This window comes from Carassius auratus, chromosome 40 (assembly GCF_003368295.1).
Source record: "Carassius auratus strain Wakin chromosome 40, ASM336829v1, whole genome shotgun sequence".
Taxonomy (NCBI): Eukaryota; Metazoa; Chordata; class Actinopteri; order Cypriniformes; family Cyprinidae; genus Carassius; species Carassius auratus.
In genome coordinates this window covers 254,156-499,057 of record NC_039282.1, presented here as the reverse complement: position 1 = coordinate 499,057, position 244,902 = coordinate 254,156, and the positions used below count along the sequence as shown (strand labels likewise).

The 244,902-nt window shown below is 37.6% G+C and overlaps 7 protein-coding genes across 8 annotated transcripts; 2 read left to right on the top strand and 5 right to left on the bottom strand.

Moving 5' to 3' along the window:
- Positions 1-42,315: 42,315 nt before the first annotated feature.
- Positions 42,316-55,984, bottom strand: LOC113058184 (transforming growth factor beta-1-like). The gene is made up of 7 exons (XM_026225856.1): positions 54,066-55,984; positions 47,686-47,949; positions 45,635-45,721; positions 45,371-45,518; positions 44,436-44,586; positions 42,689-42,799; positions 42,316-42,547 (listed from the first exon to the last, which is right to left on the bottom strand). Exons 1-7 carry the CDS (start codon positions 54,385-54,387, stop codon positions 42,500-42,502), a joined length of 1,131 nt encoding a protein of 376 aa, XP_026081641.1. The 5' UTR covers positions 54,388-55,984; the 3' UTR covers positions 42,316-42,499.
- Positions 55,985-59,595: 3,611 nt separating this feature from the next.
- Positions 59,596-70,451, top strand: LOC113058887 (cyclin-dependent kinase-like 1). The gene is made up of 6 exons (XM_026227154.1): positions 59,596-59,941; positions 60,038-60,153; positions 62,227-62,426; positions 63,293-63,369; positions 63,471-63,527; positions 70,222-70,451. The coding sequence occupies exons 1-6, from the start codon at positions 59,774-59,776 to the stop codon at positions 70,378-70,380; spliced, it is 777 nt and encodes a 258-aa protein (XP_026082939.1). The 5' UTR covers positions 59,596-59,773; the 3' UTR covers positions 70,381-70,451.
- A 6,535-nt stretch (positions 70,452-76,986) lies between these two features.
- Positions 76,987-172,500, top strand: LOC113058182 (mastermind-like protein 2). Its single transcript, XM_026225854.1, has 6 exons — positions 76,987-77,452; positions 78,462-78,887; positions 139,275-140,528; positions 157,436-157,603; positions 170,366-170,474; positions 171,046-172,500. Exons 2-6 carry the CDS (start codon positions 78,486-78,488, stop codon positions 171,870-171,872), a joined length of 2,760 nt encoding a protein of 919 aa, XP_026081639.1. The 5' UTR covers positions 76,987-77,452; positions 78,462-78,485; the 3' UTR covers positions 171,873-172,500.
- Positions 172,501-172,649: 149 nt separating this feature from the next.
- Positions 172,650-188,146, bottom strand: mindy4b (MINDY family member 4B). The gene is made up of 12 exons (XM_026225855.1): positions 187,913-188,146; positions 187,806-187,833; positions 183,696-183,872; positions 183,242-183,364; positions 176,410-176,501; positions 175,887-176,052; positions 175,730-175,795; positions 175,509-175,579; positions 175,178-175,250; positions 174,931-175,095; positions 173,650-173,830; positions 172,650-173,544 (listed from the first exon to the last, which is right to left on the bottom strand). The coding sequence occupies exons 1-12, from the start codon at positions 188,011-188,013 to the stop codon at positions 173,402-173,404; spliced, it is 1,386 nt and encodes a 461-aa protein (XP_026081640.1). The 5' UTR covers positions 188,014-188,146; the 3' UTR covers positions 172,650-173,401.
- A 4,005-nt stretch (positions 188,147-192,151) lies between these two features.
- clrn1 (clarin 1) lies at positions 192,152-200,415 on the bottom strand. The gene is made up of 3 exons (XM_026225853.1): positions 199,591-200,415; positions 197,318-197,497; positions 192,152-193,063 (listed from the first exon to the last, which is right to left on the bottom strand). Exons 1-3 carry the CDS (start codon positions 199,841-199,843, stop codon positions 192,798-192,800), a joined length of 699 nt encoding a protein of 232 aa, XP_026081638.1. The 5' UTR covers positions 199,844-200,415; the 3' UTR covers positions 192,152-192,797.
- Positions 200,416-200,494: 79 nt separating this feature from the next.
- LOC113058180 (probable G-protein coupled receptor 171) lies at positions 200,495-207,563 on the bottom strand. 2 transcript variants are annotated; one of them, XM_026225852.1, is made up of 2 exons: positions 207,455-207,563; positions 200,495-202,235 (listed from the first exon to the last, which is right to left on the bottom strand). In XM_026225852.1, the coding sequence occupies exon 2, from the start codon at positions 201,929-201,931 to the stop codon at positions 200,978-200,980; it is 954 nt and encodes a 317-aa protein (XP_026081637.1). In that variant the 5' UTR covers positions 201,932-202,235; positions 207,455-207,563; the 3' UTR covers positions 200,495-200,977. The 2 variants fall into 2 exon arrangements, with proteins under 2 accessions (XP_026081637.1, XP_026081636.1); XM_026225851.1 differs by lacking the exon at positions 207,455-207,563 and adding an exon at positions 206,334-206,634.
- Positions 207,564-208,872: 1,309 nt separating this feature from the next.
- LOC113058179 (P2Y purinoceptor 13) lies at positions 208,873-219,704 on the bottom strand. Its single transcript, XM_026225850.1, has 3 exons — positions 219,617-219,704; positions 211,179-211,612; positions 208,873-210,030 (listed from the first exon to the last, which is right to left on the bottom strand). Exons 2-3 carry the CDS (start codon positions 211,610-211,612, stop codon positions 209,334-209,336), a joined length of 1,131 nt encoding a protein of 376 aa, XP_026081635.1. The 5' UTR covers positions 219,617-219,704; the 3' UTR covers positions 208,873-209,333.
- Between the last annotated feature and the right edge of the window lie 25,198 nt (positions 219,705-244,902).

The window sequence follows — 244,902 nt, the reverse complement described above, 5'->3', positions numbered from 1 at the left end:
ATGAGTCAAGTAAAAGTAAACGACACACAGAAATTAAAACTTGTTCTATCTCAGCATAGAATCAAAAGATGATATTGGTTAGCCGTCAGTGTGTAATGTTTGTTTACGCCTGTAGGGAGCGTTACAGAGCTATTTTACAGCTTTGAACACAGTCTATGCTTTGAACGGGTTCTCACCCTGTTTTTATACAGTCTATGGTTCTCGCTCATGCTTCATGTTATTATAATTATTAATATTTTACATTAAACACACAATGTTTAGGCTATAAATTATGTTGGCTGTGTTTTAGATGGTTAGATATTGAATTAATGCCTATAGTATGTGAATAATTGTTGTTTCCCTCAGGTTGCCAGTGTGTACATATAGCTATTTAAAATAATAATAATAATAATAATAATAATAATAATAATAATAATAATAAACAAAAATACTACAACATAATGACTAAAACCTTACCTACAATTTAAAATGAAAACATAAAATATAATGATATAAAATATTAATAAACCTTCTTAAACCTTCTTTAGAGTCACATCAGTTTTTATTTTATTTATTTTTAAAGGGTGTTTTTGTATATGATGCATATGTTTATTGTTGTATATGTATTGTTGGTTTTTATTGTTTTAAGTTTTTTCTTTAATCATTTTTAGTTTTATTCTGTGTTGTTTTACTATGACTATGTATACGATCCATTCAAATTAATGACAAGACAATTCATTGATTTAAACAGATTTTGCATCCCTTTTACATTTGTCTTTTATTTTTTTAACCTTGCCCTCTAGATTAAAAACAACCCTGAAGCAATAAATAATTAAATAAATGGATTCCCCACTTCCCAGAATTAAGGGGCATGCAACCTCCTTTTCAACACAAGTAATTAATTATCAACAAAACAAACAAATAATACTTCATAGGGAGCCAAGGCCAACATGAATACCAAAACAGGCTAATAACAGCTAACCTGGAAGTCGAACAATGATCTAAATTAAACCCAAATGCTTCCCTTTCCTAACTATCAAACACAGGAGAAAACAGTTTACAGACAATGCAGCCACTTCCCTAACATACAGACTGAGATAACAGAAGGAGAAATGTAGCAAAGCATTCACACTAACATAGAACAGTCAAATGTATTTGTATAGCACTCCTCACAAAACAAATCAAATTCAAGTCTGTGGAGACGGCAGATAAATTCAGATGTCAGATCACGCTTAATCATGTTCTGCACAAACAAACACATCTTGATTCAGAAGTGTTGCCAGATCTTATTACAAGTAAATGAATAAATAACAGCAACTGTGAACAATAAACCAAAACCCAAATGCTTTTTCTTGGCTATAAGACAACATATTGAGACCTGCGCCAGCCTACGTTATTATCTCCATAAACTGGATCACTTTATGAGACATTCATTGGATCTTTGGCATGATCGGTTGAAAAATAAAATGTTGAAGTGTTTTTCTCAGCTTCGTGTCAGGGAGAAGTCTCTCCTTTGATTTACACAGTTGTTTGCCCCGTCGATGGACTAAAACAACAATCGCTGTTGTTTCACTGTTGATTTTAGTTCGGTTGCATGGATCTGCCCCTTTAGTTGTCCAGGACAAACACCAGATCACAGGCTTCTGCTTTATGATCGGAGAGTCCTCTTGGGGCTTTACAGCCAAAAGGTTGAAAACTTCAAAATTTAGATCTTTGTATTTAGTGTAAAGTTGCACTGATATGAAAGTAGCATCTGTCTAAACATTACCCCTTTTGAGTTTTGAACATGTCTGGCAGGAGACTGTATCACGGCAGTCATGTGACAGTACATGATTTGACCGTTTATGATTTTTAGTAGGAAGAGCAACAGCACAGTGCTGTCAAGGAAAGGAATGGACAGCTGAATCATGTTTCAGAATTATTGGAAACCAAAAAAACTAAACTAAATGAATGGTGTCAAATGCTGTGTTTAAATCAAACATCATGAGGATAGGAAGTCAGCCGGAGTCAGCTGATAGAACAGGAAGATGAGCTAGTTATACAATCACTGGATCACTAACAGAACATGAGTCGGTGAGAGTAAAGCTAGACACAGACAGAACATGCTTCAGAGGAACAGTCACAGAAAACTCAGATGAAATGGGTGGAAATGATTCACATCGTAGTTGTGAAGGTGGTTGGAGCCAGAGATATGATGTGCTGGAAGGTTGCTGTGATTTTGCCAAGTAAGACACGATCAACATTATTTTCCAAACTATAGACTTAGCCTAATCCCTATCCCTAAACCTAACCCTACCCATAATTTATTCCTAAAATCAGTTGGAAATGATAGCTGATTAACAAGGATGTAGAAGCATCTAATCCTGATTGTAAGCCTAAAACTGATATTTCCTGAAAAGCTATATCTTAATTGTGATTGGTTGATTAAAATGTTATTCCAGGATCAACAAGGATGTTGATCCAGGAACATGTGAAATCAGGCTGGACTGTGCTGGACAGTAGTTTTCTGACAGCAGGAAATAGACTGAGGAATGATCTTGTGGGGGTCAAATAGGGTATCTTCTATTTTAATCACAGACTGGACATCATCTCTGTTAGCTTTTCTCCATGATTACAGCATCTCCTGCAGCAGTTTATGAGACTGGATGGACAGACCTTTATGAATTTTCGGACATCTCAGGATTCATAAACGTGTGGCTCATTCACACACTGATTCATAGCGGCTGACTCTTTTAAGCATGTCTCTTTTTCCTGATATTAATCGACCTCTTTGTGACACAGACAACCATCATTCCTGGACCTTAATTATATCATGATTCAGTGTCGAATCTCTTGGTCAGTTCTGTGTGAAACTCACAAGCGTATCTTTGAGATGGCCATTCGTGCAGACGCGGGGAGTTGATAACATGAATGTTTCCCTAAAACATCTGGCCGCCTGACTCACAAAGCAGACCACGGCGTGAGGAAACACAGGCTCCAGGATGAGTCAGCGGCGATGTGAAACGGAGCGAAGGTACCAGCGTGTGTGAACTTTCCCTCCCCATGTTCAAGAGGTAAATGTGTGTGATCATCTCAGATCTCTACTTTCTCTCGAAGGAGTCATTCCTGTGATGTAGAGCCCCTTTGATCACTGTAACTTGTATTGAAAAGTAAGGAAGTATATCTAGAAATTTAATGTTGTCATATTCTTTAATTATAAATGTATGACTTGCAGGAATAAATATAGATTAAAAAAAAAGTTAACCAATGCTCAGTAAAGGGCAGACAGTTTGTTTTTACTGTAATTGTATCAGACAGGAAGGAATAAACTAATACCACAAAATCTCAGTGTGTGTCTTGAAGACCCAGAGTGGAGCTGAATCACACCCGTCTTACTTCACTGATACTCTTTAAATTAAGACAAACATATGGTTTCCTCTTTTTCCTATTGACATTTCTCTATAGTCCTCATTCTATGTATTGGTTCAACTGTTCCCTGTACAGTAGATCCCACCTCGATTGGTTGATGTCACCTGCACACTATTTGTCAAACAGCTTTTCAGTCATAGGCAAGTATGAAAACAATTATGAAAACAAGATTACATCTTGCAATTCTGGCTTTTGCCCTCAGAATCGTGAGATATTTTATAAACTCGGAATTGCTATTAAATTAAATGTATTAAATATAAATATATTTATAAAGTCAGAGCTACGAATTTGCAATTCTGACATTTTTCTCGCAATCAAAATTACGAAATATCAACTCAAGAGTTCACACAAAAGTCACAATTGTAAGATATGATCTCACAATAAAAAAGTCACAATTGTGAGTTTGTTTCTCACAATTTTGACTTTTGTGAGTTTAATCATGAACTGCAAGGGGAAAAAGTCAGAATTGTTAGATCGTTATTTTTCATTCAGGCTGTTTACCCCTACTGAGATGAAGTTATGAGTTGGGAGAGAGTGTGTGGGTGGACAGACGGGGAATAAAAAGGCTGTTGGAGGGACAGAGGAGCAGCCTCATGGGTGGACTGATGACTGGTATGGGGATTTTAAAGTCCTGAGAAAGTTTAAACAAACTCACGGAGGGAATTACAAATCCATGGCTACTGAGAGAGAGTGAGAAATGGAAAAATGAATGCCAGACATTCTGGAACATGAGCAGTGGGGTGTTTGTTAGAGAGCGCACACAACGATTAATGAAGCACAAATGTCAAAGGAGGCTTAAAGGAACAGTTCACCAACAGAGCGCAAACAAATTTAGTCTTGTTTTCTCTCACCATTTCAAACCTACATTTATCTGTGCAATGCAAAAACAACAACAACAACAACAAAAAAGTTTAGTACAAAGTTCATGTTTCTATATGGCCACAGGCTATACACAGTAAGAACATATTTACTATTTGTCTTCATTACTTAACTATACTTTATTATTATACTAGAAGATATATAGAAGATTTAATGCCAACTGGGAAACCAATAAGATTGTTGTTGTTGTTTAAGATTGTCATTTTGTGTGTGTGGTGGATGTATAGCGTTTCTACACACCTCAAGGATCAACAACCTCCAATAAATTCCTTTCATTCTCTTTCACTATTCCTCACTCTCTCTGGTATTAATTAGAGGCTTTGGGATGGATGGAGGGTTATCTGCAGGAGGTCCCCTGGAGGACTGTCAGGGGCATTTATTGCAACCATATGCACTTTTGGAGAGAGTGGGCGGAGCTAGATCTAATTTAAAACAGAGACTGAAGATAAGCCAGAGTTAAGTAGAGTACATGTCGGATGCTCCAGATTTGAAGTTTCGCAGGTCTTTCTTCTCTACCTTTATTTGTCCTCTCCCACTTGGTGTGAATGGGGTGAGATGGGAAGAAAGAGCACCCTGACTGCAGTTTTACATGACAATTACTGTATTTTCTTTTTAATTTGATTTAATTATTTGAGTTAATAACCTATTTTATGATCATTACATTGAAACATTAATAACAGTTAAGCACATTTAATGCACATGATAACATTCTTTTTTATCAGTCGGACTATTGCTAGAATGAACCACAGTGGCTGGATTCAGTGTGTTGACAAATCTTTCTTCCTAGTGGATTTAGTGGGAGACATATACATACATTCTCTGAAATGGCTCTTCATTAGATACCAGATCACTGGAGTTCTTTATATGTTTGGGACTGATTATGGAATGGAAATGTTTATGTAATGATTATGTGCCTGAAAACATAGTTTGTCTTCGGGCTGAACTGAATGCATAGAGCAGGCAACAGAATGTGTTTATATTCTCTAGAGCTTCTGTTTACGTTGTCCATGGAACTGTTTAAGGCAAAGAAAAGTCTATTTACACTCAGGAGACACACTGAAATCCCCTAAAACTCTAAGGCCTCGTGTCCAGAGAGATTTTCACACATCATAACTGACACACGACCATCACCCTGGGTCTAAAACATACCTATATGTACCTATAAGTAACTATGCGCTCATACAGTACAAGCCAGGTCACCTTTATTTGTATAGCGATGAACACAATACCGATCGTGCCAAAACAGCTTCACAGGGATAAACAGGAAAATAACAGAAGCAGTTATGGAAACTCAACTATGGAGACAGGTCAGATTCTGTACAGCAACTCATTATTTAGCTCAAGTTGGTTGAGTTTAGACTAATAAGAGTGTGAAGTTCATCAAATTGGAAACAAGCTCAATGTGGCTATAAACAGACATTGTTATTCAAAATCACTTTATAATAACATGGTGATATTTTAATACATACAGCACTGTATTCTTCTATAGATTTCTTGGAATAGACTATTGTTTATGAATATAGCAATCTTACCCATGCACTAAAAATCCCATCTGCATTCAAATAATTTGTGTTTTACAGAAGTTTTACGTGTTTTTGTTAGTATTTATTTAGTTATTATTATTGACTTTCCATCCATCACAATGAACAACTTCTGACTATTTCATGGATATCAGCTAACTTCAAAAACAAAGCTGACTCTGTCTTAATTAATATATCATAACCTTTGGTCTAAGTCTTTTATTTTTTTTATTTTGGATATGCTTTCTGATATTTAAATAACACATTTATTAAGGCCATTTCACACTGCCACAATAAATTCCAACGAAGACAGTTCTCAGGTCAGTGTGTTTAGCATGTTAATGTTTTCTGGGTCAGTGAACTGAATGCTGTGGTTTGTTGGGTCAGTGTGAATTTTCCCAATTATAAGAATCATTCATATTATCTGAAATACCCAGTCAACAGTGAACAAGAGTGGTGATATTAATTATCCTAAAGAAATTGTAAGTATTACCAACATATTGTATGCAATCTTTAACTGAAAATTGTTTGTATGTTGATGATGAAATGATTATGCTCTTAGTTCAAGAAGTGGCTAATACCAAGTTACCACATGGATGGCAGATTGTTGTTATGCTCACAAGGGAAGTCTGTGCATTTATGGATGTTTTCCTGGGGTGTTAGGAATCATTCCAGAGCAGAGCACAGTGGACTGCAGTTTCAGGACAGCTGCAGTCTTTGCTGAGGAAATGACTAAGTGTCTTAAATTAGGGCTGTGTTTCATGTCTGGGTCCATTTAGCTTCTCCACCTTGACTCAGCATGTGTGTGTACATATATCATGTTATATGTATCCTGTATATGTTGGTATCCAACACCATCTAAGATCCAAGATACTGTAATTTTCTTGACCAATAATAAATAAACATTTCTCAACTTGTGTCCACATCCCTTTATAAGAGACACATGTGCTTTTGCTCGGACTGTTTTTGTTTGGCTGACCCTGTGTATGCTCGTTCATATTCACATAACTCTGGGTTTCTGCACTCCGGTTGCAGGAAGTGGGCATCCGGAGTGCCTCAGCCTTTTCGTTTGCCATTACAGCCCCTTCACTCTCAAGGCATGATAACTGCTCTATATAGACCCCAAAAGTGGCCTTCAGTGTCATTTTTTGCTGGTCTCATAAAGGCGGCATCATTGTACCAACTTCAATCTTTGGGTTGGGTAACACGTTTTTCTACATACATCACTTTGCAACTTCTTGTCAACCATCAGTCATTACAGTATTATCAGACACTGCTTAAAGGAGTAGTTCACCTAAAAAAATACATTTTGTCGTCATATTGTCAACCTCAAGTTTTTCCAAACCTGTAGATTTTCACAAGACTGATTTTTTTTTTTTTTTTTGTTAAAAACAAAATAAAATATTTAAAAGAATTCTGGTAACCAAACACTTAACTGTAGCCACTGACTTTAAATAATGTGGAAGTTAATAGCCATGTCAACATTCAACATATCACTATTCTGAATGTAAGTAAATGGTGACAGAATTTTTCTTTTTGGGTAAACGATTCGTTTAATATCTGCTAAAACTTTATTTTGATGGACATTCTACTGACTATAAGTAACTTTGCAAGTATATGTTAACTTAATCTACTAATCCTAAAAGTCTGCTAATACTCTAATGAGAGTTAGCTGACATGTAGGTGCAAAGTTACTAATAGTTAGTAGAATGTATAAAGTGCACTATCGAAACAAAGCTGTGTGTATAATATAAATATATCGGTATTAATTATATTAGAATAGTATAATGTATGGGGAAGTCGTGGCCTAATGGTTAGACAGTTTGACTCCTAACCCTAAGGTTGTGGGTTTGAGTCTTGGACTGGTAATACCATGACTGAGGTGCCCTTGAGCAAGGCACTGAATCCCCAACAGCTCCCCGGGTGCCGCAGCATAAATGATGCCCACTGCTCCAGGTGTGTGTCTGTCTGTGTGTGTGTGTTCACTGCTGTGTGTGTGCACTTTGGATAGGTTAAATGCAGAGCATGAATTCTAAGTATGGGTCACCATGCTTGGCTGAAAGTCACGTCACTTTCATATATTAGTGTAGTTATGTTATACACAATAATTTTATTGACATTACTACTGTATACAGATATTTTCACAATATTACAGATATAACTGTTACAAGTGAGCAGCAGTAGTAATGCACATGACGAAGTAGTAGAAAATCAAAATGGTATTTATTAAATCAACCAAGAGAAACACAACCAGTAAACACAGACCAAATTAGTATGTTGTACAATATGTTGTATATATACACAGAATATAGGAGGGAACTAATGAATAAATGAACAGCAGGTGAATGTAATGATTAACTAACCAGAAACTGATAAGGAACTAAAAAAAAAAAAAAAACGTGACAGTAACATGCAGACAAAATAGCTGTATTATTTGCTTCACTTGAGGGAAAGGAAAATGTGCTTAATCGTCACAAAAATGTTAAATTGCAACAAATTACTGCAATATTAAATGAATGAATCATCCAGAATACATTCCAGGACACCCTTAAGATGTTCAAATATGGACATGTTGGCAAAATTACATGAGCATACATACACTGACATGGAATGTTTGTGTGAACAGTTAAAAGGACAGCCTGGCATGACTGGGAATAGAAAGGAATGTGGTGTCCAGTGAGAGTGGGGGATTCTGAACATCCCAAGAGAGGAGGAGAAGTGATGAAGAGACATGAAGATGGAAAAAAACTGTCACAACTGTAAAAATGTGCATCCAAACATATTGCAGTTCAGTGAGACTAATAGAAACAAAAGAAACATTACATATGTAACCTTTGTAGCTGATACCACACTCTCAGAAATAAGGGTACAAAAGCTGTCACTGTGCACCAGTGACAGCTTTTCAAAAAGTACACTTTTGTTCCTATTAGGTTCTAATATGTACACTTTAAGTACTAATATATACCTTTAAGGTACCAAAATGAACTCTTAAGGTACAAATGTGTACTTTTTGAAAAGGTACTGGCCCAGTGACAACATTTTTATACCATTATTTCTGAGAGCATATGGCACATAAGAAACAGCAGCATTTAAAGCTTTATCCATCCATCTATCATCTTTCGCTTATCCGGGGCCGGGTCGCGGGGGCAACAGTCTAAGCAGAGACACCCAGACTTCCCTCTCCCTAGCCACTTCCTCCAGCTCTTCCGGGAGGACCCCGAGGTGTTCCCAGGCCAGCCGGGAGACATAGTCCCTCCAGCGTGTCCTAGGTCTTCCCCGGGGCCTCCTCCCGGTGAGACGTGCCTGGAACACCTCCCTGGGAAGGCGTCCAGGAGGCATCCGAAATAGATGCCCGAGCCACCTCAGCTGGCTCCTCTCGATGTGGAGGAGCAACGGCTCTTACTCTGAGCTCCTCCCGAGGGGCAGAGCTCCTCACCCTATCTCTAAGGGAGCGCCCAGCCACCCGACGGAGAAAGCTCATTTCGGCCGCCTGTATCCGGGATCTTGTCCTTTCGGTCATGACCCACAGCTCATGACCATAGGTGAGAGTAGGAACGTAGATTGACCGGTAAATCGAGAGCTTTGCCTTACAGCTCAGCTCCTTCTTCACCACGACAGACCGGTACAGCGACCGCATTACTGCAGAAGCTGCACCGATCCGTCTGTCAATCTCACGTTCCATCCTTCCCTCACTCGTGAACAAGACCCCAAGATACCTGAACTCCTCCACTTGAGGCAGGAACTCTCCACCAACCTGAAGTGAGCAATCCACCCTTTTCCGACTGAGAACCATGGCCTCGGACTTGGAGGTGCTGATTCTCATCCCAGCCGATTCACACTCGGCTGCAAACCGTCCCAGTGCACACTGAAGGTCCTGGTCTGAGGAGGCCAACACGACAACATCATCCGCAAAAAGCAGCGACGAAATCGTATGGTCCCCAAACCGGACACTCTCCGGCCCTTGGCTGCGCCTAGAAATTCTGTCCATAAAAATTATGAACAGAACCGGTGACAAAGGGCAGCCCTGCCGGAGTCCAACATGCACCGGGAACAGGTCTGACTTACTGCCGGCAATGCGAACCAAGCTCTTGCTCCGGTCGTACAGGGACCGAACAGCCCTAAGTAGGGAGCCACCGACCCCATACTCCCGGAGCACCCTCCACAGGATGTCGCGAGGAACACGGTCGAATGCCTTCTCCAAGTCCACAAAACACATGTGGACTAGTTGGGCAAACTCCCATGAACCCATGAATCCTCTCCTTGAACTGTCACCTTATCGTGGTGGAGAGGTTTGAGTGCCCGAATGATCCTGGGAGCTATGTTGTCTGGGGCTATATGCTCCTGGTAGGGTCTCCCAAGGCAAACAGGTCCTTGGTGACGGGCCAGACCAAGAACAGTTCACAAAACCCCTTATGCCGAAACTTAAATCAAGGACCGTGACGTCGCCCGGCATGGCGCAGCCGGGGCCCCACCCTGGAGCCAGGCCCGGGGTTGGGGCTCGTATGCGAGCGCCTGGTGGCCGGGCCTTCCCCCATGGGGTCCGGCCGGGCTCAGCCCGAAGGAGTGACGTGGGGCCGCCCTCCTGTGGGCTCACCACCTGCAGGAGGGAGCGTAAGGGGCCGGTGCATAGTGGATCGGGCGACAGTCATAGGCGAGACCCCCGACGACCCGATCTCTGGACACGGAATTAAAGCTTTATGTAATCTTAAAATCTTGTACTTTGATGGAAACATCAATGAAATAACTCAAAACAACTGGTGGCTCTTTCTATACCACTGTAAATGAACAGGAACCTTGGCTATAAGTCTCCAAAAAGGTTATTATTATTGTACCATACATACCATACATTATATTACTAAAATTTTGACTTCAAGTCTGCTGAGTATTTCTTCAATATTGCATTCTAGAACCACCACTCACCAAGTACTGTATGGAGAAGTCTGTGAAAAGAAGACATATAATCATAAAGCTTTTAAGTGACCGATTAAAGACTAATGTATAGCAAGCAATAATTATATTTCCTTGCATGTTTTTGGTTTAAAATCAATTTGTTTGTGTTGTCTCAGCAGGTTTTTCATGCTCTGCCTCTTCCTGCAAATCAATCAATGAAATTTAATGAATATTGCACATCAGTTGTGTCATGAGTTGCTGGCTGTAATGAACGCACAAAGAAAGGGAGTAACAAATTAACAGTCTTTTAATAGTAATGCAACAGGAGCATGTAGGACACCTTCAGAAGAAATAGACAGCCACATAAATCACAAGATAGCACCCAGAACGATGTGGAAACTAAGGGCTTAAATAAAAACAGAACATAATGAACGGAACAAGTGCATTAATTAAGCATCAACCAAGGAAACTAATGATGACTATGAACAAACGTCAAAACGAGCATAAGAAACAAATCAAAAATAGACTACGTACACGACAATTTCCATGTTGTGTATAACAAGAATACCAAATGAAAACAGATATGCAGTAGCAGGAAATTGTGTTGTAAATAGTCATTATGTTGTTAGAGTAATTATGACTTAATCTGATCATTAAGTTAAAATGGGACATTTATGCTATTACTAATGTAATTACTAATAGTTTGGCCTTGCTGGAAGCTTGATTACTCACCCCCAATAAAGTGCACTAGAGAGGGATAATAAACAAGCACACAACCCCACACAGAAACCATGAAGAGACCTCATCCATACCGTGGACTCACTTTCTAAATGACTCAAGCACTATGGCTACATTCACACTATCATTCTTTGTGATTGAAAACTACAGTTACACACAGGTGAGAGTCTTGAAAAGCTCTGTTTTCATAGCTGCTTGCAACTTTCTTTTCATCTTCATATCGAGTCCTGAAAATCTAGTTTGGTTAATAGAATTTGTAAGTCACTGCAGTCAGTACCTGAACTGTGTTATTTTCCACATAACTGTATTAAGGACTCAAATACTCGACTGGCCACTGTCTGCTGCTGCTGGCTGAATGTGGTGTAGGTCTCATAAAATACATATATTTGAGATTTCTAAGTTTTGGTTTGTTAGTGTGGTTTGCTACTTGTACTTCTGTTAGCTGGTGAATATTGGAGGCAGGCGGTGAGTAATGGGGTGATGAAGTTTAGGGTTAAACCTTGCTGAATGTTTGGGGTAATACAGTTCAGAAATTACATTTAGCAGCTCAGGGAAATTCCTGACCCATGTCACAACACACTCCTGGCTCCTTCCTTCAAACTTTCTCAAATTAGTTTAATGAAACTGTGGGAATGGGGTTTTTTATGACTGTTTAATATGCAATTATTCTCACAACATTTCTACCATATAATGCCTTAAAAATTAAGATTCCAAATGATAAGTTTAAGAACCAGAATCTGAAATCATATTATCTTTAAAATGTCATGTGAGCTTGGTTTCTTTAGGTGTATTCAACTTGCAGTAGTGCTGCGCAGACTGTCTGAGTGAAAGCATACAGAGCGATCTGCTCAGCGCAATGCAGCGCCTATTTAAGTCTATACCTTTAAGTTCATCTGTCACATTCTCTTTGGTTCATTTCTGACCTTGTTATCAATTGTTTCTTTTCATTATTTCTTGTTTGATTAGTGCTACTTTGTCATTGGTTGTTTTTGTCACATTCCCATGTTAAAATATTTAAGCCCTAATGCTAGCCGTACGATTGGTTGTCATGCATTGATATTGTAACCTGCTGTCGGTGAGTGTACTCAGTTCTATTTCTGGTCAAGTTTTCAGGTTTAAGTCAAAATTCCATGTTTGTGTTATGTTTTAGTCTGTTTGTTTTGTATTTGGTTTACATTTTACTCAAACTGCACTTGGGTTCAGAGTACTTGACCTCAGTGTAATCTGTTACAGTTTCAAAATAAAATGTGTAGTGAGTGGTTCTTAAAATGTTGAGTTTTCCCTGAAACAGATGACTGCAAATGGAGTAACGTTTTGACTGGTTGGTAACTGTACATATTATATCTGTACATATAGTAGATGAGTGGTGCTACCACTTAGAATACACATATGTGTAGTGGAGTGGATTACATATGTAATTTATAGTTTATATTTAAAAAAAAAGTTTGTCTTGAGCAAACTTCCCAAAAACAACAACAGCAACAACAACAAGAAAACTACTAAATAAATAGGCTACTGAAGGCTACTCAAGCTATAAGATCAGCCACAGGCATTTTTCTGTGCAGTCACAGCAGCTTCAATGAGGTGTCTTTAAATGTCATGTGTGTCAATGCATAAAGGAATCTGTGATGATTCAAACATCAAATAGACATGTACTGGTTGGCTGGCCATCCATCATAATATTTACACATAAATTATATTTTGCACAGGTATAAATACTGCACAGGTAAGCAGAGATTCCAGAGCTGGCTGGCAGAGACTATGGACCATACGAGCTGCCAAATCTCTGGACTATGGATCCTGAAGCACAGGTGAACAGTGGGTGTGTAATGCTTGCACTTTTACACAAAACAGCAGAACACTAGAAGAGTCAAAACGATCTACTGCAGAAAAATATATGTAAGTGGGGAAATAAGCAACAGGTGGAAGAGAATCAGCTCAAGATCTGTGCATTCTCACAAACTCCTAAAATAGGTGCTGCTTCCAGAAGTCATAGAACCTCTTCTGACTATTAATTAATCATTGTCATTAGGATATGTCTCCAAAACCTTAAACTGGCAGTTATGAAGCGTCTCTGTAAAAAAAACACAACTAGACCCCAAGTAACTAATTAATTACAAACCGATCTCAAATCTTCCTTTTCTGTCCAAGATATAGAAAAGGTAGTTTCCTCACAATTATATTCCTTCTTAGATTCCTTAAAATTGGTATATGTGAGGATTTCCAGTCAGGATTTAGACCATATCATAGTACTGAGACTGCTTTCCTTTGAGTTACAAATTACCTGCTTTTATCATCTGATTGTGGTTTTAGCACTAATCTCTCTATTAGTGCAATTGGATCTTAGTGCTGTGTTCAACACTACTGACCACAACATTCTTCTGAATAGACTAGAACACTTTGCTGGCATTAATGGAAGTGCATTAGCATGGTTCAAATTGTACTTATCTGACCGCCATCAATTCATTGCAGTGAATGAAGAGGTATCATATCGATCACAGGTGAAGTATGTAATACCTCAAGGCTCAGTACTAGGCCTGCTACTTTTTCATGTTTAACATGTTACACTTGTGAAATGTAATCAGGAAGCACAGTGTTAGCTTTCACTGTTATGCTGATGATACTCTGCTCTATATTTCTTTGAGGCCCGGAGAAACATACCAAAAATAATTATGGAATGCATAGTCAATATAAAAACCTGGATGAGGAGTAGTTTCTTAATGCTAAATTCTGAAAATAAATAAATTAAAATAAATTAAAAAACAGAGGTGTCAATTATAGAACCTACAACTCTTCATGTAATAACCTAGAACGATGTCTAAGAGTTGATGGCTGCTTTGTCAATTCTTTGTCATGAGTTAGGAACCTAGGTGTGATATTTAATAGCAATCTTGCCTTTGAAAGCCACATTTCTAGCATTTGTTAAACTGCAATTTTCCATCTCAAACATATATCTAAATTACGAACTGTGCTCTCAATGTTAAATGCAGAAACATTAATTCATGGGTTCAGGACCTCAAGGTTGGATTATTGCAATGCTTAACTGGGTGGTTGCTCTGTACGCTTAATAAACAAACTCCAGATAGTCCAAAATGCAGCAGCTAGAGTTCTTACTAGAACCACTGCACTGGCTCCCTATCAAACATTGTATAGATTTGAAAATCTTGCGTATTACTTATAAAGCCCTAAATGGTTTAGCACCTCAGTATTTGAACGAGCTCTTATTCCACTATAGTCCTCCACGTCCACTGCACAGAAAAATCCCCAGTGTTAATTTAACACTCTGAGTGTGGACACATATTAACACTGAAGCAATGTTAAAAGTAACACTGAAGCAGAGTTGAAGTTAATGAGATAATTAAGAAGTTAATTGAGTTATGATTGACCATAATTGAAGACACCTGATGTTAACAAGCATAATCACCAACCGAGAAAAATCATAATTAATCATAATTGTCACCATTATAGTGGTCAGTGTTTGCTTTAGTTGGGATCTTGACCCTTCAATTATTAACTATAGATTTTGTGTGGCTGTGGTAACGGATTTATAACATACAGACAGACCAGAACTAAAGCAATCATGTGGTGTTGATTGTGGTTTGGACTAATTGTTATGGAGTGACCTAAATGCCTGAGTTCAGGTTTCTTTACTGTGTACATAAATTAGGTGAAAAAAAGGTGATCCAGCATTTTTGCCATAATATGACAATTGTTTTTAAAAGTTAGTTCTACATAATGAAAAAGTTCTTTCATTTAGACACACAGACATCAAGAATGAGCCTGATCATCAAAAAAGCATGTTGTAGCCAATAAAAAGTCATCCATGGCTCCCATCATGCATTGCGGCATGAATAAATTATGAGCTAAACTGTCTTTTTAACTTTTTATTCTAACTATATATATATATATATATATATATATATATATATATATATATATATATATATATATATATATATTGTTTGCTGTTTTTATGTGAATTTTTTTGTATCTAGTTTTGTGATGTTCAGAGAAGATCTGTTTATCTGAATATGCTGTTTGTCAATGTTGTTGAGATTCATACGCTGATTCTTGTTATCTGTGTGTGCCTAAAATTAAAACTCTTTAATAAAAATAAAAATCAGAATCGCTTGCAAGAGATGCCTACAAAATTTATAGAAAACTAAAATACTTTCATTGTGGAATCAAAGCTCGTACAACCAATAAAATATTAGAGAAGAGACTCTAAATGAGTTCAGTGATTAAGGTCAAGCAACGATTACATTAAAACATAATCATCAACACCCAATGATTTTTGCTCTTGGCTTGACACACAAATTTTAAAATTTAAAAAGTCACAAGCCAAGATCCCAACTAAAGCAAACACTGACCACTATAATGGTGACACACAAATTGTGATTTTCTCGGTTGGTAATTCTACTTGTTAACATGAGGTGTCTTCAATAATGGTCAATCATAACTGAATTAACTTCTTAATTATCTCATTAACTTCAACTCTGCTTCAGTGTTACTTTTAACACTGCTTCAGTGTTTATATGTGTCCACACTCAGAGTGTTAAATTAACACTGGGGATTTTGCTGTGTATGTTCTCAAAACTCTGGCAGTTTGGTAATACCGAGAATATAAAAATTAACCTCGGCTGGGCAGATCCTTTTCCTATTTAGCGCCCAAACTGTGGAATAACCTACCTAACATTGTCCGGAAGGCAGAAACAGTCTGTAAGTTTAAATCAGAGTAAAGAGCTACCTCTTTAACCTGGCTTACACATAACACACTAACACATTTCTAATATTTAAATCTGTTAAAGTATTTTTAGGCTGCATCAATTAGGAAAAGCGGGAACCAGGAACACTTCCCATAAAACACAATATACTTGCTACATCGTTAGAAGAATGGCATCTACGCTAATATTAGTCTGTTTCTCTCTTTTTCCGAGCTCACCATAGCCACCAGATCTAGTCTGTATCCAGATCAGATGGTCACTTCTGTTACCCGGATCCAGCCCAGATAGTGGATAAGAACCTATAGAGGACATCTACAGCTCTTAATGTCAGCAGATACCAGGATAACTAGATGAGCCCCAGAGACAGATCCACAGTCAAGACCTTGTCTCCTAGTTGGCCACCGGGACAAGACAGACAAGGAAACAGATAAGTCCTCTGGACAGTCTGACTTTGCTGCAGCCAGGAATTGAACTGCTGGTGTTGTCTGGCCAGAGAATAACTGGCCCCCTGACTGAGCCTGGCTTCTCCCAAGTTCTTTTTTTCCATTCTGTCACACATGGAGTATTGTTTCCATGCCGCTGTCTTGCTCTGGCTTGCTTAGTTGGGGACACTTAATTTCCAGCGATTTCATCAACTTGATTGCACAGATACTATTTCAACTGAACTGAGCTCGATGAATTCATTGAATTCAGTGATGAACTGCATTTTTGCTTTATGGACACACTATTTTCCTATTTGATGCTGTACAGTTGCTTTGTTACAATCTATTTTGTTAAAAGCACTATATAAATAAAGGTGACTTTACTTGACTGCAAGATCAGCACTGGTGGCCCAGACCACCAGCTGCCAAAAACACATACAACAAGACGAGCCAAGACGCTTCTGCTGTCTCCAGAGGACACACCATGACAATGATAAAATTGATCAATGAGATCATGATTCACAATGTCTCGAGGTGGAATCCACCATCTCTCCTCCGGACCATAACCCTCCCAGTCTACCAGATATTGGTGGCCTTTACCCCTACACCTCACATCAGTGAGCTGCCACACAGTATAGGCAGGTGACTCCTCTATGAGCCTAGGAGGTGGAGGGTTGACATCAGGGGCTGAAGGGGGTAGCGAAGGAAAACTGAATAGATCTTCTTCAACAGGGGGTTTAATTTAGGTGCACAGACAGTGAACTGAGTACCTCAGAAATAATAATCGGTCCAACAAATAAAAAAAGTTGACATGATAGAAGTCTGACATAAATGTCTTTAGAAGACAACCAGATCTTCTGACCACACATGTAAATTGGGGGCTTAGTGTGATGGTCCCCCGATGCCTTGTTCCTCTCACCAGTCCGAGTGAGGCTTTCTCTGGATTTCTCTGAATAAAAGCATGCACATAAGGAACAATGGTTTCAGTTTATTGGGAGGGGAATAATGGTGGCTGGTTGTCTAAACAGCACTGGAAGGGCGAAAAACTTGGAGGGAGTTATGCACATACTCAACCATGGATAACCTGGAATTTCAAGATGACAGTTCATCATATGCCATGCAGCTCATAACACTCTCCAAATCCTGGTTGTCACACGCTGCCTGACTGGTCTGGTGATATCCAAAGGATAGACTCACTGTCTTGCCACTAGATGAAGGGAACCCAATAACAAATTCCATCACTGTGTGTGACCAGGGCCATGAAGGGACCGACAACAGCTGGAGTAGCCCTGCTGGAGGTCGATTGGAACCCTTACCCTCAGCTCAAATCAGAAAAGGCCATCACGAACCATCGATCATCAAGTGCCACGGAGGAACACCAAAACTCTGCTTGATGAACCACGTATGAGTAGCTGCCAAGTGGAAAGCTAGTTCAGAAGCAAAGGAACAGTAGCGTCACATAGCGCCATGCAAACCTTGGACTCCACCCCCCAGTTGACACCTGCTACAACCCATTCCACAGAATAGCCACAGGGAGGGTGGGACTAGCCTCAGCCTCAAAAATCCAAGACGTTGCATTGGGTTTATCATTTTCAGAGTCCAAGCGAAAGGAAATGGTAAACTTAAATCATGCAAAAAATAATTCCCAGTGAGCCTGCCATGAATGTAGTATCTTAGAGATATGGATATACTCTAAATTCCTGTGATCAGTCCAAACAATAAACGGACAATAAACAATAAACCACTTCTGAAGTAGATGGAGACAGTCTGCCACCATGGACTCTAGAGGCGGTGGGCTGGAGTGAATTCCCGGGGGACGGACAAGCTCACTGCCTGGGGTGTGGAGGGATGGCTGCTGTCTGTAAGCAAGTGGAAGAATCACCACCGTACACCTGGAGGCCTGAGCCTGCTGGCGTCTGCCATGACTGAGGAGGAGCAGGGAACAGGAGACTCCTGCTAGCTGCCTGACTTTGGAGGAGCCGTCATCGTCCACTGGGTGGCTGAGGAGTGTCCACCGAGGGCTCTCCAGTGCTGCCGGCAGGCACCGCAAAAGAGTTCACTGGAAGATCACCGGAGGGTATAAAAGCCCGAATGGCATAACCATGGGTTATTCTTCCATTAATCCCTTTCCCTAATCCAAACCACGTGATGAGCACTATGCATGTCCAACTTCCTAACGATGGTTGGTCCCTGCAAGATGGAACCACTAAAGCATGTTTAAGATCGGCTGGTTTTGTACCAAAACTAATTGCCGGAACACTATGCTCCAAGGTATCAATTATTATTATTTATTTTTTTATATGAGAGGGAATTATAAAAAACAAAAAAAAGGTTGGTTTTAATTGAGCAATAATTTAAAGTAGGGCAGGCAATGATATGGGTTCAAAAACACTCCAGATGGGAGTGCAAGGTTTGCAAAGTCTGATGTTGCTGATCAGTGATCTTATTAAGGAAAAATTTGAGTAAGTATTCAGGTGTTAAAGATGATACTATTTGAACTTTTGCATGTGGATTGAGAACCGAGTCAATAATACAAAAAAAGAGACTTAGGTTTATGAAAATTTTGATTACTAATTCCTGAGAAATAATACATTTTAATTAAAACATTTTTAAAAAATTAGATAATGCAACATGCAGAGGTTTAGACTTTCTCCATTTATGTAATTTATTTCTCCATCCAGACACTCACTTGCCCTCCTCCCATCCCCACGTAGCACATTTTTCCCTGATACAGCCTTGGTCAGCAGCAAGCCACCCCCATCTCACCGATGTTGCTGGTCGGGGTGTGACACCCATCACGAAGCGAGACCTGTGTGTAGGAAACCAGAGCACTGCGATGGTCCATCCCACAGCCCCCCGAGGGCTACCTGGTTGATCCTGCCAGTAACATATGCTTGCTTCAAAGATTAAGCCATGCAGGTATTAGTACACACGACTGGTACAGGGAAACTGGGAATGGCTCATTAAATCAGTTATGGTCACTTTGATCGCTTCACCCAGTACTTGGATAACTGTGGCAATTCCAGAGCTAATACATGCAAATGAGTGCCAACCCTCCATCGTGGGCAGGAAGACGTGCATTTATCAGATCTAAAACCTGTCGGGGATCCGGGGGTCCCTTTGGTGACTCTAGATAACCTCGGGCTGATCACGTGACCCCCATGGTGGCAAACACTCTTTTGAATGTCTGCCCTACCAACTTTCAATGTTACTTTAGGCCCCTAGCATGATGACCATGGGTAACGGTGTATCAGGGTTTGATTCCAGAGAGGGAGCCTGAGAAATGGCTACCACATCTAAGTAAGGCAGCAGGCATGCAAATTACCCATTTCCGACTCGGAGAGTTAGTGATGAAAAATAACAATGCAGGTCTATTTCGAGGACCTATAATTGAAATGAGTGTATCCTAAACCCATGGGCGAGGACCCATTGGAGGGCAAGTCTGGTGCCAGCAGCCGCGGTAATTCCAGCTCCAATAGTGTATATTAAAGTTGGTGCAGTTAAAAAGCTCACAGTTGGACTTCGGGAGTGAGCCACTGCCTGTCCTGGACCCTGCCTCCCGGCGCCACCCGGATACCCTTAGCTAGGTATCCAGTCACCTCAGGGCCTGGAGTGTTTACTTTGAAAAATGAGAGTTTTCAAAGCAGGCTGCCTGTTGCCGCTGAATACCACAGATAGGAACAATGAAATTGGACTCCTGTTCTGTTTTGTGGGTTTTTGTAACTCGGGGCCATGATTAAGAGGGACGGCAAGGGACATTCATATTGTGCTGCTTGAGGTGAAAATTTTGGAAGAAAGTTTTCATTAATCAAGAACGAAAGTCGGAGGTTCGAAGACCATCAGATATCATTGTAGTTCCGACCGTAAACGATGCCAACCCACGGTGTGAGGGAAACCACAAGTCATTAGGTTCCGGGGGGGTATGGTTGCAAAGCTAACCCGTGCGGACCCCTGCCGTTTACCTCTTCATGGTTTCAAGCCATCTTGAACTCTCTCTTCAAAGTTTTTTTCAACTTTCCCCCATGGTACTTGTTGACTATCGGTCTCATGCTGGTATTTAGCCTTAGATGGAGTTTACTACCTGCTTTGGGCTGGCATGACCCCGGACAGGCACCTCTCGAGGAAGGGGGGACTTTGAGCCCACAGGGCCTGTGTCCCTGCAGAGTTTAGCTCTGAAACCCTGACCTGAAAAAAAACCTACCTGTACCCTGCGCATCTTGTGTGCCGATGGGGGGGGGATGTTGGGGGGGGGGCGAGAGCCATGGGAACAGAGCGAGGCTGGTGGAGTGATTGGAAATCATCGACACCTGCAACACTCACCGGTCTCGAGTCCCATGGAGGAGATCGGAAGGATACAAAAGAGGACCGACGACAGTGAAGGACGTGAGAGGACCAGGCCTGGACTTTATTTTGTGTTTGGTTTGTTTTTGTGCGTGGCGGTCATCCACGAGGGGATGTCACGCTGTTTTGTGAGGGCTGTCGCGCTGTTTTGTGTTTATTTTTATTATTAAAGTTGTTATTTGATTGTCCACCAGTTCTTGCCTCCTTATTCCCATGATTATGGAGTTTGTACATTATTACATCTTAATTAGTTTGTTTAGGTGTGTTTTATTAGGTTTGGAGTTAAACTCTCCAAGGACAAAGGCCCTCCAGGATCAACGTTCCCCAACCCTGCCTTAAAGGAAGAACAGCAGTCATGCTCACTATCCCACATGGCCGTTCCACTCTCTGTTGCCTTACCCACCAAGAGCGTGATGATGAATGCCACCCTGGACTGCTCCATGGAAAAACAGGAAGGCTGGAGAGTAAAAATCAGTGAGCATTGGGACAGGAATGATTGGCATGAGTTGGGCTCAGCATGAGTTCAGCATGGAGAGGAACCGTTCTCTCAGGAGAGGTTGTTACAGCCCGAGCTGCAGGAGGCCTGCAGCTGTTCAAGATGTTCTACCAGCTGGTTGAGTTGGAGAGAGATCTCTGAATAGGTGAGCCAATAGGAATTTGATATCGCTGCCATAAAACATGTTACTATATCTACAGAGGAAGGAGATACATATCGCCGATGAATGGTTTGAATTTGGATATGTTCCTGACACCAAGCATCAAATGGATACAGAGGATTTGAATTAAAAAGAGATAATTTCATAATCATTTTATTTAATGCTTTTGCATAACAGCATACTAAAAAACAAATTATGTGCCCGCACTCTTTATTATAGATCACTGTGTGCCCCATTGTAAACCAAATAAATATTACATGATAATGGTTAAATGATCTCTCTCTATATATCTTTTCATGTAATGATTCTAAGATTATTTGTACCAAGAATAATAATATAACATTTTATAAAATTCTAATTAAGTTCAGTTTAATGCACTTGACTGATTTGCTTAATTTTGAAATGATGTTTCATTCTGTTTTGACTTGCCATTTCAAAAATGCCATTTAACAATACTACACTTCATTAAAATGTATGTGATCATTTAACCATTATCATGCACTATTGTATTTATCTTGTTTATCATGGGTCACAAAATATGCAAATATTTTGATTTGGGCCACATATCACTCGACTGATCTGGGCCACACTCCTCCAACCAACCATCGACCCTTATATTGTTTGCTGTGATCCACGCCGTGCCATTATTACCACACATAGCCCAGCTCTGGCTGAAACTGTACATGCCATTGCCTACAGGAGGCCAGCAGTACCAGCTTGAGGCCACATTTTGGACCAAGTCCATGTGCTATGTGGGCAGAAAACACAAAGGCAGATGATGCTGACCATACAAGGTGTCAGATCTCCAGACTATGGATCCTGAAGCACAGGTTAACAGTGGGTGAGTAATGCTTGCACTTATACACAAAACAGCAGAACACTAGAACAGACAAAACAATCTATTCATTAAGAAGGATAGAAAAGTGGAGACATATATAGAAGCAGGAGAATAAGCGACGGGCGGGGGGAAGGGGGGGGGGGTGCCTATGAACTTTGAACTTCCGCCGCAAGATCAGCACTGATTGCCCAGACCACGATCTGCTGAAAAAGACAGGACAGCACAGACAACAAGAGGTGCCGAGAAGGCACCCTGAATCATGACACACTCATTCCGGCGGACGTAGGATATAGTTTAAGGTCCGGTGAAAAGTGATGAATGCTGAAGCACAGTAGAGAGAGCAACATAAAACACTGGCCATGAATTAGAAGTACAAACAAAGATTAGTACAGACAGTTATTGGAGGATTTTGATATAAAACAAGAGTAGTGTTGGCGCTGCCATCTCAATTAGAGCTAGATAACCATTAATACATGACGAAGGACTTACAACTCAGACATTATCTGGTGTTTAGCCTGCACACCCGCACAAGAGAGCAGTGGCCATTTTATTAATGATTGCACACCTGTGTGTGTTACTCCAACCACTTCATGAAAATAGATCACAGTCAATTAGAGAACATATACAATTACATAAGTCAACACCCCCACTTGTTCTTAAATGGACAGAATAGAACAGTGCGACACATACATGCATTTCCGAATTACAATTAATTCTTCACACTCCAAATAAAAAACACATAAATGTATCCTTTTTATCTTTATACACAGCTTTTGTTAAAATGTCTGCCACCATATAAACTGTAGGACAATAATGAAGAATTATTTAGCTGTCATTCAGTACAGATCGGACAAAATGATACCTTATGTCAATATACTTACACATTTGTCAACACAAAAATAGTCACTGGTGCATATTCAAGTACATTATCCATTCCATTGATTAGACTGGACAGATACACGCTTTCTTGAACCATATATTTGGCTTCACACGTGGATAAAGCAACAGTTTGTTGTTTCTTAGGCTTAGAAATAACAGACCAATTCTTAGACAAACTGAAACAGTAGCCATTAATACTATGAATGTCATTCAATTCTGCTGCCCAGTCTGCATCACTATAAGCCACAAGTTTCAGATTTACATCACTTCTTTTATAACATAATTCCAAGTCTGCTGTACCTGTCAAATACCTCAAAATAATCCTGAGCATCATAATCTTACTCACCCTCAAGTTATTTAATAAAATAAAACTTAGGAAATTCACTTTGAAAACAGAATACATATCTCCCAGTGATAATGAAAAGTTTAAAAAGGACAAGAAATTATTTACTGAAGTGAATTTTATTTCAAGTGCAAACTATGAAACGTCAGCAAACTTACAAGCTGTAAAATATGATGAGAGCGCAACGGTTATTCACATCCATCTAACGTTAGCGTGTTTACATAGAAAAGTAACGTTACTGTCTATAAAATCGACTTAGAAGCTAGTAATTATATTGGTATGTTGAATCACATTAAATGTTTCATCATTAAAACATACATTTATATATTCAGAGATAAATAAACATAGTTTTGAGCATCCAAGTCAGCTAATGTGAATCTAGCTAAGTTAACTGCTCGCTATGTTACCTCTTTGTTACACAGGAATATGATAAAATTTCAGACACAAATAGTCGAACGGATATTTCGGCCACACGTTATGAGTCATTTTCTCCTGATAACCCTGAAAATAACTTAAATTACACTTTCAGTTTTGATCGTACAGATAAGACCCATACATCAATCGAATCTGTAAAGGGTCTACTTTTTTGTATACAGACATAATAACAACAGAACTTTTTGCACTTATAAAATAAAGATAACAAACAAGGTGTGCTGTCTGCAGCCTTTGTCTGCGCTGATCTTCATTTACAAACACGTCATTAAAATGAACTTTAACTCCATGAATACTCAACGAAAAGACATGAGAGATATATCTATAGAAAGCCTGACATGTCTACTTTTAAACTAAACAAGTGCCACCAAAAACAAATATTCTGTGATAAAGTAATCCATATGAAAACAATGCGATGTTCGTTTTTCACGTCTCCCTTCATTATATCTAATGTGACTCTGCGCTGAACGCTCTATTCAGATTGTTTCACTGAGGCACGTGGCTTGAATATGCCCACACAGAAGAAAAAGAAGCGTAACTCACCTGAAAAGATGTGTTTGTGCTCAAACACGAGTTGAAGCAAGGCACAAAAGCGAAGCTTCACTCCTCGTCTCTCTCAGTCCTCGACTTTTTACAAATGCTGGAAAGAAACTCGCACTATGGAAACTCTCGCGATAGCGCATTTGCCTGTAAGTGACAAGTGATTCAACTGTCGCGATAGTTTCGCAGTCCAAACGTAAGCATTTTGCCATGATCGATCGAGGTCATTTTGATCAAAATCTAAGAAACTATTATTATTATTTATAAGAGATTGCAATTACGATCGGGGTGGCCAGTGGGGTGGCCATGATTATTTCCATGATGGCCATGGCCACCCCTGGCCACCCCCTAGCTCCGCCCCTGCCAATGTTGTTCTTTTTGTGCCCTTAGATATTGTTACAATGAAGCTCAAATCTGAGCAAGTACTTGTCATCATATAGATTAAACTGCCAATCACTTCTCGATACATTTTTAGGTCAACCATCATTGTGAAATTTTACTTTGATTTCACATGGGGTTGATCTTGGTTTGCAGTGAGTCATCTCAAATCTCTCCAAAAAAATTTAAATGTATCTTTCCTGATTCATTTTTACTGGTTTACTTTGCTAAAGTATGGAAAATTTGTTTCCTTTGCTCCTGTAATCAAAAGTCAGTTCTCGCAAGACTAGCATATTCTAGACCTGCTACGTCTATGACATCCGGTGGAATGAAAGCGTGTACGGCAGTTAGTGTAAGCTAGAGATTATGGTTTATAAAGCTTTAAATATTAATATTTTTATTACAAAACACATTGATTTGCTTCCGGAGACCTTTATTCATCCAATGTTTTTAGTTTTTAACTAAAAATATACTGGCACTTTAAATAACTGGTTGACATATCTTTTTATTGTAGCTTCCCAATACAGGTCAAGACACAAGGAGTAAAGTTTCAGGCAGCTCTCATCAATACCATACACACACACAAACCCAAATACACATTGACACAATGTAATAATTTAGATAGCCTCCTTTTAATAAAGAAAAATAAATTAATAATAATAACAACAATAATAATAATTATAATAATAAAAATAATAATAATAACGTGACTAGAATTCGATTCATCTTGTGAAACCATATCCAGGTCATATTTCTAACTCAAAACAGTAATACAAAGTCATTTACTTTAATAACAAAAATTACACATTACAGTAATTGTCTGTGTGTGTGTCTATCTGTCTCTGTGTGTGTGCAGATCTCACATATTACATTCAAAAACATTCCTCCCTCTTGATTCGCTCCTTTGATGTATAAACTGTGGTTTCCTCTCTCAAAGATCAAAAGAAACAACACTTTGAACGTTAATATAAGAATGCTTAAGATCTTCTATGACCAACACAGTATAGTTACTGTATGTGAGTGAGACAGGCCAATTATTTGATAGACAGTAATGGCATAGCTACTGTGTTTTTATTTTTAATGGTCATCCAGTGAGCAAGTTTGTATGTGTGTGTGTGTGTGTGTGTTTTTTTTCTTATTCTCATTTTATATTGCTATCTCTATTCCCTTTCTTTGCTCTTCCCCTATCATACAGAGTTATGTTTAGGTGACAAAGAGTTAGGGAACATCTTCAAAGTGGCATTATGATTTGAAAAGAGAAAAAGACAGACAAGGTTAATAGAAAAGACATGCTTTGCTGTGCTGAATAAGTTTGTGATAGTTATCTTCCAGGTGTGAAAAGAAAGAGAAAAGGGAAGAAGAACCCTCCAGAAGAAAAGTGGATGTGTATGTCAAATTGGATATGATGTTTGGTACATGTTATAAAGTTTGTTTTATTATAGTATTTTAATTTTTATTATTATTATGCTAAAGTTGTCGTGTTTTTACCATTGTAAAAATGGATGTACCTTGCAGCAGTTCTGCACAGAAAGAATTTCTAAGATTTTCTAAGAATTGCATTCCATTTAGTACACTGTACAGTACATAATATATGAAAATAAAGCTTTGACACTCAGATTCTCAGACAATCCGAAAAATGCTCAAATCCTGTCTAAAAACCAGCAATTTAAAAATGAAAGTTCTTCAATAAAGATACAATACCTTTTTGTTTTGAAATGTGGTCAGTGTATACATCAAGTCCTCTGCACACACATTATTTCTCATTAACAAGCTTGACATTCTGAGATGCCGGGATGGGCAAGAGTACTTCTCATTTTTAATATGGTTGGTTACTGTGGCATTTTGGGTGGTACCTTGTGGTTTGATTGGTTAGATCTGAGACAGCAACTGAAGAAGAATAGTACACAAACTGAATGATGATACAACACTGTAAGCATGTACCTTGCTTGTATACAGTATATAATCTAGATGTGGTTCATTTTGTTTTAGATTACTCATTGATTGTTGAGTATGAGAATCTCTTGAACTGTATTTACAATGCACATTGTTCCAAAGCAACTTTAGGACAATATAACAATAAGAAGCCAGAAAAATAAATAATTAATCTTGGGAATGAAAATAATACTTTACGACCCTTTAAATCTCACTGCTTTCAGCCTGGGATTAAAACAGTGAGTCACAGCCTTGAATGTACTCAAAATGAATTGTGATGTAGGAAAGTAGGGTACCTAAATGATTCCAGCATGTTTACTTGAGTTTAAAAGGACAAATAAAAAAAATAGCAAAAAAAAAAAAAAAAACTGTTAATCTGTGAATACTTACTGTTAAACTCTGTACATACATGTAAAATATTTTCTATCCAGAAATGTGTTTGTCTAAGAAGGTTTGTTTTTTTTTTTTGTTTTTTTTTTTTTACAATGCAGCAGTGTTTTGGCTGTATCATTAGTTTTGCTCTAATGGGTTTGTGAAATGACATACTCTCTTTCTATTCCAGTGAAGTGTCCTCACCACTCTGCTTTTCATTTTCCTCTGTGGCCTGTGATTTAGAATGATGGAACTGTGGGTGTCACATTTCTATAATTAAAAGCAAAGACAAACAACCACATCTTAGCAGGACAAGCACATGTTCACTTTGCGCTTTCTTGTAAAACCAAAACAGTGCAAATGTATTCAGCTGTTAAACATGATTTTTTTTGGTCTGTTAGGTTAGTTTTTACAAGCACATGATTTGTTAAACAGAAGGGTGGATTTAAGGACACTTGAAAAAATACTTATTTTTAACTGTTTATTTTTATGAACACTTAAAACAGATCTCTGTTCCTGTACTGTATTTATAAGAAGCGAATGTTACCTGATTTCAAATAGCTTTAAAACAATGCTTGTTGGACCTGACTTATCAACTATAAATAAAACAAACCCCTCTAAAGAGAAGAGATGGTAGGCCTTGCAAGTAATGCAAGTCATGTAATCAATAGCCATAGACTCCCATAGAAGTTTTTTTTTTCTATACAATGAAAGTAAATGGCTACTAGGGGTGCAACAATACAGTTAGCCCACAGTTCAATACATACCTCTGTTTTGCTTTATTTTTATTTTATTTTTTTTTACCATTGTTTTCAGTTCGGTTCAGTTCCTTTTTAGTCGGTCACGTTCAACGTTACGAATGGGATCTCGCCCGTGAGCCCAATCACCTTCGAGTGGTACAAAACGAGCTAATGGTACACAAAGTACCTTGATCTGCGGAATTTGCATCGCGAGCTCCGCCCCGCAGAGCAGGTATATAAGGAGCAACGCGAGCAACTCGCATTCAAGCTTTCGCTTCGGAGCCGAGCACATCGCTTGCTGCAATCACCGGAGTGTTTACTAGCAAGAGCTGGTGTTGGTGTGACGGCGCGATTCAGCGATTCGTCTGGGTTTCCTGCGACAGCTCCCGCGTTCCCCTGAGCGTTTCAACAACCCTAAAAGAGCAATTTCTCTCACAAAAGAGATACGGGCCAATTTGCGTCTTTTTAAAGATGTCATTTCGCCCGTGTGTTTCTAGGTGCGATCGATATATCGCTCCTCGTGACGGTCACGATCGCTGTGTCACGTGTTTGGGCGTTGAGATCGAGACTCGATTACCTTAAAAGGTATAGAGTCCCCTCTGCCACACCCCGTTCTAGCTCTTCTTCTCGTAAGAGGGCTACTTCGGCTGGTGGCCAGGGTGATCTGAGGGTTACTGTGTGGGCTTTCCCGACGAGCGGACCTCCTCGGGCCACACCCCCCTCACATACGCCGCAGCCGGTTGAGTTCCCGGATGAGTTTGCTCATGCGGATCGCCAGCACCCCCCTCTGGTTCCTTTCTTCCCGGAAGTGCACCAGGAAGTAACTAGTTCATGGAAGGCACCTTTAACTGCCTGAAACCGTTCTGGTTCTTTTTCCGCCTTCACTGCCCTCGATGGCGGAGCAGCCAAGGGGTATGCTGGGATTCCCCCGGTGGAGCGTTCTGTTGCGATGCAACTGTGTCCACAGAGCGCCTCCGCTTGGCGTGGTGGTCCCAAGCTGCCCTCCAAAGCCTGTAAGTTCTCATCCACGCTTGTGGCCAAGGCTTACAGAGCTGTGGGCCAGGCCGCTTCTGCCCTGCATGCCATGGCCTCACTGCAGGTCTATCAGGCCAAGCTGCTCCGGCAGCTGCACGAGGGCAGTGCTGACCCAGGGGTTTTGCAGGAGGTGCGCACTGCTACCGACCTCACTCTCCGGACGACGAAGGTCACTGCGCGCTCCTTGGGTCAGGTGATGTCCACTTTGGTGGTCCAGGAGTGCCACCTATGGCTGAACCTGGCAGACATGAGGGAGTCTGATTGGGCTCAGCTCCTCAACTCCCCGGTCTCCAAGGATGGCCTCTTCGGCGACGTGGTAGAGAGCTTTGCCAAGCAGTTCTCTGCCGCCCAGAAGCAGTCTGAGTCCATTAGACACATCCTGCCCCGGCGGCCTACTGCTGCTTCCACCCCGCCACCGGCGCAACCTCCTCCACTCCCGCTCGGCCACAGCAGCAGCCTTCACCCCGGCCGCAGCGAGGAGATGGCCGCAGAAGGGCGGCGCAACCCGTCTCTGCCCCTATACCTGCCAAACGCCAGGCCAAGCGGCGTTCCTGAGACGGGCGACCCGGAGTTGGAGACGTCAGCTCATCAGGAGGTGGTAGCAGGACCATTCCTTCCCCCGGAGGAGGGCCGGGGGAGAATCCTTTGTTCTCGTTTTCTTTTTGTTCCGCCACTGGTCCTGCCGGTGGTACCCAAACCTTCACTAAAAGAGCTGTTTCCTCTACCTCCGGGTCCCAAGAGGCCACGAACGGCAGCTGGCGACGTGCTCGCCGCTCTCGTTCTCCTCTCCTCTTGCCAGTTTCCATGCAAAGACGGCTCAATAACGCTTCGCCTTCTCATGCCCTCTTTGCCACTTGGAGTCAGACGAGTGCTTGCACTAAGCCCCCCCTAAGGGATGCTATGCCTCCCATGCCGTGGCTGTCTGCTCCACCACGCTGCCCCACTGTGCCTGGGTTCATGCCCAAAGTTCCCACCACTCCTTTTAGGGATCAAGTGGTGAACTTGCAAGCACTGCCCCTGGAGGAGGCAGACCTAGCCCTGGTGCTGCTCTGTCCAGTATGTGCGCTCCGCACCTATGTGGACAGAACTCGGTGCCTTAGGACCTCAGACCAGCTCTTTGTCTGTTACGGAGGCCAGCAGAATGGAAAGGCTGTCTCCAAGCAGAGGTTATCCCACTGGATAGTGGATGCTATTGTTCTGGCTTATCAGGCTTGAGACCTGCCATGCCCCCTAGGGGTGAGAGCTCACTCAACTAGGAGCGTAGCTTCCTCCTGGGCGCTGGCGCATGGCGCCTCGCTAGCAGATATCTGTAGAGCTGCGGGCTGGGCGACACCTAACACTTTTGCGAGATTTTATAATCTCCGTGTAGAGCCCGTGTCCTCCCGGGTACTCGCCCCTTCGGGCCAGTAAGGACCTGCTCAGTATCAATCCACTTGCTGCTCCGAGACTGGATGCCTGCGCTATTACCCTCAGGTGAGTTCCTCAGTCAGAACCCTGGGTTCCTCCAGCACAGTTAATGTCCAACACTTGCGTACATGCCCTTTGGTCAGCCATGTGTGGGACTAGGTGCCTCCATGTGTCGTGATTCCCCTTTCTGGGTAATCCCACGTGTGTATGTCCACAGTAAGTCTCTCCGCAGCATGTATCTTTCCCTTGGCAAGCCCCTTCCCAGCTCTGTCGTTGAAACTTCCACCCTGCGGGCTGGGTATCTCAGAGTTCTTATGTATCACCACCTTGGTAGATACCTGCCTTCTGTAAGTCCTCCCACGTGCAGGCAGTCTGCTAGCATACGTCCAGCTGGAATATGCTACCCAGTGTATTCTGTGCGAGCTATAGGCCCTCACTCGTGCTGGCCTCACGACAGGGTGCTATCACTCACACGGGTCGCTGGAAGACAGCCATGTGGCGTTTTGTAAGGGATCCCATTCGTAACGTCAAACGTGACCGACTGAAAGGGAACGTCTTGGTTACGTATGTAACCCTCATTCCCTGAAGGAGGGAACGGAGACGTTACGTCCCCTTGCCACATTGCTGTTCCGCTGAACGGCTTGGTCACTGGTTCGGCTCTTCAGCGAAGACTTGAATGCGAGTTGCTCGCTTTGCTCCTTATATACCCGCTCTGCGGGGCGGAGCTCGAGATGCAAATTCCGCAGACCAAGGTACTTTGTGTACCATTGGCTCGTTTTGTACCACTCGAAGGTGATTGGGCTCTCGGGCGAGATCCCATTCGTAATGTCTCCGTTCCCTGAGGGTTACATATGTAACCAAGACGTTCTGTTAACTTGGAACATCGGAGTGTTAATTAAAAAAAATAAATAAATGTTTTGTTTTGTCCCCAAAATAGGATGGATTGGCCATTTTTTTTTGAGTGCTAAAAAACACATGTAACATGTTCTGCTATATTTTCTGATAAGAAGCCACATCATATCACATGAGGAAGTTATTTCAAACATTCGACTGATGTTGTGGAGTCAAAACATTCTGTTTTGTTGGACAGCAGATTTAGAAACGCTTCTCAATACAAGTCATTACAAGGGAAGATGTTTGGTGTGTGTTGCTTTTTCAAATGCACGTTTAAACGGGGAGACTCACGAACACACAGACAGAGCCAGTTCAGAGAGAAAGAAAACCTTTAAAAAATGTGATTCAAAAGTGCGTATTGAACGATGGATGTCAAACCGAACAGTTTGGTTAACAACATTTTAAAAATATCTTCTTTTGTGATCAGTGTAAGGCAGAATCTGGTGCAGGTTTAGAACAACTTGAGGATGAGTAAATTATGACAGAATTGTCACTTTTGGGTGAACTATCTTCAAAGAAGCCTCCACTAATAACTGATAATTTCAGACAAAGTGTCAGAAAGAGGGTTGAAAAGAATTGTTTTTAATCGTTTTCATGGTTTTCACGTTTAAAACACGTTGAAAAAACACACATATATGCAGTATATATAAATCCATGTCATGGCCCCTTTAAGAAATTTAATACATGGTAGATGAAACACCTGCTTTGGCTTCAATCTGACCTCATCAAAAAGCTAATACATCACTGGAACATGCCATCTGTGCATATATGAGTATTTCAGATGACAGTGTTAACTCCCCTGAAGCTGTCAACTGCAGTGCAGCTGTTGAATGAAGTTCGTTTGAGAACACAGAATGTTGCGGCTTTATCGGCCCACTGGGGCTCTTATATTAGCAACCTGAAAGATTCACATGACATTTAACAACCATGCCACTCTAGTTTATCATCAGTGGGACTGCGGAAAAAAGCATGTGCACTTCCGTAATGTAATTCAGCAATTTTTTTTTAAGCAAATAGAGCAGGATAGTTTCAAGCGTAACAACATCTTTCAAAAAGATTAATACTAACTTTGGTCGCAATTGGTCCAGAAACTCGAGAGCAAATAGTTCTTGACTTACCCTAAAGAAGTTTATTCAAGTGTTATTTCTTTTACACTAAAAATAATATACTAAAATAACTTTTTAATGTAATTCTGAAGTTAATTTCCACAACAGAATAAACATAAAAAGGTGATTTTGACCTTTTTTTGCAAGTTTATTTTACAATTCAGAATTGAGAGATGTGCAGCAAAAAAAGAAGAAGTAAAAAAAAAAGTAAAATAACTTACAAGAGTGTTGCAATAGGGTCTGTTTTAATATAATTTTGACTTGAACATTTTCAAAGTTCTTTCATGCTCTGCAAGCACATTTTGTGCCTTGGCAAAGACAAAAACTAATAGTTTAGTTAATGTGTGCTTGTTAAAAACTCAAGGGGTGGCAGTGAAACAATGGTGTTTGGAGAGAAGGATTAATGTGGGATGCCTCAGAGCCAGAGTTTGATGACAAGAGTATGCAAAAATGTTTGTGAACAAAACAGTGTAGTAGATGATCGAAGCTTTTGGCCATTGCAGTCTGTATTCAGCTAATGTTGTAGTGTGCTGCTCGCAAGTGTGTGCATTCATGGACTTTTCCATGGAGTCATCACTGCAAGTTTTAAGAGCGGGTCTGGACATGCATCAGTTGTTTCCAGAGCCTGAGCAACCACATGTCAGTAATTTCCAGAGGGAAGTGGAGAAAGGACAAAGTAAAAAGGAAAAAAGGAAAGAAAGAAAAAAGAAAAATGCGAAGGACCATATAGTTAAAATGAAAGAGGTCATGACATGGATTTTCTTAGTATTATTTTATGTTCCTTGAGGGTCAATTATAATGTTAATAAATCACACACACACACACACGCACACACAAAATAGATATATTTGTGATAAATTTTCAACTTGACAGCGTGTGCTTTGGAAACAATTAAATTATTGCCATTTACTGTAGCTCTGAAACTATTCAGTGTTTGAAATTATTATTTTCCCCAATTCATTTTAGGTTTCTACTAGAAGTCTATGGCAGCATCATATTAAGGTAAGGCCATCTTTAACATTTCTCTGGAAGCTATTTCAGTCATGCAAGTGCAGCTCCTAACTCTCTCCAAAGCTCTTCACCAAACCTAAAGTTCATATTTGAAAGCAAAAATGAAATCTGACAACAACTGGCTCATAAATGTTGCTCTAATAGCTTTAAAAAAGCTTATTTGTAAGGCTAGATGAGCCAATGCACATGTGCGGTCCTAGGTCTCAGAACGCTGACTGTTTCTATAGCTTCTGATGACAGCTGCAGTGACGCGATGATGACTTTACCGATTAACAACTAGCTCAGTCATTTCATCGAGCCAGTGAATGTGTTTGGGAAACACTGAAATTAATGAAAATAATAAAATAATTAGTTATTCCATAATTATTCATAACTACCATTTTACTGAAACAGTAAACATTTAGTGGAAAATACTGGGTAATCTTACTTCTCACTAATAATTGTGATCAGAGGCAGAAATCGTGGGGAGGTCAGGACCTACCCATCTAAAAATATAATAAAAAAACCTTGTTGTGTATTGTAGATCATATAATGACATGTACTTCAAATAATTCAGTAAGTAATAAAACAATACAAATGCAAAAACAAAAACAAAACAAAAAAACGGTGTTTTACGTTTTTTTAATGTATGTAGGAAAAGTAATCGATTAATTTATGACAAGAGTGCACCCTCAAAAATCTAAATTATAACTGGAGTTTTGAATTTTACAGCTATTATTTATACTCTAACAACAACATTACACACTAACTAAAGTTTGAAACATGGGATCACAAAGAACGGGACATTTAATACTACTAACAACTAACATGACGATAAGCCTGCGTGTGAACTGTTATTATAGGCTAATATTGCAGATCTACCCTTGTGTTGGGTTTTGCACAGTATGATGTTAAGTGGCAGATCAGCGAGCTTGCTGCAGTTGAATATCTATGACAGGGGTTCTCAGCTCTGACCCTCGTGGTCCGTTTTCCTGCAGATTTAAGCTTCAACCTTGATCAATGTCACTTGCCAGTAACCCTGTAATAATCCTTGATTAGACTAGATGTATTGTAATTATAGCAAATGGGACAAATGCACTTATACATACCTGGTTTACTGTAAGAAGAGTTGACCTTTGGTGATGTCAGGCTTGTCGTTGACAACTTCTCTGTGAGGAGAAAAGATTAAAGTTACAGTCTTTATAAGGGCATCTAACTTCAAGGTTTCCATTGAATTGTGCAGTGCACCTGTTAATAAAGTGATCCTCCTCAGAACAGCTCTCAGAACAGCTGTATGTCATGTTAACCCACATGACATACAGCTGATCTGGAGTTCTGATGTGAAGTTGGCATAAGTGTACAGTTTAGAGCATAATGTAATTTAAATGTATGTACACAGTCTATGATTTGCCTGTCTGACGGAGACAGGGTTTCAAAGACGGGGCTTAGCTTAAGTCAGGTCTTGGCCTTGCTTAAATTAGGATATTTAAAAAATATTTGATAAAAATGCCTTAAGAACTTTACTGGTGTGAATCTTGAGACACGACAATGGCCCTGACATACTTTAATGTGTCCCAGTACTAGATATTTTCAGTTAAGACAGCTTGAACATGAATTTTAGTCTGAAACTTGTCTGTGAATCTGGGGGATAATGTTTATATAGTGTTAGCTGTGCTCTCTTTTGACAGTTATGTGGACCATACTTACACTTCCATTTCTTCTTCTTTCCAAAACAAGATAGTCATAAGATGGGTCTGAACCTATAGAACAGAAGTATAGTCATCCGTTTTTTGTTCTTATACTGTTAATTTACTTTAAACTTACTCTTTCAAATAACAGCCATGTCTGTTTAACGTGGACGTTAAATTATTGCACTCAACATTCTAGCTCCACCATCATCTCTACTCCGCTGCAGTCACGGCTGCTGCATGAGTAAAATTAACTCACACTCCTCATAAACAACACTGAATGAAAAAGGGAAAGGAAAAGACAAAAATCATCTCAGTCGACCTTGCTGGTCTGGAGTTAAGCATGGTTTCATACGATTCGGGCATTTGAGAAAACTAACTTGTTAACGGATGATAAATATTTAGACAAAATACAATTTTAGCCGATCACAAACAATCTCTCGAAGAAAAGAAAGAGCGAAAAAAAGTAAATGTAATTCACACACAATCACATTACTGTGACAAAATGTTAACGTACTCGCAGCACCAGTGTTAGGATCTGTGGTCATGATATAAACTAAATAATATGAGTTATGGTAACTTTGATATGCTACATTTGTCAAAACAAATATGACTTAGTTGAGCAATTTATCAATATTTTAAACAAAAAAAATATTACTTGAAAAATAAAACAAATAATGATAAATTTAATTGAAAGACAAATTATTAATTGGATGAAGTATGGAAAACTCCCACGATAGTTGATTGACAAAGGTTAAAAACAGAGCTCATTTTGACAGGGTAAAAAAAGGTGTTTTTTACATTATCATTGAGAAATTTTAAACAAAGTATGTTACAGATTTTCATTAATTCAGTTCAATTCAATTCAAGTTTATTTGTATAGCGCTTTTCACAATACAAATCATTACAAAGCAACTTTACAGAAAATTATGTTTCTACAATATTTAGTTCAATCAATCAATCACCTTTATTTATATAGTGCTTTAAACAAAATACATTGAGCCAAAGCACTGAACAACTTATATAGTTGTAGCTTATAAGTGGTGACTGGTGACAGTTTGTGCACATATGACAGGATTTTTGGAAAAATTAATACAAGACGTAGTCAGCCAGACGATGAACATTATTAATATTATTAATTATTATATGATGCAGTCACACTTGTAGCAATATTTGTTAGTTCTGTTGTTGATTCAAGGTTAGCATCATCTGAGGTCCTCTGAGGGTCAGCATCATCTCTTCTCAGGTGTTCTGGATCCAGACTGGAGCCTGTGTAAATCCTAGTTACCATGAGATGTAAATCCCAGCAGAAACAGAGAAACAAATAGAGACATCATTAGCATAGCTGCTGTTCCAACAAAGTAAAATTAATTTTTTTAACCCAAGCTAATGAATAAGAATGCGCATTTGATCAGATGCAACTACACTCACAATTTAAGAGATACAATATTCAAATTCTTGGCGAAAGAGATGTGTTTTTAATCTAAATTTAAACAGAGAGAGTGTGTCTGAACCCCGAACATTATCAGGAAGACTATTCCAGAGTTTGGGAGCCAAATGTGAGAAAGCTCTACCTCCTTTAGTGGACTTTGCTATCCTAGGAACTACCAAAAGTCCAGTGTTTTGTGACCTTAGAGAGCGTGATGGGTTGTAGCGTGGTAGAAGGCTAGTTATGTATGCAGGAGCTAAACCATTTAGGGCCTTATAGGTAAGTAATGATAATTTGTAACTGATACGGAACTTAATAGGTAGCCAGTGCAGAGACTGTAAAATTGGGGTAATATGATCATATTTTCTTGACCTCGTAAGGACTCTAGCTGCTGTATTTTGGACGACCTGTAGCTTGTTTATTGACGAAGCAGGACAACCACCTAGAAGTGCATTACAATAGTCCAGTCTAGAGGTCATGAATGCATGAACTAGCTTTTCTGCATCAGAAACAGATAACATGTTTCGTAGCTTGGCAATGTTTCTAAGATGGAAGAATGCAGTTTTTGTAACATGAGAAATATGATTTTCAAAAGACAAATTGCTGTCTAATATAACACCCAGATTTCTGACTGAAGAGGAAGTAACAGTACATCCGTCTAGTTACAGATTGTAATCTACAAGATTCTGTGTAGTGTTTTTTGGTCCAATAATTAATATCTCTGTCTTATCCAAGTTTAATTGGAGAAAATTATTTGTCTTATATTGTACAGTTTGTCTACAGTCTACAACTTGACCCCAAAGAACTAGTTAATTATAGACCGATCTCGAATCTCCCTTTTTTGCACAGTATTTGGAATCAAAGAATAACTATTGACCATGCCAAAAGAGTAGAAACAAAAGCTTTGAGGGAGGAAAAGAAGGGTCCAGTTCTGGCTTTACTGGCAGTGAGCATTAGGTTGCTTCCATCCTTAGAATTTCAAAGACAGCGGTTCAAAAGAACAAGGTCAAGCTGCAGACACTGAGGTCAACAAAGCTACATAAATATGGAACAAAAAAAAGTTATTTTTGATGAAAACCCAGAGCTTTCTGTCCCTCAAGGGTAATACCACAGTCAAGGCATAGAAACACAGTAAAATCATGGTTAAAATGGTCCATGTGACATTAGAGGTTCAACCGTAATTTTACAAAGCTACAATGATCCTTTTTGTGATCAAAGAAAAGAATAAGAATTGTTGAATAAAGGCATTATTTTTGGGAGGGTTTTTTTTCTCACAAAAAGTAGTTTCATTGCTTCATAAAAAATTCAGTTGAACCACTGATGTCACATGGACCATTTTGCCGTTGTTCTTGGTACCTTTCTGGACCTTGAACGTGGTAGTTACATTGCTGTCTTTGGAGGGTGATAGAGCTCTAGAATTTCATAAAAATAAATCTTCATTTGTGTTCATTTTCGGGTGAACTAACCCTTTAACAACCATAGGATGACGTCAAGTGACCAACAAAAAAAAAAGGCAAATGGCAGCTGGGTGAAGTGCTCAGTGAGGACGGTTCAAAACAGGCTCCTAGATGCAGGGCAAAGCTAAAAAATAGTCCCTCCATCAATGAGAAGCAAAGAAGAGCAAGACTGAGGATTGGACCTCCTCTTTTTTCAGCTTTGCCCTAGAAATGGGTGTGGTCCAGTTCACTTTTAGACACAAACTCGAATACTTCCCTAAGCACTTCCCCTCGGGGGAATCCCCGGCACCATTTTAAAGTGCGTTCCACTTTGTCAAGTGGACGAGGGAAGTGTTCTTCCACACACCCTCGACCCTGACCAAGGGAGTGAGTTTGCTTCAGATGCACACTTCAGGCTGCTCTATAGACCACAATGCAACATGACTACTATGACATCATTGCAGATGGCGTTTCGTTTATCCCCACCCCAAACAATATATATATTTATATAAATAATAGCCCAAACATACCTTAATACATGTGGGATGCTGCACCAAACTAATTTGTAAAGGGAAGAATGTAAACAATAAATCAACTCCATAGTGGATTCAAAGTGATCAAGGTTTAAGATGTTCTAGTTCAGGCCATTGCAAGGGTTCTGCCAGCATTGGGCACTCATGCAACATATTCAATAACATAATCCAAGAAAATGAAATGGAGCGAAGTTAGCAAGTGAAGGGCATAACTGGAGAGGCCAACTAGCCACAGTGTCTCGCACCCACTGTGAAATTTAGTGGAGGATCAGTGATGATTTGGGGTGCTTCAGCAAGGCTTTAATTGGGTCCATAGGGCTCATGAATCAAGACAGATACAAGGTTGTCCTGAAAGAAAACCTGCTTCCTTCTGCCCTGACAATGTTCCCCAACACCGATGACTGTTTTTTCCAGCAGGACAATGCTCCATGCCACACAGCCATGTTAATTTTCAGACCTGAACCACATTGAAAACCTCTGGAATATGATCAAGATGAAGATGCATGGTTGCAATTCATCAAACAAAGCCGAGTTGGTTGATTTTTTTGCACAAGGAGTGGCATAAAGTCACCTAATACCATAGAAATATGAAAGACTATAGTGGAGAGTATGCCAAGATGCATGAAAACTGTGATTGAAAATCAGGCTTATTCCACCAAATGTTGATTTTTGAAGTGTTGTTCAAAAATAAATGTATGAACTCTGCATTATTTGAGGTCTGAAAACACTGCAGCCTTTTTAATATTTTGAACAATTTCTGCAAATAAATGCTCTTAATAACAACAAGTGCATTTGGAATTTGGGAGAAATGTTGTGAGTTTACATTAATTGTTTTAAGTGCAGTTGCTTGTAAAGCACATCTTTCTGTAGAAAAGGAGCTGTAACTCCATTATTCCACCTACAAAAGACCTATTTGTATTTAACACTAATTTATACAACTTATTTTATTTTATTTTTTTTGTAACACTGTTTTGTTGAGGTAAATGTGGAAATTGTATGTAACAAAATGTGTTACAACACTCCCTGCTCTTCCCTACTTAACTTTTGGACAGGATTATTTACTGTACTACAGTAAAGAGAATGTACGATTCTTTACCAATACAGTATTTGACCATTACAATCTGTCTTTCTGTTAGATACTGAGGACTGACTTGTGAGTTTTGTTTATTGAAACAATTAACGTGTCACAATGGCATAAAATAAGTGCAAACAAAGAAATGTAATTATATAATAAAACAATGCATGTATGTGAAATGTTTGTCAAATGACTTTTGTTGCAATTTAAAACTGTCAAACTATAAAACAGAGGACATTATGAACAAAGGACTGAAGTATTAACTAGCCAATATTCTTCAGTGAATAGTGACACTGCCGTTCATTTTGCGAACAGTGTATTCTCAGCCTTGTTGTCTTTTAACTAACACACAGAACATGACTCTCATTACTCAACACCACTGAAGTCTAACAGGGCAGAGAAAAACACGAAGCCTCTATAAATAACACATGTTCCTCATACTGATGTCAGCATGAGGCCAACACAGCTGAAGACTAAACAACTAACATGCACACGCATAGATACAGACTCACTAACACACAAACATCACATGCACAAACATGGTTGAAATTTCACCAAAAAACTAAAAGCGGGAAAGTGTTTTTTGCATGAAAATCAAGCCTGTTTTTAGGACCAGATTCAGCACATTATTTTTAGCGTTATCAAAATGATTAATTACTTTAATTTAATAATTTAAGAAAGTATTTACTGATCATATATATGAGTTTATTGTACTGTCTTAACATTTACTGTAAAACAATCCTAAATGAATTGACCAGATGAATTACAAGTTGGTCAAGGAAGTAATGGGCCTTAAAAACAACATTCACCGTTTTTTTGTGAAATCATTTTATTGCATTAATGTGAAATGTGTTCTGGACATGTTTTGCTGAGATTGACCAACAGATCCCTTTAGCAAAGCTGTAGATATTTTTGAGAACTAACAAACCCTGACTACAGGAGGACCTGAAGAGTCAGACATTTTCTTGTGACACACAGTAGTGTGCAATGTGTGGTTAGGGAGCACATGGTAGCTTTGAAATGTTCATCATTCAATACTGTTCCTCTAGTGTTCCTCTTGCTCTTGGTCAATCATACACTGTTCACAGAAACACCTGTTCAGGTTTCAGAGGACAGCTGTGCACAACAATAAATCCCACCCGCACATTAAAAAAGTCTGATACTGTACGTCATGAGTCTTCACCTCCGTCGTCTTTTACGTGTTTACCTTTAATTGACACATGAAATGTTCCTTTGACATCATTTCCTTTATCACACAGCAAAATCCCCAGTGTTAATTTAACACTCTGAGTGTGGACTCATATAAGCACTGAAGCAGTGTTAAAAGTAACACTGAAGCAGAGTTGAAGTTTATGAATCACCAATCACCAAACGAGAAAATCACAATTTGTGTGTCACCATTATAGTGTTCAGTGTTTGCTTTAGTTGGGATCTTGACCCTCCAGTTATTTATTTTAGACTTTGTGTGGCTGTGGTAATGGGTTTATAACATAAAGACAGACCACAGCAAAAGCAATCAAGTGGTATTGATTGTGGTTTGAACTTATTGTCATGGTGTGACCTGAACACCTGAGATCGGGTATCTTTACTGTATACATAAATTAAGTGAAAAAAAAATAAGCGATCCAACATTTTTGGCATAATATGACATATTTTTAAAAGTAAGTTAGTTCTACAAAAAAGCATTTTTAATAGTTTAGACACACAGACATCAAGAATGAGCTTGAGCTTCACAACAACAGTGACCATCAAAAAAGCATGTTGTAGCCAATAAAAACTCATCCATGGCTCCCATCATGCATTGCGGCATGAATAAATTATGAGCTGAACTGTCTTTTTAACTTTTTATTCTAACTATATTTTATTTTTGTTGTTTTTATGTAAAAAAAAATAGTATCTAGTTTTGTGATGTTCAGAGTAGATCTGTTTATCTGAAAATGTTGTTTGTCACCGTTGTTGAGATTCATACGCTGATTCTTGTTATCTGTGTGTGCCTAAAATAAAGACTTCAAAAAAATCATAATCACTTGCAAAAAGATACCTACAAAGTGTACAGAAAATACAAACTCTTTCATTGAGGAAACAAAGCTGTTACAATCAGTAATGGATGTTTTACTTAGCAAAAAGAGTTTAAATGAGCTCAGCAATTCAGGTCAAGCAACGATTACATTAAAACATAATCATCAACACGCGATGATTTTTGCTTTTGGCTTGCCAAACACATTTTAAAAGTAAAAGTCACAAGCCAAGATCCCAACTAAAGCACTACAATGATGACACACAAATTGTGATTTTCTTGTTTGGTGATTCTGCTTGTTAACATCAGGTGTCTTCAATAATGCTCAATCATTAATTAATTAATTTCCTAATTATCTCATTAACTTCAACTCTGCTTCAGTGTTTATATGAGTCCACACTCAGAGTGTTAAATTAACACTGGGGATTTTGCTGTGCAGTTCAGCACCATTAGAAATCTTCAATGTACATTTGGCATGCAATGCTATGCACCTGCCTTCATGATACAATCAAATAATGAACTTAGCAAGCACAATAAATTATTAGGAAGTAATATGAAAATAATCGTTAAAAAAAGATAACAAAGCATATACTTGGTTTAATATGGAGCTTGTTTTACAAATGTCTTTGTGTGCCATTGTAGAGGGGCATCGCTGAGAAAGTCTGATTGTTTTAGGATAGTTTATTTTCTCCTCTTTCCATTTGCCTCCACTTTTGCCCGAATGTCTTTTCTCTGTCAGTTGCCTCAGCTCCTGATTTTCTTTCCCACTGAGATTTTATGATCATCTCTCCATGCATTTGCTAACTCATCGTCCAGAGAGAGATAAAGCCATGGAGCACATTCTGAAGATAACATAATGCTGTGCAGTCAGATGAACTCTAACTGCACTTGCAGCTCCTCACCACCATGTTGGACAACTGCTCCACCTAGAAACAGAGCCGAGACAAAGTAAATCATTCGCATTAATAGATTCAGGCAGAGATTCAGATTCAGTGCCTTCTCTGCTGGGATATCTATCCAATGCATGAAGTTGAGAAGTCATTAAAATGATAAAGATAACCATTTACCTTGTTTTGTCTGCCCACATAGAACATAATGGGCAGAGGGTCGAGGACTGCAGGCACGCAGCATGGCTGAGCAGATGCACCAGGGTTGTGGTGTTTGTATAAGGCTAATATCTATGTGAAAAAAAAAAAAAAAATACAAATACCAATTGATTCTGCAGTGAGACTGAGAAGCAGTGCATGTCTTATTATATTTTTTAGACATGTTTTATATATGTTCGCTCATTCACCTGATCTCATTAGTAGTCTATTAATTGGAAAAGTTTGCATTACATAATGGCTTATTTTAATTTGTGGAATATTAAAAAAGCACAGTGAAACACAGCTACAACAGGTGTAACACCAATTAGAAAAGATGGCCATAATTACAATTTTGTACATGAATTTATTTTGTTAATCACATTCACTTAAATATAAAAACATCCATTACAAAAATTATAAAATTTCCTAGGAACATCTGCTAATATTTAATTTTAACCATTTCCTACATTGTGACCAAATAACATTCACAATGACAAAACTTGATCTTCTTCAAATTAGCAGGCCATAGATATAGTCCAGCTCTGTGCACTCTCTCAGACATCTTCATGGGGTGCATCTTTATTGATTTTAAGCAGTAGCAAAGCATTTGTCAAATACGTATGCTGCTTTTTCCTTCACTATCTAGTCCAACTTACCCAACTCTTAAAAATCATTAATACTTTTGTTAGTAAATTCAGTAACACCTTAGATTAGAGAACACATATTACTTATTAGTGAATAGTGTTCTCTAATCTAAAGTGTTACTGGAAATTCACACAGCAGACACACAATTTATATTTGTTTACAAAACTCTTTGCAGACGTTTAAGCATGAGTCTTCATATCACATGGGTTTTGTTGTGTTGTTACACTGATCCTGATTTCTCCTCTTCCAAGTACCTCACATGTCCATCTGGATACTATCTGCATTGCAAATGAACTAATGTACTGCACACTGGAGAAAGTTTACCCAAAAAGTAAAAAGCTATCATATACTTTCCCTCATGCAATTCCAAACCTGTATGAGTTTTTTTCTTCAACTGAGCACAAAGAAAGCTATTTTGTGAAATATCTCAATGTTTTTCTCCACTCAATGTAAAAAAAAAAAAAAAAACTTCTTCAAACCTTGGTGAAATTTGAAGCACACATAGGTAGAACTCAAAAAGCTAAAAAAGAAAAGCATCACTGTTATAACTTAATATGTAATGACATAAAATGTATGGCTTTTTAGCCCTTGGGGTGACTAGTCATTCAAAACTTGTTTTTGCTAACTTTTGCACTTCTTCCCCTCTATTACCCCTCTGGACAGTGCTGTACCTGTGCATTGAAATTGAATGTACAGCCCATAACAACAGGTGCAACACTGCATGTAATTGGAATCAATATTATGTAGATGCCCTATTTTACTTTGTTGATTGTATCCATTTTTTTTTTTCTAATGTGGGGGCAAGGGGGAAGGAAGTGGGTTATGGGATGTGTGGTATTGCTTTAGCATGCAGACTAAAAAACAACCCGGCAACAGTGTAAACGTAGCCCAATTTAACTGTGCAGAAAAAAAAAATTGCGCAGAAAACCTCATAAAGTCAAATCCCACTTTGGCCTGGTTATGTTCTGACATACTGCAGCTTTTGCTACACATACTGTAGACTGGTGAAGTACACAATTTTAAAGATGTGTGACAGCTTCATTGGTCTAATCTCTAATGGGACAGAGGTGAAGCAACACCCTACCTGAGAGTATTTGTTCTCAGCATTCCTGATGTAGGTACAGGAGCCCATGCAGTAGTTGGCAAAGTATCCACTGGGCTTGTGAATCCACTTCCAACCCAGATCTTTCCGAAAGTCAATGTAAAGCTTCCGCATACAGCAGGTCTCGGTTTTTCTGTTAGGAAAGAGCGAGTCTAATTATATTTTTGTGTGTTCAGTGGTGCCTTAACTTACATTTTTACGTCTCGTTATTAGATATAAATAATTGATAGTGGGATATTGGACATTCACATAATAATCAACATTTTATTCAGTTGCATGAACAGCAGTTTGATTGTCTTTTTTTTCTGGTTGTTTGTAGGACTGTGTGGCAGTCCTATTGAAAAATATGTCAAAATGTCCATCTTGGTGAGTTTTTACTTAAATGCACTCAGTTATGGCTGAATATTAACAGTTGGGAAAGTAATCGAATGCTTGTCAGTATATTGGGTTTATGCATTGTCTTAATAAACCTGCTACTGTCTTTGTCATTTAAATGTTCTTCACTGAATAATTTTGATAACTTGAAAAACAATCACTCTATATTAAAAGATGTTAAATTACTATTATTTTTAGTAGCCTAAATGTATTATTTAATTTGTATCTTTTCTGTTTCTATTTAATTTGTCATATTGTTTTGAATTTTCTCCTTTTTTTGTCCGTGGACAGTGAAACTGCTCTAAAAGAACAAAAGGGGTCAGGGGTCATTTTGGAGTTTTTATAAATGCTTTGACAAGAGGCCCCCTGAAAAAATAATGTGCTTAGGGGACCCAGAAATCTAGAACCAGCACTGCCAATCAGAATCAAGGATTTAACAATGTCACAAAATATAAAAAACATTCAAATTTGGTCCGCATGAGAAGATGACAAGTATTTGTTATCTGCAAAACAAAAAAGTGAAAGAGAGCAAATAGACTTACTCATCACAAGTTTCATCAGCACCAACAGCTCGTTTCTTGCGAGCGGATGCAGGGGAGATGCCATTAGTAGGCAAAGATAAAGCCAGAATATAAGGCTTTGCCATCATCCCCGAGAGATTACCAGTGTCACCTCTCTGCTTATCTAGTCCTGAAAATACACACACGTACAGTACACAGAGATAAAGATTACATCAAAGATTATATCAGTTTGGATTCTTCAGGCATACATTTCCAGCACTAGGTTTCAGATTATGATGATCGTACCTGATATAGTGAAGAGGAATTTATCAGTACTCTGCTGGTCTGTCTTACAGCCACAGTATAACCTCAGCTCTAAACGTTCTTCCTCTTCTGTTAAACACACACAAACACACACAAGTTTATTTGGGTTTTGCAGGACTCTTCTGTAAAAGCCATTTAAGACATGCACTAACATCAAAGAAGGAAATAAATTGGTCACATATTTAATAATGAGTTGTGTAGTTGTTTCAGCCAGTTTTTCTTAAGATACCATCGTTTATTTAACCTTTCAAATTAAGGAAAGGAAGCTTAGGTTTCCAGATGTTTACTACACTTCTTTGAATAGTGGCCATGGTATTTCTAATAAGACTGAAACACATAAATTCATAACTCTGGATTATAATGCTTAAATTAAAATAACCATGACTTCTGTTAAACTGTTTTTTTTTTTTTTTCTGTTTTTGATCTTTGTCACCAGCCAAGACAGGAAATGATTAGTCTCAGCCTCAGACAACAGAGAGCCCACACTCTGTGAGCTAACCGTCTGGTGCATACGGCACACTAAACTGGAGATGCTTTCTCTCAGTCTAAATCTTATTGGCTGACTTTTACAGGATTTCATTGAGACAGTCTGCCGAGAAACTAAACTGTGATTCAGAACAGTCTGCCAAAAGACAAGCAAATGCTTCAAAGGAGCAACTAAAAAAATAAATAAGATAAAAATGATGTCTTACAGCATACTTAAACTTTTAATCCTTTTTAAACATAGACGTGAAAATGCCTCTGAACTGAAGTGGTTGGTTAACTCATGAACGCTTTGGAATACAGACCTAAGGTCTCTTTAGTTTACAGTAAAGAAAATATACTGTCCATTTTTAATTGATCTAAAATAAATATTACGTAAAGTATTTTGGAATCTAAAAAGCCATAAGTCTTACTAATTTTTGTTCCAAATTTGAAGTTGATATCACAAAAATATAAAAAATAAGATTTTGTTTAGGTGCTATACCAGAAATAGACCTCACTGAAGTTTTTATGCATTTTTCTTGTCACAAATGTATACATTTCTGTCACAATATTAATAAAATCAAACAAAATAAAATAAAACAATAAAATAAAATATACCAACCAACAAACAAAGTGCAAAATATGGAACCCTTATATTCAAACTGTTCTAATTATATGTTTTGATAATGTTAGATAAAGTTTTGATTATAAAAAATTGTAGCAAATTTTGTAATACGACACTTACTGAGAGACAAACAGTTAAAAGGCACTTATGTGAAAATGTCAGCCCACAAGATTATGGCAAACTACAATATCTGTTATGAAAAATAATACTCTGAATAAACATACTGAAATTTCCATAGTTACTGGTAGAGTTTTTAATTTTACGAATATAAGTGGTGCTTGTCTGAGCATAAATTGTTTGTCATAATTATAGTGTTCTGAAAAAGCCCACGCTTAAAAATTTTCATTTCATGAAATCACTTTTATGCGTAAGTAACAGTACACCTCTCTGTACTGTATCACAGATTATTCATGTCTGTTGCACAAAGAATGCAAAATAATTTATATGCCAAATTTTCATACTTAGTGTTACAGATTAATTCAAATCCCTAATCATAAGTATGAGGAATAATAATAATAATGCTTTAGCAAACACCACTAATAAAACAGATTTGCTCACTTCCATAACATATATTTTAGTACAGGTAACATTTCATCCAAATGATGGTGCTTACTGTAGTTATGACTATATTCGTAATATAGCAAAGCCTCTTGTTTCTTGTTTATTAAGTATAACGTGCCATCATGATTATCATGTTTCTATCTGTACTGTAGTCTGAAAGTTCTTATTTGTTCTCATTTCGGCGCCAATAGCAGAATTCTGCATTGATGTCTCACTGAGGTCATGTGAGGTTATCAAAAAGTAGACTGTTTTAACCGATTATGTGGAACATAATTTAGGAATACATTCTTATGAGCACAAGAGGAAGGTCAATTCAAAATCAGTCATCAATGGCAATTGGGAATCTACAACTGATGTTAGCTGAATGCTGCCATGATGTTACCTGAACCCTGCAGCCATTCTATCATGGTCTGTTTCACGTCAAACGAGATCCAGCGATCGGACAAGTCCTTGGAGATAAAGCGGGTGCCCAGATATCGAGCCCGATCGCCCATTCCACGATACAGCTCCAGCCTCTGCTCCTGGTCCATTGTAGGGCTCTTAATCCGAAGCCGTAACTCGGCTTGGGACAGCAGCTGGTGATTTGGAATACTCTTTTTCATCTCTGACACGTTAAAAATCAGCTGATGCTTTGTGTCATTCTGAGCTAGAGAGAAAGTGAGAGACAGACAAGTTCATAAATTCATGAATCCATACATTTGGACAACAGACCACTCTTTTGTCAGATGAACCATTAAAGCAAGGTAGTCATGGATTTACCAAGGTTTACCAAATATTAACCAAGTCTTGGAAATATATTTAGAGTTTTGTTTGTTTTGACTTGTTTTTGAATTGATCAGTATTTATTGCATTGCTAGAAATTGTGAAATTATTATGAAAGGTACCTAGTTTTTCAGATAAACCCGTCCCTAAATGATGCAAAAATTTAACAGTGATTTGTTGCTTTCATGTCAGTCAGATGGTGGTTCTTGGCCTTTACAATAAAGTCAAGGCAGCATATAGCTAAATGAGATGTATGCTGCCCTTGTCTGTATTTTGGCAGTAGCTGTGTAATTTAAAGAGAAAGCTACCATTAACCTGTATTTAGGGTTGCTATAACTGGTTTTACTGATGTTTAACATGGGGTCGAGGCCTATGGTGTGGGATGAGTTCCCTCAGTCTCGTTATGTTTATGGCCACTGATAAGCCAGCCATCTACTACTGGCTAAACTTCAGCTTTACATCAACCATTTTCAACCTGCGTTATAGACCACAACTCCTCTACCACCTACTGTCAGTGTAACGTGTCCCAACCTTTAAGCAAAACGAGCTGAGGCCAGTTGCATAAACATGGCCACTACATTAGGACCGTGTCTTATGAATTAGTGTGACCAACTAGCATTTAGCCATGTCCAAGCCGAACATGCAGAAAACGGGTTAATTCCGGTCCCTGGATGGTCGATCGGTGCATCTACTTATTGTAACTGACATTACGATGTTACACAAACTGCTAAGACTAGTCAGCTTTCTAAAAAGGAAATTTGAACCTGAAAACTAAGACTGATTACCTTTTGGTTAGTCAAGCTAGTTATTTAGACACAGTCTTAATATAGTGGCTATGAGCAACTAACCCCAGTATTGATAGAAAGAAAATGATGATTAATTTTTTAAGACTAATCTAAGCAGTTATGCAACCGACTACTGTTGGATGAAAATTGTTCAATAATATCAATCCACATTTTGCAATCACACCATGCTTGTTCATTCAGCCAGAGAAGACTGAGCCTGGTTTAATCCCACTGATGCCATGGCCTTGTCTAGTTGGGGTTTAAAATACACTTAATATTCACTTATGACATTTGAACTAATTTGAGGTAGATGATGACACTATTGTCTTCTATAGAGCTCCTTACTGAATCATTTTCATAATTGATTAACTTTACAAAGTTAATGAACTTGAACTGAACTGAATAATGGCACATGAATTTCATATTTGATGGAGTTTGTATCACTGATTCTGTTATTTACCTGTTTGTGAAGCTGCTTTGACAATCTGCATTGTATAAAGCACTACAGAAATACAGGTGACTTGACTAGACTTGAGAGTATTTATTAATTAGGGTTTCATTTAAATATAATTTGAAATAAAGCCTAATCCTCATATGATTTTGCAAACACTACCAATTACACACACATCAGACAAAAACTTAGTCCACGTTGCAGAAACATTCATCACTAATCCATGATTAGTAGAATATATAAAAGCAATGTTATAACTGAATTTAACGTGCTTAAATAGAACTTAAGCAGAAGGAATAACTAGATGACTTACAGTATTTAAAGAGCTCGTAGGGATAGATTTTAAGTAGCTAGCACTGACTGTGCTGTATGTAGATGCTACCGGGATCAGTTTAACTAGTTCAGTCTGGAAACATGAGATCAATACAATGTTTGTCACACCATCCAGTGTTACATCCAGAGAACCAGGGCACCATCTAATTAACTTCTTAATGTCCATTGTCCCAGACAACTGATTTCCAACATTCTGTGCCAGTGTCTCTCATATAAATCCAGTCGGATAATAATCTTCAAATCTGTATTTCATATTTATTTTTAGTAATTTAGCATGTATCACATGTTCTGCAGGAAACCAACTACACCAACTCTACACATGACAGCAAAACAAGACTTTATTTTTGACATTTAAAGCTTGACATTTAAGTGCAATGTTTGTCAGAAAGGGGACTTCCTGTGCTGGAGCTCAGATCAGATGATGACTGAAATCCATCAGAGGTTGCTGGAGGATGTAGGAGGATGGGTGGAACATTCTCTGTGGTTAATTCCACTAACTATCCATCTGCACGCAGCAACTGTCTTCAGTAACAGTTCAGATTAAGGTGCACATATTCAACTAAGAAGCAAACTTTTTTCTTTTTTTTCTCAGCAAACTTTTATTTTTGTTGCTTATTGAGAAAAAAAAAGTAGTTGTTAAGTTTAGGAATGGTGTGGGATTAAGGGATGTAGGATATAGTTGTATAGTCTTATTAAATAAACACATGGTAAAATATACAGACACATTGCAGTAATGTAAGATTACTATATATATATATATATATATATATATATATATATATATATATATATATATATAGATAGCTTTTCTTTTTTTTCTGATTAGCTTGGTGTTACACATTGGACATGTTCTATTCACTGTTGAGGGATATATTGTGCTGATTTGGAAACTATTTTATTATGGGTCCTGTGTTTCATCACCTGTGGTCATATGAAAGGTGTCAAGGACTGAAGGCACTGCTCTTTGTCGATGGTGCTTGGTGGATCAGATGAGGGTGGAGAGGGATTTCTGTGTGTGTGTGTGTTTACGCAGACTGGCGCTCAGGTAAACCCAGGACAGCTGTCCTAACAGGCATTGAGACAGGCCTATCATTAGTTATGGGTGCAACCAGATTCCAGCAGGCTTAAAAATCTGCTTCTCCAACAAACGCTTTACCCTTCTTCTCCTCTTACTATCACCATCCATAGAATCATACCTCTCTCTTTCCACGTCTATCCATCCTACTCCAATCACATTAAGACATGTCATGTTTTCCCTGCAGATGAACTGTGCAGTCAGCACAATCTTTGACATGTGATAACATGAAATGAAACACAGCACACATGCAGCAGAACAGACATGTTAGTCTGAGGAGGACATGGAAACTTGGGCATGGCTGCAGGACATGGCTGTAAATTGAGTGCTCTTGATTTGACAGGATAATTTATGATTACACAACCGCACGGTCACTATTCCCTAGAAGACAATATCTCTTTCTACATCGCTTTCATCTACCTTTAAATAACAGATACTGTCAAGTCTAGAAAGCCAAAAGGAAGAATAAATCTTCCAAATAAAATACAATGTGGCAAACCTGCATTATAGCAAGTTACACATCTACATTATGCTACCGCAAAAAAAAAAAAATATATATATATATATATATATTAGATAATGAAAGTACAAAAACAAATGTGTAATCCTGAAAAATATTGCAAAACACACTCATTGCGAAAAGTAGTGGTTTTATCTATTTCAAAATGGATGGTGGAAATTGGTGTTCAACAAGTCAAGAGGATTGTTCTGCTTTTTTGAATGCATTTAAAAGTATTGCAACAATAAAAATCCACAATATAAAACATAAATGATTATAGGGGTTTCCGAAGACAAGCATAGCTATTTCTACTATAAGAACAAACCTTGATCTAACCTTAATTAATGCATTGTGTCTCATAAAGGCTGGAATACATTACACCACTTTTCCCCTGATTTCCAGTCTGGACAAGTTGATGCTATAATTGCCAAAAGTCAGAATCAGTGTGCAGATTTGAGCTGACAGATTTCATAGAATGTTTTTTTTTTTCTTTAGCTTCTGACTATGATTCCGTCCAGTAGGAGGATATCAAAAATGTTGTGTAAAGTTACTTTAAAAGTAATGGATTAAAATCTTGATCTACTTTTAGATTTTAAAAGTCGTATAGTGTACTTCAGCCTTAACTCACCCAACAATGTTTATGCTACAGAAATGAATTATTCCTCAAATCATAAACTTTTGCTCATAACCACCTAGCAGCATTGCAGAACACTTTAGCAACCACATATAAATGTTCTAAAAACACTCTGAAAATCTTGGCAACTCAATGAAACACCCAGGAAACCACAAACTACACCCTAGCACTGGGGCCGTGACATCTGCTTGGTTTAAGCATGGGCTTAACCATAACGGCTAACGTTAGTTGACATACAGTACTTGCACAGCTACTTTTAATCAACAGAATTTCTAATGTGGACAATCAAAATGAAGATTAGCCAAGCACAGCTTTATTCAGCAAATGTAAAAATCGAATTATTCATTTACAATTGTGGCTCCAACTTCACATATACTGTGCGTCAGTTAATTCTTGTGTAATGTAGTCTTGCAGACGTAAGCAATTATTACAGTATCAGACTGTGAATACTGAGCGTGGGAGGCCTTGCACTTGCATCAGGACTTATTTATTAAAATGTCTTCCACCTTAAACAAATGTAAGAAGCCTAACACAAACACAAGAACATAAAGAGGTCTGCTGTCCCAAGAGGGGGAATTCAACTTTGCTATTTGGGACTATTTCCTGTAAACCTTAGTCACACCTCAGAAACAAGCAACCCTCTTTGCTGTCAAATGGCCTGTCAAAAATAGAACAAAATCACAGAATAGACAGCTCAGTTACAGGAAAGCCCCTAAATCCAGAGGAATACACAAAAATAAAACACAATTAGTGAGAAGGACTGCATGTGAATCTGACTCGTCTACCCTTATCAACAGTTTCTCTATGTCCTTGGTTTTCATCCTTCGAGCAATCCCCATCTCCACAGAGGTCTTTATTCACTGCACATATCAGATCGCAGGCCTGATCTTTATGTCTGAAGCGTTTGAAGTGTTAAAAAGAGGGAAAGAGCAACAGAGGGTGAGGGATGAAAGCAAATGGGTGGTAAGCATCAAATGTAAAGTTATTTCCCCATCAGAAAACAGATGTAGCATTAATAACAGATCTAACAGGTACAAGACAAACATTTTGAAAAAAAAAGTCCCCAGCTTACTCTAGCAAGAACTTGTTATTAAATCTTTGAGTTTTACAATCTAACATGAAGCCAACAGCAAAAACAACTAGGCTATTAAAATACCACAGATATTCTGAGGGCAACGCACAGAATCGGAGCAGATGGAGGATGCAATGCTGCCTAGCTCCTCTAGGGTCTGCATGAGGGGATTCAGGGGAACACATGTGACACAGAGCTACTAGAGCATGATTCATCACATTCAGTGTTTACAGAGAACCTAACATTAATTATCTGAACTGGGCATGTTGGTCTGCTTTTCAAAGAGGACTTTTAATACTTGAGTGTCACTGCTGTTTCTTTACCGAAAATACACAAAGGATAATACAAGATTTAAGGGTTAATCGCTATGAAGTATGAATATGAAGAGGGTTATTTTTTGTAATGCCTGAATGACTGTATAATGTTCCAAATTTTCCAAATACCAGTTTGCACATGTAATATTTACAGTATGTACATTTCTGTTTATGAAATAAACTGTCACATGAAGTTAAAACGTATTAAACCTATATGTTTGTGTAATAAATATTTGGACATATATATCATGCAGATGTTCATATATATATATATATATATATATATATATATATAGATATAGATATAGATATGTAAATATGTACACACACACACACACACACACATATATATATATATATGATTATAAACATATTATATTATATATTATATTATGTATCTATGTAAAACATTATAAGATGTTGCTGACATATGAACATATACATTTTACTATTTGAATTGTATATATGTTATAAGCTTAATAAATGTATGAATGGGAAAATTATATAATCTTACAGTTTACATATACAGCAGATTTTCTCTTGATATTGGGCAATATTTATCATATATTACATTAATAAATAAATGACATGTAATTTTGGTTTGAGTTCACCTTATTTTAGTATGTAAATAAACGGAGTGAAATGAGAGACATGACCCTAGCACAGATTTGTAGGAAACTGTTTGCTGGGAAACAGATCAATTATACAGCAGCCAATTGGAATTATAAATATAAAGGGATTATTATTATTATTATACAAAAATATTTCACCACAGAATGCTGACGTGAATGAACAGGACATTATGTTAGATTAAAGAAGTCCAAAAAGAACTCTTACATTGCTGGATGGTGAACTTGTGCACCTCCTTTCCAAAGTAGTCTTCATCTTCAGTCTGCACAGATACGGGCTTCATCTTCATTTCTTCGCTCAGTTCAACAGTGCTGTTGTACAAAGAAAGCAAGTCATCTGGGATCTTCTGTCCCTCATCAATCTCAGATTTGGGCTCTTTGGCCATGCGCAGTTTGCTGAGGATCTGACCGCGGATGGCCTCTATCCGTTTCTTCTTCACTTCCTCCAGGTCTACAGTTTTGCAAGTGGACATACCTCCTGTTCTTGCCACCATGCACAGGGCCGTCAGTACCAAGCAAAGCAACCTCATGCTGCCAAATCTGAGAGTAAACTGTCTTTAGGGTCTGTGAGTGATGCAGAGCGTTTGGATCAAACAGACACAGCAGTCTTGTTATTATGGAGGTGATGCTACCTGATGATGATTCTGGAAAGCACTTTGAATAATGAAGCCAAGAGAACAGCTGATGCCTGTCTAATAAGGTAAATTTCGGATACCTCACCTGTTTCAGAGGTCTGTCCAAACACAGTTTGGCCAAACAGGGCAAGCACTCCCCCACCTAAACAAGCTTTGAGGCACACAAAGACCATGCGTTCACTAGGCTACACCTGAACGCCTCCACATGCACTTTTACAAATGTATCTTAGCATACATTTCAGTAAGAAACTCCCACCTGCACACACAAACACAAGCTTTTTTTCTCTCCGGCACAGCTTTATCGTCGGCTCACTGCTGGCAGAAACAAGTCAATGTGTCTCTGGACTGTCTATTTTTCTCTCCTCTAGTAATGGATAATTCCTGCTGTGAAAACACGCGGAGGTCAGTGACACGTCTGTAAGCGTGTCTGCTCACTAACTTTCCTTTCTGTTCGCTGCTTCTCTAGTCTTGATGCTCCAGCAGATGGTTTGTCATCTCGCACAAGAACCTTTAAGAAGTCCTGTTAACTATTTGACTAAACCAGACCCCATCCAGCTGCATCCTGGCATTCGTAATGAGACAAAAGGAACGTGTCCAGCTCAGATTTCCTCAAAAGTTTGCTTTTGCCACATTAGGTTTCCCCTGTTGGTCAGACAGATTTCCCGGAAGCATTCAGAGCAATCAGATAACACTAACGGTGACTTGCAGAGTTTGGAAGTTCTTCATTTCAAATGCAAACCTTGTGTTAGTGAAACGAGTTGTTTCCAAAGCTCCGTAAACCACCCAAAACTGGTTAACTCTACAGCAGAGCAACGTCTTCACAGGACATCAGTAAAAATAAGTAACAGTGTTTTGTAGATGGATTTTTAAGGGCTAAAACCTCATTTTCTCTTCAAGCAAGCTTTTCCCACTATAACGACAAGCGGCTAACCAAACACGCTCCTTCCCTCCCAACCATGACACACACACACACTCACACACATTTCAGAGGAGAGGAATTGAAAGGAAAACAGATCCTCTCAGAAAAAACCCTGACGTTTTGGCCCCGATGATGTAATGTGTCAGGAAAATCTAACTAACCACATCCAACCCACGAGTCTCGAGTGACAGAAGGAGTAAACAAAAAGAGCGAAACAAATGAACCGTCCAAGAGTAGCCAGGCAGTAAACGTGTGAAGCACAGAAGTGACAGCAAAAGTCCTTTTTTTCCTTCCCCGCTTGACTTTGTTCTCTTCAGTTTGTCCACTTTTATGCCTTTTGGCCTCAGTCTGGAGTAAAAAAAGTCCTTCAGACCCTCCTCCTCTCTCGTGCAGCACTCTTTTTATTAGCTCCCTCTTGTAACACACTCCCTCTCATCGCTTGTCAGAGCTTGCTGGTGACAAAATGGTTTTACGTTCTAATAACTTCTCTCTCCCACTCAAGCTCACTCACTCGCTCTTCTTTCAAGTTGCCGTTGCTTCACTAGAGCCGAAAGCTCTCCGCCCAGGAAATGAGGCTAACAGACTCTCTGAAATCTGTTCTCACACAGTACTTCTCTTATACTGGCCAGGAAGCCCTTAGCAGCTTCTGGAAGAATCACACACACACAGAGAGAGAGTGAAAGGACAGGCAGGTAAATAACATGGGCATAACACTAATGTCTGGCCAAAACAACCACACACCTTTTTAAATGACTGCCAATGTAAGATGATGGCAGACACACTGGAACACTCTCTCAAACCGAACCTGACGAGCTGCACAACAAACAGCTCACTGTTATCAAGACCACATTTATGTCATGCGGTGAGCTGACGTCCACTTGGCTTTTTATTTTCTGGCATCTGTATTGAATGTTTTGATTTTTGAAGCAACCAAGTAGATGCGAGGCAGAAATGTTCCAAATACACATTTGGCTGGATTGAACAAGAAAACTAGTTTTATATATTTTTTTAATAACAATGACTTTACTGTGCCGAGATACCTAAACAGAATTATGTTTAATAAATCAAGCTGCACAACACACCTTAGCAATATTATAGCTACTAGTTATTTGCATGTTCTCATATAAATACGTTGAGTCAAAGGAAATCTACAGTAGGCTATAGTATAATGTGCTGGAAAATAATTCCATCACGCATCATGATCCACAAAGCAGTAAACGTTCTATAAAAGCACTGTTTATACGGTGAACTTCACTTATCAGCATGTTTTTCGTTTGATTTGGCTTGGTTGGTTTCAAACATCAGTAGCACATGAAATTAAACAGATCTCTATATTTCACATATGTTGTGTTTTCTGTGCTATCTCACATATTGTTCTTAGTCTACAGTAGCGAAAGTTTCGATATTGTCTCGGCAGCATCCATTTCTATGTGTTTTTGGCGCCCTCTTGTGAACCAAATGAGAGCTACTACTATTGTATAGCTAATAAACGACAATTAACAGGCATGTACAGTATAGACACAGACTTCAGGATTAAGTGTTTTAACCTCTAAATATTTGATTTACTGCAAACTATTTTATAAGTTTTCATTGCAGGTCTGCGTCTTCTTTTCAGATATTCAGAATAAAAAAAAAAATAAAAAAAAAGTAGCATCTTCTGTTTTGCAAATACTAAATCCCTTCTGTATCCTATATAAAAGTGAAATAAGTGACCCTGAATGTAATATGATATATCTGAATGTAATCCTTCATTCTTCCTTCAGGTTAACTGTGGGACAGACAATTTGGGTTTGTGGGTACAGCCAACACCACCGGCCTGCAAACTTTCTCACAAACTGAAACCAGGCTCCAAACCAGAGAGATGGCTTGCACCAGCACACACTTCTAGAGGCCACAAACTCAAGCGGCGCTGTGAAGCTGAATACACTGAACATGCTGTCTCAGAACCTGTGTGTGAATATTGTCATTCTCACTAAAGTGTCAAAGCTAGTGCTTACTGGAAGTTTCTTCACCTCTGGCAGCCCTAGTGTTTATTTATTCATTCATTCATTTTTATTTTTTATTTATTAAAGACCTTTAACCTTTGATTAATTATTTGGTAGTTTAACAAATGATATTTAATTAAAGGCTACTGAGTAAGAAACTACATAACACAAGTCAGAGTTAAACTGTATACAGAGATGTCTGAAAATTTTGTAAAAGGGCAAAACATCATATCAAATTAATAGAAAATATAACATTTTTTGTCATGTCTAATGTCTCCTTTTTAGTGAACAAAATTTCAAGTTACAGTTAAAGAGAGCTATTTAATCCAATCCCTACAAGTAAGGATCAATTGTAGAGCTTTCTACTGTAATTAAATTGTTACTAGTAAAAAAAAAAAAAACAATTACAGAAGCTGAAAGTAGTTTAAAGGGGTCATATGATGTGATTTAATATTTTCCTTTCTCTTTGGAGTGTTAAAAGCTCTTGGTGCATAAACATAATCTGTAAAGCTGCAAAGACTAAGGTCTAAAATACAAAGAGATATTCTTTATTAAAGTTAAGAGTCATCCACATCCTCATAAAATGGCACGTTCTAACGCCCCCACGTCTCTACGTCATTATGTGCACTGTAAAAAATTACTGTGATTTTAACGGTAAATTTTTTTGAAAATGCTACAGTACAAACCTGTTAAATGGTTAACGGTAATTTCCTGTAAAATTTACAGTGAAAAAAATTCCCAGAATTCTCTGCGTTGCATTTCAAATTTAGTTTTTTCTTTGAAATATCTATATTTCTTTTTCGGTATAACATCTAAATCTCTATTTATTCGTAATAATATTTTTTAGACACATAAAATTCAAACTGTTAAGTAATGCACAAAGTTTGTGGAGATGATTTATCATCTGCTGAGATCTTGAGCCATTTAATATATTTTATTTCAGTTGATTTCTTCTAAGGCTGTGGCTAAAGTCAGTAGTTCTTGTGTTTCTCTTTTCTTCAGTAATTCTGCTTGTTAACATCCAGTGTTCATCACTTATGATCAATCAGCACTTAATTAATCACATAATTATCTCATGAATATTGACACTGCTTTAGTGTCACTTTAACACTCTTTTAGAGTGGGACCATATATGCTCCGAGCAGTGTTAATTGTTACACTGTCTCAGTGAGCTCAAAACCCGACCCAGCCCACCTATACTGTTTTATTTCTTCACACAGTCTGCGCGCTAAAACTTTTCTTAAATGCTCGATAAATCGATGCTTGTCCAGTAACGTGTCCATATACCATCCTACCGGAACGACGGCTTGTGGTTACTAGGATTCAGCTTTCTGCAAGACAATGCCTCAGGAAAGTGCCAGCAGTGAACTGAAAAAAATACTGCGTGTTTGGTGCTCATGAGGAATATTTGTGATGGTAATAAACATTGAAATGATGTTCACAGCCTGAGGAAGTACTGCTATTCTTTAACATGGAGGAGATAAGAAACTCTTTGGAATTGTAATTGACTCTAGTCGTTCCTCGGGTAAGGTGACCCAGCAACATAGATTGTGCTTTTAATTAAAATTTGGTATGTTCTTTTAACTATTTTGCAATATTGCACTGAATTGCAATTTTTAATGGCGTGGTCTTTTAGGTCTTAAGACTAAAATTTGTTTTAGCAAATTTAATTAAAATTACCCATCATACTCGTTAGGTATTCAATAGGCAGATTACAAATAAATTAATACATAAAAGCATCATTAAAACACAGTGAAAATGATCACATTTTATTTTGCTTTTTCATAACTTTGCAACTCTGTACTGTAATATACAGCAGCAGTCATTGGAATATTATGAGACTGTCTGCTTAGTTTCTGCTAACACTTTATTTTCATTTCCCCCAAATAGTAATTTTTATGATTAATTTTGCAACTTGGTTAGCATGTAGTGTCAAAATTATTATTGTCATCAGAACTGCAGAAGGGGAACATCAAAATAAAATGTTACTGTTGAAATTAATTTTGCCATTCAATGACATTCTACAGAATGTTGTACTTCAGATTGTTTTCGGAGTCTAACAGTGGGTAGGCTCCATTTAGTTTCAGAATGACATTGAATGCCCTTGTGCACAAGGCGAGGTTCATATAGAAATGATTTGTTGTGTTTGGTGTGGAAGAAGTTGACTCACCTGCACTGTGATCCAGGCCCCATCTCCGTCTGAATTGGAGCAAATCAGCCAAGTTCCAGCATCTTTATTTTTCTGACAGATTCAGTTGTCCATACTAGTTGCCATATACTAGTGTTTCTTCTTAGTTTAAATTAAATTATTGACCTTTTCATTTTTACAGTATGACTGTGTGTGTTTGTTTGTTTGCAGTATGTAACTCTCTGGGAGATGGATAAGTTTGAGAAACTGGCTAAGATCGGCGATTGCTCATATGGAGTGGTGTTCAAATGCAGACACAGGGACACCGGTCAGATAGTGGCCATTCAAAATTTTGTTGAGTCTGAAGATGATCTGGTCATCAAGAAGATCACACTGAGAGAAATCCCCATGCTGAAGGTAGATGGTAGATATGGGGATTGTACGCTTACTTATTGCAAATCCTCTATGTATTCGCACGCTAATACATAAACATTTTCATTTGTGTCCATATAGCAGTTGGAGCATGTGAATCTGGTGAACTTGCTTGAGGTCTTAAGGAGAAAGAGACACCTTCATCTGGTCTTTGACTTCTGTGAGCAAACTGTTCTGAATGAACTGGACCCCAGTGGGTAAATCACATTTCCCCTTTTTTTGAGAGAGAGAGAATTTACTTATACAATATAAAGGCTACTACTTGACATACAAATGCACCCATAGCAATGTCTACAGTAGAATATTATTTTTTAAATATGTCAAAGGATAAAAAACAAGATTTTTTTAAAGCTATTTTAGCCCTATTCTTCAAATTTTCTTCTTCTTTTTATTTTTTTATTTTATTTTTTCTTTAATTGAACATTTTATACTGGTGTGCTCTTTATGCATTATTAAATTGAAATAGCTATTTTTAAGCTCCTTAAAAATGGGTTTTGTTAGTGTCTATTCAATGCTTTTCTCACTCAACAGAATTGTTTTTTTTTTTTTGGGGGGGGGGGGTATTCAGGATTAATTTGTGGTTACTTTGAATAATGAGCACGTCATGCAAGTAGATTAAAATAGAAATAAAAACAATTAACCACTTCACAACCCTATTATATATTATGTTTATGCTATTATCTTTCAAATTAACATGACATTAAAACCAATCATCCCTGGTCTTCTTGCAAAAATTCTGTAATCTTCTGTTCAAATGTAATAACTTGTCTCACCCTTGAAACAACTTCACCAATTCCTCTTTCTTTTCAAGCTCTCCTCTCCTATGACTTGGAATGCCCATTTTTCACAATGCAATCTTCTTGATGGATTTCCTGATTCATTAATGTTATTTCATGCTGACTTCTGTAGACTGTATTGAGCTGTTGTTTTTTAGAGAAGCTAAACTGGTCAGACCACAAAGGCTGTGGCTGCCCAGCATTCTCTCTCTTTCCCAGAAGGCCTTTCAGTTGTAACCTTAGCTGCTTCTCAAAACAAAGGAACTGGTTGCCAGTGACTAAAGGCCCAGGGATAACGCAGATATATGGAAGCTGCACTGATAATTACAGGCCATGAAATTCTGTCACAAACACAATGTCAGTATGTCCAGCCTCTCTTTTCCCGTCTACCAGTGTGTGTCACTTATGACTGCTACAGATAATTGTGAAAAGCCACACTATTGAAGAAACACATTTTTGGAATGAGGAGGAGATGGCTAACAATTACAAAAAATTCTTGGAATACAGTTGTTAAAATCTCATGACCTACAGCAGGAGTCACAGAATCAATGACAACGTTTATGTGCACCCTCAAAATGCAAATATAATGAGATTTGGTCAATGTTGCTATTAAATGTTGTCAATATTTCAATCAAACTGATGCAATTAAGCTCATAATCACAGTCAGCATAAATGAAATAAAATATGTGGTGAATGCCAATTTCAATCAGAATAAAGAATATAAATATATTCATTTTGGTGCAGAAAAAAACATTCAATGGATTCATAAAAGGTCTAGAGATACGTTATTAAAAAGTCAAACTTCTTTTCACTCGAGCATTATGTTTTTAGAATGCTTTTCATGGATGCTGCAAAGAACGCAAACCGTGAATGCAGTGGTCAAACACATCCATCTAGTACAACAAAAAAAAACTGAGAAGTAGCATTGATGAATGGAAAAATGAATTCTGTGTGAATGTCCCCTGACATTTGAAGAGCTTATTACTGTAAGTGTGAATACCGTATGTGTCATATGAAGGAAATCCAAACAAACAATATGTTGGAATTGTCAGTTGTGCCATTTCTCTGCATTTGCTAATCCTTTCCTGTTGCCTCATGGGACAGTAAAGTGATTTTTTGGGCAAGCAGTAGGTCATCTGGGTATTTGTTGCCTACTATTTTATGAATATTGCAAATTTTCACACAAGGAATGACTTTTACTGAGTGAATTGTGTGTACTATGTGTGTGTAGCTACTTATATATGTTTTGGGGACACATTTGTACAAAATGTCGAAACATCCTTTTGAGGATATCCTCATTTGTAAAAATGATGTAGGATGTAGGTTAGGGTTAAACAGCGGAACTCTATGGAATGTCCCCATTTAGATAGATAAGTAAAACAGTGTGTATTTCTATATATGTGTGTGTATTTGTGTGTGTGTGTGTGTGTGTGTGTGTGCGTGTGTGTGTGTGTGTGTGTGTGTGTGTGTGTGTGTGTGTGTGCATTGAACCGCTGGTCCAGGTGATGATTACACTGATTATGTGGCAACACGATGGTATCGGGCCACAGAACTCTTGGTCGGAGATACTCATTATGGTTCCCCAGTGGATGTCTGGGCCCTCGGTTGTGTCTTTGCCGAGCTGCTTTCTGGAAATCCTCTTTGGCCGGGACATTCAGACGTGGATCAGCTGCACCTCATACGACAAACCCTGGGTACTAAAAGTGAAAGAAAGGAGGACGTTTTGTTACTGAAGCTTAAAAGTGACCCATTATGATCCTATTTACAAGATGTTAAATAAGTCTATGATGTGCCCAGAGTGTGTATGTGAAGTTTTAACTCAAAATACTCCACAAATAATTTGCCACTTTTAGGGTATGAGCAAAAATGCGTAATTTTTTTGTTTGTCCCCTTAAATGCAAATGAGCAGGTGCTCCCGCCTCCCTTTTCAGAAGAGGGTGGAGCTTCAAGATCTCCTGATCTGGCATACCAGCAATGATACAACAGGACAATATCATGCATTCTGTCTGTGCAGTAAATGCATTGTTTTAATTACACAGACAGGGAGCACAGTATGATAAAAATAAAGACATATCTGGTCTCATTGTATCTTGCTTTTACATTATGAGCTCGACAAATCCAAGTGGTCAACTTCACATTGCTTTTATATGCAATTGTTAACCACCACACTCCAATTTACTATCATTCTGGTAGCACATGAAGGCAGCATCAGTGAAAACAGGCAGAGACAATGGTAGCTTTAGCAACATTAGTCTTCCATAGTGGAAAAAATCACTTTAGGAAAACAAATGATGCTGCAGGATGCTTACTTTGTCTGGAGCTGACATTCATGCATGAAGCATTGGTCTCAATCCATCTTTAAGAAGCAATCTTTCACAAATCCAACTGACCCTCGTTTGTGAGGCTGTCCAGGTCTTTTCCGTTATTATTTTTTTTTTCTCGGGACATTTCCTTTGAAAATGAAATTTAACCCTTGTGTCCTCAGCAGTCTATGGAGACTCCTAAATAAATAAAAACAGTTACACACTGACTCTTTACCTTTGAACTTTGACCTCAATAGGTGACATGATCCCACGGAATCAGCAGGTGTCCGATGTCTTCTTTAGTGGAGTCAGCATCCCGGAGCCTGATACCATGGTAGCACAAATACACACCTACATGTAAAAAAAATAAAATTAAAAAAGAGAAAATCATTGTGGAATATAAATTAGATTTTGATGTTGTTGCTGTTGTTGTAGGAGCAGCTAGAGAAGAGGTTCCATGGTGTTTCTCCTCATGCTATCACTGTGATGAAGGTGAGATGTCAATACAGGCTTATAAGCCTCATAGGCCACTTTTCATTTTTTGATAAAACACATATCTTGAATTCAGTCTTGATTGATTGATTGATGTGAATGATAAAGTAAAACAATGAATATGTCTCTTTATAAATATGAGTCTTTAATGTATTATTATAAAAGAGACTAATACACATACAAAAACTTTATTATGACTTATTATACTTATTATAATTTATTTCATAGTCTTAAGAATTCAGAAATCATGCAATTGGAAATTAAGCAGTTTTACTATGATAAAACCATGGTTTTTTTTCAGGGTTGTGATATGCACGTTTTTTGTTGAAGAAATTAAATAGGCTGTGTAATCTATAGCAAAAATGTAACAGCAGCAATTACATGGCATTTGGCTCCCTGTGCAGGCATTTGTAATAACATGTACATAAATTGTTTATTTTGTATGTGCATACAATATGTATTTTAACAGTGTTATTATTAACCAATCATTATTGCCTAATATTTTTTTAATATAATGCAATAATTTATATGAGGTCAATTTGAAGGCTATTGATGGCTTAGGTCTGTTTTTATAGCAACAACAACAACAACAACAACAAAATATTACAGTATATTAATACTTCTTTGTAAATTATTATTTAAAGTAACAAAACCATGATTAATTTGCAGTTGCCATGGCTACAAAAACAATGATTTGTGGTGTTATTGTTAAAACCATTGGTCATTTTCGTAAGGGAACCTGAGAAAAAAAAAAAAAAAAAAAAAAAAAAACTTTAACAGGATTGTGCCTGAAAGTGATAAACAGGCCTCGTTTTTACCTAAATTATTTATAATTTATTTTAATATATATTAAAAATATATAAGGTGACTGTAAGTCTTTCTCCTCAAATGCTACTGAGCTTCAAATTTGCCTTTGAGCCCATGTGAAAAAGTAGCATAATTTACATATACTTAACAGTTTATTTGAATAAATATTCAACATTATATTCAATTGTGCATTATAGCTGACACCTAGATGAACAATTACAGTTGTTTTTATGACTATAAGTCATTCTCCTCAAATGCTACTGACGTTAGAAAAGTGTATACCAATATCGCATGTAACTTTAGAGACGGTCCCTAAATTTGAGACTCTCGAACGTCCAACGACAAGCCAACTATATGTCATTTTCTTCTTTCTCTTTTTGGCACCAGAGGGATACATCCTTTTTGTGACATGGCTTTATTTGATTTATTTACTTCATTTATTACAGTGACGCGCACTTGCGCGCTAGCGCGAATTGTCAATGCACGCGAGGTGTCTATGCGCAATAGCGCATGACTCAAACGCTAGCAGACACAGCAGCGGTTGTTGGTAAATAAGATTTTTTTTTTGTCTTGAATTATTCATTTATATGTTAATTATTCATTCATTCATTCATTTATATCACTTGTTTAAGTTATTTAATTTTTAAACAAAAATAAAAAAAAATAAAATAATTATTATTATTGGGGGCCCCAAGCAGCCGTTTAGTTCGCTTATGCCTCGGGCCGGCCCTGGATCCAGACACTCCCTTTAGCAGCTCAGTGTTTTACATTTATTTCCGGAAAATAGTAATTTAATGCACACAAAAAACAACCTAGAAATATGTTTCAGTTTAATTGGCCGTCTTCAGTAAGATTTAACGTTACTAAATGTGTTTGTGTGCCTGTGCGTTTAACTTGAAAAATATCCAAAGTTATCTGTTTTAAAGCAGTGAGTGATTCACTTGTTGATTTGCTTAAAATCTACTTTGCAATTCTCTTGGCAAACATGTCTATGGTGCATTCTAGCACAGAGCAGACAGCTCAGCCTTTACAAGTAATTTGTGTTAAATGCATCTGGTTGCCATACCAACCTCACACGCTTACATATAACAACATATAGTCACAATGAACTGGTTTAAGTATATCTCAAATAGTTTTTTTTTTTTTTTTTCACATGTTACGTTTTTGAATAATATCAGTGAAACTACAGCATACACACAAAAAAAGCATTGTTCTAATATGTACAGATAGTGAATTTTAAAATTATATAACACAAATTGACATCTGAACTCCTGTGCTTGCTAGCTTGCTAGACACACACAGATATCAAGAACCAACATATGAATCTCTACAATGGAGACAATCAACAAAATGCTTCATGTTGCAATACATGAAAGACTCCCATAATTGGGGAAGTCGTGGCCGTGGCCTTACATAATGATATTTCTCTCTTTTTTTTTTTGTGAAAGTGGCATACATTTAAGTATGATGACCCAAACTCAGAATTAATTACAGAGCATGAGTTCTGATGTGGGTTACCATACTTGGCTGTTTGTCATTTTTACTTTTGTTGCTCTCACATTTCACTCTTTTATGACATTATGTCTAGTAAGGCAAAATATTGAGGCCCCTTTATCCAGTTTGGATGCGTTTCATTCTAATTTGTCAAGGACCCTAAATAATTGTATGACTAGTAGCTTATGATGCCGTTATAATGCTGAAATTCAAACAAGTAATGAATTTACATTGTTATATGAAATCAATCAATCACCTTTATTTATATAGGGCTTTAAACAAAATACATTGTGTCAAAGCACTGAACAACATTCATTTGGAAAACAGTGTCTCAATAATGCAAAATGATAGTTAAAGGCAGTTCATCATTGAATTCAGTGATGTCATCTCTGTTCAGTTTAAATGGTGTCTGTGCATTTATTTGCCATTAAAGTCAACGATATCGCTGTAGATGTAGATGAAGTGACCCCAACTAAGCAAGCCAGAGGCGACATCGGCAAGGAACCGAAACTCCATCGGTGACAGAATGGAGAAAAAAACCTTGGGAGAAACCAGGCTCAGTTTGGGGTCAGTTCTTCTCTGACCAGATGAAACCAGTAGTTCAATTCCAGGCTGCAGCAAAGTCAGATTGTGCAGAATAATTATCTGTTTCCTGTGGTCTTGTCCTGGTGGTCCTTTGAGACAAGGTTTTTACAGGGGATCTGTATCTGGGGCTCTAGTTGTCCTGGTCTCCGCTGTCTTTCAGGGCAGTAGAGGTCCTTTCTAGGTGCTGATCCACCATCTGGTCTGGATACGTACTGGATCCGGGTGACTGCAGTGACCCTCTGATCTGGACACAGACTGGATCTCGTGGCCACGGTGACCTCGGAACAAAAGAGAAACAGACAAATATTAGTGTAGATGCCATTCTTCTAATGATGTAGAAAGTACAAAGGGTGTTATGTGAAGTGTTTCCGGTTCCCGTTTACCTAATTAATGCAGCCTAAAAATCCTTTAACGGATTTGGATATTAAAAGCATATTAGTATGTTATGTGTATGCCAGGTTAAAGAGATGGGTCTTTAATCTAGATTTAAACTGCAAGAGTGTGTCTGCCTCCCGAACAATGTTAGGTAGGTTATTCCAGAGTTTAGGCGCCAAATATGAAAAGGATCTGCCGCCCGCAGTTGATTTTGATATTCTAGGTATTATCAAATTGCCTGAGTTTTGAGAACGTAGCGGACGTAGAGGAGTATAATGTAAAAGGAGCTCATTCAAATACTGAGGTGCTAAACCATTCAGGGCTTTATAAGTAATAAGCAATATTTTAAAATCTATACGATGTTTGATAGGGAGCCAGTGCAGCGATGACAGGACCAGGCTAATATGGTCATACTTCCTGGTTCTAGTAAGAACTCTTGCTGTTGCATTTTGGACTAGCTGTAGTTTGTTTACTAAGCATGCAGAACAACCACCCAATAAAGCATTACAATAGTCTAACCTTGAAGTCATAAATGCATGGATTAACATTTCTGCATTTGACATTGAGAGCATAGGCCGTAATTTAGATATATTTTTGACATGGAAAAATGCAGTTTTAAAAATTCTAGAAACGTGGCTTTCTAAGGAAAGATTGTGATCAAGTAGCACACCTAGGTTCCTAACTGATGACGAAGAATTGACAGAGCAACCATCAAGTCTTAGACAGTGTTCTAGGTTATTACAAGCAGAGTTTTTAGGCCCTATAATTAACACCTCTGTTTTTTTCTGAATTTAGCAGTAAGAAATTACTCGTCATCCAATTTTTTTATATCGACTATGCATTCCATTAATTTTTCAAATTGGTGTGTTTCACCGGGCTGCGAGGAAATATAGAGCTGAGTATCATCAGCATAACAGTGAAAGCTAACACCATGTTTCCTGATGATATCTCCCAAGGGTAACATATAAAGCGTGAAGAGTAGCGGCCCTAGTACTGAGCCTTGAGGTACTCCATACTGCACTTGTGATCGATATGATACATCTTCATTCACTGCTACGAACTGATGGTGGTCATATAAGTACGATTTAAACCATGCTAATGCACTTCCACTGATGCCAACAAAGTGTTCAAGTCTACGCAAAAGAATGCTGTGGTCAATTGTTTCGAACGCAGCACTAAGATCCAATAAAACTAATAGAGAGATACACCCACGATCAGATGATAAGAGCAGATCATTTGTAACTCTAAGGAGAGCAGTCTCAGTACTATGATACGGTCTAAATCCTGACTGGAAATCCTCACATATACCATTTTTTCTAAGAAGGAATATAATTGTCAGGATACCACCTTTTCTAGTATCTTGGACAGAAAAGGGAGATTCGAGATTGGTCTATAATTAACAAGTTCTTTGGGGTCAAGTTGTGGTTTTTTTATGAGAGGCTTAATAACAGCCAGTTTGAAGGTTTTGGGGACATATCCTAATGACAATGAGCAATTAATAATAGTCAGAAGAGGACCTATGACTTCTGGAAGCACCTCTTTTAGGAGCTTAGATGGTATAGGATCTAACATACATGTTGTTGGTTTAGATGATTTAACAAGTTTATACAATTCTTCCTCTCCTATAGTAGAGAATGAGTGGAACTGTTCCTCAGGGGGTCTATAGTGCACTGTCTGATGTGATACTGTAGCTGACGGCTGAATGGTTGCAATTTTATCTCTACTAGTATCGATTTTAGAAGTAAAGTAGTTCATGAAGTCATTACTGTTGTGGTGTTGGGAAATGTCAACACTTGTTGAGGCTTTATTTTTCATTAATTTAGCCACTGTATTGAATAAATACCTTGGGTTATGTTTGTTTTCTTCTAAAAGAGAAGAAAAGTAATCAGATCTAGCAGTTTTTAATGCTTTTCTATAGGATAAGCTACTTTCCCGCCAAGCAATACGAAATACCTCTAGTTTTGTTTTCCTCCAGGTGCGCTCCATTTTTCGGGCTGCTCTCTTTAGGGTGCGAGTATGCTCATTATACCATGGTGTCAAACTGTTTTCCTTAACCTTCCTTAAGTGTAAAGGAGCAACTGTATTTAAAGTGCTAGAAAAGAGAGAGTCCATAGTTTCTGTTACATCATCAAGTTGTTCTGAGGTTTTGGATATGCTAAGGAATTTGGATACATCAGGAAGATAACTTAAAAAGCAGTCTTTTGTGGTAGAAGTGATGGTTCTTCAATACTTGTAACAAGAAGTAGAATTTACAATTTCGTCTATATGAAGTTTGCACAGAACTAAATAATGATCTGAGATATCATCACGTGGCTGAATAATTTCAACACTATCAACGTCAATTCCATGTGACAGTATTAAATCTAGAGTATGCTTTCGACAATGAGTAGGTCCTGAAACGTGTTGTCTAACACCAATAGAGTTCAGAATGTCTATAAATGCTGATCCCAATGCATTTTTTCATTATCGACATGGATATTAAAATCACCAACTATTAAAACTTCATCTGCAGCCAGAACTAACTCGGAAGTAAAATCACCAAACTCTTTAATAAAGTCTGTATGGTGCCCTGGTGGCCTGTATACAGTAGCCAATAAAAACATAACAGGGGATTTATCATTAACATTTGTTTCTCTGGATAATGTTATATGAAGCACAATTCCTTCAAATGAGTTATATTTGAAGCCTGCCCTCTGAGAAATCCTGAAAACATTGTTATAAATTGAAGCAACTCCTCCCCCTTTGCCTTTTAAACGCGGCTCATGTTTATAACAGTAATTTTGGGGGGTGGACTCATTTAAAATAATGTAATCATCAGGTTTTAGCCAAGTTTCTGTCAAACAGAGAACATCTATATTATGATCAGTTATCATATTATTTACAAAAAGTGTTTTCGTAGAAATGGATCTGATATTCAATAAGCCAAGCTTTATCATTTGTTTATCCATATTGCATTTGTTTTTTATTTGTTGAACCTCAATTAAATTGTTAGCCTTAACTTGGTTTGGACGTTTTTTGTATTTTCTAGTTCAGGGAACAGACACAGTCTCTATAGTGTGATATCTAGGTGAAAGAGTCTCTATGTGCTGAGAATTAACTGACCTCTGTGACGGGAGGCAGCTAGCAGACGGTCGGTTTAGCCAGTCTGTCTGCTTCCTGACCTGGGCCCCAGTTAGTCAAGTATAAACTCTAAGACTGTGTGCCATATTTCTAGAGAGAAGGGTGGCGCCACCCCAGGAGGGATGAAGACCATTTCTTTTAAACAGGTCAGGTCTGCCCCAAAAGCTCATCCAATGGTCTATGAAACCTATGTTATGCTGTGGGCACTTTAACATTAAAAGGCTTGATGTATAGTAATATAGATGGCTGTTGTACACAAGGTCTGAAGAAATATATATGTTTGTGTTTGTGTGTTTGTATCATGTCTTTATAGTCCTGCCTAGTTATGGATCCATCTGGCAGGTTATCATGTGAAGAGCTTTTAGAGCTGCCATACTTCCAGGAGGATAGGGGAACAGGATGGGGCAGAGAAACTGATCGCCTCCCAAGACACTATGAGAAAGGCACAAGACACAGAGCTCCCGTGGTATGAATCTACATTGAACACAAAATAACGTTAATAGCAAGTAATGGAAAATCAATTCTGGGAGTTAAGTTGAAGTAAAACACTTAAGTTACACAAATTGACTTGTATTTCCAAATTAGAGACTTGTTGTCAATTCAAGTCTTTAGGTTTTTAAGGAGAAACATTTCCTCATGCCTCACAAACACTTAAAGGGGGGGTGAAAGGCTCGTTTTCACTCAATATCCTGTTAATCTTGAGTACCTATAGAGTAGTAATGCATCCTTCATAACTCCAAAAAGTCTTTAGTTTTATTATATTCATGAGAGAAAGATAGTCTGTACCGATTTTTCCCAGAAAAACACAAGCGGCTGGAGGCGTGACGTGTGGGCGGAGCTAAAGAATCACGAGCGCGAGTAAGCTTTTGCGTTGAGAGCGTTTGGAAGCTGTGACAATATCGTGAGGACAAAACCATCATCCAAAACAAACCATGGCTAACAGTCAGATTCAGCGTATATTTATGATCCAGAATCAGATCCAGAGGCTGAAATTTAACAAGAGCAGCATCAGCAACGACGTCTCTATGTGGTATGTACTGAAACTGTATATATTTGCTTAGCGGTTTTGGAAAATGACTAAGTTCCACTTTATGTCATCTTTTTTTTTTTTTTTTTTAAGCTGTACATGTGGAAAGTGCAGTTTGATGACAACATCGCATGTTGTTTACTTGATGTGCTTACGCGCCGATAGCTAAGTTAACAACACAGAGATATTTGAAGCAGTTTTACTCACCGCCTGTGGTTCCAACACACGATCGTGACCCTTTTTCATTGGGACTGCATTATCCTTAAGAAATAAACAATGTGCAAATCCGGCGTCAAACTGGGCCTTGTGAACAAGCATCTTCGAAATGCAGGGAACAAACAAAAACACTTGCACAACTCCGTTGATGCTCTGTTAAAATAAACTCCATCCACTGGTCCCTTAATGTTTTTTTTTTTTTTTTTTTGGTAATCTGTGCAGGGTTGTCTTGCCCTGGCAACCAAAAACACACTTCTTTTGTGACATTTCATGACGCTCTCGCTCTGATCAGTGAATGTCTCTGCTCTGCTATATGGGAGCGCGCGCTCTTCCTGCAGAAGTGCCCTTAGGACCCATATAAGGAAATTCAGCTCCATCTAACGTCACACAGAGCCATACTCGAAAAAAAAAACTTTCCGAAGCTTGTGACAAACCAGGAGGAATATTTTTGGAACACAAATACTCCTTCAAACGTACAACTTAATTTTTGAAACTTTGTTTAGCATGGGAATCCAACTCTTTAACAGTGTAAAAACTAAGTATGCATGAAATAGCATTTCACCCCCCCTTTAAGATAAAAGAAAGTCTAGCATGACACTTCATTTTTTATGAGAATGTGTAGTAATGATCACAATAAACTGAATAAAGTTTACTACTGACTATTGTCATGACTACTTAAGACACTCAGTGAAAAAGTATCAATGAAACATAGTTAACATAGTAGGCAACATAGTTATGTTGGTGGCTGACCATATTGCATATGCTTTTGTAGAAATTAGGGCTGGGATAAATGATTATTTTTTAAACTATTAATCTAGCGATTATTTTTCCGATGCATCGTTTAATCTAACGATGAATTTTTTCAGACCGATTCGATTTCGATTATCTCCCCATTAATTGACTACTAACAATTTATACATGTTGATTTACATATCTGAATGAAAAAAACATGAATTGCTTAACACTGCAATATATGTTTATTGCTCTTAAAATTACAATATAAAAGACTGACTAAGAATGCATTACTTTGCACTTGTATAGAGATATCATTCAATAAAACCTTGAAGCCTTGAAAACACATAGCTTACTGAAACAAGCTTACTGAACACATAGCTTACTGAAAAAAGTTCTTCTTTCAGATGAAAATAACAACAACTTGATGTCAGGATTCAATAAAAAAGGTCACCCAAAATACTTGTTTAGAGCAATTGAAAGAATACAGTAACCAATGTAAACTTGAGGGCTTTAAGCTAATACAGAGAGTGCTTTTCCAAAAAAAAAAAAAATAAACAAAAATTAACAGTGGGAGCCAGCAGCCTGTCATGGAGAAAGAAAAAAAAATCTCTGAATGATCCACGTTGGTGTTCCGCCCTTTTTCTATCATGTCTAACAATTTTGGTTAATATGCACGAGGGAGAGAGAGAGCGAGCAAGACAGCGCTCGTGTAGTTTGAAAACTGTGAGTGCGCGAGTGCGTGTGAAACTTTGGTGTGTCGCCCTTTTTATATCGTGTTTAATGATTTTGATTAATATGCACAAGGGAGAGAGAGAGCAAGAAGCACTCGTGTTGTTTGAAGACTTGTGAGTGTGCATGCACAGCCGGGGCTTTCTCTCGTACGCGCCCTGTCAGGCACAGCGATCAAATAAGGCTTTGACAGCCGCCAAAAAAAAAAAAGATCAATGCAGAAAAACCCCTGGATTGGTTCTATAACGTTGGACAGAATGTTGATCCGGCCATCGCGTTTATTCAGCGCACATAAGGTAAATGTTTTGCAAACGTTTTTTAGAGAAATAAAAACAGGTCGATGAATCGATGTGCATATTTTGCGTCGACGTATTTTTTGCGTCGACATCATCGATGACCTCGACGCGTTGTCCCAGCCCTAGTAGAAATGTATCTTATTAAGATGCAAAATGTATGGGAGCAGAGTATTAAAAAAATAATAACTTAATTTTTGCAGTAGTCATACATCAGTAAAATCATGTTTTTATAGGATTGCGGAATTTACTCTGTTACAAAAGGTCGCAAAGTAAAGATGTGAAAGGATCTAAGTGAAGCCATGTATATATTTATTCGACAAAACTCGGAACACTGAAGAACACAACAACCACTAAATACCGGACGAAAAATGACGAGTGAACTGAAAAACAAACAAACACTGGGCACAGGGAAACCTTTGGGATTAATCAAGATAATTAACTACACTCAGATGTAACAGATGGGAGCAAATAAAAAACCAAGGCAAATAATTAACCGGTACAAAAGTCCCATGAACTAAAACAGGAAACAGTGCAAAATAAACTCAGTCCAACTCAAAACAGAACTAAAACACAGATGACCCATTACAATATCTCCCCCACTCTGGGGTGACACCGGAGGTCTGCAGGGCTGAGGTGGAGCAGGGCCGAAGAGGACATAGGGCTTGGCACACAAGGGTGAAGCCAATGGGACTAAGTACCAAGGTGGAGCTGGGGGGAGAGTAGGATCCAAATGGAACCAGAGGATGTAGTGACAAGGTTTTCGTCTGTCCAGAGGAGAACTGGTCCCCCGACTGAGCCTGGTTTCTCCCAAGGTTTTTTTTTCCATTCTGTCAACGATGAAGTTTTGGTTCCTTGCTGCTGTCAACTCTAGCTTGCTTAGTTGGAGACAATTAATATCAAGCAATATCATTGACTTGATTACACAGATACTATTTAAACTGAACTGATCTGGATGATGACATCATTGAATTCAATAATGAACTGCCATTAACTGAAAATTGAGTGTTCTCCATTGTGCTTTTGCATTATTGACACACTATTTTCCTGTTTAAAACTGACACAATCTGTATTGTTAAAAGCACTATATAAATAAAGGAGATTTGACAAGGTGCAGCCAGAAGACTGAAATATGATGGTGGAGACAGACGACTGACCAAGCCAGAGCCAGAGGAACAAGGGAGCCCTATGGAGTCCAAGGACTAATGGACCCAATGGTGAAGTTGAGGAAGCATGGGGCCAAGGAGGAGCTGAAGGGTTGGAAGGACGATGTTGAGCCCATAGCTTGGAGGCCTGAGATGGAGCCAGGGGATTTCCAGGACAGAGCTGGAGTCCGGAAGGTCTGAGGCAAATCCCCACAGGAGAGTGGTCTTAGAGGAGGAGCCGGGTAACTGAAGGAAAATACTGGAGCTGGGGCTAAGGACATGGCTGAGTTTAGAAGAGCAGGAGAGGGATGGCTGGGCGGGAACATGAATTTTGAAACAGACTCTCTGCTTGTTGTAACTGATGGAGACACATGAGAAACATAGACTCAAACAACGTGGTGCTGGATGAAACAACAGACTTGTTGCAGGGATATAAAATAAGCAAGAACCCTGACTTTCTCAATCAGTCAGCTCTCCTTCTTCAGCTATTGTTGAGCGCTTTGAGCTCCAAATCATCCCCTCATACTTTACCAGTAAATCTACAGGCACGGACAATGATTCCTGCTCACTCATCTGGTTAGACATAGTTGGCTCAGGCTCTCAGAAGATCTCTGACTCTCACTTTTCTCTCAACATAATTTTTCATGTTCTGGGAATGTTTTCAGTGGCAAGTTTTATTTTAGTTCCCAGAATGTTCTTTTAAAAGGTAGGATAACATTCTCCAAAAACATTCTAAAAATGTGTATTGATAACATTGTTAGAACATTATCCTCTAACATTCTTATAAAGCTTCCCATCATACTAGATGGGGCTCAGAAGTCAAATGTTGGTTGAAAGTGAAAACCCGACCTTTGTTTGATGTCAAACTCCAGCGTAAATAACTTCAAAAACAGTATTACCAATTTCACTTATTATAAACAAGATTGACTATTTCTGTCATAAATATAAAAAAGTTATTATACAGATTAACAGAGGTGTTGATGGTTTATTGAAAATAATAGTTTAGTTTGACGTCACCATTATGGTGATCAATACATAGGCAGTATGACTCTTTTCAATGTTACTTTTTGTTTAACTGCTGTAACCATATTTATTAACATCATCAGGTGATGTGGGTTACTTACTGATTTTAAAAATTTTGTCATGTAACAATCTGTTAAACTGTTAAAAAGTGACTATAGCAAATGTGTTGCAACACATAGGATCCTGCAGTTTTATATCATACATATTTTTGTCTAATCTTTTTAAATTAATTTTTTTCATGAACCTCTTTGTAATCCATTTTGCTTAGCTACACAAAGACCTCAAGAATTAGTGTATGAATCTCAAAAATGGTGACATGCTTCATGCCGCAATGCATTCTGGGTGCCATGGAAGAGTTTTGTATGATGTACCCCAGAATACATTGCTGCATTAAACATGTCACCATTGTTGAGAGTCATACACTGAATCTTGATGTTTGTGTGACAAAGACAAAAAAAAAATAAAATCTTGAATTCTTGAAATTATCTGCTTCAAATTTAGGGTCTCAGGCTGTTGACCCATTGAGGCACTTTAATAAATAATACCAACTAACCCCATACATTAGACTGGGTGAAACCATGTAACCAGACCACGTATGTGGTGATGTCTTACCATAAGCAAGCAATCAGCGTCATCCACACGTCCTCTTGCTGTTTTTGCCACAATAAAAAATACAGCAGCTAAAGATCAACACTGCCAAGTCAAGTGTCAAAATACACAGCTAAAGCCAACACTTACCATCATTATGGTGACATCAAATCAAAGTATTACTTTAAAACAGACATCAACATCTAATCCTCTGCTTAAATCTTACTTAGAATGTTAGGGGATAAAACTACCCGCTAAAAACATTGTTAGAACAATGGTAATGTTCTTAGAACATTTTTAGAACAAAACAATTCTAGCTGGTAGGTTCATGCTCTCCTATTGCGGCAGGCTCAGACTCATCAAATAACATGACTCTAAATCTAACGCATCCTGAGAGTGTTGATTTGGTCGAGAAACAGTGTAAGTTATGCCTAAATGAACCTTAAATGATGTTGAAAATACGTCCACCGAACACTTTTGAACTAGTTTTTAACCTTGTAAGGAGGTTTTCTGAACGTCTAAATCGAACGTACAGAAGACGTCAAAAAAAAGACGTCATAAAAACTTTCATTCTGGCTCATCAGTGGACGTCTTTTCAACGTCAGCAAAGACATAAAAAAGACGTCCACTGGACGTAACTTTGCCCAGTGGGAAACTTTTGAATGATATAGTGTATAATGTTGCAAATACTTTTTATTTCACATAAATGCTCTATTCATCTGTTCATCAAAGAATACTGAAAAAATGTAATCATATGTTTTAAATATTGATAATCAGCGAATCAGCATATTAGAATGATTTCTGAAATATGAGACACTGAAGACTGTAGTAATGATGCTGAAAATTCAGCTTGGATCACAGGAACAAATTACATTTTAAAATATATTCGAATAGAAAACAGTTATTTTAAATAGTAAAAATATTTCACAATATTACTGCTTTTGCTGTATTCTGGATCAAATAAATGCAGGCTTGGTGAACAGAAGAGACTTCAATCTTACTGTTATAAAACTGTTGACTGCTAGGCTATATAGATTACAGAAATTTTATATGGTAAAGTTTTATATTATATTGTAATGGCAGCAAAATTGATATAGTGTAGGCTATATATATATATATAATTTCTCCCTGGTTCTCATAGCATTTTAACTGGAATAAAAGAGTGACTCGCCGGTCTTCTCTAATAAGGTACTGTATGTAAATGTATCAGAAGGGCTCAGTAGTCAGCTGCTTTCATGTAGTTCACTGCTGGCACCACTAGAGCCTGCAAAAGGACAGCGCACCACTCTCAAGACTGCTTTCGATCGAGAGGGAACCGCTCACACAAGGGGAGTCTGTAGTCAGCCTGGGGTAAGCCAGCCTCTCCGGACGAACCCCGTACGCGCCCGGACTGCTGAGAGTCCTCCGCGCGGATAACGCCAGTCCAGTCGCGCGGCAACGGCACTTTTATTTACTTTCTTTGGCAATCACCACAACGAGCTTCTCTTAACAGCCTCTCAAATGACAAGGATGGGAAGTACTCGGACACAGCCTGGACTCTCGGGAAGTTTGCGGATTTATGCCTCCAAGTAAATGGAATATAATTGCATGTAGTATTTGTCAGCTGACAGGAACCTTGGGTTTAGGGTATGACCGACTATAACCGCATGCATTACCGTGATTGCGTTTACTGCAGGACTGCGTGAAGCGTTCTGAGAGTACACTGTGGATTTGGTACACCTTGCATGGAGTTGAATGAGCGCACGCGGCGATTTTGGCAAGCTGCAAGACATCCCAGTGCAGTGGAAGGTAATGCATTGTAATAATGTTGCGTTATACTGCGTAGACACTCAAAAATGAAGTTGTTGATGCTGAAAGCATATTTTAATTTCACAATAGATGCATTTTAACATATGTAGCCTACGTGAATAGAAATGTCCGTAATTTCGCGGGCGTCCATTATGTTTGTATACTTAACAAGTGGATTTATAAAACGTTTCCCAAACATTCAGTTTTGCTGTGAGAACGGCAACATGTTTACGCAATGTAGAAAGAACCATATTTGGCGCACGGTTCCCGAAATCTCTTTATCAACCTTGTAGTAACTAATTAGCACTGACAGTCAGCCTTTGCGCAACCGTTGCCAAAAAAGACATTTGTAACAACTTTTAAAAACCGTTTATCAGGACGCACTTTAATGAAGACGACTTTGCGATCAGGTTACAACATATTGTTTAACAAATCAAACAACGACGTTGCTTTAAGAACGTTCTCTCTGGGGCCAACTTAAATCAAACTAAAGCATTATTTGGGACGTTTTAACGTCAATCAATTAAAAAAAATTATGTGGTCTTAACATTGCCTTGCTAAATTTTTGGGATAGCTTATAAGCGCCTGAGCTCTATATCGTTTTTTCAAGATTTTTTTTTTCAAGGCAAGCATATATATATATATATATATATATATATATATATATATATATAGGTTTGTTGAATATAACACATCAACTGCTTACAAAAATGTAGATGTCCATTAAAGATAGAAGTTCTGCATTAATATCACTGATTTTCACTGAAATAAATAATTTTGTTTAGATTAATATTTATAAAACATATTTTTAGAGGTGGCATGTATCAAGCTATCACAGTATTATTCCTGAGAACAGCTGAGAACATAATCTTTGGTTTCCAGGGTACATTTTTGAGCAAACCGATTAATTCCATGTTAAAAAATGAACAAAGTAAAACGTGTTTTTTATGCCCAAATAAATTAAATAAATGAATAATTCCCCTTGTTTTTCTGGGTGTTGCCATTAAAGGGTTAACAAAGGGAACCGAAGGTCATGGGAGAGGCAGCGCCGACCCAGACCAACCCAAGTGGTTTTGCACCCATGTTGGGCGTCGGGATGGGAGGATCAGTCACACCAATCACCACTTCAAGGGGATCAGCCGTTCCTCAGCTCCACAGTGCCATAGTGGAGCGCTTGCGTGCCAGAATAGAGCTGTGCCGGCGCCATCACTCCACCTGTGAGCACCGCTATGTGCGCGGGCAGGCGGAAAGTTCGGACCGGGAACATGAGAGCACACTCCATCTCTTGAGCATCGTCCATCAGGGCCCTGTGAACAGGAAGAACAGGGGCAATAGATCGGCCTCTCAGCAGCCTCCTGGATTCAGCAGAGTGAACGGTGAACATAAAGCCCACAGTTTGTCGGAGGCGGAATCTAAAATTTCTTCTCAAATAGCAGTAAGTATTATGGGTGGCATTAAGTGTGCACACATAATAGATTTTATAATCTAATTCAAATGGGGGCACGTGTCAGAACAATTTCCCAGAGAATGACATCAACACACTGATATGATGTGATTACTGTGGGTGTGTAAGGGAGATATGGGGGCGTCTGTTTAATTAAAAAGGGCCCTGCAGGCAGGCACATGATTCTTTAAAGGTCTTTTAAAAAATAGAACAAAACAAAATTGAACTTAACAAGAGGTGGTGATTCAGTGACATCTGATTTTTCACCAATGCAGATTATACAGTACAGTCCCTCCATTTTCACTCATAAGTCATATTAGGAAATTATAGAATGCCACTGCATTGGACACAATTGGATAACATACCAAACCACATAACATTTATTTGAAGAAAGATAGAATACACACAAGTTTCAATCAAAAAATGCCATCATTTGCTCACCAATGGAACCTCTGCAGTGAATGGGTGCCGTCAGAAAGAGTACAGACAGCTGATAAAAACATCACAATAATCCACAAATTATTCAGACTAAGCCAGTCAATCACAGTCCATTAATAGAACATCTTGTGAAGACAAATGTTTAATGTGTGTAATAAACAAATACATCTGTTTGACAATTTTAATCCATTGCTGAAAACTTAAATACAAGTCCTTTATCCATAACATTCCTTTCTCCAGCGAAATATTTTTTTGCCTGATAGTACAAAACGGTTCTAAAAAAATATGGGTGGAACAGGGGATGGGATTTTTTTTTTGCTGGACTAAGTGTCTTTAATGGATTATGGACAGTTTGATGGATTTGTTTCTTACGAACACACAGGTTTTGTCTACTCCAGATGTTAACTGATGGACTAGAGTGGTGTGGATTATTGTGATGTTTTTATCAGCTGTTTGGACTCTCATTCAAAGGTGACTCATTCTGACGGCACCCATTCACTGGAGAAGGTCCACTGGTGAGCAAGTGATGCAATGCTAAATTTCTTCAAATCAGTTTCCAATAAAGAAATAAACTCACCTACATATTGGATGGCCTGAGCACGAGCCCCTTTTTTAGCAAATTTTCCTTTTTGGGTTAACTGTTCCTCTAATTGTTGCTTAAGTTTCCGAATATTTTATTGAACCGTTTTATACATATGTATGCATATTTCCACAATTATTGGTCATTAAGAAAGAAAGTTTCATAGAAAAAAAAAACATGTTTTGTACTGTAGCCTCAGCTTTTGTGACGGACGGAAACACTTGCGGTCAACAGGTCAGTTCTGGGTCTTTGTTCTCCATCCTTATATTTGCCTCTTGGGATTCGACTGTTTGACACCACTTGATGTTGATTCATCTGTTTAGTGTCTTTGCTCATAGACTCAGATGATCGCTTTGCAGTCATTCTGAAACCCTCTGTTAAGAGAACACATTTTGTAGCCATTTAGAGATATAGCATGGTAAATCTGATTTATAGAATGTTTTGGAATTTGTCTTTTTTGTTTATCTAGACAGTTTATGTCTAGTTTATCATAGGGATATTCTTGCAAAATACTAAATCATAAGGTAAAGGGTCAGGTTTTCCTTTCAGCTTTGCCAATTTTGAAAGTGTTCACAGAGCCGTTGTTTACTGTCAAGCTGTGCGAAAACACGATCATATTTTATTTTATCATATTGTTTTGCACAGCTTGTTAGTGAACAACGGCTCTGTGTAGTTGAGTTGATCCATATGAAAGCGTGCAGGTGATGGAGATTTAACACTGATTACAGAACCGGCTTTACTGACAAGATGCACATTAAATATCGCATGCGATTTATCATGCAGCCCTACCGATGGCACAAGGAGAAATTGCTTGATGATGAAATCTTGCAAACACTGCATGAATAGCCTTGTGTTTTGTTCCATACAATGCATTGTTGTCATGCTCTATTATAAAAGGTTTTATAAATTGCTCTCAAAGCACCTTCTTGAATGATGGTTTTCCCATAAAGTCGTTTGAAGCGTGCAGCCTGCATCTAAATGTTTAGTTATTTAATACATTTCCTGGTTTGGTTTACTTCAATTCAAACAGCCCTTGAAAACACGATTGTCAGAGGAATGGTCAGTAATTAAGTGTTACGAGCTTATGGATGAACAAGTTTTTTCCTAATTTTAGAGTTATGACTGACTTGGGAACATATAGGGGGATTGTGGAACATCCTCTCACGGAAGAGAAAATGAGGTTTTACAGTGTGAATGCTCTGTTTGCTTATCTGAAGAGACCAGCCTCTGTTAAGCCCCGTTTATGTCAAGTAGTCTTTAATAGGCGTGGGTGATACACATGATTTACTGGTAGAAATGCATCAACTAGTGGAGATTTTGTCTATAATGTCTATAATGTTTAAATGCTCATGTGATGTTGCTGTGCTATGTGGTCATTAAAACACACTGTTTTTGTGGTTTAAAAACAAGTGATTTTTAAGCCATTGAAACACAATCAGCAGCAAAAGAGCTCTCATTTGGCTATATATATGCGCACGCTGTCTGAGAGACTGTCTGAAAGGTGTGTGCATGAGAAAACAGTGGTCATAAAGAGCGGGTCTTTTATAATAACACACTTTTAGGTGTCAATATGCCCATTTTTGCAAGTATCCTCATAAACGCAGTCATTTAGTTCTGATGTGAAAGCAAACAGTTGAGAAAGAAAAGTATACTGGATCTGGACAGCTCCTAAACTGACAGCAGTCTAATATTCCTGCTGCCTGTCATTTATGTTAATCAAAAAAGAAAAGAGAGTAAATCTCTCACTGCTCTTGACTGGTGACAATAATTATGAAATTTCTATAGTATCAACATTTTTGATGACATAAAGACAAATAAATAATCATATCGTGATGTAAGATTTTGGTCATGTCGCCCAGCCCTAGACTTTAATGATGCACTGTTCATTCAGGACTTCACAATTACGTTTCATCAGTCCCTTTGTGATAAATAAGTGCATTGTATTGAATGCGCACTTGTAGTTTACTTTATATCTTAAAAGTATATATGAAAAATTGTGCTTTCAGATATTAATATTAATATTAATTAAATAAAAGGCCACTTAAATGCACTTAAAGGGATCATATGGCGTTGCTAAAAAAATAATTTTATGTGTGTTTGGTGTAATGCATTGTGTTTATGTCGTTTAAATAAAAAAAAAAAAAAAGTTTTGTTTTCCACAAACTGTACATTATTTTTCTATTTGCCCCACCTTTCTGAAATGCGTAAATTTTTACAAAGCTCATCGTTCTGAAAGGCGAGGTGTAAACATAAAACCATGTCTGCATTTGTGATTGGAGAAACCACAAACATTGTAGGTAACTCTCAGAGGAAATAGTCCTTGTCCTCTGTAAAATGCGCAGCACACATCTGAATATTTGGGTTGAACTGTTCTGGAACAGTGTTTAGTTTTTCTCTTTCACCATGAAACACACTGCATCTCCACGACATGTCGCCAGCGGCAAAAGAGATAATAAAAGTTACCCCTTCTTTCTTTGCGTGAACATTTGGGTGGCGTTATGCGTTATCTTCCCACATCGGGACGTAGACGTGGTGGCGTGTTAGAATGAGCCGTTTTAGATAGGCATGGTTGACTCTTAACTTTTATAAAGAATATTTATTTGGATTTGAGACTTTAGTCTTTACAACTTTTCAGATCTTCTTCAAGCACCAAGAGCTTGTAACACTCCCAAGAGAAAGGAGAAATTGCTTCATATGACCCCTTTAAACAGAGACACTTTCATGACAAGGTTTCTTAAATGCACTTTGTAATAACGTCATATTAAATGTTTTACTTTTTAATTTTCAAGAATTATTTTTTAATAATATTTTGTCGTCCTTATAGAAGTACACTTATTATGATGTTAACTAACATACTAACGCAAAACACTTAATTGTAACTTTTTTTAATTTTTTTTTTACATTTTAACATTTAAAGTTAATATATTTTACTAAGTAGCATCTTCATCCTTACAAATGTGACCAAAAAAAATAAAAAAAATGTAACAATATAATTTTCTTAATAAGTATCCTTTTTAAAAGTATACTGAAGTATAATTTATTTTAACAGAGAAAGACCAATTTCAGTGTTTGCAAACAGTGATGACCTTTTTTTGTGGGAAAAAATCTGGTGGGAAAAAATGATCATTGATATTAAGAAATATCAACTCCTCATTGTTTCTCTTTCCCCCTTCGGCTCAGAATCATGAGTTCATAATCAAACAAGTTCTTGCTTTTGAATTTGACTGTGAATTTTGGACAAAAACATTTCTTCAAAACATCTTAAGTGTTATGGAGAAGATTGAAAGCCATGTGAATTTGGAAAAGCATGATGGTGAGTAAATGATGTATTTATTTTTGAGTGAATTGTCCCTTTAAGCAATGCTTTTTGGAAAGACTAAACCTCTAAAACAATGTTTAAGGATGTAGCAACATAATTGGGCATAATTAAGAATGAGAGGCAGGCATTACTCAATAGGTGGAAGAAGGAAATGCCAACGTGTTTCCTGGTGTTACTTGGCTATATTGAAGCTGAAGGTGGCTTCAATTCACTACACCTGAATGTGGAACAATCAGTCCAGCTCATTGGAGGCCACTTGAAGCCCAGTAAATCTATCTGTGGAATATGAATGGGTCCCTAGACAGTTTTTCCCATGGTTGATATTCATGCTGAAATGACAATGAATTAGATGAGCACACACGTTTGGTCAGAAAGCATAAACAATTGGTTAGAAAGTCAAGGATAGGTACACATTTTTCACTGTCAGCATAAGAACTGTCCACTTTGACAGGACGTATTTTTCTGACTGACATGTCAATTCAGCAACCAAAGTTTGTTTTGCTTCTGGGGTGATTTTGTGAAACTCTTTAGTGTCTTTTAAAGGGGGGGTGAAATGCTCATTTTCACTCAATATCCTGTTAATCTTGAGCACCTATAGAGTAGTACTGCATCCTTCGTAACTCCAAAAAGTCTTTAGTTTTATTATGTTCATAAGAGAAAGATAGTCTATACCGATTTTTCCTGGAAAAACACGAGCGCCTGGAGGCGTGACGTGTGGGCGGAGCTAAAGAATCACGAGCGCGAGTAAGCTTTTGCGTTGAGAGCGTTTGGAAGCTGTGACATTACCGTGAGGAAAAAACCATCATCATCCAAAACAAACCATGGCTAACAGTCAGATTCAGCGTATATTTATGATCCAGAATCAGATCCAGAGGCTGAAATTTAACAAGAGCAGCGTCAGCAACGACGTCTCTATGTTAGTGCTGTGCAAAAAATAGAATGCGATTTTCATGTACATCTCATCAGTAAAGACGCTCCTGTAATTAGAAGTATGGCCGGTGACACACTGGCTGCGTGGCGTGAGCGCCGCGTGTCTGAAGCGTCCCAGAAGCGTCCCAGAAGCGTGGCGGATTCTGTGTCTTTACACACCAGAAGCGTGCCTGACGCGGCGCTGGCGCGCTGCTGCTGTAGAGGGAGACCGTTGACAGACCAGGCTCATGTCTTCATTACAACAATATATACTTTTTTTCTACACACCTACACCTACGCCTACTGATAAAGGACACCGTCAAAAGTATTGACGGCGAAATAGATTATGTTTGACAGGTGCAATATTTGAAAATCGATAATTATTATTATTATTTTTTTATTACATTTATATCTGAATTTGTCAACCTATAGACTTTCAAATATCAAAATATCAGGAATTCATATGTATTTGTTTACAAAATGACATTTAAACACATTTTCCTATTATATTTAGCCTGGAAAAGCTTCCAACACGCCCGCGTGTCGCGGTAAAAATAGGCGTCGGTTCTATTTCTAGCAAGCAAGCTTTTGCCGCGCGGCTCGAGCCGCGCCTGAGACGCGCGTCTCACGCAGGCGGTCTGTAAGCTCTAACCTGTTAACATGGGAGCCGAATTAAAAACCGACATGCCACGCGGCTGAGACGCTTGCGCCACGCTTCCAGTGTGTCACCGGCCTATATCTCCAGCACGTGTGTTCAGATCAGGGTTGCCAGGTTTTCACAACAAATCCTGCCCAGTTGCTTCTCAAAACTAGCCCAATCTCGCTTCCAGAAGGTTCCCCGATAAAACATTGCTTCCCGGGGTTAAAATATACGCTTTTTAGCAGAGTTGCCTTGGTAAAATTCGAATTTTGGGGGCTAAATATCACGTTATTTGTATTGGGGTCGCTGTGACCCGCGGACATGAAAAACAACCACCACAGACTTGGCAACACTGGTTGGGATTTACTACACAGAGCCGTAATTCACTGACAATCTACACAAAATCGATGTTAAAATCGCAAGCGATTCTTTGTCGATTTTGAAAGCGATTTTGTGTTAGTTGTCGGTAGACTACGGCTCTGTGTAGTAACTGCCGCTCCACCTGAACCAGTGTTGCCAAGTCTGCAGTTGTTTTCATGTCTGCGGTTTGAAGCAATCCCAATACCAATAACGTGATATTTAGCCCCTAAAATGCTATTTTTACCAGGGAAACCCTTCCCAAAAATGTATATTTTAACCCCGGGAAGCAATTTTTATCGGGGAACCTCCCGGAAACGCGATTGGGCTAGTTTTGGACTAGTTTTAAGAAGCAACTGGGCAGGATTTGTTGTGAAAACCTGGCAACCCTGATCTGAACGCACATGCTGGAGATATACTTCTAATCACAGGAGCGTCTTTACTGATGAGAGGTGCATGGAAATCGCATTCGATTTTTTGCACAGCCCTAGTATGTATTGAAACGCTATATATTTGCTTAGCGGTTTTGGAAAATGACTTAAGTTCCACTTTATTTCGTCTTTTTTTTTTTTTTTTTTTTTTAAGCTGTACATGTGGAAAGTGCAGTTTGATGACAACATCGCATGTTGTTTACTTGATGTGCTTACGCGCCGATAGCTAAGTTAACAACACAGAGATATTTGAAGCAGTTTTACTCACCGCCTGTGGTTCCAACACACGATTGTGACCCTTTTTCGTTGGGACTGCATTATCCTTAAGAAATAAATGATATGCAAATCCGGCGTCAAACTGGTCCTTGTTTGTAAAACAAGCATCTTCGAAATGCAGGGAACAAACAAAAACACTTGCACAACTCCGTTGATGCTCTGTAAAAATAAACTCCATCCACTGGTCCCTTAATGCTGTTTTTTTTTTTTTTTTGGTAATCTGTGCAGGGTTGTCTTGCCCTGTCATCGAAAAACACACTTCTTTTGTGACATTTCGCGACGCTCTCGCTCTGATCAGTGAAGTCTGTTGTGCTCCCTCTGCTCTGCTGTACGGGAGCGCGCTCTTCCGGCAGAAGTGCCTCAGGACCCATATAAGGAAATTCCGCTCCATCTAACGTCACACAGAGCCATACTCGAAAAAAACTTTCCGAAACTTGTGACAAACTGGAAGAGGTATTTTTGGAACAGAAGTACTCCTTCAAATGTACAACTTAATTTTTGAAACTTTGTCCATGTTTAGCATGGGAATCCAACTCTTTAACAGTGTAAAAAACTCAGTATGCATGAAATAGCATTTCACCCCCCCCCCTTTAAAGATTTGATATCAATAATCTGGCAATCGCCATCCTAACCAATGAGACAATTCTCAAAAGCACTCATTTTATTTATTTGATACTTCATAAAGATGACATTGTTTCCAGACGGACTGGTGCATTCTGTCTTTTGGAAGGTGTGTTAGGTTTAGATTTTCAGTCAACTCTTACCATTTTCTGTGTGTGTCATGCAATCGACAGGCAGCAGATAGATTGCGGTTGAGTATTTTGAAGGATAGAGGGCTTGTTGATCATTTTAATCTCAGTTACGTGCAGCAACAAATGCGTTATACGCATTAAATGTGACCTATAAAACAAGATAAAATTGTACAAGTGGAAGATTGAGAGATAACTAGAGTTTTTTTTCAGAAACTCAAGTAGGATTGCTCATGCTTCTTAAATCAAAAGCATTCCCTCCTCATCCACGCTGGCTCTCCTAGTGGTTTCTTTGTGAGGTGCGCCTTGTGTATACCTCATGTTTTATTCACAGTCTGAGACATGACTGGGGCTTTGAAGAGTGCTGAAACCATTCGCCATATACATCCCTACCTCCATTTGCACAACATAATGGCTGCTGGCAAACATCACCCCCTCAGCATGTAGTATCAGCCTCTGTTACCTAAATTCAGAGTTTTATTTTATTATAGTAAAACAAGGGAAACGATTAAAAAAAAAAAAAAAAAAAACTTCTAGGCTGTTGAAAACATGTAAAATATCTAAAAAAAACTATTTAATGACATCTTTTTACCAAGTACTATCAAGGTAAGTTACAGTTACCAAATGTCTGAGGATTAAACTAATAATTATAGCTATTCGCCATATATTTAAAATGCATATATATATATATATATATATATATATATATATATATATATATATATATATATATATATATATATATGAATCACAGATTTCGGGCAGTAATCTTTTTAAAACGCTAAGAATCGAATGAAATCGCGTATCTATAGCGATTCAATGCTTTCAACATATATACACATTAAATGACTAAAAGCACAAATTATTGGAGACCTTGAACAGACAATTATTGTCACCACTGGTGAGGAACATATGATAAGTTTTCATGTCTAAATCCTGTGCTGATAATTCTTTTTTTCTCCCAATATTTAAGCAGTATGACTTTCATCACAATTCTGCAAAGCTGAAAGCAACCGATAAACCAAAGAAAGACAATTTCATGATGATCATTCAAATGTTAAAAGAAAAAAAAGAAGTGTGATATAATCTGCTATCTCAAGCTTGTTATTCAGCAATACACAAACGCTTAAATGTTTGCTGTGAAACAATATTGTAATTGTTTAGAATCATGTTACTTTGAGTTATTAAAAGGGTCAAAAGCCCAACTAAAGCAAACACTTATCTCCATGATGGTGGCATAATTTTAACCAATAAAACATACACAACTGATCCTCTGTAATTCTAAATAACAGCAGGGGTTCATCACTAATGCACAATCATCATTTAATTAGTCACTTAATTATCTCATTAACTTTAACTCTTTGAGGACTTGGGATTTGACTTGAGACTTGCTTGTGACTTGAAAGGAATTAATTAGTTCTCCTCTGATGAAATCAGCTGTTGAGTTCATTGGTGCAATAAAAATTTGGCAGGACGAATACTTTCTGACCCCTGGACTACCCACCTCTGTGGTTTATCCAAATTAGGATATACTTCAATTTTATGTTTTTGTTGTTTGTTTTGTTTTGTTTGGCAGCTGCTGCCATTCATTTGACCGTTTTTAAGAAAATAATAAATAAATTAGACAGGCAGTTCTAGTTCCCAGCATGCTTTGCATGGGACTGGATAAGGAAAATAAATGTTGAAATTAAGTGATTTTTTTTTGTTTTCATTGGGAAAGGGAAAGACCTATTAGTGTTTAATGCTGTTTTTTTTGACATTTAAAATATTTTTTATAATGCATAAATTTTGTAAGTTTTTGTAGTTACCATTTTGTTTTTGTGGTTACTTTTTTTTGGCCGCCATTTACGATTTTGGAGATTTTTCTTTTACTGTTTAATTACAGATTATTTCTGTAATTGTACATACCTTTGTATGTAATTTAAAAAAAAAAAGAAAAAAAAAGAAACACTATTTCTCTACAAAAAAAGAAAAAAAGAAAGAAAATGAATTACTGTAATGTATTGTTAAATTAAATTCATGCATTTAAAAGACACTTTTTATCCAAAGCGACTTTCAGTGCATTCAGGATAACAACTTGTGTTCCCTGGGAATTGAACCCACAACCTTGTGCCACTAATGCAATGCTCTACCACTTGAGCCACAAGAACACTATTGTTACTATTACACTATTATTAATGTAACTTAAAATAACAGCTAATTTGTTAATTTACAGATACTGTTCATTTTACAGAGTTTTGACTACAGTTTAAAATAAAAGAAAACATCATCTTTGAACCACTCAGCAGCAGTGCAGTCCTTTTTGAAGCAAGACGCTTCTGATGCTGTCTGTAGTTCAAGAGTGTCTTGACACAAGGAATGCGAAGCTGAAACCCATGTCTTGCATACGTCTGTGTGTAGTGGTTCTTGAAGCACTGACTCCAGCTGCAGTCCACTCTTTGTGAATCTCCCCCACATTTTTGAATGGGCTTTGTTTCACAATCCTCTCTAGGGTGCGGTTATCCCTATTGCTTTTACACAATGTTTTTTTTTCTACCACATCTTTTCCTTCACTTCTCCTCTCTATTAATGTGCTTGGACACAGAGCTCTGTGAACAGCCAGCCTCTTTTACAATGACCTTTTGTGTCTTGTCCTCCTTGTGCAAGGTGTCAATGGTCGTCTTTTGGACAACTGTAAGTTCAGCAGTCTTCCCCATGATTGTGTAGCCTACAGAACTAGACTGAGAGATCATTTAAAGGCCTTTGCAGGTGTTTTGAGTGAATTAGCTGATTAGAGTGTGGCACCAGGTGTCTTCAATATTCAACCTTTTCACAATAGTCTAATTTTCTGAGACACTGAATTCGGATTTTCCTTAGTTATCAGTTATAAAAATCTAAATTAAAATAAATAATCATTTGAAATATATCAGTCTGTGTGTAATGAATGAATATAATGAATGGATATAATATACAAGTTTTAATTTTTGAAATGGAATTACTGAAATAAATGCACTTGATGATATTCTACTTATATGACCAGCACCTGTATATATATATATATATATATATATATATATATATATATATATATATATATATATATATATATATATATATATATATATATATATTAGTTGCTGCATACTTAATTTAAGTATTATTATATTTAATAATAATTTATTTCTAATGCAGTGTGGGGAATATTCCTGTCGGAATGCAGAGTGGGGAAGAGCTGTGTTGACTTTTCTTTGCACCAGCAAGTGGTTGTGAATTTGTAAGACACATTTAAGCTTAGTATTTAGCACAGAAAGCACACAGAGCACTCTGATGTCTGTCAGGTTTTTCCTGCCCAACTAAATAAAACAGAGCAGAATAAAGAGGTGAAGTGTTTGAGGGGGTGGTTCACTATATCTTTCGACAAGTCTTGTGCTCTGTAGAACTCACCTGAAATCCAACCCCTGTGGGAAACTGCATCCTCAGGTGTGTATGCAAGGGCCCTGAGTGGATGATAAAAATCTGTGGCTCTTTCCTGCAAAAACAACAACCCACAAAACCCCCAATCCCACAAAATATGTCTTTGTGAATGTTCAGTTCTGCATACAGTACGTGGGAGTTGCATAAATGAACAATATGACTCAAATATCCACAGTCCCCTGTGTAATCACTTACCCTTTCACTTTACATCATTACATAATTTAACTGTAAACAACATCAGATTAAATCTATTATCAAAGTTTTGTCATGCTCTAACCAATAACATCTGCATTTAATGATACATATGCACTAGATAGATATAGAATGATAGATATAGTTAGTGATTTTAAATGGTTTTCACACACAATTGGAGGTAATAGGAGAAAGATTGATGCTATTATTCCTAAACAAAAGGAGAGCTGACAATTATAGATGGTAAAGATTGTCAAACTTTGCCGTTTCTTCCTGTGTTTAGCACCTGCCAATCTGCATGTACTGTAGATCCCTGATCATTTCAATCTGAACAGTTTACATGACAGTTTTCAGATCAAAATTATTTTTTAATGGCGTAGAAATGTAATGCAGCCTTAGCATGGTGCAGTTAAAAATTAAGTTTACTCAACTCATCTGAAATTCATAATTTATTGAGTGACAGTATGGGTGTCTCGGGCAACTTCAAACACAATCCATTTTCCTGAGGGGTCAGCATCCAGTCCAGGAAATAAGAAAGTGGGGTCCTGATGTCAGTGTTGAACCCCTGGGTGGAATGCCAGGTCAGATCCGGGGCTCTCCGGGTAGATCAGAGATCAGGCCTGTTTACATTTCAACTCAGGATATTTCTATCAGGCTGGCCAAACTGCTCCACGTTCCCAGGCTCCTCGCTCACAGCCCTGAAAAAGAGCACAAGCCCTGTTTGTTTCTCCTTTCCCTCCATGCTCTTGTCCCTCCCTCCTGCTTCTCTTTCTCCCCCTCGCTGCCTCCCGGGTCAAAGTCAAAGTACAGCTACAGCAGAGAGTGGGGGGCAAAAAGCCTCATTCCTTATATTCAGTATTACTACGCCTCATCTAGGGTAAAGGTGCAACATGAAAGAGTACAACACAGAAGAATTGTTAAAAAATAAATAAAATGAATTAGCAGTATTTTAATGAGCACAATGGTTTTACAACTAGGGAATTTTAGCTTCAGGAGCCGACATGTCCAAAATAACAAACAAAAAACTAATTTATACATCTCTAACTACATTTGTTCACAAAATACAATTACTTCCCTATACCTCCCTATCCATAAACAATCAATGAAAGGTTTTTACAAAAACAGCTTCTCCAGAACGTTAAATGTTGAAACATTCGTCAAAGTATTAAAGTTAGTTATTGTAAGATAACTTTTGGACAAAACTGTACTGCTCTGCAACCGGACTTCTGATTTCAGCTCTCATTTCCTGTAAAGAAATCCAACACCACACACTTGCAGTTCATAGATGCTTGTTCTAGTTTTTGTATGATGTTGCATCGATCATGAAACATGGCCTGTCTGTCAATCACAGAACACAATCCCAGTACCTTCATTAAGAGTATCAAAAAGTCCAACATTTTGACCTCTGGTGGCTTCTGCTGTTTTTTTGTTTGTAGTAATATGTCTATGGAGATAGTAATCTGTTTAAAGGCCTACACTGACATTAACCCTCAAAGACCGAGACAGCTGCCCGCGGCTAAAGATAACTGTTGTTCTTAGATACTTAAAGGTCCCATGACATGGATTATTTCCTTTTCTTTAAATGCTTTTTAATGATTCCTTAGGTGTATTTATATTGTTAGTATGATTTTTACATTTAAAATTTAGAAATAAAAAGCATTTTTATATCCTGACATTAGCCCTCTGACTTGAATGCTCTGTTTGAAGGGGCGTGTCTGCTGTGAGACTCCGAGTAAACCACAACTGTTGTGATTGGCTGACATCTTTGCATTACATTTCGGAATATATATAATATATTACTAATCACTAATATATATATATTACTATTACAGCTGTCGAGATTAACGATTAACGAATCGTGGAAGTGTTGATTATATAATTATTTTTTCGATCTTTTCCCCATCACATGAAAGGCTGCAGTGATGAGCATTGAGTAGACAGAGTCTGTTTATCGCGTGGATGCAGTGATCTCGTCATTATTGCAACACGTTTTCTCTCACAAAATGCTTTCACCGCAGCTAACAGCAAACACATGGATACAGTAAGAGCTCCGTTGTGCAGCATAACAGCATCATTCATTGTAACGGCAGTTTGGGCAAGTGTGCAGATATATTCGCGATGTGTAACAGCTCCGGAAAAAAGCGAGCGTTCTTTGATCGCTCTCTGTAGTTAAATCACAATTTAAATAACAGATTTGTTTCATGCTACTAAGAGAAACAACGTGAAGTTGATCGTTTAGTCACTAGCTTGATTCACTGATGCATAAACAGTATAAAACGATTTAGAAAGAAAGTCTGTGTGAACTTGAATGATTAGCTACACATCAGAAATCACTGATCATCGATCAGGCATTAATGAACACTAGGGGTGTAACGGTTCACAAAATTCACAGTTCGGTTCGATACGATTCACTGGTGTCTCGGTTCGGTTCGGTACGTTTTAGATACAGCAAAAATAAAAAAATTGGCAGATACATTTCCTTGATTTAAAAAATATAAATTTATTAAAACTAACAAAGTATGTTTTTTTGTTTTTTTTACATTGAACAATGATGGAGCTATTCTTTACCCATCTTCTATGGTGTTTTCTTAGCAACATACTGTATAAAACAAAAAGGTCCTTATAAAAAGAAAATGAAAATGTTATATTGTTGTAGTAGTTATGAACAAATACAAAGATTTAACTTTTTATATGGAACTCTATAAGTCTTTATATTGAGTGTGTTTTTACTCAATTGGTTCTCTATAGGGCTTATGTTTTTTGGAACAAAGCAGGAATTACGGTCTGGCTGAAATGGGTTCTTGAAGGAATATTGTAACGGGGCTCAATTACATTAAGCATGTTCTTAAAACATGCGTTTTCCACTACCGAGGCGCTCGCTCACTCAGTACGCGCTGAAGACTCATTGCAAAATAGCTAAAGGGTCTTTCACAAAGGATGCGGTATGCGCGGTGCGGGACCCTGGGCTCAGCGTTTGCTTCCTGATACAACGCGATTTGCGCTGCACTATGCCAAGAGCAAAGTAGGTGGAGTTTTCAAAACTGCCCGTGCATACGTTCTAACAGTTCTATCTAATAACGTGCAGGCCTGTTAATTGTATCGTACTGCTCAGGAAATTCCGACACAGTACAGTACTAGTCCATTTTGATTTCCGTGCTTGTTTGGATGCCCTGATCGATTGGTAAAGTGCACCCAAACACCAGACCTGTTGGAGGATCTTCTATTTCTGGTCTGTTAAACGCATTGGCCACCGCGTACCGTGCATGAACTGTTCGCTCACTCAGCGCGTACTGAGTGAGCGAGCGCCTAACTGAGTAGCCTGACATAAACATATAAGTTGGTGTTTTTTTCTTCTTCGGGGGTGTCAGGGGCGTTGCCTGTTACGTCGTTTGGGTTATTGGGCTACCTTGTTGAACGCATATCATTATATTTCACAATTTTTTATTTATTTTCCAAATATAATTAGTTAGTCCAATGAACCGTTCGAACGGTTCAATATGAATACGCGTATCGTTACACCCCTAATGAACACTGTTACTCACTGTTTGTGCCGGTGCTGTCGAATCCATATCATAAAAGTCTGTTTGTAATGCCTGTGCTGACATTGCGACTGAATTATATGTAATTATTTGGGCGGGCAAAGCAGAGAAAGGGGAGGTAACAATTATCGTTACAACGTCACAACGAGGAGATTCAAGATCAGCCCGTTTGAGCTTCCATTTTCTCAAAGGCAGAGAAAGATAGAAAAATCTCAATTTACACCGATTCAAATTTCTAGAAACTTGGGGACCATATACAGGCTAGGGGAACTCACATCAATGTTAAAAAACCTCAGAAAGTGAAATTTTCATGTCATAGGACCTTTAATAACTTTTGAACCGCTAATCCTAATTGATTTGAAAAGTGCTGTAAAGCGGAGATTCTCTCTTCTCTCATTTGGATATTCAGAGGCTCCATGTACGTGATTACATCATCACATTTTGACAACATTGATTGGTCAGAAGAAACCAATGCATTTCATTCCTCTGAGCCAAACAGGAATGATTGTTGATGGTTAGTCCCACCCCGTGCCCAGATTGGTTCAAACTGTCCCATATTCAACCAAAAAACATATGTTTTGATCTTTTGAACAGCTTTTTAACATATTTATTTGGAAATATGAATGAACGCAAAGTTAAAGTAAATACAGCAAAAAAAAATCCATAGTGAAATTACCTCTGCTGGGAGTACATGTTGAGACCACACTCAAGAGTGTTAAAGTGTTAAGCAGAGTTAATTTCACTCTGGATTTTTGTGCTGTGAAGGCTGTTGTGCGTGCATGAAAACAAACACATATGACCATTGGCTTTATGCATGAGAAAACTTTCTGGAAAAAGCACAGAAAAACACACGACAGAGTACTTTGACATTAAACAAACCAAAAACAATGATGAAACAATGGTACATGTCTGATAAAGCACTGGAATTTATGTCTTCGCGTCACTAGGTGATGTCCTGGTAAAATCAATTATGAAGCAGATTACAGCCAGTGGATCGATCATTTATATTATGTATATGGAGTAAATAATTCTTATATAGTTCATAAAGATAATTTTCTAAAAAAATTCACTCTGAAGTTTCTCACTCATTTTGTGTGTAATTTGTGAATCAATTGTATTGTTGCAGGAGACAATTTGTGCAATTGTTTTTACTACTTGATGCATGGTTTGTGTTTATTGTTCATACTCGTATTGAAAATATATTTCTCTGAACAAAAAAAAATATATATTTAATTTTTTGTTTTTTGTTTGGTTCCTTCATGTTTTTGGACACATCTCTATTGTTAGTCAACAAAATAGGCCTGTTTTTCACATAAAAGTGCAGATAACAATCTTGTAATAAATGTCTATAATTTGCTAAATTTTATTTGGAAGTGAAAAACACTAACTTTATAAAGAAAAATATCCAAACTTTAGGCGTTTCTGTTTGAGTACACAGTAAAAAAAAAAAAAAAAAAAAAAACAATTGTTGCTTATGTTTCTATTAAAATTTTGTAATTTCATTAATTCTTAGAGAAAACAAAATGAAAATTGGGACTTTAAATTAGTTAGACTTAAACTTCAAGTTCTCCTGTTTTTAATGATATATGGCACTTGATGCTGACTGCTAGAACAGGTCTGAAAAACAAAGAAAAGTGCAGGTGTGTCAGGTGCCCCAAACATGTTCTAGGGTTAAAGGGATAGTTCATCCAGGAAATTAGCCTTTAGAAGAAAAAAAAAAGAATAAAATAATACATAACAATACTCACCTGAATGTTTTTCAAAATCCAAATGACTTTGTTCCTTATGTGAAACAAAAAAGTAAGAGATTTAACAGAATGACCTAGCTGCTCTTTTTCCATACAATTAAAAAAGTAGACTAGAGCAGGGACTGTCAAGGTCCAAAAAGGTATCATAAAAATCATAAAAGGTCTTTGTGCAAATGCAGAAAGGTAAATTTAAGGGCATGTTTGTTTGTCGTCTCTGAATTTTATGCAGCTGTTCTTTTATGCAACAGTTCTCAGCTGTTGACTTGCTGCCAAATACATTTGGGCATTCATAAGATTTGTTTATTTGTTCTGTTGGTTGCATCTAGGAGATATATATATATATATGTATGTGTGTATGTATGTATGTGTGTGTTCGTGTGTGTGTGTGTTTCACTTTGTTGCCCGTTTTAGCATGCCAGAAGTGTGTAGGGCAAAAAAAAAATCTTAAGCATCTCCACTTTGTATCTCACATTCTTAGAAGCCTAAACAGTGACAGCATTTTCCCGCTCCCTTCAGAATGATATGCTGACTAAAGAATGCTCGATGTAGCATGACCCTGCTTTGGCACTGCTCTGCTGATATCCTCATGATACTTTGTGGGAATACATTATATAATTCATTTCAAAGTCATTACAAGAAAATTGTGATCACACGGAGTCAAACCATTGTGCGACTTTTCAAACTTGCCATGTAACTTTCCATCGTTATAAAATATCCAGCTCAGCTCTATGACATGTCTGTGAGCCCTGTGAGGTTTCATTGGTAGTGTTTACTAAGGAAGGCATCACTACTACTGAGGACCAAAATCTTATTTCACGGTATGAGACATTTTATTTCCCGATAACGATATATACCTCGATATAGCTGTTTTTATTTTATTTTTTGTTATTAAAATGTAAGAAAAAAAAAGCAATTTACAAGTACAACAGAACAAATAAATATGAAATAGACTTTAAATTTATTCAGCTAGAGTGGGTTAGATTGATTTAAGAAATATTACAGAACCTGAATAGTGTATGAATAAAACACTGCATAGTTTTCAAGTTATCAATCAAACATTATTAACATTAATAATGACAGACAGCAGCAGGTAAATAAGGCTCCTGTCCCTTTAAGACCGACTGCACATACCCAATATACTCAAATACATCCAGTTTTCACCCAACTGCTTACATTTACACATAATAAACACATAACCAACTGTGTTTACTTGAATACTCCACACGACGGGCATTATGTCATTACTGTGTGCATATTTGACCATTTAAGCACAATAAAAACAGAAAGAGATCTGTTTTTGCGATCACATGCTGTGTGACAGGGGCTTTTAGTGTGCACACTAATCATTGCAAGCAGCTGATTGAGCTTTTTCACTGCTTATTCTACTTGATAAGCTTATTAAACATCATGCTTGTCCCAAATACGTGATGGCATCCTGTCTGAGAGAAGCACTTTCTGACGCATTTCAGAAAGAATGTCGTGGAGACTGTGACAGCTGAAAGTGCATCCTGTTTGTTTTCTTTATTTTACAAAACCATGATATTTTGTTGATATTGTGAGTGTACACAAATAAAAGTAGACTCTTCACAGATTCAGATTATATATTACACATATATATACAATCACAAATGGCAGAGCATTTAAAGTTATTTTCATTGTTGTCAGGAAAAAATGCAGGTGATCACACCGACACCTCCATCTACCCCGCGGAAAAAGTGAATTTAAAAGGCTTTTCTTCTTTTTTCTTAACTACATTTGTAACTTAATTATATTGACTTTAGTAACTGTAATTAAATTAGATATATTTAAAATGTAATTTGTTACAGTACTGTGTTACCAGAAAAAGTAATTCGATTACAGTAACGTGTTATACCCAACTCTGGTCAGTCAGTGCGAGCACAGCGTTCTTTTTCATTGCATATTGCACTTAATAACTCGATCAAGATTGGTTCACTCTTTATATTCTCATTCATGCATGTTTCCTTATTACTCAATGGGGAATATAATGTTTAAGCAGTATGTTACGCAGATATATTTGCATACTGCAGAGTACACGATATAGCAAAATCTCTAATGATAGACACTTTATTCAAACTGCCCAGCCATAACTACTGATACTGCTCATGATTAGGCTTTGGGATTTGAGCAATCTACCGGATTTTTCGGACTATAAGTCGCACCTAACTATAAGTCGCATCAGTCCAAAAATACGTCATTACGAGGAAAAAACATACGAGTCACACTTGGACTATAAGTCGCATTTATTTAGCACAAAGAACCAAGAGAAACATTACCGTCTACAGCCCTCTCATGGCTGTAGACGGTAATGTTTTCTCTTGGTTCATTTCTCTTGGTTCATGTCAAATTAATTTTGATAAATAAGTTGCACCTGACTATAAGTCGCAGGACCAGCCAAATTATGAAAAAAAGTGTGACTTATTGTCCGGAAAATAGGGTAATAACCCTAAAGTTCTAACTTTTTTCTGACCCATCCTGTGCTGTTTGGGCTATGAACATGAATGATACCTCAAATCATGCATCTAGTTCAGGAGATGTGTGACGTCACTTTTCTAAGAAATGCGAGCCAGAAAACCCTAGCACCTGCAAAGCACCACACTATAAATCACTCAGAACATTAACAGCAGTACCCTGGCAATCACACCAATCATCTTGGATGTTTTGTTGTTGTTGTTTTTTCATAGACAAGCAGTACTCACATTATTATTTTTGTCATATTTTCACATAACATACAGATATCTCATGTGTTATTGCTTAATTCAGTTATTGCTTAATTTCAAGTGTGCAGAATCATACAATGGTTTTATATGAGTCACTGGCCATGTATCAAGACTGAATTCAAATAAAGGATCAGATGACTGGATAATGTAAAAGTTGCACAACCTATTTCCTGTCTTTGACAGGATGTTCAAACCACATTTATTCAACACCGCTTGTCACAAGAATGTCCTAATATATTAAGATGTGGATTTTTATTATATATGTGAACTCAGGCACGTTTGTTAAAAATGAAGCAATGGTGGTGAATATGTAAGTCACATTTCACCCTACATATCAAACGTGAAAACAAGATTTAGAGTACTTTTACAGCAAAATTGCCGTAGAACAAATTTTTTTAAAAAATTTTTTTTTAAATTAAATTAAAGGTATTTTGACATGCCATAATTATGTATGAACATTTTATGCTTAAAATAATTATAAATACATAATTTTTGGAAAGTCATTAACTAAAATGAGAGTTTGGGGGTGGAAAATGTTTAATTAAATTCAAAATAATGTCAAACAATGTGCAGAAAAAAAAAAAAAAAAAAAATATATATATATATATATATATATATATATATATATATATATATATATATATATATATATATATATATATATATAAAATTAAATAAATAAAATAAAAATAAAAAACCTTAAAGAGCAAGAAAGATAAATGTGGAGTGTGTAGGTTTAGGACTGGTGTTTGTTTTGTGAGGTGACAGTCTTGGCTCCTGTCAGATCTGATTCCTGGCGCCTGGTGCCCTCAGTCTCCCTCTCAGAAACACAGTCCAGCACTGTTTCACTGCAGTTCAGCGGAAGAACACACCTGACTGTGCTCTGTTTCATTGCTCTTCTCCACCTCCTCAGACTGAACCAAAATCTGTATTTCACAACCTCCCATTATTCACATATAAGCTGCATGTTTGCTTCCCAGAAGAGATTGTGCTGGTACTGTAGCTGAGTGAAAATATCAAATTATATAGATGCTTTTGCCATGGTACCATATATATACAGTACAGACCAAAAGTTTGCACACACCTTCTCATTCAAAGAGTTTTCTTTATTTTCATGACTATGAAAATTGTAGATTCACACTGAAGGCATCAAAACTATGAATTAACACATGTGGATTTATATATGGAACTATATACATAACAAAAAAGTGTGAAACAACTTAAAATATGTCATATTGTAGGTTCTTCAAAGTAGCCACCTTTTGCTTTGATTACTGCTTTGCACACTCTTGGCATTCTCTTGATGAGCTTCAAGAGGTAGTATGTACTCGTATTAGTAAACTATGGTATTTTTACATTTCTTCATATGAAAAATATGTTTATAGTAATAATAGTAATTTGTTTGCAAGGTTTATTGTGAATGTACTTACTTACAAAATATAACATGGCATTTCCATTATTTATTTTGAGATATGGTACTGCTAACAATAGCTATACTAGAAGGCACAGGGGGTACAGAAAACAGTCTTTAATAAATCACATTGAATAATCACATTTAGTTGCTTTGCAGCATGAAATGGATGGACACAGTTTTTGTTTTATTCAGCTGTATTCACTCAGTGAGACTTATAACACCCAAGTGAAAAATATAACACAACATGTAACATATAACACACACACAAAACAGATTCACTGAGCAAAGCAACAAAATGTGACCATTTTAAAGTTGGATGATTCTTTCTTATACCCACTGTATATATGCTATAGTATATAATTTGGTATGGACCTATTTTATTTTATAAAAACAGTAACTGAAAAGTACCCTGGTAATACCATAGTGTTTTAATATGTAAGATGGTAATTCTTTAATGTACCTTGGTGTACATACCTTCACACTTTCCCATCCATCACTGATCACTCAGTATTAATAACCTTTCCAGGTACATTGTGTTTGAGTCTGCGTCGGTGCTGTTCTCAGATCAGCACCAGAAGTGTGTGCACAGTGATAAACGAGTGTGTTCTGCCCTGGGCCTCTTCGGCTAGAGCGCAGTGTCAGTTTGACTTGTTGACTCATCAAAAAGAAGAACTTGTTCTGTCTAGTATCTGTCAGGCCTCTTAAATGTGTGAGGAGGAGGCAGTGCAAAGAGTCTGGGAGTCTGTGCATGAGGATCAGCGGCGGCTAAATGAATCATAAAGCTTGTTAAAGTTTCAAAATCCTGTATCTGCTGCTCATACGGTAAATAAGTGCAATGCTACAGTACATTCCACCCATAGTGTTTGTAAAGACTCTTGAGTGTGTGTGGAGAGAGAGAATGGAGTGAATAGAGAACATTCCTCTCTCACTCCCACTCTCTCGTCCTCCCCCGCTGTCACCCCACCCCCTGCTTCCTTCCTGTTCTTATTTTAGCATCTATTAGATGTTTTTCCCACATCCGGCAACAAAGAGAAGCTTGTGCCATCTACCAACAGCATGTTCACGCATGGCAAGCGTTCAAGGGCACGATTAAATATTTTGTAATTAAAGTTAGCATGTTTATAGATATAATATATATAGATATTGTTATACACCCCAAAACCAATAAAGGACTAAAATATAGCCTGTCCGTATGGGAGTTAAGGCATATAAACTAATGCAGATCAATCACACAAGCTCTGAGAGCTTTGAAACTTGACATGTTTGTAGTCAGGAAGTTGATTTAACTACTAGAAAAGACTGGATGTGAATATCTTAATGTATGGAGTAAATAGAGACATGTAAACACATATCTAAAATAAGCGGACATGCACAAATTTAATATCTATGCAGAATGTTTTCATTTACTTTGTGCTTGCTTTGCCTGGCATTATCATAGAAACATATATGATGGCTTGTTGGAAAGGTGGGGTTGTGCTGAATCCAGCAATACCAAATATGTAAATATATGATAAAAGAGAGTGTTCTGTCACTCAATGTATGAGGTGTCCAAAATGAATGAAAATGGAACACTGACATAATTGAGTCCAAACCCATTCATTATCAGTGGTGAGGAGAATGTTGAGAAATTCAAATATAAGAGACATCAAAAAATATTAAATATGGCACCTTGTACTATATGGAAACAAAGATTGAAATTGAAAATTGAAAGATAACACCTTACCATAGCACAAACAGGAAACCAGGAGTTTTAACTTAATTAACTTTTTAATAAAACTATAACTTAACTTCACACAATACAACCTAAATTACTGTCTTAAATAAAACAAATGGCAATCTAACTAAAGAAACAAACACTCTTCGGGGAAATTAGCCCTGTCTTCTCAGGCTGTTTAGTTTATTTTCTAGCAGCAACCATTTGGAACATCAACTGCTTTTGGTAACCATTGGAGAAGGGTCTGGCCGCAGACTTGCACTCTCAGACACTGCTTCTGCTAGCGACGTCACTTGCAGTCTTTATTTTTTATTTTGTTCTATTTATTGATAACTTTTTGTTTGAATTTCCCAACATTTCATAACAGTTACCATGTGGAGAAGACAAGAAAAAATTAACTAAATTACAATGTCAATTGCAATCGCTACTTGCACTCTCCGCTACCTGTGACTTCACTTGCAATCAACACAAATCATGCATGTTGCCAATGGAGACAAGACGCTGTGGTTGTGATTAAACGATTAAAACTAATTTAGTACTATAACGTACAGGGTCCTGCAAGAAAAAGACAAGCACAGACCTTGGCCACAGGGCAGCAGAATATGAACGCAATGCACAAAGTCTTTCGTTAAGCGTTTTCCTCCTATAGAAAATCATTATAAATAAAACACATGATGTAGGTTAATGGACAAAGACAGTGATATAAACAAGTTGTAGACAGTTTATTCTATATGGAAAAATGCTTAATGTGAAACTTTGCGTGTTGCGTTTATTCTGGGCTCACCTGCTTGCCTGTACATATTAGTTATGTATTTTAATAAAGTAGAGAAGCATGAGTTTGGCCTTTCTCATCTATGTCCTTTATGCCACATTTTGCGGTATGTGAGTAAAATACTATATACATATTCCTTATATTAATGAACTGTACATTTAATTTTATATTTTAATAGCATCTTAATATATTAAGCCATGTTAAGTGTTTTTTTTTCTACGCTTAGCTAGAGACTTTGTGCAAATGTTCATATTCTGGTGTTCTGGCCATGGATTTGCCGATCTTGTCTTTTTCTTGCAGGACCCTGTACGTTATAGTACTAAATTAGTTTTAATAGTTTAATCACCACCACAGCGTCTTGTCTCCATTGGCAACATGCATGATTTGTGTTTATTGCAAGTGAAGTCACAGGTAGCGGAGAGTTCAAGTAGCAATTGCAAGTGACATTGTAATTTAGTTTCTTTTTTCTTGTCTTCACCACCTGGCTACTGTTATAAAATGTTGCGAAATTCAAGCGAAAAGTAATAAAAAAAATAAACAAAATAAAAAATAAAGACTGCAAGTGATGTCACTAGCGGAAGTGCAAATTTCTGAGTGTGCAAGTCCGAGAGTGCAAGTACAAGCCTGCAGCCAGACCCTCTTGAAACATTTTGGGGTCAACCCCCCATGATGTTACAACTGCAACACACCACTCATCCACATTTTCATCAGTGACAAAGTGGGTCATATTTGGACAGTCAGGGCAAGAGCAAAACCCTGTGCAGGTCAAGCCCACAGAAAGACACTGGTATTTGGTGGCATTGGTGCAGTTTCCATCTTTACAGTAGAGGTGGGTGAGGTCTCTAACTCCTTTAGGTGCTGGTGCCTTCTGGAACATCACAGATTAAATGCAGCCACCTTCTCTGAGCCTCCATCCTCTACCAACTGGGTTCCAGAGAATAGTTTGGGCCAGGTGGCTGTGATGCCACACTGCTGTTTGGTACACGGCTCTCAGCACATGTTGCTGGAAGCCATCTTCTGTTGGGGGTAGATTTGCTGCTGACACCTCAGCTCATCCAGGTTGGTGCCAGGATGCCCATCTTGGTGCCTCTTCTTTGTCTTTCAAGATCTTTGATTGAGTGTTGGTGGTTATATCTATCAAAAACTATAACGACACAGCTGTTACCTTCCTTTCCCATTAAAGTTGTGATCTTTTTCCAGACACACTCACCCAGGTCATTGTACGTTTGAAAGGCTGAATCATTGAGACTTTGAAGAAGATCCATGCCATCAATGATATATGCTGATGGTTCTTTTACACTTGGCAGCTGCTGTTGTCTTCTTTATGCTTCCATCATCAAAAAACAAAGAGGGTGGGACAAAATCATGTTTAATCTGAGATACGAGATTTTTATGACTTGGGAGCGGGGAGATACAAGGTTATGCACTCATTGATAAGAATGATACAGACACAGACGTCGCTGCTGCCAGCAATGTTCATCAAAGTCTGCGGTCGTGTCGAGCCTTTTGACAAGAGATAAGGCTTTAAGGGGTAACTATGGTCAGAGCCTGACTCCACCCACTGGCAATATTTGAAAAATGCTGAAAAGTGGGCAGAGCACAGCGGAGATAGAGGGGACAAACCAAGGGCAGGGCTGAGCCGGTGGGGCGTGAACCTGAGACCCTCAGTGACAGATTAATTGACAGCTGCTGTTAGAGTCGCTAAAATGGAGAGTGACTCTAGTGACGCAAGTATAGTTTTGCAACAGAGTGTTCATTTGAAGTAGAGGACTTTTCTCCCCCACCTTCACCTGAAGTGGAGGATGTTGAAGTGTCTGAGGACACAGGGCCAGGGCCTGAGCCATATCAATTCAAGCCACTGGCTCAAACTGCGTTCTTAACTCCCGGATTCTGATAGGCATCCGATGATGCTAGCGAAGCAGCCGTGCAAGAGAGAATGGGCCAGTCTCCGAGTAAGGCACTGCGTCGCTTTTCAGCGTGAGCTGTGTGGAGCATTACAGCTGTGTGGAGCATTACCGAAGCATTACAGCTATAGATTTTTAACAAAACAAGCCTACTCAAATGTATCTAACCTAACGATTTTCATTCGTTATTGTAAGAAATGAAAAAGAGTTATGCAAAGATAGGCTTACTTGGCGCCAGTAGACAGACCTTTTTTCTCCCATAAATAAAACCTGTTATCCTACTTGGGGCATTTTACATGCACAGTGCCAACTTTGAGTCAGTAAAATAATAATAAAAACAATAATTTAATGCTGGTATCCAAAAAATTTAATTCAATACAAGTAGAATTAGAAATTAGATACATTTTAAAACTTCAATGCACATGTATAATAAGCCTAGTAATAATAACCCTAGTACTATCGATCATAACATACTTCTACAGAGACTGGAAAACTGGGTTGGGCTTTCTGGGATGGTACTCAAATGGTTCAGGTCATACTTAGAAGGGAGAGGCTATTATGTGCGTCTAGGAGAGCATAAGTCTAAGTGGACGTCCATGACATGTGGAGTGCCACAAGGGTCAATTCTTGCACCACTCTTGTTTAGCCTGTATATGCTTCCACTAAGTAAAATAATGAGAAAGAACCAAATTGCCTATCACAGCTATGCTGATGGTACCCAGATTTACCTAGCCTTATCTCCAAATTACTACAGCCCAATAGGAAGATCTTTGATGACATCTTTGTACGCATACGCGAGTGGTTGTGTGGCAACAAAACAAACAGTATGGCGGGCTGTAAAGACACAACGAGCACTTTCAAGTGAGTTAAGGCCTGTTCACACCAAGCACGATAACTATAAAGATAACGATATTAGCGTCCATATCAGCGAACGATATTGTCTGTGTATTTTAAGCGGACGCGGCACGTCTGCTGCTTTAAATTCTCGAGCTCATTACAGCAGGATTGATTCTGATTGGTTGGCAATGTTTTATCGTTCATCAGGGGGAAAAAATCGTTCTGAAAGTGATTCCAACTATATCGTTTCTCTGTGCCTTTATCGTTATAGTTATGGTGTGGACTCTGCTATTCTTTAATATTGAGAACGATTTTTAGAACTATATCTTTATCGTTATCTTTATAGTTATCGTGCTTGGTGTGAACGGGCCTTTAGCGGGCAAAATCCTCAATATATAAGCACTTTAACATCTGAAGACCGGAGGAGGTTTGGAGAGAAGCTCAAAATTTGTATTGGTGACAAAATCGAAGCTATTCAAAGCCCATATGAGATCTGGGATGACAAAAAACGTTGGTCCGACTCACCCGTGTCTTGGCCACCAATCTGCTGGGGAGACATTTATTCTTATTTAATAGAAACCCCTGGACCCTTCACTCATGAAAGATTGAAGGCTTTCAAAAGTCTGAAGGCCTATGATTATTTTGTTTCTCAAAGTTGGGCCAATCTTTTCTGCCAAACAGAAAGCAGTGATCGTGCTAAAAGCAGAGGTTAGACCTGGCCAAGCAGAGTCACAGCATGATTCGCATCTCTCGTGGGTGTTCGACAAAGAGAACGGCGAAATAATCAATGCTCACTGCGACTGCAAAGCCGGATAAGTCTTCATTGATCAGTGTTCTTATTTACTTACTTATTTACTGAAAATGTAGTGACTGTTGTACCAATTCAGTTGTTTTCAGTGTGAGACTTTCAATGGCGTCTGTACTAATGGTGAAAAATTGTATATCACAGCTTACACATATCTCCTTCTTTCAAATCCAGTCTTGGAGAAACATGCAGTCGTGTAGCAGCTTTAATGTTTAAAGTAGAAGCAGCTGTCAGGATAGGACTTACAAATGCTGCATGTACTAGTGAGGCTTGCAGCAAAGCACAGCTACAGAATGATGTGAGGAACATAGTCTGGGTGCTGTGGATTGCGGTTTGGGACACCTGAATCAGAAAGCGAAAACATATGACTCGGTTGATTTGACTCAGTTTTATTTATTTTTATTCAATCTTCTATAAATACATAGTCACTAAGACTTACCATGAACAAAATGTGCCTCACAAACTCGATCAGAAACTGCAGGCTTTCTTCGGAACGTCCAGGTTCAATCGCCTAATTGCACGCAACCATTTCTTTAATTTTTCGCTATCCTCTTCGGAGGGAATTCGAAAAAACTTTTTATCTGGCCCCCAACTAACCGTACAATCGACCACACAGCAAGAGTGAACCATCCTCTTCTCTAAATCCTTCTCCAAACGTGCAAAACAATCAAATTACAGGTATCTAGCGGTGTTTCCTGCCACACGATTCCCATGATGCAACACGACAAACATAAACAATGACGTCACAAAAGATCCGCCTATTGACTCCCTCTGCCAATGCATTGATACAATTAATAGCTGGATGTGCCAGAGCTTTCTTCAGCTAAACAAGGGAAAAACTGAAGTCATTGCATTTGGAAACAAACATGAAGTGTTCAAGGTGAATGCATACCTTGACTCTAGGGGTCAAACAACTAAAAATCATGTCAGGAATCTTGGTGTGATTCTGGAGACCGGTCTGAGTTTCAGTAGTCATGTCAAAGCAGTAGCTAAATCAGCATACTATCATCTCAAAAACATTGCAAGAATTAGATGTTTTGTTTCCAGCCAAGACATGGAGAAACTTGTTCATGCCTTTATCACCAGCAGGGTGGACTATTGTAATGGGCTCCTCACCGGCATTCCCAAAAAGACCTTTAGACAGCTGCAGCTCATCTGACTAGAACCAGAAAATCTGAGCATATCACACCAGTCCTCAAGTCCTTACACTGGCTTCCAGTTACATTTAGGATTGATTTTAAAGTACTTTTACTCGTATATAAGTCACTAAATGACCTAGGACCGAAAAATATTGCAGATATGCTCACTGAATATAAACCTAACAGAGCACTCAGATCATTAGGATCGAGTCAGATAGAAATACCAAGGGTTCACAAAAAACAAGGGGAATCCACCTTTAGTTACTATGCTGCCCGCAGCTGGAATCAGCTTCCAGAAGAGATCAGATGTGCTAAAACACTAGTCACATTTAAATCTAGACTCAAAACCCATCTGTTTAGCTGTGCATTTATTGAATGAGCACTGTGCAATGTCCGAACTGATTGCACTATATTTTCACTTTTTTTATGTAAAATCATTTTCTAACTGTTTTTAAATTCATTTTAGTTAAGTAGTTTTTTTCATAATTTTAAAAGTTTTAAAATTGCTTGTCTTTATTTTTATTATTTTTCTTCATGATTATTTTACTTTATTTTATGTAAAGCACTTTGAAGTACCATTGTGTATGAAATGTGCTATATAAATAAACTTGCCTTGCCTTGCCTAGTAATAAGTAGACATGTAAAATACATCAATAACTGATATCATAGTTTAAAATAGATAAAATCAGAGTTAAGGCTTGCTTTATGTGTTGCTTGACGAGGATTTCTCAATCGTTGCGACTTTAAATCCTGAGGACACAAAATGCCGTGGAACCTCTTGCCGCGGAGTGAAGAAGAGGTGGCGTTACAAGGATTCTCGGACAGTTGAAGTGTCCAATGGAGTTAAGAGATTTGCTCTCAATCTATTTTCAACACTTTAGATTGTTTACCACGTGGGGTTTGACCAATAGCATTGAATTGTGAAAAAATATGAAATAGACAAAATTTGGACATGCGAGGATTCTGCCCGTCAGTGACAGTGATATTTTAATAAAGGTGTTCCATTCCAGTGTTAACCTGATTCAATTGGATCTGTGGTTCATATGAATTGTATAGTATACTGTGCCTTATGAAATGTATCATTATTAAATGTATCATAAATATAGATCAGCACTTACCTAATGTAAGTTACTTTGCAGTAACGATGAATTTGTCAACATTCTTCTCACCACTGATAATGTGATTTGGACTTGAGACTGTTTTGTCCAGCGTTCTTTCATTTTGGACACCTCATACATTGACTGACAGAACACTTCTCTTTTATTATATATTTACATATTTGGTATTGCTGGATTCAGCACAACCCCACCTTTCCAACAAGCCATCATATGTGTTTCTATGATAATGCCAGGCAAAGCAAGCACAAAGTAAATGAAAACATTCTGCATAGATATTAAATTTGTGCATGTCCGCTTATTTTAGATATGTGTTTACATGTCTCTATTTACTCCATACATTAAGATATTCACATCCAGTCTTTTCTAGTAGTTAAATCAACTTCCTGACTACAAACATGTCAAGTTTCAAAGCTCTCAGAGCTTGTGTGATTGATCTGCATTGGTTTATATGCCTTAACTCCCATACGGACAGGCTATATTTTAGTCCTTTATTGGTTTTGTGGTGTATGACAATATCTGTTAATTTAACAATCTTAGCAGTAAAATATTTTTAGCCAAGAATCCATTTCATATATGGGAGACCTTAGAGATGAAGAAAAACATTGTTGGGTTTAGTTCTACCTCCGGTAGGGGTATCTCGAAAACTAAAGCACTTTTTGACCATTTGTCACTAGCCTATAAGTATTCACTGCTCTTTTTCACACAGCAGGTTTTTTGTGTGTGTCCCAATTTTTTTTTTCTGGACAACCTTCTGATGGATTTTACTTTAAATTGTGATTTCCATTCAGGTTTCATGCCATTGGCACTTTTTTTCGAAGGATTGTTTACAATTTCACAGCATAAGCTATAAAGCTTTTTCCCAGTAAATAATAAAATACAATGCACTGCAATTTTATTCTGTTTTATCCTTATACTTAGTGAAAATATGTTCTCAAAGATTCCTTAAGCTTTGTTTGGGATGTTAAACTACTTTAGGAGCTCTAAGGACTGCCATGGTGAAAACAATATTTGAAATCTCCTTGTGAATTTTGCTAGAGTATGGGTCAGTGTTTTGATTGCAGAAGAGTTCGACAAAGGATTACTAACATAATAAAACAACTCCAGGTATATTTTTGATGAGGATATGACAATGCAAAATGGTTAAAATCTCTTAAAAATCTATGCTGAATGATAAAGACCCTTTATTAATAATTTACTTGGGGAAAAAATGGAAAAAACTAAAATATAAGTACATAAACCGATTAATCGATTAATCGTAAAAATAATCGACAGATTAATCGATTATCAAAATAATCGTTAGTTGCAGCCCTAGTACAAATTGTTAATATAAACAGAATACAATGATGTGGAATTTTCAAATGTCAGTATTTTATTCAGAATACAACATAGATGACATATCAAATGTTTAACTGAGAAAATGTGTCATTTTACGAGAAAAATAAGTTGATTTTTAAATTTCATGGCATCAACACATCTCAAAAAAGTTGGGACAAGGCCATGTTAACCACTGTGTGGCATCCCCTCTTCTTTATAACAGTCTGCAAACGTCTGGGGACTGAGGAGACAAGTTGCTCAAGTTTAGGAATAGGAATGTTGTCCCATTCTTGTCTAATAGAGGCTTCTAGTTGCTCAACTGTCTTAGGTCTCTTTGTCACATCTTCCTCTTTATGATGCACCAAATGTTTTCTATGGGTGAAAGATCTAAACTGCAGGCTGGCCATTTCAGTACCTGGATCCTTCTTCTACGCAGCCATGATGTTGTAATTGATGCAGTATGTGGTCTGGCATTGTTGGAAAATGCAAGGTCTTCCCTGAAAAAGAGACGATGTCTGGATGGGATAATATGTTGTTCTAGAACTTGGATATATCTTTCAGCATTGATGGTGCCTTTCCAGATGTGTAAGCTGCCCATGCCACACACACTCATGCAACCCCATACCAACAGAGATGCAGACTTCTGAACTGAGCGCTGATAACAACTTGGGTTGTCCTTGTCCTCTTTAGTCAGGATGACATGGTGTCCCAGTTTTCCAAAAATAACTTCAAATTTTGATTCATCTGACCACAGATCAGTTTTCCACTTTGCCACAGTCCATTTTAAATAAGCCTTGGTCCAGAGAAAACGCCTGCGCTTCTGGATCATGTTTAGATATGACTTCTTTTTTGACCTATAGAGTTTTAGCCGGCAACAGCGAATGTCACGGTGGATTGTGTTCACCAACAACGTTTTCTGGAAGTATTCCTGAGCCCATGTTATGATTTCCATTAGAGTAGCATAGGGCTGGGCGATATGGCTTAAAAAAAAAAAATCTCTGAATTTTTCACACCAAACCCGATTTTCGATTTTAATCGTTTTTTTCTTTCTTTTTTTCTATTTAAAAACAAACTACAACTGACAAATAAATTGCTCAAAACAAATGTACTCTTTATTTTGTTCTGATTTTCGCTTATGCAGTTTAATCAAAATTTCCCCTTTGTGCATAAGTGTAACAGGAAACAAGCCTCAAAACATGCTTGTAAACGAGATGGCACGCACTGCCATTGTAAACAGTGAAAATGAAGCTTATCAGTTTTCTAATAACTTCAAACTTACAGTGGCACAATGCACCTTCAAAATAAATTAAAATATAAATAAAAAATAAAATTGTGTGTCCATCTTTGATAAAACACTTTTGGTTAAATAAATGTAACAAAAATGACAAAATTAGATACAAAAATACATACTTGTCACAGTGGTATTCATAGAGTGCAAACAAAACTTTAAACAGTTTTCCTGAATCCCTGAAATTGTAAACAAAATGAAACATCCATTACTTTAGTTTCAACATTCTTCTTTTATGCATTTTTAGCCAGGAAGACAAGCCTGTCTACTATCTCTGGCTTGATGCATGCCCAGTTACATGTAACAATGCCCCCTCCCACACTGAAAAGCCTCTCTGATGGGGCACTTGTAGCAGGGACAGACAAGTGTTTTTGGGCCAGATTACTGAGCCTTTGGAAGTTTGGTTCATGATGTTTCCACCACTGAAGTGGATCAGTGTCTGGGTCTACCCTCAGGGGTCAGTAGGTAAGTTGCCAGCTCTGTCTCTACTTTCACTGCCTCTGATTGGTGAGAAGATGACTCTGGCACATTCTTCTTTTCTTATTGGGAGGAGGCTGTGCTTCTCCTTGGCTCACCTGGACTGCAGGTACTCCTGGTGTACTTTTTTCAGCAGGCAGACTCAGAGATATCAGCTCAGTGACAGCTCTTTTCTTGACTTGTTCCACCTTGTCTGGGTCAATGTAGGTTGTATGGAACCTGGGGTCCATAAGTGAGGACATGTTCTTCACAGGGTCACTGTATTTGTCATCAAGGTACTGCATTATGTTTCTTTTTATTGTTTTAGTGAGTTCAGTGTCTTCCTCCTCTGGCTGTAGGAGATTGGTTTTGAACAAATGCAGCACCGGTTTAATGTAGGAGACACTGACATAAGCCTCCCCGGACAGGGCGTCTGTAAAATCTTGGAGTGGCTTGAAAGCTTTATTTACAGACTCTAAAACCTCAATATCTTGCCAAGTGGGCACAAGATGACGGCTTTTCTTGTCGGACCCCAGGACACGGACTATGGCCTTCTCCTGTTCGAGGAATCTCTCTATCATTTTTTGCCGTGAACCCCATCTGGTCAGGGACTCAGTTACCAGCTGATGAGTGGGTAGACCAAGCTCAGCCTGTACTTCACCCATCTCTAGCCTTTTTTTCCAACTATAGGAAAATGTAGCAACCGCCTTTTTACAAACCCCAATGGCACGATCGATTCGTGGGTCCTTCACACCATTCTCTGTACAATAAATAAATAAAGAAAATAATTTTTAGTTTCACTATTGGTCAGTGTCAAAACAAGTCTTTTTCACATTTCCACATGTTATTAATAGGGCTGGGCGATATTTCACATGACATTATTAGGCGCATCTCGTTAGTAAAGCCGGTTCCTTGATTAGTAGTAAATCGCCATCACCTGCTTTCAGATAGAGCGGCATCCACTCCAAAGAGCCGTAGTTAACTGACAAGCTGAGTCATATCACATAAATATCGCAGGCGATATGTCCGCGATATTAATACGATATGACTCAGCTTGTCAGTCTGAAGGCAGACGCTTCGCAGAGTCCAGTTTTCAATAAAATGCACAGTTAAACTCATATAGGGCTGCATCGTTCGACTCGACAACAGGTCCGTTGTGGCGGAGTAAAACGACACCCCCTCCAGCTCTCTAGCGATCTTTTCACGAGTACTGTTGTACAGGTGAGGCAAGGCAACTTCAGCAAAATATTGTCCGGTTTGGTAGCACATACCTAGGGTCGAGAACTTTAATCATGTCAATAAACCCTGGCTTTTCCACAGTGTATATGGGCACCATATCTTTTGCTATATATTTCGCCACTGAATCCGTGATTGCTTTCCACCGGGGCCCTTTCTTGTCATAGGGGTTACAATTCGAAAATCTTTCTAAGATTTTAGTTTGTTTTTTTGCGGGTGTGTGTGAACTGCGGTCTTGTTCTCTTCGTTGAGAGGCACACTCGGCTGCATGCCTCTGTTTAAGATGCTGGAATAAATTTGTTGTGCTGCTGCATTTGGTAGCCCAGCCCTACAGTAGCATTCCTGTATGTGATGCAGTGCCTTCTAAGAACCGGAGATCACAGCATACAGTATGGTTTTCCGGCCTTGACCCTTACGCACAGAGATTGTTCCAGATTCTCTGAATCAGTGGTTGATATTATGCACTGTAGATGATGATAACTTCTCTGATACTGCTCCACTATTTTTCGCCGCAGCATTGGGGGAATTGGTGATCCTCTGCCCATCTTGACTTCTGAGAGACACTGCCACTCTGAGAGGCTCTTTTTATACCCAGTCATGTTGCCAATTGAACTAATAAGTTGCAAACTGGTCCTCCAGCTGTTCCTTATACGTACATTTAACTTGAAATGAAATCCAAAATGAGCCAATATTTGACATGACATTTCAAAATGTCTCACTTTCAACATTTGATATGTTATCTATATTCTATTGTGAATAAAATATAAGTTTATGAGATTTGTAAATTATTCCATTCCTTTTTTACTGACAATTTGTACAGTGTCCCAACTTTTTTGGAATCGGGTTTGTATATGTAAATATATTGTAAAATGTAATTTATTCCTGTGATGTGCAGCTGAATTTTTAGCATATTTCGCAGTCTTCAGTGTCACATGATCTTCAGAAATCATTCTAATACGCTGATTTGCTGATCAAGAAACTTCTGATTATTATCAGTGTTGAAAACAGTTGTGCTGCTGAGTATTTATGCAGAAACCATAATATACTTACATTCAAATGTTTGCAGTGTTTGTGTTTAATAGAAATTTATATTTTATTTAGCAAATATTCATTTAATTGATCAAAAGGGACAGTAACAAAAAAAAAAGAAAAAATAAACTTTTATAATGTTACAGAAAATTCAGTTTTAAAAAATTTTTCTTTTGAACTTTCTATTCAACAAAGAATACTGGGAAGAAAAAAATGGAGGGGGGGGGCTTTCTACAATATAGTAAGCAGCAATTACTGTTGATAGTTGATTTTTTTTTTTTTTATTTTTTTTTTTTTTTATCAACAATGATAGTAAGAAGAACCATTATTAATAACTGAGTACCAAAACATTCACAAATCATAATGTTTCCAAACTTTTGACACTTTGAAGTACTGTATATAAAATACAGCTGGATAAAACAAAAACTGTGTCCGTCTTCATTTCAGGCTCCAAAGCAACAAAATGTGACTATTTTTTAAGGTGGGATTTCTATACCCTCTGTATATTTCGTGCTAGCTTATATTTCATGCTGATTAAGTTCAGCTATACAAAAAGTGCAGATGAGTTTATTTTTATTTCTCCCATGTGAATTTTGTCTATAAATATGTTTTTCTATGAAAAAGTCATTCCATTTATTGATAAATGAGTCTCACTGTGGTTTTGTGTGAGAAACTCGGTCATCTCCGTTGGTGCTTTGGTTCCAATTCCAGTTCTGTTTTCAGAGGATTCGCCAACAAACATATGCACAAAACTTATGTGCATACTGTATTCATACATATCTCTATTTGTATGAAAATACAAGTGAGGTCAGTCTGTTAAAGAAGATTAAATGGTATTCTCAAACAATAGATCGCCAGTAAATGTGGAAGATCATTACCAGGTTTTCATGATTTCAGAGCATTTATTAAGTGTTCACAAATATTTAAACACTAGGCAGAAGTCATTTAGACTTTATCAATATTTCATTTTCTGCTATCGAAGTGGAATTTGTCAGCAGAATTTGTTCATATTTAATGTTCTAGTTGCAATCACTTTACAATGTAGATTGTAAAACCCTGTCTTTTGACTCGTTATAACTGTGTTGCCCTGATATTGTTTTTTCCCTTCGACACATATTTACATGAAAACAAACAACACATCTACTCAGATATTGATTGTAAGAATTTTTTTTACAAAAAAAAAAAAAAAAAATCCCATAATGCGTAAAGGTACATGTTGATGTCTCTAATCCTGAAATTATAACATTTTTATAATTTGTTTTAATAATATATAAACATATGGCTGTGGCATGTAAATGTACTGCATACAGGAATTACCATACCATACATTACCATAATAGCTATAAGGAAGCCATTCTGAACTTTGCCTGACTTGCTGCTAATCGACTGTCCGTGACAGTTCTCAGCGCTTCTTTCAAGGCTGTGGCCTTGTGGGATATATTCTAACCATTTGTGATTAAATAGGAAGTTCCTTAAGTGGTTGGGTCTTTGTTGCAAAACACATGCACACTTCCCTCAGGCATCTAATCCAGAGATTAATGTGTCATACTGTATGAGCACTTGTTTCTGAATGTGCACGCTTACATTATGCTTGTCATGAAGTTTACAGACTTACAGCCCAAGTCATAATTTTAATCACATTCAAGCTGGTCCACACTGATTGCTGGTCAATAATGTGCAACACTCAAGGTCCAGGAGAAGAAAAAAATTCTTGTTAATTTTCTCCAGTGATCAAACCTCTCACTGATATGTTATTTATTTTGTGTTAATGGCTATGGGGAAAATGAATGGGAAAGCTGCTTTACAAAGCGTGCAGTCACTGTAGCAGAGAAGATTGATTTCGGGCAGGATCACATGAATTCTTCTCCACTCCCTGTCACTCTGTTTTCCTTGCTTTCTCTCTCTCTTTCTCTCTCTCTCTTTCTCTCTCTCTCTGTCTTTCTTTCAGCTGTACAGTGTACAGACACTTTTGAAAGCTGCTTCACACGCAACCGGCCTCGCATGTACAAACATGCACTGATATGGAGAGTTGCTGCAACCTTGAACTCTCCGTGCAGCTATCAGAGCCTGGCTCCACACAGTAAAGACACAGCTGATGTGCAGTGATAACCCGCGGCATGCCTGCTAAAAGTGCTTTAAAAATAAATAAATAAATAAGTGTACTTAATTGTACTGAATGTGCACTTGTAGAGTACTTCAAATCCTAAACGTGTCTATTTTTAAAACTATACTTGAAGATAATAGAATATGAAACATAAGTCCACTTAAGTGCACTTAAAGAAAGTTAACTTTCATGACTTCAACGCACTTAACTACACTTGTGATTTGTAATAATGTTGAATTAAAAATGTTTACGTTAAATTACATTTTCAATGATTCCATTTTAGTTTTGTTATGCTTTAAAGAAGTACAGTTATTTTGTTAACATAGTAAAGAACACATTCAAAGAACTTGATTGTAATTTTATTTCAATTATTTTATATATCGTCGGGCCAATGGCGAGCAGCGGTCGGGCTAGTTTGTTTGGTGTGTTCCACTCTTGCCGGTCATCTCTTGCCGGGCTCACATCGGCGGCAGTTTGATTCTGGGCCGTCGGTGTGAGTGAGAGCTCTGGTTGTGTGTTTCCCAAAACCATAGTTGCTAACCTGTTAGGAACTTAGTTGTTTGGCAATGGGAAATTGCATTGCAACCAACAAAGTTGCTAACTTAGTTAGCAACTATGGTTTTGGGAAACGTAGCTCTGATTGGATGTTCAGTTTAACAAACGAGTCAGAGAATTTAAACAAGATTGATTAAAACAAGCATGTGAATGAAGGTGGTACAGACAGAATGCTGTTTAAATGTTACGTGATCTTTCCCAATCATTCTAATACGCAAATGTTTTCATAACAATGCTAATATTAAAGTTATTAACGTAACTGAATTTCAAAAAGGTAAGCAAACGCTGCTTTGTTTACATTTCATATATCTGCGTTTATCTCTTATTTGTTTTCGGTTTCTCCTTTTGAATGATGAATATATACGATTTAATAGCTGCTGATATGAACAGCTCGTTCTTCTTAGGCATGTACAGAATGTTAGTTTGCTGTCGGCTGTAGTCTGTGCGGTGTGTTCCAGCGCAGCCTTTTGGTCTAACGCTGCCGACGCGAGGCGACAACACCGTCGGCTGTCGTCACCGCTAGTGCTTTGAAGATGGCTTAAAATTAATATGTTTCCATCCTCATCTTCATTCTCTGTGAAAAATGCTGAATTTCAAAGGACGTAACCCCTTACAGAAATGTCTGTGACTGATCTTCATCCAACAGCAGTATTGCTCTTGTGTTTGATGGACAGACATGAGATGATGATGAGGATGATGATACAGGTTAAGGGCATTGAAGGGAAATCGTGATGTCACGATTCTTCTGATTTCAAATCTGGATGTTTCAGAAAGGTAGAAAAGGATAATCCATATTTTAGTTAGTTTTCAGTTCTGAAACGTGCAGTATGTTTTTTATTGCAGACTAACCTCTCAGTTGTGTATATCTAAAGCATTTCGATTTTTCATTAAATGACCACTTTAAGACATAGTTTTCCCCTCCAAAAAAATTAAATAAAAAATAATTGGAAAAGTAGTTGTTTTGAAAACAACTAAAATACTATAATGCTACTAAAAATGTTAGTTTAGTTATTCCTCGGCTACACGCTGTTGTAGTTGATGTAGCCTCCCTAATTTATGTGAACATTTGCCAATGTGTTATACTTTCACACAAGCTTCAATGATAAACACATGGAGTTTAGGACTCATAAAGCCCTTTTTTTGGTTTCATCAAATCTATCCTCTGCTAAATTCTCACACTTGCTGTCAAAGGAGAGAGGTTTTGGCTGCTTGACAGCACAAAAAAACCCAACAATTTTCTAGCCACAATAATGATGGGTCACTACCACTGAATCACTCCAAACACACTATCACTCCGAGCGCAGCTCAGTAAATGGCCGCTTGTTGATAGATGGTGAGGTTAGAAGTTGCTTTGTATGCGTGCCTCTATTTTCCCATGTTCTTGGCTGTGGGACCTCAGCCTGGGTTTGTGCATGCGGCTGCCAATATTGGTCTACAGGCCTTAGTCAGAATGTCAGAAGTGTGTGGGAGTTGAGCAGAGTTCAGTTCCTACTGCGTTCCCTCTTTCTCACATTGTGAAATCATCTCATAATGTGCTCCTTTGTTGGGGTTCTTAGCCCATATGTGGTGCACTGAAGGAATTATTGTGCAGTCCTAAAATCAGTCAACTGCTTGAATGTCGTTTAAAATAGTTGGGAGTGAAGCCAGACTGTACGGTGAGCTGAGTCCACTGTAAACTTCGGCATTATGACAGTAAGCATTTTTAGTTGTGAGGACAAGAAAAGCTCAGGAGAGGATTTTATGGCTGAGATCCGCACGGAGGTGACTCAGACGAAGAGTGTGCACCAAAAATAGCTTGTACTAGTTCTCAGTATTCAGGCTTTTGCATTAAGCACACAAACTTGTTTATCACTCTCTTGTTAGTTATGAAAAGATGTTTTGTTGAATAAGTGAACTTGTTTGATTAAGAGATTTAAACAATGGTGTCTGAGCCCAAAATTAACCCGTGTCCCATGTTCCCACGGGAGAATAACTGCATACAAATTTGAATGAAGTGTTCAGGGAAGCATTATGGGAACTTGAGGCACTTTGAGCAGAATGATAACATGAAAGAAATCCAAAGTTCAAATATCGTCCCACATTCCCGTTTTGATTACAGCTTCTGGAACTATTTGGAATTTTGAACACAGAATTTACATTCATATTTTGTGTTTGTTAGACAATACTGGAACATGTTCGTAATTTGACATTTGATTTTATGTATACAACCATTTGGTTTAAGATAGGTATATGGTTTTTTTTATATTTCATGTTCACCAAGGCTGCATTATTTGATTAAATATCCAGTCAAAAACAGTAATGTTTTGAAATATTATCAATTTTAATCTATTGTACATTTGTATGTGATGCAAAGCTGACTTCTCAGCAGACTTTACCCCGAGGTTAAGTGTCACATTTGTTTTGAAGAACAGTGAATATATTTCTTAATTAGAATAATTGAAGTGCATGTTTTATATTGCACTCTGTATATCCTTTGTGGGCTTTTTGAGATCAGCTATGCAGCGTGTTAAATTTTTTTAACTATTAAGTTTTTTGTGGTTTCTGAACGCATTCACATGGGGGCAGCTGATCCTGGATCATCAGCACAACAGAAAACAACCTCAATCAGGATTTTCCCTACATAAATCCTGCTGGGCCAAGCTATATGCCTCAAATCATTTAGTGGTCAACAGCATGGCTTATCTGAGCCATATGAGGCAGCTGTGCTGTTGAGGGAGAGACAGATGTTGAGATGGATAGAGAGAGAGATAGAGAGAGAGAGAGAGACCAGGAAACAGCTCGGCATGCCACAGGAGTCGTCTTTAAAAACAGGAAGGCAACCTGTTCCCTGCTTATGGGCCGTTTCCTGTGGCAAGGGACTTTGGGGGTAGGCCAACTGTGGGCTTTGACATTTTACTGAGAAGGTGCATAACTGGAAATGACCATTTATGGGTCGAAGAGGAAGCTGGACTGGCAGCTTTTGCTCCAATAATACCCTTTTCATCAACAAGTAGCTGTTTTTCTTTACACAGTTTACACAGTTGTTTTCTAACTTGGATTTTGAACAAAACACTGTTATTATTATTTATTTATTTTTTAATGTATGGCTTTTACAGTGGGAAAACAGCAGCTGTGGTTGTTAGAAATTTACTGTAAAATATGCCCCTTTATACAAGATGTAATATAAGTCTCAGGTGTCCCCAGAATGTGTGTGAAGTTTCTCCATGAAGACGCGTAAATTTCAGCAAAGGATAAATGGATTTGCAGCACAAAAAATCGCTCGCAGTAGCTCTGCTACTAAATTTATTTCAAAATGGCAATCCATATACAACTATGATCAGCTGTTCCTTCATCTTGGCTGAGCTTTCAACGTTGTTATGGGAAAGGATGAAGCTGAATTTTTAGTTCTTGTCACATGACCCGCGGTGCGCTTGCGGCATTCTGAAAAGTTGAGATGTTTTTAACTCGATGCGGTGCTGATGCACCTGGAAACAATGGGCGCGTCGCATCCACTGATATATAGATCAGTGGTCGCACCACGTCGCTTCCATTATGAGCGCGCATACCGCGTGCCTACATTGGAAATAACGATTTTGAGCGCGCAAAAGACGTGATATGTGAACGGGCCCTAAGAACTGCGGTCTTCTACAGTACTTCAAATATGCCGTGGAGAGTCACAGAAAGTGACCGAATTCAAGAACATTGTTGCGGCATCTCTCCAGCAACGAATAAACACCGCTAACTTGGAGAATGCAGTGAAAACTCCTCTTCTCGTGTCTGCCCTAGACCCTCGGCACAAACATCTCAGGTTTCTCGATGAAAACATGAGAGAAGTAAGAAAAAAAAACTTTGAACATTATCAGAACATTATCCTTGATGTGAGTGGTGCGGATGCAGCCGCCGCGCGTTTTCTCCGCGGCCGGCCTTATTGTTAACAGACTAAGTAGGCGACTTTCCCCCAATCATGTTTACATGCCTGTATTTCTTAACAAGAACATGTAAAACAATAGAAAAAAAGCTAAAAAGATTTGCTGACAGTTTAAAAGTTTAAAAGTGTAGGCTACGTTCTACAATAGCCGAATTGCTGCAGGCTGCTTTAAGTTGTAACTTTTTTTTTTATATCTGTACTTTTGTTTGTTTGCACACATTGGTAAAGATTTTCAGCTACAAAGCTAATGTTCAAGCTTATTGTGTGTAAGCTGGGAACATTAAATTCCCTCACCTCCAATCCCTGCAGCTACGCAGACCCAAACCCGCTACCTTTGGGTTACAAGTCCGACTCTCTAGCCATTAGGCATTAACCATAATGCAATAAGAACTCATTTAACAACATAGTATATATTTTAAAATCTGTTCATAACTGGTAAGATAAAAAATAAGAATAATTTTCAATGAAAAAGCTTAAAATTTGTGCAGGCAATGTTGGTTTGACATTTTTTCATTATAAATTATAAGCTGTCTTTTCATTTTTTTTTTTTTTTTTTTTTTAATTTAACAGCATTTTACTGTAAAACGACATGAAATGTCCTATTAGATGTAATACTCTATGCCATTGCTGTTTACTTACCATTAACCAATTGTCAGATTTTTTTACTGGAGCATTTTTACAGTCTTTTACGATTAAGATTACAGTATTAAAGATAATTTTTTAAAGCTAAAACTAAAATAAAGATTACATTTTACGAGAAAATACTGAAAATGGATATTTCATAAAAAGAAAATAGGGCTGTGCAAAAAATTTAATGCGATTTTCATGCGCATCTCATCAGTAAAGACGCTTCTGTAGTTAGTAGTATATCTCCAGCATGTGCTTTCAGATCAGGGTTGCCAGGTTTTCACAACAAATCCTGCCCAGTTGTGTCTCAAAACTAGTCCAAAACTAGCCCGATCGTGCTTCCAGGAGGTTATGTGTGTGTGTGTAATTTTTATATATACGATAAAAATTGCATCCTGGGGTTAAAATATATGTTTTTTGGCAGGGTTGCCTTGGTAAAATTAGCATTTTATGGGCTAAATATCATGTTATTGGTATTGGGGTCACTTCAACCCGCTGACTTGAAAAACAACAGAAGACTTGGCAACACTGTTTCAGGTGGAGCGGCATTTACTACAGAGAGGCATAGTCCACCAACAAGCTACACATAATCGCTTTCAAAATTCGACAAAGAATCGCCTGCGATTTTAAAATTGATTTTTTTAAATTTTAAAATTTTTCATGTTCGCGGGTTGAAGCGACCCCAATACCAAAAACGTGATATTAAGCCCCTAACATGTGAATATTACCAAGGCAACCCTGCCAAAAACATGCATTTTTATCGCCCTGAATGAAATGTGCTTGGGCTAGTTTTGGACTAGTTTTGAGAAGCAATTGGGCAGGTTTTATTTTGAAAACCTGGCAACCCTGATCTGAACGCATGTGTTGGAGATATACAATTAATCACAGGAGCGCCTTTACTGATGAGATTCGCATGAAAATCGCATTCGATTTTTTTGCACAGCCCTAAAGAAGAATACAAAAACAAGATAAAGTGTGTTCAAAATTAAGACAAATGGAGCAGCTGTATTTATACATCCTCTTAAGTATGTACAGGCAGCCAAAAAGTGATTCCAGAGAAAAGGATCTGGCATCATTTGTTTATAGATGGCACATATTTTTGCTGTTGAGTAATCTGATACAGTGACATTTTTGTAAGTGTGACTCAAGTTTACATTTTCTGAGGCCTCTGTTTCAGGGCAAAAGATCTGGGATAAATAGCTGCACATCTTTTTTTGCTTGTAATTGACATTTCTGCAGTGCATCTTAGAGCCTGGTCAGCAGTAGATTTGGTTTATCAAGTTCTCACTATTGAAAGAGTGAACACAGCTGTTCCTACAGCTTAACAGACGGACTTCTGCTGGCATGGCATGAGCCGTGGGGTTGAGCTTTAGTACAGTAATCTGTTATACTTCCTTTCAGGGTGCAGCTTAAAATATGATTTTCATTTCCCCTCCTACACGCTCAGACTGTCTCATCTTGCAGATTCTTTGTCCTCCTGTCTCCCATCTCTGTTCTTCTGCACATGGCTCAGTTACCAGGAGAGTTTCCTACGCCAAGCATAACTTCTAATATTGCTCATTTTAAAGGTTAGGGATTTGGACAAAACCTTCGCTTTCATAAAGTGAACGTTGTCCTAATTCTGAGAATCTAAATATTTAGGGGCGTAAATGGGACGGTTCATCACAACACGATATGATATAGATTCTCATTCCCAGCGATACGATATTTGCAGATACCTCAAAAAATTATACGACGCGATTAAAATATGATTTGATTTAGGAGTGGATGATAGTATGTACCTATTTTAAATAGTCAGTTACATTTTTGTTCACAAATGCAACCAAAATATTTAACGTGAACATTTATCTGAAATGTGGGGCATTCGAAATAAATAAATAAATAAATACACGTTATTTTTATAATAAAGTCAAGAAAGTCTTTCAGTCTGTGCTAAATGTGCTATGTGTAAAATATAATTTTTGAGTGTAAATCCTCAATAGGATTCTCAATAATGCAGAAAAGTAAACATAAAAAGAAATTACAAAAATAAAACTTATTTTTATTTGAGACCTTATTTTTATTTTTTTTGGCTGATTAATCCTTATTACATTGACAAAATTTAGTCAGTCAAGAGCAGTGAGATACTGTGGCTTTCTGTGTGTGCATGCTTCAGATATGAATGTACAGAAAACTTCTCACACAGCGCTTGAATGTTTCGTCAACAGTTTTTTACAATTGCCCTGGGCCTTCAGGCAGTCCTAATTATCGAGCCCAGACAGGGGAGTTTCACTCAGAATGCAGGCATTGGCAGTAATGCATAGATGTGGACAGTTGCAAAATAAAGGTGCCTGTATATACTACATTTTTTACATACTACATTTAAACATCGTATTATTAGACATTTGATTTTTACATTTTAATTAAACACTCCTGAGCATGCTAATCAGTGCCAATCAATGTCTTTGAGATCATTAGAAAGTCACAGGCTGGTGACTTTGATCAGGGTTGGAGCTAAACTCTGAAGCGCATTGGACCTCCAGGACAAGATTTGAGGAAGGGGGCCATGGGGACATCAGTATCTTTGCAGGAACTTTTGTATGGGCAAATTATGACTAAATTCACACAGTATCTGCACTTTCTAGTTGGCAGACCCACATTAGATGTGGTTTTCACACATTTGTCAGAACCATCTCTGTGCTGGTTAATGAGAGGGAAACGAGACTGTAGAAGAGATTAAACTCTGTTCTCAAGCCTGCTGAGGAGCATTGAGGCAAACGAGCATCCTTGTCGGAGCTGCCACTAAATTAAACCTTTTCAGCCTGAGTGCCTGCCTGACAGATCGCTGTTAGAGAGCTCTGGGAGGTCTTTCTCTCAACAGTTCTTTCCTAATCCGGTGCTCAAAGTCAACCAGAAAGAAGGGCCAGGTTGGGTCTAGGAAAATGGTAGCTGTTGTGTGTGATAGAAACAGTGACATTAAACACCCAGCTAGCACACAAGGGCAGAAATTGCCCACTGAACCTGGAACAGAGGTCTTTTGTAGCAGCTATTGTGAAGGAGATAGCACAGGGCTTTTGTTCAGCACAGCTCAGTCAAGCAGCTCCCAGCCAGCGGAGCAGCACATTGCCTATATTTCACATTTACCAAAGACACAAACCTATCATTAGGAGAGTCAAGCATTTACTGCTTGTTCACGTGCTTGATTGTAAACCTTCCAATATTGCTTATACACCTTTGATGGTTTATAATGATGAAAAGACTAATTAAAAACGAAATTCTTCAAAAGAAAAGCTTACTGAGTGGCATAATTGTTTGCATTTGGTTATAATTATTTTCAACATATTTTGGCCACTAAATCAGAGTCATGTGAGGAGCTCTGCACACCCTTATGACTGTGTGTCAGGGTCAACAAGTCCTTAAAAAATATCATAATATAATGACTGTGTCAAGTATACCTGTGTCAAGTATAAAATTGATTCCAAAACTTACAGACATATAATATTATTTGTGAATTCAAGATATTTGTAAATAACACTTTTTAACCTGAAAACACATAATTTTTTTTGAAAATAACAATTAAGATATGCAAAATTCATATATTCAAGGTGTTAGGATTTTTTTTATTGTTTACCTAGTTACACCACTTTTTTTTTTTACTGTCATTTAATGTAATTAATTGAATAATTATTTTATGATACATAAAGGTATTCTACAATTGAAAAACAAAAAACATTAAAACAGTACATTTTTACATTACATTTTATGTACAAAAAATATTAACTCTGAATATGCAAATGGGTTTACTTTTTATTTGCTGTATGTGTGTTATACTATTGATTGATTGATTGATTGATTAGATAAATGCTGAAGTGAGTATTGTTTTGAACATAATCACATCAAATAACACTGGTGACCTGATGCTTGGATGTGTGCTTCAGCGCTGGGGGGATTTTTCATCGACTGTCCTTAGAGATGAAGGTGATGTAAAGATTGAGGGTGACAACAGTGTCATATCCGGGGCATGCTAAAAAAATGATAAAACGGCACTAGAGATATGGCCATTGAATGTGACGGCCTGTCACGCTGAGTTTGATGGACTCCTTAGTGACTTTAGTGAGTGTGTGCGTGTGTGTGTGGTTTTTGGGAGGCTGGTGCCATGACATTGTCTTGCTGTGGGGTTTCGGCATGTTAATGTTTGTGTGTTTCTCTTGGTAGTTCTCATAGAGCATCTCAGATCAACCCACTGCCTTTTTGTACTACAATTTTACATTATAAATTCATTTTCAGTATTTGCAATAGATTAAACTCAGATCTCAGCCTGCTCTGCTCTATGGACAAACTAGTTTTATAATGCAAGATAACAAGTTTCAGTTGTGGAATGTTTTACCAGAAGATTTAGTGAAATACTGTCCGAGGCATAAAAACCCAGCCATTCGGGACACATTTGATGGTTAACATACAATTAATATACAGTGTGTGAGATTTAACATTTACACACACAAAAAAATGAAACAAAATTCAGACATTGAAGAAAAGATGACAAACAAAGCAATTTATTATAATTTTGTTATCCTGAAATGATTGCTGAAATCAGCTCTATCCTCAGAGCAGGCCAGCACTGGGAATCCTAATGAGATCTGCACACATTATTTAACATCGTCTTCTCTTTTTCTTCCGTTTTCTGCAATACGAGTCTGTCAGCTCCAGAGAAAAGAGGTGCTGAGGACACACATATTGCTTTCTTGGCTAGTTAATGTGGTCAGCTCAGCTCTGGATCTCTGGTTCGATGTGATGTGTGGACAGACAGGGGAAATGAGATGCTGTGAGTTACTGTTTAATAACACACGGCCCATAGTACACATAACGGACGCTCGACATCTTCAAAGAGCTGTATTATCGGCCCTCACGTTCTGTCTCTCTTGCTCTCCGAAGCTTCGTGATGGAGCTGCATGCCTCTCTTCTCTCCCCTCCTCTCCCTTTTTCATATGCTGCTGATCTTTCTATTCTTTTCCTCCCTTTTTCTCTCCAGGGAACTGCCTCAGTCTCTGAGAGAGAAGGTTCTGCTCTTTTTGTGCGCTGCTGCAGGCATCTCTCGTGTTTAGTATGCAAACGTACATACCTCACATCGTTTTATCGCAGATTTTCAAACACATACACCCACAAAGGAAAGCAGTGCTAGATCTATATCAACCGTGCTTGTCTCTGACAGTCTGTTAAAGGCAAAATTTCACTCAAAAATGAAAAGCCATCTTTTACTCACCCGCAACCCCCAATGATGTTCTTTTTTTCCACAGAACTCAAAAGGAGAACATTTGTTTCCGTGCAGTTTCAAAGAAACCTAAAATATATCCTACAATATCATAAAATCATAATATAAGGAAATCAATGGTGTGCTGTATCCCATATCTGAGCATTTTTTTGTGAGGAATGGAGCAATATCTGTACTAGCTTTGCTAATTTTTAATTAGTTTATGTGAGAAGAAGCAAAGCCCCATTGTTGAACAGGTTGACATATGTGCACTGAAAAAAGTAATAAGTAAATTTACTTAATTTTTATTTGGCAAGTTTTTGCACAAGCATTTTTCAAGTAAATTTAACACATTTGGAAATTAAGTAAATCTACTTAACTAAGTTAAGTAAAAAAAAAATAAAAAAAAAAATGAATAAGTACATTTTAATTAAACAATATTCAGTTAATGCATTTAGCAGACACTTTTATCCAAAGTGTCTTACAGTGGATTCAGGCTAACAATTTTCACCTATCATGTGTTCCCGGGGAATCGAACCCCAACCTTACACTTGCTAATGCAATGTTCTACCACTGAGCTACAGGAACACTTCAAAAAAAAAAAACGAAACAGAGATTCTAGAAATTTCAAAATGTAAAAATTTTTTTTTTCAAAACAGTTTTATCAAATGAGGGTAAATAAGTCTCTCACTTCTGTCCCTTTAAACCAGTTTACAGCAAAGACAGCACGAAGGACTGGATGCACATGATAAATATTCTGCAATTAAGAAAACAGACAAAAGAGTGTGAAGGATTTGTGCACATTCCCAAATTTGATTTATGTGCACTCTTTAAAATAAGGAGAACAACCTTTGAACTTTTCAATTACACAAAATGTTATTTAGATTTTTTTTTTTTTTTATGTTCCTTGCACTAAGAAAAACTAAATTGTTCTTATGACATTGCAGCAAAAACCCTCTTTTTAAGAACCTTTATTTTTAAGAGTATGAAGCTATAAAATCAATAGTAGACACACAATCCCAGATGATTTGGTGTTGGAGTTCATATTGAACTCTTTGACTTTTTGACTGCAGACTTTGGTATCTTGGCAAATCTGAGCACATCTCTTCTGAAATTCTGAACATTTTCTCAAGAGAAACACCAGAGAAACTGGACTACATCTGAAATCTAGAGGCGGTAAAACTCTGACACCTTGTATTGCTTTTCACACAAATTTCCAGAGTTTTGATTAATAAAGAGTAATTTTTGCACAATTACTTGAAGAACATCATGGTATGACTTCAAGACAATGCTGGGAGATTTGAAAAATGATGCTTTTGAACGTTCGTATTTAGCTTCATATCTCTGGGTTTTCATGGACAGTAGGTTTGTTCGGTAGCTCACAGAGTAAGGAGATGTACTTGAGAGACGAGGAGATCCCGTGTAACCACGCTTCAACAAAGCAGTTCAAATCAGCCCATAAGGAAGTTCAAATGGCGGAGTTGCATTAACAAATGTGTTTCTTTATATGTTTTGCATTTGTTAACACTATTGGGTAGGTTTAGGGTTGGGTTTGGTGTAGGGCTTATTTCCAACACAATAGACTATTTACTTTTTCCCCAGATATTTGAATTCTGAACCACCGCAATACGTAGCATAAGCAGCATAAGAAAAACACAGCAATATGTACCTTTTTCAACGTAATAAAATGTGCCAGGGTTGACGAATTGAACCTGTGTTTTAGTGCCACTCAGTGGAAATTAATTTTTGAAACTGCAGCGATACGTGCATTAAGGAACAGTACGTAAAAACGGTGTTAAACAAAAAGTGCACAGAGGTGTGTATTTTTATTAAACCAAGTTGGATATTCCTTTTCTACATGTTACACGTAGGCTAGTAATGATTAATGATGTTTCAGCATAGTTTGGAGGACATGTTTTGTTTCCATGTTTGGTTCAAGAGAATCTGTCAGAGCAATAAAATTATGGCAAGAACAGCGAGCTCCACACGTAATTTCCACCATGGCAACTCATACAGACCTTAATAACAACCAAGACTCTGGATTAATGTTCTGTTTTCCTCCCTCCATCACTTCTTCATCCACATTCCCAGTGGAATGAAAACATTTTATTTATTTATTTCTTCAATGAGCCAGTTACCAAACATATCTATCTGTTAATATATATATATATATATATATACCACCTGCTACAGCGACTCGCGACAATAAGTGACACAAAATTCTATTTTATAAATGCTTTTTATTTTCTGTGATGTTGCAGCGGGAACAATATACAAAATACGACAGTAATAATCTTAGATAATGATTATGTTTAAACGTTAAACTTTATTCAGTGTTAAAAGTGGCTAATGTGAGTTTAAATATAATTTTGTGTGATCTTTACAGCCATAGTAAAAGCAACAATAGATATTTTACCTTTAAACTTACAAAATTAAACTAAAAAAACTAAACTAAAGTGAACTTACCTTAAAACTGTGAACTGGACTTCCACACTGGACTTTCTGGATAATAATTAGATTTCCCCACTTTTCTGATGCTCTGCATTACAGCTAATAATGTTGCATATAATGTTTTGTTTCTTGCACAGGACAATCATTTAGCTTCAGAAGACCTCAATATAATATCAGCAGCCACAGGTGTTAATTTTGTGTGTGATTAATTTACCAAAATTTCACTCACTGAACTGTAGGGGCCTCAGATGATGTAAAAATACACAAAACTGCATTCAGTTGCTTTAAAAGGGATGATTTTAGAGATGCAACTTTCCAGAGAGGGTTTTTCCAGTGAATACTGTCTATACTGTTACTGTAAGCACAGCATACATTGCTGATCAAAATAATAACCATCATATCAAGGGAAATAATCATCATTTTTTTTTTATTATTATTATTATTATTATAATTTTTTGCCATAATCATCTGGAATTTAAATGTCACTGTTCTTGAATCAATATGTGTAGGCTCACTAACTGAGGGAGTGATTAGCATACAGGAACCAAAGCTGTTTGGTTAATAGACTTTATTGTGTTTATTATTCTGTGATAGCGGTTCTCTGCCTCTCTTTTCAGTTTTTGTTTTCCTCTCTCCACTCAGAGGCTGAATGTAATTAGTTCTCATGCACATGTATGCAGGGAGTTGGGTCTATGAAACACAGGTTTTTAGGGCTCCGATTTCTTGCTTCTCTGTGATTGAAATTCCACCTCTCGGTGCTCTGCTCCCCGTGTAACCGATATAAATATTATGTCTCCCTAGGAACACAATAGTGGTGTTTCTTTCTTTATTTTTTTATTATTATTTATTTAGGGCATGTTTTTTGCCAGGTTGGATTTGAGATGGTTTCATATTCTCACAGGGGTGGATTACAATATGCCTGAAGGGCCTGTAGAATAGATTAAAGAGCAGGAAAGCATAGACACTCTTGCACACAAAGAGATTCGCTTGTTTGTCAAACAGGCCGCAGCTTTCTCTTTAAATAGACAGTCAGTGGTCTAGAAGCTTTTGATACACAGTTTGAAGAAATCTAAGATTACAGTGAAATCTGCATTTTTTTAAATGGGTCATCGGATGCTACATGCATTTTCATAAGTTGTTTGAACTGAAATGTGTGTTGGCAATGTGTGTGTACACAACCAACCCTATAATGATAAAAATCCACCCAGTGGATTTTTTTTTTCTTTTTAGATCATTTACCTTTTCTCAAATAGAGAAAATAGTCCCTCAGAAAGCAGCTTGGAAGAGAGGGGCGGGCTCAGCAGAGCTCATTAACATTTAAAGGAAAATGCTACAAAACAGCTTGCTCTGAAAAAAGCTGTTTTTGACAGGATAAAAATAGTGTTGTTTTACTCTACCATTGAGAAATTTTAACCAAACTTATGTTACAGACTTTTCATTAAGACCCTAAAGAATCATATCAACTTAGGCATCCAATGACCCCTTTAATTCCTACTAAATTATAAGCAATGCAAACTTATGTTTTACATTCTGCACCTTTTCTAGGTCACTTGAAAAAGTACATATGCAACATCCCTTTGAGAAAATACATTCCAGCATACTTAAAAAAAAGTATATTATTAATGTGTTATGGAAATAATAGATTTGTGTGGTTGAGTCAGGTTTATGGTTCTGAAAGATGTTTTATGTATTGCTCTGCAGTTGCTCGGGATGTTTTTACCCTGTATTTTACACCTTTGTGTTGTGTATTAGAATTGTCCATAAAACTAATGGATTATTAATGTCCTGGCAGAAAATTACAAGTATATTTCCCTTTTTTTTTAACAGAGTGTGTGAGTCCTGGGTCATAGTTTATTTTTTTGCTTGTTGGTGAGTAAATTTTACAAAATGACTAATGTTTTGCATTCCATGAAAACTGACAATGTGATATTAGTTATTTTGTAAGAGGTAACAAAAGTACAATAACATTCCCATGATGAGCCTCCACGTAATGCATTACACTCAGTCACTCTTTCATATGAATTCTTTGATGTATACACAGGCAGACACGGAGATAAATACACACAGAGCAGGGCCTGTAGGATGTGCCACAGGTCTGACAGCTGCTTCCAGGACCAGGGCTGTCACATCCTCTCATTTTGATCACCCTGAGCTTTCTATCAGTCGGACTCAGAATCAGTGTGATGATCCTCTTGCTAGCAGCAAATGTTAGCAGCACACACACATACACACTGTCACCTCGCAGGACAAGATTCCTCTGTTTGGTCAGCGCCAGTGACAGCCGCACACTGAGGCACATATTAACAGATGTGCTGTACACCAGTGTTTCTAAAATGATGGGTCAGGTCTGTTCTGTCCCTAGATAGAGGGGAAAAACAATGCTAATTATAAAATGCAGCTAACCATTTAATCATGCATATTTAGGAATGCAAACTGAAAAAACACCTCACATTGGGGATGTTCATATTGACCATTTAACTGTTAACAGAAAGTAAGATTTTGTTTAATATTACCAGTTTAAGGTTTTAAAAGTATATATATATATATATATATATATATATATATATATATATATATATATATATATATATATATATATATATATATATTTATTAGTGCTGTCAATCGATTAAAAAAAATTAACTAATTAATCGCACAATTTTTTAAAATTAATCGCGATTAATCGCAATTAAAAGACTGAAACTTTTTGGATATGTAAATGTAAAATGTAAATAATCAATGTAAACTCAAGGCAAAGAAACTATTTAAATTCAAAATATGATTGTTTATTGGAATTTTTGTTTAACTTGTAACACAGATTTTCTCATGTAAACAACATACCTGCAATAAACCATCAATATCCTCCAAATTAACTGTTGGCTTGAAAGCCATATTTATTACAGAAATAAAAACACAGGCTTGTAAGTACCATTTGAATTTCAAAACAATCAATGCCAATAAAAAACAAAAATGATTTCCATGTTGAATTCTAAGTGGACTGCAAAAAAATTCCAAAGTATAGTCATTGCCAGTGCTTTAAGTGGGCCCACTTCCAAATATAGCTCTTGAGCGTACCGCCACCTCTCCTTGCGCCCAGAACGTGCTTGTAGCGTACCGGTACGCTCATTTGGACATCTGTTTTAATAGAGGTTTTAATCTTTTACCTGCACTGCCGATTTTCAGAGCGCCCTCCACAATGCAAGCTTCCTAATTCATCCCACCCAGAGCAGAAACTACATTACCCATTCACCCTTAAGTTATACAAGTGAATAGCGCATGTGTCGCTTTTCCCACTGTTAAGTGTCAACAACTCAGCGTGGCCGGAGAAGGTGTGTGAAACTCGTTGTGAGTTATACTAAAGCAAAATCTTGAGTATTTATTGTCTGATAAACATTAAAAACTGTCTGCGGAGGTTGAGTCGTCCTGCAGCCCCCGCTGGCTGCTCATTGGCTGCAGCATCTTTTTTCTAAGTTCTAAAAAAATACCGTAGACGGCAAGGCACAAATTTAGATATTCATTTATCTAATTAAACTAAAGCCTATGCACAAAGACAATATGATCTTTTTGTCCCCTTTTTGTTTTAAAGCTTGATGAAGAGAGAGAGCGCAAGTTGCTGCAGCTGAGGAGGACAGTGATGCACGCGTACAGGAGTGATTGACAGTTCGCGGCACTGTGTACAAAAAATACTCCGCTACACAATTATTTCGTTATTTTCGTTTAAGCTTATTAACGTTAGCGTTACAGAAAGGTCTGATTTACGCACTGTTACAGTCATTGTTTTTTTTTTTTTAAACAATGATATTTGAGTTCATGATTTTAATGTTGCTGTTTCTTGTGGCAGACTAAATGAAGAGTAATGTTTCTTGTGGCAGACTGGAGAGTAATCCGGCAGAGTTTTATACTGAAACTTTCCGTCTAAAAGTCCTTCCTTGGTCTTATCCATATTTCTTTGCACGTTGAACACACATAGGCCACAACTGGAAATAAAAAAACTGCACCCGCGTTAATTGCGTTATTTTTTTTTTACGCGTTAAATATTTCAAATTAATCGAATGCGTTAACGCGCTAATTTTTACAGCACTAATTTTTATATATATAAAGTTATATAAAATTAGACAGTGAATCCGTAATTGAAGGTATTCAAATTCTGAATGGGTTATAGCCTAGAATGTGCGCAAAGAGCGCTCCAGCTTATAATCATTAGAAAGTTGTCAATCAACCCAGTGCTTTACGATCTCTACACTACTGCAATTCATCACTTATTTATATCGTCTGTACGTTTATTCATTCTAATGAGAGGATTTGGAGTTTGCACAACTCATAAACACTGAACAAAACTCCTGCTTTATGAGCGGTGAGTGGATTCTGACTAATACACCTCTGATTTGCCATTGCATTCATGCAATCAACAGATATGTCTGGGATTAAAACTAGACCATTTGTGCACTGTGAGTTCAGCTGTTTGAAGTGATGCATGTTCGGGGGTTTTAGGACAATTTTAGCAACCACTTGAAGTATACTTCAAAAGTTAAGTGTTTGGCTTTATGCATACTGTACACAAAGCATTTCTGTCAAAAGTGAAGTATATTTCAGGTTTTAGCCATAATAAATATATGCACCCCTGTGGCTGCACGATTAATCGCATGCGATTGTCATGCGTGTCTTGTCAGTGAAGCCGGTTCTCTGATTAGCAGTAAATGTCAACCACCTGGTTTCAAATGGAGCGGCATTTCCCAGCTCTAATTATTTATTTATTTTTTCTAAAATGTTCTAAGAATATTCTCATGGATTGTTCTAACAATTTTTTTAGCGGGTAGTTTAATTTTGTTCCCAGAACTTTCTCTCAAAAGAAAGGATAACATTCAATAAAAACATTCTAAAATGTTTATCAATAACATTTTTAGAACATTATCCCCTAACATTCTAATTAAGATTTAAGCAGATGTTTAGAAGTTGATGTCTGTTTAAAGTAATAGTTTAGTCTGATGTCACCGTAATGGTGGTAAGTGTTGGCTTTAGTTGTTCAATTTTACACTTGACTTGGCAGTGTTGTTCTTTAGCTGTTGTTATCTTTATTGTGTCAAAACAGCAGGAGAACATGTGGTTTGATGGTTTGCTGATTATTGCTGTATCATCATATATGTGGTATAAGCTAATGTGTGGTGTTAGTTAAGTATTATTTATTAAAGTGACTCAATTTGTCAACAGCCTGACGCCCAGCTGAATTTAAAGCAGATCATTTCAAGGATTAAAAAAAAAACAAAAAAACTTTGCTTTGACACACAAACATCAAGATTCAGTGTATGAATCTCAACAATAGTGACATTCTTCATGCTGCAATGTATTCTGGGTACATCATGCAAAACTCATCCGTGGCACCCAGAATGCATTGCGGCATGAAGCATGTCACCATTGTTGAGATTCTTACACTATTTCTTGAGGTCTCTGGAAAGAAAAAGTGACATAAATCGGCAGGACCTTGTGCATTGCAACACATCTTCTATAGTTATTAATATTTAATAGAATAGAATAGACTCCTGGTAAAATCAGTTGATCAGATTGTTAGCTTAACAATTTTTTAATATCAGCAAGTAACCAACATTACCTAATGACATCTTTCTCTCACTGATTTTGCTGTAACAAATATAATTACAGCAGCTGAAAGAACAATAACACTGAAAAGAGTCATGCTGCCTAAGTACTGATCACCATAATGGTGACATCAAACTAAACTAATATTTTCAATAAACCATCAATATCTCTGTTAATCTCAATAAGAACTTTTTTACATTTATGACAGAAATAAATTTTGTTTATAATAAGTGAAGATGGTAATACTGTTTCTGGAGTATTTACGCTAGAGTTTGACAACAAACAGAGGTTGGGTTTTAACCAACATCTGACTTCTGAGCAATGTCAGTACACATCTAGTGTGATGGGAAGCTGTAGTTCACTGACAAGCTGCGCAATATTGCGTTCATAATCGCAGATAAATCGTATGCGGTTATGAACGCGATATTGAATGATTATTGAGTGATATTAAGTGCGGTTCCATTTGAAAGCAGCTGATGGACATTTATCGCTAATCACATAACCATCTTTACTGACGAGACACGCATGACAATCACATGCGATTAATCGTGCAGCCCTAGCACCCCAGTACTATGCATTTAAAATGTCTAAATCTGAGAATGTAGACAGATTGGTAATATTTATCTATTTGATGGCTTTATTTTTAACTGAACTGAAATTTTATTTGGATCTACTGTAGCTCAATCTGATGGTGTTTAGCTAATCAACTTATTAATGGATTATTAGGTTGCATTTGGGAGATATAAAAATACAATTGGGAACAGAAACAAGTGGTAAAAAAACTTTGAAAAGCTTGAATGTTTAAACTTCAAACCAACAGCTCAACATTTTTTTTAGGTCTACTGTGAAATGGTTTATAGCCATTCATTTCCATTATTCCTAAACAAGAATATCCTTGTCTAATACAACTGTGGCCCAATGGAACGATGTTACTTTACAATATGAATCTGCCGTTTTGTTCATTTTCAGCAAGAGCAGTGTCACACATGTGATACCTCGAAGCCTTCGCACAGTTTGTGCTGAGAGCCGTTTCTTCTCCTCCCTCCAGGAGTCACTTTCAAAGAGATCCAGAGCTTCTGAGCTCATTAAAGCTTAATCAGAAAATCTATTTTCAGGTCACTTGTAGCTCTGTCAGGAGGATTTCAATGAATAGAGGCCACTGTTTCTTTGCAGCCCCTTGCCAAAATGAACACGCAACTATTATCAGACCATCTGAAGTGTATTTGGCATACAGACAAAAAACATCAGGTTCCTCTCCACCTTAATATGTTACATCTGGTTAGTGACAGTTATCTGTGTCACCATGTGAATATTTTAGAAAAATTACTTATTTAATCTAGCGAGGGACTGTAAAAGGGTAGTGACACACATGGTGCTTACTGGGGTCTTCTCTTAAAGTGGGACACAGTTCCTCACTGGATTATGTTTGGCTTTGGGTTTTGAAAATTGAGAGGATAAGATACTCAGACAATATTGTACTATTTTGTTTTATTTATAATTGTACAACACTCTTGATGAAATATCAACTTGGGAAATAATCTACTGTTTACATGAAGAAAGGGACATGAAGAAAGATTCTGGAGTGTTGCAATACTGTTCAGTCCACTAATATAAATACTGTTGAAGGAGGTGGCAAAGAGTTTGTGAAAGCACAGAAAGATTCACTGATGTTGCATAAAACCCTGGCTGGTGAAGTGCTGTTCTGTGTTGTATCATTTTAGCAATCAACAGTATTGCTCCTACTTATGGTTGAGTGTTACATTTGCATGTAATCTGTCCAGCACTGTGTGTGAATGATGAATGATAGCTCAGTAGTGTGCACTTGCCAGCAAATAAAACAAGTGGAAAAATCGTATGGTCCGTGGAGTAGTGTTGGTTATTCAGTGGCTGATAATAAATTAATATGATGTGGACATGGCAAAACTAAGTGAACCGAACATGTCCCCTCCCAGTCACTGTACTGTGAAAACAACAAAAAGCACAAATTTGTGAAAACAGTGATGCATATTATGTGTTTAGTCTACAGGAATGCGTATTTGCACAGGTGCGTAAGGTTTCTTTATAAAAAGTGACACTGCCAACTACTGGTCTGGCGTGCATAATACAGCATTTTTAATAATTCTTGTGGGTTTGTTTGAATGGGGATTGTCTTGATGATGTTGTCATCTATACATGAAACATTTGAAGAACGCAAAAGAAAAAACGTTACAGTTTTTAGTAAAGTCATTGTTGCGAAAACATACCCTAAGAGCAGCAAACCAACCTTCTTCATGAACCTTCTTCATTCTAAGTCTATGGGATTTGTTTTAGTGGTAGTCCTGTTTGGTACGGTGAGTATGGTAGTTTCTATCCTCGCATACTTTATGAATGGCATGGTATTAGCTTTGGAGTAATGGAAGCGTGCACGCTGAATGCCAGATGGGTGGCTGTGATTTCTTTCTTGGAGACGGCAATGGTGGTTTGTGCCAGCTTTGGAAACAGTTGTTGTAGCTGTTGTTAGATGGCAATTATGGTTTGTGCCAGAGTTGGAAAACTGTTGTCGTAGCTGGTACTAGGAGCTGGCTGGTTTTCACTGGCCTGTTTTGAATTACTATTTATGTCTGATGTAAAGTATTGCAAATTTGCACATGATATATTGGGGGGTGTTGAACCCTTCCGGTATCAACTTGCTACCGGCGAAGCTTATTTATGTTTTAGAACTTTTGTTGAGTTGTTAATAAATGACTTTGACCTGGACAATTTGAGTGGAGAAATCTATGGCTTGTCATAGATAGGCTTTATGTTCTGAGAACATTCCCATGGATTGTTCTAACAATGTTTTTAGTGAGTAGGTTAATTTTTGTTCCCAGAATGTTCTCTCAAAAGATAGGATAACATTATCTAAAAATGTTTATAAAAGGGATAGTTCACCCAAAAATGAAAATGTGATGTTTATCTGCTTACCCCCAGGGCATCTAAGATTGAGGTGACTTTGTTTCTTCAGGAGAACACAGGTAAAAATTGATGAATGCACTGTAAGTCATTTTAGATAAAAGTGTCTGCTATATGCATAAATTTAAATTGAATTGTGTGTTACGTTGTTGTAGAGTAAATGCATCCCCAGGTGAAACTGGTCTATCGACTGGTTTTAAGGGGGTTTTGAACCACATATACTAACAGCCTAGAAACCTCATAGGAACCACAAAACAACACACAAGCATTGATGTCCAGCCTAATTCAAATCTTGCTCCATCACAGTGAAGTTGTTTGAACATACACAAATGCATGTCATATGTTATTTGTAACCTGGTTGACAGTGGGAAAATAATTTCATACTGATGTCAACATGCCATTCATAGCTAATTTAAATATCTTACTGGCTATTGAGAGACAGAGATGAGGGAGATGAGTGGTGAAGGCATAAAACATCCCAGCCCAGTAATATTCCCAGTAAATGGAAATGCATCCAATTTGCCGCTACAGCAAAAACTGCACCACACTCACCCGTCCCTGAACTGATGATGAAGTTGGGTTGAACACACATCTCTCTCTGTGGGCATTAATGTCAGATGGTGTTTAAATAAGTATGCATATCCATGTGCAGGCAATATTGCAGCTGGGTGGAAATAGTGTTGGTTAGGGTGGATTTGGTCTGCACCTACTTCATGATTATTCTGTCTGATAAATTATATTTATCATTCTTCTTCATAAAACTCAAAATGTGCAGTTGTTGAGACAATTTCCACCTGATTTGAAATTTTGTTGGTGTGACACAATATAGTCATGTTTATTCATTTTTATATATGTGAATATTCCTTATTACATTAGGCTACACCAGAAATACTATATAGACATATATATATATATATATATATATATATATATATATATATATATATATATATATATATATATATATATATATATGTGTGTGTGTTCATTTTAGTAAATGTTTAAGCTACCTGAGAAAATATGTAACTATAGATTTATGCCTTTAATATAAAGTAAATGTTTATACATTTGCATCTATAACGTTACTTCTGAATTATTGTTCAAGCCTAATTTACATAAAATAAGACTTTAGGAACAAAGGGAACAGTTTCACACAAGGAAAATGCTATCTTTATAACAAACAAGCAGTGGGAAATGTAATTCATGCAAATGAGGGACACAGATAAAGCCTTCTTTTGTCTAACATCAATCTAATGGCTAAATTTATCCACACAGTTAATACCAGGTTTTGAGACAATAGTTCTTGGGAGTATTTTTATTTTTTTTTGTTCAGCAAATGTTGGCCTGCTGCTAGTAAAACAGGTGGATTACTGAAGATGCAGGGATATTCATGATATGATTTAGATTGGGTCTCATTAACTGTAGTGGTGTACGTACACACATATTTGTGCATAAAACCTCAGAGGAAATATTTCCACACAGAAATTGATTTATCAGTAAGTCTGCAAATGGTAACCAACCAACAAACACAAATGCGAAAATCACTTGTAGTTTAATTAGAAATATGGGATGTGTTAAGAAAATATGTATATGTATGAATAATAGAATAACTAACTGACCATAAAACACCTACAATAACAAAACAGATCATAGCAGTGAAAGGTGCTGCATAAAAATATAGCTGATCACATCAAGTCTAGGTCTCTATAAAAGTTTTTTTATTGTATTTCAGCTGGTTTTGAGATTAGCAAAGAATTACTCCAAGATCTTGTTATGCATGCTCTCAGGGCAAAAGCACATCTTTAGAGAGCAGTCCGTGATGTGATGAATGGCTGTACAGAAGATGGCTTGTGTATGTACTATACTAAGTACTAACTGTGGGCATGAGCTCCTTACTGTAAATGAATCTAGATTAATCTACATTCACAAGGGTATAGTCAAATGTATGTATGTAATCACTTGTTGTGAATCTGGCAAAAAGTAAAATAAAATAATATAAAAAAAAATGCACATGAGCTTTCTATGTGCACAACTTGCATGGAATAATTAGAAAATTAATCCAAATGTCTAGCACATGCATTCTTAGTAAGTAGGAGTTTAACCTATATCTGTAGATATTACCCTATTAGTGCCATGTGGGAAATTATAAACTTCCTATATTAAATCTAATTTTGAAGGCTAAAGAGTCAACCTGCAAAACTGTATACATTTTCGTAGAGATAATTCCCTCATAAACACATTTGTTATACACTAGTTTTAATTGGTTTGAAACATCAAAGAGTATTTTAATAAGAGTTCATTAATTAGATATTGATGGTCTTGTTGCATTATGTGCTCTTGTATCCCAGTTGAGAAGAACGTAAGTATATATAGGCTGGAGAAAGTAATGCTTTTGAAGAATTATTTTGATCAAATCTGTAGAGCCGTACACCTTTAATTGTCAATCAAACATACATACCTGTGTATGTATATATATATATATATATATATATATATATATATATATATATATATATATATATATATATAAAGCCTGACTTATAAAACAATTGTTGAATAAAATTGATTTTCTATTCTTTGCATTTTCAGCAGGGACTGAGGAGAAAGATTGAAGGGCAGTCTCCTGGGTATACATCCAAGCAGAATGGCCTCTCCTGTGGGGCATCGGGGTCCGACTTCAAGCGCCTCCGCATGGAACCCAGCTCTTTTCGACCTGGTTCCTGTGCTTTGGCATCAGGGCAGACGCAAAGATTGGTAGGGGATGCCACCCAGGGTAACAGCCTTCGAAGAAAGGACACCTTCATGATGCCTCACGGAATCAGCAGTGATTTATTCAACATAACTCTAAGGGATATGAAGAAAGAACCAACTGAAGTTCAGACCTGTGGCCAGTCGTCCACAAATCTTTCGACGTTGACATTTGATTTCAAAGATGAAATAAGTGGACAGATTGACCCAGAGCTCCAGGATTTGTTCGATGAGCTCACCAAGACCGTGCCATCACTCAATGATCTAGAGCTGGAGAAGATGCTAAAGCAAGACGATAACTTTGTTCTAGATCTGGGTCGACCCAATTCAGCTGGTGAGGCCCCTCCTTGTATTCACCTGGATAAGCCAATCAAGACAGAGTACTCACCAGATTTTAGCCAGGCAGCTAGAAGCTCTCCGCAACTAAGACCAGCCTCTGCCGGACCTTCCTTCTCCATGGCCAACAACACTTTATCAACCTCATCCATCACTTCAGGACACCATGGACCTACTGGCGGTTCCTCTCGAGGTCTTCCAGCATGGCCTGAGATGTCACATGCTGAGCAGCTAAAGCAAATGGCTGCTAACCAACAGCAGCCCAACTCAATGCTCCACAACCACCAGCAGACTCAAGCAGGAGGGGTTAGGAACTGGTCTTCTGCCTCGGGTGTCCACCGAGCCCCTGGCTCTTTTAATCAGGAGACTCTTTCAGGTAATGCTTCCCTTTCTCAGCAGAGACTCAGCGCTCAGAATGCTGGTCAGGCCAAAGTCATGTCCAACTGTTTTCTCAAGCCTAATGAATTCAACCCATCCCATCACATGGACACAAAGGTTCTCAGCACTAAGCCGATGCTGCATTTCAGCCCTAAAATACCACCTTCCACCACGGCCCAACAAATACCCATCATGGCTGCGCCACCAAACAAAACAACCATGCAACAGCAGCCATCTACAGCAGGCCAGGGCATGCACTTTCAGAATTGTCAACGGCCCATGCAGCCATCTGCTTGCCTACAAACTAAGCCTCTAAGTCAAAGGCCTCCAAGCAGTCAACATGGTGCTGGAGTCCATTTCAAAATGGCACATCAGCGACAGGTAAGAAGTGTTTATTATCATTTTAACAGCTGTTGCTTGTCAAACTGTACGATATGTTCCCAGTGACTTCTTGGGTAATAGCCATGACACACTGGGACTCATTCCCTAACTGTTAAGGGTGTAAGTATTAGGATTGGGAATTGAAAATCTATTCTGATTGCACAATCTGATACTTAAGGTCAGGAATCGGATACTTGTTGTCAAATTAAAATTTTCCGCCTATCGATTCCTATGTGTTTTTTTAAAGCGATCTGCCAGGAGCTTGCTCACTAATCTAAGCCCTTCAAAGTTTTGCTACATTTGCGGTTAGAAGCCCAAAAAATAAATATGTTACAAGAGAGGTGTCACTACCAACATGAGAAAGCACTTTGATTTAATAGATCATTAAAGATCTACAATAATGTACAGTATTTGAAAAATATTGTGTGTTTTGATCATTAAAGCATTTCAACAGATTCTGTTACGCCAAATGCACAAAATATTGATCTTTAAAATAGCTTCATATGACCCCTTTAAAGAGTCCAGTTTTTATGTAGCATGTTGATTTTTTTTTTCATGGTATGTAGCTCCAGTAAATGGTTTGCAAAAAAGAAACACATGAAAAATGTTTAATATCATTATTCAATCACATCAGAATCTATAAAATTAAAACAAAACCCAAACCTAATCTTGAGTGAGTCATTGAATCATTCATCCATAAATTATATGTGATTTTTTTTTAGTTGTCCAATGTTTTTTCTTCAGAATCATTAGAGAACCACAACTTCCATTGGAGGGGATAAAGCAGTGGATTTTTTTTTTTTTTCATAATTATGCAGTTATATTTTCCACACAAACAGCTCTTAAAGATTCCAGTTTTTTTGTTGCATGTTGATTTTTGTTCATGGTATTCAGCTTCAATAGAATCAATTTAAAGGGGTCATATATTATGCGATTTCAATTCTTCCAAAATGTCTCTTTGGAGTGTTACAAGCTCTTGGTGCATAATGAAGATCTGTAAAATTACAAAAGTTGAAGTCTGAAATCCAAAGAGATTTTCTTTATCAAAGTAAAGACTCTGCCATGCCCCCCAAAACACCTTGTTTAAACACGCCCCCACGTCTTTGTCCCTATTTGGAAATATTAGCATAATGCTGCCAAAATATTCACGCAAAGAAAGAAGGTGTGGTTTTAGTTACCGCAGTTAGTGTTGAAGCAGCCATGTCAGGCAGATGCTGTGTTTATCTAGAAGAAAGCAAGAGCACTTTATTTGGCCTTTGATGCATTTAGGAATCTTTAAGATTACTTACAACCTAGGAGAGGAGGTAATTTTGACTTTGCTACAACAATCTGGTGCTTCTGAATCAGCGAATGTAAGTATGTTTTCTTATTAGTTTAAATATTAGCTATTGACTGTGCAAATGCAGAGTCTCTTTCGGGCTTTAACTGATGGTAAAACTAAGGATATTAATAACTGTCTTTACATTTTTTTTGAAAGAAGAAGCTTGTGATTATGGAAAGGGTTGTTATATTTGAAACGAGTGCTTGCGGTGATCGACCAATCACAATGCACTGGGTCAGTTGGCCAATCAGAGTAGTCAGTAGTAGTTACACCAAAATAATGATCTTTAAAAAAGCGTCATATGACCATTTTAAAATGCTAGAAATTGAATGAGACAAATTTCATTGAAGTATTATTTAATACATTAAAATATATAAACATAGCGGTCACTGACCATCACATGAGCATATGACAGCTCTTTCACAACAGAGTGTTGAATCAAATGTGAAAAAAAACATTGACTGCATGGCCACTACTATTGAAATAAAATGCTTGCATTGTGCAAACTAAATTTTATATTTACTTGAATCCAATTTCTTAGTTAATCAGATCGAATTGATTTAAATAATAAATTAAAAAATCATTCCTAAGCAAAATCTAAAATGTGATAAGTGAATTGAATCAATTCATCTATCTGCCCTACTAACTATGCATACATCCTTTTTTTGTAAATATCTGTGTATGAATGTTTTCATGTTTTATTGATTCACCAATAATTGTACATTAAATTTAATTCTGAATTTGATCATCCAACTAAAACCACAAATCTAAAAATCTAGTGGCCTAAATATATATATGAGGATGCAGTTGCTCAATGATCTTGCTGGACATACTCTCAGGCTAAAGCTCATCTATAGGAATTGTCATGCTCTGTTAGTGACGAATTGTTGAGAAATCGGGCACAATTTTTACTGAAAGATACTATGATATGTCAAATCTTCAGTCAAATAATTAGCTTTGCTTCATTTTCCATTTAACACTCGATCACATTTTCTCTGTACAGGGCTGGTTGTTCTTGACACAATGGAGTCATAGTGTCAAAACCACACACCCTGCTTTCTTTCCATCTGTCAGTGTGTTGTGTTAGCCGTTAGCATTCTGCCAAATGCTTTAAACTCATCGGCGCTACACTTTGCTGTAGGCCTGTTTTTCCTTTTTGTTTTTCAAGATTGTTGTTTGTGTCTAGGCGGGTGCAGGGTGCCTTGAATTTGTATATTCCCTCAAAGCAGTTTGACGGTAGCCCCGACTTGTTGGAGCATGGTAGATTAACATGCAAAACTTCAAATTTTTCCACCTGTCACAGTCACTTGCTGTCAGGGCATATATGCACACAGAGGGATTTGCTAATTGGAGGTTGTTAGCTGCAAGGGACAAGTTACAGTAATCTGCTTAGCCCAGTGCCAGAGGTTTATCCACTGATTTGTTATGATTTGGGAGCTTTAGAACATCCCCTTTTTCAGTTTCATACAAACAGTATCTCTTGACTCTCTATGTGGGAACCGATAACAAGAACCACACAATAGGAGTCATCCTTAGCCTCCCCAGAAGAAGGGGGAGAGCGTGGAAAGACATGCTTGATTTTGACATAAAGATATCTCTTTTTGCAGCCATTGATGGGAGAGTTGTTAAGGTTTAAGGTCCCAATTTCCCAATGGACAATAATCTGTGTACCCACAGTACAGAATAGTCTACCACTGTTTGGAAGTTGTTGTTTTTTTAGCTAGTTTTTGCATATCAAAACAATGACTTCAGTCACTTTTGCATTGTTGGGGAATCTATTCAAAAAGTGTAGCTAACTGAGCTAACAACTAGTCTTGAGATTAGTTAAACTGACAGCTACTGTGTAATAAACCCTTGTGAAAAAAGTGCACTTAATTGTGTTTAGTTTTGTGTTACTTGTTATGTACTTCAAATCTTAAAAGTAGTTTTTATGCTTGCAGGTGATGTATTATTAATGAAATAAAAAGCCACTTAAAGGGATAGTTCTCCCAAAAATCCAAATTTTATGTTTATCTGCTTACCCCCAGGGCATCCAAGAGGCAGGTGACTTTGTTTCTTCAGTAGAACACAAAGATTTTAAATTTGTAAAGACAAAACGATCAGTCTGTGCAAGAAACTGAACAGTATTTATATCCCTTTTTACCTCTGATTCACGCAATGTCTGAACTACTAGAACTCTCATGAGCGTCTCTTCCTGAGCGCGTTCTCAGAGGCAGGTGCATGAGAAGAAGAAGATGCCTCACACACCTGCTTGAGAACGTGCTCAGGAAAACATGCTCAGGAAAGTTCTAAAATGTTCGGGCAGTGTGTGAATCAGACGTAATTTTTTTTTTAAATAAATACTGTTCAGTTTCTTGAACAGACCAATCATTTTGTGTCTTTACAAATCAATGTTTCGCCACGAGCCACACGGTTTAACTTGGTTTTGTTTGTGTATGTCTGTTTGTTTGTTTTATTGTATGTTTAAGCAGGGATTCCCATTCACATCCATTACAAGACTGACAGACTGCAACATTTTGAGTAAACCTCTATTTGTGTTCTACTGAGGAATTGAAGTCACCTACAGTACATCTTGGATGCTCTGGGGTTAAGCAGATAAACATCAAATTTTCATTTTGGAGTGAACTATCCCTTTAAGTGTGAAGAGTAAAATTTTAAGTATAACATACACTGTGATGAAGTCAAATTCAACTCTTTAATAATCATTTAAATTAGACTTATTTTGTAACTATATGTAACTATAATGTGTTCTTTGATATTGCATATAAAGTTAATACATTTTAAAAATTAACAATTAATTCATTGTAAATTTATCATTAAAAATGTGTAATTACAATATGTTGAAATACATGATATACATTCGTTATGATCTCCGTACAACGGGGGGTGGGGGGGGGATGGGATCTACTATGTTCACGTTCAAGTTAAGCTTTATTGTCATTCCCAGGGGGCAAGGAACTTGACCGGAAGTTGAAGTCGGGTGGGGGCTGCCATCTTTCGGCAGAACTTCACTTGCGTTAGCATTCCCATTGACTCCCATTCATTTTGGCGTCACTTTGACAGCGAATAACTTTACATCTGAGGCGTTTAAAGACTCCGTTTGTCCATTATTTATTTCTAAAGATACACGACAATGTATAAAGGGCTCCATTACCTTCTATGTTACATTATGGCCCCGTATAAACAGTTTTTGTAAAAAATAGGCTAACGATTGCGTCATAACCACTCGTCTCTCTGTCGCATTACCGTACAGACAGGAGGAGAAGCTTGCAGGCAATTAACTTAATATGGCGTACTGGCGTTACAAAATACTATACAAAATAATTAATCAGAATACTTACTCCTGCTCACTCAGGAAAAAGAACTCCCCGCTCAAGCTCGCAGGCTCTGCAAGATTAACGATGGCAGTTTGCACGCACAGCTACTAGAAGATTTACATCTGTCAGACAGGTTGCTGACGTCGTCAAGCTTCGTTTGAGTCTGCGCGTCAGAAACGGAAGTGCTAAAAAACGCAAAAAATGGACTTCACTTGTCTCGATTGAGTTCCAATAGGGATGCTGTGTCCATTTCTTTTACTGTCTATGGTCATTCCGCTACTAGGGCTGGGACAACGCGTCGAGGTCATCGATGACGTCGACGTATTTTTATTTCTCTAAAAAACGTTTGCAAAACATTTACCTTATGTGCGCTGAATATACACGATGGCCGGATCAACATTCTGTCCAACGTTATAGAACCAATCCAGGGGTTTTTCTGCATTGATCTTTTTTTTGGTGGCTGTCAAAGCCTTATTTGATCGGTGAGTGATGCCTGACAGGGCACGAACGAGAGAGAGCCCCGGCTGTGCGCGCACTCACAGTCTTCAAACAACACGAGCACTTCTTGCTCTCTCTCTCCCTTGTGCATATTAATCAAAATCATTAAACAGATAGAAAAAGGGCGAAACACCAAAGTTTCACGCGTGCTCGCGCACTCACAGTCTTCAAACTACACGAGCGCTGTCTTGCTCTCTCTCTCTCTATCTCTATCTCTCTCTCTCTCTCTCCCTCGTGCATATTAACCAAAATCATTAGACACGATGGAAAACGGGCGGAACGCCAAAGTTTCACGTGGAGCATTCTGAGATTTTTTTTCTCCATGACAGGCTGCTGGCTCCCACTGTTATTTTTATTTTTTTTTTATTTTTTGGAAAAGCACTCTCTGTATTAGCTTAAAGCCCTCAAGTTTACATTGGTTACTGTATTCTTTCAATTGCTCTAAACAAGTATTTTGGGTGACCTTTTTTATTGAATCATCAAGTTATTTTTGTTATTTTCATCTGAAAGAAGAACTTTTTTCAGTAAGCTATGTGTTCAGTAAGCTTGTTTCAGTAAGCTATGTGTTTTCAAGGCTTCAAGGTTTTATTTAATGCTATCACTATACAAGTGCAAAGTAATGCATTCTTAGTCAGTCTTTTATTTTGTAATTTTAAGAGCAATAAACATATATTGCAATGTTAAGGAATTCATGTTTTTTTTCATTCAGATATGTAAATCAACATGTATAAATTGTCAGTAGTCAATTAATGGGGAGATAATCGAAATCAAATCAGTCTGAAAAAATTAATCGTTAGATTAATCGATGCATCGGAAAAATAATCGCTAGATTAATCGTTTAAAAAATAATAGTTTATCCCAGCCCTATCCGCTACATGTGTGGACAAACAATGGAACAAAATGTTGTGACTTACAGGACCACAGTGCTACATAAATACAGACGAACAACAATGAAGTAAAACAATATAAACCTATACACAACTTACATGCTGGCAGATTATATATATATATATATATATATATATATATATATATGTTTACCTATACATAAATAAAAAATACAAACCATACGAATGCTTCACAGCTTCACAGGGGTTGGAGAAGGTGCGATGGTCCATGATACAGGAGGTAGTGAGTTTGCGTGGGGTTTCAGATGAGGGCAGGGTTATTTGAGTTCATTGCAGCAGTGTGCAGCTGAGGGTCTTGCGGTCTGATGCACTACAGTTCCCGTACCAGACAGTGATGCAGCTAGTCAGCATGCTCTCGATGGTGTAGAATGTGGTGAGGATGGGTGGAGGGAGACTTGCTCTGTTCAGCTGGCAGAGAAAGTGTAGGTGCTGTTGTGCCTTCTTGAAGAGTGACATGGTGTTGGTGGTCCAGATCGAGGGTGTTTGGGAGGCTGGTTTTGATATTGTCAAGTCAAGTCACCTTTATTTATATAGTGCTTTAAACAAAATACATTGCGTCAAAGCAACTGAACAACATTCATTAGGAAAACAGTGTGTCAATAATGCAAAATGATAGTTAAAGGTATCATCATTGAATTCAGTGATGTCATATCTGTTCAGTTAAATAGTGTCTGTGCATTTATTTGCAATCAAGTCAACGATATCACTGTAGATGAAGTGACCCCAACTAAGCAAGCCAGAGGCGACAGCGGCAAGGAACCGAAACTCCATCGGTGACAGAATGGAGAAAAAAACCTTGGGAGAAACCAGGCTCATCTGAGACAAGGTCTTTACAAGGGATCTGGATCTGGGGCTCTAGTTGTCCTGGTCTCCGCTGTCTTTCAGGGGTGGTCTTTTCTAGGTCCTTTTTCTAGATTTTTTTAGGTCCTTTCTAGGTGCTGATCCATAAGTACTGGATCCGGATGACTGCAGTGACCCTCTGATCTGGATACAGACTGGATCTGGTGGCTACGGTGACCTCGGAATAAGAGAGAAACAGACTAATATTAGCGTAGATGCCATTCTTCTAATGATGTAGCAAGTACATCGGGTGTTATGGGAAGTGTTTCCGGTTCCGGTTTACCTATGTTGTGCATGACTAACCTCTCAAAGCACTTCATCATGATTTGAGTCAGTGATATGGGATGGTAGTCATTTAGACAGGACACAGGTGATTTCTTTGGTACTGGTAAGATTGAATGTGAATTTGAGACATATGGGGACAACTGCATGGTTCAGTGAGGTGTTGAAGATATCTGTTAGGAACTCTGTCAGCTGTGCAGTACAGTCTTTCAGTACACGGCCATGTATGTTGTCAGGACCAGCAGCCTTGCATGGGTTAATCCTAGAGAGGGTCTTCCTTACTTAATCTGGAGACAGACAGAGCGCCTGGTCGTTTTTCTGAAGATGTGTCATTCTGCATGTCAAACCGTGAATAAAAGTGGTTGAGTGCATCCGGGAGGGATGTGTCGTCAGTCTGTGCACTGAAAGCAGTCCTGTAGTGTTGAGATAGCATCATCTGGCCAAACGGTGATTTTCATTCAGAATTAGCATAACAGAGATGTGATCCATGTACCCAAGGTGGGGGCAGGTGTGTCCAGTAGGGCTGAACAACATATCGTTATCGTATCTATATCTAGTTATGAACTTTCAAAACATTACTATCAAAAAAAAAGCAACAATATAGACAATATAGATTTCCCCTCTCCGCGCTCACCCTGCATACAACTCTGACAGTCACAACAAACATCAGTTTTACGAGTGCCCTTGAATGCAGCGCTAAAGCCAGCGCGGACACACTACCAGGGACTATATTGTGAGGGGGGAGGGGTTTCCATGGTGACGCGTCATTGCTTGTCACGTGAACCACCGCAGCAGAAACGGCGCTGAATGAATGATGATCTGCTTTTGTGTCATTTTTCCTTTTTTATTCAGAATATTCACAAATCTGTTAGCTATGGCATGAAATATCTGATATTCAGATTATAAAATACATGCAAGTGGAATTATATTGTTGTTTAAACACCTTTATAACGATCGCGTTAGCTGAGCTGTATGCGCGATGGGCGCCGCCATGTTAGTTTGTGCCGCAGATGCAGTTCAGAGAATCGAATTCATCCACTTCTCCCGAAATACTTAAAAGTAAGTGGCTGGTGAACTGGGAATAGAATAGAGTAAACATTGAAGTTACTTACACAATGTGTATCTGATATGAATAAAACGTTTCGAATTATAATGGAAAGGGTTATTATTACCTCTTCCATAGACATCAGTGTGTATTTTACAAACTCTAAATGTATTGTTTTTTAGTACTTATGTGAATTTATATTTGAAAATGAAAATTTCTAAAATTGTATCGATATCGAGATATCTGGCATGAAAATCAAGATATGAAATTTTGTCCATATCGTTCAGCCCTAGTGTCCAGTGTGGTATTTTTAGGTTTGCTCTGTTGAATTCACTAGCTATTCAGGAAAAGCCGTTGGGTTATTTGTTTGTTGTTCACTGATGACGCTGTACACAGCTCGCAGAGCCCAGTTTCTTTTAGTTTATTTTGAACAGACAGTAGTACAAATTATATTTTTTTACCCCCATAAATATTATTACATTGTTAAATGTAATCTGCAGTAAATATATACATACAAGGAATAATAAAAAAATGTGCAACATGTAACGTAGACTTTTTATGCTGTGGTTCAGTTAATTTTTGTGACAGGATTAATTTGTTCACAGAAAGTAAACTCAAATAGCAGAAAACAACATCCCATTCGTTTTCTTTATTTTACAAAAGCACAAGGTTTTGTTTTTATTGTGAGTGTACACAAATAAAAGCAGACCTTTTTACAGTGATGCATTACTAATAAGACAATAAGTGTTTAAAACTTATTCTGCTAGTAAGGACACATAAGGACACAGTTGAAGTATTCACGCTGGGATGCACACACACACATACACACAAAACAAATCAGTTCCATCATTGCTAACTTGACAGCACAGTTGAAACTTTATCAAAATAAAATAGAGTAACCAACACTGCATTCTAATTGGTTTCATAATTAATATATTCAAATAAAAACTTGACGAAATTACATGAGCTGTTTGTGATTGTACAGATCATATGGCATTGATGGGGTTAAGTATGCTGCACTAGTGGAAATGAAGCCAGAATGTCTGTTCAAACAGGGAGAAAAATAGGCAATGGACAGTCTTCCCACAGTGAACTGAATTAGTAATGCCATGGAAATAAAGGTTCCGAAATGGTGCCGTGACCCCACCAGAGCCCTCGAGAACTTTTGTTCAAGCTGAATTTTATCCCACCGGGTGCAATGCAAAAATTGCATGTAAAGAGACCAAAATGTGGAGACTGTTTCTTGTTTCCTTTTTCTCACAGCCTGCTTATTAGTTGTCAGCCTGAGTATGGCAAACTGGGTATTTGTGATATCACAGACTGTCATAAGAGTTGAGTGGAAATCTTTTTATTGCATGTGAAAAAAAAAAACACATTGCAAAAACATATCACATTGAGAGACCTGCGTGCCCCAAAAACTTCAAGCAGCATCTGATAGTTTCTGATTAAAGTGCTGTTATACTGACTAGTCAGTATCTGGAGAAGCGATTCAAGTATTTCTGGCTCTAAAGTGAGACTGTAGCTGTGCTCCAAAAGCCAGTGAACTGCCTAGATACTCACTGCCTACATAGCAACCAACTATAAATGCATTAGACAGTAATGGAAGCTCTTAAGTGCCTGAATTAAAACACTCCTTACATAGGCAGTAATGCTGTGCATCACACAAAGAGCGCTCCCTATGGGAGACTCTACTCGCAGTTAATTTAGATGATGGGAACAGTGTAATATTTGAAGTCAGTTCAGTGTAATTTAAGATGAACTGACTTTTGCAACCAAGTTGATTATACTTATAATCAACTTGCTTATACTTGGTTATAATCAATTGATTATACTTCAAATTTAAAGCCATTTTTTTATATATATATATACATTTTTTAAATAAATTATTATTTATTTTTTTACAATGACCAAAAAAGCATATTTTGTTGTATTCTGGTAATTTTCTGGTCAGTTAATATTATAGCACTGAAATAAAACCTACTGACTTCCCTCACATAGGGTATGAGCAAAATGTAGATACTTGTTGTACTTTGGTTTTGTTTTCTCAATTAGTTACTCATGTGGTTTCCCTGGTCAAAAATGACTATATAATGAGACATCTGATACTGTGTGCATTTATGTAAGTAGTCTTTTCTAAAGCTCTCATTGACTTGCATTACAAGATTTACAAATCAGGATTCCATCGTACTTTTCGGACACAACTATCAGCATCTATACCGAATTCCTTTTTTTTTTTTTTTTTTTTTTTTTGCTCAGTTTGGGCCTCTTAATAACACTGAGGTGATTTTGTTTTCTTTCAGTGTTATCACCCCAGTATTCCCATATATCATGTTTTACAATCCTGATGTATCAAATATGACTCTAAATATGAAATATAATTTCTAAAGGTTTGGTAAACTCTTCTATTTAAATAAATAAATTGAACGCAACTATTAAATGTAACTTCTATTTCATATGTCAGATTTGAAATGGTTAATTTTTATCTTTTAAAATTTAAGTAAAAATGTCCATTTGTAGAAAACCCCTCACATTATTATTATTATTTTTATTTTTTTTTGTGTAAATTTAGGGAAATAAGAGTTTGAGGCTCAGGATTGTGTTTTGTGCTGCTCGTGGCTTCGCTAAAGCTCTCCATTACTGGGAGTGGGAATGAGTTGGTTTGTGGGGGTTGGTGTAAAGTGCCAGTTTGTTGTAGCCTCGCTACAAGGAGCGAATGTTTCCTGGGAAAATGATCTGGGGCCAAGTCCAGATGCCGGGCTGCTCTCTGGGGATGGCGTCCTGCCTCCAGTCGGCAGGAAGTGCTAAGAGAGCGCAGCGGGGCCCGGGCCTGCAGTCTTGTCAACTGCTTGTAATGCTGGTGGAATGGGAGCCTAAATCACATCTCTCCTTCATGGAGTCAGCGGACACATGTGGTATTCATTTAACGATGCACTGGTAAAGAACGAAGAAGGAAAGAGAGATGGAAAACAGCTTTATGACACATCAGGATCACAAAGAGTGGATTACAGAGACGGCCACACTAGCAAGGCTTTAGCTCCCCCACATAACAAAGTTTTTAACTAAGGCAGCTGATTTCAGTCAAATGAACACAGTCTGGCTTTGCGGTCACAACTTCTGAGAATTTTTCATGGTATCGGCTAATGGAGCAGCTTCAGATGTAACTTTCGTCACCACCAGAGCATTTTACAACAATATGACCTGAACTTTCACCATAATAGCATGTGTGGAATGTGATGAGGCTTTATGTTATTCAAATATGTGGCATTTTTCTTTATGAGCCTTGGCCAGCACCACTAATAATGCTATTTGTTGGCCTATCAATAAATTTAAAAACAAACTGAATATATAATTCATACACACATTGATCTGAGTGCCTTTTCTATGATGTTTTGACAGAGTGATCTGTCATTGCAATTTGCAGAAGCATTGGTTAAACACTTTCCCTCTGCTTACTCTCAAGTTAATTGATTTTGATCATTTTTGGTGTGTGTGTGTGGGGGGGGGTTTATAGAGTCAAAAATGTCAGACAAATGACGACTGTCTGATATCATAATAATGTAAAAAAGCATCATTAATGAGAATCTTAAGCAGTTTGTCATAACCATTATTTCTCTCTTCACAGTATGTTAGAACTAATTTTGTCTGCCAAAGGTCATGTGGTGCAACCAACATGAATAAAAAGGGGAAATTATATCATAGAGAGCTAAACTGTGTCATGGTCAGTGCAGTAAGTCTCTTAAAATATAATGTTAATTGACCTTGTATGAGAAGAAAAGTTCAGACTCTAAAATTTCTAAAATATATGATTAAAGTATTGCTATTACTAATAATTCAGAATATTTGTCAATTTGGAAACATCTTTTTATATGATTAAATGTAAATCAAAAACAAAAATATAACTATTATGCAAGTGTTATTTTAGTATAATTGAAATACTATTAGTTTGAATTGTATTTAGCATTGTTATATATTTTCATAGTTTTATCATTTTCATTTTAGTACAGTTTTAGTACTTTTGTTGTGTTTTGTCATTTCTATACTTTTTCATGTCTTTATATTTTTTTTATTACATAAAATGTTTTTTTTTTAATACTATGTTTATTTTATTTCAAGTGATAACAAATATTTAAATGGTTTTAGTTTGTTTCAGCTGACTACAGTAATAACCCTGATACTAACATGCATATAAAGAGAACAATTCTAAGAACATATACAGAATTTTTTTTTTCATTATTATTATATTTTCCTTTTCTTTACCATGCTCACTCTTATTTGTTACTGCCCATCATAAAAAAAAGTCACCACCTGGATTTAAAGCTGCAGTAGGTAACTTTTGTAAAAATATATTTTTTACATATTTGTTAAACCTGTCATTATGTCCTGACAGTAGAATATGAGACAGATAATCTGTGAATAAATCAAGCTCCTCTGGCTCCTCCCAGTGTCCTATTGCCATTTGCAGAAATACATCGCTCCCGGTAAAAAATAACCAATCAGAGCTGCGGTCCGTAACTTTGTTTGTGTTCAAAATGTAGAAAAATGTATATAATAAGCGAGTACACCATGAATCCATTTTCCAAACCGTGTTTTTGGCTTGTCCTGAATCACTAGGGTGCACCTATAATAAGTGTTTATATTCGGACTATTTTAGATTGCTTCGGGGATACCGCGGCGGAGTAACCCAGTACCTTTGTGATTCTTCATAGACATAAACAGAGAGAAGTAGTTCCGGCTACGATGTTCTTTTGCAAGACGCAAGCAGTTCTGTTTATTAACCGCTAGAGCATCAAAAGTTATCGACTGCAGCTTTAACTAAGCAAATAGAGCCTCCCATTGGATAATTACTGCATGCATGATTATGTTTCAGCTGGCAACAAGTTATTTAACCCTAGCTGATGCAGTGAATAGCTTATCATTTATTAAACAGCCAATTCAGAAAACACATCCTGTGGTGGTGTAAAAGACTTTAATCTGTTTCAGAAGGGTCACATTATTAGCATGCATCAAACAAAGAAAACATCTAAGGAGATTGCTGAAACTACTGAAACTGGGTTAAGAACTGTCCCACACATTATTAAATACTGGAAGGATAGTGAGGAACTATCACCTTCGAAGATGTGGTCAGAAAAAAATCTTGAAGGATCATGATCATGTTTAATAGTGAAAGTAAGAGTATTTCCACATGCACAATGCAAAAGGAACTCAAGGGATTGAGACTAAACAGCTGTGTAGCTGTTAGAAAACCCCTTATCAGTGAGGGTAATCTTTAAAAAGCCTTCAGTTTGCTAGGGAGCATAAGAATTGGACTCTGGAGCAATGGAAGAAGTTGACTACACCGTGTTTAGGTGCCGAGTCCTGTTGGAAAATTAAATCTGCATCTCCATAAAGTTGGTCAGCAGCAGGAAGCATGAAGTGCTCCTAAACTTTCTGGTATACGGCTGTGTTGACCTTTGACCTCAGAAAACACAGTGGACCAACACCAGCAGATGACATGGCACCCCAAACCATCACTGACTGTGGAAACTTTACACTGGACATCAAGAAACGTGGATTATGTGCCTCTCCTCTCTTCCTCCAGACTCTGGGACCCTGATATCCAAAGAAAATGCAAAATTTACTTTCATCCGAGAACATAACTGTGGACCACTCAGCAGCAGTCCAGTCCGTTTTGACTTTATACGCTTCTGACGCTGTCTGTTGTTCAAGGGTGGCTTGACACAAGAAATGCGAAGCTGAAACCAATGTCTTGCAAACGTCTGTGTGTAGTGGTTCTTGAAGCACTGACTCCAGCTGCAGTCCACTCTTTGTGAATCTCCCCCACATTTTTGAATGGGTTTTGATTTACAATGCCAGGATTCATCAGACTCAAATTATAAAAGTGTGTTTCATGGTGAATGAGACATCAATTTCACACATGGATTGGCCACCACAGAGTCCAGACCTTTAACCCCATTGAGAATCTTTGGGATTTGCTGTAGAAGACTCTCCCATCATCAATACAAGGTCATGGAGAACAATTAATGCAACTCTGGATGGGAATAAATGCTGTGACATTGAAGAAGCTTATCAATGCCACAGCAAATGTGTGGCGTAAACGATGCTAAAGGCTGTCCAACTAAATATTAGAGTGTGTGACTCTTTTTTTTGTTTTTGGAGATGCATAACTCATCTGCTACCAATTGTCCAATGTGCAGTTTTTATCACCAGTCTGGCCTACGATATTGACAATATAAATGTTTTCTTATTATCATGGTCTTTTTATTTATATATATATATATATATATATATTATTATTATTATTTTTTTATAATTGTCTCCGGAAGAGATTCATCTTTACATGGTGAAAAGAGCTTGTCAGTGGTCCGGAGAGAGCTCACTCGCCCTCTCGTTAATTAGCAGATGTCCCAGTACTGATCCATCAGGCAATCCATCTAGGGCTCCACTTAGAGAACCCTTTCTAGAGATAACAGTTTGTGTTACTTGCTCTCATATTGGTTCTTCTCTGTGGTTTGACTGTGGAATCCCTCCCATGACTGGGCAGCTCTCTGAGTGTTTTTCTTTCTGGACCTCTCGAGTGGGGCTTTAGAGGCAGTTTCTCTCCTAAAGACATCTGTTCTCAAATTAATAGCCTCGCGTAACGCAGTGGTGTTTCATTCAAATCCTTTCTGCCATGGGAAATGTTTTGTGTCAACACTGTGATTGACACTGTATACACTGTGTGTTTTTGGCCGTCCTGGCTGACATGTTCTCAAACAGAGATTGCTGAGGACAGAAGCTTAGAGCCTCTGCTGTTTTGCAGGTTTTGACGCTCCTGCGAGACCAGGGCACTTAAGACGTTTCTCAGGTTCAGGCTTGTTTAGAAGTACTTCACTTTACTGAAGCTATTTGACATAGAATTATTACTTTTGGTTTAGTGCAAAGCTCTTTTTCTTAGAGATTCATCATCATTTATTACTCTGTTTCATTTCAATCCTTATGACTTTATCCCATGGAACATGAAAGGAGATATTTGAAATAATGTCCAATCTGCTCTTTTTCATAACTTGAGAATAGACTGTGATTGCATGTGATGGTCAGCAAAAAAAAACAAAAAAAAAAAAACATAAAAGTAGTTCATACTGACCATGCTCTATATTCCGTTCCATATTCAATTTGATTATAAATTGGCATAAATGAGATTTGAAGGGTATGGTGGATTTTAAGATAAAAATTACTTAATTTTCAGTCTGTGCTTCACACCGTATGGCTTGCATAAAAATATAGAGCACAATTATTTTAAACTGCTGTGATGTTTTTGTGGTGCTATGTGTCCTATTTGCATTTGAACTAAACATGTTTTGTTTTTCATGGAATAAAAGAAAGTCGTACAGGTTTGGATTTTACACTTACAGTCTTTACATTTAATCCAAAGCTATTTACTTTGCATTTAAGGCATACATTTCATATGTTCATGTATTCTCTGGGAATCCAACTCATGACCTTGGCATGACTGGTAAATGTGTAATGTGTGAGCTACATGAACACAATTGCAGAATGTCATGATGGTGAGTAAACATGACAGAATCATAATTTTTGGGTGAACGATTGCTTAAAGGTTACAATTAATTTGAATGAGCTCTGTATAACACCTCCTCACAAATCAAAGAAAGCTTAGAGGACACTCAACTTTTCCAAATAAACCGCTCAGGCAGACATGGGCAGTTTGATCCTTAATAGACTAAAATAGACTAATTATTATATCAAAGAGAAATTCTTAGCAATTATGTTTCCAAAGCTTATTACAAAGGAGGAAAAGAAAACGATTTTAAAAAAGTGCTTAACTTTGCACTTTTGTAGGTGACCAGATTTTTCACAAACTTTCACAAACGTTTTAAATTGTCTGCCGAACATTCTCTTACTCAGTTCAGGCCCTGTTATAAACCACATGCAAACAGTATTACTTTGATTTAACATGAAATGTTAGTACGTGACTACCTTGACAAGGATAACTGTGTCCCTTTTTCTAAATGATGATAAATGTGCTCAGCTGTCATTCAATTTAAGTTCTTTATGGCAAAAATAGCAGCAAACAACCACGTAATCAGTGCTTTAAAAGAGCAACTAACATGAAACATGACAGCCTGTATAAGAGTGCATTTCAGGAAAGTGCAAAAAAAAATTAACTGGGTAAATAGGCTTATGAGATGATCTGTTATTGCATGCCTCTGCCCTATGGCTGAATAAATTTCTTATTTGCTGGCAGCAATTGGGTTGCGCCCCATAGGATCAGTCTCAAGAGTAAAGGAGGGCTTGAGCGCGACTATCAGTCTTTCAGTAAACCTTTGCAACTGTGTTTAAATAACAGTCTGTAGAGACAGTGTTTTGTAAATAATATTAGAACCAGCATTTGCTTACAGTGTTTACAGTGCATGTGTCACTGTAGGCATATTAAAATGAGACAATGTTTTGCGAATTTTAGACAAATTTCTTCTCCCTTAGGAAAGTGTGGGAAAGGCTATGGAAAATCCCTATCACCACGCACAGGAAGTCACATGTGAACAGGGAAGGTGTACCATCAGATTGACTGTAAACAAAGCTTGCCCCCTAGTGGACTAACTGTTCAATCACAGCAGGGTGTAATGCAGTGGCTAATGTGCCATTTTTTTGATGTGCCATTTAAATGTGAATTATAATTATAACATGCTTTCCATTTGCAGGGAATTTCACAAGGGCCTCGTTTACCAGCGAATGGGTGTTCTGTAGATATAACAGGCCCAGCTCAACAGCAGAGGCCTCCAGTTCTCAGTTCTCCGCAGAAGAACCCAGGCCAGGACCAGAACCTTCAAAGACCACTGGGTCAACCGCAGCTCAACGTTTCTGATCCAGTGAGTGCTGCCATTTGGAAATGTTGTTCATGCCTAATTACCTATGACTATGAGGTTTTCTGATGATAAAAATGTCTACTGAGAGGTGAATTAATTTTGCAGCCCACAGAAAGTGCATTACATTTTATAAATTTTTAAGTGTCACACCTTTTTACTCAGGGTAAGATTATTTTTCAACAAAGTCAATTTCTGTATAGGCATACATGTCATGGCTGCAAAAAAAATAAATAATTACTGATTCTGTTCCACTTGTTATCACCCAAGTTCATTTAGCATTGTGTGACAACATGCCTCATATGTATGTCACATTGTACAGAGCAGGTTACTATTGGAATAACTGATCTGAGAATAATAACTATAAAATTAAACGGTCCTTCCGGTAAAAAAAATAAAAATAAAATTGTCCTGAAAGCATTCATTTCACCAGGAGAAAATCCTGCTGCACACGCTTCTTCCAATCCCCTCTGCGTTTGGAAGAAGCGAGGAATGTAAGACGGGCAAGTCCCTATCTTATTTCTTAGCCACCAGATCCGGCGCCCGCTCTCTGTGGTCAGAAGCCCGCGTTTGCGGTACTTTCTCCCCGATGAGAGGGCGCGACGGCGCTGCCTGTCTTTCTCTGAGGAGATTGATGTGGAAAGGCGTCGATGAGCTCGCCAGTTACACAAGCACCAGTCACACAAGCACCATTTACACAAGCATATTATGCCTAATATTAACATAAGCAGCATTAATGAAGAGTGGAGCTCGCGCAGCCAGCTCTCAGGGGGCTGACTGTGCTTTTCTCGCTGTTAAGCGCTCCGCTCTCGCCGGGCACGCTCTGAGGAGTGTGTCCGTGCATGCGATCTTGCAGTTGTGGTCGCGCTGTTGCTGAGGCACGGCAGCGACCGCGATAGTGGGAATCACACATGATCTGGCGAACGGGTTGGAGACGGCTCATCCTATCTCCGCCCGTGTTCACTAGATCTAGACCTCGTGCTCGAGGCTTGGAAACCAGCGCTGCAGTTTCTTCGCCCTCTGAGACAGCTCGCTGCAGCATCCATCTTTCTCTGAGGAGATTGATGTAGTTTGTGTGACTGAGTAGCATAAAATAATATATATATATATATATATATATAAGACATGAGCGCTGCCGAGGCAACGCGTGTATTACATGGTTTCATTTCTATGTGAGTTTTTCTACACCAGATCATGTTGACTAGTCTGGTTGCTGACTACATTTAATTCTAAGGAATAAAATGACATATTTATCTGACTATGTGAAGTTAGATGAACAGGGGCTCTAGGGATGTGATTTCTCTTGTGAGAACACGTGTGTACCGCTCTTCCTCTGAGGAGGTTGAGGCGGTCAGGGGCTGCTGGGCGGAGCAGTCCCAACCGTGTTCCAGCCCCACGTGCCAGGGGTGTCACTTTTGTACTCCGCAGACGCAAGAGTCAAAGTGGCGCTCCCAGGCCGAAGGCTTCTAGAGGAAAGCAGTTCTACGGTCCGTTGTTTTCACTGGATAGCCTTCATCATAACGTCCTGATGCCTAGGACATTTTGAGGGCCAACTCCCTCTGGGGAAGAGTGGTGTACACCACATTACATGGTGCCCGTCTCTCCTCAGTGCCCTCAGGAGATCATTCTGCCAACCCTGCCGGTGTTCCAGGGCGCAGCAATCTCCGGCGAACGCTACTCTCAGTTACCGCCTGGAAACGTAGTGGTGCTGAGAGGCTCGCTACCTCTACGGAGGTCTCTAGAGCAGCTAGTACGGTCGTCCCCTGCTGGTCCACCGCTTCAGGGCACCAAGCTAGTGGCTCTAGGCGCACCAGGGGCCAGTCTCGCGTGACTGGTTCCCTTAGGAGGTCACATGGCAGTGTGGGAGCTCCTGCCAAGTGTACTTCACGGGGTCCTGCCCCGAGCAGGCTCTGGTCTAGTCTTCCTAGCAGACGATGTGGGTCTGAGGACCGTCGTTTTTAGGAGACTTCAGCTACGAGAGTCCTGATGCTGTGGCTCAGGAACAAATGTGTCTCAATTGGTCCTGCACACTGTAGTGAGAGGCGACAGAATCCAGTTCTGGTGGGCCCCAAGCAGGCTCTGGTAATGGAACAGAAGTAGACTTTCTCTGAGGATGGAGACCATCTAGGTGGTCCTTGGGTCACTGTTCCGAGGAAGGATGAGGTGTTGTGTCCTTTTCTAGATCTGTGCTTTTTGAACCTCTCAGTCAGGGGACTGAAGTTTAACACGCCTGCACAGGCCAAGTCCGAGGACTGGTGTGTCACGATCTATCAAAAGATGCACTCATCTCCATCCTTCTTCATCGGAAGTTCCTGAGGTTTGCTTTTGGGGGCAAAAGCCTACCAATAAGGATCTTCCACTGGCCTTGCACTCTCACCCCACACTTTCCCGACTCAACCACATTGATGATTGGTTGATATCAGCTGAATCTGAGCAGATGGCGGTTCGGCACCGAGGTGTCGTTCTCGCTCCAATTAAAGAGCTGGGGTTAAGACTTAACGCCAAGAAAAATGTGCTTTCTCCAGTTCAGAGAACCACTTATCTGGGCATGGTGTGGGATTCGACCACAATGCAGGCACGTATGTCACCTGCTCGGATCGAGTCGATCCTCACTGCAGTCGCGAGAGTGAGAGAAGGTTGGTCACTCACTGTCAAGCAGTCACGAAGATTGGTGGCCTACAGTGGTGGCTCAAGACCAAGGGGTTCTTCCTGAGGGTCACACGGCGCTGCCTACGTGCCTTGGATATGTGGAGGAAGCCTTGGTTCTTGTCGCCGTGGTATGCTATCGATGGACGCGTCCCTCACCGGCTGGGGTGCGGTCATGAGTGGCCACCTTGCCCGTGGTCTGTGGAGTGGTCGCCATCTGACATGGCACATCAACTGCCTGGAGATGCTGGCCGTGCTTTGTGCACTTTGTTATTTTCTCCCAGACCTAAGAGGTCACCATGTGTTGGTGCGCACCGACAACACAGCGGTGGTCTCTTACATCAACCATCAAGGAGGTCTGAACTCACGCCGTTTATACAACTAGCGTACCAGATCCTTGTGTGGGCCAGTGTTAATTTCGTTGACTAAATATTTTCGTCATTATTTTCGTCATGAATATATTTTTGCGGACGAAAACGAAATGAAAACTAAAATAGAAGGCACTGATGGAGACTAAAACTATGACTAAATTGATTGACATTATCGTCAACGAATAAAGGACGAGACGAAAATAGACTGTGACGAAAATCAAATCAGCAGACGGGAGAGATGCGAGGAATGAACAAAAGAACCGGCAAAATGGAACAGGCGAGACTGCATTAGGGAAGAGAACCAATCAGAGCCTGACTTATTGAGACGTGAAGCGAAGGTTTTCAGTTTTTAAATGAGCTCCCGGGAAGACGGCATTCGAAGAGGTGATGACTAAAAGAGCGACAAAATGTCCACAGCTCACTCGTGGCAAGAACACCACCAATTTGAAAAGACATTTACAGACGAACCACCCGGACTCGGACCCATTTTCTCAAATGTAATTTCACAACGATGTTCTTTTGTTTATTGAGCTAAGCAAAATTGGAAGACTGCAGTGCGTAGATGTTGTAGCATTAAATATTACGAACTGGAAAGTACTGTAAAACAGCCCCTTCTTCAAGTTAGAAGAGAGCACAATACTAATACGTAATATCATGATAAATACATTTGATTAATACTAATGTTTAGTATATTTTATAATGTTCTACTTGTTGACAATATCACAAATATTTCTATATTAGTCATGTGAAACGTGACTGTTCACATCCTCTCATTATACATACTAATCTAGCAATATTGTAGTATTTAAAACATACAATATTGCTAGACAAATGAATACCTTATAAAATCTTGTTACTTTTTTTATCCACCCAACTTATTAAATATTTACTTTAAATGTATGCACTTATTCTTCAGCTCAGCTGTAAGCTTTAAGGTCCTGGACCTAACTTTATTTTTCTTTTATTGATGGTCAATTGGCAGCTAGTTATTGTTTACAATTTCATGACAGTGTTTGTTGCTGCATAAAAGCTTTTGAATCGAAATAAAGACACAGTTGTGTTGAAATAAAGTTGAATTTGTGTTTTATATATTTTGGTTAAGTTTGTTTCCTATACCAGCTGTAAAAAATGGTCTAGTAAATCTGTTATTGATTTTAGTCTTATTTTAGTCGACTAAAATACCAAGCAATTTTAGTCGACTAAAATACAAAGCAATTTTAGTCGACTAAAATAAGACTAAAATTAAAACAATTTAGATGACTAAAACTTGACTAAAACTAAAAAGAATTATAGTCAAAAGACTAAGACTAAAACTAAATTAAAATTTTGTGTCAAAATTAACACTGGCCCAGGATAAATTCCTCTCGCTAAGAGCAGTTCACATTCCTGGTCATCTTAATATGGGAGCAGACATCCTGTTGAGGCAGGGGCTGAGGCCCGGGAAATGGCGGCTTCACACTGAGGTGATGAAGCAGAGTTGGAGATGTTGGTCAGACTCGGGTGGTTCTGTTTGCGACTCGAGAGACATCGCACTGTCCCCTCTGGCTTCCTCTGACTCATCCAGCTCCACTGGGGCTGGACACCATGGTACAGACATGGCCGAGGCTTCATCTGTACATTTTTCCCCCGATTGCTTTGTTCTCAGGAGTTCTGGAGAGAGTGCGCGGGGACGGAGTCCAGCTGCTGTTAGTAGCCCCGTTCTGGACGGGCCGGGTATGGTTCCTGGGCCTGATTTCTCTTTTTGGCAGCACTCCATGGGAGGTTCCCATCAGGAGAGATCTCCTCTCGCAGGCGGAGGGTGCACCCCCGCATGGAGCTTAGAGGCTGTAGGTGTTGTCTCTGAGGAGGCACAACTCTTAGCTTCCGGTCTCTCAACCGAGGTTGTAAGACCGTTCTCCATCCAGAGCTCCCTCAATGAGGAAACTGAATGCCTTGAAGTGGAAGCTTTTCACTTCTTGGTGCGGAGACCGCCAGCTCGACCCAGTTAACTGCCCGGATGGTACTGTGCTGGAGTTCCTGCAGGCTCTCCGCAGGGTTGACCCACTCCACCCTGAAGGTCTACGTGGTGGCAATGGTGGCCTACCACACCCCTCTCGGTGGCCAGTCAGTGAGCAGAAACCCTCTGGTTACATGTTTCCTCCATGGTGCGCTGGGGCTGAGGCCTCCGGCCAGAAGAAGCTTATGCTAAGCGGTGATCAGGATGCTGTCCTAAGCCTCGAGTCCTCTGATCTCCTCTGTCCTGGGGGTCAAGACTCACTTTCTTCTAAGTTTGGCTGGGACGGGTTGTCACCGATTTCTTTCAGGCTCCTCTCCTTCTCTTGCTTTAGCTGTGCTCTTCCACACTAGGCAGAGATTGGAAAGTCTGGCGGCGTGGGCATTCTCGTTCCCCAAACGTTCTCGACGCAGCTCGAGTTCCTGAAGAGGAACGTCTAAGGTTACATATGTAACCCTGGTTCCTCGAAGGAACGAGACGCTGCGTCGCAGTGCCACACTTCCGGCATCTCTGGCTGGCGCTTGCTTCATCCTTTGAGGCTGATATCCGGCTTCGCCACTCATGCTTTTATGCTTCCTGGTCTCTGACGTCACCCGCCTATGACGTCTCGCCCTTCCTTTGGAATGATTATACATGTTATTCAGAGACGTCACGCTGGACGCGTTCCCCAATCGCTCTCGACGCAGCGTCTCGTTCCTTCGAGGAACCAGGGTTACATACGTAACCTTAGATGATTTTAACTCTTTAATTACCAAGTTCATAAATGATGTCACTGATTTGAAAAAAAAAAACACAAAATGACTTTTTGAATCATTATATAAAAAGTGATTGTGGACTGGATTTTTTTTTTTTTTACCTTTTATCACAGTCTTGGGCATGTCAAAGATTAGTAACACCATTGGCTTTGATGCATTGTTAGTTTTTGTGCAGCATTAGATTTTAATTTTTAATTTTGTTGTTCGTGGCTGTTTTTGCCCCATTGACTTCCATTATAACAAAATTTTTTGATTGCAAAGTCATGACACCATTTAATCATGAATTCTGGATTGTTGGTGGTTTTCCCTGTTGGGAAGAGATAAAAAAAATATTTTTATGGTTGATCACTAGGTGGGACCATTAACCCTTTATATAGGCATGTGCAAAAAAAAGCTTACTTTCTGATTTGTATATGGAGCTATATGGAGTATAACAGCATATTATGTTGTGTGTGTGTGTGTGTGAGAGAGAGAGAGAGAGAGAGACTTTTACACACTTAGCTTGATGTATTTGAGAAAATCAAAATGTGCACCTCAGCTCTCAGAACTACATGGTGTAAACAGAAATAAAGTAAGTATATTTAAGTTGATTCACTTGCTGCATTTTAATGGTGGTGACAAATACAGACTAAACAAAAACAAGGTACGAGGATTTAAACACTTCCATGCCATCCTGCTGGTCATTTGATTGTGAGAAGAGCAGCAAGCAACACGAGAAAGGGCTTGACTTGTACCGAAGTTTTAGAAATGATTATGCAGCTTGACCCCTCCAGCGACCTGCAGTTTATTTGAAGTTGGTGTTGCATTTTGGTTCATAATAAATTATGTTAATAAATCTGATGTAAAGTGTATCATTGAAGAGTTTTAAGGTTTTAACCCTCTGGAGTCTAAGGGTATTTTTGGGGCCTTGAGAAGTTTTGTCATGCCCTGACATTTGTGCTTTTTTCAGTTTCTTATAAATATCTAAATGGGTAAAGTCTAATATCACTGTAATCAGCACAAACTGGGCTATAATAATATGTGAAATGCATGCATGTACAAGATTGTATTTTTGAGAAAAAAAAAAATGTTATGCATGGTTAGTGAAAAACTAAAAATGTTAAATCACTTGAATAAGGCAATAAAACACATACATAAAATTGGTTGCCGGAAAAGTTGAGAACTGGAGCTTGTAGCCTAGAATTTTTCTTTCTGAATGATGTGAAAATCATCTTGTTTACTCACTCACAGAAAACAATATATTGATTTAAATTTTCTAAAACACTTTTTGTTGGTAAAAATCATATGCGAGTAGGCGTCAACTATCATGAATATCATTGTGATTTACACCTGAGAAGACAAAGGCCTGCATAATGAGCTGCATAATGAGCCTCTCATTCAACTGTGCCACTCTGAGGGAGGACTTACAAGAAAGAATGTGAGAACAAAATAAAAGTATATAATTTTATGTGTGTAGTTTATTAAGAATATATTTAATTATCCCACAACATGATTTAATATCCACTTGGGGGAGCAGTTAAACAGTTTATTAGGGACAATCAAAGCTGACTTTCAAATTTTTTGGCATCCTTTCTCTAGTCACACAATCCTTCAGAAATCCTTTTAACAATCTTATTTTCTACCAAATAAACCCCATTTATTATCATTATTATTATTATTATTATTATTATTAATGTTGAAAAGAGCCGATAATATTTTTCAGGTTTTTTTAGGGGGAATAAATCGAAAGAACTGCATTGTTTTTACATTTGTTAGAGTTATCTCTATTTGTCACATTTATATTATTTACATCAAGCTTTTGAATGGTATAGTAATGTATATTGTTATTGAAACTTCATAATGTTTCACTTGATTATACATTTAGTCAGGAATTATAGTTTGGAAAAAGTATTTGGAAAAAGTCTGACTAGTAAAATGTTTACACGTTATGTGAAAACTAGTACAAATAAATAAAAAGAGACTTACCCATGTTTATGATCTCTGCTGAATAAAGTGCTTAATTTTTTTTTCTGAGGAAATCCATTTCTCAAATCCTCAACCACATCACATCTTTTTGGGGTGAATTATGTCTTAGTCCTCTCATCGCGAAGCAAACAGTAAAATAAAATAAAAACTTGAAGAACAGTCTCGCTGCTTTTTCTTCTTTGTGGGCGTATTCAAGTCGCGCGCTTCAGTTTGAATCTGAATAGCGCGTTCAGCGCGGGGGCGTGGTCACATTAGATATAATGAGCGGAGATATGAAAAACAGACATTGCGTTGTTTTCATATGGATTACTTTATCTCAGAATATTTGTTTTCGACAGCACTTTTTTAGTTTAAAAGTAGACATTCCAGGCTTTCTATAGATATCTCTCTCATGTCTCTTCTTTGAGTATTCACGGAGTTACAGTTCATTTTAATGAAATGTTTGTACATGACGATCAGCGGAGACAAAGACTGTAGACAGTGCACCTTGTTTGTTATCTTTATTTTATAAGTGCACAAAGGTTTTTTGTTCTTATGTCTGTATCCAAAAAAAACTAGACCCTTTACAGATTCGATTGATGTATTGCTCTTATCTGTACGATTAAAACTGAGAGTGTAATTTAAGTTCTTTTCAGGGTTATCAGGTGAAAATGACTCAAAACGCATATATGCGTTAATCGACTCGAAAGGGTTAAACTGGCTCTACCATCATGAAAAGACAAGCATTTCACACATAGGTCGTCCATACTTCCCACCATCAAAAGGCAGCAGGTGCATAAATACACTTACTCCATGTAGTTCTGGGAGATGAGGTGCACATTTTTTTTTTCAGGTACATAAAGTTAAGTGCACAAAGGTCTCTCTTTCTCTCTCTCTCTCTCTCTCTCTCTCTCTCTCTCTCTCTCTCTCTCTCTCACACACACACACACACACACACACACACACACACACAAATACTTCTGGACCCTTGCAATGGTGTAACATGTCGTCCCTGAAGTCACGCCTCTGGTAGGCTGATGGAAGTGAGTTGTCTCCACGTTGGTGGAAAACCATACTTCACTGTTTATCCCAATCCACCCTGATACAGGGTCCTCTGAATCCTCCTCGCCTTCAGTGGAAGCTGGAGAGGATGATGAGGGCGCCACAACAAAATCAGGATCTGACACTCCTGAGTCTGTGGTGTCAGAGGGAGAAGACAATACATCCTGCAGCTCGCTGGAGTGGTTAAGCTGCACAATAATTTCTAAAACTTTGGTACAAGTCAAGCCCTTTCTCATGTTGCTTGCTGCTCTTCTCACCATTAAATGACCAGCAGGATGGCATGCAAGTGTTTAAATCCACTTGGTTTTCTTTGGTCTGTACTTTTCACAATCAAAAGGCAGCATGTGTATAAACACACTTCTTTTTTATTGTTTACTCCATGTAGTTCTGAGAGCTAAGGCGCTTATTCAGATTTTTTCAGATACATCAAGGTAATTGTGCAAAGGTCTCTCTCACACTCTCTCTCTCACACACACACACACACACTATAATTTGCTGTTATACTGCATATAACTCCTTGTATGTTACGTGGATGGACTTTCTGTTCCTTTTGAGTTTCCTTATTTGGTCATGTTCCTTTTCCTGTTTGGTTGTTTTTGATTAATCCCCACCTGTCTCCATTCCCCTGATTACTTCCCTTGTGCTTAAATACACCGTCTGTTTAGTTCCTCCTTGTCCGTAGTTATCGTATCATATTGTATTGTTATGTTGGATGGGGTCTTATTCTCCCGCGACCATTAGAAGAACCCTTTATATATCTTCTTCCTCATGCACCTTCATTAACACACCAGCAGCTGTAACAATATACAAGCAAGAAACTAAGCTTTTTTTTGGCACAAGCCTATCTAAAGGATAAATGGTCCCACCTAGTGATCAACTGTAAAAAAAATAACAAATTGTACCTCTTCCCAAGAGGGAAAACCACCAACAATCAAGAATCTCACACACACTATAATTTGCTGTTATACTCCATATAACTCCATTTACAAGCCAGAAACAAAGTTTTTTTTTGCACAGGCCTATCTAAAGGGTTAATGGTCCCACCTAGTGATCAACCATAAAAATTTCAAATTTTACCTCTTCCCAACAGGGAAAACCACCAACAATCCAGAATGTATGATTATATGGTGTCATGACTTGGCAATCAAAAAATGTCATTATAATGGAAGCAGTGTTTGGAATAACGGCGTTTAAAAGAACGGCGTTAGGTAACGATGTTATTTTTTCAGTAACGGGGTAATCTAACTAATTACTTTTCCCGTCATTACAATGCCGTTAACGTTACTGTACGTTAAATGCGGTGCGTTACTATGCATTGATTTAATAAACTATGCAATCTGAATGCACCTCTAGCTCACACAGCGAGTGAGCAGGTGGGATAATGACGAGATAAGCGATTATGATTGGCTAAGGCAGAGTCATGTGTTTCATGGTAGCCAATCAGAGCCAGTGTTTTTACACACATTCCGGCACACGCGGCAGCGCCAGCGGCGCCAAACACACACACCAAAAACACTTTTCTTACAAAGATAATACTTGAAGTGCAGGATAAAACTCTTGCTGTCTGTTGAAGTGCAATAAATCAATAAATATCGAAAGTTATGTACAAACACTTGTGAAAAATGCAAAAAAATAAAATAAAATACAAATACAAATTCTCTGACATATAGCAACTTTTTTTTCTTTTTTCTTTTTTGTACAGTAACGCAAATAGTTACTTTCCCTGGTAACGAGTTACTTTTATTATAGAGTAATTCAGTTACTAACTCAGTTACTTTTTGGAACAAGTAGTGAGTAACTATAACTAATTACTTTTTTAAAGTAACTTTCCCAACAGTGAATGGAAGTCAATGGGGCAAAAACAGCCACAAACAACAAATGAGGGAGAAAAATGTAAAATCTAATGCTGCTCAAAAACTAACAATGCATCAAAGCCAATGGTGTTACTAATCTTTGACATGCTCAAGACTGTGATAAAAGGTAAAAAATATCCTGTCCACAATCACTTTTTATATTGAAAATAATTCATTTTGTGTGTTTTTTTTCCCCAAATCAGTTACACAATTTATGAACTTGGTAATTAAGTAGTTAAAATCTTTATTTATTTGTAAAAAATTTGTAGTTTTGATCAGGACTGGGGTTGATTAATAGCTTTATGCCAAAAAAATTAGAAAAAAATATTTTTCTCATACATTTATGCAGCAGTTTAATTTAGTCGATGTTTTCATCCACGGACATAACGAAAGGGTAGTGAATTTGCCCACAGTGTACTGTTGAGTTTTTGAAAATTTCAAAAATATGTGTCTAAATAAGATTTGTCACCTAAAACCATTCCATTTGCTCAAACACAGAGAAAGTTGTGGCAAAAGTAAGACTCAACTTTACCCCCTAGTGAACGAAAACGTCCCCAACAATGCATAAGGGTTAACACTCGATATATAGTTTTTTCCTCAAGGCGTGTTTAACACATTTCATACACAGTCCTTCTACTCCCATACAATGTACATATTTTACTTGCAGTCCTCCATACACATAGGAAACATATGATCATAATAGTAGAATAACTTGATTACACACAACACTCTCCTGGAGGCCTCCCTACATACAAGAAACACATGATCATAATAGTGTATTACAAACATGGCTATAATCACATGGATTAAACTTGTTTAATTCATTTTTGATTAATAAAAATCTTCTACAATGCTGGCTGTCACGCCTTGGCCTGCCTGAACTACGTTTGAGCTCCATTTGTCACTCAAACTAGATTTATGAAAACTGCAGAGTATCGTGAAAATAATTTGACCCTTAAAATCTACCTGTACACTAATATTCTTTACTGTAATATTCTTGAAATAAGTCTCTTAGAGGTTGCATTTGTTTAATCAATAATTGGTTATTTTTTCAAATTCATTTAAAACAGGAATATTGTGAAATATCATTACAAGTTAAAATGTATGTCTACTATTTTAATATACATTATTCCTATGATGGTAAAGCTAAATTTTCAGAAGCCATTACATGATCCTGCTGAAATAATTCAATTTTGCCGATTTGGAAATCAAGTACCGTATTATTCGGACTATAAGTCACACCTAAGTATGTCACATCAGTCCAAAAATACGTCATGACGAGGAAAAAACATATATAAGTCGCACTGGACTCTAAGCTGAATTTATTTAGAACCAAGAACCAAGAGAAAACATTACCGTCTACAGCTGCGAGAGGGCGCTCTATGTTTTCAGTGTAGACTACAGGAGCACTGAGCAGCATAGGGCACCCTCTCGCGGCTTTAGACGTTAATGTTTTCTCTTGGTTCATTTCTCTCGGTTCATGTCAAATTAATTTTGAAAAATAAGTCGGACCTGACTATAAGGACCAGCCAAACTATGAAAAAAAGTGTGACTTATAGTCCGGAAAATACGGTAATATTTATTTTTCTGTTGTCATTATTATTATCAATGTTGAAAACAGTGTTTGTTGCTCAATATTTTTGTGGAAATCGTGATATATTTTACAGCTTTTATTTGAAATATAAATCTTTACCTATACCTTTTTTACCTTTGATTGACCACTAGACCTGTGCAATTAATGAAATGCGATTGTTGTGTATCTCGTCATTAAAGCCGGTTATGTTAATAGTAGTAAATCTCCATCACCTGCTTTCAGATGGAGCAGCATTTACTACACAGAGCCGTACTGTTCTGACAAGCAATATCGTTTTCATTATCGCAGATTGAATCGCCTGCGATAAGGAGCATGATATTGCATAGCTTGTCAGTGATCTACCACTCTGTGTATTAAATGCCAATCCATCTGAAAGCAGGTGATGGAGATTTACTACTTACCACTGAACTGACTTTACTGACGAGATGTGCATGACAATTGAATATGATTATTTGCACAGCCCTAATGATCACTGATTATTTGGTCAGTTGTAATCTATGGGACTTTTATTCTTAAACTACTAAATGTACTTTTGCTGTAAATGTTTCAGGAGAAACTGAGCACACAGGATCAGTTCAGTCTTCATCTAACACGACCTCCACCAGACTACAAACACCCATGCAATGGAGTTGGTGCTCAACAGCCAAGCTTATACTCAGGTGTGGATTGTATTTTCAGTGTCAAATAATATGGAAATGAAATATCTAGTTCAGTCATGAAACTCTAGATAGAGCAGACTAATAGGACCTTCACATGTAATCTGTTAGCAATCACATCATTTACTACACATACTGATTGGCCCCTGCTGATTCTGCAGCAAATGAGATTGCTTGCTCAACATTAAAATAGGCTGTTCTAGTGTTCACCATAAGCTCTTACTGCAGCATGCTATCATAATTCCTGTAAAACCCTCCACCTCTTAGAGCAACTACATACTTGCTTAGCAACCCTAGCATGCATAGGAGATTTAGTCTGCTAAGACCAAATATATTACTGTTGCCATATCCATTAGCATGCTAAAACTATTCAAAGAGTTGTCATGATTGAACTACATTTAATTAAGTAAATTAAATGAATTATACTCACACTGATGATGTGGTACGATTAATTTAACTCAGGTTAGGAATAAGCAACTACACCAAACATTGACTCAGATATTAGTCATTTGCAATATGTCATTGCTAAGTGAATCAATATTTTATGTCACATAATTTTATGCATATGTAACAGGCAATGGGTCAAACCAAAGTGGCATCCAACACTTGTCATGCCAACTACCCAATGGACAAAGTTCCAAGATGGTGCCTACCTCAGGAGAGAGAAGGTTTCCACTTGGACAAGCCCCTAATTCAGGACCCACAGGCTCTCAAGCTTCCACAAACCAGCTCCGACAGCAACCCAACAGCCTGATCCAAATGGGGCTTCAGCAAAACAAGCCTCAGTTCCATGGGACAAACAACCAGAGTGCTACTTTTCAATCAAGCACTCAGCATGTTAGGACGAGCATCCGTCAGGATTCCCTGCTCGGGCAAAGATTGGGTGAAATGAGCACCGATACCAGCAAGATGGACACTGCTTTAAACTGGACAAACAGCGGAAAACAGAGTGGAGCTCTGTCAGGACTAGATGTCAAAAGGCTGTCCAATACAGTGATGCCCCAAAGTGACATTCATTTTCCTCCAAGGTCTATTTGCCCACCTAACCAGGTGGCGCCTCATTCTAACCTAATATCCATAAACCCTGCAATCAGAAGCTCTGCTCCTAGAGCCAGTCAGCCTAGGATACCCCCTCTACCTGGGGTGACTTGCCTGACTCAGTCGTCCCCAGAACAGCAAGGTTGCACGACAACATTTGGAGAGCTGAGCCAAAGCCCAGCAACTTATCAGAAGAACCGGGCAGGTCGGTTGACCTTTGACTTCTTACCAGAGGACGATAACACGGTACCAGGGATAAATGCTGACTCTGATTTCATCGACTCCCTGCTTAAATCAGGTTCAGGCAATGATGACTGGATGAAAGACATCAACCTGGAGGAAATTCTAGGTGGACATTCATAAAACTTCAAGTTCAAAAATGTAGTTTGAACTGACTGTATTAGGAGCCTGATGTGAATGGCCTGTTCAAATATTTTATTACTCTTCTATGTGTGTGGAAAACAAATGTATTATATGTTCTACTATATTCTTGGGTTGTTTCTTCATATAGTCTAATAACATGTTGTAAAGTTGTTCATGGTTTCAGTGTTTTAAATCAACCACAGAGTACATACCAGAAAAAATCCATACCAGTTATCATTAAAATGAAGTGAGAGCTTTTGTTACTGATGCATTAATGCAGATATTCATGTAAAAGCGCCTGTGATTTGACAGCAATGATAGAGACACTGAGCATGACATTGGCACATAAAAATCTATTTATTATGATAAAGACTTTGTTCTGGCTCTTACAGATCAAGGTTTTACATCTTAAATATTGTAATATTGAAATTATGTTGCATAAAACAAAAGACCAGATCTGTTTTCACTATCAATTCCCAAATTATATATTAACGGGTATTGAAAAATAGCCATTTATGTGTCATCTTATTACACATCCAAAAGAGAAAATCTGTAAAGGGAATACATATATGCTCAGAATGTTAGATGCAGTTGTTAACTGATAAAGTCGACCTTCTTTAGAAAGACACATTAAGTTTATAAGTTCTTATTGGCAATATTGTATTTATACACCTGTATCTCAGTATATAAAATATATTTTCTATTTCTTTTGTATAATGCACTATAATTCTGTCATAAACGTGTATATCCTATTATGTCAATATAGCCTTTGATAATAAACTACATCAAATAAGAACCTTGCATATTGAAGTGATATGCCACAAGGCTTTGTCTTAAGTCCTCTGTTGTTTTTACCAAATTCAGAAAATCTGATATTCAGCAGTAATCTATCATTTCTATACTGAACACCTGTTAGAGTCCTGAACAGTTAAAATATTTCTACAAGTAAAGCTCCTTATAATGCAGATCTTCAGTACTTTCTGTCAATCACCCTGTAGTCCATAACTCACTGAATTTACATGATTTTTTATTTTTAAAATATAACTTTACTGTTATTTGTTTGCCCATTCTTACAAGTAAACCAAATGTCACAGTCAGGAGTTCAATCTATAAACAATCAAAAATATATTACATAGATATCAGCCTTTTCTGTCATGACTTGAGACTTGATACTAGCAATCTGAACCCATGTCAGATACAAATAGAAGGACAAAAACAGTATGGGGGCTAATATAGGCCCGGAAAGGGACATGTGTACCAGATTTGAATCTATTTTTAACAAACAAAAGACGTTGTTTTACAAAAGACATGTTTTACATATTTAAGGTTTTCATGTATTAAATGCTCAGATTCTGAGATGTTCAAATGGACAGGTTGTGAAGGGTAATCGTGTTATTAAGATTCGCAAGCCAAACTGAAAGTCAAAAGTAAGCCCAAATTTTAACCTACAGTACGTTAGTCTATAAAATACTCTTATTTCAGGCCAGGAGATGTATGCTACAAATCAGGTGACCCTGCTTCAAATCTCTTCAGAAAAAAGGCACTGTCCCATTCCAGTCAATAACTGCTCCCTCCCACTTGGTCCTAATGGTCATCTCTACAGATGGAAACTTTTTTTCAGGGTCTTCTTGAATATCATTATGTTCAGCCTCCCAGTGATGGGAGTGTGTATCTGAAATACAAAAGAGCAATACAATTCATATATTTAAAATGTTTGGTTCACACAGGCAGGTGGCATCAATGAGAAAGACGTGTGGGCAGCAGCTAACGACTCTACCTATGGTGAGCATTGTTGTGCTGAGCTGAGTTGGATAGCCATTGTAGAAGTAAAGCTGGAAAAGATGCTCCATTTTCCAGTCTGAGAGCAGCGAACGGTTTGGGCTGAATAAAACACTGTAGGTGCCATTGATGTTGCACACCCAGATGGGCAGCCTGGGGGTTTTCAGCATGCTGCCCACCTTAGGAGAAAAGTGTTCAACTCAATGGATGTGTTCAAAATATAACAGATTACAGTGCAGTAAAACAGGAATTAAGAAGCCCAAAGTCCTGTGGGAGTAGATAAAGCAGCATTTTTTTAAGTAAAGCCTTACAAAGTGAAACCAGAAAAACATCAATACAAGCTGGGGATTAGCTTCAAACAGAGCCCATGAAACGTGGTGCAAACAACATGCAGAAAGCAACAAAGCAGAAAATTATTTCACAGAATGGACCCCTTATGACCGTGTGTCAAAGGTCAGTAATGCTGTTTGACTTTTTATTACAAGGAAATGACAGTAAAGGCTGTAATATGTAAGTTGGTGTGGTGTGACGTGAATACATTTATTAATGTTTGTACACTCACATATATCCAAGGAGTTTACTTGCTGGTTTTAGAGTCATATATTAGATGTGTGTTTCTAATGAACTATTTTATCATTGAGACATGTATCCTTTTTATTTAACTGCAATTTACATTCAGCTAAGTCTGAAAACATTACATTCATTATATTATTTCCAAAAGTATTCTTAAAAAAAGAAAAAAAGAAAAGTGCGCTGCTTTTTGACAAAGGTTGTCACTGATCTATTAGCAGACCTCTTTGGTGAACGTGTTGGGAGCCATTTTAGGGTGCCTCAAGTAACCTCAGTATTTAGTCATCTCCAAGAACCCCCAAAACAGAGAGGGACCTGTCTAGCCATGTTACCTTGATAGAACCAACTCGGAGGGACGCGAGGACACAGAACACATCTTTGTGAGAATTGAAATGTCATAACCTATTAAAATATTTACTGATTTTTTTTTTCATATTACTTTATAACTTTTATTTTACAGCATGTATTTGTGACAATGAGTATGTATATTTAATGTTACTCATATTTTCTCATTGTTAAGATTCTTTTTAATGTGCCTATAAAAACTGTAAGGTTTCTCCAGGTCTTTATTAAAATTATGCAAATCAAAATTTTAAATGTTTACTTTCACAAACCATCACTTATATGTGAGCTTGCATATATTCATATGTTGCCTACAGTAATGTAAAGTTTAGAGTGAAAGACCAAACCCATAGGATGGTTGCTGTACCAGGGGGAGCTGTGCATGGTTGAATTGTTCTCTGTTCCAGAGCAGATATCCGACATGACTGCGTGTCAGAACCCCGTGGAGAGCTTTGTGTTGCTCATCGTTCGGTGATGTACCATTGAAGACTTGAGGAGTCGCGTGGCCGGTCAGCAACAAGTTTAATAAAGCCTAATGGATGTAGAGACAGTTTGATACAATTAAATGCTAACAAGTCAAATTAACAAAAATCTCGAAAAAACCCCCTCCTCACCTGTCGACAAACAAAGTTCCCCAAGCTCAAATGCAAAAGATGAGTGGTGGTACAATCAAAGTCTGCCCGAATCCTACAAATTCAGAGACTGTTTAATTCAATCACTCACTTCATTCATTTAAAATAGCCTACTAAAATTCTCTCTGATAATTCTCTATTTTTTTCATATGGCAGATCCATATTATTTTACGAACTGACTGTATTATGCCTTTTTTCTTTTCTTTTCTTTTTTTGTAACAGTGTAAATGTCTTTACGCTCACTTTTGATCAATGTAATGCTTCCTTGCTGAATTGAAGTACTCATTTATTTCATGAAAACCTGTAAACATACTTGTCAATAGTCCTGGAGAAGATAAGACTGTACAGAAAAAGTATGATGCCATGGCTTCCTTCTTCCTTAAACTAAAGACATTCAGGTGAAAGTAAAAAAAAAAAAAAAAACTGGGTAAGTCAAAGAAAGTGTGATTATAATTATCAAGTACATTTATTAAAGTTATCATAGGCATAGATTTACCCATTAATATATAATTTGTGTTATAAAAATATACTCACACATTGGATGTGCTCCCATATAAATGATCTAACATCTTCTTTCTCTTTAAAGGTGAAAATCTGCAACTGTAGAATTTTTAAAAAGTAAGAAAAAATAAATAAATAAATAAATAAAAAAAATAAGCTGTATGTTAACGTTTTTATAAACTGCATGTACCCTCTCTGTGAAGTTGTCCAGTTTGTAGTCCATGTGGGGGGTAAAACAGCGCTCTGACGTGACCAAGCAGACGGTAGCGGTCTGCTCCTCACCAGCTGTCCACAAGATGTCAGACAGAGCGGCTGCCAGGGCCTTCCTCTGCTCGTTCTCCCCTACCGTCACCATACTGAGAACGAGAGAAAGAAAGAGTCTGTCAAAGCTGTGATACACTGGACTGCAGTACCACAACATTCTCATTTCAGTTCAGACGATTCAGTCAAAACCATCAAAAAAAACTTTCATTTGAATGACACAAGTGATTTCAAATGCTAAATATGTATATTAATTTTATTTGTTATTGTTATTAAATTTATGTAATATAGAAATAGCAATATTTTGGAGCTATTAACACCATTTCTACCCCAACCATAAATGTTCTGAAAGAAACAGATTGAAATGCAAGTTATTACTGACTGAAAATTTGAAATCTTTCCCCTCTGCCATGGTTATATCCCAATTATACATCCTTGAAAAAATGTATCACCTTCGCATTGTGCATGAGTTTACTGACTGGTCGAAGAGCAAATATTTAATAATATGAGCCTGAACCACCATCTGAATAGCACACGCTCCTCCCTGTAAGTGAACAGAAAGAGAAAACGCTGTTTGAGCTCACTTATGTCATGCATTTCTCTCACTTAATTCCACATTTTAATTTCCTTTAACAGTAATCGACATGAACACAGGACTTCCATGTTAATGATGAAACACAACAAATACACATATGACTAGTCCAAAGGTTATAATTAAAACAGATTGTACCAGCCTTTGTGTATATAAAGGGACAGTTTAGCCAAATAAAAAATAATCAGATACTTAAATCACGAAATGTTCATTTTTGGCAGAACTAACACAGAACTGTTTTCAACATTATTTATAATAAGAAATAAGTCTTTAGTAACAAATCAGCATTTTAGAATGATTTCTGGAGGATCAAGTGACACAGAAGATACTAGATCCAAACATCTCCGTTACTACTGTAACCTTTGTTCTCTGATGGAGTGACATTAGGGCGACTGGGAACCCCAAACTCCATACGGTTATAAAAGGTGATGCCGTGCTCCACTCATTTAGGTTTGTTCCAAGGAGCCAAAACAGTGTCTCTGTCATTTCAGTGGGTTGTTCAGTGTATGACAGGAGGGACACAACATATTGTTCCCTCCATCAAGAGAACAGAGGTAACAATAGTAACCAAGACATTCCCTCACTCACTTGATATTGTGTCAAATTAGTGACACTAGGGGGCCCTATATTAAATGTTCAACCATGTGATCTGTGTTACGAGGCCTTGCCCAGTGGAAGACACACGGTTTTCCGACAGTGGAAAATGGATCATACGGGATTACCATGAGGGAATCAGCACATATGGAGCACTTAACCCAGTTACATGGGCTCACTTGAAAAGGGGCACACCATGAGTAACTTGCCTGGTAGTGAATTTCTCTGCCAAATTAGGTAATCATACTTGAAATTAGTACTCATTACCAATGAGTGCTGGCGAAACAGGATGGTGTTCAGGGTTCGCAGGAAATGGAGAACTCAAACGGACAAAAAAAGTGCACGTTATCACCTCAGAGAAGGGAAAGGCACTCCGTGCAAGTTGTCAGCCAGCTGCCTAATGCTAACCTGTTCATACCCAGTAACATTTGTGACAAAACTGGCTTAACATGGCGATTGTAAAAATCTCACAAAGGCATTGGATATAGCCCAGCAAGGACATGGCTGTGTCTGCCTTGACACAATGGAGTGCTTACACATTCACCACCTGATGCCTGAAAGGAGTCGGAGTCTCAGAGAGTATTTTGGGCAGAACTCCATGCACATTTTGCTAACAAAGAAAAATATAATATATATATATATATATATATATATATATATATATATATATATATATATATATATATATATATATTAGTCATTAAAGCTCCAATATGGAGGAATTTTGTAATAAAATTTCCGAAAATAACTTGCACAGTGTGATATATTTCCTCCAGTTGTGTACTTACAATATCTCAAAAGTCTCCAAAGATTTTTTATTTCAGAGAAATTCCGATTTTAAATAACTGGCCGTCCCGGACAAGAAATGTCGCCTCTCAGTGACGCAATGTCCGCTCTATACTTTGTTTCCAGTGTAGACCATGTGATGTTCCACCACACAGGAATATCACATGGTCAAATGCATAAGTGGTGGTTATGTTATTGTTATGGATCACGATTACTCTTTGGCGAGTATTGAAGTGCCAGGAAAACGTAAGCGTCCATATTCGGATACACGCAGACTGTGTGACAAACGGAGGAATAAACCCAGGATAAATATCAGCCAGGTGTTTACCAGATGGAGAGAGCTGCGCGAAAATCTTGGACTTGACAGAGACTCTGCTCTCGCGAGTGTATTGATAGACAGGTAAGCAAATCAATTATTTATTTTGTTATTGTACAAGTAACATAATAGTTACAGTAAAGATGATTTTAATAGATATGAATTACACCACATGCCTGTACATTCTGTCACTGTAGCATTTTTTTATCAATAATGTTACCTGCGAGAAAATAACATAACGTGGCAAATGGACTGTTTAAGTTTCAATAATAGCACTTATAAACAAAGTTATATTGCTCTTTTTGCTAAGGTAAGGATTTTTATCACGTGTGGTGACCGAGATTATGGCAGTACAATTAAATAAAATCGGATATGTGTTGTTAAAAATATATTTAGTCATTACTTGCAAATGTTCGTTCAAATTTACTTTTAGAACGATTGGTTTGAGCATGTTAAACAACACGGCATTAACCATAAACACGTAACACTGTAAGTTGTAACGGGATAATATATGTAACGGAGGCCAGCGAGTGGTGCTGTGCAGGTAAACCTCACTCCCCGATCTCAAGAGACGCACTAGCGACAGACACTAGTGGCTGTAGCCATTTAGCCTCCTTGTTAGTGCATCCGCCTCCCATGCCGAAGACCCGGGTTCGAGCCCCACTCGGAGCGAGTGCGAGGACCGTCAGAGAGGACCCGGGAGAGAGGGGTATTATTACAAAAAATTATTCGATCAGATATACAGGTAATACAAAAACGAATAAATTACCTCATTCGTGATCATGATTTGTTTATCCAATTTAGATACATTGCTATGGTGAAAACGCAATAAAAACGATATCTCCCATCGTCACCTGCTTCATATCGTCATCAAGCTTCGCCTTTGTTATTGTTGGAAATGCGCCCTCTTGTGGTCAATTACAAAAATCACATATTGCAGCTTTAATATATTTATATGACACTGAAAAGGCACTAATGACAGGGCATGTCGAAACTTAAAACCCCCCTCAGACCCCAGTGGGTTAGCCTCCACACATTTCTGAGGAACATACTGACCAGGTTGTGCTTTCCTATGTACTAACCATCTACTCTGTCATAATGTGCTTCTACATCAGCCACGTACAACTTCAAAGTGAAGGGGGATTATTATTCATTGTGTGTTGCCACAAACCATTCTTGATTTTGATGCATGTCAAAATGCAGTTCTGCATCAACATCAAAATGAAAAGGTGCTTATGCAGTCCCTGATTCAAAACTTGCACATCTTAGACTGGCCCTGACCCACAACCTTTTCTTTTGGGTTGAATTGTTCTGATGAGCCAGCATGATAGAGTGGAAGTGTTAACCATGTGTTCAGACTCTACAAGAGGAGCACCCAGGTAACAACCTGATGTCATTGCTTTGGCTGTAAAGGTGTCGAAACACCTACCTTGCTCTGAACAAAGGGCTCTTTCTTGGCATCCCTCATCTCTGCAATGTTGAGCCATGGATGGATTATTGGACCACCTGGGTGGACATTGCCTGACCAAGTGTCTGTGCTGTGACCTTCGTCATCCATAGACCAAGAGCAGTTGCCACTTGCAGCTCCTGCATGCTACTGGGTCAGGGCTAACTTTGTGCATCTCTCTCAGTGTCTGGCCCTGCATGATGACCAGGCCATGCAGGGTGGCGGCGGCATGTCTGACAGCGCTGTAAGCTCTTGTCATCATGGATGATGTGATTTCACAGGTTTTGGATAGGAAACTTGGACTAAAACTTGGAATTTAATCTTTAAAAAGATGTTTTCTACAGTGTTGCTCTTAGGGGAAATGTCTCTTTTATGGGGAAACTCTCTTGTTAGAGAATGTTCTCTTATGGAAATCTCTCTTTTAGTAGCTCATTGAAGCACCCAGGGGAACTCTTTTGCACTTAACAGTGCATGTGGGAGAGAGAACAACTGAAATGTGCCATACAGAAATCCAACAACGTTTCTGGGCAGAGGTGAATGGAGAGAATCTCAGAGAAAAAAAAATAATGAATGTGAAAGCCGTTTCTTTTCACATTCTTTATCCAGGAGAGTGACATGCAAATTCCACTTGAAAAATCTCATTGGCCTTTTCTAAAGTATCAGAGGTGTTTGGGGCTCCCAAATGTGACCCCTGATGTCACTGCATTGACCTTGAGTGAGAGATGGGAAACCACATTATTGAACCAAACTCAATCAACAATGAACTTTTTTTTCTAACTGATTAATGAATCAATCATTATTTTTTTGTTTATCACAGTAAAGTTGCTTTGAAACAATCTGTATTATATAAAGTTCAATATAAGTAAATGTTACTTGACTAGAGAATAGTGGTTTTGATTTGTAATAGCATTTCATGATATTACTGCTTTTACTGTATTTTTGATCAAATAAATCCACCCTTGGTGAGCATAAGGGACATCATTTGGATGATGGAAAGCATGTTAACTTAGCTGCCTTAGTTTAATAGTGCCAATGATCTGTGGATAAGAAAACAGCCAACATTTCAAGCTCATTATGAAATAATGAGGTGGCAGGTAGTAATGCAAAGTTCAAACAATAGTGAAGGGCTAATCAATCTGAAGTCATGACTTCTCCATGAAAAGACCTATGAGAAGTGATCTACTTAAGCTTGTAACAAAATCCTTGTTCACATATTTAACTTGCAGTTCTGGCAAAGGGGAAGTAACTTAGATAACGTGATCACACATCAGGTCAACTGTCTCCAGTTTGGGCTTTGCCAGTATTTTTAGTAAGTCTTTTTCCAGTTCTACTTACAACAGCTTTTTTAAGAACTGTTAAATCTGTTCAAGTGTCAAATAAGAATACAATACCTAATCAAATTGACTCAGTTTAAGGTAATTCACCCCCCAAAAAAGTTCTTACGATGTACCAGTTTTAAATTTAAGATGTGAATGTGGACTAGATTGTCATTTCATGCACCATGGGAAATAACATGGTCTGAAATGACAAAGGTGAATGAATAATGACAAAACTTTAATTTCTGAGTGAGTAATGCCTTCAATTCCAGAATGCAAAAGCATAATGATGACACATCTGACAAGGATTCTGACTGTCATAGTACCAAGTATAGAGATTACTGACTCAGAAAAACAACATTCAAATAATAATAATAAAATGTCATAACCAGCATAGTTTCTATACGATGAAGCTCAAACAAATAATACCAGTTGTGTAATTAATTTCAAAGATGATTTTGGAATTATATATATTTTTTCATTATAATTGATTTTATGTATAATAGTATGGAGCTCTTTACATGCCACAATTGGCTATGATTTAAATAAATTAAAATGAAGGGGGAAACGTAGTACAATGTGGCCACAATTGAATTTATTATATATATATATATATATATATATATATATATATATATATATATATATATATATATATATATATATATATATAGCGTGTGCCTTTACTATACTGTGTGCCTTTTGCCCCATGTTTTTTAAAGGTCCCCCTTGCTACCTCATAACAATATTTTTTCTGCAATCACATTATGGGCATAGTGAAAAGCTATTTTTTTCTTAAGGTGTGCCTTTAGTCCTGTTATAGGTACCCTATTTTGTTTTTCATATGGTGACTGTGAAACACTTCACTTACATGATTTTATGGTGAAATATGTAATTTTTTTTATGTTAATCAGGTAAAAATAACACAGCAAAAGTAGACTCTGCACTGAAATGATCGTGGCACCGTTGCTTCTGCTCTGCTCCTGCTACACATGTCTGAACTGCCTCTGCGTGTGGTGTGAATGTGCTAATCTCTTAACATGTGCACTGAAAAAACGCGCCTAATATAACTTCTCTCCCTCTCTCATAACTGCATATAAAATATTGATACGAGCCGTGACTGTTTCCTACAAATACAAGATATTTTTCAGCAATAGGAAACTGGGACGTTTGGTAACCATGTGTGTGTGTGTGTGTTCTTGCATATGGTTTATAAATATCTGAAATAGGTACTACAATGTAAACATGGTTTGTGAGGACAATTACTGTGCCCTCGTAAACCAAATGGCTTTAAAAAATACTATATGGTGTTTAATAGAAATTTTAAACATGCATTTTCCGTGATGGATAGAGGTAGTGTATGGGGATATACAGTATAGAATACCGTTACGTCTATCGAGAGTCCCTGTAAACTACATATGCGTGTGTGTGTGTGAGAGAGAGAGAGAGAGAGAATTAAAAAGGCATTGGAACACGTTGCTAGAAACTCCGTACATCGCTCACTGTTCCTGTCAGACTTCAGTGAGTTTATCCTACGGGTCACATTCGCCGTGGACTATTATCTTCGTCTTTCTTCTTCTGTGGTTTTCCTAGTTCGTGATTGGTCAACTTCAGATAAATCAACAAATCAGCTCGTTCAGCCACACACGTCACAAATTCAAATCGATAGCTCACAAACTTTTTAGACATGTTTAAAAATGATCGGGAGGTCGGGAAGAGCTCGTAAGCCACTCTGCTCGGCTCGTAATTCATTGCAAATGATACGAGTCGCGACCATACAAGCATTGAACCTCACCCATCATCCTTGTAATGGTTACTAATTAATTCATTGCTTCTGCTCAGTATATATACCCCTTGTGTTTCCCTTGTTCTTTGCCTGTTTCTGCTTGTTTGTTTTTTTTAGTTTTGGTTAATGTTTTGTCTCAGTTTTCTTCATTAAACAACCTACACTTAGATCCTTGCCTCGGACAGTTTCTTTTAGTATATTAATTCATGTTTATCACCAACATGCCTTTAACCATTTCAACCATAGATTGTTTTGTGTTTGTTTTACTTATGTTTAGATATACACATTTACTTCACTTACACATCAAACAGAAAGGTTTTGTCCCCTCAATTAATTTATATGAATCTGAATTTTCATGTTTTAAAGAAAGTTTCAAGGGTTTAAACCCAAAACTAAGACAATAAGGAATGACTTATAATGACAGGTATGAAGATCTCTTATACTCACCAGCCTCTCAGTCTCCAGAGCATATGCCATTTCAGAGAAAGGCTCCCGAAACTTGAAAAATGATTTCTTCCACTCATAGTTGAATACATGGAAGGTGTTTCCAAACAAAATATTTCTTAGACTCTGTATGAGAGACAAAGCTAAATGAAATGTAAAAATAATGATAATAATAAATCAAGTGATAGGACAATTAAGTCAAGATTTTTGATAAAAATCAACACCCAAGTTCCAGCTAATATCATTGAAATGTAGGTTTATTTTTTATTTTTTAAAAACATAATTGCATGTTCCATGGAATTAGCAGTAGTTATGACTATATGAGACCAACTTGATCTAATGCTTAAAGTCCTAATAAATAAATGATAAGTCAATATCCTGTCTTTTGTCTTCGGGACACACAGCACAAGTCAACAGAGCAGCGGATCAAGTGACAGGGTCATGTTCCACGACTCACCACCGCCAGCTCTGGTGACAGCGGTTGCCCACCCAGACTCAGAGACACTGTGAGGGTTTGAGGAATGGAGTAGGGTGCTGTAAACTGCTCGTTCTGTGCGCTGACGTGATGAGCCGAGGTGGCCGGCCTAGAAGAGTCCTCACTGTCCTCTTCAGATTTGATCTTCTCACTAGGTCTCTGCAAGTGATAAAGTGAAAATGTGCAGTTGCTACAGTATACCTTCTACCTTGTCTTACCCGTAAAATGAATGTTATTAAATGATAACGAAACATATTTTTAGGCTTCCTGACAAAACATTGCTTATACCGGTTGTTTTGTTTGTTTGTTTTTTTCTCCTGTAACAGTGAAAACTATTTTTGTTTAATGTTGTTTAATATTTGAAAACATTGCTAAATTCAAAATAACAGTTTTCTGTTTTACTTTAAAACCTTCCATTTAGAATATGTTTATATATATATATATAAAATACTTTACTTTTGATCTTAATTTTAAATGTGCAATCAATCAATAAATCAGTCAGTCTTACCCTAAACTTACCAGTTTCTACATAACTCTTCAGTCACAGAAATCCCAATGCACAGTTACTAATCTTACGAATATGAAGTTGCCAGGCTTGAGTTGAATGAGCCATCAGCAGATAACTCACATCTTGGTTTCTCTTCACCTCCTCTTGAAGAAGTTCTATGTAGCTCAGTCTGGAGTGCTGCAAACTCTTGATGGTACGCAGAAGGTCCTGATAATCTGTCATGATGGCCTTTACATGCACTCTATTATTGCATGTAAATGCGATTTCACCCATGGCAATAACAATATGCCTGGTAAAATGTCTTCCAGGAAATGTGGTAGCAAACACACACCTCTCTTCCAGTCTGTGATATGGAGTTTGTTGAGAGGATTGCAGCTACGCAGACACCCACTTACTCTCATCTGATTGGCTGACTGCATGCCATGGGAAAAATGACATACAGCCACCTGAGAGCACAGTGTCTGAAGTATCGATTATGGAAATATTAGACTTAACCAAATAAGTGACATTGGCAAAAGGAATGTTACATTTCCATGCATTCTTGCATTAAAAACAGCTAAAAGCACAGAAGAATGCATCAGAACACGTTCATTTGAAATATTTAGCAGAAACATTTGGCCACAAAATTAAAGCTCTGTCATCATTTACTCACACTTGAGCCATTTCAAACTTACTTTTCACAAAGGGATGTCCACCTAATCACTTTACAAAATATTTACTATAAGCCTCCAAAAGTATTCCAATATACTAAAAATTAATTTACAAAACAGACTTTACAACCATGACTAGCTATTTTTAATAGTTCGGTCTGTTCATCAAAATAAAGCTGTCACAATCTCCTACTGTAGTTCCTATGAACTCCACCAGATGGCAAGCCACCTCTGACTTTTGCCAATCTACCCGAGACTACATTTCCCATAATCCTTTGCTGGACTCATCATCATTGATTGCATTCACCTGTGCCTTGTTAGCTCTTCTATCTCACCCTATTTAAAGCCTGATGCAAAACACACACATTGTTCCGTATTGTTAGCCTGTAGCATTCCTCTGTTTTCCCAGTTTTGCCTTGCCTTGCCTCGCCTCTCGACCCTTTCATCTGGTTGTTTTGCTGCTTGCCCTGACCTTTGCCTGTTTTTGGATTACAGTTTTGTCTCATCCTGGATTATATCTTTTATGCTGTTCATTGACCTTGCCTGTCCTGGCCACTCTTGTAAATAAAGCCTGCACTTGGATCCTCATCCCTGTTGTCACACGCCAATGTTACAATAGCACAGAGTTTATTACTTTGATTTAGATTTTTCATTTTGAAGCTTGAGTCACCTTTAATTAACGTTAAGTCGTTAACAGTCTTGGCACAAATGTGGCCTCAAGATGGCACTACTGGCCTTCTGTCTGCAATGGCATGTACCTTTTCAGCCAGAGCTGGGTCGTATGTGGCAATGATGGCACAGCGTGGATCATGGCAAACAATATGAGGGCCAATTTCTGGTGGGAGGAGTGTGGCCCAGATCAGTTCAGTGATTATGAGGCCCAAATCAGGCTGGTGATCTGACAACATATTATGTGACCCAAGATAAAAAAAGATAAATAAAATTTTGCATGGTACTGGTTAAATTATCACATACATTTAAATGAAGTGTAGTATTGTTTAAATTTAATATTTGAAATGGTAAGTCATAACAGAATTAAAAATTATCATTTCAAAATTAAGCAAACCAGTAAATCAGTCAACTGCATTAAACTGCACTTAATTATAATTTTATAAAATTGTATATTTTTCTCAGCACAAATAATATTAGAATTCTTACATGAAGAAAGAGAGAGAGAAAAAGAGAGATAATTTAACCATTACCATATAATCTTTATTTGGTTTACCATGGGACAAATCATTAGTATGCTGTCATGCACAAAAAAATAAATAAAATTATCATACAAGTTTTTTTTTTATTATTATTTAAATCCTCTGTATCCATGTGAGGCTTTTTGTGAGGAACAGATCAAATTTTAAACCACTGATCTGCAATATGTATCTCTTTCTTCTGTAGCTTTAGTAAAAATTAAAAATTTGCCGTTAAGAAGTTCTACAACAATTTTTACGTCAACAATATCAAACACACATTGGCTCTCGCCTGTTTCGCCAAAGATTTCGCCATGCCGTGTTTCTGGTGATGCGTGTTTTGAATGAGAAGTGTGGGTTGGGATATTATTTCCTGCGTTTAACCACTTAAATTATGGCCTGCTCTTCACACCTTATATTCTGCCAGAGTGGACTGCAACTAAAATGAATCATCATTTGGACTACTGTGGTACTTCTTTTGACACATCTGTAATAACTTCTTATTATTAGAGTGTCTGTCTGTTACGCTTCTCTAGACTGTATAACGCTACTTTATTATCCACTTCATTAGTTGATTTGTTGTTTATAAAATTATAGATGCCTGATGAAGATCATACGATCAAAGCATTGCTATTAAAGTATTTATTTTACTGTTTTGCAAGTTGATAGTGTGAGTGATTTTCTTGTTTTCTCTTGTTTATAAAATATATTTTTAAAAATAAATGCAATATGTTTTTTTATTGCACATTTATGATGTGTGGGTTTTAAGTCTGATTTTCTATTAAGTTTAATTTTCTTGGCATAGTTTGTGTGTACATTACCAAAACATTTCACAAAATGAATAATGGTGTTTATAGTAATACAGAATACAAAAATATCAAATATTAATATTCTGTTTTGGGTCTGGGCTATATAAGGCTCAGGTGTGGCTCAGATTTGAGGATTCTGGTTCACTTGAGATTTGGTACCAGTAATAAAACCTGTTTTGGCCCAGTTCAGGGCCAGCTAACGGTGATTAACTGGCTGAGATTTAGGACGGTTATGGCCCATGTGTGACACTTGTCTTTAATCCAGTTCTGGGCCACTCCAGGGCCCTCATTCTATGCAGCACTTGGGCTGAGGGAAAAGTGATTGTGTGGCCCGGAGCTGGGCCAGAAAAGATTTGCTTTATGGGTTGCTATGTGAACAAACATGCAAAAACAGAAAAAGAAACATTGACATTATTCAAAAAGGTTAAACTTCCATTGGAAATTAATTTCATCTAGTGGAAATGTTCATTCAAGTTCATTTTAAGATATCAACCTCAAATTTGGAACACAACTTGCTTGTGTATTTTGTTTTTGATTTTCTAACAGTTTTAGAGAAAACAATGTTTTGGTATAACTTTTTTTCCACTTAAACAATAATCTATATACAGTAGACTAATTTCTTTAAAAAAATAATAATGCATGAATAAAAATACAAACAGTATGCCTACCTGTGGGTTAGTGCATACAAATGTTTGGCTGAAAGTTTTCAAAACGATCTTTCTTCGTTTCAGAGATGGAAAATGTTAATCCTTACCCGTTTGGAGCAATGTGAGGGGAAAATAAATTATGATAATTTTGTCGTTTTGAGCTGATCTACACCAGCAGTAACCATTTTTCTTTCTCTAGAAAACACTTTGCTTGCATCGCAAGATGTCTAAATTAGAAAGAGAAACATTACGCAATCCAAATATAAATAAATAAAACCGATTAAGACTTACTTTAAGATAGCCCTGTGGTAATTCCGACCTGTAAGATAAAAAACAGGTTGAGTAAACATGGGCCCTGGGCAGCAGAAGCAGACAGCAGTGAGCGCGCGCACGCGTACCCGCGGGAGTTAAATATCTCTCTCCATTTATCCAATTCCGCGACCTGCTGGAGGATTTCATCTATTTCACTGCTCGCCTCCACATCAGAATCCATCTGCATGTGACAGGAAACATGACATTAGTGTTTAGTTCGAGTCCCAGCTGTCCTGATCGTGTTCGGTAAGACAGTCTCACAGCAGCTCCCCCGGGAACACAAAACAAAAGATACAGAGACAAGCGCCTTGTTGCTTAGGCTGCGTGCAGACAGGACGTATTCTGGCGTTTTTGTTTATAATAGAACGTGTTTCTTGAGTTACTTGAGCACTTTTTTTTTATGTAAATAACAATAGGGGAATACAAGTCGTACAAAAATACACGAGTCCATAAAACATTACACCTAATCTCTTTTGAGTTCCGTTACTTTGCATTGTGTGAGCGCCTTAATGTGCACATGAAAGCAATCATGATGTAGCTAAATTTATGTTTATGTAATAAAGTAGTAGTTTTAAACATTATTTTGTGAATTAAGCAAGTTGTGGTAGGCCTGTTTAGATACAAGGTTTTGCATAAATAAACAACATCAAATGATTTAATGACCCGTTTTTCTGTACAGTACCATTCTAAAACAGCAGGTAACGAGTCGCAGTGAATATATGAACCTTTGCCAAGAATCCCTTGGTGCATTAGAGTAGAATTTTATGGTTGTTTCAGATTATCTTGTTATGGCCTATAATGAAAGGTTATTTCAGTAATAGTAAAATTGTTAAATCAGTAACAGTTTTAATTAAACTTATTGTTTAATGTGTAAATGATCATTAAGCTTTCATATATGAACTAAAACTGTAGCTTTAAGATATACAAGGTTCATTTATTTTATTAATACAGTAGTATATAATAATACATAAATAAAATAGTATTATACTTTTTTCATTATTATTATTTATTTATTTATTTTTTAAATAAGCAATTCTATTTTTGTTTTTTTTTCTCCTGATTTAATGAAAATGTATATGTGATCCTGGACCACCGAAACTAAGTATCTGGGGTTTATTTTTGACAATGTTTTGACAACGAAACCAGCGAGGTGGAACACAGGGACTCATCTCGGGAGGCTTGTGAGCAGATCGGAGAGGTTTCTGAGTGTGCTATGCAACACTTACCTGGCTGCATCGCCTAAGAGGCCCGTCTGGGACACAGTGGTATTAAGGAACCAAACTTTGGATCCAATTCAAGCATTACAAACATGTCCCTCATATCGACCAGACACAGCCAGATATGGTGCTCCTGGACCACAAGTGTGGAAATTGCACGATCCAGAGAACTTGCGGTGACCTTTGTCACTTGGAGCACAAGGTCAGTGGCAGTTCTGAGCTCTTTCAGAGCTTTTGCATCGTGACCACTCTCGTGCAGGTCAATCAATCATCCAACCTCGAAGACCCGGGACATGGTGGAGGTTTCCACTCAAGCCCTACCTTCTCAGTGTCCCAGGAAAGCAAAGCTGTCATCTCTGGATCCAATTCAAGCATTACAAACATGCCGGTGGCAGCACAGCCGAATCTTCCTCAGAGAGCTCTCCCTTCGATCGACATCTGGTTACCAGAAGCACAGAGGATACCGCTGGTACGCTCTTTGAAGAGGGCCCAGCATGTTTCTTTGGCTGCTTTACTGGATCAGAAGTGCAAGAGGACTGGTGGACTCCCGAAGGTTGGTTCTCTGAAGGGTTTGCCTACTCCTGTAATCCTCAAACCACCTGTGCTATTGCTGGAAGTAGCCTTTACCTGGCAGCCTCCAGGACAAGCACTGATTGTGGGAGAGGTAAAGGAACTCCGAGCCCTTGAGGAAGTGAAGCCAGGTCCGCAGCTCTGACATGCTTATATTCCTGCAATGGGAACATGACTCATCCGCAAATGCCACCTCATCATGTTTAATGCCCAGACATGTAGGCAGCGATTTTGAAAGTCATCCGGTGTCAGGTACAGAAATGCACGGGTGAAATGGCATCTTTAAATAGACAAGTAAAATGGTATGCATTGCACCTGCTGCCTTTTTATGCTCACACTGTGATAATAATTGCATGCCAATGTGCATTGGCTAGTAGTAGATCTAGATCTAGTAGTAGTCCCTGACGTGACGTCGAGAGTGACCGACTTAAAGGGAACCCCAGCGATAGCATCTTGTACATGGCAAGGGTTACAACCTCTAAGCCGTGTCACAGATTTCAATAACAAATGCACAAGTGCCGAAGGGAACATGCATTTTGCATTTAGAGGAAGTCGAGCAGTAAATGCACATGCAGATGCATATCAAATGTTATCAAAAATACAAAATGCAAATGCTGCCATATGATGAGCATATTTTCTGGTTAACCAACAATCAAGACAAATATGACTGTGCACTGTATTCAGTTCTGTAGTCCGGAAATGTGTAAAAAGATTATGGGGTCTTGTTTCCACTTTCCCACGGAATATAATAGAAAATGAAACAGATTTTTTTTTTTTTTACTACCGATACTAATACTGAAAACTTGGAATATTTGACAAGCAACAAATAATGTAGTTGTAAGTTACTGTATTTCAGAATGATTCTGAAAACAATCTTGCAAGAAAAAAAAAAAAATGAATGAATGGCTTAATCTATACTGTTCAGCAAGTACAATAGAATTCTGTTTTTTCAAAATAACTTTGAAAACAATGTTGAGCTGTTTGTTCTGAATTACTTTAATGCAGATAAAACCAATGATTTCATTTCATTTATAATAAATTTATTTGGACTCTGAATCACTTTTAAATTGAGTCAACCTAACCCTGTCGCACAACCACAAAAATAAAATCCATACCTTCTTTATCACTTCTTTAGAAATGAGTGTCAGACGGCGTAGCTGCAGGTTCAGATGAGAAGCCTTTAAACTCTGTTTAAAGTTCAAACCTCAATGTGAAGCAGGCCACCAACACATTGCTTATACAGTATATGTGAGAGACTTTATATACAGGAAGCAGACAGACACATGGCTGCACAACATGACAGAGAAGCTCTTCATTTTACAGTTTCCTGGCAGCAGGTGGAGTACTTGGTTTCTTTTCTTTTGGTCTAAATTCTGTGCTTACAAAGCAGTGCTCTTTCATTATGTCTGGAGTGATGAGAGCCGCTTTTCTCTTCTTTCACAGCATTGTTCCCGGATGCTTGAAGCCTTCTGTGTCCATATAATGTATAAACTTCGTACTGTGCTGTCATTGTTGTCTGTTCATGCAATACATATAATAAGCAATGCGTTATGAAGAAACCGAACCTAGAATAGTTCATATCATTTTATTTTGAATAAAGGCAGAGAAATTCATAGTGACCAGAAAAGCTGCACTCCCATAAACATTGATGAAAAAAAGGGAAAAAGTCAGAATTTACACAACGTGTGTAATACATAATTGTGTATTTTGTTTGTATGTGTGTGTGTGTGTGTGTGTTGTGTGTGTCTATATATATATATATATATATATATATATATATATATATATATATATATATATATATATATATATATATATATATACATATATACATATATAATATTTATATAGTATTTTTGGCCCCTCTCATTCTACAACCTAACAGTCAGGATCCACTCTATATGCCAAATACCTAAAAATACATTACAAGCGTTTTTATTACTTTTAATTAAATGATCTATTCTTATATTCAATTAGTTTTCATTGTTAAATTAAGTTTGAAAATTTAATTTAAGGATAATTTAGTGTTTCCAAACCTAAAACTGGTTTATTAAATTGTATATCTATATAATGAAAAATGTGGCACATTAGCACTGCATGAAGAAACACAAAAAAAGATAATAAGATTTTGATTCTAATAAGATTAAAACATATTAGTTAAACATGGAAAAGTTAATGACAACATTAAATCCATGATCATCCAATAATTGATAAATCAGTAGCAATTGTTACTTCTGTCTGATATTCTAAAGCCATGGCTATAGTTGGATGTATATGCGTGAAATGACATACAACTATATTATTTTTTTATGTTGGCTTATATAAAACTAGAAATTGGAATATTACTATACAGTGGCCCTAAAAAGTCAAGAAAACATAAAATGGATTAATGCAATTGCATTAGAAAACAAAATAATGAACCAATGCATCAGTGATATACTATTACACTTTTGTGTTAATATTGTGAATTAATTTTTTTTTTTTTTTTTGTCATTTTTGGTTATTTTACTCCAAACTACTTAAAATGAGAAATGTCTTGACAACTAGCTGAAATTAAATATAGTACAAGTTTTTTAAATCAATATGTATTTCCTTTTAAGTACTGAAAACTTTTTTTATTGTTTTAGCCATTTTCGCTAACACTTTTAATCGTCTGTTGTTGTTTTTTTTGTGGATGTATGAAGTCAAACACTTATTTTTGTGCAATATTCTGTTTGAAAAGCTTGGTTTGACAATTTGTTATCTAATGCAAAGACATTCATACATATTTAAGTGTGGCTTAAGTGTCAAAACTTTCTAGGGTCACTGTAGAATTGCCAACTGTCACATCCCTTTGTGCCACAACTGGATTACAAAAGATCCACAACCAAAGGAAACTGTCATGTCCCCAGCCAGACTGGAAACTAGAGGGTGTTTTCATCAGCCGTTTGAAATGGTGAGCGTTAATTGTTTGAGCGATTGACAGAATGAATGCTCCATCCGCCTCCCTCCCGCCTCCCCGCTGCGAGATAAGAACCCTTCTCTCCAAACACACAGGCATCTCCAAGTTCATCACCACACGTGGTCTCAATAGCTTAAGAGGCTCAGATGTGTTCAGCTGTAAACAAAACGGATGCAGCTCATGGGAAGACTCCTATTGAGAAGTGCTAGTCGCTGCGGGGGGAGCAGCAGAACAAAGGACTGGTCAGTACATGAGATCCGCCGCTCCTGTGCTCGCGTCAGGCTCTTTGGCCTCCTGAAAGGGGAACTGGATCCCGGCCAGGCGGATGAGCAAGATGTTGAGACCGTGCATGAGGAAGGTGAGGAAGATGAGCCAGAAGGATCTGTCGTACCTCTCGTTCTGCGTCTTGTAGACAAAACTGGCCTCGTTGAAGTTGAAAATGGTCTCGGTCAGGTGGTGCAGTTTGACCTCTGAGGAGAACAGGATGAGGATCATGCAGGCACAGAAACCTGACGGGAAAGAGTGATAGATACAAGCATAAGTAATAATAGGAACATTTCTTCAGGTGATAGTTCACCCAAAACCATCTGTCATTATTGACTTCCTCACAGAAGAAAGAAGTTCATACAGGTTTGTTATGATGCAGACAGATCAAATTTTTGGTTGAACTGCCCCTTTAAAAAAGAAAAGCCTCAGAGCAACCATTGTTTGAGCGAGCTGTATTCTTGACACTTAGGTTTTACCACATCCCTTCACTATAAAGGAACTTAGTTTATCTTGCTATCTAGAAGTGCATTTCAGCTTGGCATGTATAAGCAACACATTCAATCCATTTAGCTTTTTTGGACCTTCAAATACTCCCCTAAATAAAAATCTCTCTTTCTTTTTTTTATGCAATGCTTGTGGATTGTTATTTAAACTGTCCGTCTCCAAAAAGGGCAAAAAAATACCATTAAAAAGTGAGCATGAATACAACAGTCATTACTCACTGAACGCCTGGCCCTTTGATGTAGCTGTTCATTTTCATTCATTTCAAAGCTTTGAATACATGCGAACACAAGTGTGAGCGCTGCCATGGACTGAGAGGTTTTCATTATATAATTACGCATGACAAACTTGCCCTTATCAAAAACTAATGTATGAGTTCATAAGACTTGCTATCACATGTAAAAAAAAAACTAAAAATACTGAGAAAATCACCTTGAAAGTTGTCCAAATGAATTCTTAGCAATGCATATTACTAATCAAAAATCAAAAATTTAAATTCACCAAATATTTTCATGGAACATGATCTTTACTTTATATCCTAATGATTTTTGGCATAAAAGAAACGTCGATAATTTTGACCCATACAATGTTTTTTTTTTTTGTTTTTTTTTTTGGCTACTGCTAAAAATATACCCCACACAGCAAAATCCCCAGTGTTAATTTAACACTCCCCAGTGTTAATTTAACACTCTGAGTGTGGACTCATATAAACACTGAAGCAGTGTTAAAAGTAACACTGAAGCAGAGTTGAAGTTAATGAGATAATTAAGAAGTTAATTGAGTTATGATTAAGCATTATTGAAGACACCTGATGTTAACAAGCAGAATCACAAACGAGAAAAATCACAATTTGTGTATCACCATTATAGTGTTCAGTGTTTGCTTTAGCTGGGATCTTAGCTTGTAACTTTTTACTTTTAAAGTTTATTTGTCAAACCAAGAGCAAAAATCATTGCATGTTGATGATTATGTTTTAATGTAATCGTTGTTTGACATGAATCACTCAACTCCTTTACAGTCTTTTCTCAAAGTAAAACTTCCATTATTGATTGTCACAGCTTTGATTCCACAATGAAAAAATCTGCGTTTTCTATACATTTTGTAGGTATCCCTTGCAAGTGATTCTGATTTTTTTTTTTTTATTAAAGAATTCTAATTTTAGGCACACACAGATAACAATAATCAACGTATGAATCTCAACAACGGTGACAAACAACATATTCAGATAAACAGACCAACTCTGAACATCACAAAACTAGATACAAAAAATGAACATAAAAACAGCAAAAATAAAATAAAGTTAGAATAAAAAGTTAAAAAGACAGTTCAGCTCATAATTTATTCATGCCGCAATGCATGATGGGAGCCATGGATGAGTTTTTATTGGCTACAACATGCTTTTTTGATGATCACCGTTGTTGTGATGCTCACGCTGATTCCTGATGTCTGTGTGTCCAAACAAAAGATTACTTTTTTACGTAGAACTAACTATTAAAAACATGTCATACTATGTCAGAAATGCTGGGTTGCTTACTTTTCTTTTACACTTAATTTATGTATGCAGTAAAGAAACTTAAACTCAGGCATTCAGGTCACTCTATAACAAATAGCTCAAATCACAATCAATGGCACACATGATTGCCTTTGCTGTGGTCTGTCTGTATGATATAATTCAGTCACCACAGCCACATAAAATCTAAATATAATAACTGAAGGGTCAAGATCCCAACTAAAGCAAACATTGAACACTATAATGGTGATACTCAAATTGTGATTTTCTCGTTTGGTGATTCTGCTTGTTAACATCAGGTGTCTTCAATAATGGTCAATCATAACTCAATTAACTTCTTAATTATCTCATTAACTTCAACTCTGCTTCAGTGTTACTTTTAACACTGCTTTAGTGTTTATATGAGTCCACACTCAATAGTGTTAAATTAACACTGGGGATTTTGCTGTGCAGCGTCTTAAGACTGGGTTTGTGCTCCAGGGTCACATATTTACACCACTGTTCAAAAGTTTATATAGATTTTAAGACAAAATCAATACTTTTGTCCATTAAGAATTCATTAAATTGATCAAAAGTGACATTAAAGTCTTACATTGTTAAAATATTTTATATTTGAATAAATGCTGTTTTTGAACAATCTGTTAATCTATTTCTATTCAAAGCTTTGCATTACATTAATGAATTACATTTGAAAATATATTAAAATAAAAAACAGATATTTTAAATTGTAATAATATTTCACTATTGCTGTTTTGACTGGATTTTTGAACAAATAAATGCTCACATGTGAGACTTATTTAAAAAAAAAAATCCTACCAACCCCAAACTTCTGAAATTAAAATTTATGCATTTCAAGTTAAAATAAACTATGTTAAAAATGTACAACTCAATATTTTTTTTTTGTTTTGTTTTGTTTTTTGACAGCATTGGATTACTCACTTTAAAAATTAAAAGACACTGTAAAATAAAGCATTTAGGGTTCTCCAGATAGGTTTTTGTTTGAACAAGAAACATATTTAAAGGTATTTGTTTGTTTGTTTTAACAAGATTTGACAGAATACCAAACAGGCGTCCACTTATAGGTTGTTTCAGTACTCGCTGCTGTTTGGTCAGTACAGTGTTTCAGCCAAGCTTAAATTCATGACACAGTAACAGACATGTGTTGAGTCTAACAACAACTTTCCATTATCTGCAAGCGATCCTGCTTTATTTTTTTGCTTAATGGTTCAGTTGTGGACAGGTCAATGGCCTATTAGAGTGCCATCATTACACACACAACAGAGGCAGCTGACACTAGAGATGGAGTGGAAATCTGGCCAGTTCCACCTACCGCATTCATTTCCATCACTTTACTTATTTATCATGTAATTATCTATTCTCAGGACAGGTGAGATCACGTTCTCACTACTTACAGAGAGTTATTAACAATTGCAGAGGCTCGTTTTTACTGTGCTTCAGTAAAGAACCGGTCTGAATGGATGTATGTGTGAAATATTTATCACATTCTGCCTTCAAGATCTGGATTTTCTCTCAAAATTCAAGAATTCAAGCCGCTATTGACCTGGTAAAATCTTTACATTAACATAATATTGCCTAGTTTTATTTTTATTTGTGAAATTAGTTTTGTGTTGTTTTGTTATATATATTTTTATGAACTTTTGGATTTTTATGTTTATATTTACCAATGTTTTTTACTGAATTACATTATTATTATTATTTAGTTTCATTTTTTTTTTTATGATTTGGATTGGATACACTGAAAATAATTACTTTTAATTAATTTTTGCTTAGACATTTCCAGTACATTTCACAAATAATTACAGATAAACAGCAAGTATCACACTGAATTAAACATTACATTCTGAGGGAATAGAAATAGTATTTTCTTGTAAAACATAATTCAAAAATCTTTGTTTTATTTACATCTTTGATTTGACTACAGCAAACCTTTATTTTAGAATTTTGAATAACTGTCATTCTTTTGAACGTTCTATTCATATCTTTGACTTGTTTTATTTACATCTTTTAACAAAATGTTTTTTTGTTTTTTTTACAGTGTAGTTGAGGAAATTTAGCAAATAGTATATATATATGGTCATTTTTATTCCTGTTTACAAAGCATCTCAAAATAGACTTTATGAAGATGGTAATGTTAGAATCATTTGAGTTTTGATCAGTTTGATAATAATTTGATGAATTTAATATTAGTAGTAATAAAGAATACACTGTAAAAATATTTTTTATCAATATTAATATAAAGTATAATTAATATAATAAAGTAAATGGGTCGATCACTATACAATGTCACTTTTTTCTGTAATTATATTTTAAAATTGACTACACATTTCTGAGTGAAAGAAGTTTAGTGTTCATTGTAGGTACAGTAGATGCGACTGTGTCCAAACGCCTCTGCTTGTGTGTGTGTGTGTGTGTGTGTGTGTGTGTGTGTGTGTGTGTGTGTGTGTGCATCTGAGCACAGTCTTACAGCTTATCATGTTCCAGAGGTAAAGGCCCTGGGGTCCATGCAGCATCTCATATGGGCTCCCGAAAGCATTGTAAAAGAAGAAGGCACAGGACACTGAGGAGAAGACGATGAGCACCACGCAGAAGAAGATCACGCTCACATGAAGACTGGCTGGGACCACATCCATCAGGTCAGGGAAAACTACACACAATAAAAAGATCTCAAACATGATCTCCATCATTTGAGTTTAAACTTAGATTGGGCGAGGATATGAATTATTCTTATACATATCAGATTTTCTTCAGGCTATTGTGAGTGATTAGTTATTGTTTCATTCTGAGTATCATCTCTGAATAATTCTGAGGATAAGATCTGAGTACAGTATGTATGATAAATGATTTCACTCATTAAAAGTAATCTCTGATCATTTTCTGCCACAAATACCTTGCTTCTTACTGTGAGTACAAAATCATTTACGATGACAATATTCTTTTGTTCAGCTGAAAGTCTGGCTCTCGAATCTGGGGCTTTTCCAAATCTCATTAGGAAAGAATGAATCATTGTACATGAAGCTGTCACAGAAGATCCATCCGAGCCCCATTCAAAGCCACATCAATGAGACCCTAGTGAAAAACTCAAATCTGATCAACTGAACAGTGGATCTGATGCCTCATGAAACAGCCCCTTAGACTCTTTCAGATCTATTCATTCTATAGAAGTAGTTTGAAGGGGTTTATAGGAAAAAGCTTTAGATTGATGAGAAAATAATAAAATGGGACGTGTTCGTGAATTAGTTTTTTATATATACATATATATATATATATATATATATATATATATATATATATATATATATATATATATAATATATAATTAAAATCATTTGAAATAGGCTCATTATTCATCAGTGGCCTCAAAATGTATTTGGACCTTTTTAAAGAGAACTCAATTGAAAATCATGTCATCATTAACTCATGTCATTAAAAACCTGCAAACCTTTCTTTCTTTCAAAGAAAACAAAGAAGACACTTTGACTAACATATTGGGTGATCTTTTTCCAATCATCTACAAAAGCTTTAAGGCTTCATAAAGGATGCAATTATAAAAATATAATCAAAATAGACCATATGACTCTAGGCCTATATAACAAACCTGCTGATAGCATATAAATACATTAAGGATCAATAAAAATTAAAATAAAATAAAAAGTCCACAATACATTCATTATTTTGTACAGCATATCTATTGTTTTATGGTTTAACATACATGTGTTAATTGTTATGCTTATTGTTTAATGTAATGCAACAATGCTAGTACAGTTTCAATGGCTCAATGATAGCGTGTTCCTGTGGCGTGATGGTAGAGCATTGCATAAGGTTGTGGGTTCGATTCTCAATTTCACAATTTTACATTTAGCAGAAGCTTTAAAAGCAACTTACATTGCATTCAAGCTATACGTATATATGTGTATATATATATATATATATATATATATATATATATATATATATATATATATATATATATATATATATATATATATATATATATATATTTTTTTTTTTTTTACTTGTATGTGTGTTTCCTGAGAATCGATCCCACAACCTTATGCAATGCTCTACCATCACGCCACAGGAACACGCTAAGCCATTGAAACTGTACTAGCATTGTTGCATTACATTAAACAATAAGCATAACAATTAACACATGTATGTTAAACCATAAAACAATAGATATGCTGTACAAAATAATCTTTATTTGATCCTCTAACTAGCACTCAATATTATAATTCTATTCTTTAAAAAAAAAAATAAATAAATAAACCTAACTACCTTTAATATATATATATATATATATATATATATATATATATATATATATATATATATATATATATATATATAAGACCTCTAACACTAGCTTGCTCTTTTCTTTTTCTATTCTGTTTTTTTTTTTTTTATTTATTAAATTATTTAAAAGTCCTTGTTAAGTGTACTATGTTAAGCTAACCCAGAAGTACTATTCATATCTCTACTCTACATGGTGTGTTTTACATGTACTGTCATATTCTTATATTTCTAAAGGTGACTTGATTATTTTAACCAAAAATTAAAATTCTGTGTCTTGTGTTTTTATTTTTTTTTATTTATTTTTTATTCACTCTCAACTTTGTAGGCAAATCAGGAATTTTTGTCAGTAGAAGAAAGAAACTCAAACAGGTTTGGAACAAGTAAATGATGACAACTTTGGGGGCGGGAGGATGGGGGGGCTATCTAGAAGATGAAGTTACTCACAAGAGAAATAAAAGGGTCTGTCTCCCAGACCACACTGTTTCATCCCCTGGCCTTGGAAAAGCCCGTAGTTCGTCCTCCCGATGAACTTGTCGAGCTCGGCCCCGGACGCGTTGACGATCTGCGCGCCCGTCCTGCACAGCACCGCCGCTTCAACCCAAAACTGCGTCCCCATCGCGGCCGCCACGACCAGAACACAACCAAAGCAAAGCACGCCAGAAACAGAGAATATTATTTTCTTTTGAAGACTAGGCATCGTGTTATAGACGACGAGCACAACCACAGTAATCACTGGATATCCACACGATTATTCCTGTAATTCAGCATGGAAAAGGACATTGTGCTGTTGCCGATTTCCCCTCATGTCTAAACCACGAATGCTATAAAACGATCTCAAGTGCTAGACAGCAGATGCTGGAAGAGTGAAGCTCGATCCCCGTGTCTTCTCTGGATAGGGTTACCCCAAGCGCGTTCACTGTGCTCCGTGTCCAAGCAACGGGTTGAGTGTCTCGCTCCAGTGATCAGGCAAGATGTGACCTTACATCGGATTGGCTATTAGCTCATCATCTCTGGCTCCATTTAATAAAGCTACAAGTGAACTTTAAATACAGAGTTTATTGTGTGTGATGTAATGGAAAATTAAGCTAAATATATTCATATGAATGAATATCACAAGTAAATAAAAGCCACAGATCTGTCCGTTTTGACTGACTCAGCCCACACAAGGCTTTTCATACAGTTCATCTCATCAGAAACATGACTCACACTTTTCTTTCAGTCCTAAAAAAACCTAAAAGGTAATTAACCGAAAAGAGATAAGGAAGACTCTCAAGAGAGATAAATAATTTATAACGTTTATTAAACATTTAAAGTATTAAAAATGTTATTATAAATAAAAATCTTTATAATCAACCCTCACAATGTCAGAAACACACTTCATTTTTAGATTTTTTGATTAGGAATTTGGGATATGGAATACAAATTATACAAATAATATCCCAATTAATTATCAATAAATATCACTAAAAACATTCATTTCATGCTTGATGTGCGGTTGTCCTCGAGGTGATGTAGTCCTGGCTCTTGGTTATAACTAACACTCTGAGCATCCCTGTAAAGTCCACCTTCTGTAGATTTAGTCATATTAGAAAGATTATGTATACATATATACAAATTTTGCTCCAAAATGTTTATGAAGTAGAATTTCATCTGAATTCTTTTTTTTTGGGCCGTTATGGGCAAAAGGTCCTTCTCCACAGACTTCAGTCTTCTGCTTTTTTTTTTATTGATTTTCCTACATTACCTATACCCAGTTTCTCAAGAAACTCTTTCTTGACCTTACATTGACATTCAGCACTGGTACTTGGTGCATAACTCTCCTCCGGTTGAATTATGACTCTGTGTCTGTGGTGGGAACACTGCCTCTCTTTGAAAAGGCCTTTGTGATCTGATGCCTGAACGCACGGCAGATGACAAAGTACAGCACTGGGTCGAAGCACAGGTGCAGGATGGCGAGGAGAAGAGTCGACTCTTTAGCCAGGAAGAGACTCTTCTTTAATGCACATTCTGTGATGACCTTTATCTGAGTAAACGTGTACGGCATACGCACAATGTGGTAAGGCACGAAGCACACCACATATGCCAAGGTCACCAATGCAATGTTTATGAAGGCATGTTGGGCATTATCCTGTTCCTCAGGGTCAGATTCACGCCGACCCCAGAGCCGCTTCAAGACCAATCCATTGGACAACAGCACCGCCACAGAGGAGTTGAAGAAGATGGCCATGCCCAGAAACACAGACAAAGCGTGCCAGTGCTTGCCCAAATCACCTTTTAAGTCTGAACATGTTAGCCTAACTTTGTCTTCAATGTTTTCTTTGATAGGGATGGCCATGTTGGGCACGTTGATGAAGAGCACCAGGAACCAGACCACCAAAGACATCAGCACCGCAAAGCCCACTTCCTGCAATCGTAGCAGTTTGGAGCTGCGGGTGATCTGAAGATAGCGCTGTACGCTTACAAAAGCTAGAAAGATGATAGATGCATACATGTTGATGTAGATGAGCGGCGCACTCACTTGGCAGTAAAAGATGGTCAAACTCTTGGAATCGTTGCCCAGATCTTTGGCAATCTTGACAGGTAATGCCAACATGAGGAGGAAGTCAGACGTTAGAAGATTGATGAGGTAAACATTAATGCACTTTTTAGCACTTCGGCTGGTTATGAAGGCCCACAGCGCCACCAGGCTGGCAGTCATTCCAATCAGGAAGATGAGGATGTAGACTGTGGCGAAGGGCACCATGTTGTCATTGACAACACAGACACTGGCATTTGCACTCTCCATCCTTTGGATCTGGACTGTGTGAACTTTAAACTAGGCCTAAATAAGTCAAATCAAGATTATCAGATAAGGACGTTTAACTTCTCCTTTTCGTCACGTGATTTCCTTTTAGGTCTTGTCAGACCACTGAGAATAATCGAAGCTGATCTGAATACAGTTCTGCCTTTCTCTTCACCGGAAAGTAGAAGGTAGCAGAGGAGGAAGTGGTAAATCCCCTGTTCAAGCACGCAGACGCATTTTCCTGTTTGCTTGCACAAGGATATGATGTCATCTATCAGCATCAATCAGAAAATGTTATGAGGCAATCCTGGAAGGAGACAGAAAGAAAAATATTCAATTTTATGAATTCAAAATAAGCATACTTATCTCTTGATATTTTCACAGCATGTTTAGTTTAGCCCTTTAATATATTCCATAATAGATTAGTTGGTAACACTTCATAGTAGGTTCTATTTATTAACATTAATTAATTACATTAGTATTTACAAAGTTACATATAGTGTTTAATTTACACTACTCAGAGCATATATGGTGCAAATCTAAAAGAGTCTTAAGGTAACACTGAAGTTAATGAGTTAATTAAGTGATAAATTAACTGATGATTGAGCATTAGTGATGAACAGCTGTTGTTAACTGAAATCAACTGAAATAAAAGAAGACATTAAATCTCTCAATATCTCAGCAGAGGATAATTAATCATCTCCACAAACAGCATCACTTCAGGCATTACTAACCAGTTAATATTTAGATGTTTTTTTTCTTCAACTTACAATATATTTTTAATAGTGGTTGTTTTAGTTGCTTCTTGACCCTTGACTTTTTAAATGTAAAAGTTTCTTTGGCTGGCTCAACTGTGTGTATTAAACACATATGCAATTGCAAGGAGCTTGCAATAAAGTTATGTGTCTTAATTTCTGATTGCAGTTTTATTTCAAACTGTAGTGCTTTTATTATTTATATGTTGTTGCACTTAAATTAAATAAATTAAATTTATTCATTTAGCAGACGCTTTTATCCAAAGCGACTTACAGATGAAGACAGTGGAAGCAATCAAAAACAACAAAAAGAGCAATGATATGTAAGTGCTATAACAAGTCTCAGTTAGCTTAACACAGTACACGTAGCATGGGATTTTAAATAATATAATAAATAAAAAGAAAACAGATAGAATAAAAATGTAAAAAAAATAAAAGAATAGAGCAAGCTAGTTAGAGATCTTTACACATACACACACATATACAATTGCATAATAAATGAAAAGAAAATAGAATACAAAAAGATCAGAAAGGTAGTTAGATTTTTTAAAGAATAGAATTAGAATAGTGAGTGTTAAAGTTAGAGGGTCAAATAAAGATGGAAGAGATGTGTTTTAAGCCGATTCTTGAAGATGGCTAAGGACTCAGCTGCTCATTGAGCCGAGTTCATTCCACCAGGAGGGAACATTTAATTTAAAAGTCCGTAAAAGTGACTTTGTGCTTCTTTGGGATGGCACAATCAAGCAACATTCACTTGCAGAACGCAAGCTTCTAGAGGGCACATAAGTCTGAAGTAACAAATTTAGGTAAATAAAAAATAACAATAACGAATGAATAATTTAATGAATAAATAATTTAATGAATAAATACAGTAGGCCTAACCAACTGGGGGAAGTCATCGCTTAAGGGTTAGAGAGTTTGATTCCTAACCCTTGGGGTTTCGAGTCTCGGGCAAGCAATATCATGACTGAAGTGTCCTTGAGCAAGGCGCCAAACCCCCAACTGCTGCCCAGGTGCCACGACATAAATGGCTGCCCATTGCTCCGGGTGTGTGGTTGCACACTTTGGATAAGTTAAACGCAGTATGAGTCACTGAACTTGGCTGTATGTCACTTTACTAATGTACTCCTAATTGATAACTAATGCTAGTTAATGCATTAACTGATGGGATCTTATTGTAAAGTGTTTCCAATAAATGTATACCAACTTCACATACAAAAGCTTACAGATATTCAACTTTGCAAACAGACATGTTAAAATATGGTAACTTTTTTTTCCAAGTGAATTTGCAGCAGGAAATGTTCATCACTGTCTAATAAAAAGGTTGCAAATTAAATCATGCTCCCTTCACATTCCGTGCTAATAATACAGACCGTCAGAGTTCTTAAAGTGTATGTATGTATATATATATATATATATATATATATATATATATATATATATATATATATATATATAGTATTGTGTGATAATAAAACATTAATTTTATGCTTTTCTTTTGATAAAAATATGACAACCTCTGTATCATTTAATTGCCATTTGTGTGCATTTTACAACATCTGGTAAAGAGACTCCTCAAGAGCTTACAATTTATCCCTGGAATACCAAAACTTAGTTTGTCTTCATACTCAAGTCACTGACCGCAACATTATCATTTCAGGACAACACCGAAAATGAAAAACATAACTGTATTTTTCTCAATGTAACCCACAGCTGCAATACAATCTGTTTGGATTTTTGTGGGGTCCAAAACAGGTATTTTCCTCAGAACTCATCAGTTAAATTCAAATTTACAATGATTATATATTGTTTTGACAAAAATACAGGTCTTTGTTAGCATATTCTACAAATGATGATGAGAAAAACCTTGAATATGCTCTTTAGGGAAGTGAGTCAGATTGTGGTCATCAAATAAACTGAAAAAAAGAAACTAGTCAAAATTCTTGGACAGTTAACTTGGAATTTTTACAAGGTGAAACTTGGAATTCTGTCTTTTTAATTGTATTTATTTTACTTGAAACTGTTCTAGTTTACTTAAAGAAATAATTATTATAATAATAAATTCATTTATCCTTCATTGCTCATTAAAGGGTTAGTTCACCCAATAATCTAAATTATGTCATTAATGACTCACCCTCATGTCGTTCCAAACCAGTGAGACTTCCGTTCATCTTCAGAACACAGTTTAAGATATTTTAGATTTAGTCCGAGAGCTCTCGGTCCCTCCATTGAAGCTGTGTGTACGGTATACTGTCCATGTCCAGAAAGGTAAGAAAAACCTCTTCAAAGTAGTCCATGTGACATCAGAGGGTCCGTTAGAATTTGTTGAAGCATCGAAAATACATTTTGGTCCAAAAATAACAAAAACTACGACTTTATTCAGCATTGTCTTCTCTTCCGGGTCTGTTGTGTGAGAGAGTTCAAAACAAAGCAGTTTGTGATATCCAGTTCACGAATGAATCATTCGATGTAAGCGGATCTTCTTGAACCAGTTCACCAAATCTAACTGAATGAATGAAAAATTGACTCATTCATGAGTCAAGAACCGGTTGCATCGGTTTTCGGATCACCAGTAGTTCTTTCAGACAGTTCGATTCAATAAACCGGTTGAAGAAAACAGTTCATCGGTTCTTTTGCGCTCGACGTGATGGCGCCATTGGTGACGAATGCCCTTGATCCAAGCCTTCGGTTTACCCACGCTCATAACACTAGCACAGAATCAGTTCAGAATCAATCACCAAAAGAATCAGTTCAGTTCAGACGCTCTGTGTGTCGCTCTGCTTCACGCTGAATCACACATGCGCAGTATCATCGGCTCCTCGGTTCACGAATCAGACGCGTCTGACAGAAACGGTTCTTGACCCATGAACGAGTCAATGTTTTGCTCGTTATCTGGCTCGGCTCGGTGTTCATCTTCATTTCTCTCTTCACAGCAGTTCAGTCAGTGTACTGTTTGAGTAAATGAATTACTCCGGGATATTGGTTTGTTTTAACTCAGAGGGAGTGTCAGCCACATTAAATAAGGTTAACAGCTTAAGTCATTTGTGGATTAATGCGTATTGGAGACGCAAACCGTTTAAAACGATTCAGTTCGATTCGTTCGCGAACCGGATATCACAAACTGCTTTGTTTTGAACTCTCTCTCACAACAGACACGGAAGAGAACACAATGTTGAATAAAGTCATAGCTTTTGCTATTTTTGGACCAAAATGTATTTTAACTGACCCTCTGATGTCATATGGACTACTTTGATGATGTTTTTCTTACCTTTCTGGACATGGACAGTATACCGTACACACAGTTTCAGTAGAGGGACTGAGAGCTCTCGGACTAAATCTAAAATATCTTAAACTGTGTTACGAAGATAAAAGTAGGTCTCACGGTTTGGAACGACATGAGGGTGAGTCATTAATGACATAATTTTGATTATTGGGTGAACTAACCCTTTAATATAATGCATATAATTGTAATTTCCAAAACCTGTCTCTTTATGTACTATCAGGTACATCAATCATTATTCTGATTACACATGGGGATATCAAAAATTTGTCCTCAAATTAACATTTTAGAGTAATTATCAGATGTCTAAAATCCCAGGAAGAAACAGACGCAATGTGGCTTGTATCAGAGTTCGATTTTGAAAACTCACCGCATGACCAGACAGGCTTCTCCAGCAGACATCAGATCAGACGCTGGAGTAATGTGATTCTGCTCTCCAGCTGTATACTTTCTAACTGTAATCCAAACAGCTACTGAGATACTTGCTCTGAGAGTTTCTTTACTGCCTCAACTACATTATAAATCCAGTTTCTGTTTTTTTGGTTTGGTTTCATTTATATCACCCAATGGAGGAAAGCACTTACCATACCTACAGTGCTGTGAAATGACGCTGCGGAAACGTGAACTTTCCAGATACTATGTATGTAGATGACCACAAACCACTAGTCGATTACTCTCATTTGCATGTGCTCTCTGTGCTGTAAGTTCCTGGTTTGAAAGACAACAGGTGGGTTTTGACTTTCCATTCGATGTGTTGGACATAGGAGTTGCACTGTGAGTGTCATTTAACATCAAATCGAGTGTCTGTAGCCCAGTGCCAAAGTCATTTTAAAAACACAAACAAAACAATTCATATCCACCAAACAGAGGATTCAGTAATATATGTTTTTTCAGATGCAGTTTGGCAAAGTGTTACCAGGACTAATTGTTTGGCCTTAAACCAGATATAGTCAATAACGTGTAATGCTTCCATCAAGGTATTTCAAAAAAGTTCACTACACGGTTACAGATTTAAGAGAAAATATCTAAAAATACAATACTTCCAGTAAAAGGGAAAGCTATTTTAATAGGAAAGGAGCCATTTCAAAATGTTTTTCCACTGTAATTAACCAGTGTTTTGATAATTCACCACCAAGGCTTGACAGTTCAACAAATTAATGAACAGTTATATATACCTGTGATGCAAACTTCCTGTTTGTTGTTGACGGCTGTACTGCGTTTGAGCTCCGTCACTATATTCTTTTCATTGACTATTTTTAACTTAAAAATCAATTTTATACATCATCGTTTCCGTTTATATAGCGTGTGAATATATCCTCTATTGTATTCTACAACAAAAACAATCAGAGCGCCTCGCTATCACTAGTTTTATTTTGATCTCCCGGGTCCGCTATTAGCTTTTAGCCAGTTAGCATCAGCAAGCGTGGTTGCTGCTAACTGCGCTTACATTGCTAATACTCTATTCACACACATTACCACTGCTGTACTCACTGTTATTTGCTTTAATGGCGGGTGAATGTCTCCACTTTGTGCAGCTCGAGCTCGAGGCCGTGGGGAAGCAGATTCGCGAAATAAGACAGAGATACTAATTATTGGACCAAGAAACACTACACAGAATCTTGTAGATTACAATCTGCAACTAGACGGATGTACTGTTACTTCCTCTACAGTCAAAAATCTGGGTGTAACATTAGACAGCAATTTGTCTTATCATATTTCCAGTGTTACAAAAACTGCATTCTTCCATCTTAGAAACATTGCCAAGCTACGAAACATGTTATATGTTTCTGATGCAGAAAAACTAGTTCATGCATTCATGACCTCTAGACTGGACTATTGTAATGCTCTTCTAGGTGGTTGTCCTGCTTCGTCAATAAACAAGCTACAGGTCGTCCAAAATGCAGCAGCTAGAGTCCTTACCAGGTCAAGAAAATATGATCATATTACCCCAATTTTACAGTCTCTGCACTTGATACCTATTAAGTTCCGTATCAGTTATAAATTATCATTTCTTACCTATAAGGCCCTAAATGGTTTAGCTCCAGCGTACCTAACTAGCCTTCTACCACGTTACAACCCATCACGCACCCTAAGGTCACAAAACACTGGACTTTTGGTCGTTCCTAAGATAGCAAAGTCCACTAAAGGAGGTAGAGCTTTCTCTCATTTGGCTCCCAAACTCTGGAATAGCCTTCCTGATAATGTTCGGGGTTCAGACACACTCTCTCTGTTTAAATCTAGATTAAAAACACATCTCTTTCGCCAAGCATTCGAATAATGTATCTTTTTAATTGTGAGTGTAGTTGCATCTGATCAAGGGTGCATTTTTATTCATTAGCTTGGGTTAAACTAATTTTACTTTGTTGGATCAGCAGCTATGCTAATGATGTCTCTATTTTGTTTCTATGTTTCTATGTTTCACATCCCGTGGTAACTAGGATTCACACAAGCTCCAGTCTGGATCCAGAACACCTGAGAAGAGATGATGCTGACCCTCAGAGGACCCCAGATGATGCTAACCCTGAATCAACAAACAGAACTAACAATTATTGCTAAATGTGTGACTGAATCATATAATAACTTAATTAATAATATTGATAGTTCATCGTCTAGCTGACTACGTCTTGTATTATTTTTTTTTTTTTTTTAAATCCTGTCAAATGTGCACAAACTACTAGCTACTACTAAATATTGTAGAAACATAATTTTCTGTAAAGTTGCTTTGTAACGATTTGTTTTGTAAAAATCGCTATACAAATAAACTTGAATTAAATTGAATTGAATGCAAAGCTGAATGTTCAGCATCATTACTCCAGTCTTCAGTGTCACATGATCTTTAGAAATCATTCTAATATGCTGATTTACTGCTCAAGAAACATTTTCTCTCTTACACATTATTTTCAGGGTTCTTAAGTTTGTTGAATAGAAAGTTCCAATGAACAGCATTTATTTGCAACAGAAATATTCTGTAACATCATAATGTTTTTACTGTGACCTTTGATCAGTTTAATGCATCTTTGCTGTTTAAAATTGCATTTCTTTAAAAAAATATTTTTTAACAGTATGTACACACATTAACAATATTTGTTTTATGTTTTTTCATATATTATAATATTGCACTATAACTTATGAAAGCATATCCACAATTGCAGTTTCTGGTTTGGTGGTCAATTAAAACATGTCATAATATCGGCTTGCTGTAATCAAGTGAAAACAAAAACAGAAATTAAAAATGTTGCGTGAGAAAAAGGAATAAATCTAATGAATTAATATATTACACTATGTTAGATTTAATGAGCCATCATTGACATCTCACAGTTTGTTTCATTGTTATTAAGACAAATTTAAATCCCTCCAGGGAATTTCTGTATTAAATGACACTTTCATGTCGTAATGTGGATAGCTTTGTCTCAATGTAGCTCATCATGTTGTTCATTCTTCTTGGCTGACTTTTATCGTCGCTGTGTCTTGGAGAATCTGACATCTTCCTGAGGCTTAGCTGAGCTCTGAATGCCTTGCAAAAGATAAAGTATATAAGAGGATCCAGACAAGCATTGAGCACCGATAGCAGGACGGTCAGCTCCTTCAGGACATAGATGGCCTGCACTGAGCAGAGTTTCATCTGAGGTTTGATGAATGTGTAAGGCAGCCTAACCAAATGGTAGGGTACAAAGCACACACAAAAAACCACCACGAGCACCAGCATGTTACGCTTCGATTTCATGAATTTATGTCTTCTGGATGTGATCTTTGTGGACAACTGAGCCTGTTTGATCTTTTGCAAAGTCCCCCAGTACATAACAATCAGAGACACCAGCACAAAAGTGAAGAGCACCGCAGACAGACTGTGCATGATTTTGTAGACCACACTGAGCTGGGGACTGTGTAAGGCCTCACAGCCACTATTCTCAGACTTGGGAACATGACCCCAAGAGGTCAGGAGAAAGAGGATCAAGTAGATGGAAGATGTGGCTAACAGGAACACCCAAGTTCCTATGGAAATGTGTCGAGCGGTACGAACCGTCTGCAGAGCATGAGTTTCCAATGGCCGGACAATCTTCAGGTACCTGAGGTGAGAGTAAAAGATTCATATAATGTCATGATACATAAATAAATACAAATTCAATACTTATTGACTTGACTTGACGTTTCATTCCGGCTCCTTAGTGGACGTCTTATCAACGTCTGCAAAGACATAAAAAAAGACGTCCACTGGACATAACTTTGCCTATAATTTATTTATTTATTTATTTATATTTTACAGTACACTGACTGCATACAGAATATATTTTCATGAAAATTGTTAGGCCTGTTAGAGTTTAAGTTTTCAATGTTTAGTTTTTTTTAACATTTAAAATAGTTCAAACAACATATTTGTTTAGTTTTTTTTTGGTTACCATTGTGGTGAAGAGTGGAGCCTGTGCTTAGGTTGTCAATAGCTATCATATATGCATGTAAATGTCGCATGATTGTTTGATTTTGAAGAATAGAAATGCTGACTGTAAAAAAATTGTTGTACCATGCAAGTCATGATCAAATAAAAATGTTCTCATGACTTTAGCACAGTTGCAGCTCACGTAGCCTACAGCCTAACAGCAGAGTCTATACTTTGCCAAAATGGTAACCTCAAAAATAAACAAACTTTTTTTTTAATGTAAAAAATAACTAAACAACAAACTTAATATGTCTTTACCTTTACCAAAACACATTAAACAGCACTTAATTTCAACATTTATTCTCAATTCTGAGGTTAACTTAAATGGTTTAGGTTAACATTTTACAAATGTAATTTCATTTAACATAAAACTGAGTGCAAATGACAACTGACTAAAAAACTATATTTTTGCTGTTTAAGCTTATATTAAGTAAACTGAGCAAACAACTATAATCTATGTTTATTCCAATCAACTTTTACCATATGTTTATTAAATATTTCCTGATATTAATATTTTCCTACTGTTTTAATATTTAACATATCCTTGAAACTAATCCTGTGTGACTGATATCTGCAAATTAGGTGATTTCAGGTCAAGGTTGTGGCGGTCAATCAAGATGCCCTCTGTCAGTAGGTAATAGCAATATGGCTTGATCACCCTTTCAGGGTTTATTTAGCTATAACTACTGGATTAATGTAAATTACAAATCCCCCCCCCCCCCCCAAAAAAAAAGGCACACCAATTTCTTGTAAAGTAGGTTGCATGAATGAGTTGCATACCTGTTTGCAGCAATAAAGTCCATGAAGAGAATGCTTGCATACATGTTTATATAGAATGCTGTTGCTCCAAAGCTGCAGTAAATATCACGCAGTACATCTGAACTGTTAGCATACTTAGCAATACGCAAAGGCAAACAAAGGCAAAGGAAGAAGTCAGCTGCAGCCAGGTTCTTCATGTAGACTGTTACGCTGGACCGGACACGCTGATTGGTGCAGAAATACACCCGCATTGTGATGCAGTTAAGCCCCAGGCTGACAAGAAACAGTAGTGAGTATGCAATTATGAAAACGGGGTGGGAGGGGATCTTTGAAAATTCACAGGAAGCCTTTGTTTCAGCTTGAGTCGTGTTTGCTTCTGTGGTTTCATTTAGGACAGTGGTGAAGCTGGTTAGTGGTTCTGCAGTTCGAAGAATTTGTGAAACTGCTGACTCCATCTATTAATGCACAAGACAAACAGGTTAAAGTCACCATACAGTACGTTGTAGACTAGAATTTATTTATCCTTAAAGCTCAACAAGTGAGCATTTTCTTTGAAACTGCAATGCTCTGGGAAGATTTAGTTTATCTCTATAAAAATATAACGTAAAAATAACCCTTAGAGAACGGTGGATGCATCCAAAATCGAATTATTTTCTGTGCAGGCACTTCTTTTAAATAAGTTATTACTTTGTGACTGTTAAAAAAAGTATGTTTTATATACAGTAGGTTGAAAACCAAAATGGGTAATACCGCGGCGTGTAGTCGTGTGTTAAAATCTTTCGCGAAACTACCGCCAAGTGGCGCAAATGGTTGAATTGCACACTGAATGTAATTGTAAAATGAAAGGAAGACATAAAACAACAATAAAATTATAATATATATAACATTAAAAATATATTTTTGCTCATTATGATTTTTTTTTTTTTTTTTGCGTAGATAGGCTACCGAAACACGTGTGAAATCCAAAGCTTATTTTACCTAATGAATAAGAGTTTAGCTTCAAATGGGCAATATGTTTGGATTAGTCCCGAATGTGAGAGATAAGCCCAACCTTATGTATCACTTTAAATAATTTATTATTATTATTATTATTTTTATAAGCCTATATTTTTAACAGTCATGCCAAGCTCCAACACCAACCAATCACAACACACACCAACACACACCCTCACCCCTCACTCCTACCTGCTCCTCATCCACCTACAATCAACTACTCCTACAAGTACACACGCACTCAGTCACCGTCCGGTCTCATTCGCAACTACTGTAGGGCAATACCTACCTGCTTACTCTAAGAACTAACCCATTATTCTTCTTACCTCTCTCCAACTCTGTCAAACCTCCTCCTGCCCAAACTAAAAAAGCTCTCCGTGCCCACCTCCGTCTGTCTGTGGATCAACAGCTTCCTGACAGACAGGCAGCAGCTAGTGAGGCTGGGAAAATATACATCCAGCACCCGTACAATCAGCACCGGAGCTCCCCAGGGCTGTGTCCTCTCCCCACTGCTCTTCTCCCTGTACACTAATGATTGCACGTCTAAGGACCCCTCTGTCAAGCTCCTGAAGTTTGCAGACGACACCACACTCATCGGCCTCATTCAGGACGGTGACGAGTCTGCTTACAAACAGGAGGTAAAAGAGCTGGCTGTCTGGTGCACTCTCAACAACCTGGAGCTTAACACGCTCAGAACAGTGGAGATGACCGTGGATTTTAGGAGAAACCCCCCTGCACTCCACCTACTCACCATCATGAACAGCACTGTGACTGCAATGGAGTCATTCAGGTTCCTGGGCACCACTATCTCTCAGGACCTGAAGTGGGACATTCACATTGACTCCATCGTGAAAAAGGCCCAGCAGAGGTTGTACTTCCTTCGCCAGCTGAGGAAGTTAAACCTGCCACAGGAGCTGCTGAAACAGTTCTACTCCACCATCATTGAATCCATCCTCTGCACTTCAGTAACTGTCTGGTTCAGCTCAGCTTCTAAATCTGACCTCAGAAGACTACAGAGAGTAGTCCGGACTGCTGAGCGAATCATCGGTACAACTCTCCCTTCTATTCAAGAACTGTACTTATCCAGAGTGAGAAAAAGGGCTGTCAAAATCACTCTGGACCCCTCACATCCTGCACACTCCCTCTTTGAACTGTTGCCATCTGGTCGACGCTACAGAGCACTGAGCACTAGAACGACCAGACACAGGACCAGTTTCTTCCCTCAGGCAATCCATCTAATGAACAGCTGATAATAACGGCGAACACACTACACTTTATATTTATATACACATACACTTATTTATCTAACACACATACTTAGTATACACTTAAATTTTGCACATAATATACATACATACATAACTGCATTTTGTAATATACCTGCCTACAATTGTCAATTTGTATATTGTCATTCACTATTTACTTATTTGTATTTTTTATTCTTTTATTATGTGTTTTATGTTCTGTCGATGTCATTCTGTTCATCGTACAAACAAATTCATCGTATGTGTAAACATACCTGGCAATAAAGCTCATTCTGATTCTGAATTTGTTGAATTTAAAGGATTTGTTGTAAAGTGAAGAGGAACTAAAAAGGTCCTGTTGGTACATTAGCCTATAACACGATCAACCTGCCTCCCACGATGCTCAGCTGTGGACGATTTCAGAATGTTTGATATAAAGGTTGCTGTCACATTTTATACAGGAATTGTTCATTAAAAAAAAGCTCAACATATATTGTTAGTTTTATGCTAACATCCAGTCAAGGTCTTCAGATACTATACAAGATACAAGATCATTTAGTCTACTTAACATGCACTGTAACATTTTACCGTTTCAACTTATAAACTCCTTAAGATTAGTCAGTTTAATAGTATTGAAATTCAAGTTGAATATGGCATTAAAAATAGGTGGTAATTGCTTAAATTATTTCTATGAATTAATTATATGTTATCATGACTTTTTCATCATATCATTTTTTTACGAGCTGTGTTTGTTTTCAATTTCGGACACAGACTTTTTTTCTTTTTTTAAATCTATTAATCGCTCACATAGCTTTAACAAGGTTTTATTTATTTATTATTATTATTATTTATTTATTTATTATTTTTTTTGAGGAACGTGCCACACAGCAAAATCCCCAGTGTTAATTTAACACTCTTGAGTGTGGACTCATATAAACACTAAAGCAGTGTTAAAAGTAACACTAAAGCAGAGTTGAAGTTAATGAGATAATTAAGAAGTTAATTGAGTTATGATTGACCATTATTGAAGACACCTGATGTTAACAAGCAGAATCACCAAACGAGAAAATCACAATTTGAGTATCACCATTATAGTGTTCAGTGTTTGCTTTAGTTGGGATCTTGACCCTTCAGTTATTATCTTTAGATTTTATGTGGCTGTGGTGACTGAATTATATCATACAGACAGACCACAGCAAAGGCAATCATGTGTGCCATTGATTGTGATTTGAGCTATTTGTTATAGAGTGACCAGAATGCCTGAGTATAAGTTTCTTTACTGCATACATAAATTAAGTGAAAAAGAAAAGTAAGCAACCCAGAATATCTGACATAGTATGACATGTTTTTAATAGTTAGTTCTACGTAAAAAAAAAAAAGTAATCTTTTGTTTGGACACACAGAAATCAGGAATCAGCGTGAGCATCACAACAACGGTGACCATCAAAAAAGCATGTTGTAGCCAATAAAAACTCATCCATGGCTCCCATCATGCATTGCGGCATGAAAAAATTATGAGCTGAACTGTCTTTTTAACTTTTTATTCTAACTATATTTTATTTTTGCTGTTTTTATGTTAATTTTGTATCTAGTTTTGTGATGTTCAGAGTTGGTCTGTTTATCTGAATATGTTGTTTGTCACCGTTGTTGAGATTCATACGTTGATTATTGTTATCTGTGTGTGCCTAACATAGAATGTACCTGTACCTTCATAGAATTCTTTAATAAAAAAAATCAGAATCACTTGCAAGAGATACCTACAAAATGTATAGAAAATACAGATTTTTTCATTGTGGAATCAAAGCTGTGACAATCAATAATGGAAGTTTTACTTTGAGAAAAGACTGTAAGTTCAGTGATTCATGTCAAACAATGATTACATTAAAACATAACCATCAACACGCGATGATTTTTGCTCTTGGTTTGACAAACAAACTTTAAAAGTAAAAAGTTACAAGCCAAGATCCCAGCTAAAGCAAACACTGAACACTATAATGGTGACACACAAATTGTGATTTTTCTCGTTTGGTGATTCTGCTTGTTAACATCAGGTGTCTTCAATAATGCTTAATCATAACTCAATTAACTTCTTAATTATCTCATTAACTTCAACTCTGCTTCAGTGTTACTTTTAACACTGCTTCAGTGTACACTGGGGGGTGTTAAATTAACACTGGGGATTTTGCTGTGCACTGTCTGGGTAGTCACATCATCAATAGAGTCACAAATTAACTTCAGAAATGGAAAATAAGGGCTAATAGAGGATCTTTCTTTTATTCTTTATTTATAATGTTTACTCTTGAAGAAAATAGGTATATATTCTTTAAAGAGCCACATAGATGGGAAATCAAAAATAACCTGTATTACAGTGTATGATGTAGCTGTCCATCAGGGTAAACAATGTGCAAATAATTAAACAAAAAAGTACACCATTTATAAAGTTATTGGCTTCTAAAGTAAGGAGTCGACTCTGAATTGCTGAAACCAGTCGTTATAGATTTCAAATCTTTTGCCCATCTCTATGTACGTCACTAGGAACACTTTGCATAATAATCTCCGCCTACCGTCTTGGGAGAAACGGAACTATTTTGTGATAAAGTAATCCATATGGAAACAACGTGATGTCCGTCTTTCACGTCTCCCTTCATTATATCTAATATGACCACCCACCCCCCCCCCCCCCGCGCTGAACGCGCTATTCAGATTCAAACTGAAGCGGTGGCTTGAATACGCCCACACAGAAGAAAAAGCAGCGAGACTGTTCAAGTTTTTTTATCAAGTGTCAGTGGGTGCGAGTCACGAGCGCTGTGAAGCGGGAGCAGCTGATGGAGGATTCCGCTTGGTCTTAAAGCCTGCCTCAATCTCCTGCATTCACAAATAACAATGATTTTCACACAAATAATGTTAATTATTAATTGAGAATTTGTTATTATTTTGGTCTAGTGAAAATAATAATATGGGCTGTGAGAAAATAATGAATACAAAGAGTAGGGCTGCTGTGAGTGCAGGCATGTTTCAACCCATTAATATGACACTGTTCCTTTCAGCCAACAAACAGACCAAATTCAGTTACGCTGGAGAGGGTAGTTCTGTATAGCTTGTGAGGATAGAAATAAAGGTGTGAATCTCTTTCATATGGACAGTGTCTAATGAGGGTTTCAAACTTGCTGAGCAGGTTTAGGACATATTGGTTTTAGAACAACTTTAAAGAAAGGTTTGATCCACTTCAAATGTTGACTACTGTATAGCGCAATAAAGTTTATTAGTTATCATAATTTAATTACAGAGGAAGTTGCCTTAACTAAAATACAACAACAACAACAACAACAACAAAACTGTTCCATTAGGACTGGGAGATGGCCTAAAAAAATCCCAGATTTTTTTCACAAAAAAATTCAGATTTACAATTTAAATCGATTTTTTTTGCCTCCCTAATTAAAATCAATATTCAGATGACAAAATTTTTTTTCAAAAAAAGTTGTAATATAATTATTTATCATTTACCAGTCAAATTTATAACTGAAACAATATGATAAAAAAGCAGTAATGTTATTACCCTAATGCTGGAAAGACCTTTATTTTATTTTATTGTTATTTATATATGTTTTAAAACTAGCCCAAAACTGGCAGCTCTGCAGTCAGCAAATGTCATGGATGGAGGACAGAGCAAATGTACATATATTTTTTTGTGTAATTGTAAGTCTATATTCATCATATCGTTATGCCGCTGGTTTAGGTTATGTATTTATTTTTATTTCCTATATAAATTATTTGTAAATATAGCAGACACTGGGTGGAGCAGCAACAATTTCCCCTCCACGCTCAGAGCATTTAATAATCACTCCCCTCCACGCTCACTGATACCAGAAACACTGCATCGCTCCGCCTTCGCTCCGTTATGTTCATAACGTAGCCTATAAATAAATAAATAAAATAACAGGAGAGTTTCAAAGTGGCTTAGGCTATTGTGTGTAAACTTTTTTTCCTACCAAATGCCAAACTAATAATATTGTCAGCATTAAATGGTATAACTGCTGCTTTCTGCTATTTTTGTTTGTGATGAATATAACAGTACATTTTACATCAGTTGTTTTATCAACAGATCGATGCATTTCTTACAGATTTTAAAAACAGTTACAGATGAAGTAGCACTGTAAGATTACATTTGTTTGAATGTATTATTGTGACAGCGATTACGTGTGAATGTACTGTACCTTTTTAAATCATGCTTTAACCTGAAAATAATCAGTAAAAGGAACAGACAACCTCCTTGAGAACTAGCCTATAACATCCCGCTCGACTATTACCATCATTATACCCTTCTGATCAGAGAGATTATGTGTATCAAGCTATAGCTAAATATGTTTATCATGTGAATTCTTGCTAAATATGCAGTTATATTATGGGCCGTTGGCATGAATTGTACTAGTGATGGAGCGGTGGTGGAGAACTCTTGGAGCAAGTAAAAACCACGACGCTCCAAGTTAAAAAAAATCCACTCCTCGCTCCAGTCTATTTGCGAAAATGTGCTTGTTTGAAAGCTTATGATTAAAGTGCCACTCAGCGGTCAAAAGATGCAAATGCACTTTGCAGAAGTCGCGGCGGCGGTAGAACCGATGTTTTGGATGGCCACCTACTGTACTGAATGTGCATAGTATGATTTGAATTGGAGCCAGGTGTACTACATTTGATACATTGTCATTATCATTTGACCTAGTTTACCAGTGTCGGTTGAGTAACTTCACTATCACTCACAAACCATCTACTGTGGCCTCATACGATTGTAAAGTGTCCACTGGATGTACACTTTAAAATAACTGTGATTGTAGAAAGTTATCCTGGAACTTTTCTCCTAATGTTTTAGGAATACTGTGAATTGGACATACTACTCTTTTCACATTCTGTTTTTTATCTGTTATAAACGGCAGTAGGGAAGAGTGCAGCCATGCATTCCTGCAATGTTAGAATGGTTCTCAAAAAAAAAATAAAAAATAAAAAATAAAATAAATAAATAAAAATAAAAAGGAAACATATTCTAAAAACTTAAAAGCTGTAGTCACACAGGATGTATTCTTGTGTTTAAAGACAGAGCTGAGTAGAATGAAACTGAACATGAGACCCTCGATTCTCTTATAACTATGCAATAAAACAGCTAAAGTCAGCTGTTGGTTGTTATTTGCACACTGACCAACCATTTTAAAAATAGCAAATACGATAGATGAATCCTGTACTAGCAAGACCTGAGTCGCTCTTTATATTAGTTTGTTCCATTTCTACTTTCTGTGCTCACATATTGCATTTTAACACATTGTATTGCTGTGATTTCAGTTAAGGAATATTTACATGTATAATTAGCAACAGAATGTCCTTTTTTTCTTTTTTCTCTTTAACATAGCACACATCCTCATTCTGGATGACAGACCATAAAAAAAAAAATATTCCCATTTCAATCAGGGATGATTAAGCCTAATCTGATCCCATCTGCCCGTCTGTGTCAGCTGCTGCATGGACTGTTAATGAGCAAAAATGGAAAAATATTTTGAGCGATGAAGTCAAGAAATGTTCAAATTCCAATTCTGAAATCTTTCGATCTTAAATGACTCAATACCACCTCTGACGGTTATATCATTATTTTATAATACACTGTTGCAAAATCAGATCTCCATCATTCTCTTGCAGTGCTGAGAGCTGCATAATGTGATATTGATTCAATTCAACGACTCTTTAATAAAGGTCAGAGTCACAGGGGCCACTTTAATGTGATCTTGTCTGTGACATAAATGTTACTGGCATCATACTGACACTGTCACTGTGCTTATACTGACGCTAACATTGTTATGTACTTTATAATTCTAAGCATTCAAAAAAAAATTGAATTAGCAACTAACTGAATTATCTGGTACATATCAAAAAAAGAGTAATGTATTACTCAGTTCATTTGACATTTAGAACAAAATAACCACAAAATGCACTTTGAAGCACAAGCCATTTCTTGGTATTTACACATATTACATTCAAACTTTAGGATGTTCCTTAGCACTGAGAGGTAAAATAGCTTAGAGACATTAAAAATGTCCTGTCTTATATAACAGTTAATGCATGATATAAGCAATAACTGCAAACTCTTCCCTGAAATGGACCCCTCAATGTTTATAGAAGAACCATAATTGCAAGAAACTAAAAGCTAAAAGCTATTTAATTATTTAATCATATTTAACTTACTTGAAATCCTCACTTGTAGCCAAGCTGTCCACTGAGCTCTGATCTAAAGTTTGTCTTTTTCATTCACTCCCTTCATAAGTTCCTTCTGTAACATATAAAGAGGAAATTGGGTTTTGTATGTATCTCTATGTGTGTCAGTGTATGTGAAACAAGTCAAAGAATGAGAGAAAAAAGCAAGCTCCAGTGATTGGGTGATTTTGTGATGACACATGAAAGTCATTGACTCTATAGATTAAATGAACAGTTGCAGGACAAATCTGTGGGGTGTAATAATATTAAAATGTTTTAGTCATTTGCAAGTCAAAGTTGTTTGGTTCCCATTTTGTTTAGTTTTTTAGACACAAAACAAAATGCAGGCTGGTGTGTGTTACCTTAAAAGTACTTTAAAAACCCAAATTGTTGGAGCGGTTTGCTTTGGATGTGATTGCCTTTTAAGGTTTGTGTTATGCTGTTGTGAGTTTTATTTCCAAAGTGAATAAATGAGTCATGCACAGACATGATTCATGATTCATGCCTGTACAACACCCTGTTCCCTCCATGCAAATAACTTGCTGTAGCTTTGGGTCATTCTGCATAATTAGCTAGTGTCAGTGCCTCAGCCGAACAAAGAACCTTTCACTGAGTAATGTTCAGTAAAGTGGTGAGAACCCGCTAATTGCCTGTCACTTCCGACCTGCAACTTGAGACTACTCACTTGTGCAACTTGTGTGAGTATAACTGCTGATGTACATATAGTCACGATGGTTTGCTGCTATCTAGTGAAGTCTCTTTGAAACTACATTCATTCAACTGCATCACAATGGGCTGGAGTTACTTGTGACTAATGTGGAACTAAACTGGTATCCCCTTAAAATTGTGATATTAGTCTTGACCTTAACTTTATCCAGAATTGTCTTTCTTTTTTTCTTTTCTTTTGCAATATTTTATTGAAAAATGTTTTACACATAAAGGAATGAAAATAAGCATATTTGCTTTTATTGCAGACCAAGAAATTAATGTTGAAGTTGCAACCGTTGTTAAATAAATCCACGAATCCATGGCAGAAATTTTAGTAGGTCTGTGATACTGTGAATTAAGACATTATCTTTCACATACTGTCTTGGCCCACTATATTCTCGAGAAGTATACAATTTTAGATGAAGCCTCACTCTATGACTGAGACCCTGCTGGTAGATGCCTTATAGCATCACAAGCAACAATCATCCTTTTTCATTAATGGCCGTTAAAGATGCATTTAATAGTTCTGTGTTAGAACCCATCATTTTCAAGTATGGAAAACAGTCAAACTGTTGTTCCTAGGAATAAAATAAAACTACAAACAAAACATCTATTATTCTTTATAAAAAACAAACATATATATAAACATACAGTAAAAAGTATATGTTATTTGATATCCATTTAGCTCAAACATCTTTGAATGGGCAAGACATCTCTGCTCTTCTTGAGAGGGTAGGCTACTCTCGGTTGCCAGAATGCTCCAGCTACATTAGATTTTAGTTCATGAGGTGTGTTCACTGTTGCCAACGATCATGAGAATTTGGTTAATATGTTATTAGTAAGTAAATTGCTGATGCATCTACCATGAATGATGACACTTTGCTTTAACGGATATTTAAACAATTCTGAGTTCATGTTTATTATTATTATTCATATTAATGTTATTATTATTATTATTTATTGTCAATTAAACACAAGTAGTGAGTATCTCTAAATTCCTGTAAGGGTCCTGTCACCTTGGTTGGTCTTGTTCTTGGTTTGGTGACCGGATCCTGACACTCATGTTTATTGTCTTGCCTAGGGGTGTCCAAACCTGTTTCCCGTGGGCCAACATACTGCAGAGTTTAGCTCCAACCAGCTCCAATACACTTGCCCAGAAGTTGCATGTGTTTATTTAGAGTTTGAGCTAAACTCTGAAGGACAGTGGCCCTCCAGGAACAGCTTTTTTAAACACCAGAGCAGTGTCTGAAATCACTTACTCGTTCACTCATTCTCTAATATAGTTTATGGCAGTTGAGTTCACTATATTAGGAAGGAGTGAACAAAAAAGTGAACAGATTCAGACGGTAACGTATGCACTGTGCGTGAGACTTAGAGCTGTTGCAAAAACATTGTCATATGTACTTTAATATTACATGAAAATAAAATTAATAGAATAATACTCAAAATGACTTTATATTGCTATTATACATACCTCTGCATCAGTTTTGTGGTTTCATCAATGGTATATAATAATTTTTTTGAAATGCTTTTATGTTCATAATCATTGTTCATAATCATCTCAAAATATTGAGAACAAAAAATAAACACACATAAACACGTTCATAATTATGTATTTATTATTTTTAGTATCTTGACTCTCACTCATGCCGCGTTTTGAGCTCAGATAAGATGGTTTTAGAGCATCCTCAGGCCACAGTTAATTTGACATCAGAAAGAATACACAAACATTTTTTAATTATCCACCAAATTATCATCATTTTTGTAAGTTAACAACAATGCCTCCACACTAACTTAGTAAAATATTAAACTGAGTTATTGCCTACATAACATATTTAATATAATGTATGAATAAATGTTAAAACAGAAATAATAAATATGTAAATGTCTTCTCTCATTCATACTCGCAACGGTAAGTAATCATTGTTGATGAATCCCACATGTTCTTAAGCACCATGCTCGTTCATGGTCATGGTCATCACTAAAATCATGGCAAAGAAAGCGGTACCTACTGAGAAGCCATTCTGTGCTCTAACTAAACAGATGAGTGTGCTCTTTGAAAACGCGTTTTCTGCACAGCGCGCTGCAAGGAAATATTAGCTCATTTATTTTTGAGAAGAATCAAATCTAAAGATTCAAATTGCTTTAATTGAACTGAGTCCAAATTGATTTAGTTTATACTTCATCAACGGTCTGTCCACTGAACTTAAAATTCAGTATATCCTTAAAATTCTGTGTAAGTTTACTTCATGAACAAGATAATACAAACAGAAAGATAACTTATACGCAACACGCTAGGTAGCACAGGATCTGGGGCAAAGTTTAATCTTAAAATACACCACACAAGACAATACTTCTTTATAAATGAAAAATTTATTGAGCTATTCTATAGATCATATAGATCCATATAGATTCTATATGGATCTAAAATTAATGAACACACACAGTTGCAACGGATTTATGAGGTGAGTTAATGAGAAAATCTCTACTAAATTCACAAACATTAAAATCCCCAGAGTTAATTTAACACTCTGAGTGTGGAAAGATATAAACACTGAAGCAGTGTTAAAAGTAACACTGAAGCAGAATTGAAGTTAATGAGATAATTAAGAAGTTAACTGAGTTATGATTGACCATTATTGAAGACACCTGATGTTAACAAGCAGAATCACCAACAGAGAAAATCACAATTTGTGTCACCATCATAGTGATCAGTGTTTGCTTTAGTTGGGATCTTGACCCTTCAGTTATCAACTTTAGATTTTGTGTGGCTGTGGTAACTGAGTTATAACGTACAGACAGACTACAGCAAAGGCAATCTTATGGTGTTGACTGGACTAATTGTCATGGAGTGACCTGAATGAATTCCAGTTTCTTTACTGTGTACATAAATTAGGTGGAAAAAAAATCATAATATCACTTGTTTTTAAAAGGTAGTTCTACATAAAGAAAGAGTTCTTTAGTGTAGACATGTGTATTAAAAAAAAAAAAACATTATTTTTCACACTTCACTTATCTGTATACCGCTGTTTTCACTGTAATAAAAACGGGCTGATGTCTTCCTTGTTCTATAAAGCCCCTCCTTCAGAAATACGTAACGAGTTCTGATTGGGCCAGTGGTTCCTGTGTTGTGATTCGACACCAGCTGAGTGCACGTTACCCACCTGGATACGCGATTGGGCTAGTTTTGGACTAGTTTTGAGAAGCAATTAGGCTGGATTTGTTTTGAAAACCTGGCAACTCTGATCTGAACGCATGTTCTGGAGATGTACTTCTAATCACAGAATGCCATTACTGACGAGATGCGTATGAAAATCGCATTCGATTTTTTGCACAGCCCTACCCTCTAGTTAACAAAGCTAAACAGCGTTGCCATGTAATAAGTTACAGAAACTGTTAAACGCACCAACTTAAATATTAAAATACATTTACGAGTTGTGGTCCATAAATAACGCCATCTCCAGACAAAGAGGGAACTGCTCCATCTTTCAAGAATAATATTTGTGCGAATCCGGCATTACACTGATTGAGATTGAAGAAGCTTTTCTCAGCAAAATGTGCTACACATAGTTTTACATCTGGATTATAATTTTCGAGAACTGAGTTAAACATAAATTGTAACCATTGATCTCTAAGTACAGCATCCCTGGGAAGCCTAAACGAAGATGATTGGACTCAGAGATGAAAATAACAGCATTTCGACGACATGGCGACAAACACACTCTACAAATGCAACTCTTCCTACTTCTTCGTGGGAACGCAAAAAGACCATGCCTCCTTTTTTGTGTATACATACAGTCGGCATTTAGTCATAGTTGGGGGCGTGGCAAGGGTGGAGTCGGCATGGGGGAAAACGCAGCAAACATTGTGTATATGACGTCTGACTGACGTTGGATTAGTTGGAGTCCAACGTCTTCCTGACGTCACATTGATGTACTGTGCCTGCTGGGAATTTTTTACGTATCCTCACACTTTTTTAAGTCGGTATACGGAAATCCTTGGCCTTTTCTACACTGTAAAAAAAATTGCCGTTAAATAACAGTAATTTTCTGGCAGCAGGGGCGCCAGTAAAGTACTGTTAATTTACAGCTCTTAACCATTAATTTACCACTTTTATTTTTTAACAGTATTTTACCGTAAATTCTACCATAGAAATTAACTCCACTCCCACTGCTTCAAACAGTTCGAGTTTTTAAAACTAGCATTCCTACGATGTTAGTACTATGAACTTATTTCATTTGAGTCCACTGAGAAGGAATATTTCTTAATATAACGATGCAAACACTTAATGTGCAGTAATAAAGTAACTAAATACATGACTTTTACTCAAATCACTGCAGCTCATTGTCAGCTATAGCACACATGTATGTGCTGAAGTACTTAACGCAGAGATCATCACTGTATCAGCGACTCCACATTTACTGCCTTTACATAAAGCAGCAGAAAATCAGAATTTGTGGCTCATCATTGACTGAAGCAAAGGCTCTACTCTCCAGCACAATGGTGAACAACAAAACTACATTAAACTATTTCTCTTGTGCAAACACACATTAATACAGTCAAGTTCAGTATTTACTCTCATTATCAGTGTATGACTTTGCCTAGTTTTTTTTTCTATGGATGTTCACAAATATTTTAGTTAAATTAACTTTTTTTTCATTTGGTAAATCTGACGTTTACATTTTACAGTATATTACTGTTTTTCCTTGACTTAACGGCAACAAACTGTAGAAAAACACTTTTTTTGCTGGCAACCATTAATTTACGGCAAGAAACAGTTGAAAAACAGTTTTTTACTGGCAGCAGGGGCGCCAGTAAATAACTGTTTTTCTACAGTTTGTTTCCTGTAAATTAATTACAGTTTATTACTGTTAAATTATGTTTCATGCTGTTTTTTCTTCATCTTAAATCTTTAACCCTTTAAACCCCACAAGAAAATCCTCAGTTTTAAATGAACACTTATAATGTGTGCACACTACAGAGTGTTAGAGTAACACTGAATCAGTGAAGTTAATGAGATAATTCGGTGATTAATTGATGATTGAGCATTAGTGATAAACACCTGCAGAATCACTGAAGGAAAGAGAAACACAAGATCTACAAATGACTTCAGCCACAGCCTTAGATGAAATCAACTGAATAAAAGAATACATCAAATCTCTCAAGATCTGATTAAACAACTATTAAAACAGCTTCACCAGATTCACATTACTAACCAGACTGACTTTATTTCTGTCAGATGTCTACAGAAGAACTTATGGAGAGTTAAATAGGTTTAGGTGTTTTTTTCACTACCATGATGGAGATCAGTGTTTACTTTAGTTGGGCTCTTGAACATGACTTTTCAACAACTAAGTTTTTTTTTTTTAACATGCTTTAACAATGCGTCTTTGGAACCTGTTATAGCAAAACAAAAGTACACAGAAGAAAAAAAATCTGATATTGTTGTTTATATATTGACAAGAACAAACACTATTATTTCTGATCTAATCCCGTGTCTCTTCTCTTATTGAATATTGATACTACAGCATAAGAATGAACACTTCTGAGCCATAAGTTATAAAAGACTGTTAAGAAAATTTCACTCATAATAAAAAAAAAAAACCTTTGCTGAAATTTAGACAGAAACATCAAGAATCAGCGTATGAATCACAACAATGGTGACAATCCACAAAATAAATGAACAGATCAGTTCTGAACATCACAACACATGCTACTAAAACTTAAAACAAATGCAAAATAATAAGCACATAAGAATTCAAGAAAATAAGTGAACAATTCAGGGGCATAATTTATTAATGCCCCAATGCATGCTGGGAGTCATGGATGAGTTTTATCCTGTGCTGGTACCCAGCATGCATTGCATCATAAACCTTTTGATTGTCACCATTGTTGAGATTAATATGCTGATTGTTGATGTCTCTCTTTCAGTGTTGTGAGGACTGCTGCCCAAAATATTTAAAGCTCAAAATTTCATTAAATCCATATCCAGATAATCACATTACCGTTCAATCTTATAAAATTGAAAAAAACAAACAAAAGAAAAGTGTTATTCACTCATATATTTCAACACCAAATTATGAATTGACTATTATAGCAATAAGTCAGTCTAGTAGATCATGCCTGACAGAAACCGTCATAGTCACTTGACCATGAAGATTAATATTGCTGTAACAGATGTATCATAAAGATACAAATATAACAATGAAACAAAAGTTGAAGTACAAAAGTCAAGGGTCAGGAGCCCAACTAAAGCAAACACTGATCTCCACAATGGTGATGCTAAACGAAACTAACATTATCATCTACATCTCTGTAATTCTCAATAAGATCTTTTGATCTCTGATCTCTGATCTGACAGAAATAAAGTCAGTCTGGTTAGTAATGTGTGAAGTTGGTGAAGCTGTTTGTTGATCGTTTAAATCTTCAGTTGATTTCATCTAAGGCTGTGGCTGAAGTCAGTTGTATTTCATGTGTTTGTCTTGTTATGTTTTTTTTTTCTTCAGTGATTCTACTCATTAACAGCAGCTGTTGATCATTGTCTGAATTCACTCATTAGTTTTCATTCTCTCTGTCAGGTGGACTATATTAGTAAACTCATGTAGGGAATAGTGAATGAGGGTGTAGGGTGTGATTTGAAACACAGCCGCTGAGTGTCGAATTTGAACTTTGTTATTTTACGATATATAGCAGCAGGCTACTTCTCGAAAACGATGAATATTACCCAGAATGCACTGTTTAAATGAAAAACAGTATTTTACTGTCGAAATTTGGCCGTTTTTTTACAGCGATTTTTAACAGTGTACACTGTAAAAAAATTTGCCGTTAAATAACAGTAATTTTCTGGCAGCAGGGGTGCCAGTAAAGTACTGTTAATTTACAGCTCTTAACCATTAATTTACCACTCTTATTTTTTAACAGTATTTTACCGTAAATTCTACCATGGAAATTAACTCCACTCCCACTGCTTCAAACAGTTCGAGTTTTTAAAACTAGCATTCCTACGATGTTAGTACTATGAACTTATTTCATTTGAGTCCACTGAGAAGGAATATTTCTTAATATAACGATGCAAACACTTAATGTGCAGTAATAAAGTAACTAAATACATGACTTTTACTCAAATCACTGCAGCTCATTGTCAGCTATAGCACACATGTATGTATTGAAGTACTCGACACAGAGATCATCACTGTATCAGCGACTCCACATTTACTGTCTTTATATAAAGCAGCAGAAGATCAGAATTTGTGGCTCATCATTGACTGAAGCACAGGCTCTACTCTCCAGCACAATGGTGAACAACAAACCTCATTCACTATTCCCTACATGAGTTTACTATTATATTCCACCTGACAGAGAGAATGAACACTAATGAGTGAATTCAGACACTGATCAACAGCTGCTGTTAATGAGTAGAATCACTGAAGAAAAAAAAACATAACAAGACAAACACATGAAATACAACTGACTTCAGCCACAGCCTTAGATGAAATCAACTAAAGATTTAAACGATCAAAAAACAGCTTCACCAACTTCACACATTACTAACCAGACTGACTTTATTTCTGTCAGATCAGAGAACAGAGATCAAAAGATCTTACTGAGAATTAAAGAGATTTAGATGATAATGTTACTGTTTCGTTTAGCGTCACCATTTTGATCAGTGTTTGCTTTAGTTGGGCTCCTGACCATTGACTTTTAATTTTGTTTTATTGCTGTATTTGTATCTTTATGATGCATCTGTTACAGCAGTATTAATTTTGATAGTCAAGTGATTATGGTTGTTTCTAACAGGCATGATCTACTAGACTGACTTAAAGTGTTACTATGATAATCAAATATTAATTTGGTGTTGAAATATTTGAGTGAATGAGACTTCAATTTTGTAAGATTGAAAAGTAGTGTGATAACCAGTATTTATGGATTTAACAACTAGTTTTAGTTAAAAAGTATTTCGGGCAGCAGTCCCCACAACACTCAAAGAGAGAAATCAACAATCAGCATATGAATCTCAACAATGGTGACAATCAAAAGGTTCACGATGCAATGCATGCTGGGTACCAGCACAGGATAAAACTCATCCATGATTCCCAGCATGCATTGCGGCATGAATAAATGATGCCCCTGAATTGTTCACTTATTTTCTTGAATTCTTATGTGCTTATAATTTTGCATTTGTTTTAAGTTTTAGTAGCATGTGTTGTGATGTTAAGAACTTATCTGTTTATTTATTTTGTGGGTTGTCACCATTGTTGTGATTCATACACTGTTTCTTGACATTTCTGTTTTAGTTGTTGTCAATTGATAAACAACAATACCAGATTTTTTTTCTTCTGTTGACTTTTTTTTGTTATAACAAATTCTAAAGAAGCATTGTTACAGCATGTAAAAAAAAAAAACCTTAGTTGTTGAAAAGTCACGTTTAAGAGCACACCTAAAGTAAACACTGATCTCCATCGTGGAAGTGAAAAAACATCTAAACCTATTTAACTCTCAATAAGATCTTCTTTAGACATCTGGCAGAAATAAAGTCAGTCTGGTTAGTAATGTGAATCTGGTGAAGCTGTTTTAGGAGTTGTTTAATCAGATTTTATGTATTCTTTTATTTCAATTGATTTTATCTAAGGCTGTGGCTGAAGTCATTTGTAGTTCTTGTGTTTCTCTTTCCTTTAGTGATTCTGTTTGTTAATAGCAGGTGTTTATCACTAATGCTCAATCATCAATTAATCACAGAATTATCTCATTAACTTCACTGATTCAGTGTTACTCAAACAATCTTCATTTAAAACTGTGGATTTTGTTGTGGAGTTTAAAGAGTTAAATATTTAAGATGAATAAAAACAGCATGAAACATAATTTAACAGTAATAAACTGTAATTAATTTAAAGGAAACATACTGTAGAAAAACAGCTACTTACTGGCACCCCTGCTGAGAAGCACCCAGCTGCAGCCTGCAGATCGAGGCGGGGCTGCACCTGGGGTGGGGTTGCACGTGCAGCCCCGCCCCACACCTACTCTGATTGGTTCAATCGTCTTTCATAGACTTACATGATAGGAAATGTGTGCGTAGTTGGTGTAGGACGGAGAATGCTGTCTAAAAAGCTAAAAACGCTGTACAGTTTTATAAAGCCTTCATAATGCACAAAAGAGGAAGAAAAAAAAAACATTAGCCTGTAACTCGCCATGTCCCTGTAATGATTGTTTTGTTAAATTAAGCTGATCTTTAGGCTAACATAGGAATTTAGTAAATTATTTGGGTTGATTATCCACAGTAAGACGATCAGGTCTTCAGATAGAAGAATGAATTATGAATTAAATTATTTTTAGAAAATGTCATTATTTCATATCATTAGAGTATGAGAAAAGAAAATGAAAGGGGTGTATCATTACTGTTTTAATTTATATAGCATGACGAGACAATTATTGTTACATATAATTATCCGTCATGCAGTTGATAAATGTGTCTGCCAATTCAATTTTTATGAAACTTTTAATTTTCTTTAATACATTGCAGAACATAGACTTTTTCTCCCCTTTATTTCAGGAACATATGCTGCTCCTCGTTATTTTCAAAGTGATTAAATCGATAAACTTTTATTTCTATCGGCCAGTGATAATTCTGAAAGGACATATGCATTAAACGCGTTTTAAAAAGACCAAACTCAATAAACATTTTTAATAACACATTTTATTTACAGACAAGCAGGTTATGGGTGGAAATGAAACGCTTTGTGTTTGTATTCTGTGCTCATATCTGCTTGTCTGTGAATAGCAGAGGTGGGCTTTTCAAGTCACAAGCAAGTCTTCAAGTCATATCCCAAGTCCTCAAAGGGTTAAAGTTAATGAGATAATTAAGTGACTAATTAAATTATGATTGCACATTAGTGATGAACATATGCTGTTAACAATAAACATCATTGAAGTAAAGAGAAACACAAGAACTACAACTGAATTTAGCCACAGCCTTCAACTGAAAAATAAAACAACAACAACCCTATGCCACCATAATTGTGGTCAAGGTTTGCTTTAGGTAGCCTCTTGACCCTTTTTACTAATTCAAAAGAATTTGATTCAAAACAATTGCAATATTGTTTTTGCAACAAACATGTATGTATGCTGAATCAGACCTTGCAGTAACAGATGATTTAATGCCTTTCTGTTTTGTAACAGTGTCATGAACTGTACAGTTTTAAATGGGTGTAGTTTTCTTCCTCACCACCAGGGGGTCATAGTGTGCTCCATGGGTGCTATAAAAGCTGAGGAAGTAGTAGAGTGAGACAGAGGACAGCATGGTGTGCCTTCTCTGTACTGGGAGATCATCCTTATTGAGAAACTTGGTTGTTTGCTGCTCAATTGTAAGTAATTCTTGATTGCAACTACTAAATGGTTTTCTGAATAATTTTGATGTTCATGCTTCTATGTATGTGTCAAATGTAGTTCTGAGGCAACATTAATTGGAGGTTGTCAATCACAAAACTTAAGAGTCGGATTTCCCTGAATGTTTGTATTTTTTTTTTTTTTTTTTTTTTTTTTTTTTTTGTAGAAGGATTTTGGTTATGGGCTTCCTTTTCCTTATACATCAACTCATGCTATGGGAATAATGTGGAGGTGCTATCATTGAAGAAGAGACTGATGTGCATGGGCCTATGGGACATGTTATGTGTCTGGACTTTATCACAACAATCAGTATTCTTACCAATTATAAGGGTTTCTGTGGTTTATTTTACCTTGGGTTAATGTTTGATTTCTACTACTGTTGTTTTATTTCATTTTTGTTTTTTGTTTTTTGTCCCCAAACAGGGACAAATCTGTATTCATTCTTAATTACTCTGGTAGGCAGAATAGGAAATGGAAGACTTAAGTCCTGGTGAGAAGGATGAGAGCGTGCCCAATCCTGATTTTACAGCTGGCCCATTTGTGACACGTAGAGAACCTGTTAAAGAACTCATAAATACATTGAGTGAGCTGTATATTAATTCTGAAGAGGATGATTCCATTGCAGATACAGATCCACCACCTCGTTCTACAACGTCTCTACTACCTGATTAAAGGGAGGAAACTGACTTGAACTTGTCCCTACAGGCAGTAATAGAGGAGTTAAAAGGACGGGTTGTCATCCTGGAGAAGTGCAGTGCAGATTTTATTCAGAAGGTAAGCCAGTGCTGTTCACAAGCAGATCTTGATGTTCAGTGTAGATCCCTTGAGGAAAAGTTGGCCTATCACATCGATAGAGAGTGTGACAGAGTTAAACAAATCGTAGAACTGAGTATACAAGACTTGGGGAAGTCTATGGTTGACTGTCTAAAAAAGAGAGATCTACAGATTGATAACAAGCTAAGATCCTGGGTACCAGTAACATCAACTCCAGTATCTATATCTGCTCCTGAGCATTATTTGACCATAACACGTCAAGGTGTGAGGAAGACCCATGCCATTCCATCATCTCAGCATATATTAGCCAACGCTGAAACTGTACCTGTGTGACAGAGTGAAATATATATGTCTGTGTTATTATAATTGAATTCATTTAAAAAGGTTAATACAGTGTAAATATGTTGTTTAAGTAGTTTTGTGATAATCAGTGATCAATTAGTTTAGTCCAACAATTCTGCGATCGATTGCTGCTGCCTTGTCAACCAGTAGGGGGAGAACTCGCAGTGTTTCTCCATTACACATAAAGTTGTCAGTGGAGAAGCATCGTGGAGTTTGACTGATTAATTCTCTCCCCTTTTTCAGGGGTACAACATTTTGGAGGCACCGCTGGGATTTACTCTTTGGAGTGCAGTCGTCACTTACCTGGCAGACAGCTTCTGATGCAGTACATCCCCCCCAAAAAACAACCTAGGCCAACAGTGAGGTGGAAAGAGTTCCTGCAGTAAAGGCACGAAAGAGACAAAAGAACCGTAGCCCTGAGGCCACAGAGATCATCAGGTGAAACAGATAAGTTCCGTTAGTCTCAAATAAGCCCACTACTCAGCGAAAAAGTCCAGTCTAGTGTCACAATGGAGACAACAGTGCTCAAGAAAATGCAAGATGAGGTTATCACCATGCTAAATTCCCTATCAAAAGACAAGCTTTTAAGTGTTTGTGAATTCCTTCATGTGGCAGATCCAGAAAAGATTGTATCTAAATCTCGTATGTCTCTGACCTCCTACATCCTCCAACATCTCGAAGGAATTACTGAGCTAGAAGATGGTGGCATGTCTGAACTCTTAAGACTGAGAGATCAAATTATAGAATTGAATACAGTCACTGAGTGTGAAACAGCAGGCCAGAGTGAAATCACTGAAAGAGATAAATTACAAAAGGAGTTAGACGAGCTAAAAAGTACAATGAAACAACAACTAAGTTTAATCCAACAATTAGAAGAGGTAAGCACAAAACAAAGTATCATTCAGCCTCAATTACAAATTGCTGCCCTGCCGCAACAGTCAGTCAATGCCCAACACTCAAGCCTACCTTGGCGTAAAGATTTTAAAATTTCTGGACAAATCGGAGACCCAGGCCAAAGAGAGAAATTAAGTTTTTCAAGTTTGGCACATCAAATTGAGAACGGTCTGAGCAGAGGTTACCCAGAGTGTGAGATTGTTGATGCAGTTATTCGTGCCATCTCTCCAGGCTTACAGTTACGAAGCTATTTAGAAGGAAAGCCAAATCTGACTCTTCCTACACTCAGACGAATTCTGCGCTCTCACTTCCAAGAAAAGAGTGCAACTGAACTGTATAAGCAACTTACCTCTGAATGCCAGGGTAACAAAGAGACACCACAGAATTTCCTTATGCGTGTTCTTGACCTGCGCCAGAAAATCTTGTTTGCGTCTCAAGAAGCAGAATCAAGCCTCAAGTATGACCCAGCATTAGTTCAAAGCATGTTTTTACATACAGTACTCACCGGTCTCCAAAGTGACAGTGTTAAAGTAGATATGCAACCCCTCCTTCTTGACACAAAAACCACAGATGAGGCTCTGTTGGAGAAATTAAACATTGCTTGTGCTAATGAGGCAGAAAGACAAAAGAAAAAGAAAACCAATGTGCAGCACACAACGACTGTTGTCCATGCAGTTCAGTCTAGTGATGTAACCATTGATAAGAAATCCAGTGCAACTCAAAGTGCACCAAATTCATCTTCCCATGTGCTGTCAGAACTGAAAGAATTGAGAACTGATGTGGCTTCACTCAAATCACTCAGCGCTGAAATATCTCAAATCAGAGAAACATTGCAGCAACCAGCTTTTGCCTCACCACAGTGTCTTGTTCCTGCACAGGGAGTTCCTGAAAGAGAAGTAATTCAGTGTCAATTGCAGCCATATTGGGCATCACCGGGCACCAACCAAATGAGAGTGAATACTCAGTTTCCACCCCAGTATATACCCCGACAATACTATGCACCCCCTACTCGTACCCAAGCAAGAAAGTGCTTTAATTGTCAACAACAAAGAACAGAGGACCGTTGCATGCATTGTTTTAGATGTGGCAGTGGCGAGCACTTCCAAGCAGGATGCAGAATCCGTGGCATTAAGCCTTCAAGAGAGAGTCCTTTAAATGGAGAGCGGTTACTTCCGCGGGACAGGGAGTAACCAGACCCACTAACCAGTCCCAAAGATGTGCAGCCTGTGGAAAAACAGAGAAGAAAATGAAGCAGTGTTCACGATGTAAAACGATACTGTATTGTTCTAAGATCTGTCAAACTTACCATTGGACTGAACATAAGCAAACTTGTATCAACTCACCAAGACCAGTTTCAAATTCCGACCTGACGATGAGTGTCCATGCCTCCTGTAGTACTCGAGTTAACCAGTATTCTTCTGTGACATCACTAGTTGGAAGGCAATGTCTTGTTGAATGTTACCTGCATGGCCATCAAATTCAAGCACTGTGGGACACAGGCTCTCAGGTGTGTGTCATTGATGAATTGTGGAAACAGGAATACTTACCGGAAGTCCCACTGAGAGATGTTTCAGATATTCTCGAGTCTCCAAACGCGTTGAACCCTGTGGCTGCCAACGGTATTGATATACCCTACATTGGATATGTTGAAGTGACTTTCAGACTAGGATCACAGACATCTCACCATACCGAGCTTGTCATTCCCATACTCGTAGCGAGGGGTCAGAACCTCTCACACCCTATCATAGGTTTCACTGTGATCGAACAAATTGTGAACTCCATTGAACAAGTCCAGCCAAGTACTGTAAGCAACAACATGCTTGAGAGAACTGTTAAAGCCGCATTCCCCAGCCTAAAGAGGAGCAAAGTCCAGACATTTATCAAACTTGTGAGTGCAGAGAGCTCATGTGAATACACTGTAAAGACGATGAAAGGGCATGCTGTCATTCCCAAACGGAGTATGGTAAAGGTCTCATGCCGAGTGTACATGCTGCCAGTTAAGGAGGATAGCACACTCATTTTTGAGCCTGATGTGAATCCTTGCTGGGCAGATGGGCTTGAATTCAAAGAAAGTCTAGTAAGGCTGAAAAAAGAGGCTCCAACAAAAATCACAATTGAGGTATACAATGATACTGATCACGATGTCACTCTGATGGGCCAGACTCCGATTGGTACAGTACAGCTTGTCAAGAATGTCCTCCCTGCTAGTATGTTTGAAGTACCAGAAAACCCTACCGCTGTTGGGGTATGTCCCATCCAGGCTGCGGAGAACTGTCATGACAACACCCATACTGATTCTTGGGACCCGCCAGTCGATGTTAGCCACCTGAGTGAACATCAGAGACAGTTGGTAGAACAAATGTTAAGAGAAGAGTGTCAATCATTCTCTAAATCAGACAATGACATTGGGTGTATCAGGAATTTACAGTTGGGTATATCACTTAAAGATGATGAGCCAGTCAATCGCACTTACATGTCTGTGCCAAAACCTTTGCATCGCGAGATGAAAGAATACTTACATGACCTCATAGCACAAGGCTGGATTGAAAAATCCAACTCCTCATACTCGTCTCCAATTGTGTGCGTGAGAAAGAAAGATGGCAGTCTCCGTTTATGTATTGATTATAGGGATCTAAACAGAAAGACTCATCCGGACAGACAACCAATCCCAAGGGTACAAGACATTATGGACAGCCTAGGTGGTAATTCCTGGTTCTCTTCACTAGATCAAGGAAAGGCCTACCACCAGGGGTTCATGTCAAAGGAAAGTAAGCACCTAACAGCGTTTGTGACACCCTGGGGCCTGTATGAATGGGTTCGTATTCCTTTCGGGCTGATGAATGCTCCCGCAGCCTTCCAGCGATGTATGGAGGAGTGTTTAGATGGCTTGAGGGATGACATCTGCATTCCATACCTCGATGACACCTTGGTGTTTAGTAAAACCTTTGAGAACCACGTCCAGGATGTGAGGAAAGTATTGCAGAGGCTTAGACAACATGGTATCAAATTAAACCGAGCAAGTGTGAGTTTTTCAAACCTGAAGTCCGCTACCTGGGTAGGATCGTCTCTGCAGAGGGAAGTAAAGTTGATCCGGCAGATACAGAAGCTGTCAGAGCCCTGAAAGCCAAACAACCAAAGAACGTGGGTGAGCTGAGGAAAATTCTTGGTCTGCTTAGCTACTACAGACAGTACATTAAAGATTTCTCTCGAATAGCTAGCCCTTTATATGACCTGTTAAAAAGTACTCCAGAAGATAATGCTCACCTGAAAAGGAGTCAGAGACAATCAAAGACAAAATGCATTAGAACTGGTGTTCCATCGAGTAAACCCATTACCTGGACTGAACAACATCAGAGCACTCTGGAACAGCTAATTGATTGTCTGCTCCAGCCCCCCGTACTAGCTTTTCCTGACTTTTCACAGCCTTTTATACTGCATACAGACGCGTCAGCTCAAGGGTTAGGTGCAGTATTATACCAGAAACAAAGTGAGAAACTTCGTGTAATTGCTTACGGATCCCGCACTTTAACGGCTGCTGAGAAAAACTACCACCTACACTCAGGCAAGCTTGAATTTCTTGCTTTAAAGTGGTCAATCACTGAAAAATTTCGTGATTATTTGTATTATGCGCCAACTTTTACTGTATATAGTGACAACAATCCCCTTACATATGTCCTGTCAACGGCCAAATTGAATGCTACCGGTTTCAGATGGGTGGCTGAATTGGCAGATTTCCACTTCACAATCAGATATCGCCCAGGTCGTGAAAATATTGACGCGGATACACTGTCCCGATTGCCCCTCGAAATAGGTAGTATGATGAAACAGTGCTCTGAGGAGCTTCACGATGAAATGGGCCATCAAGGTACAGATCGTACTCTTTCACTCATCCGGGAACGTTTCTTTTGGCCACATATGCAGGCAGACATTGAGTATTATGTCACAAAAACATGCAGATGTCTAAAGCAGAAAAAGCCTTGTCATGAGACAAGAGCTCCATTAACAAACATGGTTTCGACCCAGCCATTTGAATTGATTTCAATTGACTTTCTTCATCTAGACCGTTGCAAAGGAGGTTTTGAGTACATCCTTGTGATAGTAGATAATTTCACTCGATTTGCCCAAGCATATGCCACGACATCCAAGTCAGGTAAAACAGCTGCAGATCGCATATTCAATGATTTTGCCTTAAAATTTGGTTTTCCTTCCCGCATCCATCATGATCAAGGTGGAGAATTCGAGAATCAGTTGTTTGAACAGCTCCAAAAATACTGTAACATCACAGGCTCCAGAACGACCCCATATCACCCGCAAGGCAATGGCCAAGCCGAACGTTTTAACAGGACACTGTTACAAATGCTAAGAACGCTCACAGAAATTCAAAAATCAAACTGGAAAGACTCTCTAAATAAGTTGCTGTATGCTTACAATTGTACCCGCTCAGAAGTCACAGGGTTTTCTCCTTTTTACCTATTATATGGAAGGTCTCCAAGACTGCCTGTCGACATGTTGTTTGGACTGGATTCAGAAGCTCCTACCTCTAATCAGAAAGAGTATGTGGAGAAATGGAAACATGGAATGGAAGAGGCATATAAAATTGCAAGAGAGTGTGCTAAAAAATCTGCTGAAAGGAGCAAAAAGAATTTTGACAAAAAGGTGAGGAGCACCACATTGCAGCCAGGTGATCGTGTTCTGGTAAAGAACTTAACACCGCGGGGAGGCCCTGGTAAAATTCGTAATTGCTGGGAAGACAGCATCCATGTAGTTGTGCGACAGATGGGTGGCGAGCTTCCAATTTATGAAGTTAAGCCAGAAAAGGGAAAGGGAAGATCCAGAGTCCTCCATCGCAATGTATTAATGCCTTGCGACCACTTACCTTTTGAAACTGCTCCGCCTTCAAAGACTGAAAGGAAACGAGAACTGAAGAAGCCTTAAATCAGCCAGGTTGAATCTGATGAGGAGAGTGAAGATGAATTAGACTTCCATTACGTACCACCAGCAGTACTTCAACCAAATCATGTTATTGAATCTGAAAATCTTGAACCACTACCTACCACAGAGTCTGATGAGTATCCAAATGAGGCCCTGAAACAAGTTCCTGCTTCACTGTCATCCATGGAGAGTGACCAAGAACAAGAGATCAACTTACCTGCTGATGAACACCTTCCTGCTTCCACGCCATCTGCTGAAAGTGACCAAGAGGGTCAAGAGGAGCAAACTTACAAGCTCTCTAGGAGAGAAAGACGCCCACCAAGAGTATTTACCTATAATAATTTGGGTGTACCTACTTATAATGTCAGACAATTAAATGCAATCTTGCCGACATCGCAACAGCACATACCGTATGTGTCTGCTCATGGACTGTCGACCTTGTTGCCCCCTGTTCAGCAATACTGTCATTTTCCTTTTGTCTATGGAGTCCACTAATGAGGGGCCATGAACTCTTAAATGTGTATTGAGACTGTGAACTTGAGTGAAATCTTGAGTTTCTTTGCATTAATACAGTTTGACATCTAGAGAACTGATGGACTGTTTTGTCTTAGGAACATTTAAATGCTGGAAAACAGAACATTGACTGTTTTATTTCTGAGGAATATCTCCTTTAACAGTCTTTGAACTTTGAAATTTTGAGAATACTATGGAGTGTTTGCCTTTTGGACTGTAGTCGTGGATAGGCTGTTGGACTCAGGAAAGCCAAAGGAAATATGGACTTTTATTCCATGCCTCTTTAAATTTTTGCACTTTGAATGGACTGTTCTTGTCATAAGCTGTTGCTTTAAAAGTGAAGTATTTAGTCCATGGACTGTTAAACTCTGACAATATAAAATTTGTGTGAAACACAAATGGGACTAAAAGACTCTTGTGTTAATGAAAGATAATGTCGAGACGACATTTATTTTGTAGGGGAGTGTGTGACAGAGTGAAATATATATGTCTGTGTTATTATAATTGAATTCATTTAAAAAGGTTAATACAGTGTAAATATGTTGTTTAAGTAGTTTTGTGATAATCAGTGATCAATTAGTTTAGTCCAACAATTCTGCGATCGATTGCTGCTGCCTTGTCAACCAGTAGGGGGAGAACTCGCGGTGTTTCTCCATTACACATAAAGTTGTCAGTGGAGAAGCATCGTGGAGTTTGACTGATTAATTCTCTCCCCTTTTTCAGGGGTACAACACCTGCACCCATGTATCTTCCCCCTTTTAAAGTAGAGTTTCCCCATTTTGGAAGTGAAGGAGAGACTGATCCGGTGTCTTTTGTTGAGCGGTGTGAAGAATATTTGGCCATTCGACCCTTGAGTGACTCTGAAATTCTCGCTGCTCTTACTTCAGTATTGAAGGGTACGGCAAAAGATTGGTGGTTAGCAGAGAAAAGAACTGTATTGACATGGAGTCAGTTTAAAGAAATATTTCTTCGCTCATTTTTAAATGACGATTATGAAGCTGAAGCTGAAAGAAGGCTTCTGGAGAGGAAACAGGGGTCTAAAGAGAGTATACGTGACTTTGCATTCCATTACAGGGCATTGTGCCTAACATGGAAGAAGGACATGCCAGAGAGAGAAATGGTACAAGCCATATTAAGAAACTGTAATCCTCGTCTTGCCAGCTTGTTACGTGGAACAGTCAGTTAGTGAATTGGTCAGGATAGGGACCCAAATTGAGAAAGATTTTGAAGAATCCAAACGATATTGGAGCCAGGCTAATTCTGAGCTGCAGAAGAAAAAGACTCCTAATGACAGAGACCCTATCAATAGGTTGACCCATGCTAACACTCGTGTAGTTCAGTCTGTTTCAATTCCAAGTCAGTCTGAATTGAAAATGGTGACTTTACCCATATTATTAAGAGGTCGATATTTTCAGGCAATGGTAGATCCTGGGAGCACCCTCTCTCTAATTCAAGAGTCCTGCTGGAATCAGCTTAAAGGACAGGAACAGTGGAACCCAAGCAAAGGACAGACATTCATGTTAGCCAATGGGCAAATGCATTCTTCCATAGGCATGACAAACTGGGAATGTGAGCTGCAAGGACAAAATCTAAAGTTAAAGTTGTATGTGTTAAGAGATTCAGATCTGACAGTACGAATAATTCTGGGAATGGATTTCTCAACTTCAGCTGGGATTATGCTGGATTTCCGGAGGGCCCAGTATGGCATAATATCTCAAGAGGAAAATGAGAGCGAGAAGTTTCCCCTTTTGCCAGCCAAATCCCTTTCCGACTCCTTGGTGTCCTTTTATCTGGCTTTGTCTAATGAAGAAGTAACATCAAAAGTCCCAGGGGATGTTCAATAGCTAGCTCTCCAAGCAGATACCACCTCAGAGTTCCAGAATCACTTAGAGAAGCTGATGAGTGAATGGCCTACGGTTTGCACAAATGTGGTAGGACACTCTTCTGTAATCAAGCACTGCATCAACACTATAGATGAAATTCCTATCCGTAGGAGAGCCTACCGTGTATCTATGGAGAAACAACGATTCATTGACAAAGAGATTAACCCCTTTGTGTGCAAACATCGCTGACGGCCCCAGTTTATTATTGTTTCACTTTCACAGCACATTAAACATCACTGTCTTACTTCATCTGGACAAACTGTGCATCAATGGAAAGTTTAAAGACTCAAGCTTCGATATTTGACCAATATTTTGATAAAACATTGTTGCAGTGACAGATATTTAGTGATTTATGTCAGGAGTGCAAAATAATAAATCCGTATTATGCCACATTTTGAATAGAAATTCAAAACTCACTCATATTCAGTCACGTCAAGAGCGGTTTATTTGTGTTCACATAGACTCACTGAACAGCGTCAATAAGGATTTACAGACCAAAGATGCATATCTGCGGAGATATATGGATATATTTACTGATGTTTACTTCATATTTCTTTAGACAGAATCGTCATTTCTATTCATTTTCCACGGATTTACGCGATCAGATGATAAACAGCCTCTCCCAGCGATCTCTGTGTGCGTGCAGTAGTCACAGCTCGTGCGGTGTGTGACTCAGACTCTGATTGGGTCTTTCAAACGTAAATCTTAGTGTTTCATATCTGGACACCGCCCCATCGTGTCACATGCTTCCTGCACACTTCCTGGTAGTTATCGGGCCAAAACAACACTGAAACACCTCTGTACACACAAAATATCCGAATAATAAACCCGCGATTACGATAGTAAAGCTTGGTATGAGAATTTCTTGAGATCTGGGGCGTTTTTATAAAAAAAATCGAAAATGTACATTGGAAATGCTAACTTGTGCAGCGATGAAAAAGGCTACAAATAACATATTTTTACAACAGTAAACGACCAAATTCCACCCCTGATCGCTAAAGGAAGTTATTATAAACACTCGATCGGGGTTTAAAGTGAGTTTTGAGTAAAAGTGTACTAATAATTTCATAAATTGTCAGATGTAGCTTGATGCTAACGTTAGCACCAATGCTAATAATAGCAGGTGCTTTTCTTCTTCATAATGCATTTTTGTCTCAATAATTCACGTAAGGTCGTAAGAAAATGTTTTGTTGTATTTTTATAGTAAGACTTTTGATAAATAAGGGCTAAATGCAAAGAGAGACTGAAGTGAGATCGCTGCTTTGTTGCTTTGTAAAGCCTGAAAAACCACAATCAAGGCTAATAAAGGTGGAATAAAAACAAAAGAATAATGATAAAAGAATAATGCGGATAATGTGTCATACTTGGCGGAGGTGTGAAAGAACCGTTTGGTGAGAACAATACAATCATGATTCGGGCAGTTTTCAACAGTGAAACATACACAAAGAGCACAGGAAAGTTTACATGTGAGATCTTACAGAGATGACAAGGGCCATAAATCAATCTGATTAGCCTTCTCTAAAAACACACATGACATGGCCTTAGAAAATATTTCATAAAATTCACAGTTTTACAGATTCGATTATGAAATTTTTTATGGCCTTAGCTACACTGTGTTTTCAAACTCATTTCCTACATCAACATTTTTTTAAATACATTTAAAACATATGTTTTTAATATTTTTATTTTTGTTTTTATGTTTGAGCTTATATATCTCTATTATCATAACAGTCTGAGTGATTCTGATTCCTTAACAGTAAACTTTAAAGTGTCAGCTTTGTGAACAAAGGTTGATTATGTATCTAGTCAGAAAGAATCATGAGCAGAAACCTTTTTATTTTGGGTATGTAATTTCGGTCTCCATGCCAAAAAAGGGGGGTTACTAGTAAGGGGTTAAGGAGATGTTAGCCAATAATATAATTCGACCTTCCAACTCCCCATGGACTTCTCCTGTTGTTATTGTTCCCAAGAAAGATGGTGGCTCTAGGTTTTGTGTAGATTTTCGTGGATTGAACTCAAAAACTCATTTTTGATGCTTATCCGATGCCCCAAATCCAGGACATTGTGGGATCTTTACATGGAGCAAGAATATCCAGTACATTAGATCTCAAAAGTGGATACTGGCAGGTGGAGCTGGAGCCAGAAAGTATACGTAAAACTGCTTTTGTGACATCTTCAGGGCTATTTGAGTTTTTACGTCTACCTTTTGGCCTCAAAAATGCTGCAGCCTCCTTTCAGCGTTTAATGGAATGTGCACTGCGCGAAATCAAGGGAAAGTGCTGTTTTGTATATATAGATGGTATTGTGGTATACTCAAAGGATGAGAATGAACACCTGCTACACCTCGGACAAGTATTCCGCTGCCTCCATCAAGCTGGTCTGACGTTAAACCTTAAAAAGTGTAACCTGATGAAAAAGTATCTTACTTTTCTGGGCCATGTGATCTCAGGCGAAGGCATTAAGACTGATCCTGCTAAGATAGTATCAGTAAGTCAGTTTCCTGTGCCTCAGTCTCTGAAGGATGTGCAACGGTTTTTAGGACTTGCTGGGTGGTATCATTGATTTGTACCCCGATTTTCAGAAAAAGTGGCCCCTCTACATGCTTTAAAAAAGAAGGGAGCCACTTGGGCTTGGACAGAATCTTGTCAAGAGGCATTTGAAATAATTAAGAATGATCTAACTCAAACCCCTGTCCTGATTTCCCCAGACTTTACCAAGCAAATGAAGGTCCAGACAGATGCCAGTGAGAAAGGGCTGGGAGCAGTTTTGACTCAGGACGTAGAAGGAGATTAACACGTTATAGCTTATGCTTCACGCTTACTTCAGGGGGCTGAAAGAGCATACTCTGTATCTGAGAAAGAGTGCTGTGCTGTTTTGTGGGCTGTGGAGAAGTGGCGACCCTACTTGGAAGGTAGACCATTTGAATTTATAACTGATCACGCAGCGTTGACTTGGGTTTTTAATCACCCCAAACCATCATCAAGATTGACCCGTTGGGCTATACTGCTGCAGGAGTTCGAATTTACAGTTCGATATCGTAAAGGTCAATGCAATGTAGTCCCGGATACATTATCCCGAAGTCTGGAAGATAAAGCGATGGTGAACATGGTGCGGCAGGTGAGGTCTGCAAGTTCACTAGTAACACTCTCAAGTCTACCTGTGGATTGGGAGGAAATTGCCAAAGCACAGCAAGAGGATACTGAAATAAAGGAACTAGTCGATAAGACATGCACTCAAACAGATATCGATCCATCAAGAATCCATTATGTTGTAAAGAATTGCTTTTTATTCCGCAGTGTCCCTGATGGACAGAAAGGTCAGAAATTTCAGTTGGTGGTACCAGAATGTTTACGTGAAGACTTCTTGAAATATGCCCATGACAGTCCTTTGAGTGGTCACTTTGGTCGGCTCAAAACCCTTTTTAGATTGTTGGATATGGTGTATTGGCCCAGTTTACGCTCGGATGTTTGGAAGCACTGTAAAGAGTGTCAAGTGTGCCAAATGTATAAATCCTCTATATCCAAGTTGTCTGGTTACTTGCAGAACACCCCAGTGGTGGAGCCAGGATATATGCTCGGAGTTGACCTGATGGGACCATTTACTAAAAGTCCAAGGCAAAACGAGTATCTTTTGGTGGTAGTAGACTACTGCTCAAAATGGGTTGAGTTGTTTCCTCTTTGTGTAGCTAAAGCGCCACAAATAGCTCATATCCTGGAAACTTTTCAATCTCTCCCTGACACATGCCACTATTCCCACATGTCTGAAGGCCTCCATTATTATTCCCATACCCAAAAAACCCACCATAGACACCTTAAATGACTATAGACCCATCGCTCTGACGTCTGTAATTATGAAGTGCCTGGAGCGATCAGTCTCCCAGCACATTAGAGACTGCCTACCCCCTTTCTTCGATCCCTACCAGTTTGCCTATCAGGCAAACAGGTCCACAGAGGATGCTATCGCCCTTACACTTCATACAGCGCTGAGCCATCTGGAGAACAAGAACAGCTATGTAAGGATGCTCTTCATGGACTATAGCTCAGCTTTTAACACAATTATTCCGGACATTCTTCACAGTAAACTGTTACAGCTGCAGATCCCCCTCTCCACCTGTAACTGGATTAAAAACTTTCTTACGAGCCGTCCACAATCCGTGAGATTCGGCCCACATCAATCCTCCACACTAACGCTGAGTACTGGATCTCCTCAAGGCTGCATTTTGAGCCCACTGCTGTATGCACTGTACACCTATGATTGCTCTCCAATTTATCCAACTAACCATATTATAAAATATGCTGATGACACCACAGTGGTTGGATTTATTTTTAATGGGGATGAGTCAGCTTATAGGGCAGAGGTGAAGGTTTTATCGTGCTGGTGCTCAGAAAATAACCTGACTATAAATCTTTCAAAAACAAAAGAGTTAATTCTGGACTTCAGGAAGCACAGACAGGATTACACCCCCTCCTCATAAATGGAGCCCAGGTGGAAATTGTCACCAACTTTAAGTTTCTGGGCACCTACATCTCTTCTGACTACTCGTGGACCCACAACATCAGGGCCCTGGTTAAGAAGGCCCAGCAGCGGCTACACTTCTTACGTGTCCTCAGAAAGAACAATATGGACACAAAGCTGCTGCTGGCTTTCTATAATTCCTCTGTGGTGAGCATATTCACATATTGTTTAAGCGTTTGGTATTCAGGCTCAACCGTTGAGGATAGAAAAGCGGTGCAGAGGGTCATTAACACTGCCCAGAAGATAATTGGCTGTACTCTGCCCATCCTGGAAAACATATCCACATCCTGCTGTCTCAGAAGAACCAAAGCCATCACTACTGATTCCTCACACCCT

What these genes read in the sequence shown, in the direction of transcription:
- LOC113058179 (XM_026225850.1), bottom strand. Translation starts at nt 211,612, where the DNA reads ATGGAGTCAGCAGTTTCACAAATTCTTCGAACTGCAGAACCACTAACC. An exon ending in GACTTTATTGCTGCAAACAG is followed by an intron (nt 210,031 to 211,178) that starts GTATGCAACTCA and finishes CTCTCACCTCAG; the next exon opens with GTACCTGAAGATTGTCCGGC.
- LOC113058887 (XM_026227154.1), top strand. Translation starts at nt 59,774, where the DNA reads ATGGATAAGTTTGAGAAACTGGCTAAGATCGGCGATTGCTCATATGGA. An exon ending in TCCCGGAGCCTGATACCATG is followed by an intron (nt 63,370 to 63,470) that starts GTAGCACAAATA and finishes CTGTTGTTGTAG; the next exon opens with GAGCAGCTAGAGAAGAGGTT. An exon ending in ATGCTATCACTGTGATGAAG is followed by an intron (nt 63,528 to 70,221) that starts GTGAGATGTCAA and finishes ATGTCTTTATAG; the next exon opens with TCCTGCCTAGTTATGGATCC.
- LOC113058180 (XM_026225852.1), bottom strand. Translation starts at nt 201,931, where the DNA reads ATGGAGAGTGCAAATGCCAGTGTCTGTGTTGTCAATGACAACATGGTG.
- mindy4b (XM_026225855.1), bottom strand. Translation starts at nt 188,013, where the DNA reads ATGCAGATGGATTCTGATGTGGAGGCGAGCAGTGAAATAGATGAAATC. An exon ending in CTCTGGAGACTGAGAGGCTG is followed by an intron (nt 176,502 to 183,241) that starts GTGAGTATAAGA and finishes GTTCACTTACAG; the next exon opens with GGAGGAGCGTGTGCTATTCA. An exon ending in GGAACTTTGTTTGTCGACAG is followed by an intron (nt 175,096 to 175,177) that starts GTGAGGAGGGGG and finishes TACATCCATTAG; the next exon opens with GCTTTATTAAACTTGTTGCT.
- clrn1 (XM_026225853.1), bottom strand. Translation starts at nt 199,843, where the DNA reads ATGCCTAGTCTTCAAAAGAAAATAATATTCTCTGTTTCTGGCGTGCTT. An exon ending in CAGACCCTTTTATTTCTCTT is followed by an intron (nt 197,498 to 199,590) that starts GTGAGTAACTTC and finishes TATTGTGTGTAG; the next exon opens with TTTTCCCTGACCTGATGGAT. An exon ending in CCTCTGGAACATGATAAGCT is followed by an intron (nt 193,064 to 197,317) that starts GTAAGACTGTGC and finishes CTTTCCCGTCAG; the next exon opens with GTTTCTGTGCCTGCATGATC.
- LOC113058182 (XM_026225854.1), top strand. Translation starts at nt 78,486, where the DNA reads ATGGGAGAGGCAGCGCCGACCCAGACCAACCCAAGTGGTTTTGCACCC. An exon ending in AAATTTCTTCTCAAATAGCA is followed by an intron (nt 78,888 to 139,274) that starts GTAAGTATTATG and finishes TTGCATTTTCAG; the next exon opens with CAGGGACTGAGGAGAAAGAT. An exon ending in AGCTCAACGTTTCTGATCCA is followed by an intron (nt 157,604 to 170,365) that starts GTGAGTGCTGCC and finishes TAAATGTTTCAG; the next exon opens with GAGAAACTGAGCACACAGGA.
- LOC113058184 (XM_026225856.1), bottom strand. Translation starts at nt 54,387, where the DNA reads ATGAGGTTGCTTTGCTTGGTACTGACGGCCCTGTGCATGGTGGCAAGA. An exon ending in CAAGTTCACCATCCAGCAAT is followed by an intron (nt 47,950 to 54,065) that starts GTAAGAGTTCTT and finishes CTTTCTCTCTAG; the next exon opens with CTCAGAATGACACAAAGCAT. An exon ending in CTGAGAACAAATACTCTCAG is followed by an intron (nt 42,800 to 44,435) that starts GTAGGGTGTTGC and finishes TTTTTCACATAG; the next exon opens with ATATTAGCCTTATACAAACA.